This window comes from Dermacentor albipictus, chromosome 9 (genome assembly GCF_038994185.2).
Source record: "Dermacentor albipictus isolate Rhodes 1998 colony chromosome 9, USDA_Dalb.pri_finalv2, whole genome shotgun sequence".
Taxonomy (NCBI): Eukaryota; Metazoa; Arthropoda; class Arachnida; order Ixodida; family Ixodidae; genus Dermacentor; species Dermacentor albipictus.
The window spans coordinates 59,504,117-59,763,058 of record NC_091829.1 but is presented as its reverse complement, the minus strand read 5'-3'; the positions used below and the strand labels follow the sequence as shown (position 1 = coordinate 59,763,058).

Below are 258,942 nucleotides of genomic sequence, written 5' to 3'. Positions count from 1 at the left end.
ACCGAATGGAATAACTTGCCAATATCGCTTATTAACACTGAAAGCATTGAATGCGTTGACAGCTGAAAGTGCGACAGTTGAAAAATTTTGTTTGCTTCAATTTTATCTTGTTTAGTCGCAGTGTTTCTGAAATTGCTATTTTTTCATTTTCCTGCAATCATTCCAGTGTAATTCGTGTTATTTCTGTTTTGCTACTCACGCATTCTTGGATTTCCTTGTTGTTGTTTTCCTGTACTTCTGCCCCTCCTGCAAGGGCCACTACAAGGCTTGCAGTATTTTCTAAATAAATAAATAAATAAAAATTATATCAAGGACGGGGGTGCAGGCCCCTTCATCAGCGCCCGCCTACCTGCCGACAGTGCCCAACACCGACCGTGACGGGCAAACAAGCGGCTCACTAGGATGCCACGGCATCCCACCGCCCTCTATGGAAACTGTAAAGAGCGTGAATACCCTGACAAGATGACCGTCGCGGAGAGCAAGGAACCCAGTCGACGAATTTCGTGGAGGGAGCGTGAACTATTTTGTGGAAAGCGCTTGAACTATACAGCCTGCTGGAGTTCGTGGAGATGAGCGGGATTACAGCACACAACTGAGCACCACCGGCCTGGCCTTGCCGGCTCCTGCCTCTCTGCGGCACCTCATTGTGCGGACGAGCTCCCCCCAACTGCTGCATATCTCCTCATCTTTAACTCCCCCTCTGCCCTCCCCTACGACGCTGCGCCGTGCTCCCTAATGGACTGCAGAAAATGGCGTCTTTTCCTCTTATTATAATCACAATCATCATCATATCTGTTTCCGGATTGCCTCTTCCCTGCATCGAAGGCTAGATATCAGAGGCGAAGTTGTAAGAACGCTACGACACCCCTGTTTTACCACTAAAAGGACATCGAATTCCCTTTATAACAACAACTACAACAATAACAACAACAACAAAAAAACTTTTAAAAAGCGAACACCTTTGTTGTGTGCTGAGGTGTCCAGACATCTGCCGTGTCCTGACTTGAATTTTACTACTTGTTTTAATATGGCAATGTAAAATAAACCCCTTATTTTTCACTCCTACTCCCGGACGTACTCAGCCTTATGGCACGAAGGATTCCTTGCCTAAATGCTACTCCGATTCCCAACTGCTATCAAACTTGCGGTAAAAATGCATTGCCATTCCACTTACTTCCTTAACAAGACGTTGTTTTATGCATTGAAGCACAAAAGTAACTAGAACGCCAGTGGATTTCAACGTAAAGTTCGGGAATATCTCAAACTGGTGTCAACATGAGAATTCGTTCCAAGTGATCCGCCTTGCGAACTCCTCGGCTAGAATTTTCAAATTGCTGTATGTGCCATAAGGTAATTAGTTCAAAACTTCATTAGTGTATTTTTCTTATTAGTAAGTAATGTCCGCCTAATCGAGTAGACCAGCCCATGAACTAGAATTGTGCTAGCTGCCACAGGCAGTTTTTTTTATATTTTGAAAGTGTTCGCTGAAACACCCGGTATATACCTGCGCGTAATGCAAATGTTGTGGGTTCGGTTCCCACCGGCGACAAGTTGTCTTTTCGTCCACTTTGATTTCCCTTTTTCATTATTTTCTGCATTTCAATTTCAACCACAGTTAACTACCCCCATGCTTTAGTATATTCACACACGAATACGAGCACAGTGCCTCTAGGGGCCAGTCGCGCGGCAATTTTGCGTTTATTCGCGTGCTTCTTTAACGCTCAGAAAAACATTTTTATGTCACAGAAAGTTGCAACGGGAGTTTCGCATGTCGGTCTGCAATTTTCTGATTGACATATTTCATATAAGTATACTAACTGAGAAGTTGATTGATGAATTAATTAAGTCTAATTATGCAATTAGGCTGAATGCAAAAATACTCTATCTCAGAGAGACGGTAAACAGCATTACTTTGGTTCGGTATAGCTACGTGGCGTTTGCATATCTTTCAATCTTGATGCATGATAGTTGGGACACCATAGAGAGATAAATAAGGGAAGAAGCGGGCTTGCCACTGACACCCGTGATACTGAAAAACAAGAGGCAGAGGTCAGGCAGGCCACAGAGCCTTTCCTTTTCCCAAAGAAACTAATTGCGGCACTAGAGACAGAAAAAAAAAACGCAAAAAAAGAAGACGTAGGCCGCACTAATTTCAATTACCGTTTAACTTTCTGCACTATATTGAATACTATAACTACCGTCCGTGTAGCAGTCAGAGGCTAGAAAAAGGAAAACGGGTAATAAAATTTACGCTACTAATCTCCCACCCCCCAACCCCATTATTTTTAAGAGGCTTTACTGATAGGCAAAAAAAAATTTTTTAAATGCGAGCGCAGTATTATGGTCGTAGCAGACAAAGGAGGCAACTACGCAAACAGGGTCATTACTAGGTACGCGTCGTTTCTGTCTGTCGCGGCAATCCGCACCTCATTCAGCCCTTTCGTTCACCCGTGCCTTTCCTAAACCCATGGAAGGGTAGGTCACCGACTGATGAGCCCCTTCTCCTTTCCCTCTCCCATTCCCACACTCGTCTGGCGTCCTTGCTATGCCGTGCTTTCGCAAGGGCCGCGGAAAATAGCGTCAACCTTTCCTTTTCCTTTCAAGAACCACTTCTATCTATTCTCGTTGGTGTCTGCTTTCTGTGCTTTCCTTCACGTGCGCACTGAACCGGTGGCCTTGAATGTATGTCGCCTTCCACAGACTCGCCGTACACCTCCGCCTACCGTGGGGCTTTCGTTCGTTTGTGTCATGCCGCCACTGCTGGAGAAGGCGACAAATTCCGTGTATGCCTTTCTTTCTCGCAACGTGGACAGGTTAACAAAGTTTTCTTTCGCAGACTGTTTTGGACAGCGCGGCGCCCTGACAACTATTTGCAACCTCTCTACCTTTTTTCCCCACGAGTCTCGGTGCCAACTTCCAGAAATCGGAGGCCCAAAAGTCGCTGTGCTCTACAAGGTCAAACCTTGCGGGCTTTCGGAAGGTCAGCTGTTATCCGCAGTTCTTCCAGCACCGATAGAGCTGGGTAACATTGTCGACGCAGAATATTTTGTTTTGAACCACTCAGGCGATTAATTGATATTATTCCTGCAAGTCGAGGAAACCACTTCTGAGGCACACTCTCCAAAGGATCGAATTTTCAATGGTAAAGTGCGTTTGCTTATCTCCTATGGTTTATTCGGTAATGACGCAACATGACTTAATTGCACGACGCCATATATATATATATATATATATATATATATATATATATATAATACTCTTGGCTCTTTGTTTTTGGCTTCTTATGATATAACTAAGATTAATGTTGCATTTAAGCGTGAGAACAAACTGAATGTGTGCACTCTCATTCCATGCAGGAATACCGTATCAGTTGTTTGCAAGTGGCGAATATGAGCATTTTTGATTACCACTTATTTCAGCATTCATGGAAATATTGTGCTTTATCGCCCGTTTTTCGTAGCAAACATGGACACATGCATAAAATCTTAAGAGAAAGTTTAACTAAGTATTTATTTATCTCTGTAATACAGTCAGTGCTCTACAATAACTGCAATCGCGGTCCTCAGGCAAAGATTAAAAACATAAAAAAGAAAGAAAAGAAGACGCCGTCTCGGCCCTGCGAAAGTGGATGTCCAGTGAAGCTGTTGAAAACTACCACTTTAACTGCTGAGGGTGGTTCGCAATGCTTTATTGCTTTAGAGTAATAGTAGTAATGGAATTTCAGGTAATGGGAGTAACGGTAATTTTGACAGCACGTCTGCGGTGGTCGTATTGCAGTTTCTTTTTTTTCCTTTGCCGCTCCTCGCATTCACGCTGAACCTCGGTAGTCCAAACTATGCGTTGCGTACCCATAGCGTTCCTACAACAACAATGAAATCAGTTGCTAGGCTGGTTCAACAGGGACGCTGTCCTGTGTCTCTGTCACGTGCCTGTCTTTTTGAATTGCGCGGCTTTGCCATTATGAGTCATTTGTATACGAAGGGTTAGGGGCGTCATCCCCAATCGCCGCGGCAGCTTGCGCAACAGTAGTCTTTCGGGCAACATACGCGCTTCGCGTTGTTATCAGGAGCGCCTTATCAATTACGTGGACGTATGGTTGTTTTGTGCTTGTTCTTTATCGAAGTGAGTGGTATTCTGTACGTTTATTGCGTGATTTGGTACGTACAGGCGCCCAAATCTTTAACTGGTGTGCGTGAGCGGCGACTTTTCCGGGCGTCAGCGCCGTATGACGCGGCGAGGCTGGAAACAGCCTAGTAGATGATGGGCCCAGCTGAGCGCGCTTTGTCCGCATGCGCTTAGCCTCAGACTGTTTCCAGCCTCGCCCCGTCGTACGGCGCTGACGCACGGAAAAGTCGCCGCTCCCGCACACCAGTTAAAGATTTGGGCGCCTGTACTTTTCGCTTCGCTTTGCTGAATGATTGAATCCGCTGCTTTACGGGGTTACAAGCCAGCGCTGCTCCTGGTCCTGCACTGCCACCGGAATCAGGCCACAATTTTGCTAACGGACGCTGACACGAAAAATGCCGAGTACCGACAAGCTGAAAGCTTCGCTGTAAAATAAATAAATAAATAAATAAATAAATAAATAAATAAATAAAAAAAATAAAAAAGAGAGAAAGAGAGAGAGAGAGAAAAATTCTTAAACAATATAAAAAAAGTTGATTGCAAGATAGCTAAAATTGTAGACCTCGCCGTACTTGTATTTAGCCACGTTATCAAGGCAAGCATCGTAGCCGACTTGCTACAAGCTTTCGAAAGCCTTCACGTTTTTTAATGCTTATGCTAATGAAGAACAGCGCAAAAATGCTGGACGCGCCGCATGACGGAATGGCTGACTTGACACGCCATGGGCGTCAATGGCTGAAATACCGACCTAAGCAAAAATGTTTAGTTTTCCGCTCGTCTGTCACATTCAAACATGACGGAAGCAAAGTCCATAACCGAATTGCTCATGGTAGAGCTGAGAAGTTAAATGCGTTAGTGTTCCGATAAGTTCGAGTGAGAATTAAATCATTATAAAGTCATAGCCGATATTCTAACTGACATTAAGAGAAAAAAAGTAGAGCTGGGCAGGTCATGTAATGCGTAGGTTAGATAATTGGTGGACCATTAGGGTTACGGAATCGGTGCCAAGAGAAGGGAAGCACAGTCGAGGACGGCGGAAGACTAGGCTGGTCGATGAAATTAACAAATTTGCATGTACTAGTTGGAATCTGTTGGCGCAGGCCAGGGGTAATTGGCGATCGCAGGGACAGGCCTTCGTCTTGCAGTGGACATAAAATAGGCTGATGATGATTTACAAGCATAGCTGGCTAATATGTCCGGTTGTTCCTGTGCCTCAACTGTTGCTGCTTACTGTTGTTACTGTTACTTATTTATGCGTGACGAAAGCAGTATGAACATTTTTTTTCCTTCATTCTCAAATTGTCTGCACTTTCTTTTCCTTAGTGTGCTAATATTGCCTTAAACAATAGCTGCTGTCATGCAACAAAATGACTAATTTGTATAATTCCGAAGTCCCTTTACCAGTATGCCATTACACTACAAGAAAGATACTTTTTGGTCACATATGGATTTCACACAAGAGATTAGGCAAACTCATGCAGTGTTTTCTTTTCATGTTTGAACTAATAATGGTAAATTGTAAATACGAAGAAACATTCATATGATCTGCTGTAAACACATGAAATGTATCTAAAGACTAGCAAGCCAATACAGCATTTATTGAGGATTTATTTCTGAACTCCGTGTTGTTTACCTTGTTGTAGCAGACAGTAGGTTCTCTTCAATGCATGCAGTGCCTTGCTTTACTCAGGAACCATTCTTTTTACTGTATGTCTGGAAAAGAAATTTTGACTCTATCAGAAATTGAAAAAAGAACAATTTTGCTACGCAAAATGCAAATGTACACTGTTTGTTCTAAGGTGCTTAAGCAGCGTGGTAATTTAACCCACAAAGCTCGAAAACCGTTCCAAGTCCAAGAAAACTTTAAAATACTTAATATTTATGGTCACAGGGAATATATTACGATGGAGTGAACAGCAAAATTATAATTCAGTATAAATGAATTACATTGATAATTACTTCATTAGTAGTTCATTTGCTGAACTATTCACAAATGAAGACTTCCTACAGAATATCAGGAATGCTAGTATGGGCTATACATTGGGATTAGAGCACAAAATGAGATTTTTCAGGCATCAAATCAAGCATATCAAAAATGATACATTGGTCTTTGTGGAGTTAAATAGATATTGCTACTGTTCATAACGTTGATATCTGCCAAACTACAAGTTATGTCAACAGCTTAAGTATTATTAGGATAACAAATGAGAACATTTATGGACTGATTTATACACTAGGAGTGATCACACTACTAGTTCCACAAGCAAACGTATGAAAGACATGAAGCTGTTAGGACTGGTGTACATTATTTTTCTCCACGAACGTCATGTACCGCTTCACTACTGCAAAAATAAATAAATAAATACCCTAAGGTAAAGCAAACCGACCACAAAGAAAATTTGGAACCAACAAGAACGAAATATGGTTTAATACAGCTGGTTTAGAACAACTGTTTATTACAGTAAATTCACTACTTGCGCTTCAATTTACTTACCAAAAGAAAGAAAGTTGCCGGCGGGCACGAAAATAAGCCACTCAGTCGTCCATGCACACGGCTACAAGATGAAAATGTGACGCAGGTTCCGATATCTCTTTTTTTTTTCGTGAGTTTGTGTGTATAACGACTGCCTGCTGCGAGTGTGCGGCGTTTCTCACACCCGCTGTCGAACAAAGTCTCCTTAATGTGACCAAGTAGCGCAACAAAGGAAGACAAGAATTAGAAGTCAACACTGACTCACAACTGCCCGTAACTGAAGGTTTATTTCGGTAACAGCAACGAAAGGCCCTGACTGCCCATATGTAATGCAGCATCTAGTTCGTTAACTTGTCTCCGCCTGTAAGTTAACGAGACATAAGGATTCAGGCAGCGATATTAAACGACTCACCGGTACTGCTGTCCTCAGTCGCAGACTACGGTTCCCGTTTCAATGCAGACGTATGGCTCACGACCGAAACCTAGCTTTCGGGCTTACATGTCCGCTTGCAAACACGTCACTTCAACCCAAGTTAAATAACGCGAGGCATCGAAGCGAAATGAACTTGTTTTAGCAACAAAGAAGCAACCAGTCTACGTGTACGAACGAATGAATCCGTGCTTTCGTGCACTCGAAAATACCGGTAAAAATTTTAAATCCAGGCCAGAGGTCACGTGAAGGATCGATGATGCTGAACGCTATTTGCGTTTATAATGACAAAGAAACAATAAAGTTACTAACAAAAAGTGCAATAACTAATTAGCAATGATAATTTTGCCGTGTTTTTTATGTAACAAAAATGCTTTGGTTATTGTAAGAGAAAGTTTGTAAGATAAAATTGCGCTTATTACGACGCCTCTACCGGGAAATGTTGGAACTAACGAACGAATCCCGAGGTGATGCTACTAGGTCGGCTTTGTTAGCAGCGGCGCGCGGTCGATTTTTTCGCCCTCTGTGGCCATTTGTTGAACTTGAGAGTGTACGGGCCCTGGGTGCCCCAGGAGCCCACGTTACGCAAATGCTGTGCTGACGTCACGCGCTCTGCCAACCAACCGCGCGCCGGCAAAGCTTCACCACAGGGTGAAGCTTTCTCTGCGCCAGCCAATGAGAGCACGGTCGGATATTGGCATGTTACATGACGGGTGAGTGTGTTTCTGAATATTATTTTGCTGATAAAATTTTCGGGGGGGAAAACATCGCGTACCCGAACTAGCCGAGCTTCGGTTTAGAAGAGTTGTCTCGCGATCCTAGCGTGCCGAGACGACAGCGCGCTGCCGATGTGTTCGCGCCAGTCCCCCTGGCCCCCGACGACCATCCCGTGGCGTTTTCCTCGAATCGCGCCCCAGAGCGGAGAGAAGGAGGGGGGGGTGAAAAAAAAGAAAGCCCGCACTGTGGCTCGGGGGTTACGGGCCGAATCAAACTCAACAGCCCTCGGAGCCTGCCCTTGTCCCTTAGCGCACCTCCCACGGCCGATTGCCGCGGCTCAAATAGCGGCCAGGCCAATGGGACCCGCGCCACTGTCGGCTCCCTCGGGCTCCCGTGCACGGAAGCCACCCGGCAATGGCGATCGGCCCCGTCAGGCCTCGTCGTCAAGGGCACGCGACGGCGCAGAAACGCACGAGCGCCGCTCTCGGGCGGAGACGCGGGGTTTCGTTCGCCCATCCTCCGTACTCCGCTCGAGTTTTATTACCGCCGTGACGATTCATTCATGTCCCACACTGTTTGTTCTGGCGCGTTCGTAAGACGCTCAACGCAGCGCCCGTGCTTTTCTTTTCTTTTTTTTCCCCCGAGAGAAAAAGAAATGTACTGCCTCGCAAAGGCCGTTGAACCGCGAAACCCTCGCAGGGAAGAACGGTAGCCTGGCCTAATCCATCAATGAACCAGCTTGCGCACGGTTTTGTCGCCAACATATGATACCACCGTGTTCCTTTTCCCTCTCACCCACCTCGAATATGCGTATCGGCAATCTCGCACACACATCGCTCGGCGTCGTTTCGCACGGGCTCGTCCGTCGGCCACACGGCCGGCGTCGACTCATTAAAAGCTTCGAAATGCGAGCCTCGGGTTCGGTTTTCACTTGCACTAATTTGCAATCAATTCCATGTTTTTCCTCATCTCCTCCCCCGCCTCCCCGCAAATATTTTTTTATTCTTTTTTTTATTATTTCCCGTCTTCCCCCCCTCTTTCTACCACCGCCAACCCGGACCGCCGCCGCGACGACCTCGTTTGGTTCGCAGACGGACGCAATGGCCAACGGTGGCAGCAGCAGATGCGTAGCATAACAAACATGGCGGCCACCTTGTCGGAGGACTGCTCAGGCAGGGCAAGGGGCGCTCGCCGTCGGCGCTGCTGCTACGGCTCCATCTCGTCGTGGTCCGCGAAAGTGGTGTCTCCGGAGTGACGTGCCCGCCAGCGACGCACGAGGGAGCAACAGAAAGCAAGAGAGGTGCTCAGTGTGGGACGCCCGGGGACGCCGTGGCAAGCAGGCGCGTCTCGGATGGCCCGAGACGCTGTTGGCTCTGTGTAGCGCGCCCCAGTCTCAACCAACGGAGGTAAATTGCATCCCCTCCCTCGCTCGCCGCCTTGAGTGTACTCCCCCGTGTTGAGTGTGTGTGTGTGTCCCGAGAGAACCCCTTGCATCACGCTCGACTCGCGTGCCCGCCGGCAGCCCCCGAAAATAAATCACGGTGTTTTCTTCCCCCCTCCCGCCACCCGTCTCGACCTTCGTGCCTCGCAGAGACACACGGCTGACGAAAAAAAAAAAAAAAAGAGCGGGCTCCTGTCCCCACCGTGGGGAGGAGGAAGTACCGACATCGAAGGCCTTTTGTTTTTGCCCCCTGCACCAAAACGGCTGATCACTCGATTCCGGGCCCTTGCGCACCTCCGACGAAAAAAAAATCCACGGCGTCGCGCTGGCCCCCGACGCGGAGGGCTAGCATGGCTTCGCGATCAGCTGCTTGGCGGAACGGCGTGCATGTGTGTGTCCGGGGGCACGCGAGTTCAAGCGGGGCTGCCGTAGCTGTCGCGCGCGTTTTGTGTGTGCACTGCCGGTTTTGTTTGCTACCAACGTGATCGCACGTATACGTCACTACTGAGCTCGCGCCAAACAGACTGCACGCGTTTGAGCGCGTGCTCGCGATGCTGCCGCGATATGCCTGGCACGGCAGTTGGCAGGCACGAAAACGTTCGTGTTCTCGCAGTCTGTGAGGTGATATCGGCGCACTGGATTGAAGGAAACGGGCTCAAGCCGCGAAGAGACCGTGCATCACTGTTAGCGTTGAGCCGCCTGTTGCACTTTCGAACGTTGCAGCATGTATACCTGGAAATCCGCTGTACAAGCTGTGCACGTGAAAGTGGCAATTCAGCGCCTCCCGAGGCACATACAAAACCCGCGTATTTGAAGAAATAAGCATTTTATAGGTGCAGGCTCGTTGTGTGTGCATTGTATGATGTGTGCACATGCAATACAGCTGATCAGCTTAGTATTAACATCTGGCATTTGTTGTGCTGCCTTCCCGGCCAAGTCGTGCCACCTCATCAATCTTTTGTGACATGACAAAATGCTTTTGTTCTGTCGACGGTATAACTACACAATATTAGGTTTGTTCTTCCTGGTTCTTACAAATGCACATTAGCTTATGAAGTATCTATAGGACATCAAGGGTTGAGGTGTGCCTAAATGAGAACAAGAAACATAAGAAGTGTACTTATGGAGTATACTAAACAGCAGCATCCTGCAGAGCATGTGATAATCATGTAGTATTTGAAAGTAGAAAACACCTTCTTGAAAGGGGACAACAAAAAAGTAGTTAGCATCGCCATTGTTGGCATCTTACAATCATGCCGAATTTGGAGCACTGTTCTGAGCCATAGCGTACTACTTATTTGTAGTGAGAGTTCATATACTGAGTGATATTAAGCAACCCATCATTATGCATCTCTTCTCAGTGAGTGGCTGGCAGCATATGTCAAACAACAGCATTAAGCAAACTTCAAGAAAGTGCTGAGGTTGAAGTATGCAGGCACCGTGCTTTGTTGCTGATGCATAGATGGGGCCGTTGGTCGATTTCATTTCAAATGTATCATGCAGCGCTTGGCGTTATGGTATTATGTTGATGGAGCACGGCACAATAGTAACGTGTTTGAATCTCGCGAGGGGCTGAAGAGAGTGTGATAGAACCAGTTCACGCATCTGAGAAGTACGTAGCAGCTGTTGAACTCAATATATCGATCTTGTTTCTTCTTTTGGCCGTTGTTTCAAGCATTGCAGAGCTGTTGCTTTTTATGCGAATACTTGCAAAGTTATTTATGGCATTCTGGGATGTACAGGTGAAAACTGCAGCCCTGTGCGCCATATTATAGCCAGTGTGCTAGTCAAACAGTGGTGCCGGCAGTTAGACACTCACCTAATATGCCCTTAATAAAATAGATTCATTATCGCAGCTGTGCATAAACTTCTCAAGGGGCTCCCTGAAGCCTTTGTTTTAGATTGTGCTTACTGTTTTGGTCATTCAGTCCTTTGTGTTTTGTGCTACATTGCGCCAATGGCATTGAGGCACAAAATTGACCACTTCACCTGGCTTCTCTTGAGAACATGAAGCCAGTGGTCTCGGCTGTCTTGCACGTGCACTGGCTTCCCTGAAGACACTCTGTTTCATACACAGTAGGCAATGCTACAAAGGCTTGGAAGTCCTCTCGTATCTCATATTCATGAACAAAAGCTGTGTCACATATGATCACAAAGATGAAGATTCACATCGTGCAATTCGATATGACAGTAAGGGTCTCTCTAGATTGTTATCGCCGACTGCTTCATGCAGTGATGAGCTTCGGCAGTCTGGAATGACAAGTCAAAGAGATCTGCTGTCTTGCACATTTATTTCGCAAAATTTAACTTAATTATTAGGTAAAAGGCATTGCAGATCTCAACCTATTTATTTCCAAATGAGCAGAGTGACAAGTTTCTGCAACCAGTGGCCATAGCGTACTGCGTATGCTCGCAACCAAAGCATAGTACGCCACATATGAAATCACAAACATGTGATTAGACATATTACGTCCAAACAAGTTGTAGTTGTTATACTTGAAGTAGGTATTCTGTAGACAGTGTCGCCGATATATGAAATGGAATATAATCTGTTGCATTATTGTTTCACATTGTGGGTGGAAGTGATATCATTGGTCAAACAGCAGCCGCCTTTTGCAGCAGCGTGATTTTTTCGTCTGGTGGGCCTATTTGCGTAAAAAAATTGTGGCTGTGCGTTTATTTGGGAATGACCATTTTATGCACAGCCAATGGAACATTCTTGAACACAAAGTTAACCAATGGGGCTCTGCTCTTAAAAGCAAATTTGTTGCTTGACATTTGAAGGCTTTCGGACCACTGCGCACACCAAAAGCTACAACTACCGGCAGTTTCTGCCTCAGAATTTGCAAGCCAATACTTGTGGTGAAGTTGGTCTGTTTTGTGCTACTCTGCCAAGCGTTATCACCAATTCCTTGCGGTCCAAGAAGCGGAGCTATGTGGAGGCACATTGTTGTTGTATGTGTTTGTATGTGTTTGTGTGACAGACAAGATGTGTTCTTGTTTTGTTTTTCCCCCTTGTGGTCCACATGTTTTTTTCTTCTTTGTTTTGTTTTCTCCCTTCCCACACCAGGCCCACAACCAATCTGCCCTCAGTAGCAAATCAGAGTTCTGCATGGCCTATTCCATGTTTTCGGAATGTTCAACCCAGGTGATACGCTCTCATTGTTGAATTATCTTCTCCATTTTTTTTCTTTCACCTGTCGCCACATTCTGTGGCAAGCAGTTGTGCGTGTGCTCTCGTCGCGTGCCTCACCTTCGTTTCCTGCTCTTCACAGACGCGACCATCTACCTCACTAACCATTGCCAATGCTGTACCTTTTGCCTGTGTCATGCCAAACTAACACAAGATTTTTTATTTGCCAACTCTCGTATTATACTTGTCTCGGATCTTCTAACAGTGTTGCTTGGGTCATTTCTTTCTTTCAGGCACCTTTGCAATGGATGATGGGGGCCGATGTCTGCTTGACGTTATAAAGTGAGTGCTATCCCTCTGAACCCAGTATTAAATTCCGTGGAGCTCCATTTTTCAATGTAAAGTAGAACATGCTGTGCCATGACAGAGTCGCATAGTACGGGTGTCACACGGCGTACTTTTGATCGCGATCAAGCCCGATCCGGATCGAATTCCTCGGTCACGATTGGCTCCTTTGCGCAAGCTGAGCGAGCCAATGGCAGCCGAGAATTTTGATCCGTATCGGGTTTGATCGCGACCAACAGTGTCCGTGTGACACCAGTTTTAAAACACTTCAGTGCATTGTAATATTTCACTGCACAGCTGGCGTGCCGCATTGACCATTTCTTCTGTGGCGTTGGGAGCGTATGTGTGGGGCTGAGTGAACTGAAATTCTGTGGCGTCGGCAGCTGTTCTAGACTCTCCATGCTGCTTTCAAGTTGGCCGCTATTCTCGCAAGTTAAAACGCTAGAAAATGTCTGTTTCCTTAGGATTTCATCTGAGGTCCATTAGAGTATGAGTATAACACTCAATCTCAGGAGGATGGTTTGTTGAGTGAGCTGGTATTTCAGTCTTCAGAACGAGAATGCATACCTCAGAGACGAGACAGGTTCATTGTCACTACCCGAACAGCCCTGGAACTTAGAACTAGGCTTAGGACGGAAGCTTCTTTGGGTGTTTCTTGTACACAGCGACGGAGATCACAACGTAAAAAAAAAATAATAATAATAAATTAGGATGAAAATACGGTACCATAAATAGAGCAAGTGTTTCCTGTTCGAGTGGTGTGCATCAAAACACATTTCTGCAGTCTAAGTTTAGTGGTTAAGTTATGGCTACTATACTATGTTTCACACATAGCAGGCAGCATTACAAAGGCGAGACGTTCTGTTCTCACTGCTTGCATTGTGACCAAAAACGTAGTGTGTTACTTATGAAAAAAAAAACAAAAAAACACAAGGATGGATGCTTTTATGTCACAACGTACGACACAACTGTATTTCATGGAAGCCGTTCCAGATCTGAATCTATTTACCTCAGAAAGAGCACTGTGACACATCCCTGCGACCAACAGCCACGGCGCACTGCTTGCTCTCCCGACCAGGATAAGTATGTCGCACACAGGAAGTGCGAAAGTGCACAGATAATATCTGATTTCATGTTACATTTCATACACAAAATTGTAGTTGCAATACACAAAGCAGAAATCTTGTAGGAAACTTTGTAGATCGGAAACAATTGCACTGCGGGAGTGTTCACAGTGAGAAGTATAGGTACACATCATTCCAGTCAGTTGTTTAACTTTTTTTGGAGGGACTTTCATCGGTTGAAATGCTGACAAATTTTTCACTCTCTCTTTCTCCAGCGACCCCCTGCTCCTGCAGTCGTTCCTTGAAGACAAGAACGAGGAGGTTTCGAAGGTGAGTAAAAGTTACCTATAGCGCTGTTTTCTTTTAAAATGAAGCTTTTTCTTGCCTCTTCCTTTGACTTTTGTGCTGCTGCTGCTTCCTTGCACGTCTCGTCAGGGGTGGTTCGAGCATACATATACATGGCAGGAACGGCACAGAGAGGAAAGCCGATGTGATAAGCTCGTTTGGACCTTTCCAATCTTGTGGCATGTTGCACCATGCTCTCTGAAGCTTTTTGGGTGTTGCCACATTAGCCTCTTCACAGCTGGAATCATCTGTGACCCCTCTCAAAAGCATTGCAGGAACTGCAGCACTTACCTTTCGAGTAACGTGCAAGTCCAGGCGAAACGTAGACAAAAGTGGGGATGTGGCAGGCGATGTCAAGAATGTTTTGGTAGAGTGTAACCACAATGCCCCCTGAATGCCGTAATTAGGCTTGACCCCCCCACTTGCAGAAGCATTGCAGGAGCAGCCGTGCTTACCACTGTGCTCACGCTCAACAGCAAACAGTCCAGGGAGGAGGCAGGGAATGGGTACAACCGGATCCCGTACCGACGCAGTCATGTAACGGGTGCCCGTTACACGACTGCGCATTGCAGTTCACATAACATGACATGGGAGAAAGAAGATGCGTCGTCAGAAAGCATTGCTCATTTGGGCTGTCTTCGGTAAAGGCATGAGTGAATGAATGACATCTCTCGGTGTCCTGTGCACTACGTGGACGAATACAAGTAGTGCAGGCAAGGCAACACATAACATCACATCCTGTGCATCACATTCGGCATACGACCTCATGAGTGTCGTATGCCGTTAACATTACTGCCAAGTATCGTCAGTGAATACAAACAGCACAGATAGCTTTGCTTTCATCGATTGCCACAGTGCGTGGGATCTGTACATTTTTGTTCTCCAATGTGAAACTCGTTGCATGACAAAGTGGGCACCTTGTTGACATGTGAAACATGCTACGGTGCAGTTAAAAAAAATGCTGGCAAAACATTTTCGCCTTGTAATTGTTTTGTGTTACGATCTAAGCACTATAAACCTTGAGCAATGTACTGGCATGCGCCAGAGCGCCTTAAATAATTTGCTGGTGTAAAGTTTCGTTTTGCAACGCATTCCTCATCTGTGCTAATTTCCCAGCAACGAAATTCTTGCGAGAACTAATCGTTTTGCGTTCCTCGCCAATTTCATCATTGTGGGGTTCAACTGTACGTGCATCTCACCACATGACTAATGACACCATTTAATGACATCTAGTGTGCACATTAAGCAACTTAAGCTTTCGCGACTTCATAATTAGCGAGAGCTATAGCGCCAAGCAAACAGCCGAGTACATGTGACAGGTGGCAACATTGCGTGCTTGTCCTTTGCGTAGTGTTATAGGTCTCGCTAATTATGACACACCAATTGACCCAAACTGCTACCCTTCCACCACATCATACTGTTAAGGTTGCCTGCAGGACACAGCTATTATTTTTAGCCAGTAATTTCAGGTGACCTCCCACTCAGTATGTGTAAATTGGCTAATCTAGTGGAAAAAGTGGTGTGAGAAGATGAACTTCTAGGTGTGCTTTCTATTAGCTTTGTATTCTCGCCTTGCAGCACTATAGACTTCATTGACAGCATTATGCCGCAAAGGTGTTGTGGCAATCAAAACTCCTTGCTGCGAATGAGGTACTATGCCATCAGGCACGTCGCATGAAAGTAATACCCCTGTCAGACCGACAAATTTAGTGTCACTTAAGGTGAGTGCACTTCGCCATCAGTGTCATTTGCAGGACGTCTGATGACACTCTCTAACGAATGCGCCCGCTTGAACAATCATTTGCATACGAGTGCTTTAACAAGGTGTTGCGCGCTTTGTGGCTGGCCCAGGAGCTGAGCTCGCTCGAAAGTGTCCTGCTCGGCCGAGACGAAGTGAGCAGCACCACCAGCTGCCTGCCGGCCCGCTGTGAGCTGCCGGACTCCATGGGCTACGGCTGCTCTGGTACTGACAAACCCGTGGCCGCTGCCCTCGCCGTCTCCGCGACTAGCACTGCTGCCCCCTCGGACGTCTCGGCCGCCTCGCCCCAGCTGCTGGTCAGCTCGACGGTGCCCCCCGCTCCGCCGCTGCCTGCTGCCACTGCTGCTGCCAGCAATGGCCTGCCTGGTGCCTCGCCACATTCCACTCGCTCCTCCCCAGCCAGCAGCCGACCACACTCGGCATCCCCGCTCCCCGCCGCCCCCATTCCCGTCTCGTGGTCTTCACCGAGCCCCATTGCCGTGTCGCGGAGTCAGTCCCTGTCCTCGTCGTCAGCGTCAACGCCAGCAACCACCAAGGCGACCGCGACCGTTGCCCCTTTGCCTGTGGCGCCGCAGCAGGCACCTCCGTCTAGACCCAACGTCGGGCAGGTGCGGTGATCCTTTCTATCCTCTGGGCTGGGCTGTGCCTCTTACAGTCGAGCCTCATTATAAGGACATTTGTCACATTTGGCGTCCATTTTAAGCAGGCGTCTGTCCAATAGAAATGTATGGGTGCCAGCTGAAAACTACAATCTGGTTCAGCTTAACCAAAGTTGAAATAATGGAAGTCTACTACAGTCGCTATGCGTAATGTAAATACAAATAGTTTTGGAATGGCTTTCAAATGTTTTCACATTGTCCATTGTATGTTATTCAGCATAAATTGGAGCAAATGTGCGAAATTTTAATCCTGGCAGCCATAGACATAAAACAGAAGTAGTTCTGCAGTGGAGCACACTAGGTCACTCAAGGAGCCGAGATTGTTCCGGTTAAAGGGAGGCTTTAGTTCGGGTGCTCCCATCTAAATACATGTAAAAGGAGAATTTGGTTTTCTCTGCAACCCTCTGCACCAAATTCGATGAGGTTTGCTGCATTTAAAAGAAAAACTTAAGATCTAGTCGCTGTCATCAACTTTTTATTAAAAACTGGCAAAAACAGCAAATTTTCAGAAAACGAAGCTATCAAGCTTAGAACTCTGTAACTCGGCAGTAAGATATACCACAATTCTGTGAATTGCATGTAATAGTACATCTAAAATGGACAAAATTGATATGTTACACATGAATCTGAAAAAGTTTAGTAACATGGAAATAGAACTTTTGCAGAACCCTTGTACACAATGTAACAAACTCGCGTAATATATAAATTGACATATCGAATTTGTCTGCTTTAAATGATGTAATGGTCGCCGTTTACAGAACAGTGATACTGTTCTTGATACAGAGCTATTAATTAGTGAACATCGTGCTTCTATATTTTTCGAACTTGCAAATTTTTGAAAATTATTTTAACAAAACGCAGGCCCTAAATTGAAATTCCTATTCCAACAGTCACTAAAATTTAACTTTCTCTCTCAAATGCAACAGATTTCATTAAAATCTGTCCAGAGGTTATCTCAAAAAAGCGTTTCTGCATTTTACATGTATTTGAATGGGCCACGTCAGAGTTTGGGCCCAAGCTAAAGCTTCCTCTTAAACCACAATCATGAGCACCCACCACTGAGTCCCAAGTGTGCAAATAAACTGCTTATTTGCTCCTAATGCTTCATTTGAACTTCTAATAAGCAACAATTTAATAATGTGCAATCAAATGGCAGCAAGTTGCTAACATTCTGTATTAATGGTGAAAATGACTGCTCAGTATTAAGGTATTCAACATTCTGATCACGTTCGTTTGAGCATGGGCTTACACTGCTGACCCGTGTCCCCAGGCGGTATCGGGTAGTCCCAGCCCCCGCACAGCTGGTGCCCCTCGTCTCATCCAGCCGAAGCAGCCACAGATCCTTCCCAAGCTGTCCAGCGGCAGTGCCAACATGACAACGCCCGCAGCGACCGCGACCACCCGGTCCCAGTCTCCCCGGGCCGCCCAGCACAAGGCCACACCGCAGCCCGCGCCTGTACCGGCACCGCAGCCTGCGACAACGGTGCAGCGCGGAGCCGCGATGGGGCTCAACACGGGGAGTCCGCTGCTCATTGGGAACCCTGGCGCCGCGCAGGCGGGCATGTTTCAAGCTGGAGCTGCGCAGGTTGGTGGCTGCACGCTACTCGGACGGAGGAAGGAAAAACGGACTGGCGAGGGAATGTCACGTGACAGCTTTGAGGCCCAGTCATTTAAAAAAATATGTCCGCTTCAATCGTGGTGTACAGATTTGTATACGTGACTTGTCTCTGCCACTTGGTGCAGTGGCAGCAAGGAAAAGTAAACTACAGGCGTTGAGCTCTGTGCATATTAGACCCTTTGCATATTCACTGTCGCCCAATTTTACTTCGACATGCTGAGTTTTGCTAAATACGACCACTTTGCTGAAGTGGCCACTTGCATGTTTGACGAGCCGCGTTTTGCCAGTAATAGCGAAAGAACAGATTTTTTTTTTTGTAATGCTTGCATCCAATAATTAAATTGTGCATCCGCTGTGAGCCAGTGATGCAATTGGTATTGCTGTGTAATTGTGAGGACTCGCTCGAAAATGCAGAAAGCAGCTTCCTGCCATCTTGTCTTTCTTTCCCTACAGTCTCCAGCACCTTGGAATTAACTCATGTAACTTTGACACTTTTTTAAACACTTATTGAATTCGTTGCAGAAAGGGGATATAAAACAAATGTTCACAGGAAGTAGGCCCTCATTACACGATAGGCAAGTGGTAAGCTCTAGCCACCAAGTGCGCAGAGAGTATGGGGGACAGTGGATGACGAGAACCGATTGTGATGAGGGCATCGCTAAGAGCTACCACAATCCAAACAATGCTTGAAAGATTTAGGAGCCATGTACAATGCCTTTGCGGCATGCGTTCCTGAAGAAAAGGAGGGTCTTCAAAGAATAGGCTGCTTGCCGAGGCTAGCCTGCCCCGACTTAATGCTCCCTCCTTCCTCCACGACACCGAGTTATAGATCTTCAATTATACATTGTCTGGGCGAAACAAGGTACGCTCGTGTGCGGGCAGAAATTTCTGAACCAAGTTGGCACAAAACCGTGCCTGTGGTGCAGTCAGTCTCATGTGAAATGTGCAGCTCATGGTGTTGTGACAACGGGTATTCGTGTATTTTGAGCATTCACACAGACCACTTTAGAAGCAGGTGTTACTTGTTGCCATGTATCTGGGGGCAGCTGATATCACCTGCTTCATGCTTTTATCTTTTAAATATGCTTTAACAGGATTCAAGCAATTGAACGTACAGGGTGTCCCAACTATCATGCACCAAGACTTGAAAACATGCAAATGACACATAGCTGGACAGAAACAAGGTAATGTTTGCCGTCGCATGGAGATACTCAGATTATTTTCTCCATTCCACCTATTCGCATAACTCCTCAAATATTATAAGTGCCTTGAGCGGCCAGTGTGTGTATTCGCGAGCTTCCTTCACACTCGGAAAAGCACTTTATGTAGCACATGCTGAGCAACAGAAAAGTGTATCGGGAGTTTTTCATGTTGGTCTACAATTTTCTCATTTACACTTGTAATGTAGTTATATTTGAGAAGTAGATTGACTAATTAAGACTAATTACACAATTAGGCACAATGCAATAAATAATAATATCTCCAAGTGACAGCAAACAACATTACCTTGATTCTGTCCAACTACATGGCATTAGCATAATTTTACATCTGGGTGCATGATAGCTGGGACACCCTGTATAGAGGTAGCGACGAGCGACGATTTTAACCTCTCGTGTAGCTCTTTTTTTCTATGTTTCTTAAATTTTGCTATTGCATCTGTTATTTCTCTTGCACTTTTCATATTGAGCTCCGACCGACTTCAGATGGGCTGTGCTTAGATTTAAATGACTTACGTTAATGTGCACAGACCATACACGTATTCAGTCACATCCAGTGCACATTATAGAGTAGAGCTGCCCTATTCCTGACAGAAGCATCACTGGAATAGATTAAACCCATTATAACAGAGGATATAACCTAATGATTGAAGATGTCTGGTCTTTTCAAAGGAACGGAGGTCGCTTGCTTTGCCTGTGATTCCAGAAGAGGCTTGCCGACCTTTTGTTTTCAAGGCTAACCGAACAAACTGTTGTGCACCACCCACGCAGGGCACTTTCCTGCTGAACCAGTACATTCCGGGCCTGGGCCAAAGCCCCATCCTGATCCAGGGCTCGCTGGGTCAGATCCAGGGCTCACTGGGGCAGATACAGGGGGTTCAGCTGGCCCTGCGGCCACCCCATGCCACGGGCCTGTCCCTGGGTCCCCAGGCAGGGCACAAGCCCCACGGGGGCCATCCGGGACAGCCTGGCACCCCAACACTGGTCATCCCGCAGAACCTGGGGCCGCGGCCCAACTTTATCCTGGCGCCGCGCATGGTCTCGTCGCCCCTGTCGTTTGCCATTGCACCAGGGCAGCCCCTGACATTACAGCAGCTGCAGGCCATGCTGCCGGCACAGGTGAGGGGGATCGACACCCACGGACGGTGCTGTGAGCTCTTTGTTTGTGGTGCCACTTGCCGAACGGCATTACAGCACAGTGTCAGGCTATATCACATGGCCAGCTTTTGTAGGCTGGTATTCCATCGCCTCATTAGTGGCGTACCTGCATTTGTATTAATGGCACTTTATGGGTACTATTCAAATAATATGCCCTGACTTGGCTGATGCTAAACTTTTGGCACATTAGACTGTTTGTTTTATAGTGCAGTGCTTCAGAGATTGTGTAGGACAGTAACAACGCAGATTAGGGCCAAGTTAATGAAACCCAGGTGGCCAAAATTAATCTGAAGTCCCCCACTGTGGTCTGCCTAATAATCGAATTGTGGTTTTAGCACACGCAAGGCCTTGGAAGTCTTCTGCGGCAACCAAGCTTTACTGTTATCATAAACAGGCTCAAAGCGCTGTGATGGCACCTGATTCATGCTTTAACCTGTTTATTCTCTGAATACAACTTCAAAGCTCTTTTTCATGGACTTATTAACAAGCACTGCTAATGCTTATAAACCTGAAGCTCTATATGCCGAACAGCCAAAATACTTCGTAACAGTTGCTGCTAAAAATAACAGAAGGCAAAGAAACAAAACAAAGCACCAGCACAGTTACCACCCATCTGACAAGGTTGTCCGTTGCTCGCAGACCATGCTGGCCCAGCCCACGCTGGGCGCGTTCCAGACAGACCAGCACCAGTCCTTGGTGCAGATACCAACGTTCACCCAGCCACAGATACTGGCGCACGACCACCACCATCACCACCACCACCACCATCATGGTGCCCTGTCGGCACCCCTCATCTCGACAGGTGGCACGATGGTTTCCTCCGCGCCTGCTGCCAACCTTGTCACCCATCATCCAGTCATGACCACCACAACGGTGCTGCATCCGGCACCACCGCAACCTGCCCCTGTGGTGAGAACTCACATTGGGGCTGTCGCTCGTATGAAATAGTAGTCAAAAGTTTGACATGTCTAGTTAGGTAGCGTTCATGTTGGTATATGTTATGGTGAACAAGCAGCATTCTGAAATGGTACATAACTTTTCATCTGGTCAGTGCCTTTTGTGCTTTTGCTTCTATAAGGTATTACGACGTACAGACCACTGTGGCTCATTGAATGGTATTCTGCTGCTGAGCTTGAAGCTGCAGGATTGGTTCCCAGCATTGACTGCCAAATTTGGATGGGCCCTGCATGGTTATAAGTTAGAACTAACCTGGAGCCATCTGCAGCTGGACATTGAACTAAAAATAAAAGAAAGAGCAGAATGTAAAAGCACCTGCGTACTTGGATTTCAGTGCGCATTGCGAGATTCTGAAGGACAGTAAATGTAAAATGTTAGATGTTTGTTGTGCGACATTTGTCTTTAGTTGCAGTTGCCTCTACATGTGTTCTGTGTGCTTTGTTGGTGATCAGTGTTGACGCATAGCAAAGTTTAATAATTCTGTGCAGCTGTGACTCGCTATGTAACAGAATTGCTACCCAATTCTGCATTCCCATGTTGTGGTCTACCGAAGTGTTTAATAACTTCTGTAATTATGGTTGTCAGTATATGCACTTCCTTTGTTGTTGATGAGTTCGTGTGACTCTCCACATTGTAATGCGTGAGCGTTTCGTGTGGCTATAATAGATTAAAGAAAATAACACCAAGGTATGAAATTCATCTGAAGCTCTCTGCAACGCTGGCCCTCATGATATAGGATTAGCTTCGGGACATTAGAGAGACCAACCTCCCTAACTTAACTTTGAAGTGTCCCCATTCAAATTTGCACTTACCTACCACTGGCTAAAATAGTCTAAAACTGTTGCTTTTGTGGGCAGAATGGCCGGCTTGGAAGAGCATAATTCCCCAACCCAACGCTTGTAAAATAACATCGCACTGCTTCACTACGGTTTGGTGTTGGAGTGCTCCTACTGATGCATCACTTGGGCGTCAAATGAAGTCATTGTGACATAATTTTTCTTGCTTGTCACAGCCCGTCTCGGCACCCATGACATCAGCAACAATCCAGCAGCAGCCGCAGGCACGTACGACAGCGTCACCAGCCACGGAGAAGCCAGTGAAAGCGCCCACGGTCAATCTGGCCGAGTTGCTCAAGGAGCACGGAATCATGCCGGAGTCGACACCTCCGCCCTCCCCTACGTCCAATCAGGATAGCACCATATCAGTCGATGTTCCCGTGACACCAGCACCAGTCACGGAGAATGTGCAGGTCAGTGGCATTGATACTTTTCTGCAACGCGTCATTTGCAGCTTGAAAGATGGAGAACACATGTTGTTTGTATTGTGTCCATTAGGTAACATCAAGCGTGTCCCCTTCGCAAGCAGTCATTCGAGCCGGGTCACCACTAAGCTTTTAATTTCTTTAGGCCTTAAACAAGCTGTTGGAGCACACATCCAACGGAAATAGTGATATTGCAAGCTCTTTCAAATGCATCCTTTTTTCTGTGCTAAATGCCTCTCTAATGTCCAATGTGTATGGCCCAGTGGTTATGGTATCAGGGTCAGGGCTTGCATAACACCACAGTTCAGTCAATTTCATCCTCTTCTACCCCCACCTGAAAATGCTGATAACAGAGATAACAGCACAACTCAAACTTGTCACAAGGAGTGAAAGGAATCTTAGATATTGTCGGTGGTTGAGAAGTGCTCTCGGTGCATTTCCCCGCAGGTTGTGGTGAGCAAGTCTCCGCAGACCGTGGCAGTGTCTCCCCAGCAGCGGGTGCAGCTTTCGTTGGCACACGATGGTAGCGTCGTACTACACCCTCATGGCAGCAACCTGTCCACCATGCCTGCACCAGTGCAATCCCCGGGGCTGGTGGCAACTACAGTCACTCCCACGTCGACGAGCGCACCCGGCGTGACTGCTCTCTCGCGGACCCATTCGGCCCTCCTGGAGCGTCTCTCCGCAGCGCCGCCCGTCAGCGTGCCAGACCTGGCCTCCCTAACTGCACCCCGCGTCTCCGTCAGTGCACCAACCATGGTGGCAGCACCATCACTTGTTGCACCCTCGGTGATGACGCCTTCTATGATGGCTGCAACTACACACCCTCACCAGCTCACCTTGCATACCGTCAACAACGGACTGGTGCCGACGCAGCAGCTGGGGCAGCCACAGTCATTTGTGACGCTGCATGGCACTGCGGTGGCCAATATGCTGTGCCATGGTAATAATGCGCGCATTAACCACATCGTGGTCAGCCCATCGCCGTCCCTGGGACACCAGCAGCAGCATCACCACCATCAGCATGCTCTGCACCATACTTGTCACGCCGTGGCAAACACGGCTGTGGTGAGCTCGGTGGCCAGTGCTGTGGTGCCGACAACAACGACGGTTATGGCGGCGTCACCAACGATGGTGGGTAGGACAGCGGTGCCAACATCCATGCCGCACACGGTGGTGACTGTGGCTGCGTGCCCCTCTGTGACGACTGTGACTGTGACGCCCACGGTGGTCGTGACATCGAACAGTGGTGCAACGGCACACACAAGTGGGAAGTGTACAGCGCCCATGAACTCTCAAAACCAACAGGTGGGAGAACCAGATCTTGCTGTTTGGGCGGGCCTTTATGAAACAAATGCAATACGTATTTGCTACTAGACGCATGTCGATTGCTTGCTGCCGCTGGCTGCTTGACCTGTTAAAGTGGAGACCAGTTCAGAGCTTTACCACCTTTGGCCGATCGTGTTCCTCGATTGGTGCGTTTATCACACTTTGGCTAGGGCACAGCACTGGTGTGATGTAGCAAAATATATATATATATACACTGAACCCAAAATTGAAGCCATTTTGCATTTCCTGGCCAACCATTCCAACCACAATGTTGCAGCCTCTTTACGCACAGTTGTGCAAGAGGTATTTGCACTGGGCAGTGACAAATGCTGGCAGTTTGCTATTTGGTTCATCTCTTGCACCATTTTGCAGAGCTCGGCCAGGCAGTGTTAAGACTCATCTTCAACATTTGTGGGCATGGACTGCCCTTCCGTGGCTCTACAGGGGTTTGCATTGTGCTGCACGTAATATTTGTGTAGGTCAAAAGTTCGCAAAGCAAATGCAAAAGAAAAAGAGAGTTAAGTGGTGTGCCACAAGTAATGGCAAGCTTGGCAAAAGCGAGCTTGTGGACCACTCGCGAACTGGGCACGTCTTGCATGACCTGCTGTGGTTAATTGATGCTTGTCTACTCTTGCATGCAAACAAATGCATGCATGCAAACAAGCGTTGATAACTTTTTTTTTTATTGGACAAAGTTGGCACATTGTGTCACAAAACACTCCGTTTTTTAATAGAACTGTGCACTGAGAGAGAATGACAATGATTGTTCAGGTTTTCTTTCTTTTTGTGTTTTATTAATTCCAAGGTGTGTTCCTAATTTTTTAAACGATACCTTTAAATTAGCTCCTGCGATGACAAATCAACAGTGGGAATGTGAAAAGGGAAAACCACCCCCTATTTTCTTTGAATTGCATCAGATTTCAAGTTTGTGCTATGCTTACAGAACCAGTTTTGAGGCACCCTGGTGGCTCACTAATAAGCTCTATGGCTATACCTTTATATGTAGTGACAAGTGGAGGCACATATCTGCCCGTTGGGATACAATGGGGGCGAAGCACTCAGCTTGGCCGAAGTCCTTGAGAAACTTCACCCGAGCAATTTACTACCTCTTTGTGCTACTACAAAAGTAATCCCAACTCCGAGATAAGTCAGTCATTAACACTGCGTAAAACGTTCTAAATTCAGCGAATTTCAGCAAGTTACCAACACTGATGCGAATGGTAGGCTGGGAATCCTCTTGGCTTGTTCAAGAGTTTCCACGAATTCTTCTGCGGGGCACAAGAGCTCCCTTACCCATGTATTTCAGAATACATGGGTAATGACATGGGTAATAATGGGTAATACATGGGTACATGACTTCCCTCGACTGAATGTGTTACTGCACTTCATCGACGCCTCATGGCAGTTCTAAAGAAGTGTAGTTCGTGCCTTTTTCTGCCAAGGGGCAGCGCTGCGCTTAACTCTGTGGAGTGAAGCAGGAGTTCTTGAGTCGAGGGATAGTTTGGGAATGCAGGGGTAATTTGTTTTCCTGGAAGCATCGAGTGATGAGAAAGATGCTTTCCAATATAATCTGAGATTCCCTGAAACACATTCAGAAGTCACTGTCGCCGTCAGCCAAATTTACATTCACTGCAGTCGGCAATCTGCAGTGAGTGATACTGTCTTTAACCCTTCAAGGGTTGCATTTTTCTCTGGAAATGGCATCCCCCAAGGTCACATTTCTTATGACTTCAGAAAAAAATTGTTTACAGACAATCACGATACTTCCTAATGCAAAATTTGAGTGCAGCTGTTTAGGTGTTTTGAATTCGTGATGTATTAAGGCAGAGAATTTGAGTCTCGATGGCAGGTTCCTCTCGGCTGTGGCACTAACCCTCAGCTCACTTAGTAGCTGTGGCATATGAAGCACTTCCACCGGTGCATTGCTCATTGTTCAGAAAGAACTGGCTGACACTATATTGTATTATGATTATATTGTCGCATGGTAATGACAGTGAAGTACGACAGTGTTGAAACTGTGAGTTACAAACTCAGATTACAAAAAGCTTTGGTGACAACAGCCAACAGATATAACTATTGATAACATTCGAGAAACTTCTGATACATGCAGGCACATCATGTGTCAAGGGATTGTAACATTTATTTAGCCAATGAACACCAGTGACCGATGCGCACTGCTCTGCGCCATCGCGTATTGATGCCACAAGGTCCATCTTGTGTGGCACTACGTTTTCATCTCGTGCTTTTGCGATACCCTCCTCCTTTGCTTTCTTCCTCGCGCTCTCTTCGCTGTCGCTTCTTTCATCACCCGCTGTGCTCCCTGTTCGCTTTCATCCTTCGCTAAGTTAATTTTCTCAGCAGCGAGGGACAGCGCCGAGGCTGGTCACAGAAATGGCTGCTTAACGGGGTCTTGAACTACCTGTTGGGCTTGGCGAAAAAAAGATAGTATTCAGATAGCGTATGCTGCTGTGAACATTTCAGCCAAGTTTTGCTGTCGTAAGCGGCGCGTCGAGCTCGCAAGCAGAGCACGAAGTAACCTTTTTCTCGAAACGCTCTTTTAGCTGAAGCTTACTCCTCCTTCTCTTCTGGTTACATTATTTCGTAATAAAGTGGATTCCCATGCGTGGCTGCTATTGGCCAATAGCTGACGAGAATCAAGAAGGGTGTTTGGATCAGTGCGCTTCTTCCTACTGTTACTGTGTATATTTATTGATGAAGTTCAATAAACAGGCTGAAGTAGGCGAAGACGTGCTTTCAAATTTTTATGATAATTACATACTTCCGGAAGAAAGCTGTTATTGTCCGCTCACGTAAGCTTGGCCGTGGCCGCCTGTTAAGAATTAAACTTTAGCCAACTTTAGCTTATTGGTGTCGTTTCAAAAAATGTGCAAGTTGGATGTGGCTACTGTCCGTCGGTCAAGCTGGTGAAGGACAAAGCTGGTCTGCACCATGTAGCTTGGTCAGACTGCAACGTATGAGTGTGAGCACGCACTGAAGCCCTGTCGTGTATAAAGCAAACGCTGTGCATACACACTACAGTTGCATGTAGCTGCGGTCTTCTACGTAGTGTAGATACCGCGGCTGCCGCGGTGTCCCGCCACAAGTCCACTGGCTAAGTGCCCTGGGGCTTGCTGAGCATAACCGCGTTTGGCTTACATGTGGCGCGTTGTAGGCGGCAAAATCTGAAGTAGTGGCGCGTCTACCTTACCATCCAAAGCAGAATTTGAACTGCACGCCACGGTAACATTTCGAAGGAGCGTTGTGGGCACTCCCTGCCCTGCCATATACTTCCTGGTGCAAGGCATTGAAGAAGGAATGGGAGCACAATGAAGGGGGTGTTTGATTGCCAATAACTTTTCTTCTGCTGAAAACATTGAAGTACGTTTCGCGGCAAAGTAGTTATGAAATAGCCCATTTTAACTTCAAATGCATTCTTTGATAAAAAGTGGTTCGGGGCGTCTTTAAGAGCTGCACTCGAAAAACAAGCAAAATAAGCAACAGTGAAGCGACAAAAAATTTGTTTAACCCCACAAGGGACCAACGTTTCATTTCTGATACGCTGAATTTGATGCGTAAGAGCTTATTCAGGTGCTGGAAACCTAATCCACAGCCCATACCAGCATTCTTGATAAGCTGGAGGGAATTTTCAGTTACCAATTAATATTTACTCAATTACCATTTTGCTCTTTTTTTTACACAAATATACTCTCCATGACGAGAAATAAATTTGAACAAGTTGTTTTAGTTTTCTTCGATATTTAAGTGTTTCGGCTTTGTGGGTTTAATGTGTGCAGTTTTATACATGTTTTTTTGTGTGTGTGAATGCCTTAACTAGTGTAAATAATTTCATAAAATTGTAATGGAATTTATTTGACTTATGTTTATGGTTTAAATAGGTTTGACATATCTAGGGCCCATATTTTGAAACATTCCACTTCGTTTTCCCACTTTTGTCACATGTCGCGCCGAAGGTTGTCATCCCAGCAAGGACAGCCGTGCGGCGGCATTTGAACCAATGGCCAAGAGCCAGAAGAGTAAAGAATGAATTGTATTGATGGAGAATATGGACTCGGGGACACCTGGCCGTAGCGAAAGCTCACCATGCTAGCACCCACAAGCAAACTCCGTGGAGCGCGCACCTTTAAGAAAAACGAAATGATAGAGAGAAACTTGCAGTAATCAATCGTTCACTAGATAAGATTCCTTCAATCATCGAGAGTCCTGCAAAAATAGACGTAATTGCATGCCTTCTGGAGAGCCATGCAAGCAAGCATCTCACGGTATTGCATTGATTGGAAATGAGATAAAAAAATTTTCTCAGCAGCCCTAGCTTGGAACGACATGCACACAAATGTTGATTATAGAGTGCGCAAGCACAGGGATGGGTGTGCAGCAGTAAACAAGGTGAAGCGGAAATACTGCCAAACTGCTATAGTGGCAGTCATCGTAGAACGAAGTGAAAAAAAAAAAGCATTGCTGGTAGCCGAGGTGCGGCAGGCACAAGTTGCAGAAGTTTGCAACACCTCCTTAACAATGCTTCATTTCACAAAAGGCTGATTTTTTTTTTTTTCGTGTGTGACGTTGCCACCACACGTGACCCTCAAAGGTGGTTAATCAGCTGACACCATGCTGTGTGTACAAATTTTCTAATTTCATCACACCGCCTAGGTCTCTGCCATCATCAACTATGCTTTGAATTTTCGGAATATGTCCTGTCCCACTGACAAAACGGGGTTTCAGTGAACATTTTATAATGTGGCAATTCGCCCTTCATTTTCTCATTTCATAATAAAGCTCTTACCACGAAATCAATGACAATGTATAGTTATGAAAGGGCACTTTGTCTGTCTGAGCTGATTCAGTGTATCTCTTTGGTGTCCTTTAAACAGAGCTCAAACATTTGGCATGGAACACATGTCCCATAAGCATTTGTGGCCAACTGTACTGCTTACACACACAGTTTGATCAATCACTTGAGGCAGGCAACATAAATTATGGACACATATCATGATGACTTCATGATATTAGATGTATTCTTCTGTAAGTTTTAGAATTTCGAAATTGAGTTCTTTTGTACAGTTTGCCAGCGCTAAATTATCTTTAATATTATATCTCTACTGATCGCACACCTGAATTAAATTTGTGAGTGAGAAGTCCAGCTAAATGAGCATACACAACTTCATTGTTTCTTATTTCTTATGTTTCTTCACAATTTCTTACTTAGCCCAGTGAACATACTTCACAGAGAGGCACTTCATAGAATGACATACCTGCCAACTTTTGCAATCGTAAAATGCCAGAATTTTAGCACTCGTTTATGATTGGCATATTAATGAAAATGTTTTGCCATTTTAGATTTGCAAATAGATTTGAGCAAACACAATTTTAAAGAATGACCAATAGAGTGACTGAGTGACTTTCCTTTTTTTGTCCCAGTTTTATTGACCCATTGATTACATGGGCGTACTTGTGTGGCAGATACGTCAACTGATAGAAACAATGTATTACAGCAACCGAGTCTTCGACAGCCATTGCATCAATTTTGCATTAATAAACTTCATAATCGCATAGTCCTTAGTATTTTTTTTTCTTTTCTACTGCAGTGTTTCCCGAATCCTAAGGTTGGCAGGTCTGCAAATAGCGCAACATATCTTAATCATGGGTATGCATTAAACATAGCTTACAACTTAGAAAGAAATACTTCACCTTGTTTTTGTTTTCACAGTGCTATTTTACACTGCAACTGAGTGGTTCTTTGCCTTTAAAGGGACCCTGAAACGATTTTGACTATTTTGTACAAACGTACGGAGTCGTTAGACTAGGTCTTCTGATCATTAATTGATGCATCTAAGTGCTCCGCTAAATCATGTAATTTATTATAAGGTTTTAAAAGTGTGCATCGCTGCCGATCGCAGCACACTGCTCAGCGGAATTTTCAGCTATCCCTACCCATATGACATAAATCACCCAGTTGACGTCAGTAGGGTGAGCTATCCAATTGACTGCCCAGGGCACGTCATAGATAACTTTATGGTGAACCTTTTGAACCGATAACCTTTATGGTGAACAAATGATGTTCGTAATAGCTGGAATGTTAGTTCATTTGTTTCCGTAAAATGAAAGTAACAGAAAGAGAATGCACAAGCACAATTTCACACTACACTTAAGCACTTCTGGCACACAGCAAGCGCTGTCTGCTTGCGTTACAACATGCTCCATTTTGACGAAAGCTCTGCTGTCAGAGTTGGTCTTAGTCTTTTCGCGAGCACTATGATTCGACTTTGTTGCATTGTGGACTGCAAACGTAGCGGCTGGCAATATGTCAAGCTGTAACATCGTGTCCCTCTGCAAGGCAGCAGACGAGCGAACTGGCTGCAGCGCATCAGACCGCCGCTATGCGATCGGCGCCAGGATTTGCGCGTTTGCAGCCGTCACTTTACACCGAAAGATTACTAACGCAATAGCGTTTGGCGAGTCCGGTATCAAGGTAAACACAAGCGCAAGGAGACAGGGCCTGGCCGTTTGACCGTGTCATTTCACGGGATGAGCAGAAGTGCAAATATGAATGGTCTCCACGGTGCAGACACCTGGTGGCACAGAGCTCAACCACACACAGTAGCAGTAACGAAATGTATTCTTCTTTGCTGTTGGTGTAAATTTTTCGCAGGACTGTAATGGTCAACGCGTTGTTTTTGTAAATGTTTAAAATGTTTTACACTTGGTTAGAGCAATATTAGCACTTTGTTTGGCTGGTTAAGCTCTGCGCCAAGAGGTGGCTGGACTGTGCAGACCGATCAGGCCGCTCACATATGTCTACGCTAAAGTTCCTTCATCAGCGTGAGTTTATGTCTCCAGCCATGTGTCGAAACGCCCAGCATGCCCGTGGTTACCGGAATACCAGACACGTTCGGCGCTGCGACAGAATGCTCGCAACGCATGCTACTTTGATAGCTCTTGCTTGCGGTGGACTGCCGAGCAGCTGGCGGAGAGTTTGGAGAGGCTTTGCGCGCGCGCTCCTAGAGAACCGGAAGTCGACGACACGACGTGCCATCATGACGCACAGCCAGTGGAGGCAGAGCTTAGCCTTGATCACTCGGTGAACGAGTTGAAGAGAAAATGCATGACTATGGAGGAGGGTAACTTGTAATCGTCCGTAGCTCTCTTAATATGAGATGTTTCACACAAATTGTGGTACGAATGATTAACTTTAGCTGTACCCTATACGTCTACAAAATTTGTCCGAACCGTTGAGGGGCCCTTTAATGTTCTATGAGGATATTTGAAAAAAATTGTGAAGATAATGCATGGTAACTAATTAGGAGCTTGAATAGCTTTTATTGGAATTTCCTGCATGCAGAACAGCTAAAGCAGGGAGCACATTGATAACATGAGTGCTAATTGAGTATCAAGGTTATCTGTCTGACTGAATTGTATCAAAATGTTCTGAATGAACATTTCTACCTGTATAAAAGGATGAATAATGCATGCAAGGGAAGTGGGGGATCAATTAGAGTTTTAAGATGGGATAATGCTGGGTAATTTGAGTTTAAATTTGCTTTTATTGGTATTCACTGGACACTAATAGCAAGAGAGACAGGGACAAGCAAAGAAAGACACAAACATACAGTGCTGCGTGCGCGTTTTTTTCTTCACTTGTCCGTGTCTCTCGTGCTGTTTAAACAACGGTCCAAGAAATGTTGCATTACTCTTGTCTTTCTAGTTTTCTCATGTGTTCGGTAACTTACATGTGACAGGAATGCTTTGTTATTTTTTTGGTCTTGCTTGTCTTTGTCACCTAACCACCAAAGATCAAGGCTTTAGTTAAAACACTCTTCATTCATCAGAAGTCAGTCATGCTTGTAGAGCAACCCCAGAGCCACTTGAACAGGAGATGAACGAGTATGTCGCGTGCTAAAACTGTTAGTAACAGCTTATTACTGTGTTAGTGCAATTACTTTCTAAAGCAGCTGATTAGCTCTTAAAGAGGTGAGGTCAGTGATGTGGCTAGATCATAACTTACCCTGGTGGTTAAGGCACGTAAATTATTAATAGTAACTCCAAGCAAACTGCAGCTACGCTATTCGGTCTTCATAGATTTGCGCACAGTCACACACATGACAAGATGAGCATGGGCTAAAAAAAAAATCACCAGCTGTGCTGACTGGTGTTTTCAACTTTATTTCACACATGTTGCTAAATTTTGCTGCTAGTCATTAAAATTCCCACTTGAACACTCTAGTGAATAAAAGTAGGCGGTTTGAAACACTTCGATATTGGCAGATGTGGCATTAAGCATTTACCAAAATGTTTTACAAACAGAGATTTTACCTGCAAGACTAAAGGGCTTTACTAATATATTCGCAAAACAATGGATGATGACAGCTGAAATTCTCCATTTGCCTTCAGATTGTAAGGTGAAAAAACCAGCATGGGGCAAAAGAATATAAGTAACCTGATTTTCAGCATGAAAGCACACTTAATATAGGTTACATGTGCATATTTTATAGCACTTAGTGCTGGTGAAAAAAACTAAATTCTGCAACACGTGCTTGGTGATGTTAACACACTCATGAAAATTTAAACCACGTCCTTTAAAAAAACATGAAAATTTAAACCACTCATGAAAATTTAAACCACGTACTTATAGGTTTTGAACAATGAGACGCATTCTAGAAAGCTGTTTTCAAAGCAACTTACTGAACTTCGAAGTCGCTAAAATGTCACCACATTGTTCTGTCTTGTCGCTGAATAGAGAAACTTGTTGGCTAGACAACCAAAAATGTCACTAAATGAAGTGAAAAAAAGATCTCTACAATGGCAACACCGGTACTGATAGCATCAATATATAAATTTATCACTTTAATAATGCTTTTCAATCACTGGGAAAGAAGAAAAATTTTGTCATCTGAGGAATTGCAACACATAATGTTTCCATGCCTTCTTTAAGGAGAGATGTATGTCTTCAACCGAAAAATTTTAAGATCTTTATTCTTCGAGGTATGGTGCTTGAAACATGTAATGTTATTTGCTTGTTTCAGATGTAGGAACCATTTTTATTTATCCCCTTTGGTTCTAATTTTATGCAAAAGTCAATTATTTTCTGCAAAAATCTGCGAAATATCTGATGCTTAGATTTTGCTAAATAGGGTATTAATAGGTTTTGCATGATTCAAGGAATGTCATAAGACTAGCCTTATTGCTCTGCCTTACCTACAACATGAAGTGCAAGGTTTTGAAGTAGAAACTTGAGTTTTTCTGGTACTTTGAAGTCCTGCAACTTGTGTTCTAGGTAAGACAGAGCAGTAAGGTTGATCTTAAGGCATTCCTTGAATTATACAGAAGCCATTAATATGCTGTTCAGTGAAATCTAAGCATAGGCTGTTTTGGAAATCTTTGCAGAATATAATTAAAGGAAGCTCACATAAAATTAGAACCAGAGTAGAAAAACAAAAATTGACTGCATATTCAGAATAAGCAAGTATCATTACATATATGTACAATTTTCAGCACCATATATTGAAGATTATATTTTTTTTGTAGAACCCACTTCTCTTTCACACTACTATTTAATGTGAGACTTGTGTACATGGCATGCTTCTGTGGGTCTGGAAAAAATATCTGAAAATATCTGTACTTGCTCTACATAACAAAATAATGTTGCAGTCTGGCAGCAGTGGAGAAGACAGCATAAGTTGTGCTGCTATGTTAATTAATAGTTACACAGTAGGTGGAGTTCGGTTTTGTTTAGTGTTGAATGCTTGGCTTATTCGTCATCATTCAGTCGCACCAGTGGTAATTTAGTAAAGTGGAATGTCGAAAGCTGGCAACATTTTTAAGTGAAAATCTAATAGGCTTGTTTACAAGCTAACAATTTTTGTTTACCATTCTGTGGAATGTCTTTTGACATCAGAAGTGGGCAACACTGGTCGAAATGTCCTCGATGCATTTTTATCACTTTTAACCGTTTCTGGTCCAGTCATTCTTCTAGGAATCGAAATGCTTTGCGAATATCTGACATTGAGAAGAAAAAAACAGCAGAACTAATCTGGAAATTTGAATGTCAGCAACTCTGATGATAGTTATCTTGTCAATATTGTGCTGCAGATAAGCATGGTTCTTCCTGATATTTCACAAAAGTCCACGAGTCGCATCAAGCTGAGGCTAGGCCTCAATGGTGTGTTTATTTGCCTTGGGTTGCTCAAAAATGGTCTTCAAATATTTCGTGGCCCTACTTCACAGCAATAAAAAAAAAAAAGAAATCATGCTCTGCCTCCAATGCCTTGACCTGATATTTATGAGAAAAGCCTTTGATAGGTTGCTGAAAACTGCAATGGAAATGACTTCTTTAATTTTGCCCAGCTTTTCTCATTCAAATACATGGCATATCGATTTCTCACTCCAGTGATAAAATTCGGACCAATAAGGGTGAAGTCGTCTCTCATTTACGTTCCCAACTTTTCTCTCTCTCTCTCTCACTGGTCTTCGAGGCAACAAGAGAAGCTCACAATGAATGACAGTGCAGTACCAACAACAACCAGTGGGGTTGCAGTTTCATTAGTTTCGATTATTCCAAAGCAAGTGTAGGAGTCTGCAAAATTTCGCTCAAACGGCACACACTTGGAAAGAGCCCCTGAAAGCATAGGCGGGGAGACATTGAAGTTGACTCTCAAAACAACCTCCGAGACTTCGAAAAAGGCTTACAGAAAAATGCTCTTCCGAGTGTCAACTTCAAAGTCAAGCAACTTTGACCTAAGATAAGACAGGGCAATATGGCTGGTCTTATTGGGTTCCTTGAATCACACAGGAGCTGCTCATAGCTCATTTATCAAAACTTGAGAAACTGATTTTTTGAAACCTTTAAGAATTGAGTATAAAAAAATTGCATAATATTAGAACCAAATCACATCAACAAACATAAAGCTCATATTTCAAAATATGCACATTAAATTACATATATCATAAGATCACCATAGCATAAATAGAGATTAAAAAAACAAACTTAGTTGCATAGTTCAAGAAGTCCTGAACCACCCCTTGGACTTGGTAAAAAGAACACAGTCTGTGAATAGCATACGTTGCTGTGAATATCACAGCCAAATTTTGCGATCGTGCACAGCGCATGGAACTCGCAAGCAGAGCCAAACATGCTCTTTTCAACAGAAGCCTTCTCCTCACTCTTTTCGGGCTGCCATGTTTTGTCATATAGCAGATTCCTATATCCGGATGCTATTATTGACAAATAGCTGACATCACTGAAGTGCTTTTGAATCAGCGCGCTTCTTGTTACTGTGTATATTTATTGATGCAGTAAGTGAAAATATGCATTTCGAATTTCACTGAGAACAACCTAGTTCCAGAAATGCGACTATCGTACTCTCGCCGACTATAGTCTGCCAACACTTGGCCGTGCCTGTCCACGTAGGAACGAAACTTCGGCCACACTACTTACCAGTGTCATAGCCGCCTGGTCTCGCTAATTTCGGTTAGTTTTCAACGCTCAGTTAGCCTTGCACCACGTGAAACCCAAGATCAGACCACACGTACGCTTTCCAGCATGTGCTCACTCCTGGCCGCTCCTGGCTAGACGCCTTGGGGAACTCCGCTTCGTATTGAGCTATGGTGCAAAATACACATTTCAGATGTGGCTGCTATCTGTCGGTCAAACTTCTGCAGGACAAAGCCAGTGTGCATTGCATAGCACGGCCAGACTCGAGCACAGCAACACGAGCACACCCTCCAGCCCTGTTGTGCACATAGTCAGTCATTGCAGTTGCATGCAGGTGCATCTGCAGCATAGCATAAGATACGGCGGCTGTCACGAGCTGCCGCGATGAGCACACTCGCTGCAGCTTGCCTAGAACAGCCGTATGCTTTGATTGGTATTTGTGTTTGACATGTCTCAAGGCTCGAGTGCCAACATCTGACAAACAGGTCGTCTGTTTCTCTAGTTGCACACCATCGAGATGTGTTGCCATCATGGTCGAGGCTCGTTAACGTTTTAAGAGTCCGTTCAGTGCAAGTCCTGAATGCGTCATCCGATGTGTGCTGTACTTAGTGATGTACGGAAATTGCATGATTTCTGTAGAGTTAAGTGCGAAAGGAAATGTGCAAGACCACACTCAAGTAGCTATCTAGCACTCTGTAGAAGAGGAAAGGGATGAGACACCGTGAACTCAACTGTGAGCCGAGTGATAGCATCCAAGGTCGGTGCGTCGTAGGTGCCAAAATCGGTAGTGGCATCTATGTGAACATCCAAAATTATAATTGAACTGCGTACCATGGCAATGAGTATTGTGGGCACCACCCTGCTTCCCCATAGTTTTTGCAGTCCAAGGCATTGAAGGGGCGGGAGCACCGTGAACGGTATCATAGACGATTTTTTTATTGCCAATAACTTCGCTTCTGCTGTACGGATTGAAGTACTTTTTGCTGCAAAGTATTTCTGAAATAGTCTATCTTACCGTCAGGTGCGTTTCTCAACTTCGACAAAAAGTGGTTCTGGACCACTTCAACTTCTCCCCTACCTCAAAATGTAAGATTTAAGCTATATAGGTTGGTTGAAATCGTACCACATTTTATCTGTGTGAACTTGTATTGAACTACTTCTCTTTTGAAAAAAAATGTATTTGTGCTGTGCCAGTTCTCATGTCCCTTCCTCTTCACTCTTTCAGCTCTATGAGCAGCTGCAGTCGCAGATAACCTACCTGAACTCTCTCAAGAAGCCCACGATGCAGCAGAAGCTCCTGCTGCAGCAAATGCTCTCCATCGAGGAGAAGCTGCGTGATTCCAACAAGCCGCAAGTGAGCTCCTCGTCCAATGACACCACCACCACAGCAGCCGCAGTGCCCACATCACACGCACACTGTATGCAGCGGCATGAAGTCAAGCCAACCGTCGTTTCGGTCAGCCACTTATCTTTTTTACTTCTCGCAGCTCTATGTGCAGGCAGTGCTTCTGGAAGCATGCTGTACAATTATTGTCATTCTTTCTCTCTCTCTCTCTGTGCGTGTGTGTGAAGCGAGTGAGTGAGAGAAGAGCAGGAAATTACTATGATGTCATTTCATAAGCAACAGTACAAATCAGTTAACTGGCAGCCTGTACAGTTAACTGTACTGCTGCGGCCAACAGTACAAATCAGTTAACTGGCAACAAATATTCGAAGCAGGCACGTACCCAGGATTTTTTTGGGGGGGGGCCCCACCAACTCCATCATCATCATCATCACACCACCACCATCATCATCATCATCATATCATCATCATATCGTCATCATCATCATCAGCCGGTTTTATATCCACTGCAGGACGAAGGCCTCTCCCTGCGTTGCGATCTCCAATCACCCCTGTCCTGCGCCAACCGATTCCAACTAGCGCCCGCGAATTTCCTAATTTCATCGTTCCGTCTAGTCTTTTGTCGTCCTCGATTGCCTTTGCCTTCTCTTGGTAACCATTCTGTAACCCTAATGGTCCAACGATTATCTAACCGGCGCATTACATGACCTGCCCAGCTACATTTTTTCCTCTTGATGTCAATTAGAATATCGTCTATACCCGTTCGCTCTCTGATCTAAACCGCTCTTTCTCTCTCTTAACGTTATGCCTAGCAATCTTCGTTCGATCGCTCTTTGCGCGGTCCTTAACTTGCTCTCAAATCTCTGCCCCATATGTCAGCACTGGCAAAATGCACTGATTGCACACCTTACTTTTCAATAATAATGGTAAGCTTCCAGTCAGGAGCTGGCAATATCTGCCGTATGCGATCCAACCTATTTTTATTCTTCTGTAAATTTCCTTCTCATGATCAGGATTGCCTGTGATTAATTGGCCTAGGTAAACGTGCTCCTTCACAGTCTCTAGCGGCCGACTGGCGATCCTGATCTCTTGTTCCTTTGTTGTTGTTGTTGTAGCCTGTGGCACGTGTGGCTCCTACCCACGAGGGGGGATTGGCCAAGAAATGGGTGGATTATTCCAAAATAATATAGAGCATAAATTTCTTAATATCTATGCGAATAGCATTGAATAGGGTTGAATTACCGGCTAAAATAAAATCAGGAAGGTGCTGTTGAATGAGGAATAATTAATTTAAAAGTAATAAAAAAACAGAATTTAGCAGGGCATTCGTTTAGATTCTGTAAGGAATGTTTGGACTGCGAAGCATGCATCCCTGTGGCTGAATCCCAAAGCGGACGCCCCGAACAAAAGAATTGCAGGTTCTGTCAAGTCCAGGCCAATTCTTGGAAAAGGTATCTCCAACAATCTTTTTCTTAACGCAGCAAAGCGGCTGCAAGATAGCAGAAAGTGCTGTATCGTCTCCTCTTTCTCACAAAAAGAACAAAGGGGAGAGGGAACCAAATCCGACCTGTATAAATTGAAATTTAGGGAGGGAATGCGGCAGCGTAATTTGGTGAGGCAGACCTCAAGCATCTTTGTGTAATAAGATTCGCTATGCCAGGGAAATGCCAGGTGTTTATACTCTGGAGAAGCTGTCAAATGTGGGTTTCTGAGTTTCTGTGGGTTTCAAATGTGGTTTCTGCCAAATAGGAGTTTCTACATGTATCCTGTTCATTACTGTTTCTAAGTGAGGCATCGTGACTCCTCTTGGTACTGTATACAGGTCAGCTTAGAATTTTTCCGCTGCTTTTACTATATCTTCGAGATTGCTGATGATATTCCCCTTTTTATCTTTTAGTGCATACATCATGGTTTGTCCTATGCCAGGTTTCTTTTTTACTGATTTCAGGCTGCGTTCATATTTTACGGCTTCTTCAGTGTTTCTCATGTTAGAGTTTCGAATATCAGTTATTTTCGCCTTGTTGGTCAGTTTGGACAGCTCCGCGAATTGCGTAACGCTGTGTGCCCGCCAGTCCCATACAACCGCGTAGAGCGCAGGACTCTGCGATTCTAGACGTACTGCGCTCACCGCGAAAGGTTAGAAAAACACCCACATGAGCACAGCAGAGAAGTGGCTACGTGAGGTGGTTCGACCGATAACTGTAGAAGCATCATTCAAAACAAGTAATTGTTCTCCACTTCCGGCGGCGTTTTCTCTACTTCCTTTTTCAATAAAAAGATGTTGATCCATAAATAGTCTCATAAACAACGCTTAACTTTTTTTATTATTCGCTTTTGCTTGCAGTTTGGTTGTTGCCTTCGCTCTCTCCCTTAGTATATCGCTTAATTTCTCAACTCCTTGCGATTTTTGTTTCCAGTTGCCAATGTTGCCCGAAAAGTGCTATAGAGTTAGGGAAAAACAGACGAGGTAATAGGCGACAGTCATCTTGCTTATGGATTTAAGCGTTATTGCAGGGTTTCATGATGGACACTCTTTCACATTATTTTCTTTCCCACCTTATCTGACCCATATGACGTGTATATGGTTCCGGGCATCTGCCAGCGTCGCGGCGAGCCGGAACTCAAGAAAATAATGAAGCAAAGGGAAAAGTTAAACGCAGTTGGCGTTTTCTCCGGCCGCAACTCGTTTCATGAGAGTACAGAACAGCTGAGGAACAGCCGCATCCCTCTCCTGGTCCCAATATAAGCCTAAACAAAGAAGGTTGAACTAACGAAAGGAACAGCTATGCGCGTGTCGGTTGAATAGATGGTGACAACTGAACGCATAGCGAGTTAATCGCGCGGGTGCCGAAACTATGAGAAACCTGTCCTTCACATTACAAGAGGTGCCGATAACTAGCGCCGTCTAAAAGGAGTGAAAAAGGCAGCATAATGCTGACCGATGAACAGCTGTCAAGTCGCAATATTGATCTGGTGGCGCTTTAGGAATGTGTGAGGAGTGGTGGCGTGTGTGGGGAGGGGGGGGGGGGGGGGTATGCCACTTAATTTCGGGGGGGGGGGGGGGCCCGGGCCCCCCCGGGCCCCCCTCTGGGTACGTGCCTGATTCGAAGACTGCTCCTACTTTTAGACAAAATGCAGTGGAAATGCTATTGTTAAATCTGCCTAATATCATGATGGTAACATGGAATTATGGTAAAAGAAATTTTGAAGCAGAACTATTTTGCCTGAGAGCTCTGTCAATTTCACCAGTAACATTGATTACTGAGAGCAATAACAATGCCACACTGCAAACAATTGTGTGGCACTATAGGGAAGGAAAAAAAGAAAAGACAGGACGACAAAGAGCACAGAGAACAGAAAAACTAGAAATGAGTGTGGTGGCAGTAAAGTAAATGTTTGGTTGCATGCTTGAATGTTTGCAAGGTGGTTGTGGGCTTCTGTGTTCTTATGACACTTGAAAAACCGTTAAAAATGAAGGCTGCCATGACAATCATATTTGGGTGCAACACAGTGTTGTAGGTTACGTCAGAAGTGATACGCAGTTGAACTGTGCTTGGGGTTCATTTCCCCAGTTCTTTACAGATGCATTAAAGAAGTTGGCTTCTGTTTGTGATGCACTAGGTGGTAGGTTTTCATGATCTTTCATTGATAAAATCATTGCAGTCTATTCTTTTTTTTTCCCTGTGAAAGCTTCGCTGGAAGAAAGGAATGGCTGACTAAAGTTTGTTGTCAGAGTAGTTCTGCTTTACAGAATGCTCACATAACATCTTTGACTTTCTAGCCCTCTAAACTATTGAAAAGTACTGGCACGCATCAGATCACTTTAAACAACTTACTGTTATACTTGTTTCTATGAACCAGTTTTGGTTTCGGTAAATGGGAAGTGGAGGTGTCATTATGTTGCGAAGATTGGCTCATTCCACATCTGCAATTGCTGGCGCTTCTTGGTTGTTCTTGTCAAGCAGCACCCGATTCCTGCTGCGGCCACGATAATAACAGCGAAGTCATCTGCGGTGACGACGGTCCAAGTGCCCACAATCACTGTTGCCACGACAACGAGGACTAACAGCCGTACCTCACATCACAAGGTCAACCATGCCGATGTCAAGCCTAAGGCTTCCATTCTGCATGCTGGGAACACAGCATCTATAATCACCACGCAAAAGGCCATCACCTCCCATTCCGTAAGTATTCTTGCCTTAGTCATTACTGAGCGAGGTGCCTGGCACAGGACACATGTCATTCGTGCGAGAAACTTGTTTTGGACTCCAGGAAAGCATATACATTGGATAGCAGTGGCTTTTTTTCCCCCTTGCTTTTACAGAAGCTCGTTGTTTGTCTTGCTATAGTTTCGCCTTGCGCCTCCTCAGCAAGTACACTGCACACACTCAACTTTACGCAGTTGGCTAAAAGGAACAGGCTAGATGAGAACTATGCCGCCGTGCCACAGTGTTTCAGTCTGTCAGTTCTTATTATACAAGGTTTGGGTTTGTCAATTTTTATTATACATAGTGTAGCACAAATACATTCTGCTCATCATAGAGACTTGTGCCAATCTAGCCAGCATTAGGCTGGTCTTGTAGGGAACTGCTAGTAGGTCGAACTTGTCACGTTTCTCCTACTTACTGCTACATAACATATTGCCTGAGTGCGCTGCATGGTGCGGCAGCATAAAAACACAATGGTGGTGGTATTAGTGCAGTGTTGATACAACTGAGGTTGCACTGTCAGTTCAACGATGGTGCAACCTGATTGCTGCTAGGAGACCACAGGAACTCAAACATGTTTCAAGTGCTGTGTAATCACACCCACCCATGGCTCAGAAAGTAGAGCTTGGAGCTTTTGCTGATTTCTATTACTAAGCATAACCGCTGCTGCTGCTACTGCTGCTGTTAAAGAGTGGTGACCCCTGCCTGCTGAGCATCCTTTGCTGCTGCTTGGCAGGGGAAGCCATTGGCTGCTTCTAACCTTTGGCTCTTGCGTCTTTTGCCCTCTGTCCCCAATCCCCCTCCTCCCCCCCTTACCTCCTCTACCTCCTTGCCTCTCTGCCCCACCCTTTTGCTGGCTTGCTCGTTGCCGCAGGGACCGGTACGAATAATAGCCACTGCGCCGACCACTACGAGCGCTGCTTGTGCCTCTTCTACCTGTTCCTCCACTCCTTGCTCTTCTGCGTCGGTGCTGAGTGTGCCGCTGGCATCGGCTTCCCCACTGCTGTCTTCACCAAGTGTGGCAACCGTGTCGTCTGCGTCACTGGTGTCAAGTGTACCACTGGTCTCTGCTGCGCCACTGGCATCTAGCGGGCCCATGTTATCAACAGCATCATTGGCATCGTCGAGCATAACACCCGTCTCGAGCGCCCCTTTGGTGCCCAGCTTGCCTGTGGCATCAAGTGCACCACTGGTGCCAAGCATACCACCTGTGTCAACTGCCCCAGCGCTGGCACAAAACATACCAATGGTGTCTTGCTCGCCATCAGCACCTGTTCCACCTCTGGTGTCGAACATGCCAGTGGTGTCATCCAATCTGCCGACACCTACTGCACCTCTGGCAAGCATGCCGGCAGTGTCATGCGTTTCATCAGCACCTTCTCTGTCGTCGAACACGTTAGTGGTGTCGTGCGCTCCATCATCGCATACTGCACCTCAGGTGCCGAACATGCCGGTGGTGTCATCATGCATTCCATCGGCACACACTGCACCTATGGTGTCTAAAATGCCAGTGGTGTCATGCGCTTCATCAGTACCTTCTGCACCTCTGGTATCAAGCAAGCCATTGGTATCATGCTTACCTCCAGTATCCACATCAGCATTGGTTTCAAGCATACCACAGGTGTCAGCGGCAGTATCAGTGTCTAGTGTACCACATATTTCTGGTACGCTGTTGGTGTCGACGGCAGCACTAATGTCAAGTCCATCGCTATTGGCATCAAGTACACCGTTGATGTCATCTGCACCACTAGTATCAACAGCACACCTGGTGTCATCTGCACCACTGATGTCTACTGCATCACTGATGTCCACAACACCTATGGCATCAACTGCACCTATGGTGTCTTATGCATCTCTAGTGTCCAGTGCACCAGTGGTGTCAACAGCTCCAATTATGGCGCCAAGCACGACTGACATGACAGTGCCATCAATGGCCTCTCACCCTGTGGTCACAGTGGCCTCACATATACGTGTAAGTTTTCATTCTGGCTTGCGGAGCACGGAAACTGCGAAGAACATTGCTTTTTCTCGCAGCATGCCCCCTCTTTTTTCTTTAACAAAGCATGTTCACCGATTGCTACTTGTCCATTGCATTGTTTCTGCAAGCTGTATACAAAACTCAAGTTGTTAAGAACAAGTCATACAGCTTGAAGAAAGCTCTATAGTGGAGTTATATGACTTGCGCATGCACCTTACTGCAAGCATGTAATTCACATTGCGCATCAAGGTGACTGGCTTGCAACATTGTCAGAGAGTACATCGCCAGGGACCAAGGTTACAACGGAGAAAGTGCCAGGACAAGGACATACCAGCCCAGTGATTAAAAGCAGTTAATTATGGGCACTGAGTTTCCCAGGCCACTTGTGCAGGCCATGCCGCATGCCAAAACATACAGTCAATAAAAACACGTTTCTCGCATAGTAGTGGCAGCCTTTCTTCAGCTGCATGCAGCACTTAGCGGTGACTCTTGAATTCTGCACGAAGGCAATGTATTCTGTAGTGTATTTTTTTATCTCATGAAACCTCCGTGATTAGACAACTAGAACAATATTCTAGTTTTTAGTTGTTGGCACAATTGTAGTCTTCTGACACTGAACTAGCCGCTACTTTTGTGGGCATCACACGGTTCTGCATGCTAAGGGTGACTGTGGTTTGCCAGAGCCTCGGAAAGCCAAGACGAGGTGACATGCTGCACATTTGCACTGCATGCTTGTGGCAACTGCAACGTTGGGTGCACACACTGTAGCACGTGTGGTGTGAATATCAACAAAAGAAAATGCACAAGGTCGGAGTAGGGGGGGCCATTCAGTAAATATGCTGCATGATGTGTAACGAGCTGTTTCGTTATTGTTTTTTCCTTGAGAATGTCAAGCAGAAAGTTAGGTGTGCGAGTTTTGCGCAAGTGAATGTGCAAGGGCTTCATAGCTTTTTCTCTCGCTAAACAAAATTGCGTATGTGTATTTTTTCCCCTGAATTTTCTTTGCAATTTAACCTGGTTGTTGGCACAAAGTGAAGACACTTTTTTGTTGTTGTTGTCTTGACTCTTTCAATTGGGTAGTACACTGAGACAGGTGATACAGTACTGGCAGGTGCAGAATGCACGAGTACAGACATGTGGCTATGGCTTGACCACGGCTTAGACTTGATTTATGTCAAGTGGGCAGAATAATCTGGAGCCCTTTACTATGGCATCTCCTGTAAGCCGCGGTGTTGGAATGATAAAAACCTACCAACCCTCACAGGAAGGTGACTCTTTTCGCCTCCTAAAGTTAGTGTGTAGCTTGCACATGGTCAATTTTTTTTTTCCATCTTACAGTGAATGTCTATCAAAGTTTCGATACACTGTCTTGCCGTTTTCTCTCTGTGCTTGCGTAACCAGTGCTAGTGTGAAAAAATTCTCTTTTGTGTGTGTGTTTTTTTTAAGGTCTTTGCCAGCATGGCCTTGCTGACAGCATTGTCAAGATTGCTTGTGGGGGCTGCTGGCATGACCAGTTATGCAATCTTTGATTTTGGCATTAGCAAAAGTAAACTGCAAGGCAATGAGGTCATCATGAAATGACTTCGCAGAAAGTGCTGCACTTCTCACAATTCTTGACCAAAACCAGGTTGATCCAACACACAGGTGATACAGTACCTCTCACCCTGGCAACTGTAGTGTGTGTGTTGGAATTGTAGAGAACCTCTGCAAGGCTAAATGTTATGCATACAATTGTGTTGATTTTTACCTTGCGCATTGTGTAATGTCATGCAGTGTTTATTTGTTTATTTTTTATTCATTGTACCCTCAAGGCATACAAGCATTATAGAGGGGAGGGGGTCAATCTTTCAACATAAATAGTTATTTGCAAATACACAATTGAAAATTTCAAAAATGGGAACGAATGTAATTTCTAATAACAACGAAAATTCAAACACTGTCATGCAAGGCTTGTACAATAATTATGGCAAGAAAATACTATTGCAGCCAATTAAGACACTAAAAGATGAAGTTTCCAACCGACATAGTGAACGTTCACAGAAAAAAAAATGACGGAATGCATTAAATTGCGCTGGCAAGAGTTTCACGAAAATTGTCGCAGTTGGTAATGATAACTAATGAGGCGGGAAGATGGTTCCAGTCAACGCTGGTTTTGGGCAGGAAAGGGTGCGAGTATGTTACAGTGTTTTGGTGAGGGACATGGACTTTGTGGTTTTGATGAAGTCGAAATGAAACAGAATTAGGCGGTTTAATCAGTCGGGTCCTAAGAACATGGTTATGATGATAGATGTTTATGAAACAAGGCAAGTCGAGATAGTTTCCGTCTATTTGCTAAGCAGGGGCAGATTAAGTATCGATTTCATGTTAGTTACGCTGAAAGTTTGATGGTAGTTACTTAGGATAAAACATGCCGAATGATTCTGCATTGCCTCTAAGTTATTGGTAAGAGTTGCAAGGCCAGGGTCCCAGATTGATGAGGCATATTCAAGATTAGATCGGACATAAGTGATATATAACTGTAGCTTGAGTGATGAAGGTGCGAGATAAAAGTTTCTTTTCAGGTAACCAAGCATGTGGTACTTCCATGAAAGGTCATTAGTAATATGTACACTGAGGTATTTATATGTAGTTATGGATTCAAGCACCGTGCTATGAAAAAGGTAGTTGGGGCAAGGCATGTTATTTCACGATACTCTCATTTATTTACATTTGTGAATGTGAAGTTTCATTTTCCACATTTTGCAACCAAGTAGAAATATTATTTAGGTCAGTTGAAAGGATTATTCTGTTAGTATAATTAGAAATGGTGCGGTAGATAATGCAATCATCAGCGAAAAGACAGAAGAAGCGATGTTAGTACGTAAATCATTAATGTAACTCAAAAATATTAATGGGCCTAAAACTGAGCCCTGTGGCACTCCGGAGGAAACAGATGCCTCTAGAGAATTGGTCTTATTCACCATGACGAATTGAGTATGGTTAGAAAGGAAGTCGCATATCCAGTGTTGCACTAAAGGGTTAGCGTTTAGGCTGGTTAGTTTTAGCATAAGGAGCTCATAGTTTACACTGTCAAAAGCTTTTGCAAAATCCAAGTATATGTAATCACTGATGAGGCCGACGGCAAGGAATGCATGAAGGTCATTAGTAAATGTAAGTAGCTGTGTTTCACAAGAAAAATGTTTACGAAAACCACGCTGGGATGGATGAAAGAAGTTATTCGACTCCAAGAAGTTAACTAAGTGAGTAAAAATAACATGTTCTAATATTTTGCACGGAACAGATGTTAGCGATATCGCACGATAATTACTTGGGTTGTGTGCGTCATCAGACTTGTAGAAAAACACGACCTTGGCTACTTTCCAACCCTTGGGTAAGCATCCATTGCTGAGCGATTTGGTGAAAATGATAGAGCTGTACTCATTAGTGTGTTTGAAGAATTTAGCGTTGATGCCATCCCGGCCACATGAAGATGACCGTTGTAGTCTTTTAATAATAGTGCGAATGCCGGCTGGGTCAAGCATGATGGGGGGGATCCATCAGTGTAAGATGTGCTCTCGGGTGCACTGGACCGTTAGCAAGCTGTGCCAAAATTCAAACACCAGATCAGACGGATGCATAGCATGATATGTCTATGCAGTGAGGCCACGAAGACAGCAGTGACGAGTTGTCGTAGACTCTTACTGGCGTGAGAACAAAACTAAAAAGGAAAAAAAAAAGAACTTGGCTCAGCATTGCTACCCGCTTTGGCCCAACCCGCAGGTTCCTAACCAGGCCTCGGCCAAGTTTGTGCCGCAGCTTCACCATGCTGTGCACCACCATCATCACCACCACCATCACCTCCAGCCGTCACCGGTGGCAAGCAGCGTGTCGCCAGTTAACCAGCGATCGCCGCCCCAGCCCCGGCCTCAACCTGTGGTGGTGCGGCTGCAGCACCCAACCAACCACATCATCGCGCCGCCCAGCACGACCAAGCAGATTCTGGTGCAGGTGCCTTCTGTTGTGAACAAGCTGGTATGTGCACGCATTGGTCCTTCCTTCACTGTCTGCCTGCATGCTGCAGTGTGTTGCTGCTATGTTATACAATTTCTTAACGCCCCAGCGAAGGTACTGCGTGGCATTTGGGACTGTGCACTAAAACTCAGTTCCAACTGTAATGTCTGAGGTACTGCCATTATACTGAAACCAACGCTAAAGACAATTGTTTCCACAAACACTAGTGTGATGTGCATTCCGCAAAGGTTCCTGCTCACTTGTTGAATGCTACAAAACGAGGTGAGAAAAGTGCAAAGTTCACTGAAATCTTGTTAGGGTAAACGGAAATAATACAAATGCATCGCCAGCTGATGCACTATACTTAATAGTCAGAGTTACTTAAAATTGCCAAATTATATATCCACTTCAACTGATCACGTGTGCGAAATCAGAGAGTATATGGCCAGGACAACCCTGTACGCGAATTCTTGTTGTGTAAAAGCTATCGCTCAATGGAATCAACCGAATTGAGCAAGTGTGCGACTTGAGTGAAGAAGAATCTTTTTTTTAAGCTTGTAGCACTGCTGCTATTTTGCCTTTGGGTAAAGAGAGGAAATGTGTGGATAAAGAATATGTTTACATAGTTAGCACCGACATAACTGAAAAGCATTGTCCAGGGGCATACACATCTTTTTGCCTTCCGTGCATTGAATCGGTCGAGACAAAGGAAAAATTTTCAGTCACCAGAGCAGTTACACGCAGTGCCACGTGTTTTCGAGATGAGGCAACGCTTCACAGCAGAGGAAAACAGTGTTGCTTACCCAATCACGTTTCACAGTTGGATAACGCCAGCTGTAGCTTCCATTTTACTGACAACATGTTGTAAGACAGGGTATGGTTTGAAGCTGCTAGTAGTTGGTCCTTGACATTTTGTGTTTGTGGTGAGGAGACAAGCTGCAGTTTCCCGCTTGCAGTTGGGAGTGATTAGATGCTTTAATGCACATAGGACTGAACAGAAGAGTTTAATGGTATCCAGTGGTAACAGTGCAAATGACAGCCACATAGTGCCGAAAGTTTCAGTATTTCAACAGAAAGGAAATGATGCAAGTGGTTATGAATGAACATACAGAGTGAGATGGGTTTTGGAGATTTTTTTTTCTTGTGCCAACAGTCGTGTCAGGTTGTTTTTGTAAAGATTTCAGCATTGGTGTGCTGTTATTCTTGCAGCTTATGTGTGAGGACCTTCTTTTGTTAGCTGTAACTGGCACATGTGCTTAGCCAAATGTGTCTATTTTCAGCCTTCAAGCAAAAGCTCTGGCAGCAGTAATAGCAGTTCCACAAAGTCTACTGTTCCTGTGCTACCGAGCAAAGTGGAACCCATTGTTCCCAAGCCCTCCCTGCCGCCACCCGAACAAGTGAGCATTTCTTGCATGAAAATGCAACTTTTCTTTTGATGTGTGCTTTTTAAACTCAATATGCTTAATATGTATGATGGTGTTAACCTGGCTTCAGCCAAGATCACAGTGTCTCACTTACTTTGCTGATCTTGCACAGTGTTGATGCTTCTTACCTGTACTTACACCAACACTACTGTACAGCAGTGTGAGACACTACTACTATTACTAGTAAGCACTCCCATTGTGTGGAGGAGACAAGTCGTAGTTATTGCTCAACTTTAGCTGTTTCAACTTGGTCTGCTACACAATGACGTATTCTGCTGTTTGTCGTTGCAGCCCCCAGCGCCCCCTCCTCCCCCATCGAAGCCAGTAGTTGTCAAGCCTAAAGTTCCCGACCGTGTCCAGAAGATGCACATGTAAGTGTGCGACTGTACTGACTGTCCTATGGTTGTTGCAGTGTAAGCTGTCTATCTTAAGGGCACAATAAAAAAGAGAAAAACAAGTTTGGGAATGTTTCTAGATTACAGTTCTACAAGAGCAAAAATAATCAAGGGCACTTTGGTATCCCTATGTGGATGAATTCAAAAGCTATTGCCAAGTCTCTCCGATGATGCCTTGGCCTCATTCACGTACCTGTGCGACATCGAAAGGAGCCGGGCACAGCTACTGACTAAGAAGTGAAACGCTTGCGCCGAATGCTATGCGTGAAGGCGAGCTTTCTGGTTCTTTTCTTTTTCATTCCGCCTGCACGGCTGGCGCTGTGGATGCACGGAGGTGAGCGCCATCTGACGGTGCTTCAATGAACCCAGCGCCCACACGGCACACCTCCTTGTTGATAGGTTGTGACTAGTGCCACCAGATTTTCCGCTTCATGGGCCGCATAATAAATGTGCATAAAAAAGAAAAGAAAAGGCCACCCATCTCTTGAGAGGAGGCTGGCTTGATAAGGCAAGACACATTAAATGACAGACAGGTGGCGTCACTGCCTTGAAGTTCATGCACGAGATAGCCATGAGGCCATGAATTTTGACAGCACCTGGTTAGGCCTAGTTAATTTTTTACCAGTAAAGAGGTGCTGCATTGCATTCTGAAGAAGGCAGAGGCTGAGCTTAACAAGGTTCACGAAGTTTTACTGCACTAGAGTGGCTGAAACACGAGAAAATACTTTGAAATTGGTGACACCACACTGACATATCGTCACTGGAGTTTCAGCACAGAGTATTGAAAAAAATTGAATTAACGAAAATAGAGTTTTGAAAGAACATTTTATCAGTCTAAAGCTGATTTAGTGTTTCACTTTAGCATCCCTTAAAATGCTTGGCAAGCGATAAGGGACACAACGAGAAAGACGGATGGCACCTCTGCTCTGAGATCACTATAGCCTGATATGACAGCATAAATTTTGACAGCATCCACTCCCGTTTTTATTGTTAAAAGAAAGGACATTGCATTCTAAAGGAATTAAGGGCTCAATCCAGCAAGTTTCAAGAGCCTTTCTTGCAATAAGACGGCCGAAATATGAGAAAGCACTTCTAAATTCCTGATGTCGCTATGACATGAACTGGCATCGCGGTTTTGGTGCGAAATTCAGAAAGAACTTATACATTCATTATCTCCCTTTCGCACAGAATGAATGACAGCAGATGTGAAAGAATACTTTGCCAGTGTAAATGATTGTGTTGCAACACGAAATTTTGATGTAAGGGGTTCTCGAAATTCATTTGCGGTTGTTTGCTTATGCCTTGCACTACATACTCCAGTTCTTGCATCAAAACTTATTTTATTTGGCTTTAGAGATTGTGTGGCGAACAAGCTTCAAAGTTCAGCGTGCTGTGTCTTGCTATTTTTCATGTGTACAGGTAACAGACCTGGAGCAGATCACATCAAGACTTACACACTTGCTCTTTCTTTTTCTTTTTTTCCACGGCGCAAGTTACACTGCTGCTGGGAAAAAACTAAGCACTCTTTTTATCCGTACACGGTGCCAGTCGTGTGTGTCGCATACTTTAATTGTCACAGTAATCAATTCACGTTTAGGAAGCCCAATAGTAGATATTGAATTCGTAAGATGAACATTACAATTGGCATTCTATTCATATTTGTATTTTTAAATATTTGCACACACGAGGTCTCATGCACGAGCAACAAAAGGGCATTTTGATCATTGCCCCCTTTCTGTGTGGCAGGTTTCATCAACGGCTACTGGAAGACCAGAACGGTGCTATGGCTGCGGATACGAAGAACCCCTTCACTTCCCGGCGCGATGCTTGCCAACGGTTGTTGCGGTACCACGTCTACAACTCGGGGCTACCCAGGGAAGAGGACCTGCACAAAAGTATGGTTTCAGTGGCGATTTTAGGTTGACTAGCCTTTGCATCAGCGCAGGTGTGGCTAACCGACTGCTTGATCTCTCTTGCAGCGGATGAACTATTTGCCGAGGTTTCCGAACGCCTGCTGGGGGAGAGTCGAGAGCTGTATCATAAGTTCCACTACCTCATGCTGAAGGAAGGGATGGTGGGTCGCACTGAAGCATTTGCTGAACATTTTAAATCTGCTGCGGATCAGAATGAACAAAAATGATATTCAAACGTTGATGCGATGAATTGTGCTACACTGCCACAAATTGTTCTTTTATGTTTGTCAGTCGCATGTTATGACCAAGTGTTTTCATTTTCAAGGCCTCCGAATTCATAGACTTTTCAGGAAATACGGTGCAAACTTCATAGAAAATATTTGGGGACTAGATGTGCAGTCACATCAGGCTAGTAGTTTCTGTAATCACAAAAATTACCTCACTACGAACAATGACCTCTTTATTATTGAGTTGGCAAATTTTTATTTTATTATTTACATTATGAGCAATGACCTCATTATTATTTTGGAGTAGGCAGGTTTTTATTTCATTATTTACAAACAAAGTAATTGTTATTGCTCATAGCAACAAGATCTGACTGTATCTAGCTTTCTTTCTTTCAGGTTTTTCTGGTACCTTTACATTGTTTGTATAGACCTTATCTGCACTGTAGCAGCAGTGTAATTGTGACCCCACAAAACTTTCGGTCGCACTTTTTTTGCACCCAAGTTTGCTAGAAAAAGTTAATTCAGTAATCAATTACAGGTGGATGTTTTTAAATGTTCATATAAGAACCACATGGGCAACAGTAAGCAGACCAGAGACTCCGCGATAAAGCCAATTTCCTCTTTTTAGTGGTCAATGTATATTTAAATTGAGGTCTACATCCCAATCTTGGCATTACAAACTTTCCAGTGCATTCGTCAATTTCAGTTTGTGCACATGAATTACGAAAAAAAGCAGTTATTTCGCTGAGCCTGTGGTTTGTGTATTTGATTGTATGTGATTGTACGTAGCTTCCCTGTGCGTTTCAAAGTAAGATTCACTCATTAAACAGCGTTCTAAATGCAATGCAAAATGTCTGGCAGCTAGAGGGCCCAATGTCTTTACAGGCCATAGCAGGTTCTATACGTCTGGTTACCCACTAAATTTAGCGAGTTGTTGCAGTGTATCCAGAAGTCTTTTGGGACCTGTATGTGTATACGCAAAGGGGTCTATAAAGTCTATATAACGTCTTGTTACTTGTCATGTATGCCTGAGGTTTATTGTCCTTTTTTCTTCCTGTATGTACAAAGATTGGTGGAGGTTTTGCGTAGATGCAGTATTGCCCTGCAGCTCTTCTTGCTTGCAGCCAGTAAAATGGTGCATTCATTATGTAGTCTGCGTGTGTTGCAGGCCACAGATCTTAATTCCAAGCTGCAGAAATAGCTTCCTCCGAAATGTCGTGCCCCATGAACTTTTTCGGCAAACTGTATCCTCCCTGAGCAGTGCCCACGTGGGTCTTCCGCAGTTAAATACTAAATTGAGGTAAAAACCTTGTGGCTTCAACCAAAGGTGCTTTGTCTCTTTGTCTTGCAGAGAGAATGCTCAAGTGCCGAGAAGATCATGATCGAAAAGCTGTTCCTTGAGCACGAAACCGATGCCTTGATTGCTGAAAAGCGTGCAGCAGAGGAGGGGCAATGTAAGTATTCTTTTACCTTTTTCTGTTTGTTCAATTCTTTCACTCGTGTTGTGGTAAAGTTGCATGTGCTTTGAAGGGACACTAAGCAGGAATATTAGGGGTACATTTGGCTGTTCCCTACTGCGCCTTGACTTGATTACTGCATTGATGGGGCCCCCACTGTTCATCGGAGCCAGAGAATGTGCGACCAAGCCGAATGTGCACCCGCTCATCAGAGAAATCAGAGGCAGGGAGAGGAAACACGTCAGCACATCTTCTGTTGCAAACAGAGCGCACAAGTGTCGAGGCATGCCAGCATGGCTGACGTAACACAAACAGTGGAAGCTGCAGGAACCATGTGACCGGAACCCTGCCAAATTTCAGTCGTCCTCTCAGATCGAAGGTGAAAGTGCCTCCGAGTGCAAGCACGGAGCTCTGAAAGAAACAGCCAGATGTGTTCAGAGCGCTTGAAAACGACCAGCCGAATGTGCCATGAGTTGAAGGCTATGTTCTAATATTCTATGTAGATAAACTAGACAGCAAAGTGGACAGTGGCCATTCCATTTCTGACGAATCCACTGAAGAAGGCAATTTCATGAACATAGGATCGAAATCAATAACGATGCAGATTACTTTGCTGTTCAAACAGGATGGTGGCTGAGCAGGTCTAAGCGTTTTGCTCAGCCACCATCTCGTTTGAACAATATCTTGTTTGAAAAAAAAAAAAAAAGCATAGCCACGCTTTTTCATGTGCTTAATGTAAGCTACGTTGTGCTTTTTTTATTTAGGTTTGCGTATGCAAAGTGTGATCGTATGAACTAAAGTACTTTCCTTACCTTTCTTTTTGTTGATACGAGATGGCGTCAAATCTCGGAGACATTTTCTAAATGTGTTCCGTTACTTTATGCTCAAAGCTTTCTTCACATTCAAAGGAGACAATCCTCAATGCTGGCCAGAATTGGTACGCATCCTAGGTTGTATTGGTAAATTATACTTCTGCAATAGCCAAATGGCCACTTTAACTGAGAGAGGAGGATTGTTAAGCCAGAATAGACACAAGAAAAGAAAGTTGGTGGCAGTGCCACCCCAAAGTTTTCACACCAGCTTGCTGTGATGTCATGAGTTTTGACAGCATCCACATTGAATTGATTATCAATAAAGAAGGAGACTACTACATAGAAATCGAAAGGAATCATTGGCTCTAAAGAACATCCTTTAATCTACCATTTTCATCCACTACACATCATCCAATGCAACACGAGAATAATGCGAACAAGAAGCACTTTTATCATTTTGATTCAAGTGGCCTCAGCATGCAGTAAGCATTACATATCTGCAAGTGATAGACTGAATGAGACAAGTGGTACCAGGACAGTTGTCCTATCTGTGGCAATCTATTCACCTCATTGTGCAATTCTCATTTATTCACAGACACAACACCAGTTGAGCCGCCGCCACTTCCGCCTATGCCAGGGAGTGCATGGACATTCGAGGCAGGCCCCTCGTTACCTTTACCTCGACCAGTAAAGAAGGAACCACCCGATTCTTGGCTTGACGACGATGACCGATCTGACCTGGAGCCGGCGCCAAAGCGGCGCTTGATCAAGGAAGAAGAGCATGAGACCGTGATGGCCCCCATGGAAGAGGAAACCCCATCACTTCCACCAGTGTCAGTGACACCGGAGCACGTCGACCTTGTGTTGAGAATCCACAAGGAGCTCAACATGTCTCCCTCAGAAACCGGTGAAGACGATGAGTTTGCCCACGAGCTGGCCGACTTCGAACCGCCCGTGGCTCGCTTCCCGTCGTCGGCCGACCTCAAGCAGTCGCAGCAGCCGCAGTTTAGCAGTGGCGGCAATGTCGTGCCTCCAGTGGTGGTGCCCGACTGGAGTTGTGGTGGTAAGAGTGCGGACTCCGAGACTCGTGCGCCCGAACTGGACCTGTCGGGCATCACGGGCTTGGATGATGACAGCAGTGGAGTGGACCCATTGGGTCGGACTCACTACTTTGGCGAGGATGAGGAGGAGGACAAGGACTCTGTAGAGCTCCACGACCAGGTCCAGAGTGCCATCAACAGCATCCTGGACTTCCGGCGAGCTGCGGAGGACATGCTCTGTGTGGACTCTAAAGGAGCAATGGTACGACCCGAGCCCATGGACTACGTTGTCGCGACGGGAAGCGCGCAGCCTACGGACTCTGTTTTGGACGAAGCCGTCAGGAGCATCTTGTTGTGACCTCAGCACTGTTGTTGCCGCTCCTCCTCCTCCTCCCTGTTTCGTGAAGCGTCGCACAACTGGCAATGGTCTCGTCTCTCGAGCCGCACGCCCGTGTGCATGTGGATGCGTGCACGTGGTTTGCGCAGAGGTGAAAGCACGGTGATATTTGTCCCCCCTCCCCTCCTTCATTCTCTCATGCCCATCTTATTCCTGTGCCCTCACTCTGTCCTCATTTACTTCAGTTTGTTGTATGTGGCTGGAGACAACCTTATGGCCTTTCTTTTGTCGGGCCTGCAGGTTACAGGAAGTGGCCAGCCCCCTGAACAGGCTACTGCTCCTCATTGCCTTCTGTTCCATGTTCTTTCAGACTCTTGCTGCTCTGTCAACATTTGTCAAAAACAACAACAAAAGAAGTAAGACGCTCAAGGACAGGCCACGCTGCTCCGCAGACTGGGACAATTGCTCGAACAGGCACTGTACCGACAGTCTTGCAAAACTTGTAGTGAATCAGGCCTTGTGTATGTAGGCAGGCATCCAGGGCCCTGAAGCTTTGTTCATTGTGCGCTCATGGTTTTGCGCAGCGTAATTTTATTTTTCTGTTTGCCAGCCTCTCTTTTTCTTTTCTTTTAACTTCTTTTTTACTTTTCGCCCTGTTCTATTGAACTGCTTTTCAGAACTCAGGGGGCCTTGTGTATATGTCTAAGTTGATGCATTCGTCATTGCCCCTCTCTTTGCCATCATCCTTGTACTGTTGTGCAGCACTTTTTTTTTTTTCATACTAGGCACAAATATGCAAACTTTGGCGCATCTAGCCAAACATGCAACTTGGAGGCCTCCCCCTTTTACCTTTTGTTTTTGCAGCCTCCGATCTCCTACTTAACTGAAAAGGGAGCCTCGCATAGTGATGAAAAAAGCAGACTCGGTGGGGAAGACAAGCGCAAGTTTTTTTCAGTGCCTCATGTAAGAGTGAGAGATGTGCGTCGTCCCCGTTTTGTTTGCTGCCAGTGTTGTAAAAAAAAAAAAAAATGACGATGAGAGGGGAAGCAGGCCAGCGAAACAACACATTTTTTTCTCATGTATAGGTGTAAATACGACAGTCGCACATATTTATACACAAGCACATCCACGACAAATGGAAATGGAACCTAGATTTCACTGCTGCTCAAACGACGTGATGATGAAATACATTTGATGTAAATGTCGATGAGAGTGTTCTGTGACCTGACTATGGGTGCCTGTGGAAGACGATGGCGACTCTGCTCCAGGCGACTAACAAGCCGGATGCCAAGTGTTGGTGCAGAACTGTTAGGCCTCAGTGTCAGCAGTAGGGCTCTCGGGAGTGGGCTAGTTGACAATCGATTTCCCCAGACTTCGCATCAAGAACTGGCCAACGGACGAGGAAATTGAACGGAGACAAGGCCAGCCAGCACTCGACTGACAGATTTTGTTGGGCTTTGCAGCCGGTCGGGCATTGCAAGAACATACAGTAAAAGCTGATGAGGACAGAGGCAAGAACAAGATGCGGCGCTTTGTCCAAGTCTCTTTCTTGCCTCGGTTCTTGTCTGTCCATGCTGTATAGACCTGCAGTTTTCACTTGTCCCGGTCCTTTCCTTCTCTTTTTCCCGTCTTTCAGTGCTGTGAATTCTGGGTCGACGTAGGGAAGTTCACCGTTTTGTAGCGCAGGTCTTGATATAAATATGTTTCCTTGATGTTGTAAGCACTGGAAGTTTTGGCGCGTGTCTGTGTCACACACCCCGGCACTTTTACTCCCCTTATGGGAGTGTTGCACAGGTTCAAGCTACAGGGTGTTTCAGTGAACACTTTCAAAATTTTTTAAAGGTTGCCGGTGGCAGATAGCTTAACTCTAGTTTGTGAGCCGGTCTACTCGAAGTGGCAGACACTGCTTGCACAAAAAAGTGAAATGCAAAATCGACGAATTTACAAGAATTAACTAATTACTTTTTAGCTAATTATGACCCATATTGCAATTTACAAATTCTAGCTGTGGACTTTGCAAGGCAGATCCACTTGGAAAGAATTCTCGGGACGACATTAGTTTCGAGATATAAATTCCCGAACTTTGCGAAGAAACACGTTGGCGTTCCAGTTGTGTGCTTAAGTGCATGAAACGAAGTTAACAGATTAACTGGAATGCCAATGCCTTTCTCCCCAAAGTTCGGGAATTTATATATCGAAACTGGTGTCATATTGAAGATTCGTTATTTATTAGCTAAAAAGTTAATTAGAGAATGTTTATTAATTAGTCAATTTTGCATCTCAATTTTTTGTGCAAATATTGTCCACCGCTTCGAGGAGACCAGCTCAGGAACTAGAATTGTGATATCTGCCACAGGTAACTTTTGAAGATCTTTTGAAACTCTTCGCTGAAACACCCTGTATTTCTTGGCTACATAAGGAAAACATTGTCATCCACCCAAGGGTAGCCCGAAGCTGCTCACTGTGGCCACTCTTTGCAAGAACGAGGCCTTCAGTCTTGGTATACGTGAAACGCAAGACTGCTCCCATTAATTCACTGCCAAACTAAGTGCGAGTTGTAAATTTGAAGCTTCAATCCTTTTTTTTGATGCTTGCAATTTTAGTCAGTTACATCTTTTTTTAGTTGTCAAACAAAAGTTATGCAATGATAAACCACCAGAATTCAATTTTAAAATGCAACAGGTTAACTGAAACGAGATGGTTAATCTCGCAGCTAACGCGTTAGGAGGCGTTCTGAGGCAGGAGCTCTACCGGACCCCATTGTCTCAGCTTTAAAAAAAAAAATTCACAGGTGATTTCAGAAATGTTTTGCAATGGAAGACATTTTTATATCAACAAATGAAACAATCCTTGAAGTTTTGCAGCTCATGGGCATCATAGTTCTGCAATTGTTTAATATGAGCATTCATGTGCTTCACACACATCCAAGTATTTGCGTACGGATATGAGAGCTGGCAACAAGCTAGTTTTATGTGAAGTGCAACAGCAGCAAAATAATATGCATGGAGGCATATTATTTCAAGGGTGGCAGGGAACTAGGTGGCATGATGAAATGAGGAAATTTGCAGCCACCAGGTGGAGTCAGCAGGTGCAAGACAAGGGTAATTGAAGATCGCCGAGAGAGGCCTTTGTACTGCAATGGATACAGTAGGACAATGGCGCATCGGAGTGGTCCATAGAATGTTGGTTTTCAGAATTTCAAGAACAGCTAATGTCTTTTGGCCTCTCGCAGTTTGTGGGTGGCGAACTTCACAAGGAAAGCGCCATGCAAAAGAACTGTGCCAGTAATCTTAGTGCAATGACATTTCATCCATCTCCATGTTGTGACAAGTGCGAAAACTACACAGTAGTGTTTATTTTGCGGCAATGCCAGTGTGCCATGCACTCGGAGTAGTGCCCGTAATCAATCATCACGACCATTCAGTCTAGTTGAAGCTCACTCGCCTAACCTGGCTTTGAGAAAGCCGTCAAGGTGCCTTTTGAGTTAAAGGAGTATTGACATTACATTTTTGACTAGTCATCTTTTTTTTTTTTTTTTACTGGAAGGTCCGAGCATCTGAATTTCGCACTTATCCATACAGATATAAAATATCAGCTCGTGACCATCAACATTGTTAACCTAAGCAACAGGGGACACTCCTGGTTGTCAACCTTTCCACACGTGAATGTTTCTCTCCTCGAAACCTGGCAAATTCTTGATTGCAAGGTAAACCTCGCCTCTGCATGAAAAAAGGACGCGCACCACTATTACAGATTAATAAAGCTTAGCACCATCAAGTCGAAAAATGAACCGCTGAGCCCAGAGGAGGCCGACAGTTCTGCACCAAGCACGACTACCTCCACTGTGCAAACCGCATGTCGCAACCGTTGGCAACAATATTGTTTTGTGATAGGCAAATCCCAAACTCCACCTCCTTGTTTGTTTGTTTTTTAGAGCCTTTCTGCCTTTTTTTTTTCTTTTCCAAGCATACGTATGCAACTGGAATGCAAGTTGAGAAAAAAAAAATATACGTGCAGAACATCAGAGAAGCTCAGGGTCCGGCAGTCACGTGCACGCGCTCGCAGGCATACAAGCAAGGAACAGCAGACACTGTATTGTACAGAGTTGAAATTTTTTCTATAAAAGAAAAAAAAATGCTACGGCAGGTTTCAAAAAAAAAAAAAGATGAAAGTGTAAATATTTTATTAAAAGATCTTTCAAAAATTGATGCTGTGTGGCTTCTGCTTCATGTATGTAACCGGAGTCCTTTGTCACTCTTGAAGGGCTCTGCTACATATACGGAACTTGCGCTCCAGCAAAGGCGTTGGCCTGTGTCAGCCAATCGTGAATGATGGCTGCATGTTCCAAAAAAGAAAAAAAGGGCTTGCCCATCGTGTAGTAGCAATCCTGTAAAGCTTCAGTTGGCGCGGTGTCAGCAGTCAACAATAGAGGAGCGCGTGTGGTTGTCTTTGCTAGTCGGCCAACGCGATCCGTAGCTTTCTATGCACCGCATGAAGCAAGACAAAGTACAAGTCTGTTATCGTTCCAGTCATTTCCGTCAAAGTGACGAGCTAAGCTTGTCACTGTTCAAGTTCTACAATATATAACTGGTGAGTTGGCTGTACTTTTCCAGCAACAAACCTGTTTGTCCTCGGTATAAAAGTGGTCGCAAAATACTTTCGGAAGTTTTCTTAAGCCAAATGTGCTGTGATGTCAGCACTGATGCCATATCAGGGTACATACACCTTGAAATACTTGAAAAACCTTGAATCTGGCAAAAGAAGAAAAGTTCAAGGGCCCTTAAGATTCTTTGACAGTAAATTTGCTTCTTGAATTCCTTGACAATTGGCATTGAGGGCAACTTTCAAACATTTAAGGCAACAAATTCAACATAGGGATATGCCGCAGACACCGTCAATCAGGCGAAAATCTTGGATGGTTTCTTTTGAGAGAGTTGCTAAATGATTGCAATGTGTCTTGTTCACACCCACCAATGGCAGGCTTGTTTAAATCACCGTTGCCATCATGGAGCTAAAGCCAGATCAAGCGACCAGGCTGTGCCACTATTTTGTTCTTTTTTTGTTCATACCACAGCCATCATAGCTCAATTTTTGTGCCCTAAGCTCTAGAAATACCTAGTGGAAAGTAAGTTTCAGCCATTTAGCTTAATCTGAGTATCCTTGGCTGAAGTCGGACATAACGCGATTGATGTACTGCAGTGGGAAAGTCAACTTAGAATTGACCTGAAGAGCTTGAAGCATGTGTTCAATGTATTTCTTTTCTTTTTTGCAAGAAGTTGCAGCAAAGGAGGAGTTTTCATTATAATTCTCAATCTGTGTACAAATAAGGTTTTGTTTCCTCCTAATCGAATTTTGAGTCAGATCATCTGTATGAACCTTGCATTATGTCAAGAGGGAAATTCAGTAGTTATTGCACTATTTATAGCAACCCCTCCCCTGCTGCTACCCAGTGATAAGTGTGAAATGGTGAAGAAAACGCAAACTGGTTTATGTTGTGACCACACTGCCAAGTCAGGATTGATCACAACCAGTTTTCATTGCACAGCTTCGCGTCTGGTATAAACCAGCATCTGCTGCTGAGTCACTGTAATGTCACGAATTTCGGTAAAAGAATGCAGATTACTGATGGAGGTAATTGGGGCCATATCTCCCTTCTGGAAATCACATGGCACGCTCAGTGGAACATAAATAATTTCGGCGACAATACAGATCAGTGGCGTAGCTAAGTAACCAAGGTCAAATTTCACCTCAAAATTTTACGCTGAAGCCGCTACACCACGGAAGCGTCATTGTACAGCCACGAATTTCGGCGAAAAATGCAGATTGCTATAGGAGGTGATCGAGCCCAAATTTCTCATCTCAAAATCAAGCATCATGTCAAGCACGACTGTAAGCTCACAAATTTTGGCAAAGGTGGGTAACCAAGGCCAAATTTTCCCGCCTTGAAATTTCATGCCGAAACCTCTGTGCCATGCTCAGCGTCGCTGTAACGTCACAAATTTTGGCGAAAAATGCAAAATACTCATGGACATGCGTCAAATTTCTGTTCCAGAGATCACGCGTCACGTATGACAAGCGTGACTGTAACGTCACAAATTTCAGCAAAAACACATCACTGAGAGGGCTAGGTAACCCAGGCCAAATACTCCCTTCTCGAAATTTCGTGCCAAAACCACTGTGCCACAAGCATCACTGAAACATCTTGAATTCGATGAAGAATGCAGATTAGTGACAAAGGAACTCAAGGCCAAATTTCCCTTCTCGAAATTGCCCACCACGTACAAGTGTCACTAACATCACAAATTTTGGCGAAAATACAAATCACTGGCAGAGATGGGTAACCAAGGCCAAATTTTCCATTCTCTAAATTTTACACTGAAACCACCGTGCTATGCCCCAAGCATCATGTAACGTCGTGAATTTTGGCAAAAAAGGTTACTGCCACAGGTAACAAATGCCGAATTTGCCTTCTCGAAATCTTGCACCATAACTGTTGTGCGACGCCAATGCGTCGATTGTGACGTCACGATCAAATGTGGGCAAGAAACGCAGATTGCTGGCACAAAGAACCAAGGTTCCCTCCTCAAAACTACCCTCTTTTATGGCTGTGCCACGCCAAGCATCATTTATAATGTTACGAGAAAAAAAAATTCTGATTACTGGCGGAGGTAACCAAGACCAAAGTTCCCTCTACATTTCGCGCCGAAACTGCTGCGTGTGAACACAACGTCGCGAATTTAAGCAGGAAAATGCAGACTGTTACCTCATCTCTTCACGCCTTTGCATCCAGTCATTCGCTTTCCAAGGACAATTCATTGCCACAGAACAGTACCCTGGAATAACTTTTAACAGTGGAGCTGTTCTAAGTCGAGCCTTTGCCGTCCGTTGTTACGCAAGGGGGCAGGGGGCAGAGCGCTCGCCAGGGGTGGGAGGGAGCAGGGTGGTATAGGAGCAGGTTTTTTCGCCGGCACGCACCTTTTCGCCCCATGGATTCTGCTCGGCGCGAGTGGCAACGGCAACATCGCGCAAATCCCGAGCTTCGAGAACGAGAATCACAAGTGAAGTGCCAGCAGAGGGAAGCCGCTACCACTGAGGATTGCGAATGGGAAGCACAAGCCAAGCACCGGTGGAGGCAAGGCAACCCCCACTTTCAAGAGAAGGCAACCCAAACCAAGCGCCAGCAGAGGCAAGCTAGCCCCTGATTTCGAGAGTAGGAGGCCAAGCAAAGACATCGACGCAGAGATTCCTCCCACGGAGCGTGCCAATGGATGATTCAAGAGAGAATTCCTCAACCGTGAGTGCAACCACAGCTGCAAGGTGTGTGATAGACTGTGGTTTGATCACAATCACATGCGTAATTCGGAACCGAATCTTGAATCTAGAAAACCAACGACAAAAAGACAAAAGGCTTTAATGAAAATTACGCTAAACACGAGTTCAAACTTGAGAAAATGACCACCAGCTTTGCTGTTTGGCAGCTTTCATTGTGTGGAACTGGCTTTTCTTTTTATGCGTCAGGTACGTGTGAGTAATATTGGGGGGCGAGTTCCACCACTGGAAAAGCTGGCGCCACCATCGGCGTGACGTGGCATGAGGAATTGTAAACACAGGGCTTCGTCGGCATCTTCGGAAGCGCCGAAGCGAGCTGGAAACGGAAGTTTAAAGTCCCATCTGCGCTGCGGTTCAGATTAAGTGGTGAGGACTTTCCGCCTTGGGTGTCTGCTTGACAACATTTGAAATCACAATAGGTAGTGGCTGCCTTCGAAGGCGTGCAGCATGGTAAGCTACTGCTCGGTGCTGCAGTGCCGGACGTACGCAACGGAGCCCGGTGTCAGCCTTATTCACATATAGTCCCAGGACAAGAAGCTGCGTGAAGCTTGGTTCGTGAAACTTAGAACCAGCAAACAGCTATCGGCTACAACTCGAGTATGCAGCAAGCACAGACGCGAGGAATATTTCTGCTATAGCGCCGGGACTACGATGTTCGGTGAGTAGCAGAAAACACGCACCGAGACGTTCGCCCGCACTCGCTGCCCGGCTAATGTCACAACAGTTTGGCCCATGAACCTGTTGATGCTAGACACTTGCAAGTTTACTGGAATAGAAAGGGAGTGGTAAGAAGCGCATTAAACAAAAGCATGGCATATGGTCCTGTTTGTGTTATCAATTAACGCACTGGATTACGAAAAAGAAGCAGCGCGAAATCGCCTGCTGAGTGTATACAGTGCGACGCAACTTTAGAATTAATATTGAAACGTCCAAAAATTTAGAAGAAAAAAAATTGAATCGTCGCGACGGCATATCACAGTCGCTGCGGAGGCGGCGAAGTCCCTTGTTAAAACGAAATCGTTTTTGAACAGCTCTGATAACGTCCACGTAACAATGGTTGCTTGTGGAATGCTCACATTCTGCGACCTAAAGCTCACAGCATGGTGGGAAAACACTCCCAGTGAAAGCAAAACATTGTGCGTGGACATGCATGCATGCATGCATGCATGAGGGCAGTCAGTCACCGCGAACCCGTGCGATCACTGCATGCATTGAGGCTTAGTCCTGTTATGCACCATTTGGTTATACAGACCGCCCACTATAAGAAAATATTTCACATAGTTTGCGCTCAGCGATTGCCGACCTTTCACGCAAGCAGATTTGGGAGATTCCATCGCGGCGGCCGCGCACAGTGGCTTTCACTGTACGTATTCGGTAAAGAGATGGCGTCTGTAAATAAATCGGTGCTTTCAATTTGCCCAAGATTATTATTTCGACAGTAATAAAGTTCCCTCGTTTTGAGAGTACTTACTGAAATGTACAGGAGGGCTACCGTGTGGTGTTTTTATTAAGCGCCGTAAGCCAAACCTGTCGCGTGATCCCTCATACTACACGAGGGAGGCGCTTCCGACAGATGGCGACTCCGTAAGTTCTCGCCCCCAATAGATTTGTGACGGTATCAATCACTCTTTTCAGACTTCCGACAGTGTAGCGTACCCACACATAACAAGTAGGTTGGTGGCAAGAGGGCATACTTAGTGCATAACGTCAAATTACTCAACCTCGCCCCTTTTCAAACGACCCCTTTGTTATGTGAGCTGTCTTCGTCTCCACACTTGGGGATGGTTGCTACTTTTCGTTCTGGATGGCACTTGCAAGCCAACTATTGATGCATGGAGGGATAAATGGCAGGTGCTTCACTCTTTCAGGATGAGCCTCTCCAGCATTTCTGGCTTGTCAAATAAGCCCAAACTTGCCTTCTTAAAATTCCGTGCCAATAATGCTGCACCGGGCATACATTACTTGAATGCCACAAAGTTGCAGTATTAACGCGATAGCGTTAAGGGCCCCATGTCGCAGAGAATCTGGTATCGGCGTCAACGGTATTGTTCGTGAGAGAAAAATCATCTCGAACCACGCAGGCCCTCCGCGTGGGGCACAGGCGTTACTGAGCTGAATTTCACAAAGTAAGATGCCTCAGTGAATTTGCAAAGCATGACTTGCACAGAGCCTATGGACATGATAGTGTCGGACTGTAATTTGAATATACGAGAAAACACAGTTGTGTTACGCGAAACTCGAATGCAAATCCCTTTTCCAGCGTCCGTTTCAGGTAAGGTGCGGCTGTGCACAACTTCCGGGATCAGGCCACACAAGAGGTCGCGTTTCTACCACAAAGCTCACCTTCGCTGCCAGCGCTTCCCGGTAAACATTACGGCTACATCTGCTGCACTTGCCGGGAAGCGTGATAAGCTGTCAGTGATCTTCTGAATGCTATTGCATTCCGCTCTTAAAGCGGCCTTGAGCCACCCCTCTGGTTCGGTGAAATAACACAGCCCGCGGATAGCATACGCTGCTGTGATCACCCCAGCCAAGTTGTGTGGTCATACATGGTGCGTGGAGCTCACATACGCATTGCGAAGTCACCTTTCTCTCAAACGCGCTCTTTTCAACAGAAAGCCCTGTCCTCACTCTCTTCTGGACGTTTTATTTCGTCATTCCCTTATCCGGCTGCTATTCGCCAATAGCCGACATCAAGCTGCAGTCGACTACATAGCGCAGATACCGCGGCCGCCGCGGGGTGCCGCCACGAGTCCACTGGTTAAGCGCATTGCGGCTCGCCAAGGACAACCGCGTTTGGCTTACGTTTAGCGCGTCGCAGGCACCAAAGGCGGAAGTCGTGGCGTATACGTTAACATCCGAAATGATAATTGAAATGCGCACCAAGGTGACATTTAGAAGGCGGAGCGTTGTGGGCATGCGCCACTGCGCCGTGGCCTTTGCAGTGCGGCATTGAAGGAGGAATGGGAGCACAGCTGAGGCCATGTCTACTCCCTGTTGGTCCCTGCGTGCGATTCGCCCGCTACGCGCTGACGCGTGTCCTTCAGTACCTTTAATGAAATAATTACCTTTAATAAATTAATAATTAGTAATAATTATACATTAATAATAAATGTTATAAATATAACAAATATAAATATAACATAATAATATATATTAAAATTATTTTCATTAACAATAATTAATAATCATTACCGTTAATAAAATTTCGGTTTCGTTTCAATTGTACCGTGAAATCATGATGTGGAATGTTGTCACGTGGAAGCAGGGCATTGCGACTGGTCGCTCGGTTGTGCGCTATGCTATGCTGCCACATCGACACTCACAACGAATACGAGGCGACTAAGCATTGAGGCGAGCGAGCGAGCAAGACGGAGCTACTGCTAAAACGACACGACGTCTTTCTCTGACGTGACCAAGAACTGTCATTGCGTCCCGACACAGCATCCTCCTGGGAAACGAAGGTATGAAAGGAAAGGAAAAAAAAAATATGGCATCCACCCGTATGAAGCACGAAGCTACAAACTCATGGGTTTCTCATAAATAAAGCTTCGTAGTTGAAGAAAAACTTGCCAAGATCGGGTCATGAACTTTCTCCCACCTTGCGGAACACCGCAGAACTGATTTGCCAAACCTAAACTGGCTGTACAGCGCTCCGTGGTTTGTTTCTATTTTTTTCTGTGACCTTCATCTAACGAAGAAAAAAAATAACCTTCACAAACATGCTACAAATGCTGCCTCATTTAGCGGGTATTAAAATACTTTAATGGATAGAAATGAGGATAGGTGTTTTTGTGTTGGGGCCTCGGTGCTTGGAACATATATGTGCTGAAATTAGTAATCTGCTCTCATGTGGTCTTGCGCGTGATGACATTTAAGTACTTTCTGCTATTATACTTGTAGTTGAAGCCTATGCCTAGATGCATTTTCTTTTAGTCTCGGTATGTTACTGTACAGAAGAAGTAATTTAATGACTGGAAAATGTAGAGGTCGGCCGGAAAATGGGGCATCTGGCCTGCTACTCTATGTAAGGGAAGGGAAGAAAAAGGGGCACAATGGGGGATGATAATGGGAGGAACGAGGTGAAGGACACATTGCATAACTGGTATCACAAGCGTGAGTCCAGGCCCGTGTCGCCTCAGAAACGTGAAAGAGCACGCACTGTCGCTATCGTCTGCCAACTCTGTGGCCATGCGCCTAGCAAGAGGTCCTCCGATAGTAGTCTATGGTCTTGCAACGCTGCACGCGCGCGCGCACACACACACACACACACACACACACACACACATATATATATCTATATATATATATATATATATATATATATATATATATACTTGAGAACCAGCACGGTTCCAGTTGAAGACCACTGGGACCAGTTGAAACGAGCAACAGACCACTAGCTTTTTAACTGGGACCACATCAGTCCAGTTCACACCACTTGAAAACCAGCACAGTTCCTGTTGAAGACCAATAGCCTTCTATTGGGACCAGTTGAAACCAGCAACATACCACTAGCTTTTCAACTGGGACCACAACAGACCAGTTCACACCATTTGAAAACCATTAGTACCACTTGAAAACCAGTAGCAATATTTTCACCTGGGCCAACACGTGTTGAACTGCGCGCGCGTGCACACACACACACACACCTGTGCACGCAACTTTCACTTTTTTTTGACATCCTGTCCCTAATGAACGCGGGGGTTGTTCGCGAGTTAGATACACGGCAAATGCTGCGAGGTGGGCGTGAACCGGTCTACCCATGCAGCGAGTGTACAAGGAATGTGCTTCGGGAAAAAGAACAACTCGTTCCAAGGAAACACGAGTTGAGCCATGCGTCCGAGGCCACGTACTATACCGCGACTGTCATTAGCTCAGACACGAGCTCCGACAAATGGGACGCAAATTCGGATATCATACCTTTATTACGCGCAACACTTCCCGACCGCATATCGTAGCGCTGTTACGAATTGGAACGGATATTAGTAGCCCCCCTCCCACCACCCCCCGAGCGCGTAAACATCCTACAATCGCGATATGCGACACTGACAAGGGCGACATTGCTTTTCCAATAACTGGCTTCGTGAACACCAGTTGCACATTTTATAGGAAAACGTGCAACAACAGCAAAGCGTACTCCCTCCTACATCATGTTTTCGTAGCAACAGGCAAAATGCAGAGCAAAAATAATCCCACCTTGAAAAGGTGCGGCCGTCCCAGCGAAAGTTCTGCGAGCACATCACCGATGCAATCCTCAAACACTTGTTTGCTCACCGAAAGCTGCCTTGCCGGATCGCCATCGTCCGCCAACATTCGCGTTATAGTGTCGTAAGGCTTCACGGAACAGTCATGAGCGTATCGAGTACAATGGGAAATGCGGCAAGACTCCGAACATTTCATTCTTACCGCAACATTACCGATCGATTCGCGCTCAGTTAAGAGCCGACCACGCTATGCCGCGGACATCGTGGTTTCGAAATGAGTCTCGTTTCGCTAGTTTCAGCTCCCCCCATGGTTTCGGTTTCACAAAGCATTCGCCACCAGACGTCAGTTTCGTATGAAGAAATTACTCCGCGGCGTTTCGAATGGGTTCCTCGCATCACCCATCCATACTACGGTCCGTACATCGTCTCCCACGATTGGTTTTCAACACGAGGCCAACGAGGCCGTGGGGGTGCCAGGAATGCGTTTACATTTAAATTTAAGACACGAAACCAATGTTGGAATAAAGCAGCCGCAAGTCGAGTTGGTAGCGTATTCGTTGGCTCTGATGAACTCCTGCGGCTGCTGTCGGCGCACTGCTGCGATGGATAGGGCCGGGTCCCCGACGAAGTGCCTGGAAAACTTGCGGTTGCGTCAGATGGGGGAATCCCCCATTGGCTCTCTCCTAACACAGGGTCGAGTTCGTTACGACCGTGTTATAGTGTCGTGTCCTGCGCCAATATGCCGCCGACGTCTCACGCAGGGCAAAGGCGCTCACATTCAAAATCACTTTGACTGAAATGAAATACTTAGCAACGCAGTGCTGTAGGAGTCGCCAAAAGATTTGAGTGACAACACGTGTCAAGCATATTTCTTTTATTTACACGTCCCAAGGAGGAATGAAAACCGCACATGAAAGCTCCATCACTGCTAATGACTAGGCCAAGATATTTTACTTTGCGCGATGAAAGGCTCTCTGCCGTTTTTGTTTTCTTTTTTTCTTTCCCAACACACCCGACAACTTAACACGGAAAGGAGCATCCTAATGTTTTACAAGCTCAAAACAAGGTATGCGCAAAACGAAACAGTGGGCCTTCCACGCTTTCAAAACTAGCACAAGTGTCCATTCCAGTGTGGCAAGCATACTGACTGACCACTGAAACCTTTTTCGCAACTCCAGCGATCAACCAAATTTTTAACACAAAGCTATTATGTTGACTTCCCCTAAGCAAGGGTTCATACAAAAAAAAGCTAATGGAACGCTGTCTGTAAAACAACCTGCAGACAAACAAGAAGTGGTGAATGAAAGAGTTTGTCTACCAGTAAGTACGGATGCGATTCCTACACCATGTCGGGGGATAAAAAAAAAAGTAAGAAAGTGAAGTGTGCGTCTATGATAAACAACTTTGTCTGCAAAACAAACAAAACAATATTGGGGGTGACAAGAAAACAAAATACCAGGAATACTTGGTGCAACAGCCATTGTTCGCTACCGAACTTCCATAGCGAGGTGGCGTTGCACAAAAGGACTCAAAACCACTGTCCCGTCATTAGAGGCCACATCCTCATAGGCAGGCCTGAAATAAACCGTTCTAGGTGATAAAATACAGAGGGCTCCTTATATAAGAGACGTCTATTTCTTTTATAGATGTTCAAGCTGCCTCAACCTACAGCCAACGCCCATTTAAAAGGAAGCTAAAATGGCTGGCTATCTGTGACCGTGTTGTAATTGTAGTGCGGCGAAAACCCTGGTAAGCTCAAGTTTCAAAAGCTATACAAATGTGCAAACAACTGCTACTCTGAAGCAATGTGCTGTTATACATACAGTCAGACTCGGGTACTAGGCAGATTCATTCCAAGCAGATTAATGGCCAGCGCTGCAATCTGGCCTTCGCACTCAGCAAACCTCAACTCCTCGCAATTTTTTAATCAAGCCTGGAGCGTAACGCGAGATACTAGCCTTGAATGTGGTATCGCAGAATAGCAACTGCAAATTTGCAGTACATTGTGCGAATGGCTTACACTCACTCTGTGTTCGAATCTATCAAACGTATACGAAACTTTACATTTGACCTTACTTCAAAGAAAGAAAAAAGAAAGATATAGAACTTTTGTTTGCTCGTGCCCAGATATTTAGTTAGATTTTAATTATCAGTGAGGGGGAACTTTCACGCATCATACGATTGGGAAGTAGAGGTGTTTATGAAAATAAAAAAAAAGTTGATTTTGAAATGGACTGGTGCAAGTGTGTTCTGTAGCCCCCATCCCCTATTGCACTTTAAATATTGTTTCATTACCCATTTCTCTATTATACTCGCCAATCAAAGAAACATTCCAAGCAACCAGCTTAACTAGCGTTGTTTGTGCAAAAGACAAAGCAGCTACTCCACTCTGCAATGGCCTGCACTGTTGTCAACAAGGCTTGCTTACAGTCTTGGAGGACCTCAGCACATGCTAATGTTTGCAGAGGCCACTTCACAGTTTAGCTGGCTGGCTGGGACCGCTTGTTGAGGCAGTGGATTTCCATTTCTAAGATAACCTAGCGCAAAAATGCTTTGCTAAACATAGGCTGCAATATGCATTACAAGGTTTGGACACAAGCAAGCATGAGGTGTAAGCAACTCCTCGTAACATTTCATACTAAATATTCAAGGACCTGTATAGTCCATTAGAGTTCAAGCATGCCTAATAATTTCCCTGCCCATCTGCAGCTTGGTACACGAGAAATTGGTGCTTCCATTTTTGCAAGCCAAGTTTACACATACAAGTTTGACGCCACACTACTCTACCCAGCTTACTGTTGAGCCCAGTGTGGCATTGACTCTTACATCATAACAAATAAGACAATAGTTGGTGGCAAGTACCATCATCGCACTGAATTATGCAACATGACTTTGGGCTTCATACTGTCACTAACACCGTGGAAGCTTTCTTCCGTTTGCTTCAACATAAACACACCACTACTAACGTTCAACAAAACATTGTTCATAACCTTTGCTCTGTCCTCGCAATAGCAATCGGCAAGATAGATTTCACAGCATGATTGAGACCTTCAATAAAGGGAATCGGTGAGAGGACAGCCGAGACATAGCACAGTTAAGGACCTTGTTTTAAGAATAGGAGGAACCGCGTGTCGGCTATAAAAAGCTGCTTTTGTTAACATGCTCAAAGTGGGCAAATACGACTGACGAATAGCAAACGCATGGCAAAGTACAAAGTCAGCACCACATTCTTTCTTCCAGACTTGATCAAAAAAAAAAGCAATACCCACGTCTTACGACGCAGGCGCAGACACTAACTTATCACAAGTGGATGAAAACTAAGCTCACTAAAAGGACTATCAATCCAGACACTGGAGTGTTTGCTCACACTATCACCACTGCTCTCCGCAGTGTGTTAGCTTCCTCAGCGGACAACCGAACAGAGGAACAACGAAAAGAAACAAGACCAAATTATAACAATTATGAAAAAAAAAAATATTTCAAATGACACTCCAATACAAGGTCATGTCAATGCAAAGCCCACTAAGCCGACACACTCTGGAGGTGCGTCATGCACCAGGAAAGGTAAGGGGAGAGAGCCTTCCATTAACCTTAGAGCATCACAACTAAGCACTGCTAATACACTCTCTATTTACATATCCACACACAGGCTCAGGGAAAAAGCCTAGAAAGCCAGCACTGAGAAGTCCTCAAGCAGAAGCTTGCACCGGTGCGCTTTTCTGGCTAGACAATTTTTAATGACGGCAGGAGGCACCAAGCCCCTAGGGTTGGCGTCGACGAGCCTGCGTCATTCCACGTCTCGCGACGTTGGAAATGCTCTCTGTCTCCTTTTGGTGCGCTGGTGAAACCATGGCTGGCAGAAGCAGCTGACGGAGTCTGAGGAACTTCAGTCTTGCTCTCTGCGCACAACAGAGGCGAGGAGTTCCTGCGCATCTGCGCTCGCAAATTTTGCTCACTTAGTACAGCCGCGGCACACCCTGCGGCAGCAGACAGTTCAGAGAGGATGCCAGGCGGCTAAACATGTCCCACGTCAACACAGGCCTGGCAGGGAGAAAAGGAAGAAGCAGGCAGATAGGTCAGTACGTAAAACCTCTTGTGCACTACACATCTGAAAACAAGAGAAATCATATGCAACATGCACAAAGTTCTCTTTGCAATGCCTTAGCTACCGACCACGTCATGTCGACTATGCTAATTGTTGTTGGGACACCAAATACATAGTTTCCGAAATCTGTGCTCTAGGAAACTCTTGTTGTCCAGGGAACTGTGTTGGTGTCTGCAAGAGCTGCAAGTGTGGCGGCTCAGCCAGCATAATGATGGCACTACGTAGAATTAGCGAGTGGGAATGCTCAAGTCGTACGACAGTCACATGCACGGCAAATGTTGCGTCAAGCACAAGTTTACCAGCAGGTTTGGGTAGGGGGCAGGGGGGAACCTTCCTTGGAGGTAGCGCACGGGAATCGCAAGAGATATCAGTGCCACCGAGCGTGTCACGTGAGAACCTGCCAACATCGCCCGAGCCTTTCTGGTTGTCAGCGTGAGGTACATACGTCTCTGCCGCTGCTCCTCTTTTCCCACATGTGGTTAGCCAACCTTATTTCTGCCACCCGTACCCCAGCTGTTAAGTCGGAAACCCCTCATCGTGTAGCATATTCTCTTCCAGGAAAACCCCCTGTGATGTAAAGTACAGCCAGCTGGCCTATTCGAAGTGTTAGTTGCAAGCCTAATAGATGCCTTCAGAGTGTACACATGGCTGCCGAACAGGCACAGACAATGCAAACACCAACCACTAACTAAAGTGGCACACCCGTAACAGGAATGAAAATGCAAAGCTGCACTTGTGTAGCTGCAGTGTAGGGAATGCCATAGGGGCTGAGCTTCTGCAGAGCTTCAACACGTGTGCTACTGCTCCAAGAAGCCAGGCAGAGATGGACGGGGCTTTCCGTTTTGCTTTCTCGCAGAGGAGAACGAATCTGCATAGCTTGCTATTTGCAATGGTTTCACTTTTACCACAGCACGGCAGAGCAAATCAAATATTTCAAGTACAACACCAAATGGTGCATTCTATGTCTTATTTAGTGTAAGCACTACAGTCAAGTAAGATGTCTGTTTTCTGTTCCCCAGCTTAGAAAAATACAAATTAGTGTGTGGTAATATTTCCAGGAGCACTGTCATGCATGTGCTTTTGCTGCACAGCTTTGCCTTGGTTGCCACAGAAAGTCATCCGCTCGTATACATACACACGCTTTGCGAAAGTGAACAGCAAGCTGTCAACCACGAACAGGTGTACGAGCATGTGTCCATGACTGACAGTTTGGCATTGCACTCTCACTAGAGGATGTGCAGTATGTTGTATGCTCTTTTTGTTGTCATTTTTCTTTTCTAACAGAGAAAAGTTTTAGTTGACGGTCAGCTATTGTGCTGTCCTTTTTTTCAAAACTTCCGCTGTTGCCTACCGTATTTATTCAAACATGAGGCGAGGTTTCTTCCCAAAATCCTTAGCCTCGAAGTCTGACCCTACCTTATATGCGAGGCTGACAGATTCAATTACTGTTTCAATATGGTTGCAGCAGTGCCACATTTTCAGCTATCCAGACTGTGGACAAGCAGTGCAAATTGTAGAAAGTAACAAAGCTTGGCAGGTCAGGCACTACTGCATTTTTGCACCTATAACCAGCATTGATAATTTGAAAAATGGAACAGTAGAGGCAGGGTATGGGTTATGTGATCGAACCCACTTAAAACAATATTAAGAGCTACAAAAATTTCATAGTTATAAGCGATAATTTTTATAACCGGGTTGCATGAAAAAAAACAAAATCGGGGGATGGCAGAGATGATGCGAGAAAACTACCATAAAAACCTGCATCTAATACGAACCCGCATATACTAGTACGCGGTGAAATTTTTTGGGACACGAAATGGAACAAAAGTTTTATCCACGTATAATACGAGTTAAGAAAACTTGAGGAAAACATTTATTTCAATTGTACTCCACACTTCAATCGCTGTCTTCATCAGCTGCGCTCTCTTCGGATAGTTCCTTGTCGGACATATCTTCCCAGGGGTACTGATCCTCTGTGCCGTGGAGCGCATTCGAGATGTCGCACTTCTTGAATGCGCAACACACAAGGTCCTCTGGTATGCTGGCCCATGCGTCCACAATCCACTTGTATAGCGTGGCTAGCGAAGCCCGCTTCAGCTGCCCGGCCGGCGTCACTGCAGGCTCACGTGAGTGAATCCAATCTGCGTAACACCGCTTGACCGCGTCCTTGAACGACTTGTTCACGCAAACATCTAAAGGCTGCAACTGAGACGACATCCCACACGGAATAACGATGAGTTCAGTGCCGGATTCACACAACAGCCTCTTCAGTGAGTCGGCCAAAAGGCAACAGAATGCGTCCAGCATGAGGATGGATGGGAACGACAACAGTGCACCGGGCCACCTACACCAGACGGACTTTATCCAGTCGAGCACAAGATTCTCGTTCACTCAGCCTTTCTCATGGCATCTCACGACCACATTTTTTGGCAGCTGCTCACCTTTAGGCACCGTCTTGCACTTGAAGACGACATAGGGCGGGAGCTTGCGTCCGTTTGCCATGCACGACAACATGATGGTAACCCACGCTTTCTCGTTGCCATTGGACCGGACATAAACTTGTTTAAAGCCCTTTTCGTGCACGGTGAGAGGCGATGGCATGTCCAGATAAACCAGTGTTTGGTCAGCATTGCCGATTTGCCCTAGATGGAAGTTCTTGGACTTGCGCAGCGAAATAATGTTCGAACAATTAGAGCAGCTTTTGCGAAATCGAAGTTCGGCGGCGTAAGGAAAATCCAGCTCGGCACATGTAGCGATAAATCCAGTGCTTACTCGCTTTGAAGGCGGAGCTCGGTAGCCCCTTTTCTTTTGCAAGCTCCTTAGTTTTTGCCTGCATAAGCTCTACACTCACAGCTAGATGCGTGGCTCGCTTTTGACATACGAACTCCATCAGGGTGAGTTCAATATCCGGAAATGTCCCCCTCTCCGGGTCGCTAAAGCTTCCTCGCGCTCCGCTGCACGCGAAAAGGGCTTCTTTCTGTCAACGACACCCGTGAACGCCTCCCTCGTTGACGCCAAACCGCCTCCCGGCCGCACTACTGCCGATGTCCTCTGTGGCTTAAATAACCTTTCTCTTGAAGGCAGCCGAGTACTGTTTTCGTGGTCCGGACATCTTGGTCCTTCAATGCGGAATAAAAAAGATGCACTTCGCGAAGTGTGGTTTGCACGTGTGCTGCCAAGGTGTGCACTCAACAAGAAACGAGGCTGTAGTCACGCAGCAAGAACGAAATCAAGCCGTAGCCAGACACCAATAACGAAGCCAAGCCGTAGCCATGCAGCAATAATGAAGTCAAGCCATAGCCACACAGCAATAACGAAGTCAAGCCACAGCCACGCAGCAATAACGAAACCAAAACTTCTAGCCCAAATTTCTGACAAATTTTTGTTCGGATCCGCACACAGTACGAGGCAATAATTTGGGAAGCTAATAATAGTAAAAAAAAAAAAACTCGTATTATATGCGTGTTTTTATGGTATAATGGCGGGGAGGGCAGTGCCCCTCCCCACCACCTTCCACCATCCGGTTGCTGATAGTGTTCACTCGTAACTGCTTCCTGGGCGCTCCGATCGCGTGTAACAAGCCGCGGCTGTCAGTGTTGAAGAATAGACGGGTCCCGGGTGACAAGCAATATCCGAGCACTGCCGAGGCATTGCTTTGGTGGCCCCAAAAGGGGGGTTTTAAAAATTATGAGAAGGCTGCCGCGGCAGCCTGTCAGCTTGAGAAATCCAGAAGAAACGCTGAGGCGAGATTGCCACGTGCATCTCATCACATACTTCTCACTGGCTTGCAGGAGAAAACCCTATTTCTGTCAGCCTTGCATGCTTTAAGCGAAGCTTGCCGACATCCTTCTCCAAGGCATCCAGGTGCTCCACGTAATGAAGCAGAAGGTTCCTCATGAAAACTAAGCCCCAGAGGGATTGAATCATCTGCCAGGCCTCCTGTGAGGACAATGCTGAGGCTACCGCTTCATTGCCGACGTCCTCGCTGTCACTATTTGATGCAAGCATGTTCGCGACAATCGCCTTATTCGATAGAAGCACCTAGTTTAAAAATCTATAGCCGTGCACTTTCTTTTCACCAGCAACATTGTGCATTGCCGATGATCAGCGGGTGGATCAGCCATCTTCCGTTTCGGCGACGAGTCACACGAGGCTGAGAAGCCGCGTGGCCAGGAACGATTTCTATGTAACCAGCAAAGATGAACGCGAGCAATTAACCTGTTTGCAGAACTGCGCTGAATAAGGAGCCAGTGAACAATATATGAGCAATCTGGTAGTTGGCGTGGTCCATTCATGATTCGGAGGGTGGGGCGGCATAGAGCTATGGGTGCAGCCCATTTGTGTTCGGATGGATAAGAGGGCAACGGGAAAGAGGTGCACGGAGATGGCTGGAAAATGAGCCCGCAGTGGCTGTAGAGGCCCCTCGTGCAGCAGCTTGAAATTCTCATTTTCTTTTTTTCTTTTCAAGGATTTCGCATTTTACTACCTTTCAGCTCGGACACCCAGCAGGCAGACTTCGTCGTTATAACCGATAATCCGGAATCGGAGCATTGTGGCTTATTTAGCGGCTTATTTCACCATAGAAAACATATAAAAGTTGACAGTGCAGTAGCTTCTCATTGTTATAAGCAACAGATTGTTAAAACTGATATTGCTATAAGTGGGTTCGACTGTATGTGAATTTCACCTTGAGGTGTAACCTTCATGGCAACGCGAATTTCATATATAGCCTGCTCTGATTATTCCAAGGGCTTCCAATTGCTCAGTATTTCGGGCAATCCCCATCGAGTCTGAATAATCAATCAGCTACTCTATGTCACCTTATGCAGTTGAACCTCAATATAGCGAAGTCAGTAAAATCAGCAATTTTGTTTTGTTACATTGAAGATTAGTTAAATTCCATGAAAAGCACCAGCAGCAGTGAGCAGACACTGTCTGTTTTCACTTCAAGTCTCCAAAACTCAAGATTCTGACTCCAGTACTAAACACGCGGGAAGACAGCACACATGATGTCATGCCATCTCGGCACGCCTACTCTTTGCACACACGCCACATGTCAAGAACAGGGCGCCTGGGCTGCTGTGTGTGCTCAGCCATGTGAATCCATGAACGCGCTAGAAAAGGAGACGCATGGCAGACTACCACCCCTCCACTCGCGTTACTGTGAGCTCGCTTCCTGCGCATATGGATGGCTTGTGAAAATTGCAGCCATTCGTTATCGCGAACTGAATTTTGGAATTTCGCAAGTGGCCAAAATGAATTTGACCCCAACCTCTACTTGATTGGATTTATACAGTACAGTTTGGATTAAACAAAACTGCTGCGCGCCACAACTGTGGAAAGATGAATTATTGATATATTCAACTATTTCACAATCCCCTTCAAGTTCAATATATCCAGGATTGACTTAAAATAATATCCTTTTTTTCCCCACTCTTGCACTGCACCATCTTTCAACAGCATAAAAACATTCTTGCAAACTAAATTAACTTTTCCTAAAGTTAATGCAACAGCCATAAAATTGTAAAAAGAGCCCATATTCGTAAATTTTGCGAAAAATTGGGGAGAGTTGGCAGGTATGTACTAGGTGCCCAGTTATTAACATTTCTACTTCAGCATGCCTTGGTCCATTTTCCTCTCATGTCATGCAGTTGCCTGACAAGAAGGGCCACCCACGAGGACGTTCTCTCCCGAAACGCTTCACGGTTAGCGCCCCAGCAATAAATGTTTTCCTACAACTAAATGACCTGCAATGCCACTGCCGCAAAGCTCACCTATCACTGGACTCACCAACGAGTGCGCGCGCGCGCAACGTGTCGCGAAGGGGGGCCCCTCAGTTGGTCTGGTAGGTGGTCAACAGTGCCGCATCCACCGGTTCCATGCATGAGGGACAAGTGAAGGAGCGCATCAGCCAGTCGTCAATGCAGTCCGTGTGGTAGATGTGCATGCACGGCAGGAACCGGACTGCATCACCCATTGCAAACTCTCCCATGCATATCACGCACCTGCAGAGGGGGGGGGGGAAACGGAGCATGTCACATCTCACTGGCAGTTCTTTGACTGGAATAAATGGCAAGTGCATTTTTTGCAATGACTACAGACAGTGAACCTAACCTTAAGAGCCAATGGGTAGCTCCAGCAATTAGACGAAGACTATAAAGGTAAAGTGTAATACCCTCGCAAGAGAATTCATGACTAGCATCCAGCCTCTCGAATTTGTGCAACAGTCGGTAAATTCACTTATGCTATTTAGTCAAAAAGAAACTCGTACAATAAAAACCAAGTTTACATAACATTATAAAAATATTCTAGCACCTGTGGCAGGCAACACCAAGTTATTGGAAAGCGTAGAATCATTGCGTTTATATATTGGCAGTACTAACTTATGAGGCAAAACATTGTAAGGTCATAAAGAAGCCTGAGAAGAAAGGCCACACCACACAAAGAGCGATAGGGGAAAATGATAAGCTGTAACAATAAGAAGCAGGAAGGCAGCAGTGTGGTTTAGAGAGCAAGCAGGGGTAGCTGGCATTTTAGTTCAGAATAAAGAGGAAGACATTGAGTTGGCCAGGTCATTTAATATATAGAGCACATTACTGCTGGTCTATTTATACGAATACGACAGCATGGATGCCAAGGAAAAGGAAATACAGTCAAGGATAGCAGTGATCTAGGCGATGTGATGAAATGAGAAAATCTGCAGTTGCAGGATGGAGTTGGTTCATACAATAGAGGGAAAATTAGAGATTGTTGGGAGAGGCCTTTGTTCTGATCCTGATGACGACGACAATGATAGACAGTGAGGAGCTAAAATAGCAGCAGCGAGTGCCCTCCCGTAGGAACATGCCTGTTGTTCAAGAACTGCCTGGACACGATTGGCAACAGGTCATAAAATACTGTTTCTCAGCTGTTATCTCCTGACACACGGAGGGAGCTCAGCGGGACGCCCCGTTGGCTGAGTTTTGAAGAGATTTGGGCCGTTGCTTACGCTCAGAGTGCGAATGCGAAAGACGGTGCCTGGGTAGACCACATCTGGACACAGGAAGGTGCATAGCATGTGTGTTCCTCTTTGCCGCCACCGGCCCCTTTATTCGCCACCGGCCAAGGGCTACTTCGGTTTGTCTGGGTCCCTGCCTCGGCAGGCATACACACCCTTCTGTCGTTTCGATGTCCCGAGGCAGCACCTTCCGATTGTGCCCTTGTCTGTTTGTTTCCTTTTCTAATTTGTTTGCTGTGGGGTGTGCGATGGCAGGCGTTGGTTGGTATTCATTCATTCATTCATTCATAGCACCCTCAGGGCTTACACGAAGCATTACAGAGGTAGAAGGACAGGTGGCCTCTCTAGACTTCTTGTTCTCTGTTCTTTCTTTTTCACTGTTGCAGTGCGCCGTTAGTAGCCACCAGTTACCTTATGAGGTACTTTGGTGCCTGGCAAACCTACCAGCAGGCATATACACAGTAAGAGCACATCCACACCAGCAATTGACAGAGGTTGCATGACCGATAGCGACTGTCGACTTTGGCAACCAGTGTTTACAGCAGCAAGCACGACCTGCTCGTTACTGTTGAATGTGGACACACAAGCAAAGCAGTTTACTATCATCACCACCACCATGCCAGCCACTTCAATAAAAAAAAAAACAGCTACATATGAGCACATGAGCTCTGGAACAACCAGCTTAGCTTGCAGCTTTGTGAAGACTGGAAGATACTCAGACCTCAATAAGTATCCGTCCCGCTAACAAGTAGTCCTTCGTTCCATTCTCTCAGTTATGCAGCAGTTACCGCCCCGAAATGTCTAGTAACTGGTGATGTTGGTGTCTGCTCACACCACACTTGCACTGCCCATCGCCAGATAAAATAGTAACTCAGGGTATTCTGGTGCCCCACTCTTGTGCCGCTGATTGGTCCAGCAGCTTCGCTACTTACCCAAAATGGTCAAGCTTCCACAAAAGCAACCATTTGTGTTCGTTGCAACTTGCCAGTGACCCAAGATGCAATGGCACTGTGCTCCCCCCCCCCAAGGCACCTTGCCCTTTGCACTCACTCTCTGTTCTTCTTGCTGCCATCATAGAGGCCCGTCGGAAGGTGCTGGATGAGGCCCATGCGCTGGGCGATCACCACCTGCTCTTCCTCGGTCAGCTGGCAGGCTGGACGGCTCACGTTGGGCGAAGGGTAGTACACCGGCATGGACACCGTCTCCTACGAGGAGAGAAACAGGAGAAATGACGGTGTAGTGATTGTGACAGTTCTGCGGCACCTATGGGGCCATAAAACTCATCACGCTTGTTGCTACAACAAAATGCAGCTACAACAAAGCACAATGAAGTAGTCATTATTCGACAAGCAGAGACAGCATCAATATCAATATACATCAATGTACAGCATGGAAACAGCATAGAAACAACATACAAGTCTTGCTAACCCCAACACTTCTAAAGAAGAAATTATAATTCTGGGGTTTTACGCGCCAGAGCCAAGATCTAATTATGAAGCATGCAATGGTGGATTCTCCGGATTAATTTTGACCACCAGAAGTTCTTTAATGTGCACCCAATGCACGCTACATGGGCATTTTTGCATTTCACCTGCATCGAAATGCAGCCGTCGCAGCCGGGATTTGATCCTGCGACCTCGTGCTTAGCAGTGCAATGCCAAACCCACTAAGCAACTACGGCATTGCCCAACGCTTCTAGATTTTCTTTACATAATCGTGTACTCCCAAACTTATGCAGCAACTAGATTTTCTTTACATAATCGTGTACTCCCAAACTTATGCAGCAACTACAGCAAAGAAACTGCTAGTATTGCTGCTGTGAAAATCTGAAAAAGCTTACCGGCTCATGCAAAATCTTGATGGTGTGTAGTATTAATTGGCGCATGGGTCAGATATGGCCACAGTGCACCTCATGTAAAATCTTCACCAATGTTATCATCGTAGCAGCCACTTGGAACTTAACTTTGTAAACTGTGCTTCTACTCTGATGTATTCTTTCTTGCCTATATCCTGTGATTACTAATCACATACAATTTTTTTATATGTGTTCTGCCAAGTTTTACTGATTCAACATTGTATAACTTGGATAAAGATTTTTTGTGGATTCCTAATTGCCAGTGATGCCTTTTCATTAATGTATTCTTATGCAACTAAGAACAAGAAATCCCACTGCAGTTTCCAACTGCAGGACCTCTTTCTGTATAACATCTACATATATGTAGATGTTATACAGCACTGTCTCTGTGTATCTGCTTCTTTCTACATTCTCCTTCAGTCACAATTATACACTATCATGAGTACATATATGTACCACCAATGAAACAATAAAATTGAATTTGAATCGGACCATATAGATGTGAGAACTGCTTCTTGGCTTCGTTGGAATTTGATGAAAGACACTTGCTGAAAGGTGCTGCCAGTGTACAGTCAATGCGACCTCCTTTTTTGTGCGTGTGTTCCCATAGAGAGCAACTAGGTCTTTCAACATAGAGACATCAGAGTTTCAGGGCTGAAGGCGGTCTCGAGTTCTTGAGACCCACAAGTATATGAGGAGCCTAGCAAACAGAATACAATCTTTAAGCAAACACACTAAAATGAATGGTTTAACATGTCTAAGATGCACAGTGGGCCTTGAGGGTTGCCACGGTGTAAGATTCAATATTTATTTACGCTATCTCAGGGTTCTTAATGTACGATTAAAGGGGTCCTGAACCACCTGTTATTGAAGTCGAGAATTGTATTTGACGTTAAAATATACTATTTCTGAAATACTTTGTAGCAAAAAGTGCTTCAATGTGTTCAGCAGAAGCAGAGAGTGGGTCGGTGGCTGCAACGCTCTGCCTACTGAATGTCACCGTGGTGCACAGTTCAAATTTGATTTGGCGGTTCATATAAGTCGCCACTCCTTCCAACATTGGCACCAACGATGCACCAAACTGAGGGGATATCCCTCAGCTTACAGTTGAGTTCACAGTTTCGCATCCATTCGCTGTGCTACAGTGTACTACACTTTTAAGCAAAATTACGCCCTTTTGGTCGTATCTTGCCATACAACAATAATCGACATCTGTCTTGACCGCATTTCCTTTCTTGAACACTGCGAGCCCGGTACTTCGAAGTCACGAATGGCATGCACGTTAGCACGAGAGAGCATTCTCGACAGGAAAGTAGTGAGCGCAGCATTTTCAAGAAAGGAAACGCAAGCAAGACAGATGACGATTATTGTTGTGTGGCAAGATATGACCCAAAGGGCGTATATTTGTTGAAGAGTGTAGAGAGCTAGATGCGAGTATTCTCATAAGTGGCACATTCTCTATGACTATTGGACAATTTTGAACTGTCAAACTAATTTTATCTTCATGTTCGCTCATGAAAATCTGGACTCACGTTGCAAGAATTCCTAACTTAACGAGCTTCAACATAACGGCGACAGACCCTGAAGGTGTGCAATTCGGAAAGCAGATTAACTATTTGTCATCTGCTGGTGCTCGGGCATAAAGTCACTTCACTCACAGATACTAATCAGAGCATCCAGCTGTTCTCAGTGAGCGGGCTCATTGCAGCGCATCACGGTGACCACGTTATCGCCGCTATGCTGGTGTGCGCACCCGCGCTCATGTACTGCAGCAGCTTGACCAAGGGACAGTAGCCACATCCAAATTGTGTATTTTGCACAATAGCTCAACACGAGCTCCAAGGCCTCTAGCCAGGAGTGGCCAGGAGTGAGCGCATGCTGGCAAGCACTTGTGTGGTCTGATCTCAACCGATTTCAATGGTTCGAAGCTAGTTCAGCATTAAATGTTAATTGAAATTAGTGAGACCCACTGGCTATGACACTGATAAGCAGTGTGGCCAAACTTTCATCTCCATGTGGGCAGGTGCATTAGCAGCCGATAGTCGGCGACAGTACAACCGTCATACTTCCGGAAGTAGGTAACTCTTGCCGACATTCGAAATTGAGATTTTCGGTTAATTCAGCGGGTTTATTAAGAGGCGTCAATAAATATACACAGTAACAGAAGGAAGAAGCGCAAACTATTAACCTGGCAAGGAGAAGCGACAGGCCTCTAAGGTTTTCCCGCCTTCGACCGGACAAATTATCGCAATGGTAGTCCCCGCCGAGGTACTACAAGCAGCTACAGGGACACCCCTTTCCTTCTCGCCTCCTCTTCCCTAGCGGCGCCCGAGGACGAAGGAGAGGGAGGGAGGGGGGGGGGGTAAGCGGAGTGCCGACGACACGGCGCCCCGGCAACAGTTCCGGTGGTACGTCCTCGCGCAGGTTTGACGTAAGACGTGCGTGAATCCTCGCCCTTCTCGTGCGTCAGCCCCCGCGGAGCGGACGCCCAACAGCTGTAGCGCGACGTCGGCCGCCGCCACGAACGGGCGGCCTCGTTAGCCTCGCCAACGAAGCCAGCCCAAGCATATGGCGCAAAGGCCGCACGTGCTGTGGTCAGCAAAACGCGTGCGTATCTCGAACACCACCAGGGCCGAGATGCTATCGTGATAGCGGGGCGCGTCACCTCGGAAAGCGCTATTTCTGGCTGCTGCTGCTGCTGCCGCCGCCGTTGGCCACGGCGGTGACCAGCTCGCTATTGGCCTCGAGCTCCACCACTGGAAAAGCTGGCGCCACCGTCGGCGTGACGTGCTAGGAGGGATCACGTGGACATAGCGGCCGCGTCGGCTGCTTCGGGCGCGCCGAAGCGAGCTGAAAACGAGCTTAAATTCCCCCGTACGCTGCGGTTTTCATTTAGTGGCGAAATTTTCACGCTTCGAGTGTCTCCTTTACAACGCTTGAAAGCACTACAATAGGTAGTGGCTGCCTTTGAAGGCGCGCGACATGGTAGGCTACTGCTCGGTGCCGCCGGGCCGGACGCACGTAACGGAGGCCGGTGTCAGCCTTATTCGCACGTAGCCGCAGGACAAGAAGCTGTGTGAAGCTTGGCTCGCGAAACATAAAACCGGCAAACAGTCATCGGCTACAACTCGGGTATGCAGCAAGCACAGACGCAAGGAAGATTTCTGCTACGGCGCCCGGTCTGCGATGTTCTGGAAACGCGCACTGAGACGCTCGCCCCGAGTCCGCTGCCCGACTAATGTCATGACGGTTTAGTCTATGAACTTGTCGATACTATAGATACTGGCAAGTTCAGTGGAGTGGAAAGGCAGCGGTAAGAAGCACATTTAAAGAAAGCATGGCATATGGTCATGTTTGTGTTATGAATTAATGCACTGGATTACAAAAAAGGAGCAGCGGGAAATGGCACGCTGAGAACGCCGATAAACATACAGTGCGACGCAACTCGAGAAATAGTATTGAAAGGTTAAAGAATTTAGAAGAAAAAAAGATTGAATCGTCGCGACGGCACATCACAGTCCCGTAGGCGTCGAAGTCTCTACAATGACATTATTTTTGAACAGCTCTGATAGCGCCCACGCAACAATGGTTGCTTGTATACTGTCAAATACTCATATTCTGCGGCCTTACGCTCACGGCACGGTGCGAAAACGCGCGCGCGCAGAAAGCGACACAGTGCGCGGACAAGCATGCAGACGCGCAGTCGGTCGCTGCGAATCTGCGCGATCGCTGCATTGAGGCTTCATTCTATTGCGCTCCATTTAGTTATACAAACACTATAAGAACATATTTTACATAGCTTGCTCTCAGCGTTTACCTACCTTTCACGCAAGAAGCCGGTTCGGGAGACTCCATTGCGACGACCGCGCGCAGTGGCGTTCACTGTACGTATTCGGTAAAGAGATAGCGGCTGTAAACGATTGTGTGCTTTCAGTTTGCCCAAGATTATTATTTAGACAGTAAGAAACTTCTCTCGTTTCGAAAGTACTTACAGAAATGTCCGGGAGAGCTCGCGCGTGGTGTTTTCAGTGAGCGCTGACAGCAAAACCTATGAGGTACGCGCCACGTGATCCCTCATACTACGCCAGCGAGGCGCTTCCGATAGAGGGCGACTCCGTAACTCCTCGCCGCCAATAGCACCCGGCTCGGGCACCCCCACTATAGCCTCGATCATTATTCGATAAATTGCAGCGTTAAGTAGTCGCGAAACTTGCAGTGTGTCACGTGGAACGCCGTAATGGAGGGATTAACTTTTCTTTTTTTCTGAGGGATTAACGTGGCCGCTGCTGCAGGCAATCGATCCCGCGACGTCGCGCTCAGCGTACGTATCTTCGGACGGTCACTTCCGGAGATGGATCACTTCCGGTGCGCGCCGATTGGCTGGTCGAGCCAAAAAAAAAAAACCGCTCGAATCACGCGCAACGCGCCGCGTACTGTATCAGTATTCGAATTTCGCGTCGAAACGCCGACGCCGGCACGCCAATGTGACGTCAGGGATTCCAAAGTATGTTTTCGCATTTGGGCCGCGTTGGCCGAGCAAAGGTTCCCGAAACTTGCCACGTTAGATATTGGATTCCTTTAGAAAAGAACGTAGTAAATCTGTACCGCTATATACTTAAGTAGATCCTAGAAGATGCCCCCAAAATCCATGACGTCACGGCGACCAGGCGCGGGCACTTCGTTCTTCCGTTCTTGCGCTTTTTCTGGCTTACCAAACGTCTCACCGTGGTAAGAGTGTTGTTTTTGGAGTCGTAGAAAGGTAATTTAGTGATGCAGAAGAAATTTTATGCGAGGCATACTAGCCGCACAACCACGCTCTTCCTTGCTGCGCCGCGCGCGGCCGCGTAGCTACCATATGACGCCATAACAGCTGCAAAAGCGGAGGCTCAACTCGTGCGCTCGCTTGCGGCCGCGTAGCTACATAGCCGGGTCTCAGCTCGTGCGCTCGCCTGCATGAGTTGTTTCTTCGTCTAGCCGAACCAAATATAGCCAAGCAACAGCAGTTCACCAGGCTAAACAGTGGTTCAACAACTAAAATAAAGGCTAGTATGCTTCGCATCCTGGGCTTAACCTTAGCTAAGCCACAGCCATTTTTTCTCTTTAGTGTCCCTTTAAGAACAAAGGTTAAAAAAAAGGAAAGAAAAAAAGACAGAAATAAAACAGACGTGCACACGGCAACGAAGCTGTGACGTCGCAATGACGCAACCACAGGCGAAAAACAAAAGCGCACGACGGCGCAATGACACCCGACCCGGGCCTGGCACGCAACGACAGTCGGACTCAAACACCGGGCCCGAGTGGCTTCTCCTTTGATGAGCTTCGCTGCACGATGGGTTGGAGGGGGGGGGGGGGGGACACCGCCCTTCGGCGTGCGTTGCCCCGTGCGAAGCACTCCAATTTCGCAACGCACGCGCGAAGCCCGCATGTCAGTGAACCAGCGAAACTGCCGCTCGTTCGCATTGCTACTGCGCGTATAGCTTAGTCGGCACGGCTCAGCTCTTTCTTTATATCTTCTTCGCAGATCCTGTTCATAAAAAGAAGAAGAAAAAAAAACGGCCTCGAAGGACTTCGCTGTATCCTTTAACTACGCAGCAGCAGCAAACGACGGCTACTGTGGCCGAACTGTTTAAATATATATATAAATTTCAGACAGAAGAATACATGACGTTCAGAGCATCGATCACTTTTCATGACAAAACTGCTAGTTGCTTCTGGAATTAAGGTTAAAGGCAATTTGTCGCCGATCGAGACCTCGTTCTCGCGAATTGCAAGCAGCAGCTATAGCAGCGCGGAAGAACATGTATGATGTTCATCGAAGGTGAAGACAAAACGAAAGAAAGAGAAAAAGAAGTACGTAAGAGACCTCATCGCTACGAGTTTGATTAAAAATATACAAGATTACAACTTGTATAAAAATGCAATTGGTATACAAGCACGACACAGGTACAAGCACAGTTCACGCGTGGCCAATAAATAGCACCCGCCGTGGTTGCTTTGTTTGCTTAATGGCTTTGGCGTTGCGATGCTAAGCACTAGGTCGCGGGATCAAATCCCGGCCGCGGAGGCCTTATTTCTATGGGGGGTGAAATGCAAGAGCGTCCGCGTACCGCGCATTGGGTGCCCGTTAATGAGCCCCAGGTGGTCGAAATTATTCCGGAGCCCCTCACACACGGCGTGCTCACGACGGCGTGCCCGTATGTGAGGGGGCTCACACTACGGGCGCGCCGGGCCGTATTTCACCCCCATCGAAATACGCGGCCGGAATTTGATCCCGCGCTGCGTTGACCAGTGAGAAGTACAGCTCCTTCCGAATAAATGCCTCACCGACGACAAGCGCCTCTTCTTTTTGGGTGGCATGTCGCCTCCGGGCCTGCTGCTGCTGCCGCGATAAAAAAAAAAAAAAAAAAAAAACTGGGCTACGCTCGCGCCGACGGGCCCTTCTTCCTCCTCCTCTGTACTCTCCTAGGTGGCCGACAATGCCATGGTCATGGCCTTCCCTATACACGCGCTATGTCCCAAAAGTTCGTTCAGTATGTTAATAAAAGGAAATTAAAGCTATTTCACAAACATTTAACACATCCATGTGATCAGCTTCAAGATATTCCACATTCGACTGGTTTCGCCTCTAATTCCATTGCTGGAAGCACGCTTCTATGTCCTGTTCTATTGAGCGTTTCAGCGGCGACGTAGTTTCCTTTCGAAATGTCGAATGCCTGAAATCCCGCCCCCGAAGCATCAGTTAACATTTGGGGGTGGGGGGGGGGGGGGAGGGTGTAGGCTCCAATCGACGCTGTGAAGGTGGTTCGCCAGCGAAGCTACGGTATATCACCTGATCCGGTAGACCAATGTGGCGTAGCCTTGAACTGGGTCCTGCCGAGCCTGAGCCCGACGCCGTTGTGCATACTGACGCTGCTGTTCCTTTCGTCGTCGCTGATCGTATTCGCGCTGCTCTTCAGGCCTCCTGTCTAACTATCGTGCTTTGGGCAGGAACCGCTGCGTCCTTCCCGGCCCGAGCACGACGCCGTTGTGCGCATTGACGTTGCTGTTCCAGTCGCCGCTCACCGTTTTCACGCCGCTCTTCGGGAGTGCCCTAACTATGCGTGGCCTTTCCATAGCGCCATCACAACACAAATCAGTTTCTAGGCGGGTTCTTCTTTTACATATGAAAGTATACTGAAGTCATTCCCTGTATCGTATGCTACAGCTGCCGCTGCTGAAACTGTAATCTTTACCGGGAAACGCTTGTGACGAGCGCTATGCGCGAAGGTGAGCTTTCCGGTTCTTTTTTTTTCTTTCCCCCGCACGTCCGGCGCTGCCGCGAGGAGGCGAGCTCCTTCTGGCGGTGATGCAAGAAACCCAGTGGCGCGCGCCTTCGTCAGCGATTGGTTGAATTGTCTGTCGACGGAGACGGAAAGATGCCGGGATCCTTGTCACGTACAGCTTCGCTGTGAAAACGGGTCAACCAAGTGTCGACGCTAAGTCAGTCTGACGCACATGGTGGTTCAAACGATTTTGATTCAATATCGATTATATTTCTCTAGCCTGCCTTTCTCCTGGTCATTATTTACTCATTTCGCGTCTTATTCGCATCGCAACGCGCAATTACGTCGACCTCGCCTTCCTTGGCATTGAGGATGGGTTGACCTTTTCTCTTTTTGACCATGAGGCCTGGTGGGCCGATCCGTATATGGCCCTAATTACGCCCGTACCGTTAATTTTACGTTTTAGCTAATCGTCGCTTCTTGCGGGCACCGGAGAGGCCATCCTCCAGACACCGCTACCTTGCGCGAGCCCAGCTTAGACCGCGCCCAAAAGTGTGCCGTACGCCGGCTTTGCCTCAACGTGTCTATCCTTACGGCTGTGCACGCTTTACAAGAGTACAGTGCTGTGTGGCTAATTTTCGACTGTATAGGGGCTACTCACGACTGCACCATTAATTTTACCTACTACGCGTTTAATTACACCTTGCCTGGTTGAGACCTACACTTTGATGCCATTCCCGCCTCGTTATGACCTTCTGTATGCGCGAAGGGGATTTTATTTTCGTTGTTGCTGGAAGTGGTAACAAGATACCCAGATATGCCAAACCCGCGTGAAGTCAGCTAAGACCTTGTAATAAAAAAATTTCCAGGAGACTAAATACAGCTAGTAGAGAGGGTGTTTAAGCACAGTGATGGAATTCCGTGACAAAACCTCATGCGATATCAACGCGGAGTGTCCAGAGCATTGTCGTAGATGCATTCCTTTCGACAAATTCGGTAGCACGCGGCGCGCTCGATTACTCAATGCTTCAGAATCTACACGTAGAAAGCTCTACTGAGGTTTCGACCTTCAGTTACACAACACGTGGTACACGATTCCATGGCAGCCAGAAAATACGATCACTATATCTTGGCACGGTAAAAGTTTGGGCTAGTTGGTGGCTCTTGCACTGCGAGCATGTTCACCATGCTTACAGCGCGAAGCTACAGGTAAACAGGGACAAGAAACAGACGGACAGCGCTGACTTCCAATTTACTTTATTCGCACAAACTTGTACAGGACGGCGCAATGAAAACACCAAAATGGAAGTGCAGAATCATCACTGTCATTTTTGCACACCACATGATTTGACGTTTGTATTTGCTTTTGTATTTCTTTTTCATGTGTGCATGTGTATGTATAAATATACGTACAAATGTAAATATTTATGTATTCTGCCCCTTCTGCTTGGGCCCTCATTTAGGCCTGCAGTATTGTATAAATAAAATAAATAAATAAATGTAAAAGTAACAATCGTGTTGCCATTAGATGACGACGGTGCTTCTGTACCTCCATTTTGCTGTTTTCATTGCAGTCAGCGCGGTCCGTGTTTGCTTCTTGTCTGTGTCAACATTTAGCCACGCACTGTACGCGTGTTCAGGACCAACACGGCAGACTTTCTATTTTCTTTGTTATTTCGCGCTTTATTTTTTTACGCCCCTTGCTCTGCGACTTCAGTTCGATCTCGTATTCGCAAATCCAATTTCCGTCGCCGGTGAAGACCTCTTGCAAGAATTCATCGCTGTCGTCTGGCTTTCCAATCGGAGTCAACGTTCAGCACATCGCAAAGTTTGCTCAGAAGCAAGCAGTTTCTGCACCTCCTTGGCTAAAACCTTTTTCTTTCACAAGTTTTCAGTCCAATTCCAGCAGAATGAAGACTCTCCCAAACTAAGAGCTTCTTTTATCGCTCTTACAGTCATTCGGCGGTCCCTGAGAACAAGAGAACCCACACGGTCCGTGTTTTCGTCTTCGCAGGCGTGATGGAGGGGCGTCCTGATCTTGAACCGCCCTTGGGGTGCTCACGGCCCTCACGTGAGTTACCCGACAAGATGGCGGAGCAACGCCAGCTTCCGGCGCCAATGAGCTTCAGAGTGACGTCAGGTTCTATCGGTTTTATTGCGTTAGCAACTATATGCACACTCCAGGCGCATTCGCCGTCGGCGTCGCCGTCGCCGTGAGGTTTCGCATAAAGTCCAAGGGAGTTAAAATCGTCGCCGTTGCTATATGGAAAGCGTGCGAGGGGTAGCCAGCGATGGTGGCTCAATCTCGCACACGCAAAGGAGGAAAGAGGTGAGGAAGCGCGCCGTCTTGCGTCGCGCGCACGGCTCCGGAAGGTGGGGAGGGGGCGTTCAACTCGGGCTGCTGCTGCATAGCCGCACTATCTTGAAGTCATGTGCATAAGTGTTTGTGTTCGTGGACGAGTGCGCTTGCGCATACGTGCGTATGGGTTTGTGCATGTGCGCTTGTGTGTGTAACTGCACGCGTATGTGTGTGTGCGAAATACACAATGTGTAAGTGCTGTTCCTGTGTATGTTCGTACGACAGTGTGTGTTCGTGTTTGTCAGCATGTTTTGCGAGCGCGCATGCGCGCGTACGTATTTCATACAGTCGGCAAAGTTTACTTTTACGTGCAACAAACCTATTCGAAGTTTGCTCAGTGGTTGCTGAGAGAAACAACTTCTCCATTCCCGTGTATTTATTTGGATATAAACTTCCGAATAAATCTTCCTCTTAAATAACTATAAGTTAGAGTTTAAAACTTTCCTTGCGGACATATTACGAAACCGAACGCTTGCTTTTACCAAATTCCGACTTATGACTCACTTTTTCCCGGCCGAGCGCGGGATATTTCGCCAAAATCACGACGGTTTTCGCATACGCGCTCCAAGGCGGTACCGCGGTGGTTAGAACCAATATGGCGCCGGCGGAGACCGTGTCGCTACCCTCAAATAAAGACTGGTTTGGTGTCGAGGCGCCCCTAGCGTAGGAGGAGACACGAAGCGTTTCGGCGGCGGCAATATATACGGTGTGTGTCGCTACACTGTCTCCCCGCTAATCGCATTAACGTCGACCGTCGTCCTGAGATGGCTTCTGCCGCAATATCTTTTTTTTAGGACTCCAGACGAACGAGGCCAGACACACCACAGGCGCGAGGTGGACGGAGAGAAATGCGTTCCCGGTCAGAAGGGACGGGTAACAGCTAATTAGCACGCTAATTACCTAAAATGTTTCTGTGAGCTTTCTTAAAAGAAACGCTCGTTCTCGGCACTTCAGGAACTGACCGGCGGGAAATCAGTAGCGCCCAGTGACCTTACACGAACCGCACAACCCTGCTGATTGGTCATCGACAGCCCATCACAGAGCGGCGTCGAGGGCACCGAGGCACGCGAAAACAGAGCTTATCTCCAAAACAGCGCCGACGTACGTGTGCAAGTGCAGCGCAAACGTGCGCTCAGTGTTGCGGCAATGGTACACAAAGGACGGACACGCCACGCCGAGCTATCGGACCCAAACAACGCGAACGCGCCCCGGTCGGACCCAAACAACAACGGCGCACGCGCAGGCCGCGGCTCTGCGCCCCCATTCGACGTATCTCGGTGACGTCAGAGATCGAGGGCGTGCTCAGTCGCGTTATACCGGAACAAGGACAATCGCAGTTCAGCTTGCTTAGTTTTCTTTTTATCCATAAACACCGAGTGCTAATTCGGTGGCTACCGCGTTGCACTGCCGAGTTAGATATCGCAGGTTTCTTTGATTTCTCGTCTCATTTTTCTTTGAAAACAACGTCTGCCTTGGCTAGTAACCGCCACTTTTTCCGCATAGGATATCCTGTTTCTGACGTCTGTTTCTAGCCTCTATCGCGGGTCCGATTCCACAGATGGTGCAATCTAAATATAAGTTTCACTAGGTATGTGCCCCTGGGACCACTGCGCATGCGTGTTTTCGACGACCATTTTAACGACATTTTAGGTATGTGACACTGGGGCGACGTGGTACGTACGTACAACTGGGGCCACTGGGTATGTGATGACTACGATGATGATGTTAATTGTGATGATGACGCTGACAACTGGTGCCAAATAGTTGGAAGGCGACTCCACCTTTAGCTGGCATCGATAAAAACGCCAGCCCTCCAGCACGGCTCTCCCAATAAATTACATGGTTCGTACACCTCATTATCATCCCCAAACTCGCCCACGGAGACATTATCTTTCACCGACTTCAACTAGACATCGAATCGCCTTCCTACCATTTTCTTTTTTTTTATGCTTTCTCCGGGATATTCGTTTATATACTGCTCCATCCCCCACGGCTAGGACGGAACATGGGTGTCCACCGGCTACACCCCCCCCCCCCAAAAAAAAATACAGAAAAAGGTATGGCCACATTGCAAACTCCATTGTCACCCTGGCTAAACAACATGATAGGTCGAGGCTTTGAAGAAACTCGTCGAAGATGCGACGACCCTGCACACAACGCGACACTGCCGACCGGAGATGCGCGACCGTTTACACAAGTCCTGCTGTATGACGAAACACTGCCACCCTACTACGCGGCCGCATGCGTTCCCACCGCAACTGACACGCCACCGCAGACGGCTGCTCTCCGCCTACACTTTTCACAAGTCGAAGCCAGTGGCAGGCGCTTCGCGTTCAACGATTCATTACTTGTAGCATTTCGTTTCGAGCGCGATCAGAATATTTGACGGCAGGAGGTGACATCTGTTGTAGATGGATCATCTACCTGTAACCGCCGTCCCAAGGACAAGAGACGTCGCTGGGGAGCGAGTCTATGCTGGCTCTCCCGTAATCGAGAGTGGACGTAAGCGTGAAATGGCTACCGGCAAAGCAGACTGGTTGGAGATGATACTAGCCACAATCTTACGGCACACCCCGCCACAATTTTAAAACGGGCGTAGTGCACGTTTACAGCCCGCCACGCCACACCCGCGACATACTCTGCACTGGTCCATGTGGACGCAATGGTTTCCTGTCACAGACATAACCTCATAGCAAGTACATCGTTTCCGTCAAACGACCATTCGCAGCGCCGGGGACGCTACCGGCTTGGATACTGCCGGGGAACTCGCGGACCGCTGGCGTTGAAAAGGGGCGCCCAGCGCCAAAAGATTACAATCGAGCGTACACAGTTAAAACTCGATCTAACGAAACCCAATTTTACGAAGTTCCCGATCTAACGAAGAAAGTTCCATTCCTCGGCAAGTACCCATAAGGTTCAATATTGCCATCGGCCCGAATTAACGAAGCTAGCTTCCATTAAACCCGATTTAACGAAGTTTTTTCCAGAAGCAAATGAGTGAGAGAAAGCTGCGATATACCTCTTAATTTTGACGCAGACGGGTTTTTCTCCGAGCGTGCGCTCTAACGCTATCGCCTTAAAAACCCCGCCGTGGTTGCTCAGTGGCTATGGTGTTAGGCTGCTGAGCAGGAGGTCGCGGGATCGAATCCCGGCCATGGCGGCCGCATTTCGATGGAGGCGAAATGCGAAAACACCCGTGTACTTCGATTTAGGTGCACGTTAAAGAACACAGGTGGTCAAAATTTCCGGAGTCCTCCACTACGGCGTGCCTCATAATCAGAAAGTGGTTTTGGCACGTAAAACCCTATCGTTTTTTTTATCGCCTTAAAACACTTAGGCACGCCAGTCACGGCGTTATAGCTTTATTCTGACGAGGCTGCCCGCCGCGTCCGTGCACGGAACAACGGACTCGACAGTCGCTAGCGCTCTTACGTACAACATGGCGCTAGGGGCGGCGGTAGTTGGGCCGTCTCCGCGGGCTTTTTTTTTTGCACGCGCAGGCGTGGGTTAGCGGCAAATACAATGCCGCGCGGTAACTTTCGGGTGTCGCCAAGTTACAATTTCGGATTTCGAAAGACCGAAATAATCCCTTTCTCGATTTTCCGAACTTCCCGATTCAACGAAATAATTCCAGCGCGGCCGTCACTTCGTTAAATGCTGAGTTTCAACTACAGTGCCCTGTATCTGCCCTTTGAACGTCGCTATTGGAAACGACCAAACTTCAGCGGACTAGCAGTTACAGCTTGAGCGATATTATGAACAAACATTTAGAAGCGCTCGAAAGTAAATATTTTCTGTAGCTTGTTTGGGCAGGTAACTGGCGCACGTAACGCGGTCTTGACTGGTTGCCCGGATGTTGTCGTTCGGGCCCCCGGAAAAACGGCTCTGGCTTCTGGCTCAAGGTCACTCGAAGGTCGCCGAGAACGGGCGCCATAAGCATTTCATTATTAAAAGACAGTTCGCAACGCAATCGGCCACCAATGAACCGCGGCCTCGATATGCTTGGGACGTTTCGCAAGCCGGCCATGATGGATGGATGGATGGCGGCTATACCCTTTATAACGGGCGGCGGCTGGCGCCACCTAGCCTTTTGCTCCCCCTCCCATTTTATTATTATTCTTTTTTTCCTTTCTTTATATCTTCTTTTTCTTAACCTAGTTTTGACTCCCCTTTTCCCCCCAATATAACTACATAAAACAGTGATGCATACAGCTAGCTCCGGGTGGCCCGACAAGGAGGAAAAGGCGTGCGCGAGTGGATCGTGCCATACGCACTATGTACACTTTCCAAGAAGAAAGAGAAGGGGGGGGGGGTGAGTGTTAGCTCTCGGCTCCTTCCTTTCGCCGGTGACAGAGAGAGAGAGAGGACAGGTACAATGCGACAGTCGGAGGAGGGGAAAAAAAAGAAAGAGAAAACACCTCGGGGCACGTACAAGTTGCCGTCAGCAACAAGTCACGTGACCGGCAGCGTATACCTGTCGTGCGCGAAGCCGCGTACGCTTCCCCCTCTAGGTGCAAGAAAGACAAGACTGACGGCGACTTTTTTTCTTTTCTTGTCCCCCCCTTTCTTTGTCGGCGTATAAGTGGCTGCCTTTTGTTTTTGTCCCTTTCCGGTCGAGACCTTGTCATTGGATCGCCTGTTCACTTCCCTGGATGTAGAGAACCTGCATTCGTAATTTTCTCTTTTCCCGCGCAACCCGCAGGACGTGGTTCCAAGCAGAGGGATCCGCCAGCAGCGACAACTTGACGCGTCACTCAAGCAACCAAGCAAGCAAACAAGCAGCAAGCGATGCTACGGCACTTCGTAGGCGTTTGTCACAAGGGGGAGAGTAGAGGTTGTCCGCTCATCGTTCATTAAAATCAGTCTACACGGTAGGCGTGTCCTCGTCTTACCCTACAGTGGAAAGCCACATAGCTCTCGTGTTACAAAAAATTCGCCCTCCCCACGAAGTTCTAATTATTATTATTATTGACATACGTCGGAGTTCCACTCCTGTATTCTGTACGAGTACACATGACCGTATCGTGCTGTACGATTAACTCGCTTTATGTCCACCTACTGCCCCCCCCCCTTTTTTTCATCCCACTTCTTCGTCAATACCTCATATTACGCTGTCTGCCACATTTGCCTTTCTTGTATATTGTGTTTTGAGCAGTAGTTTTACAAGTGCACAATCACAAAGGCTCCACAACTTCCTCAGGCGCCATAATAAACATCTGAATTAAAAATTAAATTTCTGGGGGCTTACGAGCTCAAAACCCCATACGAGGTACGCCGCAATGAGGAGACTGCGCAATAGTTTCGACTACCCGGAGGGGGGGGGGGGCTCATTTTGAACGCGTGCCCAATAAACGGCACATACGGGCGTTATTGCATTCACCCCCCCCCCCCCACACACACACACACATCGAAATGCCGCAGCCGGCATTTGAACCGGCGCCCCCTCGGTCTCAACAGCCAAAAAAACATTTGAATGACTGATTAATAATTCGGCGGAGTGACCTGGGTATGACCGACTTCAAACGTCAAGCGGGGACCGCATATTCTACCGAGGATCGTATTTTCCGAGGATTCCTCATATCCGATTCCTCACCGTCCGTTCCGCCGAATGGCCGATCCCGGAGACAAGCAGTGGCGTGCGGGGTTTCGCGCGAGTCGAACGACGTAGTGCACAAATAACGTTAAATTAAAAGAGAAAGTAATATTTAAGAAAATACGAAGGAAAAGGTTAAGCGCGATACCACGGGCCCTGCTGTTCTCTTTCACTGCACACCGGTGCAGTACGAATCCAAACACCAAACACGAAAGACGTTCAAAGGAAGAGAGATGGACCAGGCTTGCAGCCACAGAGAAAGGGAATGCACCATTGTACATCACGCCGCCCTCCTTGTACCCTCCTCTCATTATTACGGTCCGAAATTGTTCAATACGAACCGACTAGCCCCCCGAAACACGCACTACCGAGTCACATTTCTTTTATACGGCGGGCCATTTTGCGAACGTTCGCAACTCCCTTCTCAGAACGCCAGGCCTATTTCTGACCTATTGTAAGCGTTTCCTAAAGGTGAGAGTGATTTTGTGGGAGTATTCTATAGAAGGGTAATTTACTGATACAGTTCATTACTTTTTTTTTCTATTTAGTGCCCCTTTCATTCACCGTCACAACCATTCTCGAAGTCAACGGACAATCGCAAAAAGGAAATCGCAGTGGAGAATCGCTCGTTTATTTTAATTGAAATGTAGAGGTTAAAGGGGCAACGAAAGTGGACGAGACGACTGACCGCAGGTGCGATACGAGCCCAACGACCTCGCATTACGCCCGTCGGCCGCGCGATGCTCTTGCAACTTGTTGCAATCGGGTCGCAAGCCCCAAGGGTAGCGTTGGCCTGGCGGCCTGGGGCACAGCTGGAAGCATCCGAAGGTCCTGGCGAAGCATGAGTCGACTGCTAGCAGAACAACTTGTTTATTCTAGCATCGCAAAAGAGCGGCCGGTCAGGTCGACCGAAGTGGAGAGACGGGAGAGCACGCTACTCGACGGAAGAATTCGGAGCCTCTCTCTTGGCGTCCGGGGGCAGCTGCTTTTATACTCTCGGAGTCGAGGGCAAGAAGGAACGGCTCGTCAGAGGCGCACGTGACGGCGGGGCACGGACACGCTGAGAGACACGTTGAGACAAGTGACGCATCCGCGGGGCCGGCGCCGGTCAGACCTCCTCGCTTCACAGTTGGGGGAGCTCCTCTCCCCGGCTGCCGCGCTTTGACAAGCGTGGGCATGCACACACACACACGCGCGCACACGAAGACACGTGGCATTGAAACATGCCTGGACGCGCTTGGCGGGAAGCGTTACGGCAGCGCTGAACGGGCCAAAATGTCCGCCGCTTTGAAGCGAAGCCCCGGCGTCCGTTGCATCCGCGCCGGCTATACCGCGCGTCGTAGGCGAAACGTAACAAACTGAATCACTCGTGTAGCGCACAAAGCAAAACACGGCTAGAATTAATTCTCGGGTTTTACGCGCCAATAATCACATTATTATTACGAGGCACGCCGAAGCGCGCGCGAGACTCCGGGTTAATATTTCGACCGTCCGGGGTTCTTTAACATGTACGCCTAAATCTAAGTGCACGAGCGTGTTCCTTTCTTTTTTTTTATTTTTTTTCCATCCCGCCCGCACCGAAATGTTGCTGCCGCCGCGGTCGGGAATCGAACCCGCTCCCTCGAGCTACGCACCGCAGCGCGACACGGCTGAAAAGTGTCCGCTGACAAGACGGAGACGACTCAACTCTTGTCACAAATCTTTCCTCTTTGCAGCTGGTGCCTCTGACAGCGCTATCTTTTTACGATGCGAGTCACTCCCCGAACAAGAAAGACCCTGCAAAGGCAACAACTAGACGTTGCTCGCTCACGCTCGAGAGAGTGAGAGAGATAAGGGGAGTGGAAGCAACACAGGGTTCTACATGCGTTTGAATCGTTAGTACAATTACAAAAAAAAATTATAATAAAGAAGCACTGGACTACAGTGCAAGCACGTGAACTTCCACCTGTCTATACACGAGCGTTCGCCGAACGTTAACAGCTCGGGCAGTTTGCTAAAAAAAGGCACGCGATACGGGTGCCGCCAATGGCGGATCGTGTATCGTTTTTTTACAACCGTGTTTTCCTCGGGGCTTGCTTTCCTGACCTCCGCCGGCTAGGCAAGCGTGTAGGCACATAGAAGGCTCACGCATTACGTATAAAAAAAAAAAAAGAAGACGGAACAGAAAGCAACAGGCCTAAATGGTGGCGTCTCGAAATAGAAGGCTATCGCCGTATGTGCCGACTTGGACGGCGGTCGCGTCCTTCTCCAGAACTGGAGAAAGGGTATTAGAACAACGGAATCAAAAGAACAAGTTCGTTATTTTATTATTATTATTGCCGTCTTGTCATATCAACGGCGAGGCTCACTGATTTTTTTTTTTTTAATGCGCTTAGCGACGTTGCAGACAGGGAGGGGGGCTTCGATACGACCGGTTCCTAGCGGACTTTGACAACAGCGTTATCGGAACGTGGCGGAGCCAGAGGCGGCCAGCCTGTATATGCTAACGAACGCCCCCTCGTTCCCACAGAGTTAACTATATATTAACTCAACGCCTCGTTCGATGGCCCGGTTGGGCTGGTTTACGCCACAATCAGTGCACGTTTCAAAGTAGAAAGATAACAAGCTGATGCCACGCAATCGACTGTCAAGTTTATTTACAACATGTACGAAGTACAGTGTTGAAGGCCACCCTGGCAAGAAAGCTGTAAGCATACAGCTTGACGAGGCCAGGGGGGGGGGGGGGCATCACCAGGCAACATCAGCATCGCACACATCCGCAATACAAGGAATAAGCTTTCGTAAGTAGCTTCGTAAGTAGTCATACGTAACGCAATACAGGAGCGAGATGAGTAGAAAAAAAAAAAGAAAGCATCTTCAGGACAAGGCCTATAATCGTGCAGCGACACACTACAACCATGAAATACTTGGTCTCAGATAGTGATGATGACTACGACCCCTTGAAGCTTACCGATAACGTTTATCACCGCACAAATCCTTTAACGCCTTTCGACTCCCATTACACACTAATTCATCGCTCACGGTGTGTGCGCGTTGAGCAGTCTTTAGCGCATCGTTACCGTTCGACCTCTGCCCGCAATTGCGCATGCGCGCGGACATTATCCTGCCTTGATCCTGCATCATGCGCAACTTGAGGGAAGCTGCAGCTGTTATCGGCAACGCACTGAATATTTGCGTCGCGTCTTCTGCTCACGACCCTATCAACAGGCAGGGTCTTATCCTCACTAAATCGCTATACCGAGACTTCAGAAAGACCCGACAGTTTCCGTCTGCTGGCAGAATCGAGGGAAAAAAAAAAGAAAAGGTCGGGCAGCAACAATCGCATAATTAGAAACGCGTCCAGACCGCGCTGCTCCTTCGGCAACCACCCCAGCAACGGCGTATACTCTTCTTCCGTGACTCATCGCCGCCGTCTGCGCGTAGCGTGCAAAAAAAAAATGCGGGAATCGCAGCAGCTGCTCGATGGGAGCAGCTAATTATTCCTTCTCTTCCTTCTTTACTTTTCTCCCGCCATAGCCTCCATCAAGAACGCCCTCCCCTCCCACAAGCTTTCCGGCTGCCCGGGCTTTCTGGTTGCATAACGCCCAGAGCTAGGCTACTACAGAAAGATAACACAATCAACTACCAGCCACACACAAAAAAAGGAAAAAACAGAACACTCAGCCAAGCAGACGTGGAGAGATAAAGCAGAACAAAGATAAGAAATTAGGCTAACTAAACGAGCGCAATGTCGTATGCTGAGAGCGAATGTTTGGAACTAGGCTTTTATGGTTTGCTTTCCCCTCCAGTGAACGAGCGACGTCAGAGAGAGAGAGAGAGAGAGAGAGAGAGGCTATGACGGGATTAACCAAAGGAATAAACCGTCGAAATCCCCGCGCTGCCCATTGGTTCAGCGTTTGTTGATCGCTGCTCAAAAACATGTTCTGCTGAACAGCAAGAACATGCGGTGCTTTTCGTTTTCTTTCATTACGATAATAAAAGAAGCGGCGTGCCTCTATTTTAACCATGGCTTTCTGAAACGACTCTGCATGGCTAGTAAACCCGTGGCCAGCCTGACCATCGTCTAAACGCTGAACCTAACGCCGAGAGAGTGCGGCGCTATCGTGTTCTATACACACGACCTCGCTCGAGCGACGACAATCGTACACGGGGCGATCGTGAATAGGAAGCAGAGCAGCGGTCGCGAGAAGTAAAACAAAAACAGGCCCGAACAAAGCGAGCAGGAGCCCGTGACGGCGGATGACTCGACAACCAGTTCCAAGCGAAACGTAACTGGTCCAGACGAGGCAGGAGATACGCGATACCTGGGCAGACGCTAGACAAAAGCTTGCGCCCCATTATTGCGAATTAAAAGCCAAGTACCAGGAAAGGAACAACGCAATTAAACTTTGCAGACTTCGGCTTTATGCGAGGCCAGATGCGCTGCGCACGCGACAGAAAAGCACGCACCTGGTAAGGCGGCGGGGGTCCGAGCTGATCAGCTGATGAGTCCCTTGTGCCTTGGTTATCCCTCAGCAGCGAGATGTCATCGGACGACATCGACTTGAGGCAATTTCCCATGGCTGGCCAATGTGCGGTGGTTGAGCGTGTTGCTTCAGAACATCAGCAGCTGGCAACGGCGAGGGCCGACGGCTCTCGGAAAAACCATGATAATCCGGGAACGGACAACACACCGCGGCGGCCGTCCAAGTCGTCAGCGCGTCTGGTGGCAGTAGGCCTAACGTTGAGACGTGACATGCCCGACGACGTCGTCCGTCGCGTTTACGCTCGTCGGACTGGCAGGAAACTCGGTGGTTTCCGGGCTAATTTGGCACTCCCCTCTGCCTGGAAAGGGTCCGAAGACTCATCGCAGGACGTGGGAAAAGAATTTTGACGGAGCCTGCCTGAGCTTAGACGCTCGGCACGACTGATACGCTGATTACACTCTCGCTCCTTCGGAAGTCCTCCTGCTCGTCGGGTCGCCTTTGTTTGTCACAACACTCATCGAATCGCCCAGACGGCGCGTCGCCTTTTGTGTCGGTTCGCCCGAGCTGGCGCAGGCGTCACCGAGGAACACATATCTACGCGCTGTCGATTAGCGAGCAAAGCACGAAAAAGTCATCGGCCGATGCATCTACGGTTAGCAGCGAAAAATAACAGTAAACATGACCGACGATCACTGCGCGAACTCGCGACGGACCACGACCGCTGCGCCTCGCAGCGGAAGAAGCAGTAACAAACGTTCAAATTTTCGGACTCCCGCAAAGATAAATACGTTCTAAAAATGCTGTGAAAATGACAAATTACTCTAAATAAAATGCACTTGTTCAAAACTTTATTGAAATAAAGGGACCGAACATTTTCGGTCGTACGTAACTTTACGTAGCAGACGACAGGTTATCGAAAAGCAGTGGCGAAGCATTGGGCAGCAGCTGTCGACGACAGCAATTTACACACGTCCCTTGATTTTAGAGCACTGTCATCTGGAGACCATGCAGAGGACAAATTTCAGAGAAGTCAGAGGCAGGCAGCCACCCTTGCGACAAACAACGCTGCCGTACGGAGGCAGGCCGTCGCCGATGGCGCGCTCAGCTCACAGTCAGCAACCGCCGTTCCGTGCCCCTGATCAGGCACCAGCTCGAGCTGCAGCTCCACCAACTAGGGGCCGAGGAGCTCATACAGCATCAAGTGGGCCTATGCCAGGTATACTGAAGAAGCCGAAGCCAAAATTTGAGCAGCAGCAGCAGCAGTCACAACAGCCTGTACATCAACCCCGCCCTCCACTTCCATCGTGGAGGTCCAATGCGCCACATCCTCGGGCTGCTCCCACTGCTCAAACGGGTCTCGCAGCTCAGCGCCCGGCGTTTGGAAACATCAACAGGGCTCAGCCAGTAGCTCAGTTCATCCCAAAACGAGATCAGTCGAGCACGGCTTACAGAATCCCGCCGCAAAAGGGCGTCTCCACCAATGTTCCTGAAGCGGCAGGACGAGCCGTCAGCGACGAAACTGTCGGCTTTCGGATTCCGAGCTTCGGGGTCGCTTCGGTGAAAGACACGCACGGCTTGTGCGAAGTGTTTGGCGTGCTGGACTGCGCGCCCACTGCGAGCCGCCAGGGGCTGATTAAGCATTTCACGCTGAGAGAGGAAAGGTCGAGCGTCAACTGCATCTTCTACCAGACGGACAGACCACTCGGACAACTGAAGAGGGGCACTGTGCTCCGCTGCGTCGGCTTCATGAACCGAACCGGACAACTTTGCGTGGTATCAACGCGTCCGGCGACGGATGACGAGAAGAAGTTGCTGAACGTGCTTTCTACGATCACTGCTGTCTAAAACTGTTTGACGTCCATCAATCTGTTTTAATTTCCTCCAACGACGAGAAGTACTCGGCGTCCCTTGTTTCTTGCGTTCCCCGCAGCATTTATCACCTCGTCTTTTCAAAGTTCGCTAATAAAGTATTTATGCCCTCACTTTGGTCGTTTATTACCAGTGTCACACGGCCACTTTCGATCGCAATCGAGCACGATCCGAATCTAAATGCCCAGCTGCATTCGGCTCACTCCCGCAATTGGCGCAAAACAGGCCAATTGCAACCTAGAAATTCGATTTCGATCGGGCTCGATGGCGAACGAAAGTGCGCCGTGTGGTGCGACACTTCCGTAAAGCAAACTCCAGTGACTTCCATGCAGAAACAGAAACCTCGCGACGAAACCGAAACTTTGCCACTGACGCCACTCACTTCGAGGCGTCACAAAATGGAAATGGCCACAATGAAAAGTAACATGGCTGCAGGTGCCGTATTTGTCATTGCGGCAGGCGTTTACGTTGTGAAGTAACACGGTGATATGTTTTTAACGCCGGAACGGCGCCCGCTTGGCTTTTAATCGCGCGTGTTTCAGTACTTCGGAGTTTTTCGAATGGTTCTGACTGTTCTGTGTCGGTGGAGCCGCCGATTGTGCGAGCTTGAGAAACCTTGACACAAACTACCAAACCGATTTGTTTATTCGTACTCTGCCAAGGCATGTGTGTTCCGGAGTGGCTGACGAAGTGCTTTTTGTTTATCGTACTTCTTATTACGCTGGTGACGGTTGGGAGTCCAATCCTGTGGACTCGGTCCGTACAGTGAAGACGCGAAGGACATTCTGTTCTTCTCATGGAGTGCTTTTTTTTCTGTTACATGCCCTGTTCTTTTTACTTTGTCGCGCATTGCGCCTGTATTCGAAGTATTAATCTGATTCGTTAAGTATAAGTTGCCTGAAGTTGTGCGTTTACTATTTGATACACAGCGCAGAGCTCAATTGCTGAAGCATCCGTCTGAGAATTGTCTGCCTCCAGCGTTCTATCTTTACTCAGCAACGTTTTCATCGCATTGCTTATAGCAACCATGTGCTGAATTATGAAGAAAAAAAGAATACCTAGTGCTCGAAAAACAAAGGGGAATCTGGGAACATTTCGTGTTGTGGTTTCGTTGCAACTTCTGCGGCGGGACCGATGGTCGCGTTTACTGCAAATTTTCGGTCGCTTTCGCTAGCTGAAACCTCGCGCTGTGTTTGTCAAAGACTGCCGTGGCCTCTTGCAAGGCATACCATAGAATAAACAACCAACTTGGCACATTGCGACGGGATGCCGGCCGGCTTACAATAAGAGTATTTCTTTTTCCCGCATATCGCCAATGTGATGTCAGTGATGGTGCAGTTTCTTTCTCTCTCACTCCCCCCCCCTTTTAAAATTTTTATTCGTATTGTACCGTAGGCTTGCGATGACCTAGTGCTTTGATGTTGTGCTTTAACCAAACAGGAAGGTTGAGGTGGTGCTGTGAGCATATGCCTCTACTTGTAGTGTAATTGTAACATCCAACCCATGGTGTCTTTCGTACCACCTGCCTTTTACATTTCTATGCATACCCGGCGAGGAAACCCGTCTGTCCAACCGTCACGTACGACGAGATCGCTTTCAAGATAGGACCCGCAGCAGTGAGCGAATTGACCTTTGTGCTGCTTCGAACTCGATCCCGCTTCAAGGCGAACTAAGCGGCGAGAACAGAGCACGCACGAAGCTATCAGCACTCTGTTTCCATCGCAGATCGATGCTTTCAAGATAGGACGTGCGATACGCGGCCGCCGCCGGAGTACGGTTGATCACGGCTGATAACAGTTCGCATCGAGAAGAGGCAGCGTCTTGGACCACGTCTGCGTACGAGGTCCACCAGACGTGACACTGCTAAATTACTTCACATACTACAGCACGCATCGGCCAGTGCTCGTCTTCCACGAAGCAGCGGCGTCATCCTAACGCGCCATCGTATAACACGAGTGAACATTGCTACCACTCACCTCTTCTCCATCATCTAATGCTGGTATCAGTTAACATTTCGGCGTTGCGACCACGCTTATCGGGTGTTTCTCGCAATTATACCAAACACAGCAGCACACGATGACAAAACAGCAGGTGATTAGTAGCAAATGCTTACGCATGATTTAGATAACTCTCACTGGAGATTCTGTGTATAATATTTTTCTTTGCATTAGTCGATTTTACTGAAATTGAAGTCTTCTGTAACATTTTTTTCATTCCTTTTGTAGTAGTTATGTTGATATGCTGCGATGTTTGACGTGCATTCCTATCTGAACTGTGTGTCAGAATGTTGCTAAAATACAGGGCCAGTATAATGCAACGATTCCTTTTAAGTCATTTGTTTCATTTACCTTCCACCAATTGGCCATTGATAATGTAGGTACACAATGTGGGCCGGTGACTTAAGTGCAAGAAGCAATGAAACTCAAATTGAATTGTTACATTATTTCTGCCCTGCATTTCTTGTTTGAATGAACTGCCTGTTTTATGGTATTAGTAGGTATACCAGTGTGTATATTGTTGTGTTATCGATGAATTATTATTGAACAATTAGAAGTAGACACGAGTGAAGCAACATTCCAAGTCTATTTGTATGTGTGACCATGCAAAAACAATGTCATTTCTCATTGCCCAGTGACTCAGATATGTGCACACATACAAAAAAAAGCATTAAGAAGTTAGGTAAATTTTTCAATGCCAGTTTTTTTTTTATTATTTAGTACAAACTGAACCACAGGTGGAGTTGCATAACATCACAATGAGTTTGCACTTGCCGAGTAAATTTTGTAATGTGCTCAAAGATTAGATTTTTTTTGTGAGATGTACCACTTTAAATCTGGTGCTCTTAATTTCATCATAGACCACCGATTAAACTTAAGCATAATTAAACAAATTGTTTTATTGTGTTCAGTCAATCAATACATCACTATTTTTTGGGTGAGGTTTCGTGGTAGCAACACTACACAATTTACTTTCGTTTCAGCATATTTAACTGAACTCGATATTGTGCTCGAAGGGGTTCTGTGACACTTCGTAAGGAATTCACAGAATGAGTCTTGTATTGACAGACATGACCTTGCAGATAGTTTTGCTTTTACTGTGCTCGAAGCCTTGCCGGCATGGAGTACTGCCTGTATTTCCTTGCCTGTCATCGTGCCGAGTGTTAGTATTGGCATAAACTTCGAACCATTGTGCTCCATTGTGCTGCCTGATCTCACAGGCAATAGTGTTGGTGCATTGGTATTACCTGCCACCACATGGCGCCACTGCCTCATCACTCCCGATATTATTTTTTGATTTTTGGATCAGCAGGCGGCACCAATTAGTCATGGTGTGATCAGAAATCCGGCTGACAGACGCCAAACTTGATGACGCGCCACAATAAGCACAAGTGGCAGGGATTTCAAGAAACTGAGCAAAAATAACAGTAAGCAGTCTTTCAAGCAAGATCGTAGCTGCCTGTACTGGAATGATGTTTGGCTTACATGTTCATGGGACGATTGTCCAGCATTGAGGCAGGTTTACTTATGACGTTCAGAGAGTGTTGCAGGGCCCCTTTGCTTGGTCTCAAAGACTCTTGTTCCCAATGGGCTGTGCATGTTTGCACCTGACGGCATTTCTCTATCCACTGTTCTACGCAGACGCGGACACCATCGTTCTGGGAGCCGTGTACTCCCTAGCGGAGTGCTTTGAGCCCCTTCCCGACGAGGAGGTCAGGATACAGTGCCCGCACTGCTCTTACAACTGCACGAACCGCGCCTACCTGCGGCGCCACATTCGAGTCCACACGGGCGAGCAGCCCTACCACTGCACTTTCTGCTCGAGGAGGTTCAAGGACCGCAGCAACCTCAACCGGCACCGGCGCTGCCACACTGGCGAGCGCCCCTACGAATGCGAACACTGCGGCCTGCGTTTCAATCAGACCAGCTCCCTCAAGACGCACGTGCTCGGACAACACAAGCAGTGATGACGCGCGTTTGCGGTGGCTTGTGCATCGTATGCACTTTCGCTGTGACGTGCTTCGTGCGCCTGCAGCCAACCTGTTAGAGAGCTTTTAGCATGATGGAGACCTACTGGTGCAGTTTTGCATTGGAGTACCAGAAGGCGAAGATGTGAACAGCAGCACTGATGGTCACATCTTGTGATGCTACAGTTAACCGAACCTATTTATTGGGACGACCGGCTGTATTTTACTTATTAGCTGATGTACATGTGACACAAGCAATATAATTATTGCCGAAGAACTTGTGTGTCTTTTGTATTTAAAAAGCAAAGGGTCTTTAAGCAAAAGAATGCTTCTAGTCAGTTATGCACGAGTGATCGGGGCATCACAAGATGTCATCACAAGTGCTGCTGTTGTGTATTCTTTTATTCAATTATATGCTCGTACATTATCACTGTGCTAAAATCCTCTTTATGTTATTGCACCTTTTGTTAAGCTTTCGCACCACCCCGCCTGTATGCCACTATGGTAACACAGTTCAGCTTTGCTGCCGAACAAGCTCCGAGCTGAAAAAGGACAGTAGGAAACTTCATGGCGAAATTCACTTCTATACACAGTGGCTAGATATCCGTCTTGTTTGCTTGTTTCGAGTGCACACTTTAGGCAATGTTTCTTTCTTTCAACAAAAGTGACAACTACTCACACTTTGTCAAAGATATTTAGCACCTTGTTCCAGTCTTCTTGGAACCTCGCAATACCTACAAGTTGTAGAAAGCAGAGCCATGTAGGGAAGCCAGCTTCACTGGGGCCCACTCTACGAGATCTGTTGATAACAAGGCATGTGCCTGTTCTCACTATCTTCTGGCAATTTTCATGCATTTTACTTCACCATTATGGAAATTTGCTGTCTGCTTTGCTTCCATACCCTTCCTTAAGTACCTTTCTTCACACTCTGCCTTTCTATTAATGGAAGACGACATTATTGTTAGTGATTGGTGCATTGATGTGCCCCTCACCAGTAGAAAGTGTGAAGCACTTTTCCCCAAAGAAACTGTGGTGTTGATGCGTATGTAGGGCATTACAGAAAAATTTATGATACACTATGTCACATTGTGGCTTGTGCTGCAGCACTGAACACTTCACTAAGGGTAGAAGACAAAGAAAAAATTGCATTATTATAAGCATGTGCTAGTGTTAGTCTTATGGATAGTGTTTTGCCCTGTGCGTTCTCGAATTAAGCGCATCAGTGAAAATACTTTTCCAAAAACAATACGAACAACTGCCATTTAAGGTGTCCCTCACCCAGTCACAGCGGAAATTTTAGTTATACGATGCAAGTCATCTTAAAGCAAAGCTCAGAGAGTGTTCTATCGCAAAAATTTTTGAAAGGTGTTCAGTAGTAGCGGAGGTATTAGCCAATAAAGTGTTGTGAGGAAAACGTGCAAGGAGGTGGACTACCCTCACCACAGCATAAGCTCTCTCGTTACTCTTTTGTATAGACGTTACTCTCGATTTCTTTCTGATCGGAGTGGAGGGCTGCGATTGTCCCTGCTGGTGGTGAGACGGCCTCCTTCTATGAAGAGAGTGTCTCGGTTTCTGTTCAAACTTTCGGCCATTCTTGCCGCGTACATCAGTATATTACCTTGCACACAATCGTCACCTCATGATTTGAATGCCGCATTTGTTTGCAAACCTGGTGAGGGACCCCCACGTGCTTAAGTTAGCACAGCTCCGATTCACGTTTTTGAGTGGGGAGGGCTGTACTGGCTAGCTTAAATTTTTTTTTCAATAGCCAGTACAGCTGTGTATAAGACGCTCAATAAGTCAACATTCATTAGGCAGGTTTTTTGACCTCTTCTTCAGTGGACATAAGATTACATAGAAAACAGAATATATTCTACAACTTTTTTCTTTTTTTATACCCACATGAAATTGCTCATGGAATGTATGTGCCGAGTCATGGGAGAGGTTCATGACTGCCTTAGTAGTGCAAGAAAGATGACACAGGTGAAAGAGCTTTTACACAAGAATGTTTATTTTTCATTTTTTGCGGTGTATTGGCGGTTAGAAAAAGCGCTTTTTGTCGGGAGTCAAGTTTAGTTTGAAGTTAGTGCTTGTCCTGTCGTTTCCTTTTGCCGTTGTCTTCCTTGCGCTATAAGGAAATCATGCATATATACTTGTGCGAATCTGCTAAAATTTCAGTTCTCCTATTGGGAAAGTTAGTCTAAGATAACCTTCATACCTGGAAACCGATGTTTGTGGTGTACATTAAGAGTCCGGAAGTAAGATTGTGTTTATTAAAGAATTTTATGTCAACTATAACTTACTGGCACACTCGGCAAAAAAAAATCTAGAATAAATTTCCGTGCCGTTGTTTATGCATATGTCAGTTACTGAGAGAATTGCAGGAGATTTTGTTAAATGGAAAAACATGGACTTGAACGCATGAACTTTTCTTGAGTGATATTCCGAGACAATGAAAAGCCTGAATAAATTACGCAAATTTACTTCTGAAAATTGTGCAGTGAGCCTGTCATGCCAAGATGATTGTATTTGTAAAAAGCTCAAGCTTATGTTTGAGCTTGCTGCTTGTTAAAGCATGTTCGTTAGAGGAACACTAAAGGTGAATGTTAAATTAAGCTGCATTGCTAAACTACACTCTTGGAGCACCAGAACCGTCACTTTTAACATAGCCGGAGTCTGGTAAGCCAGAAAAGTTGCAGAAATGAAGCACAGGCCTGAAGCTCCCATGCCTGCTCATCGCGATGTTCGGAGATTTGGACTACATCTGCTTGGGACTCGTTAATAGATAGCTGATTAACAAAGATTCAATTGCAGCCTAAAGGAACCAAACACCCGACCTAGCGAGCTTATAGAACTCTTTCTGAATAAAGGTGCTCAAAACAGTGGAATATGTTTTGAAATCTATGACATGATGTAACATGCCAGTGCTGCAGTTTGTGCACAAAATACAAAAAGGTTAACATTTTCTTTACATTATAATGAACTTATTTCTGCCAAAGACAGGCAAATAGATTCTTGAACAAATTAGACCTAATTAACGTAGCAGTGCTTTTTAGGAATTCTTAAATGGGGCAGGGTAGTGACAAATAATGGTTCTTTGTGACCTCATTCTGTTTGCTGTTTTTGTCTAGTACCGTGCATGCCGTATGCCTCTGCTGCTGAATGGTAGTGTGGCCACTAAGTTATGGCTGAAAGGTGACTTTGTGGATTCGGAAACAAGTCCATCAGTGCTAAAGGTCGAGACTTTGTTAATAAAGAAAGTAGATAGAATTGGTGCATGTCCTGCCCTTCTTGTTGCCCAAGCGTTTGTGGAGCTTAGTGTTGGCAGATCTGTTTTGTAATTGGCTGATATGTGGGCTTGCAATCTACTTGGCCTTCAGTATCTAAATGTCCAGAGAATCCAGGGGCTGCTTATGCGAAGTCTGAACCTTGAGTAAACTAACGAGTGGTAAAAAGGATTTTGATGGTAAAAAGTGCAGAAAACAAAGACAGAAAGACACACACCATTAAGCGCTGTCAGTCCGTTTTCATTTTCTGTAGTGCTCAACGTCAGAAGCCACGTTGAATCAACTAGCCCAGTGTCGCAAGCCGAAAATGGCCTTGCAGAAGTGATGGCAAGTTGTCACGGTGACATAAGTAAACAGTTTCTGCCTAGTGCTGCCCCTTTATTAGTTGGCAACTTACTGGCATATCATGTGAAGCCTTTTAACTGCGAATAACTTCCCAGTGTGTGAAATGACCTCGCACAAGCAACCCCTGCACTAAAAAATTTGTCTACTCAAAATTGCTAGCTGTGTTCTCATGGTGCTTCTATAGTCAAGGAAAGAAGCTGCTGTTGACTTGTAATGCCTGTTATTGCCTTAATTGAATACTGAAGCGTTGTGTTCTGCTTTATGCAGGTCATGCCTAGATAATAGAGCACTAATGGAACAAGGTAATGTTGCTGTAGAATGCCAAAGAGTAGGTATCGCATGGTAGAGGTTCAATTTAGATGCGGTCCTCAGAAAGACGGGCTGCCACATTGATGGATGGACCAATGAGAACATTGTCCTTGGCGTTCTTCACTTGGAAATTTTATTCAGCAGTGCAAAGTGACTTTTCTATTCTTTGGCAAGTGCAGTTGTGTAGAAGGCTTGTACATTTGTGTGGAATAACTGTTAAATTTAACATTTAATACACTTGGCTATGTGCCAGACCTTGCAAAAAGAATCTGGCTGTTTAAAACGACTCGTACATATAACTTATGGGCGTTGGTTTGCCCATTTACCCTTGTAAAGATTCTTTGTAGTAGCATCATTATGGTCATCTGGTCTTCGGAAACACAAAACTGAGCTTCCTGCCTTGCGGACTATTTGCATGATGCCATTTCTTTGCTCGGAGGTTTGTAACAGACCAGCTCTGTGACTCCGCTGCGTTGAGTGAGCAAACGCACATATTTTCACTCTCCCGGTGCAAAGTTTTGCTGCCGTTTTTTTGTCTCTTCGCAACTTGCCTTGCCCGTGCAGGCACCCTGGCAGTTCCCTGGAACGCGAGGTCGCGGATGGCCCTCGACACCATCCGCAACCGGCGCCTGATCCAGTGCGACCAGTGCGGCTACCGGTGCAGTAGCCGCAGCTACATGCGCATCCATGCACGGGTGCACACGGGAGAGCGCCCTTTTCGCTGCAGCCTCTGCCCGAGCGCCTTCACCGACCCCAGCAACCTCAACCGGCACAAGCGTTGCCACACGGGCGAACGGCCGTTTGTGTGCCACCACTGCAAGCAGCATTTCACCCAGAGCAGCAGCTTGCGGACTCACATGCTATATCAACACGGGCACATAGAGTGACCGCTCTTGCTTCGGATGCCCACCATTCCGGGGGGCCCCTTTAACAAGGCGAACCATCGTGCCATGTGTCAATGCAACATACCGGATGACGCCTTTATTTCCGACGAGACGATGCCTACCTCAGAGACATCAGTAGCACGACTGGAATGCGTCGGTGCTGCCTTTACAGTAGAATCCCGTTGATACATCCTGTTTATGGTGTTTTCGTAGCTGCTACACCATGTTTTTGTTGTCTAAGCACAGTGCCTGTGCGCTGCTAGCTTCCCTGAACTTTGAAGTTTTTTTAGCACTTATTGTTTTCTTCTTATGGTTTTGTAAAAGCCTTACCACCAGTGTTCTACTGTAGTGTCCCGTGATAACAATGCTGCACTACTGCGCTTTTGGACTGCAAAACAAGTGTGTCCTGGCGTCTTCCTTCAAGACTGGTTCTTTACAACTAGTGGCATTCGGCCCGACACCACCAACTATATGCACTTTAGTCACTATTCCTGCTTTTTTTTCTTTTTTTTTTACAGTATATTTTGTTAACACTGTTCTATGCACAAGAAAAGGTGCAAGCTGTGTTCAAGTATGCATTGTTCTTGCCGAGTCAAGCTGGTTCGAACCATGTATGCCGAACCGTTAGCTGATGAACCTGACGACATGTCCTGCATCTATCCATCATGGCATGCAGAGTGAAGCGAAGTAAGCATATGGCTGACAACTGTAATCCGGGGGGCGCGGGGGAGGGAGTGGCTTGCTCTACCTTTAAATTTCACAACATGTCAAATTTAAGGAGTAGTGGTACACATTTTCAAAGTTGTAAAAAGCTGTATTGCACTCTTCTTGTTCACAAAAGGAAAGCACTCAGCTAGTGTGAAGTTTGGGAGATATGGGTTATTTTAATTTTATGCTAAAATTTGTCTCAGAATGCCACAATTGGCATCATCGACATTATTCCAATGTCATGACGTGGAGCAAGACAATTGCTGGTGGTATGTGGCAATAAGGCATAAATAAAAGAAGTATAAATAACATATAACGAATACAAAAACGACGCATAAGATAAGTGAGAGCAGCACTTATTGAGCACCACACGTGAGGTCTTGGCAGTGCTCACGTGTGGTGGGACAGCAATCGCAGGAAGTGTATTGGGATATAATGATGCATTCACCCCGTGTACTCAAAATGAAGCTGACTTGTCGAAACATGCATCATGGTAAATTATTTAGCCTGCATTTTTGTAGGTTTCATAGGGCTCAGACCTTCATTGAAGGAACATATGCAAAAAAAAGTGACATTGAATATGGTGCATTAGTAATCCTTTAAGATAAGGCAGAGTACAGTTAGAAAGAGCAAGACAGAGCAAGCATATAGGAGACTTTGTCTACTGCCGTTGTAAAATGAAAGCATCACATCTGCACAAGCTAATTTTGTTCCAAAAGCCATAGTGCATAAAGGAATCAAAAAGGAATGGGAAAAGTGACTGTCTCGAATTGGCTTGAAACTGCACTGTTGCTTGCACCGCTTCATTCATTCATGCCTTAATTCATTGAATCTTGATTATTTATTCACATTGTGCACCAGCTACAGTGTCGCCTTCGTCTGGAATGCTGATTCGCATTGTTGACAGCATAATTATGCAGTTGTTCCCAATAAGAATCATGTGTAACGTGATGTGTGCATGGTGCACTTGATGCAAAGCAAGAGATGAACAGCTCTCCAGGCTGCATTGTGTTTTGGCACCTTCTCTGTTTAGCCACAACTTTGTTACAGCCACATTGTTACAGGGTCACACATGTCAAAATTCTTCCCACCTAGACCTACGGCGCCACAGGGTCAAAGACTCTTATGGTATCTATCAAAGTTTGTACCCTTTTCTTTCACCAACAGGACTTTGAGAACTGCTGAAAACTAGAATTCTTACGACTCCGAGTATGCAAAAATAAAAGCAATGCAAAAATAGTACAATCTTTGTGATGCTATAGAACTTCGTGCTGTATGTGCAAGTTTAGTTGGTGATGAATCCTAGAGATTTTTATAATCGTCACTTGAAAGCTAGTCGGACTGCTACATTGCACTATGCTAGGGCTGCCTTTCAGCCAGAGCTGCTTATGAATGCAATGCCTACAGAAAAGCTGGTTTTAATGTGGCTGCAAGTGGTTTCCCCACAGGTGCTACAAAAGTTACAGAGGCACTTGTCTCCTTACGTGCATTGAATGCGAAAGCAGTACGACTCTTCCTCGTGATACTTTTAACTTGGTCATGTGCTCGAATCGGGCAAAGTCAATCTTTAGGGTGGGTCAAGCCAATTTTGGGAGTGGGCCAGGACGGTTTAGAATGTGGGTCAACTCAATTTTCGAATCGGGCAAAATAAATTTTTTTGGGTGTGGGCCACGGCGTCCGTCCGACCCCGTGGCTGTTCGCTGCGGGATTTCGCAGTGCGGACTGCAGCAGGCCCAGTGTCGGGAGTGCGACATCGTCACTTGGGTTTTGGTGCCATCGGATGTCAAGGGCGGACACTGGATTTTACACTTCACGGGGCATATAAGGCTTTCGCATTGAAAGGAGTGTGATCATAAGCAAAGAAAGCACAGATGCAACGTACGCAGGCGCTCTGTGCACCCAGCTGTTTCTCTCACTTCTCCCTCCTTTCCGTTCTCATGTTTACATTATTTCCCATATTCTACACTTCTTTTCACATTCCAAAACACTTTGCTCTGGAATAACACCAGTGTCCGTGACGATGTTCATGACAGTGGGCTCTTCCCACCACTGAGCTCAGTTGGATTCATATGACGAACGTATCGTTGGGCCTTTTCGATTATCTGTCCCCGACAGTCCCGGACTGTTCGAGACATGGCACACGCAACGCTCATTGGCTGAAGAGACTGTCGGGCAGTCAGGGACCGTCTGTTATTGTTATTGATAATTGAAGAGGCCCACTGGTTCAGATTGGGCACGAGTACATGACTTGGTGGCACTAAGTTGCGTCACGAGCAGCTTGCCTATGAAGCATTGTGGGATTCGTTACCACTTGACGTCACGCTGGTCCATATACCGGATCGGCGGTCCGTCGTGTGAATCTAGCTTTGGCAACCGTTTGCTGTGCTTCATATAAGCACTACAGTAAATAGTAAATTTGTGTTGCAAGGATTTACTGCAATGGCTGTCTGAGGTTGCTAACCCACTGGTTAATTAAAATGGGAAAAGCACCTGCAGTCGTTGAATACACGACTGTGGGAAAATAATCTGCAGCAAGCCTCTGTCAGGTTGTGGCGATGGCATAAGTTAAGCGTGTGCTACCAGGAACTTCTACATCTGGGTCTGTTGGCAACACTATCAAGAAAATACCTATTGGCCAGGGTTGTAGATAGCAAAGTGACTGTTTAGGCTGTAATGCCCAATGTATCATTCATGCTGTGCCGAGTTGGGTACTTCGAAATTCTGATTTAGGCATGGGAAACAAACGCACAGCCTACAGTGGCACTTTTCATATGCTGGAGAGAGTTTTCAATGGTGGATAGTTCAGCAAACCAATTTCTTATTAATTAGTGTAATGATGTAGGTTTTATTTGGGTAACATTTCGTTGCTTCTTTTTTTGTACAAATGCTGTCTTCATGGCCAGAAATAAAGGTGAACAAGTTGTTCAAATTTTACTTGACAAACTCTGGTTTGGGCATTACAGGGTTAAACTGTTGGTCCAGTTTGAGGGAATGCAGAAGATGCACTTCGCAGCATGTTGACTCAGCGTGCACAGGGGCCTTAAAAAATAAATACCAAAAATGATAAGAAAAAAAAAATTGCATAAGGAGCTGAGGTCAGACCCCTTACCCAACCTTGTCTAGTATGCGACTTGAGAAAGTCTCTGGACTCACCTCGGCAACAAGGCACCATTGAAGCATTGGCGACAGCCCCACAAAATGCCGCAGGATGAGGATCATCCCCTCCTAATAGGCTAAGTGATGCCACATATCACTACTTGTTGCTGGGCCAGTTCATACTTTTTAAGATGTGTTATGATGCAAACCAAAGTGAAATACGAAACAAAGTGAAACATGCATTAAAGGTAGATGACCCATTACTGTTAAGAACTCGACAGATGCAACCATTTTTCAAAACCTGCACACCAGAGGTTCCACCTTCTCAGTTGATGTGAGACTCTTTCCTGTTCTTGTTGTATTTCACTTTCATTCGAGTCTTTAACACGTGATAAAGCAGCCAGATTTGCCTTATGATTAAAAGCATGCTGCTTTGTCACTGTGAGGATCAACACAACACTGCCGATGTCAACATAAAATACTGATGGTAAAGGTCGTGTTTTGTGGAGACGTGGAGAAAGTGATCCTAATATAGATTTCGCAACAGTTACTTCCAGCCAATTGTGCGAATTTTTCGGATTAGCCACGTGCCATATTTGCCAAAGATGCACCAATGGATTTGCATCTGTTTGTCAAGATGGAAAAAAAAAAAAAACTTCCAGCAAACGTTTTCGAATTGACATCCTGCAATGCACATACATACTTCTTTAGCTGAAATTTTTGAATATTCTTTACAGGAACTTGAAGCACTCGCGCATTACTGGGCTAAATGCATAGATGTTAACAGGGGCCACATGGAAAAGTAGCCTTATTTCAATTACTGCTGCTTCCCACTAAATCAGACTGAGAATGTGTGGAGTTAAATCGGATGCTAATTTATACCAAACAAGGATGCCAGCAATCTGATGTAATGGCATTAACCAACTTATATAAATGCATCTTAAAAATAGCACAGGTTACAAGCAACACTTTTTCCTAGTGGGACTCGTGCTCTCGACAGACTGACAACCATACTCATGAAAGCACCTCAACTCGATGCTGCTTTTCAATTCTGCAGAGCAGAAGGCAGCACCGACTCATTACTAAGGTTAGGTAACACGCTGAAGTCCTGGACCTTCATCTAACAAATAAAACTGAAGAGTCGAAATTATGTCAGTGCTTTTTTAAGGTCATTTTTAAAGTAACTCTTCAGTGCAGGAAACAACAAAGATGCTGTCAAAGTGCAAGTGATTATTTTAGCAAAAATATGGGGCTGCCTTATTAAGCTAGCTGAGGTGCACTCAAATTAAACTCACTTTAAACATACATTTCCATTTAGAGTACCTGCTAAACACCTCGTGACAGTTTTGCAGGGCTGCAAGCAAGGTCATAAACAATAGGGTATTGAAGTGTGAAGATGTCCTTGCTTCAAAAACAGCTTTTCTTTTTTCTCATTTGTCCATACATTTTATCATCTTAAAGCCAAGGTGCTTGTACCGAGCTTGTAACGCACTGACAGCGATATAAAGTTCCGAACCTATACAGTGAAATGACGAGCATAGCCTATGCTTGAGACACATGCACCAGAAGTGCTAGGATTAAACTTTCTTCATATGTGTAGCACTGTGGCATTTCATTGAAGGGCCACTAACGACATATGAAAATAAATTGACAAGCATGGCGTACGTTACACCTGGTAATGGTGGTGGTAATGTAGGAACGGGTGGAACTGAATTGGCGTACAGCTTCCATGCGAGACAGTTCTCATCTCTTCAAACGTGGAAGCTATGCTGATTCAGCATCTGTTCCAGGAAACCAAAAGCGCTGTCAAACATCACCGGAATACTTGGCGCAGTGACAATCAAGCAGGAGCTCTGCCCCCTGTAGCTTTCGCTTCACTGCCAGAGAGAGTTGTCCTCCGTGGCATATTGACCAATCGTCATCATCACCAGCAGCAGCCAATATTTAAATCCCCACTGCAGGACAAAAGCCTCGCCCAGCAATCTTCAATAACCCTTGTCTTGCATAACCTGATTCCAAATTGTGCCTGCAAATTTTATAATTTCATCACCCAACCTAATTTTATGCCATTCTCGACTGTGCTTTCCTTGGGTACAAGTATGTTGACTACTCACTGGAAAAAAATGATAGAATCTCGATGCTGCCATTAATACCTGTAGTTGCTGCACTGCTACATTTTTGGAATTACTTGTCATTGTGCTGCTATGGTAACTTGGTAGATAAAAGGGACGTGTGAAAACAGCTTCTGCTGTTTACAGGAATACCAGAGTTTTGCTCCGAGGGCCCATTCATAATTGCTGAACTTGCCAAGTCAAACATTTAGTGCACTTTCCTAGTCTACTATAGAGAAGCATTGTTTGTGAGCCGAGCTATACACAGCGGCGGTGCTGCTCACAATACTGAACAAGAACCTAGCTGTGAGGCAATGGTGATGTGAAGTTAAAAGACATCTGCTTGCACTTGAGGCCTTCGTTGCTACCATTATAGCTTCACAACCGTCACAAGAGCTGAAGAAACATGTATAAAACCTACACGCAGTTAACTGAAGCAAGCATGGAGGTTGTATAAGGTTGTCAGTTTTGTGGGCCTGGATGGACGTACCACACTTTTGGGATGAAACATGACAGGGAAACAAGTAACATGCCTTTTGCACATGAATTCTTTGAGTATGCAATGTCACATCACGCATTTGGATTGGATTTTGACTAATGTGCAAGAGACAATATAACACCAATGTCAAATGAACCGGACACAGCAGAAGCAAAAATATGTGTATTAGTTAACCCTAAATTAATGTACATTATCTGATACCGACAATATGGATGTTTTGAGAGCTGCAAGAACCCATAACAACTGCCGCTGCAATAGCTGAAGCAGTTTCAAAAAGCCATGCTGATGTTCAAGAACAGCCACATTTGCAAATGCCGCAAGGGACGAGAAGCCAGACAGGGCAACATCAAAGCGCATGTTTTCATGTCATGCTTGTTGAGGGTCTTGCTTTTTACTTTGAAAGCTTACGAAATCTGTAGCATTTCCTTTTATGCTTACATTTGCCAAATAGTGTAACAGTACCAGCAAAATGCGGTGAAATCGCTTTGAATTCCTCTTTAATTTTCACAAACAGTTTTATTAGTGCGCAAACAAACGACTACTTTCACTGTTAGGTTATAGTACTGTCACTATCAAACTTGACCCAAACGCACAAGTGATTGGCTTGTGTAACAGCCAGCGCTGTGAAGCATTGGCGGCAGGATCCAAGTCATCCCCGTAGACAGGCATGTGGTACTTGTCCACAGCAAAGGTTTACGTCTGCTATCAACAGGTGCCGCATGGATTGCGGTCTTGGCCAACATGCTGCGGTGCTGGCTGTTACGCGAGCTACACTCATGTACTCAGATCAAGTCTGATGGCGAGAGTTCAAATGTGCAGAGACCAAACGCGAACGACCGGTGCAGAATGGCCTTTAATACTTGCTACTCAGAACTGCCCTGAAAGTAGCAGTTCTGGTCTAACAGTGCACAACACCGCACAAGCAACAGAAACTGAACCCTCAAACTGCTGCAAAAACCCAATAAAATTGCAAAGAAAAAAAAAAAAGTTTAACACTCCTTTTCAGCATATTGCAGGAATTATGAACTCTCACATGCCTACGCCATGTACTGCGCACAACGCAGCCCATGAGATTATTTTAAAAACTGGACCTCTTGGCAAATAAAAATAAGGCTGAAAAAGGTAGGGCCAGTGGTTTGTTTATTATGAACAGTTTGCCTGCCAGCAGCCCTACAGAAACAAAATCTGCACCTTCAGAAATGGTATTTGAGGTCTCCTCTGATGATCACCGCCCTGATGTTTGTGGAAAACTGCCTTCAAAGAATGTTACTGTGCACACCTGGACAGACTTCCAACGCCTTAGGGGGAGGGCTAATTCTGTAAACCTGAACTCTGCACAAACCCGGCTGTTGATAAGAGCAGAAGCACATTTACAATGCTATACGATGGTAAATTTTTGTTGCAACAGCGCTTGCGATGCAACCGCACTTTGCAGCGTGAATGCTTTCTCTTGGGGTCGTGGGGTGAGGTCTGGATGTCACGGGACACTGCTTCAATGCCCGAGATAGCAGCAGCCATTTATTCATCTCATTACAAAAGATAGAAACATGATACAAAGGCCAAGAAACCACATTAAAGCAGTTTCTGAACAAACAAAAGTAGGCTGTGACGAAGGGACAGGAAGAAAAAAAAAAAAAAAGGAAGGAAGTAGATGTACAAAGAAACAGAACTGACAGGGAGAACAAATCGGACAACTTTCTCTCTTGCATCACAGGGTGAAATTCGATGGAGACGATCAATGTGGTGCGAATGGAGGGGGGGGGGGGGGGGGTGAGGTGTATGGTGATGGGGGCACATTACCAACTAGTCACTTTCCTCAGTGTCGTCATCGTCGCTGATGTACCGCCGTACGTGGCGACTCTTGCGCTTCTTCGTCTTTTCCTGTAACATCCGGCAAAGAGAGGCATGCGTCACAAAATGAAGCAGCTGTACCAAGACGCTCGTCACTTGGCTGTATTCACAGATATGGCGACACTTGAAGCTCTACCCAGTCTACACTAGGCAAAGGGCAGCAGCGCCCCGAAGTGGCTGCTTGATCGATAGATTGATTGAGTCATTCATTCACTGAGTGATTGATTCGTAGATGTAACATTCCAAAGCAACACTACTGCAGTGGAGGGCTCGGGATTAATTTTGACCACCTGGAGTTCTCTTAATGGGCACTTAAATCAAGGTGCAAAGTGTTCTTGCATTTAGCAGAGGTTAGAATACGGCTCCAGCCGGTAATCAAGCCTGAGGCCCTGCACACAGCAGCTGATTGAAACGGTGACTTTAAATTAAATTACGCGGTTCTATGCACCAACACTACAATCTGATTATGAGCTCCAATGATGCTACTCAGCCAATTCACGAGGTACTTCCAGTGTCTCCTTGAAAGGTATGAAGAAGTGTCTCTCGAGCAATTTCTTGTAACAGGAATTGCATAAAAGCATTGCTTAATGAAATGAAGCGACTACTTTAACTGAGGCGCAACACCATCTTCTACTAGGCTGAGTCAAGGAGGGGATTTGAGCAGAGGCTCATTTGTGAATGCAGGGGACTGTGTCTTTCCCTTGGTGAAAATGGAAGGCATTTAAATCACGATTCTGCTATTCATGCCAATGCCTCAGGTAAGGAACGTACCTCAATGTATCAAAGCAGTGGTTCTCAAGTACTATATCAAGATGCACAGCACCAGTGTTCATCAGTGGAACTTTAGCAGCCCTAGAGGTCTGCGAGGATCGCTCTAGAGATCTGACCTTGACGTACATTACCTATTAAGCAAAAAGGGACACATCTAGAAGGAGAGGCATGTGCTAAACTGTGGGGGTTTAACATTCTGAGAGTGCACGGTAGGTTATGAGGGCCTCTGGATTAATTTTGACCACCTGAGGTTCTTTAATGTACAACCAATGCACGGTACACGATTGCTTTTGCATTCCGCCCCCGTTGGAACCAATGCCTGTAGACCTGTACTATACAGTTTGGCTAGGATTAAACTGAAAAGCAAAACACTGGTCTTGTGCTAAACTCGACTTGGGACTTCAAAACTCATTTCCAGCTGTATTTCCAGCTTGCAGTACAGCTTTTCTGCGTAACCTTCCTCACTGATCTCAGACAGCAAGGGACACACGAAGCAGTAATAGTGCAGCCACTGCAGTTCAATGGTACTTTTACCATCGTGTCAGCAAAGTGTCTGGTTCTTTTGTATTTCTGTGTACGCTTTATATTAATGATAAGAATCTTGGTTTGCATGTGGTGGTGTTGGCTATTTCCCAGAGCTGCATTGAGGTTTGCGGGGCGACTGCAGTCAGCCGGGCATTCCCTTATGCTAGCCTTTAAAGATTTTTCTTCAGCTGTCTTGACACACTCCATATGGTTCATTCTAACTGGCAAATGTGGACGTGAATCTGGAGTGGTTCAAACAAGGCATTCTTGAGGTAACGCTGTAGAACAGTGATCAATACAAGGTCTAGAAGGCATTGTTCGAATGGTCGCTTTCAGGCATCGTTGACCTGAAGGGGCAATAGCGCCAGCTATGTTATGTGGTCTGATGTTGTGGGTCCACCAGTAGAACTGCTTAGCGCTCATTTTCCTTTGACTCTCATTCATTCTTCTGAATGTTTTATTCATCCACTTCCTATTGTAGCACTTCCAGGCACAAGCCCTGCTAAGAAAGGTAACTTACTGCAAACCGCTGACACTTTAAAAAAAGAAAGAAAAAACAAAAACAAAACAAAAACAAAAGAGGCGGAGGATTTTCCCGCATAATCTGTGAACTGGTTGGTGAAGTGGTTCACGATGGCTAAAGGACTGAGAGTCACTGCCTGCATCAGCATAGCTAAAGCTGGTCTCTGTGTTCTGTGAATTGGACTGTTGGTAGAAGTAATCACAAGAACGAAACAAAGCTGCTATTTTGCTTCATCAGTTATTTGCTGTGCCTCCAGGGCCAGTTTGGTGTGTGTTGCACTACGACCCGATGCAATTTTTCGGTGAAAATACGCATGCTCGTGCTGCGGTTACTGTAAAGCACGGAACATCTGTGCCTGCTAGTGTCAGGTGCGACAAACGAGGCACAGAATGTCTCGCCAACGTAAGTGACACTTGCCCAGGCTATGATTACAACTACAGCAGGCATTTCCAAAGCACACGTGAAACCTTCCTGGACCCTTCCACATTTCTAGAAAGCCAGAACGGCATCAGCACTTTGAAATTTGTCGTGGGGGTTACACAGCGACACATCGTCCAGTGCGCAGTGAATTTGTTTGCTTATCTAAGATGTCAGACTGAGCAAGTATTACTCCCTGCACGGCAATATTGAAATATTGAAGAATACACTGAAGACAAGAACTGGAACCTTGCGCTCCAATAAATAATAATAATAATAATAAAAATAAATGTGACCACACGTGCCAGGCAACTGAGAAATTAGACAAAGCAGATGATGTGGCCCGCATGTTGTCACTTGATTGAAAGGCACACGTGACGTGCTGCGATGACAAAGCTCGAACTCTTCCGAACAAACCTCACGGCGTGATAGCAGTGCGGAAAGACAAAATGTGAGGTTAGTAGCAGGAAGAAAACAAACACCTAAATGTGGTTGGCATGATGCATGCTAAGGACGCCAAGAATATGTCATTGCTTCATGTTTATGCACATGCAGCATTGAAAAAAAGTGTGCGTTAAAGGGAAAAGATGAAGGAACTGCTTCAGATGTAAGGCACTTGGGCAAATGTGTCAACACATCTGGGTACAGATGTGTTGACACACAATTTCAATACAGCATACTTCCACTAATTTGACTCTGACCCAACTGATGAAACTGATCGAATTATCTGGCCGGTCGAATTAATAAAGATGCAGAAAAAACACTGAAGCACGGCATCACTTCATTCGGGAGTATTTGCTTGAATCTAACACATGCCCAAATCAAATGCACAATCACTTGCCATGTGTCCAAAGTAGAAAACTAACGTATAAATGACGTTCCAGCTCAAACAAAATGCCAGAAATCTAGCCCACAACCGATTATTTAGCAAGAAAAGTGGGCTGAATATGTGCTGAAAACTGGCAGCCGGATTCCTAAAGTTTGCTTCAGTGCCGTGCACTTGTGTTACGCAGTAAAGCATACTAACGCCTCAAAGGCAATTTAGATTTCGTATCCGGATGGCATCACACAAGCAATTTTCGCCGCAATTATATTGGAGAGAGACAGAGAGAGAGAACAAAAAGGAAAAAAAAAAAAATATGAGAGGACATATACCAGGATTGGGTAAATACCGTAATCAGACGCTGTCAGCTATGGTTATTACTTGAAAATTTTTTTTAGGGCAGGCCGAAAATAGGAGTTTTCAACGGGAGATGACTTGTGTTCAATGCATTTACAGCCCCTAAGCTTCGTCAAGACGGACGCTACCACTAAAAGGGTCGCTTTTTGGGTCACCATAGCGGTCAGGCGCATGCATGCCGACTGGTCAATATTCAATTATCTCGTGAAGGCCAATTATCCATAGAAATGAACAGGCGTTGGCCAGGACTTTCAGTCAGGATGGAATCAACCGAAAATCCAAATTAAGCAGAATCGAATTAACAGAAGTCTGCTGTATTACGAAAGTTCACTGCCACCATGAAGGAATACCGAGACAATAAATGGAGACTTCTGCGCACACAGATGGTCAAATGGTTGCATTACGAGTGGCTGCTTGCGACTGTACCTCTCAAATCGGACGCCGCATGAGCATGAGTGATCGATCGTCAAAGCAGAGCAGCGTTATGTTTTGTATAATTTGCAAGTGTGATAAGATCCTATCACACCGCATGCACTGTATGCAAGTGAAACCTTGCGAGGAGGTGCCGAGAAGGATGGCGGTTTGAGGAGCGCTCTGTCTTGCGTGAGCAAGCGTGAAGGTGCAAAGTGGAGTGAGAGAGAGAGAAGTGGTTCTTGTGGGGAAGGAAGGAGGAAAGGCTAGTACTATCTTCTGCAACCCATACGGGAGCATGGCTCAGTGACAGAAGGGTGGGGGAGATGGGATTAAAAGAGAGAGAGGATAGGAGGGAGAAAGGTAGCGAGTCGTGAGTTCGTGGTAACATGATCAAGTGCGTGAGGGGAGGGGGGGCAGGTTGGCCCACACCTCCTTTCTTAGAGCAGCCGCGGTTGAGCGCATGCTAAGCCCGCACACCCCGTCTGAGTTAATTTGCTGCATGCACAAAGAGTGGGCATGGCGTCATGTGAGCTGTCCTTCTGCGAAATAAGAACTAGATGTTGCGCAATCTCAAGTTTCGGAGATGCGCTGAAGCGAGAGGCAGATGAAGCATTCACACCCCACTGCCGGCACTTTTCACGATAGCAACGTCCCAGTGCAGGCGACACCATCAGCCGCGGGGGGCCGAGTGGATGCAAAAGCTAGGCTGGCTTCGCTTAATTCATACAGCCGAAGTGATGTGATGTCGCCGACATGGTGTGAAACTGTCTCTTCAGTCGTTGACTCTCAAATTTAACAAAATGAATTTTCCTGTCAATCAAAATTTGCCTTCTTTAATTGCTCGATATTGCGGAAGATTTTACAACCGATTCAGCGTAAGAAATATCCTTAGGCAACTATAATTTTTTTTTACATAGGAGGTCGAACTTCAATATAACGAAATTTGCAAATTGCAGATTTTACTTGACTTCGTTATGTCGAGGTTTAAATGTAGTTGCACCTGACCTCATTATGGAGTAAAGAGGGGGCATTGGGGAGGCTCATAATAAAAAATATTAGATATATAAGGAAAATATGAGTTCCAAAGCTACAGACAGGCTTTGAGAGACACCATAGCGGGTGGGGTGAGCGCTCGGGATTAAGTCTGACCTAGCGGGGTTCTTTATAACTCATACTTAAATTTAAGTACACCAACATTTAGGCATTTTGCCCACGTCGGAATGAATGTGGCCACTGTAACCAGAAACCAACTCAGTGACCTCGAGCTTGGCAGCAGAACGCTGTGGACACAAGAAACGTAGCTTGAGAACCACTGCTTTCAAAGCAAAATAAACCAGGAGAGTTAATCCATACAGAGACAGTTACAAGAGTCTACTGAGTTGGGACTGGCTAGCACTCAGCTTGTATGCCATCCCAAGCATTTGCGTATGAACGGAGGCGACAAGGTACACGTTCCATTAGCGATGCAGTTGTTAGTAAGGTGCATGTAAAACAATTGCAATATGGCAAGTCAAAATGCGCATGCTTGCAAGGCTTGCTTTCAACTATCAAACCTTGCAGGCTATGACAGGGTAATGAAGCGGGTGAACAGGACAGGGTTCTCCTTGTCCTACGTGAGAGTGAACTACAGAAGGTGAAGGGGTGAGACAAGCAATGCTTGACCAAAGCAGTGATTCTTACACAATCGAAAATATTGACTTTTCGGGAATTTCACTGCACAGGTGTAATAAATGCCTAGTTGGCAGGGCAGTATCTGTAGTGCCCCTACCTCGTCAGCCTTGCCTAGGTTTTCCGGCGCAATCAACTAAACTCAGAGGCCATTATGAACAGAAGCAGAAGGGGCGCGGATTTCGGTCACAGCTGTTTGAAGTAACTTCACTGGACCAGACGGTGCACAGTTCCCACTGGCACAAGAATGTTAAGAACCACCACCGCGCGTACAATGCTGCCAACTTCAATTAACCACTGCACAAGTTGCATAGGAACATCTCATTACATTAAATAGAAGTACTGTCAGTTTAGACTGATGAAGTACCTGTTCAAGACTAAATTTTTTGTAATTTCACGGTAATAGGTGAATTATGAAAAAGCTTCATTTCTTGCATTTTGTGGCAGCACCCCAACACCTATATGCCATTGTGATGTTATGGATCCAAGGCATCTGTTCATATTTTGGTGATGGAGGCTCGGTAAATGTTCTTGCTCAGTTCAGTTTTTGGTTCTTGCAGAACGCAATATCGTCCATCTTTACGAATAAAAGGATAACAGGGCTCGAGCAGACGAGGTGACAATACATTCTGTCACTGCGAGCAGGTGTGGGAGCTTCAAAGTAGCGTCCCTACATGTCGTCCGTTTTTGTCTTTTCTGGTTTACCAAGCCTGTCCTCATGCTAAAAGATGTCATTTCGTATTGAAGAAAGGTAATTAATACTACATCTCAAATAAGTTTAGTATCTTTAGTGTCCCTTAAATTTTAGTGCCTCAGTTCTTCGTTAAGTCTCGTATTGGCTCTTGGAAAGAGTAGGCAATGGATGGCACTGCTCCAATGGATCAACACAGCCAATGTCTTGTGCTATTTCAAATATTTGGAAGCCTCAAATAATGCGACCCAAGATCCTACCCAAGATCTGGCACTGTGATCTAAGGAACAGTGCAGACAGACACAGGCTGTGTTACAAACAAGGGTTAGACAAACACGCGTTCGCAATGCGAAAGTCAGCTTGCCATGCCGCTGACACATGCCACCAAACAATGCACACACGCAAGCACACACACAAGCACGCACATTCGTTACACCAATAAAAAGAACTCATTCCACAGGCAGTGATACATGGGAAAATTAACTTTTATGCACAACGAAAAAAAAAAAGAAAGAAAGCCAAGTATAATTACGGTTACACAGCAAAAGTGTAAATGCCCTGGCAAATGCAGCAGAGAAATGTTCTTCTCTAAACTTAACAAGTTCCAAACGAAGGTGCACACAGGTTAGTTATGTTGCTGATGAAGTGCAATCACAGATACGGTGGCCACGGAGGGAGGGAAAGGACACTCGTATTATGGTCAATCGAGCAGTGCACGATGCAGAGAGAAGACTGTGTTAGATGAGCGTTACGGGTGAATGGTATAAAGAGAGAGGGAGAGAGCGGGGCCTCTTCCATCGCATCACGTGGGTAGCAACATGGGAGGAGGGGGTCGCACCTCCGAGCCGTGCTCGGCCGACGGTCCGGCACCATCCTCGTCAGTATCCTGGTCGTCTGTGCCCAGGGCCAGGTCGCCGTCCTTCTGTAGCCGCTCGCGGGCGCTGGTGAACACCGACTGCAGCACGATGGAGTCCTCGTAGATGAGCGAGCCCTCCACGTTGTACGTCTGGGCGTTGACACAGAGCAGCATGAAGTCGTCCTCCAGGTCGTCCAGCGTCCGGTACCGGTGCTCACGGATGCGAGCCTGGGGGGAGGGTGGGGGAACAAGAATTGTCCGACTCATGCACGTCCTCACTGTCTTGGTACAGTGCTGGTTGAGCGAGTGTCAAATCGTGAAATAAACTTTGAGCTAAGGCACCGCTTTTAAAAACAACATTCTCAACATTGCAGTGTACTTATTTTAGCAGTTGTTGTAGGGAAGCTGTCACTGGTATTCAACATGGTCGAACCTTGCAACGAAATTGCATCCAGCACAAATGTGCCTTCATTGCATCCAATTTCATTACATGCCTGAGAAAAGATTTACATTTACTTTGTTATATCCGGGGTAAGTGGACGTCACTGGGAGAGACCTTAGACCTGCAGTGGACACAAAAATAGGCTGATGATGATGATGATGACCTGACAATTTGTTAGTTTGAGGCTTCAGCGTCAACAGAGTGAGCAGCCTGGGCATAGCACCACGGCACATGTGCACCTCAATCGAAGCTCCATGTACAATTGAACATGCCATTCTTGCACAAAAATAAAAACAGAGCTTTAGCTGATGCTAACATTTTACCTATCTCCCCAAGTTCAGAAAAAGAAAAGAAAGAAAGAAGAAGAAAAAAACCCTGCCAGCTGCCTGCTAACCATGGGCCTCCTGGAGTTAGCCTCATCTTGGATCCGTGACATGTCCAACTTCACTGAAGTACAAATTGGTGATATCAAGCTAAGGCACACGCACAGGCAGACTGAACACATGAGCTACGCAACATGCTATTGTGGGCACTGTTTTCTCCTCAATGCTGCCTGTAGCTGCGTTTGACTCAAGTCTGAGGAGCTGAAATTTTTCTCCACGTCTTGAACAAAAGCGCAAGTGCTTTCCTTATTGTGCTCTGCCACCGCAAACAACTGTGCTCACCTTGATTTTCTTTAGATCGACAGGTTTCTTGATGACATCATAGTAGTCGGGGAGCTCCCTCTTAGATGGCAGCTGCAGGAAGGCTTCACTCAGTACACGGCCGTCACTGCGAAAACAATAAAAACACAGTCACCACACCACTGTTCGCACTTGCATTCTGCAATCATCTCTTGCATCTGCACAAATAGCCTGCGCCACCTTAAGGGAACAATAAATCAGTTTAGAGTGATTGAGCGTTAATTGAAAATTCCTTTTCAACACTTTTTTTTGGTATCACGCGGTCTGTTATACTTGCTACAACTGGTGGTGCAAGGAACATCAGCATGGCAGACGGCTGAGCAAGCTGTAGCACCAAAAAAGATGCGATGTACTGCTTCCGCATGACCACCTTTTGCATTGTGATGTCGCAACACCTACACCTCACCTCTTGTGAAGTAAAATAAAAACTGGCTTGCAGAAAGCTTGTACTTTAGTAAATTATTTATAGGACACCCTGTGGCTTACCAGTATACTGTGTCATGTATCGAGGTCCAGGACCTTCAATTAATGAGAACGAGAGAAAAAAAAATACTACAAATGTTGTCATGTCATCACGTTAAAGGGACACGAAAAGCAAATGTCAAATCAATCGAGTTTGCTAGATTACCCTTCTGATAAACCTCATGTTTGCTTTACGATTGAAAAATCATGTAGTTATTGAGAAAACTGACTAAAGGAGGCTGCACTGCACTATCTGCCTTTTTTTTCACGGCACGAAAATACATGCGCCCAATCTGGCAAGCAAGTCCTTCAAAAAACTGGCACACACTGCTGCAAACGTTTCTGCTGTGTACTGAGTTGCAACTCTACTGGTAGCTCTATGTTGGTGTGGTGCCAAAAACGTGCGCAGTGTATGAATGCAACTCCACAGCTAAAATGAAAAGCAACCAGGGCTTCACCTGGACAGCACCGTGAACCACGTAGTAACTGCCTTTCATTGATGGCTAGTAAGTTTATTGAAAAGACCCCGCGTTACACTGGGGAAACATTTTAAAAACATTATATTGCTGATGCAGTCTTCTTTCAGCGTCGGCGCTCTCTTGCTGGTAGTGGCAGCGCTGGCCTGACATCAAGTACTCGTTTAAGGTGCGACAATACTGCGTCGAAACGAGATCAACGAGGCGCCGACGCCAATGATTGGCCAACCACACAGCACAAAGTGCCGCTGAGGCTATTTTATCATACCAGAAAGAAAATGATGCAACCTATAAGCGCGAGTTGTCATCGTGCGACGGGCTTTCATGACAATGGCACAGACAAAATCAGCATGCCGATTACCTTTCAGCAGAACTCAGTGTGATCGGCTGCTGAACTGACAATGTGAGAGCTGCAGCACCTTCGCTTGTGTATACATTACATTGCCCAGCGGTGACTGCTGGCCCACAAAAAGCGAGCGTGCATGATAAAGACGACATACAAGCGAGCTAGCGAAGGGCATGATAAGAAAACGTGCTTCCAGCTAACGTCAGTATGGCTTGTTTCTGCCTCGCCTCTATCCATGTTACAGTGGTGACCCGGCGTTAATTGCATTCAAAATGAGTCAAAACAAGCTTTCAAAGTTTAAATGCACGAACTTCAGCTCTGTCAAACTATGCACATGAAGCTTGAGCCGATGTTGTTCAGTGAAGGTTAGGCCTAGAGGAGCTGTAGAGTTTGTGCACACGTTAGGGGTGAACCTGAACTTTAGTTAGGACGGAGGAAACTGCTCTTCACTTTACAGGGATCACGCACACAATAAGTGGAAAGCGGCGACACAGCGCGCCGTGCCAACATCTGTACGTCACTGTTCCCGAAGGCTGCCGGTTGCGTTCACTACGTAGATGGGTGGGTCCGTATGAATTGCTATGCCGACACACTTCTTAATTCCGGAGATGCACTGTTTGCCTCTGCTTCAAACGGGAAGCAACAGACGGTGCATCCAGTCCAGTAGCATAAACCAACGCTTCGTTCGGTTACAAACGATGTCAGTGATGGCATCTGCGTTTTTGGGAGGGAACTACACAGCCTAAAATGAGCGCCTATGTGAGCATAGCTTTCTCTAATAATACAGTATGAAGCATCCAAATTGTAAGTATGATAAAATAAGCGAGAATCAGTATTATCAGCCCATACATATGTATCTGGTTCACAGTCACCGTTAATTAAGGGGCTTGGCTGTAAATATTGACTTGTCTCAGGGTGGAGCAATGCGGCTAATATAAGCAGACATGTATGTTTTGCTAGTTATGGCATTATTTTCTATCACCGATACGCCATTTACACAACATCTGAAGCTAAGGATTTGTGGCTGTAGAGGATGATGTAATCAAATGCGCTGCTTCACATGGAAGGCTGCGCTTGAAGGTTTCTTGAATGCGTGAAATGTCTAAAGAATGTGTAAAAGAAATACAAAAAGCGAGCTGCAAGTGCAGAAATCAGTGACAACGACTTCCAAGGCAGCGATGACAGCAGATGGCACTGACGGCTTCGTCATACCCTGTGGCACACAGCAAAGCACACAGCATACAGGGTGGGATGCTTCACCTGTCTTTGTAGTTGATGACAATGTCAATGAGCTTGCGCATCTGCTTGGTCAGGGAGGGCGGGTTGGGCGAGGCCTTCTCGACGGGCGGCCGTCCGCGGCGCTTCTTTACCACAGGTTCGTCGTCTACCATCTGCCGGGAGGGGCCGCTCTTGCGTTTGCCACCCCTCTCACCGCCAGAGCTTGACGAGGCGCCATTGCCACCGGACTTGCGGGAGCGTTTGCGCGTCTCCATTTCATCCAGGTTCCCGTCTTCAATGGCCTGTGTTTTTCGGGAAAAGCACGACACATCAGTCATCCATACACCATCTTAAAAAATTTACGACTCCCGAGGATGATTTCCAGCAGAAAAATCGTGTGTGCATTTTCTTTCTTTAGAGCTGCGTGCCTGGAGCTAATCAGCAAGAAATGTTATGGCACACGCTCTTGACAGACAAGTGCCAGGAACGTGACAGACTGCACACAGCTGTGCCTGCACCCACACATGTACCCACATGAGAATGAGAGCCTGAAATGCTTTCCCAGATGTTTCCTGCACACACCTAATAACAATAAGTTCAAGCTTTAACACTAAACCACTTGCCTTAACCCTTTACGTATTGTTGATGAGTATAGTCGTCATGAAATTTGGCACGATGTAACCAATGACTATAGTCATAAACAAAAATTTGTCACAGAGCAAACCTATGATGCCTATACTCGTCCTATTGCACCTACTTGTGACTCCTATCACTGGATGGCCCCACTTGTTCATGTTGCGCCATTTCTGTCTCGCCTTTCATTATATTGCTGTCTCTGACACCCCGCATAATGCATGGCTGCTTCCTCGAAGCGCGACAATGAAGGAGCACATAAAAGAAAGTATTTTGATGACTCCTGATTAGACCACAGCTCTGTAGAGTTTTCTCCAGCAGTGGAAAGTGATGTGTTCTCATCTGAGGAGTCTGATGAGGTATGTTTTATGGATGGCATGGAGGACCTTGCGGCTGCCTGTGAGTCTACCATACGAAGACGGCCTAACTGCTATAGGAGCTGCGTAAAAGTAGCCACTCATGTGCATGTTTTGCAACGTCTAGGTTATTTTTTGTTCATATTCTCGTTTTTCATAGTGTATCGAGACCTGCAGAACACTTTTTTGCAAGGCACCGGGGTCATGCAGTGTTGACTTCTTCAATCTACCATTTTATGCAATTTGTGAAATAATGGAACCCAGTTGAAATAATTATGCCGTTTTATTCAGACAAAAAGAAAGCTCTCCAAACTGGGCAAAAAAAAAAAAGACAATTTACGGTATATTTGGTAAAACTTTCCTCCTTTTTCGTGGTAGGGAAAGGGTTAACCAAATATTCTTATGGTCGGCAAACTCACAGCAGTGAACGAGACCAAGTGGAGAACCGTTGTACAGGAAATGCATCTTTGGAACTCCGTAACATATCTCCAAGAATCCCAGCTGCTAATGCTCATTTAACTGCACCCTCTCCCAAGAGCCCATTCCCTTTCCCTTGCTCCACATATGTCAGCTACCAAGAGGGGAGGTTGTTGTACAAAATACATACAGCATTTTTGACCCCCTTCACCACTTAACCAGGATCATTACACAAATAAAAGCAGATAGGTGACCTGTGGCCTTTTCTGACCAACAGCCTCGTTAAGCCAAAAACATCTGCCACCTTAGATGATGATGTAAATATAAAGTGCTTTTGGATAACCTAAACATTCAGAACCAGTATTGCAAGCCTAAGCTCTAGGTCCAAAAATGTAAAAGAGAAAATACATTAAAAAATGATGGTATCGATGCCTGACTTTCAATGGAAAGTGCAGAGACTGTTTCTAAAATCGTAAAACAAACTCAAATTCGTAAACTTTACAGAAAATTTAAATAAACACAAAAGGGAAAAAAAGGAACTTCCTGCCTTTTACAATGCTGCCAGAACAGAAAGCTCTTTAGAAGATTTCCACTTATTTTCGGACTTCAATGCACTCAAGTTTGTGCTGTGGCTAAAAATAGATAGACGTGGTATAGAACTAGTTAAAGGGACACTAAAGACTGATGCTAAGTTGACGTTGACTGTTTAAATACCACTCCAGAAACCCCGAAATGCTTGTTTTGTGTGAAGAAAAGAGCTAACGAGAAAATTGTGTCTCAAAGGTCCGAATGCCTTTTTCGAAATTCAAATCTCCCGCCACCCAACCGAGGGAGCAGTGACGTTGTGTACATCATCAAAACTCTTTGCTGCCGTCGGTACCGAGCCAAGACAGAGCGGTGGATTCACCACTGCAGCTGCTTTTTCGTCAAGTGGTGTAGACCGTCCTGGCATCTGCGATATCACATGGAAGTTGAATTCTCTGCTACTCGCAGTTAGTGCGAGTTTCGCGAGCCAGCAAAACCAGCACAGCACTCTGTGCGATAACGAAATGACTGAAACGTGAAAGCGTGGGCGGCGCGGAGTTGAGCAAAAACGAAACCTTTTGACCGCCCACGTCGTTGTCAAGGGTAACTTCAATTAGTCCTTTTTTTTAAAAAAGGGAACAGAACTGGACAAGTAGCATTTCAATTTGTCTTATCTGGATAATATTGCGACCTTAGAGATTCTCGAGCACCAATCTGTCACTGTTCACGCGAAATCTCATGGAAGTGAAAGATCTCCAAGGGCGATTGTCTCGAGAATACCACCCCTGTAGGGTACGCTCACCCGAAGCCACTCCTTGTCGGTGAGAGCATCTGAGTAATCGATCTCCTTTCGCTGCCGGTTCCCTCGCCCAAACAACTTGTCCTCCTCTTCCTCATTGGTTAGTCGCTCCACCTGGTGATGAGAACGAGAATCACAAGGTCATGCGCATATAAATTGGACGCAACGGTCAGATTCACGGTACAACAGGGCTATGCAGGAAGCTGTTTAGTCGCCACTCGTTTTTCTTTTTTGTGAATGGAGCACATAAACAAATAGAGTGCAATGTGCTCATGTGTTTCTTGAGCTGCTGTAACTTAATTCAATGCTGTCAAATCTTGTAACAATATTCCGTCTGACACAAAAAGAACCCTCCCTACATACAACATTTATTATATACGTACATGCCAATACCAGCACAAAAAATTATTTGCAATCGTGTCTCCTGTGTCAATTGTGAGAGCCTGGTGATGGTGGCTGGTCATTGTCAATACATATTATGCAAACAATGCCAAATTACAGAACACACACATAACACAGTTCCTATGCAACTGTGCAATCGGTTGGATCATACTACATCAGCCATGCCGTAGGCTAGAACATGCATTCACATCTCAAACATGATGTTTCACTTGGTGAGTATTTTGACATATTTTGCCACCAGAGTATACATAGTTTGATGTCGGGCAAACAAATATGAGCATCACTGTAACTGATAATATCTCGGATCTTGCAATGTCAATTTCATTATATAGTAGCATGGAGGAAGGAAAAATATAGGAGGGAGCATTATGTCATGCAGCCTGCCTTGGCAAGCGAATGCTTCATGAAATCACAGTGGTGGCCCAACACGTCGAGACCACAAAGCAAGAATCGAGATTTGCCGAAATGTTTGGTTCCCAGTAGCTATGCCAGTAGTTTTTATTCGGTGTACACTTGTTTAGCTACCCTGCCGTGGCTCTGCCTACAGAGCAGGAACACTAAAATCAAATGTACACTTTGACGTGGGATCACGTGTTTGGCCACTAGTGGCCCAGCAGATTTTGGCTCCAATTGCGTTGCGGTATGCTCCCTCCTTGTGTTTCCTTCCTCCATGTAAAGTAGTAAAGAACCTAAGTTTAGATTTACTTTTGTTATATCCAATATTTTCTTATATCCACGCAAACACATTATGGTAATTAAGAATTTGAATTATTATTTTCGCACCAGTTGCACACCAGAGCAGCTAAATGAATGCACTGTGGTCATAACCATGTCTCAGCATTCAGTAAACTTTGAAAAGGTGAACTGCGAGGCATCGGCACAATGTTCCTTAAGACAGAAATTTCGGCTCTTCAGTCTTCTGCGAGATGAGAAACACGGCACATGACATAAGCACGAAATGCAGAAAAAGACACAACGGCAGCATTCTGGGAAGGGCTAGGGGCTAGTATCAAAGAAAAAATAAATAAAATGAGCCACACACAACTGACAGGTTCAGTGGGCATGTAACTTGCAAACACTTCATCCATCTGTTCTGTTTCTTTTTTATTTATTAGGCGTGTGCGAATACTCTAAAAGTGTGAATATTATTGAATATTACATTTTCAATATTCGTATTCGATTTGAAAAATAGATACTTGAATATGTTCGAATATTTGGTTGGATTCAAACATTTGAATCAAATGGAATATATTGCTGGCTGCGTGGGAGCAAACACTGTTATAAGCGTTTGTTTCTATTTAATCTAAGAATATTGGGGCAATTTTGTGCTGAATTTTGTGAGAATTTCGTGCTGCTAGCGAAATTTCGACTGTAAAGCACACTTAGCCACTAGACGTCTAAACTTTGCAAAAAAGCCAGCCTCCCAATAACAAGGGGGCTAGATTAGTGGACAGCGAGGGTGCACTTTTTCTCTCCTCCCCATTTTTCTTTCTTTCTTCTTTTTTTTTCTTTTTTGCAGTGCAAGCCTCAATTGGGCTGCTGTGAGTCACGCCCAAGCGTCACACAAGCATCATCCAAGCGTTGCTTCTCGCAATATCCCGACTAGCGAGGCAGTCGTCCCACACTTCGCTCCGTTTGCAAGGTGCTGCACAAGACAGATGATGGTCTGTACCAGCTGCGCTACTCACAGCGTTCTCTTCCTAATATAAACCATGTACCTACAATCACAATGCAAAACATTGATACACGAAATGAACATGCATAAAGCTGTGCTCAAACTTCGCATTATGGAGTATCGTAATCGTCGGCGATTTTTTTTTTTCTGTCGCTGGTATGTATTTTTTCAATATGCTCTGATACACCTGTAACACACGTGCATGTACGCACACACACATTTAAGGCATTTCGGAAGTATTGCACATTCTCTCCTTAATGAATAGCATGAATAGAACAGATGAATGAAGATCCTTGTCCACGTCGAAGTTTATTTAAACGCTTTTGAACACGCCGATGTTATCTACCCACCTGTCTCTGCCACTGTGCTTCAGAAACTGTAACATGACATCGACCAACTAGCCGGAATCGTCATCTTGTTCTCTTCTTAACTCTCTATTCCGATTCCAGTACCCGCTTTGACCGCCCACCAAATGGCTCCCACTCTCTGAGCCTCTACCGTGGCCCTTCGCCTTCGTCGATTGAAATGCCCGCTCACCTCGGCGTCGTCCTTGAGCAGCCACTTGGGGAGCTCATCTTCCTCCATCAGCCGAGGTTTCCTCTTGACGCTGCGCGCCTCCTCTCTTCTCCTGTCGATGTCCATTTTCTGCGAGACAAAGGGAGCTCACGTTTAAAGGGGGCCCTGAACACACCCTTTTTTGAAACCTTTGCAATACGTTGGAGTGTGTGTGGTGCTCTTCAAGAAATAGTCCCAAAGTAATACTTTAAAAGGAACTAATATGAATGAATTTAGAGTAACACCTTGTTAATTTGATCCTCATTAGCTAAAAAAATAAACTGAGACTCGCCTTCTGGTCTGACAGGCATGTGAACTGTTTGATTGCATCAAACTATCATGATTTGTCGCTGTATTTGGAAACAACTGTGTTAAAGTATATCGAAACAAAACTTTTGCCTTCTTTATAAGGCCTGATTGCGAGCTCTGTCCATGTAAGCATTTCGTTTTTGTGTATGCATCATGTACGGGAAGTTCATTTGCAAATATTATATTCCATTCCTTTTTAATAATTCACCTTTCGACATGTCCTCTTTGAATGGCCACAAGGCTGCGAAAAAGGTTTTTTGACGTTTCTTGTATTTAAATCTGTTAAATACAAATTTTCTGCTACTGTGTTATGTCTCCAGCTGCCGGGTTCTGCTCCTCAAGCTCTAGTTTGGCTTCGGCAGGCCCGCCTTTGTGTACGAATATTGCATTCCAATAAACATTATTATTATCATCATCATCATCATCATTATTATTATTATTATAACTAGTTATTACGACTCTGTGCTGAGAAGCTTTAGAGCAACCTGTCCTTTCTTGCAGCAAGCTTACCTGGAAAAGCTCCAGTTCTTCCTCATTTCTGGCAATCATTTCGTTGATGGTTTCATCATCTGGCACTTCATTTTCTTCCTGCAGTTGAGGAAAAAAAAAAAGAAAATTAGGACATCACACACCATCGAAAAGGCAAGACAACAAAAAACTGAGAAATACAAACCATGGAAAGTTGATATGAAAGTTTACACAGCAGACGAAAAGCAAAACTGCTCATTTCGGGGTTACAGTTACAGACTGATTTAAGGGACAATAAAGGCAAATGCTAAGTCGGGGTGGACTGTTTAAATACCATTCCAGAACCTCACAATGCTTGTTTCGTGCCAAGAAAAGACAGTTTACGAGAAAATTGCATCTGTAGGGTCTGAATACCTTTTTTGAAATTCAAATCTTCTACCACCCAACCAGGAGAGTGGTGACTTTGCATATGCTATCACCACCCTTTGCTGCTGTCGGCGAGTAAAACGGCGCCCGACAGACAGCGGTAGCGACCTAAGACGGAGCGGTCAATTCGCCACTACAGCTGTTTTTGGTCAAGTGATGTCGACCATTCGGGCATCCCGCGACATCATATGGAAGTTGAAATCTTTGCTACTTGCAGTTTTTGCGGGTGTCGTAAGCCAGCAAAACCACCGCAGAACTACGCGATAACGAAACTACTGAAATGCAAAAGCGTGGGCAGCGCAGAGTCGAGTGAAAACGAAGGTTTTCGACCGCCCGTGTCATTGTCAAGGATAATTCCAATGAGTTCTTTTTTCTGAAAATGAGATAGAACTGGACAAGTAGCATTTTATTTAATATAATAATACAATACCTTCTATGGAAGGTATGGAGACTGATGAGCTAAGCTCTTTTTGGTAACATAATTTATTTTCTGTAAAGCTCGATGAAAGAGTTGTAAAATGAGCAGAAATTCGTAAACAATGCGGAAAATTCGTGAGGCTTGGCACATATACAAGGCGACAGGCTACGTTATGCGGATTAGTGAGGGCTGCGGTTCAATTCTGACCACCCGGGATTCTTCAACGTGCAACTAAAGCATGGCACATAAGTGTCTTTGCCTTCCACCCCCATTCGAACGCAATCACAGCAGCCAGGAATTGAGCCTGCGACCTTGGGCTTTGCCGCAGAGCGCTGTAGCCACTAGGCCACCGTGGTGGGGGGGGGGGGGGGAAAGAAACTCTCAGACTGTGCGCACATAATTTAAGTGGCAAAGACAAGGAGGAAGAGGAGGACGAGGCGTGGAAAGAGCAGACTCGCCTCCTCGTCGTTCTCGTCCTGAGTGAGGATGGCTTGGAGGAACTGCTTGCGCTCGGTACCCGTCGACTTCTGGTCAAACATGCCGGCCTGGATGACTTTCTCATCCAGGTTGAGTTTGTACTTGGCTGCAGCCAGAATGCGCTCCTCCACCGAGTTGACCGTCACGAGCCGCAGCACCCGCACCTCGTTCTTCTGGCCAATCCGATGAGCTCGATCTTGCGCTTGCAGGTCCTGTACGTCAAGCAGGAATGGCAAACATGAGCAGGCGAGCGCTTTCTCCCGTAACAACACTTGCACAACATACGCGGCACATTTTAAACAAATTCAACATACTACCCTAGTGGCAATCATAATACTCGGCCAATGTCACATTGGGTACAGGGCAAATGGCTTCTCAGAGAAGTCTACAATTACCCTCGACTTATGCCAGGTGATCGGATCCTTTCAGAAGGACCATAAGTTGAGCTAGTTGGTGCGGGCTCATTTTGATACAATGGCACCTCAGAAAGCAAATAAATGTGGATAAGGCCATGCAGGACACAAGCGCCATGTCCCAAGTGTCCTTTATCCATCTTCGTCTCCCTTCTGTGGCGCCATTACATCAGAGTGATTGGATCCTATGCCTGCAAATTTTCTAACTTCACTGCAACATGTAATCCTCCGTTGTGCCTCACTGCATTTTCCTTCCCTTGGCAACCATCCTGTTTCTCTAACAGACCACTGCTTATCTGCTGTATGCAATTACACAACCTGCCAAACTTGGCCCTAATTTCTTATAACCTAAACATGAATATAACCTACAGTTATTTGCTCTATAATCTACACCACCATCTTAACGTTACGGCTATCGTTTTTCATTACTAGCTCCTTTGCACAGTCCTCAGCTTTTTAAGGTTCTTTGTTGCCCTGAATGTTTCAGCCCCATACATTAGCACTGACAGGACACACCGATTGTGTACGCTCTTCCTTTCAAAGATAACGATCAGCTAGCAGCATTAGTTGGATGTGACTGCAAACAAAGATTACCAATGTAAGGCAGGCCCGCATGTAACAAGTATTCCATGATGCTCAGCAAAGACACACATTGATTTTGACTGCCTCAAATATTCATACTTTCTGGAGGGAATAAGAGACTAGAATTAACTCAAATACTTAAAAAGCTGAGTGCTAACACCCATTTATTAAAACAATTTATAATAATGGCTGAGGAAGGTTTAGAATTGCATTGCATGACTAAAGCTCATTGTTACTGGAATTTTGAAACGCTAACTCCTACAAGATCACAGTTTGGTCTATTATAAATTGTTTGCAGTACTATGAGTCTCCCGTCTTGTATTCTGTACTCACGTATTGAAAAAAAAAAAAGAAGTTTTACGTGCCAAAGCAACTATCTGATTATGAGGCACGCCGTAGTGGGGGAATCCGGATTAATTTATACCATCTGGGGTTCTTTAATGTGCATCTAAATCTAAGTGCACCAATGTTTTCGCACTTTACCCTCATCAAACTCATGTACCAGCAAATGACTGCACCTACTGACGTCCTTCTGCATTACTGCAATTGTCCTATGAAGAGATAATTTTACATTGTACTACACGAACTGGTTTACACCAGTGTGGCTACTATTTCTGACAAGATTTCTTCACAAGTATCCAGCCCTTTTTCCCGCAATGATCTCTTATGAGGTTGCCACTACTCCTAATAAATGTAAACTCCAGGATTACTTTTTGACCACCTGGGGCTGTTTAACGTGCACCTAAATCTAAGTACACAAGCACTTTTGAATTTCACCCCCATTGAAATGCAGCCACTGTGGCCGGGAAAGTGCCTTATTTGCATAGGATGATTTGAGTGAGTAGGGTTTCTGCAAACCGAGGGGAAAATATCACTATAGAGACGGTTATCATATTTACTCAATTCTAATATGCTTCTTTTTTAAAGAAAAGTTCACCATGATGTGGCATCCACTTTACAATCGAGTGCAAAACCAAAACTGCAGCAGGTGGTGCCCGAATACCCCCTCTCATCCCACAATCTCGAGTGGGGATAAGATTGGATGCTATGGAAAGTTAAAAGTGATAAGGAGGCCTTGAACAATGACGGTGATTGAGGCCTGTTTCCCTGTGGCAGGTAACTTTTTCAAATGAAAACAAATCACTATTTCTCTCTCTTACCACGGAAATTTGGTGACAGAACAATCCAAGGTATTGCGCTTGAAAATTTTAGTATGAAAGTCGATGGTTGCATTCCAATTGAGGGCGTGTTATAATAGAGTAAATACGCTACATTTCTTTTTGTTTCTTTCACTGCGACGAGGCTTCTACGGCTGAAATTGAAACCCGCAGCTCACAGCTCACTTCAGCCTGTATAATGCCGCAGCAGGCAAGAGCAACGGCCCCCAAGCCGATTGTCAGAATGTGCCTGGGAACCTCTGAATAACGACTTCACAGTTATGCATCACACAACAATGGGCACAGAAGAATGGCCCTTAAATCAAACCAAACAACAGCTCAATGCTTACGGGTCAGGGGGAAATAAATTGGTGCACACAAGAGTATGAAGAGTAGGGCAGATGAGTGAGGACTGCTGGAAATAATATGCGGGGGCCCACAGAAAGAAAGAGACAATAAAGCCAGAGAGAGTATAGGGGAAATTATTTATGTTTACTTCAAGTGTAGAAACAACAAAATCGAGGGAAATGAAAGTGCACGAGAAGACTAGCTGCCGCGTGTGGGACCCAAAGCTACATCTTCTGCCTTACTAAATAGCGTTGATTCTGGTTTAGTGAACACGATTTTTATTTCCTTTATGACTTCACGTGATAATACATTTTTCGCTTACAGTTTTTATTGTCATAACTGCTCACCATGACCTCATTATTTAAAAATATAATTGTTATTTCTTGTCCCATATATTAGTTAACACAATTTTATCTTATTACTGCACTCCCCTCTTCAATGACTTGGCAACTGAAGGTATGTAAATAAATAAGAAAATAAATTACGCCTGCGCTGCTTTGACAATTAAGCTACTGCGGTGGCCCATCCCTGTGTCTACTTTCTTCGGTTCTTGTGTATGGGTGCAAAACGTCACCGTGGAAGAGTTAGGTTAATAAAGGAAAGATGAGACGTCCACCCAAACGTAGCTCCAAGTGCTACAAAGGAAACCTATATGGGTTCCTCGAAAGAACAGCTTTGCAGTTGAGGAGAAATTCATCTTTCCTTAATTAATTACTCCTCTCCACCTTGCGGGTTTCCGCAGAACTATTACGTAGGAGTGTTGGGTGTTAGCCAGCACACCTCACTACCAAGGCATGCTGGGTAGCACTCCCAAGGCTAATCCTTTAACAGTGCCAGTACATCAGTGTGAGTTTAAAGCGATAGTTTTTTTGGCTATTATTTCCTCTTTGAATATTTATGTTTTTGGTTGTTTATGGTCAACTTTGAAAGCTCGGTGTCGACTAGTTGCCGTTAGAAATAATATAAAAAATGTCCGATGGTCAGCTTCGACCCCTAACACCCTGCAAAGAAGCTCGACACTCTAAACATTAGACGGTGGACGCGTGCCTGAAAAGGTGGAATAAACTTTTGTTCTTACTGTATATAACTGATTTGCTGAATTAAATGTCCGCAAAAATCCGCCTTTATGCTGACGACTGTGCTGTATAACGTAATTAACCTGAATGTTGACCACCTTTCATTTCACGATTCTTTTACACAATTTTGCAGGTGGTGCAACAAATGGCAAATGAATATAAACTTTGTAAAAACAGTCTATCTTTTAGTAATTGCACTTTTTTTTTTAATGATACATTTAATGGATCTTCCCTTGAACAGGTGTCCGAATACAAGTACCTTGGCCTCATCTTCACACCTAACATGTCATGGGCAAGACATACTGAATACGTATGCAATAAAGCACTAAAGCAAATAGGCTATCTAAATCGCACATCGTGAAAAGCTCCATGTGGAGCCAAAATTGCTAACATATAAATCACTCATCCACTATTTCTCAAGTATGGTTGCCCATCAGGAACCCTTACAAAGTCTCTCGACATTAACACCCTCAAATCAGTTCAAAAGAAAGCAATCCAGTTCATATACCGTCGTTACGACTGGAACTTCTCACCCTCATCTCCCCTTGTTGCACTAAGTCTACAGCCTCTGTCCGAGTGGCATGATCATGAATGCCTTAAATTGTTGCATAATCTGATTAATACACCACGCTACTCATTAAAGATCAACTGTCTCCTGATAAATTGAAACCTGCTAGGAAAAGCCACAAACTTAACCTACACAATTGTCCATGTGAAACTAGGTGCATTACACCTATTTAAACGATTTGGAACAACCATCTAGGTCTTTACAACATGCGAACTGCCGCGCATGATTTGAGATGTGCATTTGCAAGCAGACACTTGTAATTCAATCATTTGACCGTCAGCTTCTGCAGAAGTTTCCATTTATTGTCTTGGCTTGCCTTTGCAGTGAAAGCGAAATTTTGTTATACTGAAATAGCATATGAACACACTTTGTTATACTGAGGTTCTAAATACATGGTGTTCTGTGGACAAGAGGTTATGAAAAGTCAAATACTTTGTTATATCGATAATTTCTTTAGACTGAAGTTCGTTATATCGAAGTTTACTGATATAACAACCACTTTTCTCGGAGCTATCGAATTTGTCATGAATGGGTTTGACTGTACAACGTAGTCTGTCTTTACCGATGAAAGTTTAACTGGGCCCAAGCAGACACCATCGAAATTTGGGACATTGTGGCGAGCTGATGTGGGAACTTGAAAGTGGCCTCCCCACCTGTCCATTATTTTTTAGTGTTTTCTGGCTTATTAAGCCTCCTCTCACAGTAAGAGCGGCTTTTTTTGGTATTGCAGAATGGTAACTTACTTTTACAACACAACTTATTTTTTTCCGTTTCGCCTCCCTTTAGGCAAGCTATTGCCAGGAGCAGAAATCTGCAGTTCTCATTGCTGACCAAGACGCGAGTGCTTGCTCTATAAAGAGCATCTGATCGTTTTGGCTCTGGGCCTTCCCCTGACCTGGTGGGGGTTCCAGTCCGAGTCGAAGATGATGACTGTGTCTGCCGCCTGCAGGTTGAGCCCCAGGCCACCGGCCCGGGTGCTGAGTAGGAAGATGAAGTAGGGAGACTCCTTGGCATTGAACATTTCCAGCAGCTGACCACGGTCTTCCGCCTTGGTTGTACCGTCGAGACGCAGGTACCGGTACCCTGCAATAACAGCGGCAGACGATGCAGCATTACAGCGGCGGAGAGTCAACACAAGTGGCTGTCCCTTGCTGTTCACAACTTCCGTACAGATAGAGCACTCAAAAAGGCTTGAATTTGCAGTGTTCCCTGATAATAGTAACGCAGCTGTAATGAGAAACTGAGAGTTCTTAATTAATTATTTATTTATACATGCTACAGTCCGACATTAGTGACCTAGCAGGAGCAGGAAAAGGTAGAGATAACAGTGAAATAAGCAAAATGGCAATGAGGCAAACAGTAAATAAGAAATTATAATACATGTAAAGCAACTTGCACTTATGAAAAGCGATTGCCTATGGCAACGTAAACACAATGAAATGCAAGGAATGAACAGTACTGAGGAGAGAGAGAGAGAGAGAGAGGGGGGCAAGGGAAAGACAAGGAAGATAACGAGAGGTTATCTCTGGTCGGCTACCTTGTACTGAGGGAAGGGGCAAAGGGATGCGATAGGTGAGACAGAGAGAAAAGAATAAAAATAAAAAAAGGCATTCCAAAGCTGTATTGTACATGGGAAAAGACATAGTAATTGAATGTGCGTATATATGGAAGTGTTTGTAGGCATTTACAAGTTTAAATGGCACAAATAGAGCACATGTAACGGTGCAGGATTAACAGAATGGTAACAACCTAGAGATGCTCGATATTAAAAAGGAGAGCTAAATAAGCCACACAGAAATTGAGACCATTTCATTCAGCTGTCTACAGTAACAGTCAAAATGGTAATGTGTGAAAATTCAAAATGTTCAGGACAATTAACATGTTCATTGTGACATGAACAATGGTTAAGTTATAGCAGTTATTCCTCCTGTGTGTCCAGCGCACAAGTGACATCTTTTATCCAGAGCTTGAGGGAGGTTCTAGGAAGCACGACTTGGGAAATATGATGCACCAGAGAAATATGGTGGACGGCCTGCCGGTGGGTCATGATGCACAATAATAGGGAAATAAAAAAGTCTTGCCACACGAACGTGTTAATCGAGCACTGTTAGATTAACTGAGGCTTTGCCAATGTCACTGATATCAGTATAATGATAATAAACTGACTATCATTATACTGACATCGGTGAATTTGGCCCGCCTTGTAATACAACATTGTTCAGAAAGTCCCAAAAAGCACCCGTGCATTTTGAACCCTCAAACAATAATTAAGTGCCCCGTGACATAAACATACAAGAAGCGTTAAAGAAGGCTGAACGAAACAAACATTCCCTTTTTCAACTTTTTCTCATTCGTGAGACTAGCCAGCGAAGGCCAGTGAAAGAGAGATGAGCACAGGCACTGACCCCTGTAGGTCAGGTAGTCCTCCATGATGGTCATCAGGGTGGTCATCTGACAGAAGAGAAGCACCCTGTGCTGCTTGCAACGCAGCTTGGGGAGTATCCGGTCCAGCAGCTCAAACTTGCCAGACACCCGGTACAGGTCGGGTCTGCGGGTACGTGGGCAACACAACAATCAAAATAGAGAACAGTAAGTCTTTAGCTCGAGAGATAAGAGAATGAAAAAGCGGGAAAGTTTGCGCAAACTTGAAATCTCCCTATATCTTTCAGTTTTTTATTTAGTGGATCCGTGTAACTGGAATGTCATGTAATTTTGTGATGAGGCTGCCTATGCTGGTGCCGAATTACTACTGTTATGTTGTTGTTTGCCATGTTGCTCTTTTTTCATTCTTTTTTACGTGAAGCTACAAGTTCTCTGTGTATTTATAAGTCTGTTATCTTTTCATATTGCACTTGGAATTATCGGTATATACAGTCACCGTCCGATTTTTCGGACTCCCGCGAGGCCACGGAAATGCCTGGGGGAAAAAAAAAGTTAATACAGTCGAACCCACTTACATCGAATTACTTTGTATATCGAACAATTTCTGAACATGGTATAGTTACAATGAGTATATATAGCAAAAATTACGCTTACATCAAACAAAAATAGCAGCGACTACCGATATATCGAATGACAGGCGGTTCAAAAGTGCCCCCAGAAGATGGCTTTCCCTCGCGGCGGCAGGGAAACTCGGCGGTGTGACTCCATCCAACTGCTCTCCCTACAATGACCTCGCTGCGTCGGGCGAGCTGTCGGCACCCCCCTGCAAAAAGGATCCTGGCCTGGCCGCAGTGCTTGCTCAGATAGCCAATCAGAGGCTCTTGTGCCCTCGTCGGGCAAGATGGCACAAGTGCGAGTTGTCTCGCTGCTTTTCTGGTTCAATGTGTTTGCATCTTGTGAGCCTTCTCCTACACTGTTGCCATGATGAAGTGGCAGAATTTGTTTTTCACCACGAAGCTTGAAATTATAAATCGGTCAAACGTGGTGAGAAGTTGGATGACCCCGCAGCGTGCAAGATTCCGAGGAGCACTCTCAGCACGATCTTGAAGAATAAGGGGGAGACTAGGGCTAAAGCTGACAAACTTGCGACCCAGTTCCCGTGGCGCCTGACGCGTATGCACGGCCATGTACAAGTGGTTCATCCAAAATTGCTTCAGATATGCCGGCTTCCGCATGTCCGGTGACGACTGTAAATTCTGATTAGTGCAGCGAAGCCGTTGCCGATGTTGCCGAAGTTTGAAATGAGTTGTCAGAAGTTCCGGAAGCCATTGACGAGTCAACGGTCAATGAGTTTGGGAGTGCAGATGATGGTGTCGCGACCGTGGGAGAGCCCGAAAGCAAAGACTACATTGCCGACATCATACCAAGCACAAGTGAAAGTGGGCACAATGAGGAAAGCAACCATGGTCCTTTGTCCATATACTCCGAGGTGATTGGTGCACTCGCACTAGTCCGGTGCTTCTGCGCGAATGCGGAAGGTTCTGGTCTCAGCTGTTCCGACTCTTTAGACAATTTGAAGAAGTTCGTGTTGCAGGCAGCGAAATTGCCCAAGCAAAAGAAAATACAGGAACATTTCATGCGGAACTAAGCTAGTTTCATCGATGAAGTGATTTTATATATGGTATGTGTTTTTATGACGTCCAATTGTTTAATAGGCTTATATCAAATTATGCCCTACATTGAACTGATAGGTGTTTTTTTGCAAGTTCGATATAGCTGGGCTCGACTGTATATGCCTTTTACTGCCTCCAATGGCTCAAATCGCCACAGGTACGTCCGAAATAGCTCTAAGTCCTGCCAGTGCACTTATTAAGCGTATCGGTGCTCATAATGTGACAGGGGAGGGCAGTGGGAAGCGTGTATAATTAAGGAATTGATACCGAGTCCCGTGACTATTGCCCATTCCCACTCTTGGTATGCTTCACCGTAATACTTCATCTCATAACACTGCTGTATAAAGGCAAAGCTGACTTTCGGGAACCGGCTTTAAGGCCAGAATACATGGAGCGAATATGCGACGAATAGTCGGCGTTCGACGCCCGGCGGCGTACGCGCGACTCGCGGCGGCGGAGGAATCATCGTTCGCCGCCGATCTAGCTGGCGCAGAAAACTTCGTCGGGCGTCGACGATACCGGAAGCGGCAAACGAGCGGCGCCCCAAAGCGAGCCAATCAGGCCTCACTATCCGCCCCGACTTCCGACTAGGCTTCCCGCCCAGTGTTGCCACAACGCATAGCATCGCTGCTTTCTTTACACTAGTTCGGCACATGAATGCCTCAAACACATAAAAAATACTAGAAATCATTTCTAAACGAAATTTCACGCGTTTTAGAGTGTTCGTGAAAGTTCGCTCCATGTATGTTCGTTCGCTCCATGTATGCTCCATGTTCGCTCCACGCCGCCGAGCGTCGCGCGTACGCCGCCGGGCGTCGAACGCCGACTATTCGTCGCATATTCGCTCCATGTATTCTGGCCTTTATGCAACCAGCGTGTCGTGCTTTCCGAGCTTCGAAGCCATTGCTAACAGCGATGCATTGTTTCAATAAAAAACACGGCACCGAACAGCATGTCAGACGTTCAAATTTCAGACATTCTTATCCACTAACTCTATGGGGTATCACTGCGGTGCCGCGAAGGCACCCGAATTATTGCCCATGTCCAAAAACTCGGGCGTTGACTTTACAGCACTATTCCCCCCTACTGGACTGTTGATGACAAACAAATCCAATGAATAAATAAATAATAATATAAACGGAAATAAATAAACAAACAAACAAAAAACAAACAAACAAACATGGCTAATTCTGTTGAATGATACCACCCTCTTACTTTTAACTATCTGGCTTAGTAGTCATTAACATGACTGTGCCTTTGTGACTAATGAAGCTAATGTGATAGGCTCGATTTTTGAACCTTATTAGAAACCGACACCATGCTAACGTGCGCCAAAACTGCAATGCTCAGAAACGAACTCCGTTCCCAATGGACAATCCACAACATAACCCATTCTGAGCTTGCATGAGTCTCTCTCTACACTTTCTACAACAGCGGATCTCGCAGTGCTAGAGACGTACCAGTACATGCTACGGGGTGGCGGCAACTGCACAACTCACCCTTGTACAATGCTCCCAGTGCAACCAATGTGCTCGGCGTAAGCCTCCTCAATGTGTTGGAACATGAACGGGTGGTTGCAGATCTTGCGCAGCTGCATGATGGTGTTCATCAGCGTCTTGGTACCACCCTTGCCCTAATCAGAGGAGACAAAGAAAAAGCAAAACATTATTTACGGTTAATGAGGCACACAATTCGGGCAAAGATTTCTGCCGCTAGTTTCCCCACACAGTCGCACTAACCACAGTGCAGCAAAACGAAATCGTACATCTGGTAAGGTTGCTGTAAACATAGATTACCAAGACCTGACTGACTTTTGAAGTCCATGCACTCTTGCAGAATACAAAGCATTACGGCCTCCTTCTTTTTTTCCCTTCCAGCCACAGAATGAAGCACAAGTATTGATTTAAGTGCAACTCCGGTGTGTACTGTACAATATGTAATGCAGCCGACTTATACGAGGGCAATCAGAGAGTCTTTGCCCATACTTTTTATTGGTCAAAATAAGATATGTACAGGTAATTACAAATATATGTACTACTCTAAGTATCTTACACTATTCATCCACATAGTCCCCAAACCGTTTCAGGAATTTGTCCCATCGCAGCAATAAATTTGAGATGCCCCTGTGGTAGAATTCGTCCCGCTGGTTGTGCCCCCCCAAACGCTCACTGTCATGCAAGTCTTCACTGTCTTTTGCAAATCGCATCACCACCACCTCACACTTCTCAAGGCAACACCTTTCCCCATACGTGGGCTGCATTTCCCTGTGGATTTCGGAGGGCGTTCATCCCCCTTGCTCCATAGCAAACGAATCACACTTCATTGCTTGTACGCCATGGATGTGTGAAGCACGACCGCCATCTTCAACAACTGAAAGCAGTGCGTGTCATGGAGCTACTGGCAGATAACGCCAGTCCGGTCCAAGAAATGTCCACCGATGGGAATAAATATTGTTGCGGGAAGAAAGCAGGCCCACGAGTGTAAAATAACTTATATTTACAAATGATGGATATGGCGTTCAGGCAACCGCCAGACTTCGTCTTTCTCTAGTCCAATTCAACGTCTTCCTTCACTTCACCGTAACATCACCCTCCCGGTGGGGGAGCTCCGTCCCGGTGCAAGTTAAACAGCCTCACTTATTGGGGGGACATAGGGCTTGAGCCTGGTGACGTGAACAACATCACTGGTTAAGTTGGGAGGCACGGAAGGCTGACCGAGTGGGGCGATCTCGTAGGTCACGTCGGACAGTTGGCGTAAGATCTGGTACGGACCAGAAAAACGGGACAGTAATTTTTCCGACAAGCCGACACGACGTGAAGGCGTCCAGAGAAGGACAAGGGAACCAGGTGAAAAATGGTGGTCTCGGTGCCGAAGGTCGTAGCGTCGCTTTTGAGAAGCTTGCGAGACTGTGAGGCGATGACGGGCGACATCTCGGGCCTGGGCGGCTAAGTCAATAGCATCGCGAGCGTAAGCAGTGCTGGGTGACTGTACTGCGGAAGGTAGCAACGTGTCAAAAGGCAAGGTGGGGTCGCGGCCGTACAAAAGGAAAAATGGTGAAAATCCGGCAGTGTCGTGACGGGACGAGTTGTATGCGAAAGTGACGTATGGTAAAGCGACGTCCCAGTCGCGGTGATCGTTGGAAACGTACATGGCGAGCATTTCAGTGAGTGTGCGGTTGAGTCGCTCGGTGAGGCCGTTCGTTTGAGGGTGGTACGCGGTAGCAATCCGATGTTCTGTAGAACAGGAGCGGAGCAGATCATCAACGACCTTCGATAGAAAGTAGCGGCCGCGATCCGTCAGCAACTGGCGAGGGGCGCCGTGGTGCAGGATGACGTCTTTTAGTAAGAAGTCGGCGACATCTGTAGCGCAGCTGGTTGGCAGGGCTCGTGCGATGGCATATCTAGTGGCATAATCGGTTGCTACAGCAATCCATTTGTTTCCTTTGATGGAAATTGGAAACGGACCAAGGAGGTCGAGGCCCACACGGAAGAAGGGCTCTGTAGGTATATCAATGGGTTGAAGCAAACCAGCGGGAGGCATAGCAGGCGTCTTCCGGCGCTGACACAGGTCGCAAGAAGCGACATAACGGCGCACAGAGCGATAAATGCCAGGCCAGAAGAAGCGGCGCCGCAGGTGGTCGTAAGTACGAGTGACGCCCAGATGTCCAGCAGTAGGAGCGTCATGAAGTTGCTGGAGCACGGTGAGTCGAAGGTGCTTGGGGACGACTAGGAGGAGCTCCGGGCCGTCAGGACGAACGCTACGACGGTATAAAGTTCCATCGCGCAAGGTGAACATCCGAAGGGACGGGTCATTGGGCGAGGAGCTTAGGCGTTCCATAAGTGTTCGAAGAACAGGATCCTTGCGCTGCTCGTCGCCAATGTGGAGGAAGCCGGAGAGGGACAGAATACTGATGTCCGAGTCTGCATCGGTATCGTCCGGTTGATCCACGGGATTGCGGGACAGGCAGTCAGCGTCTTTATGCAGGCGTCCTGACTTATATATAATAGAAAATGTATATTCTTGTAGGCGCAATGCCCAACGTGCAAGTCGTCCAGTTGGGTCCTTCAAAGAGGAGAGCCAGCAGAGGGCGTGATGGTCGGTGACAACGCAGAAGCTCCGACCGAAAAGGTACGGGCGAAATTTCGCGACCGCCCATACGAGCGCGAGACATTCTCTCTCAGTAATGGAGTAATTTCGCTCGGGCGTGGAAAGGCGGCGGCTAGCGTAAGCGATGACACGGTCTTGGCCCTGTTGACGCTGAGCGAGGACAGCGCCGATGCCATGACCACTCGCGTCAGTTCGTACTTCAGTGGGCGCAGAAGGGTCAAAGTGGGAGAGAATCGGGGAAGTGGTAAGCCGCTCAATCAGGGTAGAGAAGGCTTTCTCCTGTAGCGGGCCCCAAGAGAAAGAGGCGTCTTTCGTAAGAAGGTCAGTGAGAGGGTGAGCGATGTCCGCAAAATTTTTCACAAATCGCCGAAAATAAGAGCATAAGCCCAGAAAACTACGGACATCGTTCGTTGAACAAGGTACAGGAAAATTTCGCACGGCGTGAACTTTCTGTGGATCAGGTTGGATTCCGGCGGCGTTGACGAGATGACCAAGCATGTTAATTTCACGGCGACCGAAATGGCACTTGGAGGAGTTTAGCTGAAGGCCAGCCCTGCGAAACACGGAGAGTATGGTTGTGAGGCGCCGCAGGTGGCTCTCAAAGTTCGGCGAAAACACAATCACATCGTCGAGGTAACACAGGCATGTAGACCACTTCAAGCCGCGCAAGAGAGAGTCCATCATGCGCTCGAATGTAGCTGGCGCATTGCATAATCCAAAGGGCATGACTTTAAATTGGTACAGACCGTCCGGTGTGACAAAGGCGGTTTTCTCGCGGTCCATCTCATCGACGCTAATCTGCCAATAGCCGGAGCGGAGGTCAATTGATGAAAAGTATTGGGATCCGTGAAGGCAGTCAAGAGCGTCATCAATGCGAGGCAAGGGATAAACATCCTTCTTTGTTATCCGGTTGAGGTGACGGTAGTCAACGCAGAAGCGCCACGAGTTATCTTTTTTCTTTACTAAGACAACCGGTGATGCCCACGGGCTACTGGAGGGTTCAATGATGTCCTTGTCCATCATCCTGTCTACTTCTTTCTGTATGATGGCCCTTTCTGTTGCCGAGACACGATATGGCCGCCTATGAATGGGGCTGGCGTCACCGGTGTTGATGCGATGCGTGACAACAGATGTCTGGCCAAGTGGACGGTCGTCCAAATCAAAGATGTCCCGATAAGATGACAGGAGATGACGAAGAGCTGTTGTTTGCTCGGAAGGAAGGTCGGGGGCGATCATCTTAGAAACATCGTCCGCAGGCGTCGAGTACGAAGGAGTGGATGACAAAGGTCCGTTCGTACTGAGGAAGGATTCAGAGGTCAAAAAAGAAATCTGAAATTCTTCCAAAGGAGTGATATGCGCTATGGCGATACCGTGTGGCAAAACATGTGACGAGAACCCAAAATTGAGGATGGGCACGCGAGCGCAGTTTTCGCGGATCCGAATTAAGGTGCTCGGTAGGGCAATATTACGCGACAAAACCACGTCAGTAAGCGGCGACAGGACGTACTCGCCATCAGGTACGGGAGGACAGGGCGTCAGCAGGACATTTGTAGCAGCCTGTGGAGACAGCCTTGCAAATTCAGCAGCACATAAGCGGTGTGGAGCACAAGTGGTTGTGTCGGCAGGAAGCGGCAGGTCCAACTGTACAACACCTGCGGAGCAGTCAATTTGGGCAGAGTGTTTCGAAAGGAAGTCGAGGCCGAGAATTAGGTCGTGTGGGCAGTGTTCAAGGACGATAAATAGAACAACGGTATAATGGCCCCCAATGGTCACACGTGCTGTGCACATTCCAAGGACAGGTGACGTACTCCCATCGGCGACTCGCACGGTGCACGGTACGGCGGGGGTCAGAACCTTTTTGAGCCGGCGGCGGAGAGCAGCGCTCATAACTGAAAGCTGCGCTCCTGTATCAACGAGAGATCTAACAGGAACGCCATCGACTTCAATGTCCAGCAGGTTTCCACATGTAGGCAGGGTCAATAGAGGATTTGTGGGCCGGGTCGGAGTTGCAGCTTCACCTCCGGGAGCTGCACCGCCTAGTTTCCCGAAGCGAAGCGACCGGTTGCAGAAGGGGACGAAGAGCGGTGAACGAGAGGCGAACGGGACCTACGACCTTGCGGAGACGGGGATCGGCTGGATCTTGGTGGAGCACTGTCGGCGTTGATGTTCCTAGTCGGCGTATAGGGCGAGAAAGTGCGATTGTCGGGTACTTGGCTGTAGTGACTCGGAGACGACCACCGAGGAGGCGACGACCAGTGGTTGCGGCAATGACGGGCGATGTGTCCAACACCGGAACAATTAAAACAGATGGGTTTATCATCCGCTGTGCGCCATTCAGCTGGGTTGCGACGGGGTGGTGGAAAGCTTTGCGTCCGGGAGCGAGCGGTCGGGGAAATTTGGTAGGTGTTGGTATGGCGGACTGAGCAGAGAGATGGAATGCCCAAACTTGCTATTTCCTCCCGAACGACCGCTTGTATAAGGGAGATAGCGGGTACGCTTTCCCGACAGTCTGAACGAACGGGAGCCGGGGCCATGGCCTCAAGCTCACGGCGAACGATGCGCGTTATTTCTTCCGGTCCTGCGGGCTGAACGAACCGCGGCGGGTCTTCGCAAGAAGATGTCGCGGCGGTATTGGGCAACCGGTCGAAAGTTTGAGTGACGCGGCGGCCCTTCGCTTGTTCGAAGCGCCGGCACTCCTTAATAATTGCATCCACAGTGGCACAATCCTTACACATCAAGAGATTGAAGGCATCGTCTGCAATACCTTTCAATATATGGCCAATCTTGTCTGCCTCGGTCATGTTGTCATCAGCCTTGCGACAGAGGGCCAGCACATCCTGTATGTACACGACATAGGATTCTGTGGACGTCTGAGCGCGGCACGCAAGTTCTTTTTTAGCTGCCAGCTGACGACCGACAGGTCTGCCGAACAGGTCTCGCATTTTTTCTTTGCAAACATCCCAGCTCGTTAGGTCAGCTTCATGTGTGTTATACCATTGCTTCGCAGTTCCCTTCAGATAAAATATTACGTTTGCAAGCATCATTGTAGGATCCCACCTGTTGTTGTCGCACGCTCGCTCGTACATCGTAAGCCAGTCCTCGACGTCGACGTTGTCCGTGCCACAAAATGTTCCCGGGTCCCGTGGGTGAGTGAGGATGACCGTGGGCACGGGCTGCCGAGGCGTTGTCGCTTGTGTCGGTTGATTTGCCATTGTGGCAGCAGGTAGATGACGTCCGCTGCGAAGTTCCGTGGTGGTACCCCGCACCTTCCACCAAAATGTTGCGGGAAGAAAGCAGGCCCACGAGTGTAAAATAACTTATATTTACAAATGATGGATATGGCGTTCAGGCAACCGCCAGACTTCGTCTTTCTCTAGTCCAATTCAACGTCTTCCTTCACTTCACCGTAACAATATGTTTACTACGCATTTACAGTCATAAAATTTGGCCAAAAACAAAAATACGTAGGGGAAAGATTTTCTGATTTGCCCTCGCAGGTTGCCTAATTCAATGATGCATCAACACATGGTTTACCAGATCGTATGCTGAAGGTGTGCACAATCTGCGCAGATATAACTACGAACTGCAAGAATGGTTACCTTTTCTCTCACTATGATGATTAATAAAAGGACTGTACATATTATTATGGCAACCGGCGCACCAACTTACCTTCTTGTCCTTTTCAGATCCATCGGTAAGAAGTACACCCTTCGTTTGCATGTGTCTGTACAGGAGTCTCTGTAGTGCTGACATGTCGCACTTTACAACGTACTCCACCTGGAAAATGCAAAAATGCAAAAGCACTTTATCAAAGACTGCATTTTCAATCGGTCACGTTTGAGGATAATTATTTTCGTGGTTCGCCGATTGGCTAGAGAGCGTGGAAGCTGGAATCGGTGAAGGAATGGAAGACAAGCCGTTAGCACTACTTTCACACCCGCAGTTCTTGAGCACACTGACACAGGATGTTGTCTTAGTAAAGCATCACGCTGGCATACACTACTACAGCCGACTGACAATACTGTCCACAATCTTCAGTGTGCCAGGCAGAAACCACTTTACTTTGACTCCGTGTTAATTTGTAAACACAGATAACTTGGGCTGCTCCCGTTATCCCAGGAAGCTCGTGGCATCAAATAGCTGCTCACCTTCACAGCCTTCCGAGGCCAGATTTTGTAATGGTTCTTTTTTCTTCCCCCTCATTCTTCTTGCCTTTCATCATCGGCACACATCCTGCTAGGCTTCCATTATCACTGTTACCAGCATATAAGACAGACTGCTTCATTCCCTGCTCAACTAAATGACTGAGTTATGGGGCTTAACGTCTCAAACAAGCACTGGGCTACGATACATGCTGCAATCTGGAACAGCTCTGGATTAAAGGGGCCCTGAACAATCCTTATGCTAAGTATATGAGGCTCATGTTGGTTTCACTGGGCTGTTCGAATAATCAAGCATGTCCAAATAATTGGTCGTTGACTGCAATTCATTTTTACCAATAAAAATTCAACTAGGCCCAGACGGCGACAAAATCCGTAACTTCACGACTAGCTGATACCAAAATTTTAAAAGGGCATCTGCTTTCGTTTTTGCGTCTTCTCTGGCTAACAAGCGTATTCTCACTATAAGAGTGGTTGTTTCGGCATTGCAGGAGGGGCAATTTATTAACACAGCTCGAATCATTTCTCTCTTCAGTGTCCTTTTAAATAAGGAGCTCAGAGTTGAACCCACGAGTCAAAGCCTCCTGGTTGCAAAGGCTGCAAGGCAGCGACCAGTACCAAAAGAGCTGCAATGCTGTTGGAATGGTGCGACGGCTACTAACCTTTTCGGGAAGTTGCGACTCGACCTCTTTCTTGAGTCGCCTCAGCAAGAACGGTCGCAGGACCTTGTGGAGACGCCGGATGATCAGGATCGTCTCCTCTTCATTGAGCTCCACCTGAGAAGCCAATGAAACCCTCAGTTATGCAACCTGGGTTGGATCAAAGGAAGGAAGGAAGGAAATCAACTTTATTCAGGTCCTGCAGGCCACGAGAGCTTTGGGCTCTCATGGAGTGGGCGTCTCCCATGACGGAACCGGGTGGTTGAGTTTCCTGGCAGCGTCGTGGACTTGCTAGACGGGCCAGAGTTGGGGAGCGAGTTCTTCGCTCCGGATTGCTTTTTCAAGCTTGCGCTTGTCCGGTTCGTAGTTTATGTGAGCTTGCGAGCACGGCCAGAGTAAACGATAAACGTTAAACTTAGCAATGCGTATGAAAGAAAGATGTAGGTGTGTGTCATGTAATAAGGTGCGATATCAAGTCCTACACATTATCTAGCTACACATTATCTAGCAAAATATGACGTAATTATATTACCCGAATCTGCAGCAAGCCGCCACAGCCCACTGTCTATGCTTGCAACCAAAACATAGTGCATCACACAATGGAAGCACAAAAGTGCGAAAATGCAAGGTTTGAGGGAAACCTGTGTCCACAAATTGTAGTTACAATACATGAACTAGTTATTTTGTAGAAAGTGTACCAGATAGAAAACTGTACTCTAAAACAAGTAGAGCTCAACTTCTATGACTGCATTGCAAGAGTAAATCCTGTAGTGTTGCCTGCAAAATATGACACGAAGTACAGTAGACTTCCGTTAATTAGACTCCGATCAATTTGATTTTTCGTTTAATTCGATCCTGACCGAAGGTCTTCCGGCCTGTGCCCAAGCTTTTCCATGCCCCAAACAATTTTGTTACTTCCATCCTAAAATTTACTTTTGCCAAATAAATTGAACTTCTCGAGTCAGCACACATGTGCCTGACCTCTGTGGTGACCCAACAATGACTGCCTAGCAGAAACTATTTTTGGCCTGGCATAGGAAGATTTTACAGCAGTAACCATAGCTCCCCAATGTCTGACTGGTATTTACCTTATTCTAATGCGCACTTGTTTTTCTTTTCTTGTTTTTTTTCCTTTTTTCATGAAAATTGGGCCAAAAATTACCTGCAAGGTGCAATCGTATACAAAACCAAAACCACCTTCAGTGTTCGTATGCTTTACTGCATAAGAGAAATGTACTGCACGAAGCTGACATGAGATTTTTTTTTTTTTGCTAAGAATTTCTATTTTGTTTAGAAGCTTTAATGACATTTTTGCATTAGCTAGACACGAGCAAATACTGACAAATTATTCGGTGGCATGTTTTAGTGTTTTTCTCTTCACCTTGTTTAATTTGACCCGCTGAATAATTCTATGGATTTCATCGGTCCCGTCAGGGTCGAATGAATGCAAGTCAACTCTACGGTCAAACACAAGTGGACCCGGACTAAGAGGAAGAAAGCTTCGTCGCTTGCCTTTTCGCCAGTTGTAGCGAAGGGGGCGTTGAACCACTGTTCAAAGGTGTTGCAACTCTTGAAGATGCTTGGCAATAGGAAGTTCAGCAGGGCCCACAGTTCAGGCAGCTTATTCTGCAATCGAAACCAAAAGCGCTCTGTCCTTGGTCCCTTCCACAAAAAACATTTTACATCATTTAAGGAGCTACAAATGTCCTCTTTTTGTAGGTTTACACGACTGTGCGCTCTGTCCTTTGTTACCAAGAGAACTTTCAAACCCCCTCATTCCCTACCCCCCCCCCCAACACACACACATTTCTAGCTTACAGAACAAAATGTGACGTGTTAAATTCACGTGCCTGCCAACAAGTGAACTCGATTATTTACCTTTAGGTACAGAGCAGAAGCACTGGCAAACAAGGAACAGCAGAGTCTCACAAGCAATACAGTGTTACAGTACCACAGTGAATTTTTCAGCGATTATGCTCTCGTTACAAGGTTTCACTTCCTTCAGGGACTAGCAAGTACAACATCTGTTACATGGCATCTTGCGCCATCACAAATAGGCAGCACAGGTATTGCCCCAATTTCTTTGTTGCATTCACCCATCGTGGTTGCTTAGTGGCTTTGACATTGCGCTGGTAAGCACGAGGTTGCAGGACCAAATTTGAGCTGCGGTGGCCGCATTTCGATGGGGGCGAAATGGAAAAAAAGAAGAAGAAAAAAAAACATACATACATGGGTGCCCCACTACGGTGTGCTTCATAATCAGATCGTGCTTTTGGCATGTAGTACTGCAGAATTATTTTTTTTCTTTTTATTGTGTGCATTTATTTTGCAATTTCAAACCGCCACATCTTCCAACACCTTTAAAATATTTTTGTAAACAGAGTTTATTTTTCACAAAACTACATGTAACATTCGTGAAATTGTAGAATAAGCCCGAATTTGCCAACTTTGACGACAAATTTGGCAGCGCATCCATCCTTTGGAGATGACCGCTGACATTATTGTAATTATCAATTATGGGTGTTTAGGAAATTAGCGAATAATGGGCGTGTAACTCATAACTGGTGACAATATGTTTTGTATGTTATGATGAAAAGTATATACCCTGTCACACATACCCTGTGAACCAAGTGGGCATCAAGGAGGTGCACTGAAGAATGCCACATGCTGTTACGTTTGGTGTGTTAGCCGAACACAAAATGCTGGGGTCAATGAGACTCTCAACGACTTCAGCAATCATACGGGAAGGTGCGCCATCATTCTGAAGTTTGTCTTTTGAGGCTTGTGCATCATTCAGCAAAGGCAAATTGACGGAGTTCGTCGTGAGGACTAGACGGCGGGAGGATTCCCAGAACTTCAGCGAAAGATGCCAACACAAGGAGTGGTTTTACCTTGTGGCAAAAGCTTGGGTCATTGACCTCTCCCCAGTCGCCAGCGAAACAATCTGCCTGGTGTGCTTGCTTCCCCCTTTCCAGGATCAGCTTAGGGGCGGTACGTGTGCATTGTGTCAGCTCTCTCTTCGGAAGCAGTGTTTTGTGCTGATACAAACCACCAGACTGGTTGATCGGGATATTACCTGTTTCCCTAGCAAGTGACCTAGGGAAGACGAATGGGATTTAAGGAGCCATCTTGCGTCCTAGCAAGTGTGCTCTGTGAGAATGATTTAGCGTGCTTCCTGCTCTGCCAAAATGTAGCTTGTGCTCCAAGAACGACATAGCTATGTGCTGCCATGTACTGCGCTCTGTACTTCTGCTGGTGCAATTATGTCTTCACTTATCTACTTATCGTCTTTGAAACTCATCGCCAAGGAAGCAACTCTTGTCAAGAGGGTACGGACAAATGCACGGGCCCACTCAGCCTCTGTGTGATGGCCCGGTAGTGTAGACGAGCTACCTATTTTCCAGATGCACCGGTGGCATAGGCTAGAGCGCAGCCACCTGGGTGATGTCCCACCTCGAAGTCCATGCCACCCAACTCCTACAAAACCCAGTGGCATTTACCTAGTGACACTTATGCAGTAACCCAAATTGGCGTAAAGAGGGAACCGGTTAGATCCAGACATAGGCACACACCGGAAAGTGTGTGAATGCTAATCGAATGAAAATCGGGTGAGCTGGCAGGCATGCATAAAAAAAACGAACCTGCAAAGGCGTGCCCGTCAGCAACAGGCGGTGTGGAGCGCTGTAGTGCGTGTTGAGGATCTGAGTCAGCTTGCAATGGTGGTTCTTCATGCGGTGACCCTCGTCAATAATCATGTACTTCCAGCGGAGCTTGGCCAGCACCGCCTTGTCCTTGATGACGTACTCGTAGGTGGTGATGAGCACGTTGAACTTACTGCTGCGCAGCTGTTGAGACAGCTGCCGCCGCAGGTTGGGTGAACCCTTGTATGCCACTTTGACCACTGACGGCGCCCACCGGTCGAACTCGAGCATCCAGTTGGACAGTGTCCTGGAAAAGAAAGGGAGATTTAGGCAATGTTGCCACTTTACTGGATTTTGAGCTAGAGCTAGTACATCTTCTGGCTTGTTTAGCTTTGGTAAACCAGGGAGGAAACTTTTGCTTTATCAGTACAGTGACTCTTGCAGAGCCCGCCTTTGATTACATGTTAAAGCTGCCAAACATACTTCTTATGGAATGCTTTATACTTATTGTATTTACTCATATATTGCGGGTAAGAAGTGCAAGCATTAGGCGAATAAATACAGTAAATCATGTATAGAAAAATATACTATAAGACACTAATGCTAATGTAAATACACTGTAACTGGTACCTGTGATGTGACTAACATAAGGGCCACTTGCAAGTCTTACAAAAGGCCTGTTTACTACAGACAATGTTCCCTCTCATTAAACGTTTTCAGGGAGTATTTTTAGTACATTTAGAAAACTTTCTGCGAGATTCTAGCAGATTTCAACATGTCCCCTAACAGCTACACCTGTTGGAAAGAAAAATAAAAAAAGCCCACTTACGAAAGCGGTACAATGATGAGATAGGGTCCATTGATGCGCTTCTTCTCCATCAGGTATGTGATGACAGCAATTGTCTGCAAATCAGGCAGAAACAAAAACAGTCATTTAACACCAGACCTTCTTGCTCTCCAAGACAATATTTTGAGTTTCTCGTTCCCCTTCGAACTGTAAAGAAAAACGTGACATCTAAGAATAGGGGGATGTGCAAGATGCCACAAGTGCACTTCACACATCTTGCCTGTTATAATCAAGAAGGCAGACTTGGTACTAGAATAGTGGGCACAGTCGAACCTACTAATAACGATCCCAGATCTCTCGGTTATCATGACCACATTTCACAGGATTTACGACTTTCCGACCCTGCCTGTCAAAACTGCGTCCAGGTGTAACGAAAATTTTCAAGAGCACCGTATTGTTTTAACAAACACTTCAAACTTGGTTGCTGTAAAAGGAGGGCATATGCAAAGTGCCGAAGCGTGACTATACTGGGCGCATGGCAGCACACAAATCTGGTAGGCAGAGGCATCGTTGAAGCAGAGATCTTTGCAAATGCCTAGCAAACCATTCTAAGTGGCACATTTTCAGCACACGCTGTCAACACACAATGCCAAACGTAGTGTGCTTCACAGGTTAAATCGGTGTTTTTTTGAGCTGACGAAGCTTCATTCCACCATGAGGCTCTTTTACGCTTCAGAGAATGCTGCCTTCTTTCGAGTGAAATGTGGAGGCATACAACTAGATAGCTGCACTTCCAGAATTTCACAGATCTTACGAGTGACTGATTGCGTGGACAAAAGCAAGCCCCTATGTATTTGGCTAGAAATTAGACAAGGAATTGTCTCCCAAGTTGACTCTGAGGTGAAGCTCATGCCAAAGATAGAATTGTGACCGAATGCCAATGCACTTCCACGAGGGGTTCAATCATGCAAGGCCTATATAAGTGACCACGACATGTAGGCCAAATCCACATATAGGTAGACACCCTTAATTTGGGAAAGTCAACAAATTTACAAACGCATGAATGCACTTGCTTTGTCCGCCACTGGAGTTTCCTTTGTTTTTTATTCTTTTTTTAAAGCAACGATGACTTACAACAAACCTAAACATCTTTGCATCAAATTCAGCAAGTAATGAAAGGGAAAACTGTCATCCACCCAACTGGAGCACAAATCTACAAAGGAAACTCGCATGGGTTCTCTTAGTAAACTTGTGCTTCAGTCGGGAAGACGACCAATTTTCCCTTTTGTGAACGTTCCTCTACGATGTGGGCTTCTGCTGAATCGATTAGCCGTATTCGACGATTAATGCCTACAGCAACCGCCGAGATGCACGAACAGCCCCGAGCGCCCGTCCTCCTCTGTCCTCGTGTCGTCTCTGCACTACTATTTGGTCGTCCTGTGCCAACGGGCCCAAACTGGTCCCGTCAGCTGCGACCAAACATCTGACACCTTTTGACGTCTTAGCTGAACTGGCGTGTTACACCCCCGCGGGGAAATCACAGCCCACCTGAATGGTCTTGCCAAGACCCATCTCGTCGGCCAGGATGCCGTTGAGGTTGTTGTTGTAGAGGGAGACGAGCCACTCGAGCCCCTTGACCTGGTATTCCTTGAGCACCCCGTTGACCATGAGGCTGGCCTGCTCATGCACCTCCTCTCGGATGGCATGCGCTATGTTGTAGTAGTTCTGGTAGCCGCCTGCCTTGTACTCGTCGTCCTCGGCGGCCGCGGCCCTGTGTGTGGAAGAAAGGAAACGCAACTGTGAATGCGGGGCTGAAGTCACAATTTTAGCCACAAAGATGCATCTTCATAATTTTGTTCGTTTTGCATTCCTAAACCCATGAGGAAGCTCCTCACAAAGTTAGGTTATTACCTGTGCGATATAAAAGGAGAAAATTAGCTTTATTTTACCTGAAGGTGTCAAAAGTGCCTATAACGCTGTTTCCAACGAGTCACCATAGAGTGAGGAAGGAGCCTAATTCAGAGTCAGTTCACTCATTTGAAAGTTCTTTTTTTTTTGCACTTCAGTAATGAGAGACCTTCTGTTTAGAGCACTGAAAAACCCAATTTTAAAACAAAAAGCTGTCGCGGCTTATTGGTAAATGCGAGAGAAATGTATCTGGCACTACACCACACCTCTTTGAGGTCCCAGATACATGATTTAAAGTGTCTTCCCCATTGCAGCATGGTGTTCAGGGGCTCGCTTGACACACGTCCTGCCTCTTCGAGGAGCAAGATGCAAGCGACGGTGTTCCAGAGCAGACTGAGAAACATCAGTTGCACTATATACAGGGTGCCCCAGGTATAATCCATAGCATTTTTAATAAACACAGGCCATTCTATGCGAAGATAATAACCAAGTGCATGTTGTTCACAGTCGAGCAGAGCAGCTGCCGGTAATTCTTTTGTTGACGCCATTCAATTTATTGCAATTAGCAATTTTTTTTATTATTGCTCTGAATGGCATGTTGTCAATGAAGAATTTGTAGAAAATTGAAAGAAACCTAAACCGGGCATGTTTTCAGCCAAGTACTTTTTGCCCATTCATTTTTTCTGGCTGATGAAAAAAGCCAGCAAAAAATTATAAGTACAGTAGAATCCCGCTGATACGATTTTAAAGGGACAATGAGAGAGGGAAAAAAAAAAAACACGTATAAGTCAGGAAAACGTAATTGTGAGGAAGGGCGCACATCGCCACAGCACAGTGTCAGAAACAGTGTTGCCAGTGGAGTTATTACATGTCTCGGTGCTGGTACTGTGACCAAAAAAGGCACATGCGCATGTGTATAACTAAGGGACACGTACGGTGTTCCGTGACAGTGGCCCCACCGCAAATATTTTGTGTGCGCTGCTCTACGTAACATGGTTCTACTGCGTCGAAGCTGACTGAAGAGAACTAGCAATTGTGGAATGCAAATAAGACCCCTGCAGGTACAAAAGTAAATGTAGCCCTATTTTTGGCAGAATCGGCCCAGTGGGCATGGTTTCCGGTAGGTTTTAATCGATGTGCACTTTTTCAGGTGCATCGCCAACTGCTCTGTGTGTGCTTTCTCATAATGCTTGTGCAGTGCCTGGCTTGTGCAACTCTGTTCGTTTACTGCAAACTTTGGTCGCTTGTTGCAACGAACTGGTAGCTTGTTGCAACATGCGAGAGTCAATCTTTCCCTGGGCCATTGCATTTATGTGGCGGCCACTTCCAAATGCAAGGTAAGATGCGGGAACATTACAGAGTGGCGCTGTATCAAATGGGAACATAATACATAGGAGTCAATGGGATTTAGGTTGGGACCACGGAAAAACGACGTAGCAGACGGGAAAACACAACAGTGAGGAACGTATCAATGGGGTTCCATTGCATCATGTGACTAACCATCCATTTGCATCAAAAAGCAGCACCCTCAACCATGCTCCACAGGAATATGAGACATATACCAAATTACATGACGCATACCTATAGCTTTCTTGCATCTGTGATTCACTACCCATTGCTTGTGAATGCAAGCAGTGAGAGAAGCATAGCCTTGCCAGATATGTATGAAATGGAGACTAGTGTTGATGCCAGCTACGAAGGGGACTCACTGAATAACAGTCTTGACGTGGTCGTCGGGCGAACTCTCCATCTTGGTTGGAACGCTGACGGGCTGCTGCTGGGGCTGCTGGGAATTGTCGTCACCTTCATCCTCCGACTGTTGAGGAGAAGGAGAAGGGAATGTTGACAAGAAAGCAAGTGAAAGCAAGGGACGAGACAACTTCACTGAAACACCCTAAGGCATTGGCGTCTATTGAGTCAAAGGCGCATAGCAGCACCTCTCTCTTAGTGATGCAGAACTATTGATACTACTGATAGTTTAATCGCTGTTGAACAATATTGATGGCAAAGAAAAAAAATAACAAGAACTATCGATGGTAATGTCAACAGTACAAAGCCATGCTACGTAAAACAGGAAATCACTGCAACAAACATTGCAATGTTTCCTGGCAAATCCCAAGTCACATGCTATGCAGAAGGCGGTAACGATCATACTGCTCTGAGTTTTCGAAGTGCACGCGTCACCAAGCGCTGCAGGCAGGCACTCCTCTGAACTGACAGCTTGGCTTTTATACGCTACTATAGCTTTCCATGCCGATAGCATAAGGTCACGTGGCATGGTTCATCAGGCACTTCGCAACATGGTTGACCAGCACTTAAAGTTGCAACCACCCACAAGGAACAGCAGCTCCTTAAAATTCTGGAGACCAAGCCGAAACACCCCAATGCCATCCTCTAAAGTAGTAGTTATAAAGTATAGTTGTGCATACTCGCAGCATCAGCACCAGCAAAATGCATGTTCTCTACTGCTGGGCATACATAATTCCAAACAGGAAGAGTGGACTTAAGGGCATCAAAGTGACATTAAGTTACACATCTAAATGTTCAGCAAGAAATTTTAACTAAATTTTGAGATATGAAAATATAGAAAACTAATTTTTTGGGCCTCATGCAACCATGCTTTGTTTAGAGTACGAATAAATGATAGCCATATTTGGAATTTTGACAGCAAGGAGAACTATTTTATTTCATTTGCGAAGAAACTGTTACAGAAATGCATGAACTGAGTGTTACTGATCGTCATTTGGTGTAAGCCCTTTGGTAATCTCGTAAGGCAACAACTGCAAGCTCTGAAGAGCACTATCAATAGGCAATGTGAGTAAACTGTTTAAGAAAAAACTATCGATAGCCATTGCACTGATGGTTTTGCATCGCTACTTTCTGTGCCCCTTGGAACAAAGCTGCCACACATTTGTAAGGTGCTTTTTTGTGGGCTTCCTACAAATTAAACCATTTTATTTACTTTAGGCCATACGCCCCCTTCAAGAGAAATAACAGGTTAAAGGTCCACTGCAATGAAACTTGACTTCGACAAGAATGGTAAAAAGAGAGAGAGAGAGAGAGAGAGAGAGAGAGGGGGGGGGGAGGGAGGGAGGACCTAATTATTAACCTTTCAAATGCACCTTAGCGGACAATATGGGCGTATGGTGGTTAACTGATATGATGCAGCTCCCAGAACATAGCCTCCAAGATTTTCAACATGCCACAGGCCCCATCCAATCTCAGAGGCCATGCCCAGGAGAGAGAGAGAGAACCCTTTAATGAAAGGCAGAGATTTTAGCCGCCGTATAGACATCGCTGACATGCTACTCTGCGTGGGAAAGGGAATTGGGGAGAGAAAGAGAAAAGCTGCATGCTCGTTCTCAACGCTCCAGGCACCACTGCATATTTAGCGAGCAGTAATCGAGCTGTTCTTTAAGTTTTGGTACAAAAAATGTCAACTACCAGGAGCTTATCGTGACACATCCACTAGTATTTACACAGCATATTGCAAAATGGATGCTCTACATCTGCAAAATCTGAAACTAGGCTGTATACATGATTTCTAAGTTTGTCTTTAAGTTATATTAGTACAGCATGCTTCCGTGGCCATCTCCACACATACTCACATAGTGGTTGTGCACCCCCCCCCCCCCCCCCCGCCTCCCCAGCTCATTGGCCATTAAAGAGTATTTTTTAGCTGTAATCACTGTGACTTCGAAAATTGCTGCAGTGGCTGTCGTCTGCTTGTTCTGGCTGGTGATGATGAAAGTGCTTGGCAGCATTTGACTTTAAGCAATTAGTTTAGCAAATAAAGGGCCTTTGCAGCTCCCACTTGTGTATAACCTGTGTTGTTACAACGCAAGTCCTGTTTGGGAGCAATTTTTTCTTTGTTTTAACTTACAGTGGCTGGCGTGAGACCCTCGATTTAGAGCCCTCGAGAACGCTCTTTCGGAAAAAATGTCCCATGTAATTATTACACCCAATGCCTGTTCGATCACTTTTTCGTGAAAAAATAAAATAAAAGATAAAGCACAAGCATTTTGCAAGTATATATGTGGTATCTTGAGCCAGAGCAACTCCATTCTATGCCTGCTAATGTCCTAATCTCATCACACCACCCAATTATCTTCTGCACTAGACTGTGTTTCCCTTCCTTTGGTTTCCCACTTTTGTCACTCTAACAAACAACCAGTTATTTGCTTTACAGATCATGGGACCTACCAAACTCTTAATCATCCTTCAATATCGATAAAAATGTCACCTACCACTGTTTCCTCTCTAATCTGCCCAGGTGTCTTATTGCAGTCTCTTATCTAATGTTACATGCACCATTTTCCATTTCACAGCTAGTAGCACAGTCCTTAGGGCTGCTTCTCAAACTTAATTGTTATGGTGCATTCAACTTTTAGCCCCACAGCTTACTACTGACTGAACAAGCCGATTATTTCGTGTCTACCTGCTGTTAGGTACACATGCACGCACTGGCAATGAACTGATGAAACAATCCGAATAATGGCCAGTTGGTTTACTAGGTTGGGCCAGTTGGTTTACGTTCGTTATGGCAAAACAAGCATGGACGACGAGATGGGCGAAACAGACGACACAACGGGCTGTGCACTGCCTATTTCACACCCATCCCGCTGTCTGCTTTGTTTCGCCATAATGACAGAGAATGTCTAGGAACATGTGTACCTCTGTTGAGTCATCGGTTTCACCCTCCTCCTCATCGTCACTGGCTTCTCTCGGCGCCACTTCAAAACTGAAAGAGAGAGAGAGAGAGATAGAATTTAAAATTTCAGAGACAGTTGCTGCACTGTGGAACTACAGTGTCGGAGGCGACAGCTGTGCATGTTACTTAGATCCCAGCAATTGTTGCCGTACCCAGTATCCACAATGTTACAGGTGACAGCTTCACATGTTACCGCATCTGTCGTCCTTTGCCACTGCTGGCATGCATTAGTTACCCAAAAGCTCTGCCACTGAATGTTGCAATGTACATGAGCATTCAGAATTATCAGCCTTCTTCAATGTTCATGTTTCAAGCAAGGAAAATGTTGCCACAAGCTCACATTGCTCAAATAGAAGGAAATATGCCTCTCTGAAGAAAAGAAGAAACTTGCCGTGGTAAGATGTTCTGGCATCTCTGGAAAACGCTGACTCTGTGTTTAAGCATGTCGCTTTAGGTCACTGAGGCTCAGCTAGTAACCAATATAGTATAGGCTCAGCTAGCAACCAACAAATAGTTGACCCTTTACAAAACTCCGACTTGGCATAACTTCAGGTGGCTGCTTTTATAGACGACAACAGCAGTGGATGGGTGTGACGGGTGCGTTGACATTTGGGAGCGACGAGGCATAGGATTTTCACAGCAGGAGTTACAATGACGTTTGCAACTTCGATATGGCAAATACACTCATCATGAATTGTGTTTTGGAAGGCATTGTCTTTCTGTCTTTTTACGTGTGCCAAGCGTTCAGGATGTGGATATAGATTACGAGTTGGCAAAAAAATATGCAGTACGACATGAATTTAAAGTTCTTACCCTGGGTGCATTTCGAGCCAGGTATCAAGCTGGCTGGCCAGTGGAGCATCTTTGCCTTCAATGACCTTGCCAGTTGCTGTCTCGATGACGTTGACCCTGAGGTCGCTATGCTGTGAGCTTTCATCCACCATCTGTGCAACAGGCGGAAAGAAGACAGTGTCTAATGTCATTTTAGTAGTCTGCTTCTATGTGCCTAGTAGCCAACGTAGCAAACAACAAAAGCACTAACTGCTGCAGGACACACTTCTGAAGGATATTACTGCAGTCACATATCCCTACTTAAATAATTTCTGTGAGCTGCGGAGTAACTTTTGCATGGACAGCTGCAGCTGAAGTGCATGAAAACCTTCACAGAATACATCAGGTGAAAAAAACCTGCCTGGTTCATAAAGAAACACTGCACATAGTTAACGAGAAGAAAGGAAACAGAAGGGCCCGATTGTTATTAGTCATATCATAAGAAGCCAACCCCCAAAAAGTTCACGTACACGTGACACCTGCGGCAGAAAGAATGTTCCCCATCTGCCGCCAAGGCTCGTGAGTGGTGGCACGGGCTAACACTCTCAGGGTTAGTTCTCGCAGATAAAATAAACAGCCCAGAAAGTGGATCGGAAAACGGCGCAGCAGTAGCTCAATTTGTAAGAGCGTCGCTTGCATAATGCAATGACGTGGGTTCGTATCCCACCTGCTTCCAGTTGTCTTTTCATCCACTTTCATTTCCATTAAATTATCATTTTTTTTAAGTTCAATTAATAAGTACAAGTAACTTCCCCTATGCTGTCCTTGGTGTATTTCTTTTGTTGGCTTCTTATAATATTACTACATATAGTTAAATTTTAACCCTTTGAGGGTCAATGACGCAAATATACAGCGCCGCGAAAAAGTAAAAAAAATGGTTGATGCCGTATATTTACGGCGCCGTCTGTATGTTTAAAATGCGCGTAAATATTAGTGGAAGAGCAGAAACATATGACACTTGTGAATTATTCCTGTGTGCGCATTTTCTAAGCCTTATGTGTATAACAGTGCATCAAATTTTTAATTCTTAGAAGTTTATTTCCTTTTTTTTTATTGTTGTTATTCATGAATATACACAGAGGCAAAATATTTTTTTTATGACTTTACGGTCACCCTGGAAAAATTACGGTAAATTTTTTTCGAAATAGGTCCGTCAGAAGAATTGGAATCTGCAATAAAAAAAAAAAATCGACCCTGGGCGGTCACATATGGTGAAAAAAATCGACCCTCAGAGGGTTAAGAGCTGCTTCAGCTCACTACATGGCTTGGAGCAGTCGTAACAAATGTGGGTTGGCCTCCAGACTTATGACAAGATGCCCTTGCTGGTAGTTCGATGCATTCTTTTTTACCAGATAAACACGCTCTTACATCAGTACTCTAGGCTTTCGGCAATGCCATTATTGAGAAAATGCATGAACGAGGCACTAGCGGATAAATTTTATGTCTTCAGGCTACTACATTTTCCGGCATAATGAATGCACCCCCTCACTTTTCCCACCACAAAGTGCATTTTTTCTTTTCCTCGTATAATGATTGCGCACTTGCTCCTGAGAAATAGCAGAAACACGACACAATTTGGCGTTCAGCATGGCATCCAACACGCCAAAACGACAGCCGGATCTGAGGTGTTTGACCATTACGTAGCTCTGCATCAGGCCGCTCAGCATGCTGACAAACGTAAGTGACACACAGTACAAGTGGGCGTCCGATACGGAGTGCAGTACGCCGGTTCCTAGGCATTTTGCCGCGCTGTAGCAGCAGGTGGGACTCTTACAGTGTGACAGGTGGCCGCAGACAAAAAAATCACTCAAGATTTTACCGCGCATAATGAACGCACCCCAACTTTGTGCAAACTTGTTGGTAAACATGATGCGATCATCATGCGAGTACATACGGTATGTCTTACAGCTACTAAAAGACCAACATTTCTTCCAGCCATCCCCAGTAGCCCTGTCCTGCCAATGTTTCGTTGATAACTGATCAACTTCCACCTGATGCTGGCAAAGCTTCCTAACCCTATCCCTCTATCTAATCCCCCTGCCACTATGGAGTGCATTTCTCTTCTCTTGGCACTCGTTCACTTACAAAAATAGACCACTGGATGTTTATTCCATGCATCACAATGCCTGCTCAACTCTATTTCATACTTTCAATCTTGGCTAAAATGCCAGGTGGCTACATTTGCTCCCTGGCCCTTACTCTTTCTGATCCAAAATATTCTTGCTGCTCAGCTCACTGGCTAGTTTTCCATTCCTTCGCTTGTTGCATAGTATATAGCAGACTTCCAAGAATGTTTGCTACCCTACACAGCTTCAGCCTAGTAGGCCAGTCTGACATAATGCATAAGTTATATCCTTTATCAATTTAAGGGCAAGCTCTTCAGTACCTGGCCTAGCCTCGAACGGGCTGTCGCAAAGTCCCAAGGAAGGCATTTGCGAGACAGGAATGGCTGCAGCGAATTCCCACACTCACCGCATCCATGGCTGCGTCGGATGACCCCGGTGGGCCGCCTTCCCCGCTTCCAGCCGCAGAGGCCCCGGCGCTCCCTTCCTGCTGTCCCTGCTGGCCCGGCTGCGGCTGCTTCTTCTTCTTTTTCTTCTTCTTCTCGCGCAGTTTCCGCCGCTGCTCGGCCTTGTGCTGGCGCACCATCTCGGTGAGGTTGTGGATGTACTCGTCCGTCTGCGACAGCAGGAAGGCCAGCCGACGGTCCTTCTTCTGGTCGATGAGCTTGCGGTATCCTTCCTCGTCCTCGGCCATGAGGCGCCGCATACGCTCCTTCTCGACACGTTCCTGCTCCTTCTTCTGCTCGCGCTCCGTGTTGGCATGGTACGTGGCCACCGCCTTGTTCACCTTGGCCACCTTGGCCTGGACTCCACGGTGGAACTCGCGGAAGTCCTTGCCGTGCTGCAGCACGGCCGCCAGGTACTCCTGGTGCTTCTGGCGGCGCTTGCGCTCCTGCTCCAGCTTCTGCTGCTTCTCGAGCTTCTCGGTGAGGCGGGCCTCGCGGAGGCTCTGCCGCTTGGTCCGCTTGTACAGCTTGGGGTTGAGCGAGGTCTCGAGGGTGGTGTCCCGGCGCATGCACTGCACCACCTCGGCGCGCAGCTGCCGCTGGAAGTTGAGCAGCCGCAGGGCGCGCAGCTCGATCATGGCCTTGATGCGCAGGTCCTCGGGCAGGTTGGCCGGCAGCTTGGAGAGCTCCTCGATGCGGTGGGCAATGCGGCTCGTCAGCCGGTTCTCCTTCTCCTTCAGGACCTCGATGGGGTCGATGCCCTGGGGCTTGGCCACGGGTGTGATGCGGTTCTGCTTCTGCTGCTGCATCTGCGCACAGGGGCACACTTAGCGTTGCAACCCAGCAATATGGGCTGAGAGCAAGTGATTGCTCATCCACTGCACACACACACACACGTGTCCATGTGGCCAAGCCTAACAAATGGGTCTAATGGGAGTCCTGCTCTCACTACTACTACTCTAGGACCCTCGTCAGTGTACACGTAGTTCGTAATTTTTGTCTTATGAAAAAAAATCTAGTTTTTCAGTTCTCTCAAATGTAGAAACAGTAAATTTTGCTAACTTACCCAGCTATGTGACACTAAATAACACTAGAAAGCAAGGACAGTTCCAAGTAAAACCTACAGTGCTATTCTGGATGCTGCCAAATTCTGTCACATTGCTAAATTCCACCAAATTTGGGTTTTAAGCCAATCAGAAGGGGTGGAGCTGTGCTTGGAGCCAATTGGAGCTCATCAGACTGCACAACATGGTGGAGTTTGGCAGCATCCAGAGCAGCGCCTCAGATGGAGCCTCGAACGAAACCACATGCTTTAGGTTTCACATTGAGATGCTGGAAATTGCAACGAGACACTGAAACAGAAAGGAACATGCCCCAGTGCAGCCCCTTCGCCTCAGTGCCGTCTACTATAGACACTTCTGTGGCCAGCTTTTGTAACAATTCCTCCTTTTGCCTTTTGACCCTTTCTTCTCTCTTTTTATCATCACTCACATGCTGCCATTATTGCCACCACTTGGTGCAAAATATAGTGAGAAATCAACAGAGCTGAAGCAAATGAATCCTAGTGAGAAACAGACCTTGCACTTTCCGCCCAGATGCAGATGCTGAAATCGAGCTGTGGACGCCCTGAGGTGATCCCAGTGAAGGGGAGTCACTGTGGCAAACAATGCCATTAAGTTGATGAAAGAAGAGTGAGAATACCATGTAATGGCAGAACATGTTCTGACATGCACTGATGCGAGAATCAAATCAGCAAGGAGGAAAATGAAGAGTGTAAGTAAGTGGCATATGGAAGGACTAGGTTAGTCTAGGAAAGTGTGAGAGGCCACTTCCGAGGATAGTTTCAAAGCCAAAGATCTAAAAGTAAAATAAAATTGGGCAAAAGATGGGTGAAAGATGGGACAAAAGTGAGATCAAGATAAAAATAAAATAAAATTGTGCAAAAGATGGGATAAAAGTGGGATCAAGCTACCAAAAGATGAAAAGGTCTACCGTAACAGTCCTACACTCCATACAAACCTTTTCTTGCTGCTAACGTAGCATTAACTACTAACACATGACTAGCTTGCATGTCGTATGCCCTCCCTGCTGGCTGGCCTTTCTTTCACTATCACAGTAGAGCACCAGAACAGCGATAAGATGTAATGAATGGTCTGACAAGGAACTCCACTTAGCTTAATCTTATTTCGTGTTTGACATTAAGATAAGGTAAGATCGTTCTTCTCAAGCATCCAGCTGCGGGCCCTCAAGGGTTCTGTGAAAGTGAAAATGCGCTCTTTGTTGTAACGCCTTTCGTGTGAAACTTTGACTTTTTTTATTTATCACAACTTTAGCACATTGGCAGTAAATCGTTGCTTTTCCAAATGAGAGAAAGTTGTACTTCTGTATGAAAGAATGAGGTGCCCGGTACTGTAAAGGACTTTCCTTCTTTCAGGTCACGGCAAATGGGTGCATGTGACAATGTGACTAACTTTCGGCACAGACACCCAGCAGCCAGACTTCATCGTTATAACCGATAATGCGGCATTGGGGCATTGTAGCAAGTGGGTTATTTCACCATAGAAAACATAAGAAGTTGACAGTGGAGCGGATTCTGATTGTTATAACTCATATATTGTTAAAACTGGTATTGTTATAAGTGGGTTTAGCTTGCTGAAACTCGGCAAGGAAAAAAAATTTTTCTGGTAGATTGCTTGGAGGCAGCACTCAACAGTAAGAGGTCAAGTGCTATGACCAGCTCTTGCCTGGCTTATTTATGATTACTTAAGCAGGGCTACTTGCACTTCAGAGATCACCTCTTGACAGTAACTGCACTAAGTGACAACTGGCTGGGGAGACCACGCAGTGTACTCAATAGTCCGAATTAACCAGGGTCAAACGAACAGGCTGTTACTGTAATGGCTAACTGGGCAACTTTTTTTGCGGTCGAAAAAGATCACCACGTTGTTAAAAAAAGAAATTTAAATTATCATTTCATTCTTGATTCATATTATAAAATTTTGATATTTGCATAACCATAGTTTTTTATTGACATTACTGATATTTGAACTTCGATGGCAATGTACTTAAATGGATCGAGGCCCGTTAGAAGAAATGAGTAAGGGAGGTTAGGGCCAAGTGTGGCACTCAACTGACATGGCGTGGCACACTGCTCCCCGTCATCTGACATTTGTCGGCCCCACCCTTTACTGTCTTGGCTAGTAAAGGCGACTTAACCTCACTCAGTGCCATGAATGAAAAGGAACGATGTGCGTTTGTGAAGTTCCATCCAGCTGAATTCGTGTGGCATTCTTCTTTCGCCACAATGGCACGAGCGTGAACTCTCACGAAAAATGCCGAATGAAGTGCTGCACCCATCACCTGCATCATGGACGGCATAGACGATGGTGGTCCTGTTCCGGGACTGCCCCTGGCATTCTGCGGTGGCGCCTGGCAACCGGGCCGGGGCCCTTGCTGCAGGGGCACCCCGCCCCCGGGTGGCCCTGCCCCAGCCCCCTGGGGTGGGGGTGTCGGCGCCCCGCCCCCCTGGGACCCCATCATGGGGTGGGGGGGCTGGCCGTGCGGAGGAGGGGGAGGCACCCCTGGCGGGACGGCGGCCCCGGAAGTCGGCGCCACCGGCCCGTACTGGGGACCCATGGCAGCTGGGCCTACAGCACCAGCGCCCTGGCTGCTGGGCCCGTACTGCTGCGGGGGGCCCCCCGCCCCCATGGGTGGTGCCGGCTGGGGGGACGGCCTCATGGAAGGTGATGGAGCTCCTGCAAACAGAATGTTTCAACAAAACCGATGGACAAATAGCTCAGTTTCACAAGCAGAGAGCAACAATATTGAAGCCGTGCAATGAACTGATTTTACCAGTAAGAGCTTTGACCTGGGCCTGTATACATTAAGGCTTCATTGTTCATTCATTCATTCATTCTTCCGGAGAATACGTAGAATTGCCTGCGAGCCATGACACAAAGAAAAAGCTCTGTGCAAGAGCAGATGCCAACTGCTCATGACAACGGACTTATGGCTGTGTATTCTTAAGCAAGAGCCACACCCCTAAATTTGGGTCAAAATATTTCATGAAAAGATTCTCCGCGACGGCAGCACATCCCTTCAGCAAGCACACACCTCGCCAAATGCAGCTGTGCAACACTATTCCTGCGCAGTAATGCACGCAGGTTGTGCTGGCATAGATACAGGACAGCAGAAACATTTCAAATACAAAATTTTGCATGGAGGCAGCTCCATATCTACGCTTTCTGAAAATAGGCTTTTTGCACAGTCTGAAATTTTGCTGCAGTTCAACTTTCACCCTTCCCAACCACGGTATTATCCTGAATTTTGACCATAAATGGGCAATTTTTTCAGTACAGGAACTTTAACGGAAGATAATGTAAACAAAATTATAAGTGTTTATTTACACAAAATCTGAACAATTTATAGTAAATGTGAAACTTAAAACAGCTATACAAGTAAACTAAGAAATGTATATATATTATCGATGAGAAAATGCAAACAGCAAGAAAATTAAAAGCATCATCAACGGGCTGGGCTCACCCTCAGCCATTTTTACTAGAGACGTGCAGACAAGCCCGGCTCCTCCACAGCACGGAAGGAGATAACATCGCAGTGCTAATGTTGGGGCTAGTTGCTGGGTCATCTTTGGCTATGCTTACATTGCAAGGCTTCACGCAGACGAAAGAAGAGACTAGGACACAGACAGGGCTGCTCGTGTCCCAGTTTCTTCCTTCGTCCACGTGAAGCTTTAACACTGTAAGCATAGTTAAGAAGTTAACCTCCCTGCCTTTCGCCCTCTTCCCCGTTTCCTTCGCACAACTCCAACAGCGCTAGAGAGACCACACACAATGGCCGAACCCACCTGGTGGCCTGTGCATGTACGGTGGGCCCGGCTGGGGCGAACCCTGTGGGGTGCCCTGCGAGGAGCCCGTGCCCTGGGCGGCCATGCTGATGTGGTCCGGCACTGGTTGGTTGCGGGCCAGAAGCTTGTACGCCATGATCTGGGCCCGCAGCTGCGTCAACTGCGGTGGACTCAGCAGCGACGGTTTTGAGCCGCCGCCAGCCGCGCTGGCGCCTCCCTCGGCACCTGGCGGCGCATTGCCCGCAGACCCGTTGGAAGGCGGACCCCCACTGCCGGGTCCTCCTCCACTGTTGTAACCTGCTGGTGAGCAGAACGAGGCACATGAAAGCATGTCTGGTCCACAGTGCCCACCTGGCCCAAAATTGCAGCCACTGCCTGCAACCACACCATGCTTGCAGACTCTCTCAAACAAGTCAGGCGGTCAACCATGTACTATCTTCGACAGTTCTAAAACTATTTGTATGCAATCTAGTTCAACGTGCTCAACCTTGTTTCAGACCACAAGTTGTGCAGAATCGCATAAGTTAGCATCAGAAAAGCTACGTGAGGTTTTGGGGTGTCAGTTCAGCACTCTTTATTTAGCTTATCAACTACCTCCAGGCTATTCTTGCAAATGGAGTGAGCTCGATGTCTGATTCAAAGAAGTCATTGTGGTCCCTTTCATAAATCTGTTAGCAGAATTTGCCATGTGCAAGTGAAAGAGTGAATAGTAATGTATAAGTGCCACCATAGTAATGTATAAGTGCCACCATAGTAATGTATAAGTGCCACTTGCTACATATTATGTTCACTAGCTCATATAGTACTGTTTCTGTTTATACCCCCCCTTACGTCATGCTCCTACGGGGGCCTGTAAGGTCATTGTAAATAAATAAATAAATAAAATCAGTCAGTAACTGCAATCCTCTATTTCAGAGGCTGCTTATATGCCATTTACTGACACATGGGACTACAAGACTTCCTGCTTAGTGAATAAAATAACAAACACAAACACACCTCATACCATTTTCAAGTTTCCGTCGTTAAACACAAGGCATGCATGCAACGGTAATCTTAACCTCCCTTTATGTTCGCATGTGTACGGCGAAAGTTCAATTCAATTCTCTAGTGTAAAGCTGTGGTATAATTTGCCTCTAGAAATAAAACTCACAAGAAATTTTGACATTGCATGTAAATGCCACTTCTTATCTTACCAAGCACGTCCTTGAGTTCCGTTTGTTTTGTTTTGTTCATTTTTAGTACAGTTCTGTGATTTTATATAGAATTTACCGCTTATATGTATGATACTTTCACTATTTTGTCTGTATAAGACTGCTAATTATTGCAATGAATTTTTCGTATTGGAACCATCACTAGCCGCTTTAGGCTATGGCACCAAATATCTTTGTCTGCATTTTTCATATTATTGTGTAATAAAATTCCCTTTTGATTTGATTTGATTCTGCACAAATACAACACAGCTACAATCTATCGGAAAGAGTAAGGACAGCCAGCCAGCCAGCCATGATCAGTAACAGGTAACTGACGTTTACTTTATTGTGATAAGCTGCACAAATAGGGTGTCTGATCAATAAATGTATTTAACCTCTTAATTGTTCTATTATTTTGAGCAAAAGTGACCTTTTTCTGCAATTTTATTTTATGGCTTATTTCTAAGTCCATCAAAAGCTCTTGTAAAGCTTGTTTTAACCAATTAGCTTCATGTTTTAAGCGTGAAAAACCTCATCTTACCTCTTCACTATGCAATATATATGTCCTTGTCATTGCCACAAACAGTATAGATAGAAACAAGGAAAAGGCACAACAAGCGCGCAATCCCAAAAATGTGATCTTCGAGAGTTGACAAAGTGTTGCCATCTATGCTGCATAAAACAATGAAAGTAATGTCTGTGCCATTTCAGCACTGGCAAAATGGCTGCCATCTGTGTTGTAGAATGTGAAGACTGAATCAACATAGCTTTCGAGGTGCCGACAAAGTGCTCACATCTATATAGTAAAACAAAAGGGAGCTAAGTAACCTCAGATTTCAAGCGTTGCCACTGCGGCCGTCTGTGTAGTAGAAGAAAAACTACAGTAAACCCTCGTTAACTCGAAGTTGTAAAATCCGGGAAAAATTTCGAGATAAGCAGAGTTTCGAGTTAAGCAAAATAACGAAAATTTCAGTGACCGGGTCACTGAAAGAGCCAGTAACAACCAGCACTGCTAACAAACGCCCCACAGCACGAGGGGAGCTTTTGCAATAAACGCAGAATTCCCAGGAAAAAACGGAATTTTATTGTTTTGAAAAGAACTGGGTGATGCTTGCCTGCTTGGCGTTGGCATTCGGCGCGAGAAAAGCGTCCTCGAGCTGCTGAACGCACCGCATGAGCCGTTGTTCGCCGCCACTGCATTCAACTTTGTTGCGGAGCAAACGTAGCAGGTTTCTTGTTTCTGCAGTTGTCGGCACTTCTCTAGGTGGTTCTTCGTCAGCGTGATCACCGTCGTCGTTCACTGCCATTTCAACAATGTCAGCATCAGACAACATTCCGGTAACGGGCACGTCCGACTCGTAGAGCGCGTACTCTTCAAAAGTGAGTTTGCCGTCTCCGGCATCGCTGGCGCAGCCGGCAGCTATGCGGACTTCGTCGCAAAGTTCATCGCAATCCCTGAACTCGTCAGTGTCTGGCTCGAGCGATTTCTCGGCGCGCGAAACAATTGGCAATCGTCAATGGACGCACTTGTCGCCAGGCTTCGGCGATCAGGTGGACTGCACCCAGCAAATCTATTTCGTACTTCTTACCACTGTCGTAAGAACACAAAATGCGGCACAGCAGACTCTTCCTGTAGAACTTGCGAGCAACCTCAATGACTCCTTGGTCTATCGGCTGGAGCACGGACGTCATATTAGCAGGCAGGAACTCCAGCGTGACTGCCTCCAAGTTGTTGATTTTTCCGTGGCCGGGGCAGTTGTCCACGACGAACAACACTTTCCGGCCGTCCCTTGCCATTTTGCGGTCAAGAGCACGTACGTACTCTTCAAAGAGCGCTGCAGTCATCCAGGCCGTTTTATTGGCGCGGTAAGTCGCATCTCTCGGGAGCCGTGCATTTCGGAAGCACCTTGGATTGAGCGACTTACCGATAACAAGCAGCGGCAGTTTTTCATCGCCGGTGGAGTTGGCTCCGAAAAGTATCGTCACTCGGTCTTTGCGCTGCTTAGCGCCTGAGCACGCTTCTCCCTTCAGTGTGTATGTGCAGCTAGGCAGCATCTTATAGAACAGTGCTGCTTCGTCGAGGTTGAAAATGTCCTTGTCCGCGTAAGCCTTTTGCAGCTCAGCGAGGCAGTGGTTGCGCCAGGTGTCTGCAGCCCCTTCATCAACAGTGCCGCTTTCGCCGTGGATAAGCTTCGAGGCCACGTTATTTCTTTTTTTAAATCGTTCAAACCAGCCATTGCTGCAATTAAAGTCTGTGTGGCCCATCTGCAACGCCAGCGCGTCTGCCTTCTCCATCATCATTTGGGTTGTCACGGGAAGGTTGGCTGCCCTGACATTCCGGAGCCACAGCATGAGTGCTGCTTCGACGTCCAGGAATTTCGAGGCCCGAATCCGCTTCCGCTCACTGGAAAAACTTTGCTCGAAGCCATCAAAGACCTTCTGTCGATTTTTTACAACTGTCGAAAGCGTCGACAAGGGGATGCCGAATTCTTTGGCGATGCTTGTTTTGGATCTTCCCGCTTTCTCCACTTCCTTGATTAACGCGACTTTTTTCTCCAGCGTCAGAGACTTGCACTGCTTGGGGCGGGACATCGTCGTCGTCCGTTGGCCACGCACCACACACACACACACACACACACACACACACAAAAAAAAATCGCAGTCAATGCGTCGTGCGCACAGCACAACGAAACAAAGAACTAACAGCAGAATCCCACACGCACAATGACGTTCGCAGGTACGAAATGCGGTGGCACGACTACCCGATAAAACCCATTAGACCCCACGCGCAAGCGGCGCACACCACGTGACTGCTTCCAAGGTTACTTGATGTGGTTGACTGAAAACGGCTACATCCGCGGGAATTTTGTATTCGCCCTTAGATCGTGACCGCGTTCGGCACTTTAGTAGGAACCAAGCGCTCGCTCGGAGCCTGTATCACCTTTAGGTAACGGCCTTTGCCTTCAGCGGTCCCGGTCAAAATTTCGAGATATCCGTATTAAGCCCGAAAAATGCTTCGAGATAAACGGGTGCGAATACATAACACCTATGGGTGGGGAAGGCACGGCGTGGAAAACTTTCGACTTAACCGATATTTCGAGATAAGCGAGTTCGTGTTAACGAGGGTTTACTGTACACGGACAAACTGAGTTCGTACAAAAACACTAGGGTTAACCCAGCATCCTGAAATAACTTGCAACATTACCACGAAACAATGCCACCAGTGGCCCAACAATCAAAAGCTGCGAGCCACTCACTCTGCGAGGATGGGTCAGGGGGCTCCGAAGCAACTGGGGGATGGTGCGGGTGTGGTCCCGGCTGGTGAGGAGGGGCTGTGCCGGCAGCTGCTCCTCCTCCCTGCTGCGAAGAAGGGTATGGCTGCTGCTGGTAAGGGCCGCCACCACCTCCGTAGCCGCCTGTCTGCTGTGGACCCATGCCGTAACCGTGCGGTCCCGGACCTAATGGGCAAAGAAGAGGCTGGCTGTGACACGAAAGTTGTACTGTCCTAATGTTAGGCAAGCAATGCGCACTTCGAGGCATGATTGTGTTAACCCATAAATTGCCATTCCCGAGAGAAGTCAGTGCTAATCACGGCAAACAAACGCCTTTTTCAGTTGCAAAATGTGCCTGGAAAGTGTTGCCTACTTCCATACCACACCATCATTTAAAAATGCACAACATATCTTTTGCTAACGTATATTAATTTCTTTTATAAATGCCTATCTTTTACATTTTTTCTAGTTTGCAATATTTCTGTTGTATTAACCGTGTTGTACCTGCTTTTATCGTTTTTGCTAGCTAATGCATTTTTTTATGGCCAGAGTGTGTTGTACATCAACTGATCTATATTCACAGTACCTTACATTTAAAACTTGTTTACATTGTGCACATTATTTTATTGTCCACGATTATGTTGTAAACCTTCGATGTGTTATATCAAGAGACTGGATGAAATGCAAAAGCCTGTTTCTTCTCACGTGTCACAGCTGCACCTATTTAGTGTATGAGCACGAATATGACTTAAAAGGTAGTTTAGAGCTGACCTTATAGTGCCTATAAATGCCTCTTTCAGTCCTTTGTGCCCATATATGCCTATTTTTTGCTTCCAGCAACTGAAAATGCCTTTTTGAGGAGGCTCATTCTGTACCAAAAGTACATTCTTCTTTCCACAAAGCCTAGAAGCAATGGCAGATGCTGTTGCTAATGACAACGCACCTGGAAATGCGACCTACCAATTGTGGGCTTGCATTTCAATGTTTACTCATCTTTTTAGGGCCCTTCACATTCTGCCTGACACCGGATAGCAATGGCAGAGAAAAATATCCTGAAAAGTCTGTTTCTTCGACAGTGGACATGCAACTCTATGTTACACAGCAGGCGAGGATTTGAGAAAAAAATGCGCAGAATTTTGAGAGAGGTGTGCTGTTGGCTGTAGCTTGGAAAGGGCTCTAATTGTAGAATATTGTGAATATTTTAATTGAACGCGTGCACAGTTCACTGGTAAAACGCGCAGTACCCTTTTTCAACAACTCCGCTCTTTCATGGTTGTGCAGAGAAAACCAGCATATGGCAGTTCACCTAAAGCAGCAAGCTCTGCTGCTAACCCCACTCTTTAATTAAGTGCATGTGCGGAGATACACACCGCTACACTCTAACGTGTGATATATATAAAGCAAAACCTTTTGCTTATCAAGTCACAGTGACATAAAAAAAACGTGTTTACGAGACAGTTTTTGCGAACAGTTCACGAGCCGTGACAGCTACAGCACTGTGACACAAGTTTAATGTATCCCATGTGCACTGCAGCAGCTGTCGAAAAAGTTTGTGCAATATTGCAGTCTGTGTTAAACAAGAAACAAAGGCTTTTTCTGCTCAAAAAAAAAAAAAAAAGATTTCCGGGGTTCACATAACAAATTTAGGGTAATAATTTTCCTGCCCCCCCCCCCCCCCCCTTCCGACATGTTACTCATGAAAAGGTCTTGCCTGGCCCCATGTGCTGTGGCGGTGGGGGACCCTGAGGTGGCGGAGGTCCGTAACCGTGGTGAGGCGGTGGTGGCCCCTCATGGGGAGGCGGTCCTCCCATAGGCCCTGCCCCCTGAGGTGGGACAGGTGGTGGTCCCATGATAGGGCTGGGGACCCCCGAGCTGCCGCCACTGCCTCCAGCAGCACCCCCTGGTGGCTTGCCCCCACGGCCGCCACCCATGCCCAGCATCTGGGGGTAGCGGGGGTCGTCTGGAGTCATGCCCTTCTCCGATTCCATGTTGTTGATGGCCTGTAATCAATGGTGTGGAAAGGCGGAGGGGGAAGAGTGAGAATGTTGGTAACGTAATGACAAGTGGCATATTCGAGACTTCCTTTCAGGTCGAGTTTACTAGAACCGCACGTGAATCTGATACAAAAACACATGTGGCAGACTGAGAATTTGAGGAAAGTTTGTTTTTACTCAAATTTTGCATTCAGAACACATTTTGTTCTTCTGGATCATCAGTAACGTTGTTGACTGGGAAAAACGAAAAATCACCATAGTGTGCAAACCTCGCCATCACAGAAGCAAGTTGCCACGGATGTGGCCCGGTTTCATTGCCTGCTGGTGATGAAATTAAATGCCCTGACGAAACTGGACAAGTAGTGATGTGATGCCAAGTGTTTGATTAAATGACGATATGAACAAAATAAGCAATCATGTTGCAAAGTCCAAATGAAAACAAAGCCGCATTACAAAGTGAGTGTGGCTGTAAGTAAGTCTGCCTTCTTTTGAAGGCAGATCAATGAACCAAGGTTCAGCTGTAAAGAAACGACTTTTTCTGTGCCAACTTTTCTTCAGAAAACCACCAAAACTTTTCCTTTTTTTTTCATGACTGATTCTTTATTCATACATGACCGACAGTGCCATTAAGGCATTATTGCTGTGGGCAGATCATGATGGAGCACATCAACATTCCTGCAGTATACCACATTCACAGGTAGTGAATTCCAGTGACAATGGTTCATGGAAAAAATATATATATATTAAAGAGATACACTTTGGAAAGGTACAACCTAACCTTAAATGGATTGTCTTTAGCCGAGGAATTATAATGCAGGGCTTCAGCCAGTCTGATTTATTGTTATAGGGTGAGATAGATTCAATGTGAACCACTTTCATTTGTTTCTTTGCTATTTTGTTTATTATTATTTTTTCATGCTTTCGAGTTGCAGACAGGCAAGACCGCAGAAACGGTCCATATGAAAAGCGATATTTCTTGAAACAGAACTCAAGCCTGCTTTTGTTATCCTCCATGCTACACATGACTGCTGGCCTAGCATGGAAAGAAAATCACAGAGGCAAAATGTTTTTGTCGAGTTGTGTCCAAGTTGTCAGAGGCTCTAAATCTTCCTCGAAACTGTCAGTACTAAGCTGAAGCTCCAAACACGAATCACAAGAGCTTTCCAGGTCTAACTGTTTATTTGAGGTGAAGAAACATCCAATGACGCCAGGATTTCGGCACTGAAAATACGGCCGTCATCACTACAACTACTTCACTCTATGCCACCATTTTTTTAGACCGAGGAAAGGCAGATGAGCGCTTGCTTTCTGCCAACTGCATTCTTAGAAATTCTGAGACGCTTGTGCCATTTAATAGGACAGCGTTTACACCAAAATGGTGACATTGGTGCCGCTCATCTGCAGCAGTCTGCAGATGAAAGTAAATCCACTGGACAAGTGAGACTTGTCGCTGACATAGTTTGGAGGAAATGCCTAGACGAGTGCACCTCGTCCTTGGAATGGAAAGGATTAGGGAAGCCTTTCTTGGCTGCATTACATCTTGCGTTTGTTCACTAAACATAAAGTAATAAAGATGAGTGTACCTGCACAAGCATGAAAATTCGCAATCGTCATTGTACCACATCTTGCTTATACAACTTCGCAAGTTAATGCGCTGTAGCATAAAGCATTGGCCATTTTTGGCAACACAAAACTACAGAGAGCTGTCTGTGCAATTTGGTGCCACCAGAGAATGCCTCAGCAACTGTCGTGTCATCAAAGGCTGCAGAGCAACTAGTCCTATGTTCAAATTAGGTTTCAAGCAGTCAAGTGTTGTTGACTCAGCCTGTTTGAGCTGTGGCTGTGCGGTATAGCATGTGGAGCACTGGTGGTCGGAGAATGTGTTGACTTATATGTATGACAACAACTCTTGCTTAAATCTGTCGCAGACGTTTATGTTACCGAGCACCAACGTTCGCAGTGCCAGTGGACCTTCTGTTAATCATTTTCCCACATATTAAATTTGACGTGCTTGAAGGGAGCGACATAGGATACGTTACTATGTCATTATTGAATCACCCTCAGAGAAGCACCTGGTTTGGGACACGAGCTACCGAGTCCGCAATCCAAACTTTGCCTACGCACTCCTAGCAAGCTAGTTTAAGCACGCGATGGCACCGTACGTCATGCTGCACGACTTTCGCTTGGAGGAAGCGGGGTACCCCCCAACATCTGCGCTTCATACTCGGCGGATTTGCCTCGCCTTTTACGCCCCACGTACCGCTCCACGCACAGACGCATGTTTAAAACACCCGCATACACCTAGAATTAACCAGGCCAGTTGGCTCCTCTAGCAACCGACATGGCTGCCAAAGTGAGGCTAGCCTGGGGACACGCTTGGCAACACAAGCTTGCTTAGCGGTAGAAAGGAGACAGGGCTTACCCTTTGCAGCATGTGAATGTTATCGGACGGGTATCCCTGTTGCATGTGACCGTCATTCGAGTGCGGCCCGCCCTGTTGAGGAGGCGGACCGCCTTGGGACTGCGGCCCAGGCGAAGCGGACATCATCTCCTCGCCCGACGCCATGGGCGACGCTGGGAGCCGCCGCTCCACCTGACAACGAAAGTGCAGCAGATAAAGGCCCGTTCGAGACACCGACGGACAGAGAACAGCGTTTAACGACAAGTCACCACAGGCGCAAAGCTAACAATCGCGTTCGTGATGCCCAGCGGGAAACCGCCAGCGCGATGGAACAGAGCTGGCCTTGCTCGACGAAACCGAGCAGCGTCGACGCCTCTCGACAACGACCAGCGCTACCGCAAGACTTTTCACCCAGCGCACATAGGACAACTTTCTGAAGGGAGCGACAGACGTAGAGGCACGCAGCGGTAATAGTTCTTCGCCGATTCATTCATTAAAAATTGGTCGTTATCCTCGCCGAGAGCAAACAACGAGCGCATATCCTCCTCTCTCCGGGGGTTGCTCACTGACCCAACAACGCGACAGAAGTCAGGAGAAAGCTCCAGGAAAGACTAGAATCCGCACTCAGAAACCTTCAGAAAGGCCGGAATTTTCTGTTTACCTGTCAAGCGGTGCGACGGCTTTCCGAAAGTGCCTGTTGACGGGTTCACGGAATGGAGAAACGCCGCTACATGGAATTGAAGCCGACAATGGCGTACGTACTCGTGATGCAGCCCGATGCCGCCGCAAGAAACAAGAAACAAAAGAAAGAACATCGATTTGAGCTAACTAGACGTTTTGTGAGGCGGTAAGGAGTGTCGTAATGCACTGCAGAGACGCACACGAAGGAGAAATCGCAAAGAAAATTTATTAGGCAGCCAAAATCGCACGCAAAGAAAGTTTTCGCAACTTCGTACGAAACTATCCGTCTTCTCATCGGCACAGCCAGGTGAATCTGCGCGGAGGAAATTTCCTAACAAAAACACAAAAGAGCGGCGATAGCAGCAGCCGTGCGCGGCATGATGGAATCGCGCGCCGCTGTTAGCAGGAAAAACAAAGGTCGCGCAAATCATTCAGACCTAGCAGGGAGCTAGCGCAGAGCAAACATGTCCACCGAAGTCTCCACAAAGACTCTGAACATACTCATCGGCTGCACGGGCAGCGTGGCATCCATCAAGATACCCGTGCTAGTCCAACAGCTACTGCACCAGAGGTTCCAAGGGTACGCCGCGGTGGACCTGAAGGTAGTAGCGACGAGCAAAGCGCTTCACTTCTTCGAGCGTTTAATGATTCCGCGCTCGGTACCGCTGCTCGTCGACGATGACGAGTGGACCACTTGGCGGAAGATGTCCGATCCGGTGCTTCACATAGAGCTCAGGCGCTGGGCCGACGTGATGGTGATCGCTCCGCTGGACGCCAACACCATGGCCAAGATAGCGAACGGATTGTGCGACAATCTGCTCACCTGCGTCGTCAGGGCCTGGGACATGCAGAAGCCGCTGCTCTTTTGTCCGGCCATGAACACTCATATGTGGTGCCACCCGATAACGGTGAAGCACATGGCGATACTGAAGGACCTCGGCTACACCGAGGTGCCGTGCATTGAGAAGAGACTCGCTTGCGCGGACTACGGCTACGGAGCCATGGCCGAGGTGCCCACGATAGTGAGGTACGTCGTAGCAGCCGCCCTAGAGAAGGCGCAGCAGTAATTATCGTCTCCACCCCCCAGCTACTCGAGAACCGCAGTAGCCGCGGCACTATTTTTCCTTGAACCCATACATGTTAAGTTCGAATGACTGCCATTGTTACTCTGGAAATACAGGCACCAATCGGTTATCGTACCGAACACTGCACTCGAGCACTTGTTTCTGAAATTGATATTGCAGGCAGTGCAGCTACGAAGTGACACTGCAGTTTACTGCCGTTTTTTTATCCGCGTGATGCACATGTGCTGTGAAAATAAACAGCTTGCACAGCGTGACCAGTGTCTGTGATGCTTGCCAATTGCAGCTGCGCACTTGCCAGCTGTGAATCGCGAGTGCAACAACAAATGCAATTTATTACATCATTCGTAATAAACAAACTTCATGTCGTGAAAGCACTGGTCTTCCTTGGGCAGCTTGGTCACTTCATGGTTGACGTGCTTCACAAACTGCAGGAGTCCTTTGTCCCTGTACACCAACGCCAGAGAGTTGGGGCATGGATTCAGGGTCAACACCTGCGTAAATAAGCAACATACAGTGGATGATAAACTACGCAGAATTCACAATTTTCTGTCATTTTAACACGATCCTACCAAGCAGATGCACCGCTCACGTATGTGTTCATGTCAGTGGTGCACAGACAAAGAGGTCCGTTGGCTTCATGTGCTCGTAATAAAAAATCGAGACCCTCCGTTGCCCTTATTAAGAGTTTTAGCTTGAACGTAAACATTTGCGAAATACCGAAGACTGTGGCAACAACACTGGTAGCAGTCTCTTGCGACACTTTACCTGAGCATAATGCATCGGCGAAATTGAATTCCATGGAAAGAGGAGCCAAAAAGCATGTAGCAATATGATTATAGGCATGCCGTTGCGGGGGACTCTGGATAATTTCGACCACCTGGGGTTAATCATGCAGCCAATGCACAGTACGCAAGCGCCTTTGAGTTCCACGCTCATATAAATGCGAGTGCTGTGTCCAGGAGTCGAACCCAGACCTCAAGCTTGCACAAAGCGTCACAAGTGTTCTTATTATGTGGGTGTTCTCGTTGGGGAAAGAAAAATGAAAACAAAGGAAACTAGACGTTAACAATTATCTTGCTGGCTACTCCCTATGCTAGCAGCTAAGTAGAATATGGTTAGTCATAGCAAAAATAGCCGTGTGTCCTCCATGGTTAAGCTCCACACCAAAAGACGGTGCCACCAACTCTGTGAGCATAGTACAGAGCAAAGCTATGTTTTAGTGCATTGTCAAAGCAATACAGTTAAACCTTGATATAACTAATTTGTTAAAATCAGTAATTTCTTCTGTTATATTAAAATTCTACCTTTTATGCAGACAAGTGCAGTCGACAATGGATTTTTCTTACATGGAAGAGGCCGTAAAATTTTCTGAATTATCAGGCAACCTAAAGAAGGTTAACATCAATGAGAAAAAACTTCGTTTTGTGGAATCTCAGAGTCGGCGACAAAATATATGATTTTATGCCACGTCGGCGACGTGTTCACATTGGCAGTACGAAGCAAAGCCAGCCACACTTTCGCATACACTCCACCCCTGCTGCTGATCTCGCCTGCAGTGGGATGACCCTATCATGAACAGTGCCGACAGTGGGGGAGTGAATGCTTATTCTGCCTCTCACTGCAACGTGCCTTCGAAAGTTGAGATTACGCAACCTCCAGCACTAAACAAGCGGGAAGACGGCGCATATGATGCCAAGCCATCCCGGCATGCACACATGGCAGATTACCTCTAAAGACAGGGCGTACAAACTGCATATGCACTCGGCCACGGTTGTGATAAAAAAGGGAGACACACGCCAACCTGCCCTCCCCCACTTCTCCCTCGTGCTCGCTTGACCGTATTACTGAGCTGGCTCCCATCCCCTTTCCCTTTGCTCGCACGGGAAGACAGCGCTCATCAAGCCACTATCCTTCCATCTTTCTTGGCTCACCCTTGCATACTTTCTCTAGTACCCAAACCATACAGTGCACAGAGCGGGCTAACATCTTATCGCACTTGGACTTTATACAAAACATGACGCTGCTCTGCTTCGGCGGCCGAACCATGTGCAATCAACTGCTTGCAATTCAACTATCCGACAATCTGCACCCACGGAAGTTTCCATTTATTGTCTCGGTATATGTTCCCAGTGGCAGTAAAATTTCATTTGTTGAAATCGTGTATAAACACACTTGGTTATATTGAGGTTATAAATACATGGTGTTCTATGGACAAAAAGTTAAATACTTCATTATATCGAGGTTTAGCTGTAGTAACAATAAATATAAGACAATATTGGTATATTATTAATATCGTAATATACTTCACAAACTTACGTCTTCGTCTTCGCCTTTCACTATGTACGTTGTAAAACCACCATATTCTGGTTTCCACTCTGAAAGAAGCAGATAAAGAAAAGGAACCATTACTATAGACATGTCACAAAGAGGATGTGTTTACCACAGACGAAGGCTGTGAGGGCACTTTTGATTGCAACCGAGCCCAGTTGGGATTGAATTTCTCAATTTTGGTCGGCTCCCCTCTGCAGTTTGCGTAAAGGAGCCAATTGCAATCAAAGGTGCCCCATGTGACACAGGTATTGCTAACAACCATAGATGATCAGCCAGGATGACTAGCCAGCCACATGTAAACTACTGACAAGGGAGCAGTGACAACAGCAACAGAAAACAAGCATTACATGCACTTATAATTACATCTCATCCCATAATCAGCTACTTATATTGTCACAAATGCAGCATTGCCCTCTTTTAAATTTCTAGCATATACCTGGCGTCCTCGGCTCCCCCAGAGCACTAATTTCTTTAGGAGAACTCATTGGCATGCGAAATTTTCCATAAAAATGGCGTAGTCAAAAGGTGTTTGAACTAATGGCGAAGTTTCAATTGCGAACACATATCATAATCCCACAGCACAAGCTTTTCTGCAAGGTGCTGTATCAACACGCCTAACCTAACCTGTAACAGCCATTTACAAAGTCTTTGGAGCACATGCGGACATGTTGAGAACCTACAAAGCCGTCTAATCCAACCTAACCTCTAATCTTCTGCAAAGCTTTTGCAGTACATGCACACGTGTTGAAAGCCTACGAAGCCACCTAACCTAACCTAACTTAAGAAATAAGAGATTCTGTGGAGCCCCTGAAACAGCAGGCATGGCTGACTTCAGAAGTGCAAGTGTCTATGCCGAGTCGGCCGTAATTACCAGCACGTACCCATAGCCTATCCCTATTCTCGCACAATGCGACTCGTGAGTCATAACAATGTGCTAGTAGGATGCACCGTTTGAAGAAGTAGTTATTTGAACAATCGTGCAAACTATTGAGCAGCCACTGTCGCCTTATATGCTTGAACCGTTCTATGCCAAACCGGTAACCGTTATTATTCTTTCAGTTCAGGTTTGGTTTGGGCTCAGGCATGTTTCGGGTTCAGTTCCATGCAAGATTGCAGTTCAGGTATGGTTTTTGTTCGGGTTTAGTTCGACACCCTGTTTTAAACAGCACATTTTATTGTCATAACACCTTGCACCTAGGAAGAACGTGAATGTGAGCATTCAAATGAAGCCTTCCTTTGTTATTCTTTCATGTATATCAACAGAGGAAGTTAAATTAATGTTTCCAAGTTCTAGCTGGAACATCTGTCTTGTCATAGCACTACTTGAACCTCTTGAATTCACCCAGCATCGGCCACTGGCCCACCTTTCCTTCTAAAGGGATTGGTACGACGAAGGCACCAAATAAAACGACGGACAAAGGAAGATGACATGGGACAACCACGTAGGCGCACTAAGAACTGAGCGTTTTATTTCTTGACACGGGAATAAATAGCTGCTGTTGGTTTTAGTGCTTAGTGGTTTTAAAGGGACACTAAATAGAAACAATGAATGAGTTTAGCCTGATAAAGTATTCTTCTACACTTCTATTTTTACAAGTTTCGTGTAATAAGTTATTTGATAAGAAAATGAGGATCAATGTTTAATTTTTACAATTTTGTGCCGAGATGTCAATGTGACGTCAAAGATTTCAATGAATATTTTTCGTATTTAGGCTGTTGCGGCTCAGTAAAAGTTCTTGAAACTTGCCAAGTTCAGTCCTTGGGTTTTTATAGAATACAGTGTTATCCATCTTTACCAATAAAAAAGTGTCAGGGTGCAAGTGGACGTCGTCAACATCTATGATATCACGGGAAGCTGGTGCCTAAACTTTAAGACGGTGTCGCCATCTACCTTTCATCTTTGCATATTTTCTGGCTTACCAAGCCTTCCCAGAGAAAAAGAGTGGCCGCAAATGTAGCCCTTCACAATGTAGCACACTTAGCTGCTTCGATTGACTTGTGCAGTGGTTTAGGTAGAGTTGCGTACAAATTAATCGACTACGTGACTAGGTGGACCAGTACTTTCACTTTCGAAGAGGCACTGGCAATGTATCAAAGTCTCGATTTTCGGCTAAACTCGGTGAACTTAGTGGCCGAATTGTCATGTGGTCAAGCAGGCGGAGCGGGACAAGTGTATCAAAGTCTCGATTTTCGGCTGAACTCGGTGAACTTAGTGGCCGAATTGGCATGTGGACATGCAGGCGGAGCGGGACAACGTCTGAATCCTCAAGTGACATGCTGTAAAGTGTTTGCAATTTCCTTGAAGCTGTGTAAATTATCTGTTGGCAACTGCACCAAATCACCAAGGCCCATGCATTTCTGGAAGTGCTGTCTCAGGAACTACACATCACCGAGCGAGTGGGGCTAATTCGAGCTGGGAATGCAGAGAACGACAGTCACAATGGCGTGCCCTGTGGGCTACGTGTCCATCAAATGACGGGACAGGATTTAGCCCTGGTCATGTGCTCGCAATGTGGAATGCCTTAAAAGCCCAATTCTTTACTGTGTAATCAATATGCTCACCTGTTGAAGCATGAAACGCACCGACAGAATGCTAAAACGCTGCTTGTGCAGCACTCTACCCTGGTTCCATGGAGAGGCAGTGCATTTGTTTTAAGCCTAATGCATCACACAAAGCTAAATGGCTCAATTTTCTCTGTGCACGTCGTGGCAATGGCTAGCAACACATCAGACTTTGGTGTTCGGCTCAGGTTTGTCCGAAAGGCAGTTCGTGAGAGCGGGACATATTTTTGCAATATGATTGCTACATGGTACCAGGAGTTCGAGTATGCGAGAGTTTTCCCTTATTTAGATAGACGTGACTCTGCCGCATTTAGTAGGCGATAAACCAAATGCGCCGCCGTTCCCTGCTGTAAACGGCGCGATGTGGGCATAACATTTCGCTCTGGAGGCACCTGGCGTCACCCACCAGCTTGATTTCGCTTCATTTTCCCGTCGTCCTTTAACACACCACGCAATAGGAAAACAACAAAACGCGTCTCGGGCAGCTGGAGCACCGCCAGCTTGACGCGGGTCGGCGTCTCATTCTGCAACAATCCACACGACGCTTCGCATTATGTAGATGTCAACAATAGTTGAATCTGTCAAATTTTTTGTTACTTCAGATCGTACGTTTTACCGGTTAGTATGTGTTTTCTCACAGATCTTTCGAAAATGTATGAACGAGGTTCTTTAAATGTACACAAAAGGTCACTGGTCACTTGAAGCAGGGCTCATAGTCAAAAAACTTCTCCAAGTTGAGAAGGGTACAAATTCGGCCTTTTTGGTATGACATACTGCAAGTGAAGCCCAAAAAACTTGTGGATTGTACCCTCTGTCTGTCCCCAGTTCTTGCACTTCACTTTTGGTTTCTCTCAAGTGTCATTGTGCCAATCGTCTCATTACTACATTAATAGCTGTTATGAGTGGTGACCACTCAAATGCCAGCCAATCGGGAAACCATTGTGTAAGAGAAGTTTTATGAATGCAGCCTGAGATGCATAAAAAAGAGATTGTAACTTTTTTGGCAAGAAAGCTTGGGCACATGATGTAGTTCTAGGAACGAACCAAGTAGGTCATGGATCTCCAGAACAACCTTCCCAAACTCTCTTTTGCATTCTTTTTGGGGTAGCTATAGCGGACATTCCCAAATTCCGCCATGTTCGCGTTTTCAGCCAATCAGAGAAGGCACACAGCCACCGAGTGAGCCAATCAAATCTGATGAGATGGTGAATTCGACACAACACTCCTGCGCCTCTCGGCTGTTGCTCCGCAACACGAGACGCCAGTCACCTCTGCAGTTGAGGTAGAGAACCACGTCAAGCGCACACTCGTCCGAGCTCTGGTCGTGGTCGTGGGCCAGGGTGTACATGCCGTGGCTCCACTTGCGGATGACCTGCGTACAGCTCGAGGGCTTGCGGTCGGGCTGCTTGGCACTGTCGGATCCTTCCTCGTCCTCCGAACTCGAGCTGCTATCCGCGAGAGCGGACAGTGGATGCAGCTTCAAGCCCGTCAGGTTCGAAAGGATCAGAAACATGGCCTCTGACCGGAACACCCGAAGGCACTCTTCCACCACGGGTGCCATTGGTGTGGGGTACTTCAACATCCACCTGTAAAACCACACGGGGGCGCCCCCCCAAGATGGTAAAACACTGCACGACAGCAGACAAAGCCAGGGAAACAGCAAGGCACGCATAGCATAATGTTGGCGACATTGACATGGTTTAACACTCTTTTGTGCAGGGGTGTGCCACTTTTAGAAATTTCAAAAAAGAATAAAACGTTAGTCCATGAAATTTTGTTCGTATTCGATTAGAGAATTCACTGCCTGAAGTTGTTGAATATGCACTACATTTGAGTACTATGTGGGACAACAACAGTTCTTGCCGTCTGCAGAGACAAAGGCTTAAGCAAGTCAGGGACACTTTCAAATATTCTGCTGCAGGATAAACTGGTCGTGAAGGCGCTCCAGTTCTTGAGTAACCATGTAGATGAGATAACTTATGAACAACCGTTTGCAGTCCTTAAGTAAGCATGACCACCTCAAGCAGCCTATAAATTTTTTGTCTTACTTATAAGCAAAGCAATTTATCATTTGGCCAATCTCACAATGCTTGGATTTCTTTAATATGATGGGCAGCTCTGTATTGCAAATAGCTTCTTCAAAGAGCAATACAAGCGAATGAAGTTACATCAGATACAAAAACACCTTCACTACATCCAATATTTATCATAAACAGATATTTCTTACGTGCTGATACTGGTGAGAAATGTTTTATATTTATTTCCTATAATCTATTTACTTCCTATATCCTATAATCTTTTACATTTATGTTCATTACATCAAATTTGACTTCCACTCTACTATGTGCATAAGGTGATGAGCTGTTTTTTGTTTCATTACTATCACCGCTACAGTGCACCAGATCTATGATAACCTTTATTTTTATTCTTCTCGTTTGCAAGGTTCTCAGTTGAACTGAAATCCAGTTGATAATGGCATCAGATGTTTCAAATAGCATAGATGAGTTTTTTGTTGCCAAGCAGGTTCCACAGAACCTTTGCTTTGTTCCATTTTTTTTTTTGCTTACATTTCATACTGTTTAGAAATTAGAAGTATCTGGTATTCGATTCAACATTTTGGGGTCATTTTGCTCAATCAAGTGTTCGATTTGATTAGAAAAAGCTTGCTGTTCGAACACCCTCAATCTCATGGCACGACTGTGGCGCAGAACACCGAAGTGAAGAAAGAGAAACGAGAGGTTAGCAGAAAGAACACAACCCCTGACCTCATGCACTGAATACGGACGTATGATTGGCAAAATGGCAACACACTCTTACCGTCGATTGGGCGGGCCTTGCTGGTTCCAGAAGATGGTGGGGTCAGAAAGTGCCTCCTCCAGTTCCTTGCACTTGTCTTCCTGAAGGCATTGCAATGGTTCAGTGAGCACAACCGAATTTCACAAGTGGTTTAACGAGAATAATGAAAAAAACTGCACGACTAGTATAATGTAAACCTTTTGTTAAATTCGGAACAGTGCTCTGAACATAACTTGAGATGTCATTCGTCACACCACACAGGTTTTGCATTTCAGAGTGCTTGGCCAACAGAGGACTAAGGATGGCAGGAAAGCCAAAGCAGGGCACAGTGTGATGTCGTATCTTCAAAATTTCACGGGCTTTCCTTTTCCAATGGTTAAAAAAAAAAAAAAAGTCTGCAAGACTTCGGTTGTGTCAACACTGTTATTGGTCATTTCTAAACATCCTCCAAAACTTTTGCATTGAGACCTTACTATTTAAGGAAGTTCAACAAAAAGTATCTAATAAACATAATTAAATAAGTATTAGTGCTAAACTAACGAAAAAAAAAACTTGTTGCTAATGTGAACCACATCTATCAATAAACAGTGAGGGGCGTTCGTTAAAGCTTTAATTCCTGGCAACATTTAATGGGACAGCCGGTGTATAATCATAATTACGGATGAAACCTGATGATGGAGGAGCCATTTAAAAAAATTGAGGAGACCTTCCATCCTGTGAAGGTGGTTGACCAGCGAAGCTGCTAGGGTGCTATAAATTATGTTGGCATGTAACCATACACCTAATTATGTATATGTCATTTATGCAAAGTACAAATAAATATACAATAATTTGTTGTCTTGTCTCTTTTCTATTTATTTTAGCTTTATCTTGTCATGCAAGTGATGAAGGACTTGTGGATGCTGTGATACATCACCAATGGCTCTTTTACGATGCCGCTCTAAAAAATGCAGATGTTGCAATGGACTGCTGTTTAGACGCAGGTGGCTGTTAAACCGAGCCTCGATGCAAGCGACGAAATGCGTTGACCAGGGCACAATCCAAAAGAGTGCACGAAACAAAACATGTCTGTTTGGAATTTGCAATTCAGCATGCTTCCTAGTTAGCTGAATGAAACTTGTAAGGACTACAGTTTTATTTCAGCAGATCAACATGGGGCTGTCCGTTTCCCTCTCACAGAAGCCCATGTACTGACAGCGGACGGGAATTCCACACTATATAGAACTTCCCTGTGAACTATGTAATTATGAAAAGTAAATGAAGCTCGCCATAATGATAGAGTTGTTTTAGCGGCCCATTTCAGTATAATTTTTTCGAAGATACCTACATTAGATTGAGAGCTACAGAGCATTCACGAGAAAGTTGGCTTTGCCGCAAGGCGTTTTCTGTTCACTGCCACAATGTTCCGGAAGGCAGACATAGACAGCTTCGCTACAAAAAGCGCTTTGTTAAGTTCAGTGAGACAAGCATATGTTTTGCCTCGAGTTTGAGTGCACTTATTACGAAATTGATGGTAGTTTTAACGCTCATTCCAAGTCTACATGCCTTGAAAACTCATCGCCTCAATTCATAAATTGCAATGTGTTCCCTACAATGATTTCATAGTTTTAATGCAACAGCATTAAGGGCCCCGTGTCGCAGAAAATCTGGTGTTGGCATCAGCGTCCAGCGTCAGACGCCATTCGTGCGAAAAATTTTCAAACCACCCATACGCAAAATCTCCATGTGGTGCAAAGAAGTTACTAAACTAATTTTATTTCTCAAGCTAAAATACGCATAAAAATTGTAAAGTACAACTTACACACAACCTACAGACATGATGGCGTCGGATTGTAATTTGAGTATACGAGAAAACATCATTCCGTTACGCGAGAACGCAAACAAACCCCTTTTCCACCGTTTCTACCATTCATAGACTGGCCACGGCATCCGCCATTCGTGCGCGCCGATGGATGAATACCTCAGAGTCCATGGAGCAGCGTGCCCATTTCTTTTAAACACTTCCAGGTGGCGCTTGCCTCTGCCGCATCGCGGCCCACGCAAGAGGCCGCATTTCTACCTGAAAGCCCACCTTCGTGCATAGTGTTCGCCACAAGCACTTCCCGGTAAACATTACGGTTACATAAGCTGCAGTTGCTGGAAAGCGTGAGAAGCAGTCAGGGATCTTTGAATGCTATCGCATTCCACTCTTAAAGGCAATGCTTAAGCGTCCTCCAAATTTGTTAAGGACATTTTGCTAATTAGCTTGCTTGCTGCAGTTATGTATGAACTTACATAATACCAGAAGAGTTGACTGTTGGGCTAGTTGGTCGTCCATATTCGAAGCAGTAGCTTAGCGTGAATAAAACCATGGACACAAGGAAGACGGACAAGGACAAGCGCTTGTCCTTGTCTGTCTTCCTTGTGTCCGTGGTTTTATTCGCGCTAAGCTACTACATCAAATTACATAATACCAGTCTCTTCAAGTAATTTCATGAACAGAATTGCCCTGTTTTCCAGATAAGATATTTAAAAATTGGATTTCTAAGTCTAAAAAGAAAGCACACACACAAAAGATGCTTAGTGTTTGCGCCAAAATACAGTGCAGTTAAACCACAACATTACGACATGAGCAAATAACAAATTATCAGATATAATGAAGAAAATCTAAATATTTTCTCACTAATATCAGGGTTAAAAAATTGCTACACATATATTTACGACAAATAGCGTCTCACAGCTTGTTATGGGCAGTTGGACTGCATGACCGCATTATGACCAGAGAAAAAATCTTTGGCTGGATGCAATGGGTGCGTGATTGTGAAGGGTGACTCAAGCATCTCTTGCCTGCAAGAATTCCTGGAGGTGGATCTCCGAGTTGCTCTTGAACTGCTCTCGGACCTGCTTGGCAACACTGTCTGCCAGGTAGGTGGGGCTGATCCAGGCTCGTAGCAGGTCCTCCTGGCGATAAAATTCAGACATCCTCGGTCAGGCAATTATGCTCGGCTTGGAACACACCAGTCTGGCTTTTATTTTGTTCCCAATTTAAGTTTCACTGTCTCCTAACATCATGGCTAAGGAATTTACTCATTTTGCTCGTGCATGACCTCGGCTCCATTAACTTGCAGGAGGCAAATTCTTTTCCAGCCCACCAGGCCATCTACCACATTCTGGTCAACCTGTGAACTTTACAAATCATAAAGATCCCCCGGGGACAACATTAGGAGAGGGGGGGGGGGTCACATGCACATTATGTTAATGTATGCCCTGGGCCCAAGTGCAAACCTTTTGCGGGATACATGGGCAGTTCATTAACAACGATTAACTTTTGGATGAAGCAGACAAGCAGCAGCAAGTTGAAACAGAAAATATAGACTGACAATGAAATCATTGTTTTTTAGATAATCAGTGGTGGTGCAGGCTAAAAGCTCATATGGTGCTACAATAAATACTTTTGGCGCAGTGTTGTATGTTAAAAATACACACAATATGGTTTTAATATTAACTGGAATAGCTAATAAACATAATGGAGCTGGCTTTATGCACATCAACACTGCGTTCGGTTTAAAGATTACCAAACTACCTTCACTAATTTTTAATGACTGGCTTCCTCTATTCCTATCACGGTATAAAGCTGGTCAACCATTTCAACTTGCAACAGGGATTTGCACATTCACTGCATCTCAAGCGAGCAAGAAAAAAAAAGATATATATATATATTGTGGAAGAAGGACGTGGAAGAAAGACCACACCTTAGGGCATGTGTGACTAAATTGAAGTTACAGTGAAGACTTGACAGTTATGGTACAGAGGTTTCTTTACATCTGATGTACAAAATTTCTCTTGCATAACTGTCTTGGATCGGGTGAATGCAGTTCAACTCAAACCATAGGACCTACTTTTCTAATCGTGCAGGGCTGCAAGGATGGTCCCCACTAATACCAAGTTATGTGCCATCGGTTGAGTGCACATATTACAAGGTACGTACTTCTAAAGCGGCACCGTCAGCGACTACGCTGTGCAATGTGCGACGAGACCCTATCCGCGGCTTCTTTCAGATCCAACAGCCTCCTTGAGCAAGCTCCGCCGTGCGCAACTACCATGTAGAACACAGAATTGCAGCACACAAGGAACAAACAACATGACCACACAGCAGCAGTACATTGAAACAGCTCCTCCAAAGAAATGCAACAAAACAGCAAATACAGCAAACGGAGGACCGATGGCATCAGCAATACCCTGTGGCTATGACTACTCCATTGACCTGCAGAATGGCGATGACATCACGGTTTAGGTTTTCATTTCATTATTACTGGCGAGGCAGCATGGAAAGAACAAGGCTTTCGTTCTTGATGCTTATTTGGCACTGGCTTGGCCCAATTTTCTACTAACATGCTGTTATGGAGCAGAATGGCACAGAAGACTTTCTTGGCACAATTGGGTCCAATTGGCACAGCTGTTGCACCACTGATAACGTTTACTTCTTCAGAAACTTTGCTGTTGCTTATTTTGCCTGCTTCAAAAACTCGTCTGAGTGAACTAGCTCGAAGCAAGTAGTAACCCCATGGTGCCCTTTCGCAATCAGACTTCCGAGAGTATAATCTGATACCTCAACCGAAACTCCGTTCAGGCCTTCTGAATATTCATTTGCATTCAGCATCACTATGAGGAATCAACAGTACCCACAACATTATTACTGTGAACCCGTGGAACCTCAGCAATTCATCTACACGTAAAATGTTTTGTACCTGTGGGTCCAATCTAGGCCACACCTTGGTTCACACAATAAGTCAAGCAAAAGTTTCAGCTTCCAAATTGAACTCAACTTCTGTAAAACTTGAGGCAACATTAAAATGTATTATAATAGAACGAGCTGAGAGTTGTAAAGTTCTTGAAAAATTCAGAAGACTTGGCAGGTGTGCTCTTATGGCAAGAGGGGACACATTGCTGTTCCAGGAGTGTAATTTATTAACACAACATAAATAAATATTCCTCCTCATTAAAACTGAAATGCAACCCGCCATGGTTGCTTAGTGGCTATGGTGTTGGGCTGCTGAGCACGAGGTTGTGGGATCAAATTTTGGCTACAGCGGCCGTTTTTCGATGGAGGCGAAATGTGAAAACACCTGTGGACTTGGATTTAAGTGCACGTTGAGGAACCCCAGGTGGTCCAAATTATTCCGGAGTCCCCCATTACAGCGTGCCTCATAATCACATCATGGTTTTGGCACGTAAAAGCCTATGCCTATAATTTTAAAGCTGAAATGCGTACCTCAATGTGGCACCATGACAGCCGCTCAAGCAGCGGCTCCATGTAGGGCTCTGGCCTACTAATGGGAGGTCCGTGGAACCATCCACCAACAGACAGCCTCACTTTGTCTTCACTCAGCACTTCCGCCACTTGGTGAAACGAGACTGGGCTGACCTCAAAGAAGGCAAAGCTGTTGAACCTGCAGTACACAATGACACACAGTTCACGCAGATCCAAAAGAACAAAGATGCGGGTTTCTCCGACTCTGAGGCACTGGTCCCTTGACCAATTTCCTCTTTCCGTAGCTTCTTATGTGGGGCAATCAGACAACTGTCTGACCAAGACCTTTTAGTGACACTAATAAATCTGCCTCTTGAACCCTTACTAAAGGTGCTTCAGAGCTGCAAAGCAGCTAAATGTTGATAAGGTACAGTTCTTCTTTTTTTTCATGTCTCATGATTAAGAACTGAATGCCATAACAGACTTCCGAATCTGTAAGTGCAGTTTCACAAAGTCAGATTCTCAAAGACTGCGTTCCGCACATGGCTGTCGTGCTTCGCTTTGACATGTATATATAACAGTGCTTTCTGAAAATAAAATAAATTGTTGGAAGTTCAGTGGTCTGCTCACTCTCTGTGCCCTCTCCTTTTGTTTCACTGTCTGTCAAGACGTTAAGCTAGGCCACAGGAAGATTTTAAGTGATTGACGCTGGCCAAACGAAGCAAGTCCGAGCCTGTAGCCAATGTTTTGACACGTGGCCGTGCCTTTGTCAAGGGACTAGGGTTCGGATGAAGACAAGTCTGCTTGTTGAATTGTGTGGCCACTAGCAATCACAAGCATATGTAGGAAACACATATAACGAAGTTGTGCTTTCATCGCTTTAATGCTATTTAGGCATGACAAGTTTTCTCAACTGTGGGACAATATTACTTGCCAGATATTCGTTTTGGAATCAGAATTGTCTGACCTTGGAATATGGTACGTACAAAGAAATGGCGAACCCATGCTGTCCACAAACCTGGGTAATATTGAGCGAACAATGTCCCTTGGCTGCCCATTGCTGTCAGTGTCAAACAAGTCCAAGGCCCCTCCATCTTCAGAAGTCCAACCAGGGGACAGATAGAGGATGAACGCTATCCGTCGGCCTTCCAACTCATCATCGTGGCACAGCAACACATCTGCACGCACAAAAGGAAAAGTGGGAAAATGCCATAAAGCAACTGTCATACCATTTGTGGCCCATCTACAGGCAAGAACTTCTTCACCTACCTGTGTAAGAGTACTTGGAACAGGTTAGGCTGATGGTGCCATCTAATGGAATTCCCGTTACATCACGGAGCCATGGCGCCAGCGTTTCCTCCAGGCATTTTCTGAGTTTTCCAACACAAACGACGCCTTTTTAGTAGCGGCTGGACACTGACAATATCACGGCGGGAAACGGCCGTACGAACGAGCATGTTTTACCTGAAAGCGTGTATGTACGGCGTGTCAAAGTTTTGCAGGTCATCCGACTGCAAACCGAAACCAAAGCGCAATGTCGGCAAACGCACGGGCGTCAAGCGGTCCACTTGAAATTACGAAAATAATTTACCTGGTGGAACTTGTAGAGGTCGTTGTCCTTGGTGTGGAACTCGATGTCAAACAGCTCGTTTTTCAAGCTGTCGACGCTACCTTTGTCCTCTAGCAAGTTGTGCAGGAGGCAAACATTGAAGGGATCCGTGATCAGCTCAGCCGCTGTTCCTGCGATGCAGTTGTGTAAGCATCGGCTCATCTAACGCTGCAGTGAAAGCCGTAAGGCCGAGGGCCAGCTTACCGAAATGACCGGCTTTTTTCTCCGCAAAGGCGGCTTTCAGCCTATCCTTAGTTGTATCTGAGAGAACTTCGCTGTTCACTTGCAGTACGATGGACTCCTTTCTACGCTTAGACAAAGGCGACGATCTCAGACCGCTGGTGCCTCCTTTGTCAGCACGCTTTGCAGGCGTCATAACTGGACGCTTGGCGCGAATAATATTCGTCCCGAAACGATAGGCTTTCGAGGGTGTCAAACATCACTAGTGACGCAAACCGCGTACACGTGCTTCCGCATCGTCCGCGGCTTCATACGGCAAAGCGGAATTGGACAACGCCGGAAGCACACAGAGCTGGACAGATCAACAGCTCTCGCGCAAAACCATTTTCATTGCATTTTCTGTACTGAATGCAAATTGAACGCAGATCGTTACATCAAGTTGTACAAAGTCGTTGCAGAAAAACAGTGCAACGATGACGAAAATACGGAGCCAATGAAGTTAAGCATATTGTGGCCTCAACACTTTCCCGTTTTTTCATGAGCTGTATTTCTACAACAACAACAGAAAAAGTTACATTTCCTGTGTGTGGCTCTCCGAACTGGCCAAATAGAATCCCTTCGATATATTTATGTCAAAAGCGGCCAGAATTAGAAGCCTTCTACTGGTGAGATGAAACGTGATAGAACTGCATTAAAGAAGGCTGAGAAGACATATTAAAGGAGAAAGCGAAACTAGCCTTGGAGTGGATTACAAATCGATTTCTGCGACGGCGGCTACTTAGAAGACGCTAAACGAAAGTGAACTCTGGGCCGCTCCTCCACCTATCGCGCTCGTGCAGGTGTTCGAATCTTGGCATGTTTGCGACCATCGGGGGAGAAATCAAACCTTGCCGCAGGGAGAAGCCGTGTTTTTGTTCCGATCTGAACTTTGTGGCTGTCGTCGATGGCTGACAAACTGGAACCAGCGAAAGAAGAACCGGCCAAGGTGGAGCAGGTGAAACAGGAGGCGATGGATACAGGTGCGTCCAATCGTTCTGCGCCGACGAGTGTTATCTGTAATGTGACGAGCGATCAGTAATTTGCTCACGATTACGATTTCGCAGAAACCGACAGGCAGTTTCCCAAGAAGTTCTTTTTGTTCATGTTCGTGCTCTTCCGGTGCGGAGGAACGTTTTTCGTGATGACTTCGTTCGTCCCTGACGAGTACTGGCAGTCCCTGGAAGTGGCCCACAAGTTTGTTTTCGGGTAAATTCGGGCACTTTTGTTTCTTCTGCAAGCAATCCAAGCCCCCGGTCGGATTGCTTGTATACCAAACCGACCTTTTTAACCATGTTAAGCATGCTATGATGACTGCATTAATGACTGCATGATGCACATGTGCACAACATTCGAATGCCGTTATTCCGAGTTGACAGTACAGCCTTGACCTGCCTCGTCCGAAGAAAACAGTTCAACGGTACTTTGACATAAAATCAACGCAAACATGTTGGTGGGTTTGCATGTGACGCTGATTAAGTTCGAAATATTCATTTCAGATATGGCTATCAGACGTGGGAGTGGAAGTATGCCATTCGAAGCTCTGTATACCCCATGTTCATCTCGGCTCAGTATTACCTGCTCAAAATGTTCAAGATCGACACCGTGTTCACTGTGGTAAGTTATGGAAGCACCCTAGCTGTCGTCACATTGATGTGGCAATTTCCCTCTTTTTTTATGTGTAACGATGCAGACTGCCTAACACCTGGTACGTCCGCTACCCATGCCTGTAACGGATACGGTTGTATCAATCCCTTCCCTGCTTTTTTTCCCACTAATACTCTAAACGCATCTTGCATATCTCCACCGCTGACTGGTTGATGCTTCCATGCACTTTAAATCCAAGCGCTTTTGGAAGGTGTACGTTACCTACAGGTCTCATTGGGTGAATCCCCTTGTGTTACATTAGGGTGTGCAGAGTGGTCTCAGGATTTTTGCTGCAGCATACACATGGCCGGCTCATTTTGCGAGTATTTGCTCTGGTATGTTTTCTTCCTTAAGCAACCAGTTCGAGCCTCAAATAGTAAGGCAGTGCCCTTTGTGTATTGTGCAGATTTTCCCTTCTAATTCCTTTACTCTCATTCTTGTAAATCCCCGTGGTCTTTCTTGTGTCTAATCTTTGCATCCAATTTTCTGTCTCTGTTTCTCTCACTTTTTTGATGACTCCTGGTTGTCTGTTTACACTTCCAGTTACCCTGTGCTTGTTTGCCAACTTTCTTTACTTCTTCCTCCATTCTGTGTCCACACTTTTCAGCTACAGATACTTATGCACTTTATAGCCACCCATTTATTTTGATTCATGTTCCTGCGTCTTTCTTCAAAGCTAATTTTGCCCTGCACTTCTCCGATTTCAAGAGAGACCCAAGCAATGTGCCCGGCACTGCCTCATTTGTGGTTTTACCATGGGCTACCAAGGACCATGGTGAAACCACAGGGACCTTGGAATAATCGGCAAGACTCCCTGAACAGCTGCTTTCTGCAACTGCCGGCAGGCAGTGACACAAGTCTGCGCCAGCGCATTTTTTTGCAGCAGCCATTTTTATCACAGACGAAAGCAGTTTATCATTCCTTTCTTTAAAAAAAAATGGCTGTGGCTTAGGTAAGGTTAAGCCCAGGATGCGAAGCATACTAGCCTTTATTTTAGTTGTTGAACCACTGTTTAGCCTGGTGAACTGCTGTTGCTTGGCTATATTTGGTTCGGCTAGACGAAGAAACAACTCATGCATTACTTCTTCGCCTTCAAGAGTGGAACGCGACAGCGTTCCCGTCGACCCGCCAAGGGGTGTAAGACAATGGGCTACAGGGCAGCGACTACGCGCCCCGCATTGGACGCGGTGAGCGTCGAGCAAAGCAGCGTTCGGCGCGGCAACGAAATGTGCGCCTGAGCAAGAGACGCACGCCTTAGAAACAGCGCGTTTCTAAGGCAACACCGCATTCACTAGAGGCGCTTTTGTACCGCTTTGAAGCGTTGTACTCGTGGCTCAGTGGTAGCGTCTCCGTCCCACACTCCGGAGACCCTGGTTCGATTCCCACCCAGCCCGTCTTGCAAGAGTTGAGCCAAAGCCACTTCTCCTCTGTCGTGACGTCACGGTGTCACGTGATTTCATGGTCACCGCCGCGCCTGAGGAGCTGGGTTGAGCCCTCGTAATATGCTTCGCATAAAAAAAAAAAACAGGCAAGTAACTGTGCCAAGTGTTACGCTGAATGACGTAGACTGCAAAATACAATGTTTCTGTGAAATTTGAGCAATAACAGTGCAGTGGTAAGCGCAAGATCTTGTTTCGAACGCTTTAAGCGAAACATGCATGACCCTGTACTGACACCTGTTACATGTGCAGTGCCGGCTGGCTCTAGTTTCTGTTTTGATTTTGAACAATATTTACCCAACGTGGTGGCTCAGTGGCTGTAGTGTTGTTTTGCTAGACGTAGGGTCATGGGTTTAATTCATAGCCATGGTGGCTGCACTCCGACAGGGGGGTGGAATACAAAAGAAGCTTGTGAAGTTAGGTTTAGGCACATGTTAAAAAAGACTCCAGGTCGCAAAAATTAATCTGAAGCTCCCGGCTGTGTAGTCCATATTATCATGTGTGCTTAAGCCCGACAATTTCAATTTATCGGTATAACCCTACGGTCTGGGTAGAAGGTGTACGTAGTCTGATAACTTTTATTTTTAAAGCTGAAATTGAGTCTTGCAAACCATACACTGTGTGTGTGTGTGTGTGTGGGCTGTAGTCCGATATTGGCATTTCTTGTGATACTGGGCGTTTCGACAAAATTTTATGGAGGCAGCATAGCACCAAAGAAAAGCACACTGTCATCAGCAATACAGATTAGCAGCATTCCAGGGAGTGGCAGGAGTGATTATAGCATGCCACGGCTAATACTAATTGGCAAGCTGACAAAGATTTTATCTGGTCTCGCTGCTAGTTTGGGACTCACAACAACCCCGTCAGTGAAAAGTCATGCTTGTTTTGTGCAGTTTAGTGCACTTAACTGTAGTGTCCCCATTACAGAAATCCTGTCATCCGTGAGAGGTATTCTTGGTCGTTCATTGTTGCGCATAAAATCGACATGTTGCCGTGTACAATCGACAGAGTTGCTGGCACTGTTTCCGGAATGCTGTCTGTTGAGGCTCTGACACGTCTGGTGCTAGTCACGCGAAATCTAGCCAAAGTGGTCGTACCCCGAAAGTGTGCAACAGAATGCCTCCTTACAGTTGTAGCTAAGTTGTAGTGAAACTGTATGAAAATCTGCCTGTGAAAACATCCCCGACATCTTGTTCTACTTGCAGACCATGGTGCCGCGCCTCGTTCAGGCTCTCATGTCGGCTGTAGGGGACTACTGGACTGTGGAGTTGGGTCGCCGCCTCTTTGGCTATGAGGGCGCCTGCTGGACATCTTTGTCCGTACTGTTTTCATGGTTCCTGCACTACACTGCCTCCCGAACCTTGACCAATGTTGCTGAGCAGGTTTTCACAGCTGGGGCCCTTTCCATGTACCCGTGGGGCGGCCAGAAGCAGCCAAGGTACGTGCGCGCTAGATGGATGAAGGCAAAACGTACCAATATATGAATGAAATTGTTGCTATCTAATAGTACAGAAAGGCAAGACAAGCACTTGTTCTGTCTATTCGTTCTTGTTTTGTTTTTATTGCATTTAAAAAAAAATGCTGGTTATTGGTAGTTCTTACCATGCTGAAGGGTAACAATGGTAATATGCACGGTGCGTTTGTCAGAATCAGACTCAAAATCATGTTTTATTGAGTTAATTCATAATACATTTATGAAGATACAAAAGGAGGTCCCAGAGCACAAGGCTCTAAGGGTCATAGGTAAAAAAAATAAATAATATTATGCAGCACTGTATCAATAAAAGCAAAGAAAAACAATAATACACAAAATAATGAACAATGCAGAATAACATTGTTAATACAGAAATATTGGTACAGAATAATACTAACAAAGCAAGCATGATAATACAGAATAGACTAGTCCTTTTACACAGGTAAGAAAAATGAACAAACAAGAGAGAATGGGAGTAACTTCATGCAGGTCAAAGGGCATAGCACAACTGACCATGACAAATCCACTTGCCATAATCAATCTTGTACCACGATTTATGCAGTTTGCCCCCAAGGTCAAAAGGCGGAGAGGTGATAATAAAAAGATTGCAGAATAAGTTTGCATAAGTTTGAATAAGATTGCAGAATAACTCCTCTCTGTTGTGCAGAGCTTTGTGTATTGGCCTCGTTCAGATGAATATGGTGCAGGCATGCACAATCATGCTTGTCAAGGCCACATTAGCATGCGGAAATCACCCATTGGGTAATGAGTGTGCATGAGTGTGTACTGGTGCTTCAAGTAAGACCAGATAACAAGCTGCGAGTGTCATACAGAAAAAAAAAAGAAGACTATAGCTGAACCGTCAGTCCTAGAAAGGTTTAATTTAGATTTGCTCTGAGGAGTTTGTGTGTGCTGAACAGGCACCTCAGTCCACATGTGTGCCCATATGCTCACTGCTGTGTGACTGTAGAGAGGCAGGAGTGTCGTAAGGATGTTATGACCCCCCCCCCCGCAGTGTGCATGCCTATAGGGCCATGCTATGGTACCTTTTTATTTGAAAAAAAAAAAAGCAGATCCCATGCATATGTGGGAATCTGGGATAAGTGAAGCTTCCTTTGATGTTTACAGAAAATGTTAAAGGAAATGCTATGCAAACACAATGCTAATGGCACAAATTCAGTAGAATGTTTAAGCTGTGCCGAGGGTCCTTCGCCGTGTCTTTCAGGCTCAATAAAAGTCAGCGCTTACTGTACTGTGATGTCACAATGCAAATAATGCGATCAGACAAAAATGTTTAGATGAAAAGGCAGCATCCATATCAGTGCGAGTCAAATGCACATGAAATTTATTAGCCAATGCTCACATTCTGCATCAGGCTTTGCAGTTCAATGAAAGCGTTCTTGTTCGACCCAATGGTTATTTTAAGCCTTCACCTTCTTTAAGACCAATCAATCAATCAAAATTTTTTAGCAGAACAAAGAAAGCTGGAGGAACAGCTGGGCAAAAAGTTGTCACAGCAGCTTGACGAGGGCCTTGTCCATGCTTTGGTCCCAGTTTGTTCACTTGCTTTTCTATACTTGGCTGCTTCTAGTGCCAACTTCACTTCTCTGTAGCTGACTTGTTGAATTTTCTGTTGCCAAGCTCTTTGGATCTTGTTCCGCTTGTCTGTTTGGGCATATGCTCAGGGGCACACACCCTGAATGCAACACACACACACACACACACAATGTGATGGAAGCCACGACACCGTGGGACATACCCAGTGGCCCAAGTTGTCTAGCCCCTGCAGACACGGCGTACGCATTTATGTGCACAAATTGCTTTTGCCACTCATATCCACTGGTGGCAAGAAAAAAAGACGGCAAGCTGTAAGCTTCGGGTAAATTGAACACTCTGCTTAGCCTATGCGAATCCATTTGAATTCAGAGAGCAGTGTATTGCTACAAGTGAACACCCTGCTGAAAGCACTACCGTGTTTGATGAGACGTGTAGTGTCACAGACTAATACTAGATGCTCTCAGCACAATCTAATCTAGACAACCGACAAGAGACAGCACTACTACAAACTGTATACTACAGTGGAATCTCAATAAACAAAAATCGCTCAACCGGAATTCACACTTGAACAGAACACCATCCTTAGAGTTGGTTGGCTTTGTATTCATGCCATGCTCTCTCCTATGTCTCTCAGTAAATGGAACACCTGATAAACGGAACCAATTTCCCTGGTTCCTTGAAGTTCCGTTTAAAGAGAGTCCACTGTTTATATGTGACACATTGAAATAAGAAGAGTACATGCGTTACATGGTATGAATTCACTTCATGTCCAATTTGTCTGTCTGGCAACGCAACAGGATGTTCGACACACCATGTTCCATCAACTTATGGCGAAAAAGTAATTTTGCTCACCTTGGAATGCTTGCAGCTGATAACTAACTTGTGCATGCACTTGGATGGATGGATGCAAAACTTTAATAAGGTCCTGAGCTGGGATTTAATTCTTTTTGTTGAAGAAATGCAGCATGAATGACTGCATGTTAAATAGGTATTTCATTACTCTGTAATTATGATGGCTCACTAGAAAATGCAGAAAGCATCATCAACCTTGACTTACTTTCAATGCAGTTTCCAGCACCTTTCAATCAAATCTATCGACAGTCACAATTTGTGACTGAAGGGGCTATTTGGGGCACACACTCAGTGGTTCTAGTATTTGTCCACCTGTCAAGACAGTGGCAACCAACACTTCCAAACTGGGGTGAAGAGGCAAAGAAAGGTTTGTTTTAACGACTAAAAAAAAAAAAAACACAGAAAACAAACACTGTACTGTATTCTTTTTTATAAATGTTTATGATTTTGCTCCCTCACTGCTTCCTCCTGGTTGCAGCACCTCATGGGGCTACTTGTGGCTGGTCGGCTTGTCGTGCATGATTCGTCCCACGGCCCTGGTCCTCTGGCTTCCCCTCATCGCTCTGCACTTAGCCAGGGCATCACACTCCAGGATGTTCCTACTCAAGAGGCTGGCCTTCACAAGGTACGACCTTAGCTTATTTTCGTATGCAGAAAATGCTGATTTTTGTAACAACACTAATTATCACTCGGAGACCCAATTTGATATGTTTAAGTTGGAAGCGTCTCAAATAAGACGCAGAATCAGATTGCCCTAGGTTAGTATGACGAGAACAAATGCTATGCAATTATTTCAATGCGAAGGCAGTTTTGTCGCAACGAAGTGGGGCGTGATGTTCAGCCACTAATGTAGAACCACTAGCTATAAATATACTCTGTTGCATTGTTTCATAAGTAGCAGGCAACGCTTGTCACTTCTGTGAATACTTCCATAAGTGCACTAGTGTATTTACTCGAATATAGATCGAACATGAATATATGTTGACCCTATATATTAAACTGGCCAAGGAATAAAAAATATATAATTTGAATATAGGTCAACCCGTATCTTTTTTTTGAACCACGAGAAACTTGGAACGTGACACACCTTTATTTACCCTAACCTTGGCTATTAAATCTCACTAGTCAGTGCCACAAGCTCCATCCTTGTCCGGGAACTACCAGAGAAATCTTCCAGAAGAGGGTTATAGCGCCGAAAAAACACAACACACAGCAAGCGAGACGGGACAGGCGCAACTTCCAACTGTTTATTCACCGTCTCGCTTGCTGTGTGTTGTGTTTTTTCGGCGCTATAACCCTCTTCTGGAAACATGCACCAACTAGCCCCCCAACAAGTAATACTCAGAGAAATCTTCCTCATTACGCACTTTGCAGGTACCCTTGTCACAATAAACAATCCATAAACAAATTGTCCTCAGTGCCGTTGAGTGCGTTGGATATGCAACGTTCCCTAAATCCAGTCTGAGTAATCTGCTGACTGTCTTTATGGCAGGCACACCAAAGGATCTCTGTTAGCTCCTTTTGCTAGATATGGCCAGGAGTATAGGTCGAGATACTTCTGTCATGAATATAGGCTGTTAGCTCATTTTCAGGCAACATAAAGAAAAGAGGTCGATCTATATTTGAATAATAATAATACTTCCGTAGCTTCCGCAGTACTGGCTGCTAAATATGAAATAAAGTAGAGTTAAACCTCGATGTACCTAAGTTGGTAAAATGGGCAATTTGTTTCATTATATATACCTTTCGTTGTATTGAAATCCAACCTTTTATGCAAATAACTGCAATTGCCGATGGTTTTTTCTTACGCGAAAGAGGGTGCAAAATTTTCTGAACGGTTGGGCAATCGAAAAAAAGCCAGCTTGAATGAGGAAAAAATAAATTTGTTGAATTTGAGAATTGGTGAGGAAAGGTACCGCTTCATTTCGTGTCAACGGTATCTTCACATTGGCGGTACGAAGCAAAGCCAGCTACACTTTCACATCCACTTTGCCCACGTGGCTGATTATGTCACCTGCAGTGGGACTATCCTAGATAAAAAGCACCAGCAGCAAGGAGTAACTGATTCGGCTGGCTCTCGCTTCTATGCATCTCCGAAACTCAAGATTATGCTACCTCCAATACTAAACATGTGGGAATATAATGCACACGATGCCACACCGTCTCGGCATGCCCACTCTTTGCACACACGGATGCAAGGAGATTACCTTTAAAACAGAGTGAGCGGGCTGCGTATGCGCTCAGCTGCGATAACAGCTATATGCAGCCACATTTGCGGTAAAAATAAAACATGTGCGTTGATGATGAAGATAATCCTCAACAAAGACAATGATCTGATAAGACGAGCTGGGATCAGTTTAGGAAGCCATATTCTTTTGCGCACCTACTGTGATGGCGTAGTGGCTTTGGCGTTGCAGTGCCATGCCCGAGGGTTTGCGAGCAAATCCTGGTCATGGTGGCCATATTTCGATGGGGATGAATTGCGGAACACCTGTTTATCATCTCTTGTACATGTTAAAGAACCGCAGGTGGTCAAAGTTAACCCCGGGCCTCCACGTCATGTGTCCTATAATCATATCTTGGTTTTCATGTGTAAGACCCCAAATTGATATTTTTTTCTTGTTTTATGTACTGTTGCCCAGCTTGTAAATAATTTGCAAGTGAACTTTAACACATGATCTTTTCATTATTTTTGCGAAGTGACACATTGGTGTAGGTGCAGAGGACCACTGACCAGGGGAACGACAGGAAGCATTGGGGAGCTGTTAACTGGCTACAGTGCACACAGAATGAGCTCCCATATCTGCTAGTTCTTCGCGGATTATGGCTTGCAAAATTATACTGTAGGCAAGTTGTTCACCTCACTGAGACCTGAATAAAGGGCAGCAGGAGGCACTGCTTTAAAATCGTCCAGTCAAGATGGTAGCTGCATTTTCTGCCTGTCGTTGCACGAGGACGTCGCAGCGGTGCTCATGCGAACAGCATTGCAGTGCAGCATCTTTCGGCCTGCTCAAAGCGCTAACGAGTTTTGGTAATGTTCTTTACTATCTCATAGTTCTTGCGCGTGAGATTTACTTCACTTTTTCTGATAATCAGTTGTGTCACTGCTTGTGAAATTCAGATTCAGCTTTAGCTGTGATGAAAGAGTTGACGTGCCCGTTGGGCCTTTCTGCTGCGGCCATCCGACGTGAATCTCGCAAACTGTTCCATACTCCCAGCTTGTTGTGCTTCGGGGCTCTGATGCTGTGCGACCGGTGGTTCTACCGGCGGTGGGTGTGCACGCCGTGGAACTTCGTGCGGCTCAACCTTGTGGCCGACGTTGGCGCCCACTACGGCAAGCACCCTTGGCACTGGTACTTCACGATGGGGCTGCCTGCTGTGCTGGGGCTGCAGCTGCTGCCTTTTGTGTTGGGCATCCGGGTGGGCCGCTGCCGCCTCCTGGCCGCAATCGTCATCTGGCACATGCTGGTGCTCAGGTGAGAGGACGAACCTGCAACCCGCTCCCAGTTCTCCTTCATTATATGCTCCACGCATCAAGAGACAGTTTAGCCAATGACAGGCCAGTAATTCAGAAGCTCCTGTCTCACAAGTGCGCAGTCCAATGTCTTTATAACAAAGCCACATTTGATGCAGAAGAAGTATCTTCATTATATTCAGTGTTTGATGTAAGACTTGCCGCTGTGGTGTAGTGACTTTGGCACTGCCCTGCTAAGTCTGAGGGTGCAGGACCAAATCCCAACGGCCGTGGCCACGTTTCAACGGGGCAGAATGCAAAAATACCCGTGTGCCATGCATTGGGTACATGTTCAAGAAGCACAGGTGGTTAAAATAATCCGGAGTTCCCCACTACATTGTGCCTCATAATCATATTGTAGTTTTGGCACGTGAAACCCAAGAATTAAACAAAATATATTCGTTATATGCATATATTTGTTACACGCTGATGCATTTTAGATTTACTTCATAATATTCATGTTTGTTACATTGAAATTAAGCTTAACTGTGCTCACAGAGTGAGCACAGTTCAGGTCTTCAGCAGAAAAAATGACCCCAACACAGTTAGGCTTCTCTTTTTACCGATTAATACATTCCCGAAAAACATGATCTTTCGCTACCAATGGTCAATACATAGCGAAGCTGTGATTGTATGGTACATTTTCTGGCTGCTAGATCCCGTTCGTGAACAAGAAAAAGTGCAAGGCACACACAATCGAGAGCATAAGCACCCACCACCATGGCAGCTTCCCCACAGTACTAGCCCACCAGTGTCATGCAAGAAAGCTGGCATACACTGTTTCCTCATCTGGTACCAGCGAATCTCCTCACGGTTCATCGTATGTTGCATTCACAGCTGTTGCTGCCAACCCTATTGCGATAAGCATCTAAAGCGAACTCTCGGTAAGACGAACTCGGTTAAGCTGGATTTTATCGCATGTAACGAACAACACGAAAATGTTTGTTTGATTTTCCATAAACTTAAGGAAAAAAATTAATCCGCTTAAGACGAACCACCTCAGACGTGCTCCTCCATTAAGAACAGTCGGAGTGGCCGCCACCGCTGCCGATCCTGGAGGCTAGGGTACCTCATAGCACTGCACCAAGGGGCATGTGCATCAAGGCACCCTACAGCAGGCCTGCGGTGAACATCGCCCGTGAACGAAGGCGAAAACAATAGGAGGAAATCAAAAGAGACATTGATGTTTCACATCATGAATGTGGGTGATGTGCAAGCGTATGGGTTGTATAGCGCATACGAAGCTGTCGGCCCTCGATGCACCTAGACTGTCTGCATTGCAGATCATATTCAAGATTGAACACGTGTGACCACGCCATGTGCAGCAGCCACCGAAGTAAAACGTCCCCTTCTAAACATTCGCTTACCAACTAAATTCACAAGTATGGTGTCAGCGCGCACAGGCAAACATGAACACATCACACTCGATGACTGCGGATGCTCGCTGTCAAAATGCTGGCATGAGAAATTGCAGCAGCAGCAACGAGCAAAGTGTCCTTCGTGCTTTCTGTTGCTTCAACGCAAACTGAGCGGGGAAACACAGCGCACACAAAGCTACGAGCCATCAGCCCACCTAGACTATGCCTCCAAAGCAGATTGTGTTGAAGATAAAGCCCATGAGACCGCGCGCGCCCGAAGTACAACACCCCCCCTCCCTCCCCTCGCTGGTGCCATGCCCGTGACGGAAGCGCACGATGTTATCAAAAATGTTATCAAAAGACGAACCCGGTACATCCGTATCGGGAACGAAACCTGTAGCAGGTGCCAGAGTAGGTCAACTCAGCCTGCCTCCGCCTACCTGCCTCCTCCGCGACGCTTCGCCTCATTTCTCCTCCCCACTTCGCTCGTCACCTAAACTTTCCTCTAGGTTGCATTGCTTTGCCAGACGCCCAACCCGCTCCTTCGTACTTTCGCTAGCTTGGAGCCTGCACGGATGTTCTGTGAGGTGGCAGGTGCCTGCTTGAACTCCCTAGTGAACTTTTTCCAGCAGCACAAAGGCACAGAAGGAATTTTCAAGGCCATTAAGTGAGATGACATTGTTATCGGCTGCTTGCCAATTTGCAAAGAAGCGCCAAACATTCATCGCAGACTGGATGGAACCAAGCAATAGTAGCACTTAAAAGGAGTTTTCTATTAAGTTCAACTAAATAAATGCTTTGTATGTTATATTTTTCCCGCTTTAAGTCTGCTTCATTTACCGTTTTGAAGTAAGATATTTGGATGCACCTGGTCATGATGCCAATTATTCTTCTGATAAGACGAACTTCTGATAAGATAAACAAATTTTCATGATCCCTTCGAGTTCGTCTTAAAGGGAGTCTACTTTATCTGTCTGACAGCGCGTGTGGCATAGTGCCATTCGAAGTGTACTGCACACTTTTAATAGGTAATAACCTAAGTGCGCCACTGTTCCCTGCTGCAGGCGGTATGAAGCGAGTGTGATGTTTCACTCTGGTGGCATCATATATCATATTCTGGCTATCCATTTCATTTCGGTTTCCTGTTTCCATCTTAAAACACTATGCAATAGGCAAATGACAAAGTGCGTATTGTACGACAGCGATTTTTGCCGAGTGATCACGTGAAAACTTCCCTCCAATATGCCCCGCCCAAAGAAGCTGCTGATCAAGGCTGAACTGGAGGAGTGCAAACATAAGTTTGCCGAAGGTGAAAAAAATTGAGTGCCAATTTAGCGGTACATGGGAGAGAAATGCATTAGCATTAAGGCACACCTCTTTGAGGTCCTGGATCCATGATTTAATACCATGTTCACGACATTGCAAAGCATTATTCTAAAACTGACGGTGGTCCATAGCACACCACCGTCAGTTGCACTATACGTACGTACGTAATGCAGACGTACATACATGTGTGCGTGCACGCATGCATGCATGCATAGACACTCTCCTAAGCTCTCCCATTCCCTCTCTACCTCTGCCACATGACTGGCTTTTCACACTTCGCACACATGCACGTTCTTTCCACTTTGACACTCGTAATACTAATGCATTAAAATGACAATGCGCAACCCAGGGCCCTCAGGCTCCACCAGCTCAGTGTGCGTTGGCGTCGTTTTGCAAAACGCTTTGCATGACGTAGATGTGAACTACAGTTGAGTCTGTTAGATGCTTTAGTGATTTCAAATCGTATGTTTTCTCAGTTTGTTCATTTTTTCTTGCATTTCTTTTTCCAAAACATATCATATAGAGGTTCTACTGTATAGACATATGAGTCATATGCGGACTTCACGGGAGCGTCGCTAGACGGTGCAGCATTTCCAGAAACAAGCATGGGAAAGTAGCCCGGCTGCGCATGCACTCCATACACTGGGAGTCTGTGATCGCTATATGGTTTGTCACTAGATTGCTTCACTGCTAATTGCATTATTATGAGATGGGTTCTGCAGGATTTCCTTGCATTTTTCTTCTTTTTTCTTAGACATAAATGCTCATTTAACACAAGAGCATGTCGAACATATTGTACTTGGAAAATTTGTCACTAGATGTCACTACCAGTGCCTGTTTGCTACTGCCCATGTCTCCAGTCGCCTAGTATTCTATGAAGGCATGGAATACCAGGTTACTGCTATTCCACGCCTTGTACATTTGCAGACAGTCTGAAACTCTCTAGTGTTAACTCTCTTTTACATTAGTGTCTTATAAAGGCAACGAGAAGTTAAAGCTGACTGACTGGTGTTGCAGCCTCGTGAGCCACAAGGAGTTCCGCTTCCTGCTCCCCGTCTTCCCGCTGGCCATGTGCGTGTGCGGGGCGGGCATGGCGCGCCTGCCTCGCTCGTGGGGCATCACGCTGGCCGCCCTGCTGGGTGTGGCCTTCTTCCCTCCCGCCCTGTACTTTGGCATATTCCACCAGAAGGGCACGCTGGAGGCCATGGACTATTTGAACAAGGAGCTGGACAAGAACCCCGGTGCCAGCAGCGTGGCATTCCTCATGCCCTGCCACTCGACACCTTTCTACAGGTCGACCCTCTTTCACCTTCTGTGTCAAAATGGCCGACGGCGGTGTGCGCGCCCAATGCCATAGATTTAACGACAAAAATTACTAGAGGGAACTGTGGCACTAGTGCCCGTGGGAGCTGCGAGGGTGACGGTTCAGTCAGCGTGGGAATTACTATTGGCGCGCAGATCTGCCTAAACTTTGTCCTTCTGGCTTCAAACTGATTTGTTACTTTTCAGACTGATCATCTTCTACAAAATGTTGAGTTATATATGCAATAGTTGACAATGATTACGAACACGCACAGAATCTTGTTGCCATCTGGGTTTAGAAAAATAGTAATGCTTCAAAATTAAGGCCAATAGACGTGGATAAAGCATAGTAAACAAAGCCACAGGAATCTCTGAAACCACAAGCACAACGATCAGACAATTCCATGTACCGACCATCATTCCTGTGCTAGCAGAATGATCGCAGAAGCAGAGTTCAGCAAAGTTGGTTTTAATAATTTTCGTGGGGAACTATATGGCGACTGCAGTCACAATTGAGGCTGTCCTTGTTATGGTGTTGCAGAGAGGGTCTTTCATGACTGATGACTTTAAGAATGACAGAAAGCCAATTGGTAAAGATTCCCAGTATGAAAGGGCAGGTGTACAAAACATGAAAACAAAGGGAGACAATTTGTTTGTGTTGTCCTTTTAACTTCTTTGTGTCCATGCTTTGTATGCCTGCACTTTCGTGTCACTGATGCGATGATTCAATGTCGATGAGCGGCCACTTTCAGAACAGTCTAGCGCTTTGCAATCTGAGCTTGCCACTCGCGGTAGCAAAAGGCTCTAAGGGTGGTTTTGTTCTTGCTTAAATCAGCTTGCTTGTGCAAATTTAACATTCTTGAATTGTACTGTTGGGCTAGTTGGTGCATTGCTGGAGTACACGAAATTTAGCATGAAGCAAACAATTGCCACACAAGCTACCAGACATGGCCAATGTTTTCTTTCTTTCTTTTTTTCTTAATTTCTGCTTCATGCATACTGGCTGTGTTCTTGTAACATTGCGTTGTGCTTGCCCATATTGGTGCTTTAACATTTTCTCCCTCGCCACTTTGCAGTCACATCCATCGCCGCAACGTCAAGATGAAGTTCCTGACGTGCGAGCCCAACATCAAGAAAAAGAAGGACCATGTGGACGAGTCTCGCGATTTCTTCCTGGACCCAACCAATGGCCTGAAGATGTTTGGGTTTGGAGGCATGACGGACTACATCGTTATCTACAACAGCCTGTACAAGCACATGATCGACTTTGTGGTAGACTACGACTTGAAGTTCATCAAGGGCTTTCTGCACACCCACTTCCCGACAGCTTATGTGGGCAAAGAAGTGTGGATCTACAAAACTCACTAGCAGCAGCTCTTCTCGAACATGTGACTTGTGAACTAGTCATGTCCATTTTTGTCATGTGGGGGGGTTAATGTGTGTGTATGTGTGTTCATGAGTTGAGTGGCTGTGGGAAAGAGGGGGGGGGGGGGGGCAGAGGTGAAATAAAAACATTGAGGTGCCTGATCTTATTTCCATTTCTCTGCTGGTACTATGCATGTTGGTTCTGAATGTATGCTGTGGCAGTTGCACGTTTCATGGTGACCATATGTGTTCAAGATGCTTGTTTGAGGCATCGTCATATGTTCTAGTGTGGATGAATGTGAAATGGAATATTCTTGGACAACATAGTTTAAGTTTCTGCAGTAGCTGTTTGAAGTGTAGTCCACAAAATTTCTCACAACATGGGTTCTATGTCAAATGTGAATTTCTGCTATGTTGAGGCATGGAGCTTCTGATTTTACCACTGTGTAGGGACCAACAACTACTGCAGAGTGAAACTTTTTATTTGAGGCTATGTGCTCAGGTTTTGTAGGAATACAGCTTTTTCTCACATCTCGTGTTCCATAGACTTTTGTTGCTGAATGTAGTTACATGCTTTATTTTCATTCTCTAATTGTGCCTTGTGGTTAACCGTGTAAATACTAAACCTGACAGCGTACGTGAAGCAGAAGTGTCGCGACTTTTGGAGCGGAAGCGCTTTCAGTGTGTACTGGGAATACCACGATCACCGACTTCGGAGCAGCATTCTGTTCATGATCACTTTGTCACTTGAGTAGTCATAAGTCTACAGTGCATGTAGCCTATTTAGATTAATATAAATAGAATAATATTGGTTTGGGTGGTATAGAGTCCTTCAGACTGCTGAATTCAGCTTGCACATGCGAATCATCTTGTGAATCTTGGACTGCCACATATGGAGACTTCTCCGTACTAGTTGACTTTTTCATGTTTGCCAGTCAATTATGTTTCTTGCTCATCTAATGTTGCACTTCATCTTGGGACAACTTCCAGTCAAGGATGCATGGCTGATGTCATGACCTAAGGTACACATTTTGGACATCATGTGCTCTGTTTAACTTGGCACACTGCAATGCAAGTTATACGATGGACATAACGATCAGCATCAGCTTCTACTTTTTTTCTGCTTCTGAAGCCAAGCAAGCACATTATTATTATTATTATTATTATTATTATTATTATTATTATTATTATTGTTGTTGTTGTTGTTGTTGTTGTTGTTGTTATTATTATTCAACGTGACAGCACAGATGTCACAACGAACAGAGAGGGAAAATAAGAGTGAGCAGGCTGGTAACTGTCACAATACAATGCAATAAAATACAGTAGTGATTCAGGCATGTTATAAGGTGATTATGTTGAGAAGCAAGTCTAGCCCTGCACATGCATACTGTGATCATCGAAGCCAAAAACACCCACTAGCGAGTGAAGCAGTTGTTCTACTTTGCTTTCATGTTCAAATCCTCCTGAACGTAGTAATAAATTTTGTGTCTGTCCCATTTTGACATTAAACGTCTTTCAATTCAGCGAGCAGAGGAGGTCGCTTGCTAAAACTGCATGTAACTAAGACATGTAACACTATTATCGATTATATCCTTGCAACTTAACCAGCCATGCGCCTTACTTTGGTATCGTTGAGTTGAGGAAAGAAGCCATTATTAAATCATTGATGTGTCACCTGCACAGATGGCATCGCTGCCACACCACACATCATGCAATTGGAGCTGAATTTACCCTCTCGCTTAGCATTCAGAGAGGTGCATAGCTTGGCCGCACGTTTGTTGACCCGGGCGGGAGCAGCAGCATTTGAGAGAGCTCGCTCAGTCATGATATTGGTACAATCCAATTAACTCAAGCCTGTGCTTATCGGGAGTTATAAGGCTTAAAAACGTGCAATTTGTTGTGGAAATATGATTGTTGCTTGGCTATGGCACCGCTGCGTTTGACATGTAGGATCAAGAAATGGCATGAAGAGACTCGAACAGCAAGACGGAGGGATGCTACTCCACCCCCACCACCTTCGACCATGGCTCATTAGAAATAGGGAGTGAGCACGACTGCAAGATTAGGCCATAGGATCCCTGCTAGTTGTATCATAAGTTAAGCATGTAAGCTTTGTGAAGTTGAAGTTCAATACTTATTCAGTTTTAGCGCATATACAAAAGTGGGTACATTCGTCATGCAGAAAGAGGCCCTGTAGTGAGACGCTGTAGGCGGACCTCTTATAAGTTAAAAAGAAGAAAAAACTACTGAAAAGCAAAAACAAAATATAGCAAGAAAAATATTGCAATAGAAGTACCAGCAGTTGACATACTACACAAGCAATAATACAGTAATAGCATTTAAACACACAAAATTCGTTAGCACAAATTGACAAAGCTCAGGTTTATCTCGCAAGTTAACACATAATGAAACCTTACCATTCGTTACAAATGAAATCATAAAGTTGATGTTTAAATGATGACACAGAAAAAGCAGATTTAATGTTGTAAGGCAAGAAATTTCACAATTTAATTAAAACTAAACCAACTCTTCGGGTACCATAGTTAGGACGTTTTAAAATAATAATTGGTAAGTTGAAGCCTACGAGCAAACTTGAGAAGGTTCTGATGTTAAATTGCTCAATGTGCAAACATGTCAACATTAAATTTCACTAGGTTGGTAATCCAGAGTATGTTAAGCTTATGGTACAGATCAGTAACACAAGATCGGCGGTTATTCCTAGTAACAAAATGCAGATGGCTTGATTTTGGCCGTGTTGCTGGGAAGGAAGATGAGAGCAATAGGTTCATCCCCATGAAGTTGAGCAATAGTTAAGATGGCTATGATTGAACGCGTAGCGTAGAATAATGAAAGTATGTAAATCAATATAAAATCTAGCCCTGAGTAGCACACTAATCCCATAAGATGTTTTTTTTTGTGTAGTTGTTGGATGTGCAAGTTAAATTTTAACCATAAATAAAGCTTGACGCTAAGGACCGAACATTACTTGGAGGGATAAATAGCACGCACATGAATAAAAAGTGGCACAACTTGTGTGTCATTATTAAGACCTTGAATCAAAGATGACAAACATAGGTACTTGGAAGGAAAAGTTAGAAGTTTATTTTTAGCATATCGTGTGATGTTTACAAGATTAGCAATAGGAACATTATAAAATTGCTGAGACAATTACCTGAAAATATAAGTATGGTGTTGTTGGCATGTACGATGCATTCTCTTGTGCTCAGAGATTTCAGTAGATCCTTAACATATAAAATAACAGAGCACCTAGAAGTGAGCCTTGTGGGACACCGATGCCAGTTGTCTCTTTGTTAGAATAAATGCCAGAGATGGATACTAGTTGCTCCCGGTCACATAAGTAACTTTGAAACATCTTAAGAGCGGTTCCTCTAATGCATCAAGAAGCCAGTTTAGAAAAGGGAATGTCATGATTAATTGTATGAAAGGCTTTAGCGAAATGTAAAAAAAAAAACAGAGCCAGCATAATTGTCCTACTCAATTTCTATTTTGCATTTATTGGCAAAGAAAATAAGAGCAAGGTTAGTCGAATACCCACGATGGAATCCAATTGTTTTGGACAAGTCAAGTTCTTCCAGATAGCTAGACAGACAAATGTGGATTAGTTTTTCACTTTACTAAAATGGGAAGAACAGAATATCTGTGATTGAAAATTAAGCATTTATCAACTTTTCTTAAACACGAGAGTAACCCTGCTCATTTTTAACTCATAGGGAAATACACCCTTCTCAAAAATAAGATGAATTATGAAGGCCAAGCCCATTCATAATAACATCAGCAACCATTTTTATATGATTTGCCTGAATGTTATCCACACCTGTGCTCGAAGGCTATCTGCTGATGATTACACTCCTTACCTCTTCAGGTGCCGTGGGGAAAAGAAAAAAAATGATTGACCTCATTGACCAACTCTGGGGGAGCGGATGAAACAGGTATGGTGGACAAAAAGTAGCTGATGAATGCATTAGCAACATCCAATGGGGTAGAGATAATGGATCCTTCATGAGTAAGGCTAGTTACAGAAGGACTTATGGTCCAATTGAGAAAAGAATTGATCACGTGCCATTGTTTTTGCCCTAGTGAACACCGGGAATGTGACTCCCCGCCACTCCCCTGAAAGAAACTTTCTGGCTACGCCACTGGCATGCACAAGACATTACGCGTACCCCATTGCGGCTGCATCCTCAATACAAGCTACCCAATAATATTTTTCGTACGACGTTTCATAAGGCAATTAAGGCATGTGATTTAACACCTTTATTTCAATAACAAAGTAAAAGAAAGGTAATTAGATGCTGGGTGTAAATTTATTTGTATAGGAGATCAGCTCGTGGTTCCAAGGACAAACTGAAGGGAATCCTGGGAGTGTTTATCACATGCTGCAATTCACAGCATGTTAATCTGTCAAGCAGGATTTCAATCTACCATGTGAGCAATGTGTCAGAGGTGCTCTGCAGTCTTGGATAACGTACATTTCATGTGATCGAGGAGAATATAAATAGGCATTCGAGACATCAAGGATTATGGCAACCTTGCATCATCAGCATGAGCCTAAGGTCCGTTGGAGAAAAATGCCTGCTGATGATTGCCCTTCTGCGTATCCTAATGGGAGAATATACCGGGCAGGAGTCATACATCTTAGGAATATTGATAGGTTCTGAAGTGTTGATGAAAGAATAGCAGCCATTTTATAACAGTAAATAGCAGGTATAAATTAAACGTGCAACAGATCTGGGGCAATCTTCTCAATCCATCACTCCAGGTGACACATTCCTTTTTGTAAGATTTCATAGAACAAGTACCAGATGTGTAGGCGTCTGCAAGCGACAGCGTTCTCAGCCTAGTGCAAAGTACATTGCCTTCACAGAGTGTCAGGAGCTAGCGCTGTCACCTGTATACACTGATGCATTCTGTGCTACAGTAATATGAATGTCGCGAAAGTGATTGTAAGGCTGAGAGTGATTGATGGCCAGGTACCATCTCTTTGCACTAATGTCCAGTCAGAATGAAGGACAGGTTCCATGGGAGCACTAATTAGGGTACTAATTTATAGGTAATGAATGCAACATCACACATGGCGCATTGATCAGCGGTGACCAGATGCATTGCTGAAAGTATGTGCGAGTATAGAGGGCCATGAAACTGCGTAGGCAGCCTTGAAATATGAAGACCATAAAAGCAGAGCACTGACAGTATCGAACCAAGAGCTGTAGTGCTAAACCATGCTGACTGAAGCATACAGGTAGCAGGACAGAGCCTAACAGGCATAAAGCATAAAAGAGATGGGGCAGATATGAGGCCACAAGGCTATGTGGACAATGAAGCAGCGATGCCGTGACATTTAAGTAGCAATGAAAGGGAAGAAGTTGAATGTTTAAATGGTGAGCTCTACTTTCTGACATTCAGTGCAAAAGTGCACTGAATGTCACTGTCGAGAAACTCGAAGTGCACTCGAGTTTTGACATTTTAGTTCAAGTATAATTTACTCAGAAAAAGTAATACAGCACTCGCAGTAGGCACAATCTCGATCCAGCTGGCATGACACAGGAAACGTGATTCTGTGAAATAATATGACACCTGTACGCGGCGCAGACAGCTATCCTCCTGCACCTCGTTGTCGCAGTCATAAGTAGCAAATCTCGTGCCTTGCAGCTACAGAAAGAGCAGTTCAAGTGACATAACAAGGCGTCTTCTCCCTAGATATATAGTGTCGTTTTCTCCAGGAACCTTAACAACATGGACACATAAGGGCAGCTACGAACACCCGATCACATTGCTTTTCTTACTTTTGACTTAATCTTCACCGCCCCACCAAGGGGTCCAAAAATTGCACCTACGCAATGTTATTGCGCGGCGCGTGTGTGTTGTTACACGGTGTCAGCAAGGCCGGCCTCACTGAAACGATCCTTGGCACAACCATGCTCCCCGTGATAAAGACGGTTGACATAGTTGCCCACGAAGTATGGACCGATTGCCTTTGGACCTCCATGATATTTCAAGTTGCAATAAGGAGTTTTGGCATATTTCTTAAAGAAGACGTTAATATTTATTAATAATTCTTACATACATACTTGTGAGTTACAAATGAGCATTCATCCTTTAAAGTAATGGACCAAAAAAATTAAGTTTTATTTACTGCAGCTTATTATACAGTAAAAAATACCTGAATATCCGCATATTTTCCAGCATTTGCCATCCATTTATGTGGTGGCCAGACGACGTTTCGTCGATGTCTTCGGCGTCACCAGGTGCATGTTTGCAGCGCAGTGCGATTTAGCGAGGGGTCGCATTCTGTACCGGTAACTTCCAGAATTTTCGAGGAACGTTATATTAAGGTGCAGAAAATATTGCACAGAGCAGAACATCTGTCGTTTAGGTGAAGCTTCGCGGTGAGTGCCCCCATTGATTTACTCAGCAAAACTGGAACTAAACTCAGGCCTGGAACCTGACAGAACTATGGTGTGCAGAAGGGGAAAGTGAACCCCACGTAGCAAAGCAACGAGAGAAAGGTACTCCTTTCTGCAATGACGCCACTAGAGGGCTCTCAAGCAACAAGTGTGCTTAAAGCGCGACGCTTGAATTTGCTATGTTAGGTTTCATGTAGCTTTATGCAGGAATGTTGCTCGGTTTTGTACCGTTTCAAGATTCACCATCAACAGAGGAAGAAACAAAAGTGTTAACGTATGACGACGCCTTGCAAAAAAAAGAGAGAAAAAAAAGAAAGTGGCGGTTAAAGTTACGGTACTATACTCCCATGTTAAGAATATCAATGCTATTTATGCGTGTAAAGAGCAGGAAAACTTTTTTGTAATTTTTAAACCCAATGCATTTTCTTAAAGAGTGCCAAGTTTTCCTATCACGCGAGCATTCTTATCAAAACACGTTGTGGTGCTAGTTGGTAAAGCATTATTTCTCCTCTTACGAAAGTAATCCAGCGCTACTCTTTAAGACGAGGGCACAGAAAGACATGACAAGACGGGCGCTAACTCCAAATATGTTTAATGAAAGAGACACACCTTACAGTTATGAAGAATGAAGGCACTTATCGCATGCGCATTCATGACTGCAAGAAAAAGCCTATATATATGCACACACTCAAAAACGGTAAATTAAGGTGAACAGCCTGCCAGTGGCGTAGCTAGGTCGTCTGGCACCTGGGGCCCATAGGTCTTCTGTCACCCCCCTCCCCGGGTGTAGCCGGGGAAGGAGGGGTGTCTTCAGACGTATATGACACCCCCCCCCCCCCTCACTGGCCCCTTGCACCCGGGGCCCACGGCCCCCCGGCCCCCCCTGTTGCTACGCCACTGCAGCCTGCATATTATTCCCCTTCGTTTAATAATCTGAATTCACTGGCTCGCAGCGAGACTGATGTGGTACTGACGAACGTATCACCTCTCTTCATGATAAAAAAAAAAAAGCTTCTGATAGCTCGCGAGCTAATCTGTCCTTACTTCAGAAATGTTTATTCCCTCAAGTCGTGGCTCACATTTTTGATCGCCGAGATATTTGCAAGAGCGACAATGGGTGCGGATAGATTCTGAAAGGAGGCCGTAGCGTCTCCTAACGATCTTTCATGCTCCCTGGCGCGTTCTTTGACACAGCGTCCAGTTTGACAACACAAACTTTGCCACAAGAAAGGAGGGATCTCGCAGGGTCGCCACTGCTGACTTAATTGGGACACATCTTGCCCAATTTACCTGATGCAGAGAAGAGCATCTTAACACCGTAATTGTTGCCAACCCTTTTCAAATTGTCGGACACCCTATGGATGTAAGGCATCACCGCTGGTTTGACGCCGCTGCGTTCTTGTTTTCGCGGATTCATTGGTCTCCCCTCGTTTTTTTCTGTAACAGTACCTCGATCACGGCTGTCAAAACGTGGCCAGGGAACCCTGCTTTCCGCAGTCTGGCTACCTCACCCTGAAAGCTCGCCTTCATTATGCGAGTACATGACATGGCCTGAGGAGTGCGGATTCAAGAGCAATGATTGCAATAGCCCTCTTAACAGTTCTTGATTGGGCCAAATCAAAAGGCCAAAAATCTTTGTTGGCGATAGCACTAGCAAACATATCTTTCTCAGAGCTTGATGTTGAGGTCTAAGAATCTATCTATCTATCTATCTATCTATCTATCTATCTATCTATCTATCTATCTATCTATCTATCTATCTATCTATCTATCTATCTATCTATCTATCTATCTATCTATCTATCTATCTATCTATCTATCTATCTATCTATCTATCTATCTATCTATCTGTCTGTCTGTCTGTCTGTCTGTCTGTCTGTCTGTCTGTCTGTCTGTCTGTCTGTCTGTCTGTCTGTCTGTCTGTCTGTCTGTCTGTCTGTCTGTCTGTCTGTCTGTCTGTCTGTCTGTCTGTCTGTCTGTCTGTCTGTCTGTCTGTCTGTCTGTCTGTCTGTCTATCTATCTATCTATCTATCTATCTATCTATCTATCTATCTATCTATCTATCTATCTATCTATCTATCTATCTATCTATCTATCTATCTATCTATCTATCTATCTATCTATCTATCTATCTATCTATCTATCTATCTATCTATCTATCTATCTCAGCCGTAGAACCTACTTTGTCCCTCATCCGCGGCTCAATAGAGGTCAAGAATTAACGCTCTGTCTACTACAAACGAATACATATCCAAATCCACCGCTCTTACATAAAATCTATCCGAATACTTGCACCAATGCTACTTGCCGGGACTGTGGAGAGATAGCCACGTTAGACCACATGTTCTGGCGGTGTGCCCGGTCACGCTCTATCATCGATAACAGCTCGGCCAGATGGGAGGCGGTTCTCCGCAGCCCTCCTCTGGCTGACCAACTCTGGACTGTTCAGCAGGCCCCCGATGCGGCCGAGAGGCTCGGCCTTCCGGTTCCCACGTGGGAGCGGCCCGCTTCGTGAAGACTCGCGATCTGCAGGACTTCATTAAAGTTTCACCATACCATACCATCGAAGACAGCGGTTGTAAATTTTCTACGTTATGCGGCAGAATTGGCATACAGGGTCTTCGGGTATAAAAAAAAAAATCCGAGGACACCTAAGCACTTCTTACGAGTTGTGAATGCGAAAGCATTAATGTCCATTTGAACGCCACTGAGCGGTCCTTCGAGCTTTGCACTGTGAGTAATGTACAATGACGTTACGAGCAGCCCGAGACAGCAAGCAGCAGCAGCAGTCTGCGGTGCCAACGCTGCATGCCACCGGCTTCCTGCGCAACGAGAGGCCGAGGAAGCAGCAGCGGCCACCAAGGCCGGCAGGTGCACTGGTGACCTGGCGTCGCGGCGATGCCCTATCCCCGCACGCGACACCGGTTCGCGACCGCTCTGCTTCGTCAAGGCCCGCCCCTGACGTGACGTAGCAGCCAATGGGAATTCAGGTGCCGTTTCGTTGCTACAGACGCCGATTTTTCTGGCTCAATGGGTCACTTGATGCTTTTGCATCAGAAAGTGAGGCCGAAGCTCCCTAACGAGTATCTGCCGTCTGCTAGCCGCCTGGTTAGCTCGGATGGTAGGGCGGCTGACCCGGAAAGGCGGTGGTCCCGGGTTCGAGTCGTGGACCAGGAAGAATGTTTCTTCAACTGCGAGGCTTTTCTTTCAAAGAACCCGTACGGTTTCACTTTGTGGCGCTTGCTACGAATGGGTGTATGTCTGACTTTCCATTTATTAATGTCGTAGACGTGCGAAGCTGGTGCTCGTCGGCAAGATTAACGTATTATACTTTTGTTACGCGCCGATTCGCGGCTTGGTGGCGCGACGCTCACTCTCCTCGAACGAGCCACTTTTTCCTCCGCACAAGCTGCCTCTACACAGCAAGGCACCGTGCCTGTCACCGGAGACCAAAATAAAATGTCGGAAAAAAAAAACATGGTTCGTTTTAAGCCTGTGACCAAACCTTTGCTGCCATCCTTTGATTTTCAATTACCTATTTTTATTTATTTCCCAAGGTAATCTTTCACAAGGATAATCTAATACTGTATGACGCAACTAGTACTTTGATTTATGGTATGTATCTCTTGTGCCTTCATTTGTTACCAATCGATTCCTGGTCTACTCTCCACCGTGGGTTTCTGTCATTCTTTAACGAAATCATCATCATCATCTTTACTAACAAGAAGGGAAGAAGAAGAGCCCAGCGTCTCTGGCAGTCGTCGTAAAGTGCGTCGAAGATACTGGGTGAAAAATCACGGCAGCCCGGAACGACCCACCGCCCTCAAAGCTGCCAACGGGATCCCGTTTCGACGGCTATATTTACCGCAACTCCGACACATGGCGCTTCCCGTGCAAAGGCTCGCAATGGGCGTCACCGGAAGCGGGGAGTCCTTCGCCACGACAAGGTCTTCTCTCGCACACTGGGCCCGTCAGGCCCCGGAATCCAGACCGCGGTACTTCGACCAGAGGGGCCAGGATCGGAAGCGAGGAGTCCTTATCCACGACAAGGTCTTCTCTCGCACACTGGGCCCGTCAGGCCCCGGAATCCAGACCGCGGTACTTCGACCAGAGGGTCCAGGATCGGAAGCGAGGAGTCCTTATCCACGACAAGGTCTTCGCTCGCACACTGGGCCCGTCAGGCCCCGGAATCCCGACCGCGGTACCTCGACCAGAAGGTCCAGGAGCGACGCGCCATCGTCGTCTACGGTGCCATCGCTTTCCAGACGGGAGCCGGTCTCCTGGCTCTCGTGGGAACGGCCGTATTCCAGAAGCAGAGCGACCACCTGCCTACGATCTACGCGGTACCGACGTTCACCGTGGCAGTCGGCGCCAGCGTCAACGACAGCGACGCAAAGGACGATGCTCTGTTGGATCGCGAAGCTCGGGCGCACGGCGCTGGAAATGACTCGACCTTCACCTCCAGGAGCTCGGGCGACATCCAGGCTTCTCCCGCGGGGAACTAGCCACCGGAACAAAAGCTCTCGGACAAATGGTGCACGTCGGTGCACTTCGAACAGGGATCTTATAGTGCAGCATATCTCGCAAAAGCAGCACACCCCGCGTGTAGTAGTGGCTGTTAGCCCAGAATGAGTCGAATAAATATTACCCCGTTATCATCATCTATCAACTTTCTGGGCTGCGCTGATGGTGACGATCCGAAGTAGGGTAGCCCCTGTCCGCTCTGAATGTACATATAGGGGGATGTTAGAAATGTGTTGTACACGCTTTTGGCATTGTAGACATAGGAGGGAAATCTTTCCGACCTGTACTTGGTAAGAACGTTGCATCCGAGATGCTTCCCTGTACTTCGCACCTGACGCACTGGTGGAGGTGCCGGGTACGTGCAATTTGCCAACGGAGTTGTGCGCCGTTACTCCAGGTAGCTTGTAGGCGACCTCAAAAAATATATGCTAGCTGCTGGCTCTCCCGTAATACAGAGTAGATGTAAGCATGAAATGGCTACTGGCAAAGCAGATCGGGTGGAGATGATAGTAGCCACAATCTTAAAATGGGTTTAGTGCATGTTCGCAACGGCACACCACACCACACCACACATCACACCACACTTTGCCATGCCATATTGTCAATTTAAACGCAATAGCTTTCTGTCAGACAGAATCTCACTGCAAGTCTCGTATCGGTCAAACAGCCATCCGCGGTGCACCGGACGCTACCGGCTTGGATGCTACCGGACCTCACCGCCGGACGCGCCGTGGACCACACGGACCGCTGGCGTTGAAAGGAGCACTCAGCGACGAAAGATGACAAGTGTAAAGTGCCCTGTATCTGTCTTTTGAACATCGCTATTGGAAATGACAAATAAAACTTCAGCGTACCAGAAGTTACAGCTTGAGTGGTATTGTGAACAAACATGTGAAAGAAGTCGGAAGCAATATCTTTTGTACCTTGTTTAGTAATTAACTAGCGTACATAATGCTGCCTTGACTGCTTGCCCAGATGATCCCATTTTATTCATGCAACTTGGCCGGATGTTTTCGTTTGAGTGCCGCGATAAAACGTATCGTCTCCTGTCGAATAAACTTTTTTCTAAGCAGAGTCACTTGAAGGTCGCCGACAAAACGAGCTAACAGCATTTTATGCTTAAAATGCTGAGCACGTGCAACGGGCGCCAGAACAGACAACTGTGTCACTCTGACGTAATAGTTCTGTGGAAACTCGCAAGGTGGAGAGCGTAAACTTTATTTTCAAATCAGTAAGGTTCGAGTCCGGCGTCTTTTTAGCGGGTCTGGGCACCCGCCGCGGACGCGGTTCCGAGACCTTGTTTCGAAGCGGCTTCCTCTGCTCGCTGGACGACCCAGAAGTAATTATTAGGGGAAAATGAGACATCCACCGACACGTAGCTAATTGCTACAAAGGACACCCACACGGGGTTTGTGCGGAAGCACTCCCTAGTGGATACGTGAGATTGACGCACCTTTATTTGAAACAATCGCACACTCATCTTGAGCTACACGAACGTCACGGCAAAGCCACATATCATCCTCACTACGAACGGCTCGCTCCCACAGCAAGCAATATGCCACAACATTGTCGAACTGTAACGCATGTGCAACGGAAAAATAATAATAAAAAAAATGAACTGCGCAAGTGAAAGGCAGCTGATACGTGACGAATACAGCGGACGGTTTGCATTCGTGGCAATACTCGGAGGCTGCCCCGAGGCACAGTGCAGTCGCTGCCGTCGTGTCCCGCATAATTTAGACGACGACGACGTCGTCCTCGCGGAGCAGGACGACGTCAAACCGCGGGCGCCTTCAGGACAGCAGGTCCTTGAGCCTCTTGAGCAGGACGTGCTTTTCACCGCAGTAGCCGTCCCGGTCGTCTCCGTCGACGTCGAAGACCGCGAGCCCGCGAATCGCGCCTTTGAGGCCGAGCTGAAAGGGAGGCATGAATAAATGGACAGGTGTCAGGAAAAGGAAAAAAAAAAGAAACGTTCGCTGATGAATGACAACCTGAGCAACGACATGAATGCCAACCAACAATATGAATACCCGCCGTGGTTGCTCAGTGGCTATGGTGTTCGGCTGCTGAGCACGAGGTCGCGGGATCGAATCCCGGCCACGGCGGCCGCATTTCGATGGGGGCGAAATGCGAAAACACCCGTGTACTTAGATTTTAGATGCACGTTAAAGAACCCCAGGTGGTCGAAATTTCCGGAGTCCTCCACTACGGCGTGCCTCATAATCAGGAAGTGTTGGCACCTAACCCCCCCCCCCCTCCCCCAAAAAATAAACACTATGAATGCCAACCTGAGCAAGACGGCGAACCTGTGTCGTCCTTTTTATCTTCCTTTTCGTCCGCGTCTTGTGTTGCGCTGTTACGAACCTTACAACGAATCGAAACCAACTGGCCCAACTTGCGGTCTTGATGCTGTGTAAGCGAGTTCTCGCATACTGCTAGCAGAGCGGACCTTGACCACATTATGTGGCAATGCAAGAACCACTCCCCTCCCCCTAACCTTTGTAGAGTTTTAAGTAGTAGGGAGCTGTGGGAGGCTGCCATGCGCTAGCTACAACCCCGAACTTCAGGAAGCTATCCTGAGGTGGGCTGAGGTGGTAGAGGAGGCCTACCGCGAGTAGGATAACCTCCCTCGCCTTCTTCCCGCACTTCCTTTCCCTTTAAGATGGGATAAATAAAGTTGTCTCTCTCTCTCTCTCGGAAGTACTAGCGGTCTGTATTCTGGCTGCTGTTAGCGATTTCCACCAATTCCCCTCATCATAAAGCCTCTCTGGCGTCAGCAGAACGCCGTCAGTTTTTACAGTTGCAGCTGTACAAAGTCTTAGCTGGCCTCCAGTGTGAAGTCGTTAAAATGCGACGTATGAAACAAAAATCACTAATGAGTGTATTAAAAAAGAAGGACGCGCAAATAAGTTGCTGTCTATTCATATGAAGTAGACGGTATACTTAAGGCAACTTTATTTTATGATCAGGATAGTTACGCTCCAAAGGAAGGATTCGGGACTCTGCATGGTTGTTAACATTTGATATCGGCCTTCACTATCGCATAAAAGCTGCTATGGAAGTCCGCTTCACATTTTTCTTCTTGCGCTGTGCAGGAAAAGACGGATGCAGGAAATCACGGACGAAACGAATGGCACGCCAACTTAGGACAGGCTCGTTCTTGTCAGGTCGCGTATAAACAAATAGTAAGAATAGATGGACTACATGCTGACACACTTTTCTATTCCCGCGGTACCGTTAACTGAAGCGCATTTTCTGTTTCCTGCGGAATTCTGCACTAATACTACCTACATCCATTCGGACTGGCTATTTGTGCGAGCATCAGCCATCAACAAATGTTTCTTTGTTTCACTTTTACTTATTTGTTTTTGCTTCTTAACACTTCTATTTCAATCTGATTTTTACAACAACCGCTTTGCGTTGGCCCTTTCTTCAAGTCTCGCGTGTTCCGTGCGGTAACTTCCCAAAATCATGAATCACCAAGTGGGCTACACCCACACTGTAAGATAAGCAGCCCCAACATGTTCCCGCTTCCGGACTCCGATAAACCATTCTGGGGCTTTGCGTACCAAAACCGTGATCTATTTTACGAGTCAGAGGTGTAGTTGGGGGCTCGATTCGGATTAATCTCTTACGACCTGGGGTTCTTTAACGTGCACCTAAATCTTGTCAGAGAGAATCGAACAGCGAAAAAGACGGTACTTGACGGGAGAGGATATGGACGGCGCTGGTTATTACAACCATTAATTATTGCAAATGTATAGGGAGCGCAATCTGCGCAGCAAACATAAAAACGCACCAACTTCATCACAAGCCCTTGCTGTCTGAAGGCTATCGTACATTAAGTAAGTAGCGTAGTTCACTGTGATGTACAGGTACAGAGGGCACGCTAACACATTAATCGTGTTGGTATACGTGAAATGCCTCATTAATCACGCGGGGCGCTTTGCTCTCTGAGATGCGGTTCGCAACCACATCTCACGGCGAAGCTGGCTGCGGTTCCGTGCATTTTCGTTCTGCGAGCGCGAAAAACCGCGGGCCGATTCCTGAGATAGCGCAATACCGGGCCGACCAGCGGCGGAGGTGAAGCAGGCTTCAAACACTCCGCCACCTTGCAAAAATATGTTTAACACCTTGGGTCCAAATGCAACCCGTATCAGATATTAAGCTGATAAGAACAGATACTGCACTTTGACCCGCGTCGGGCATGCGTGCGTTCGCACCAAGGAGATCAAAGAAAAACTGCTAGAGTGGAAGCTCCTGTAGCTTCTTACCGGGAAAAGTGAACCAAATGTTACCCCTCCTTCGCCTGAAATATAGCCTTGTCTGATGTATGCTTACAGATCAAGTTATTTGGCTTTCTTATTATAATGCTAGCTAGGCTAATTAGAAAATAAGAGGTGGTTGTTCCCAACGAAAATAACAACTTCTTCTGAATATTGACGACGTTCTCATTAATACAATGTGCCAGGATATTCAGATTTCGCACTAAAACTTGTACTACAAAGATACACGTAGATAAGTAATAACACAGCAAGCTGGGCGAGTTGGTAACTGAAATAAATAAGTAAGCCTTGCCCAATTTTTTAGCGTTTCTTCGCCATTTTTATCGTTTATTTACTGTGCGGCTTTACTTTCGGGACATCGTTTCCGCTCCAGCAGTTTTAACGCGATAGCGTTAAGGAGCTCGTGTCGCAGAAAAGCCGGTGTCGTCGGCGTCGGTGTCAGGTGTCGGCGTCCGCGGCGTTGGCCGTGAGCGATAAATCAAGGCAGGCGCTTCATAAATAAAAATCAACTTCCAAGATTGGCTCGGTGGGAATCGAACCAGGGTCTCCGGAGTGTGAGACGGAGACGCTACCACTCAGCCACGAGTTCGATGCTTCCAAGCGGTATTTTCTTTAACCTCCTTGGTTCGCACAGCCCTCTCTATGTCGGCGTTCCAAGCGCTTGCGAATTATCTCCTTTCCTTCCGCTCTCCCTTGGTGGCGCTCCCGTCGAAACGTCACGCGTGTCTAGTTTCCTCCGCTTCCTCGGGGCGGCGCACCCGTCGTCCACGCGAATGTACGCAAAAATCACGGTAAATGAGTCTGTACCTTTGTTCAAAATTCTGTGTCTCCTCTGTGTCGTGTGATAAACAGCTTCGCTGGTCATCCACCATCAGAGGGTGGAATGGCTTATGATGTTTCTTTTTTTTTTAATGCGTAAGACTGCAAAATCTGTCTGTCACGCGAAAAGTGCGATGCCTTGCATCTGCACAAAAAGCATAATTTGTGAAGTTAGGATATTTAATTGTTATAATAGACTAAATGTAGATGATTGCTAGCTTTGTACGTGATAAGGAACAATTGAAACATAAAAAAAGGAGATCAGAGAAAAGTTTTTCGTCATGGCCGCCTTGAAAGCTTACTTTTCCGCTATACGGATGTGTGTGCAAAGAAGTCTGATGTGGGGCTGCTGAGCAAGAAAATACGAATAACTGATGGGTACATAATAATAATAATAATAATAATAATAATAATAATAATAATAATAATAATAATAATAATAATAATAATAATAATAATAATAATAAACGATCGGTGGCGTTAAAGGGACCTTTATAAAGGACCTGTTAAAGGGACTCTGTATAACGTTAGACTCCGTATAACGTTCGACTCTACATAACGTTCGACTCTGTACAACGTTCAACTCTGTATAACGTTCGATTCTATACAACGCTCGACTCTACATGACGTTCGACTCCTGAACGCCTTCTCTCACTCTGATCTCTTCAACGAACTCGGCCCCGTGTCGGGGCGCGGCACGAGCCAGTGGAATGCATCACGAGTGATCCTCGCGCGTGGTAAAAAATGGCTGTGGCTTAGGTAAGGTTAAGCCCAGGATGCGAAGCATACTAGCCTTTATTTTAGTTGTTGAACCACTGTTTAGCCTGGTGAACTGCTGTTGCTTGGCTATATTTGGTTCGGCTAGACGAAGAAACAACTCATGCGTTACTCTGCTTCGCCTTCAAGAGTGGAACGCGACAGCGTTCCCGTCGACCCGCCAAGGGGTGTAAGACAATGGGCTACAGGGCAGCGACTACGCGCCCCGCATTGGACGCGGTGAGCGTCGAGCAAAGCAGCGTTCGGCGCGGCAACGAAATGTGCGCCTGAGCAAGAGACGCACGCCTTAGAAACAGCGCGTTTCTAAGGCAACACCGCATTCACTAGAGGCGCTTTTGTACCGCTTTGAAGCGTTGTACTCGTGGCTCAGTGGTAGCGTCTCCGTCCCACACTCCGGAGACCCTGGTTCGATTCCCACCCAGCCCGTCTTGCAAGAGTTGAGCCAAAGCCACTTCTCCTCTGTCGTGACGTCACGGTGTCACGTGATTTCATGGTCACCGCCGCGCCTGAGGAGCTGGGTTGAGCCCTCGTAATATGCTTCGCATAAAAGTACACGGTTCACTCACGATCCAGTTTCCGGAGAAAGGCGCGAAGGCGGACACCCACTGTGGTCCTCGGGTGGCCTCGGTACAGTCGGTCTCCACGTTGGCGCGCGCGTTCCACCCGCCCGACATCAGCAGCTGGCATACCTGCGACAGATCCGCGTCGCAACCCTCAGCGAAGACTGCCTCACAGTAACGAAAACTCATCTAGAAGGCCACGCTTTTAACGCGATAGCGTTAAGGAGCTCGTGTCGCAGAAAAGCCGGTGTCGTCGGCGTCGGGTGTCGGCGTCGGCGGCGTTGACCGTGAGCGATAAATCACGGCAGGCGCTTCATAAATAAAAAGCAACTTCCAAGATTGGCCCGGTGGGAATCGAACCCGGGTCTCCGGAGTGTGAGACGGAGACGCTACCACTCAGCCACGAGTTCGATGCTTCCAAGCGGTGCAAACGCGCCTCTAGTGAATGCGGTGTTGCCTTCGAAACGAGCCGTGGAAAGTTATACTGCTGTGTATATCGGTAATTATGAACATGTAACGTACAGAAGTCACAATTACACGAGTTGCGAAGTGCGTTTCCGCTGCATTTCTTCTGCGCTTTCCGCACACGCAGAGCCATCTTGCGGCAAACACAGAAGACCCCCTCCTCTCAATGTACGGCGCTGCCCCGACAGGAGGCGCGCCGCGCGCGCATTGGGACCGCTGCCAGGCGCGTCGCGGGACTCCCTCTCCCCTGACGACGCTTCGCCGTGCTCCCGGTTTAGATTACTATCTATCTCTCTGCCCGTGCCGATCACGACGTTTGGCTGGCGTAGATCGTTTCCCCTCCGAGACACCGAGTTCTTTGGTTCGTTTCGTTCGCTCAGGCGCACGTTTCGTTGCCGCGCCGAACGCTGCGTTGCTCGACGCTCACCGCGTGATAGGTGGGCGCTAAGTCCGATGCGGGGCGCATCGTAAGTGATTGCTGTGCCGTAGCGCATTGTCTTATACCCCTTGGCGGGTCGACGGGAACGCTGTCGCGTCCCACTCTTGAAGGCGAAGCTTAAGCGTCCTCCAATTTTTTTTTGCGTACTGCAAGGCGCTGGAGGCGATTGGAGGCGTGTCCGAAACACGTCAGTGCATCCATATTTGAGCAGCATGGGTACCTATTAATAGGTGAGTAAGGCGTTTGAAGGAGGGCTGGACAAATGCAAGCATGACGAATGGATCAAGAATGCAGTTTGATCATCCGTATCGCTATGCTTCATTTGCGTTTTGCATTTTATCGGTGCATTTGTTCAGTTTGTGCAGAGGCGATTTACTACTATTGAAATGACTAAATCCTTGCTTTTTATTTAAACCATTCATTGTTTTATCCGCACGCGCTGTAACTCCGTATATTCCTGTACCATAACTTATATTGCTTATTTGGAATAAGCATACAAAAGAAAGGTATACTATTGGCTTTGCGTCAAGTTCACCGCTCTGAAATTATGATTTGGAGGAACGGAACTGTGCGTAGCAGAAATGAGCGGTTGAGTTTTGTTGGATTAAAAATCCGCGGTTTGGCACGAAAGGCGAAGCATCGATTGCGATAGCAAATGAGTAGACAGCCATACGAAGTAAGGTCAGTAGATTAAGCGACCGTAAACGCTTGTAAACACTCGCTTAGTACTAACTAAATTAACAAACATGGTGTCAGCGCGCACAGTTATACATGATCACATCACATTCGACGACCGCGGACCACTGTCAAAAACGCTGGTGTGAGGAAGCGCGGCAGCTGCAGCGAGCGAAGTGACCTTCGTGCTGTCTATCGCTTCAGCGCAAACTGAGCGGTGAGACCGCAGCACACACAAAGCTACAAGCATTTGGCCCACCTAGCATTGTGAAACATAGTTCCAGCGCACATTTGAACAAGGACGAGGCGAGAAAGACAACACGTACGCCGGGTGTTGTCTTTGGCGTACGTGTTGTCTTTCTCGCCTCGTCCTTGTTCAAATGTGCGCTGGAACTATGTTTCACAATGCTAATCATAACCAACTAGCCCAGCTGTCCATACTTGGCCCACCTAGACTCTGTCCCTAAAGCAGATCGCTTTGAAGACAAAGCCTGCACAACCGCGCGTGGCCTCGCGTTGCTTCCGAAGTACAACGGCCCCCCTGCCTCCCGTATCTCGGTTCCGTGCGCGCGACGCAAGACAGCGCGCTTCCTCCCCGCTTTCCTCCCTTGAGCGCGCGAGATGGAGCCACGATCGTCGGCTCACCCTCTCCCGCTTTCATTCGCCCTTACACCATACGGCGCGTCGTGACGGTCTTGTTGCCTTTGGAGCTTCTACGGAACATCAGGACAAAGGCGACAGAGCAAAAATGCGCCTGGAGTGTTATATACTTGCTATCGCAATAAACTGTTCCCTTACACACTGCCCATGCATTCGTTCAAGGGCGCGAGAATTTCTTTGTATTCAGTAGGTATATGGTGGAGTCGTCGATGGCATTCGCCAGCTGCGCGCGAGCCACAACGGCTCGCGCCCCGAGACTCGCCTGAGAGTAGGGCATGAATCCCTGGAACTTGGCCCGCGCGAAGGCGACGCTCTCGTTGAGCGCGGGCTCCCTGTCCAGCAGGAAGTGGGCCCCGAGCAGGCTGACGCTGAAGAAGATGCGTGACAGGCCCTGGCGTCGGTGGCCCCTGCCCAGCGCCAACCGGGTTCGGTTGAGGATGTGCTCCTGCGGCATCGGTGCGAAAGGGCACATGTGTGCAATCAATCAATCAATCAATCAATCAATCAATCAATCAATCAATCAATCAATCAATCAATCAATCAATCAATCAATCAATCAATCAATCAATCATCATGTCCAGGAATAACCTTAAGGTATGAGTGGTGGCTCACGCATACATAAAAACCAGAAAAAAAATCTACAGGAAATGACAAGTAAAAAAGCTCACAATTAATAAAAAAGCAATTATGTTCAAAGTGTACAGAAGAAGAAAGCACGAAAAACAATTATGAAAAGTGTACACGGAACAAAGTGCAAGGTAAATATATAAGAAAAAGGAGAAGCAAGGCAGTTGAACGATGTGTGAAACTATGAAACAACGACGCAAAGCTCGGATAAGGACAATGCTAGCGAGTTATGAAAAATATCGAGATCATGAAAATAAGCCTTATAGAGACGCCGTATTCTGGAGACTGTTGAGTGTTGGTGATGGCAGGCAGTAACAAAGAAATGGCTGTGTTCTCTGGTGGCCTTGCGCGGAATATACGAAACATGACACAACTGAGGAGTTCCGGGCAGATGAAGGTACACCGTGAAGAAGTTTGAAAGGAAACAAGGTCAGCGTGGTTATGTTGGCATAGAAGTAAGGACAATGTCAGCAATCAAACAGTGCTATTACAGTTGAATAACTATAACTATTGAATTCCCTCGATAGTCTGCAAACAGAGCTTAGAGAGCGCATACGCCGCATTTCAACGCGCTTAGTGTGAGCAGTAAAGCTTAAGGTTGTATGAAAATGTTCACCGAGATCATTGATCGCACGGTATGGTAGAGGATCTAGAGAATACGAAAAAAGTTGACGGTCACTTTAACATATGCTAAAGAGGATGAAGGCGAAAGTTTGCACGTTCACAAGACATAATTAAATTACTTGACATTCTAATTCTAATGCGTTGTTACTTCCTAGTACTCGTTTTCTCCAAGCAAAGGTCGCGAATTCGAGTACCCTAATTAACTATATCTTATTTAGCTGTGTCTTAACTTTGTCTTAATTAACAGCAAAGGTCGTGGGTTCGACACCTACCCATGGTTGTGGGTTCGACCATTGATGGTGGCATCATTAATTTTGCTGCCATTGGATTTTGGTGGCATAACGCCGAACGCCGGACAACGGATTTTTCGACCCATGAGGCATTTAAGGCTTTCGCCTTACACATGTTTGCACTTTTGCGAGTGCAAGCCATGACTTTGGTCTTAGCAGCATTCAAGGTGAGGTTATTACCTTTGAATAATTTAGTAAAAGAAAACAGGTCGAACTGCAGGCTGCGACAGTCACCTTTAAAGTCTTGATGACATCGGCATATTGGCGGCGAGGAGTTACGGAGTCGCCATCTATCGGAAGCGCCTCGCTGGCGTAGTATGAGGGATCACGTGGCGCGCTCCTCATAGGTTTTGCTGTCAGCGCTCACTGAAAACATCACGCGCGAGCTCTCCCGGACATTTCTGTAAGTATTTTCGAAACGAGAGAAGTTTCTTACTGTCTAAATAATAATCTTGGGCAAACGGAAAGCAAACAATCGTTTACAGACGCTATCTCTTTACCGAATACGTACAGTGAACGCCACTGCGCGCGGTCGCTGCGATGGAGTCTCCCGAACCGGCTTCTTGCGTGAAAGGTAGGCAAACGCTGAGAGCAAACTATGTGAAATATGTTCTTATAGTGTTTGTATAACTAAATTGAGTGTAATAGAACGAAGCCTCAATGCAGCGATCGCGCAGATTCGCAGCGACCGAGTGCGCGTCTGCATGCTTGTCCGCGCACTGTTTCGCTTTCTCCGCGCGCGCGTTTTCGCACCGTGCCATGAGCTTTAGGCCGCAGAATATGAGCATTTGACAGTATACAAGCAACCATTGTTGCGTGGGCGCTATCAGAGCTGTTCAAAAATAATTTCATTGTAGAGACTTCGACGCCTACGGGGACTGTGATGTGCCGTCGCGACGATTCAATCTTTTTTTTCTTCTAAATTCTTAGACCTTTCAATACTATTTCTCAAGTTGCGTCGCACTGTATGTTTATCGGTGCTCTCAGCGTGCAATTTCGTTCTGCTCCTTTTTTGTAATCCAGTGCATTAATTCATAACACAAACATGACTATAAGCCATGCTTTTTTTTAAATGCGCTTCTTACCGCTGCCTTTCCACTCCACTGAACTTGCCAGTATCTATAGCATCGACAAGTTCATACACCAAACCGTCATAACATTAGTCGGGCAGCGAACTCGGGCGAGCGTCTCAGTGCGCGTTTTCAGAACATCGCAGACCGGGCGCCGTAGCAGAAATCTTCCTCGCGTCTGTGCTTGCTGCATACCCGAGTTGTAGCCGATGACTGTTTGCTGGTTTTATGTTTCGCGAGCCAAGCTTCACGCAGCTTCTTGTCCTGCGGCTACGTGTGAATAAGGCTGACAGCGGCCTCCGTTACGTGCGTCCGGCCCTGCGGCACCGAGCAGTAGCCTACCATGTTGCGCGCCTTCAAAGGCAGACACTACCTATTGTAGTGCTTTCAAGCGTTGTAAAGGAGACACTCGAAGCGGGAAAATTTCGCCACTAAATGTGGACCGCAGCGTTCGAGGGAATTTAAACTCGTTTTCAGCTCCCTTCGGCGCGCCCGAAGCAGCCGCCGCGGCCGCTATGTCCACGTGATCCCTCCTAGCACGTCACGCCGACGGTGGCGCCAGCTTTTCCAGTGGTGGAGCTCGAGGCCAATAGAAGGAAAGACGGATTCTGAATAGAGGAAAGAACGTCATTATTAAACATATTAGAAAGGTGTGGCTCTAATACTGATCCTTGAGGGGCGCAGCTATAGTTTCCATGTACAAAGACGTTTGGCCGCTGACGTTAACATAACACGATCTATCTTGACGATAACTAGGCTGACAGTTGACGAGACGAGACCAAAGTATATGTAAGCTTGACCAGAAGCAGTGAGTGGCTGACTACGTCAAATGCGAGGTCAGTTAGACAGCCGGCTCGGCTGCGGGAGGTGCGAAAACACGTTGCACACAGTTGCTCTCGCGAAATTTTGTAGGAAACTCTATGATGTCAAGTACGACGCCATCTTGAAAAGGTCGCGTGACGGTCGTTTGCTTCTGTGATTGGCTGGCGGAGTAACACAGCACCGCGCCGTCCGTGTGCTTTGGTTGTCAACTGCAGTTTTTTTGTAGATCAAGCGCGCGCTTGGGGAGGAGAGTGCGAGCCCCCGCCCATAGCCCGGCCGTGGGCGAGCATGACCATCCGCACGGCTGAGCGCGTACGATCCTGCGCGCCGTACTTTGGGGGGGGGGGGGGAGGAAATTTGGGGCGAGTGCAAACGCTAAGGGCGAGCCAAGGTGTCTGATGGTTTCATTCGCGTTGTCTTCCCGCGCACCTACTGTTGAAGGCCGTGTAATTTCATGTTTCTGAGGCGCTGTGAAGCGAGACTTACCACGAAGCGTTCACTGCCCGCTGCCGACGCTGTTCATGACGCCAGCGTTGTGACAGCCAGTGTTCTTGCTGATCGAATGATACATGTTCATGTTTACCTGTGCGCGCCGCGCGCGACACCATGCTGTTTAATTGAATTGGTAAGCGAATGCCTGCTGTAATTCATACCGTCGATGGAACTTCGAACCTTACTCCGTGTAGTTGTCTAATACACCGCTACCACTGTTAGTGCTTCGCCTTTCGGGCAATACTGGGACTTCCATCTTTTACTTCTTGTGTCTCTCTTGTTAATCGAATAGGAACCGGTGCACTCGGTGCCATGCGGCCGGTGACCTCGCACGTAGCATGGCATATATATAGAGAGAAACAACTTTACTGGTCCATTATGAAATGGAACGCGTTAAGCGTCTGATGGGGTGGCTCCCTCTTCGCGGGCTCCATATGCTTCCAGGGCCGCCTGGCCCCTGTGGATCAGTCGGAGCTGGTCTTCCAGGGCGGGGCTGGACAGCATGATCTCCCATCGCTCGTAAAGGGTGGGAATAGCAGGGGGGGTGGTCTATGGAAAAATTGCACTCTCCTATGACGTGCCGAAGGTTGCCTAATGCATTGCAGTGAGGACATGTGTTCTTGTATCTCTCTGGGTATATTTTGTTCTGGAGGCAGGGGTGGGGAAAGGATCCTGTCTGAATTTGCCTACTCACGATTCCAAAGTACGCCCCCTTGAAGGGCGCTGGGCAGCTGGCGTGCCTGAGGTCGCTGGTCAGGTGCGTGCGCTGGATCGGGTACAAGCCCCTCCTGCGACGCGAACCGCGCGGTAGCACGGTATAGGTGGCGCTACGCGACACAACGTCGGCAATACGCGCAAACACATAACCAAGAGCCCGACGTAACTGCGGACTATTTCCACACACGTAGATTTAACCTAGGGCAGCTGGGTTGCTGTACAGGTGCAGCAATGTTGACACAATATTTGCGCCGATGTATTTTAATTAAAGGTCGTCGCAAATAATGCTCCACGAGGCCACGGGAAGCTCGTCGCTATCCACGTTGGCGCGAAAGTGCAGTCGGGTCGCAACGTTCTCTCCCGTTTATCACAGTGTGATTATATTGTCGTCACGCATCACAACTAAAGACATGATGATACGCATGAATTCGACAGCATGCCGTAAGAATCTCATAAAATATTACGCCAGTTACCTGGACAATGCAATAACAAAACGAATGTCAAGGTAGTTAAGTTACTTCAAGGAAGTGTCGAAATTGCGAAATTTGTAGCCAGGCAGCAGCGAAGAGATAACGTGCCCTAACATTGCAGATTAAAGAAAATTCTGTTAGAATTAAAACAAAAAAGACCGCGCACTCACATGCATGGTGCATCTGCTGGTGCTTGCAAAGTATAAGCAGTCTGCCTTAGTTATGAAGTACCTCGCTCTTAGTCCATTTTCAGGTCAGGAATTAAGTGTTGCGCTGTGCCTTCAAACAAATCGTATTATCTGCGCAGACGCGAACACCCCATGCATTCCGACGAAGTGCAACCATGCTTACGTGGTGAGCAGGGCATTGAGGTCGTACTGAGCGAAAAGTGTCGTCGACTCCGGCAGTACCAGCGTGAACGACTTGCCCATGCGCCCGAGCTGCCGCTGGCACATCTGCGCATGCGCGTACGAACACGCGCAGTCAGCCGTTCTGTCGCGCGCCCGTGCACAGAACACACCCATTGGACGAAGACGGCATGTGGCTTCATACAAAACCCTTTAACCCTTTAACAAATTTGTTGGGTCCCAAAAGTGTGTACTTTGCAATTGTATACGTTCATTATGTTAAATAAACTTTTAAACTTTCATATAAACTTTCAGAAACATATGCGCGATATCTCGGGTGGATGGTCACGTCACACGTGCCAGAAAGTTCGGTAACACTGTAAATAATGCCCTCTCAGCGATTCCGTCTTGCAGAGTCGAAACTTCGTTAATTAAATTTAATTATCGGGTTTTACGCGCCAGAACCACTTTCTGATTATGAGGCACGCCGTAGTGGAGGACTCCGGAAATTTCGCCCACCTGGGGTTCTTTAACGCGCACCTAAATCTAAGTACAGGGGTGTTTTCGCATTTCGCCCCCATCGAAATGCGGCCGCCGCGGCCGCGATTCCATCCCGCGACCTCGTGCTCAGCAGCCTAACACCATAGCCACTGAGCAACCACGGCGAGTAAACTTTGTTAAGACAAACGCCAAGAGTATCATTATCACCATCGCGATAATTTCCACTTCAACACAGAAGGACTATCCCTGAGATTTTTAATTACTCCAGTAATCGCTGTGGTTGCTTAGTGGCCATGGTGCTGGGCTGCTAAGCACGAGGTCGCGGAATCGAATCCCGGCCACAGCGCGGCCGTATTTCGATGGGGGCGAAATGCGAAAACACCCCAGTACTTAGATGTAGGTGCACATTAAAGAACCCCAGGTAGTCTAAATTTCCGGAGTCCCCACTACGGCGTGCCTCATAATCAGATCGTGATTTTGACACGTAAAACCCGGTAATTTTAATTACTTCAGTCCTGCATGGGCTGAATTGATCGTATATATGCCTGCGGCTTATATGGATGGATGGATGCTATCAGCGTTCCCTTGGAAACAGGGTTCCGCCACCAAGTTCTCGTTCTTATTTTTCCTAATGTCCTACCCACCCATATTTCTTTTAAAAGACACACAAACAATTCCAAGCATCAAACTCCCTGAACTACTATCGGGAACTTTGTTTTTGTACGCCTCTGTTGTTCGCGGTCTCCCTTCTTTTCTGCTACCAAACATCCTGTCGCCTCTCAGCGGACATGTTTATTTTCACCTTGCTGTCTCTGAACCCAAGGACTTCAAGGAGGCCAGCGGAGTCTAAACCGGCAGCTGGGTACATATCTTCGAAGTCTAATAAATCATGTTCCATCGTAATTCCCTAGCTTTACTTCACCAATGATCACCGGACACTATATGGCCCTCTGGCGCGCCTTCGATGGCGTTTCCTTTACCATGAAACCGATTTTTTTGCACTCTTAGGCGACCCGTTCTATCTATTCTATACGCATTACATCACCTACCCGATACCATGCGCTTATTCTTACCAGCCACAACTGCCACATTATCGAACTGTCTTTGCTCTGTCACCGTCAAAAAAAAGAAAGCTGAATTCCCGCTAAGCTAGGTCGCATTTTGCCTCGAGTATGTGTGCAGTAGTTTTTAGCTGCCTACAGGATGACCCATTAATTTAGAACTGCCATGCCTTAACGGAGCGAAAAGTTACGTTTTTCGCGGAACACCCGTGTCACGTAAACTTTCGTGGTCGACTGTAAGTTTCAAGGATATGTCGGCGAGCTGCAAACGACGCTTGCTGACTTCCCGTGGAACAAAACCTGCGCAAGGCCTTCTTTTGTGAATTCTGTTTGCCTTGCTGTGACAGCGCCCTTTCAGCTGTTCGTCTTCCTTCCACTCAGCTACAACAGTGGCGCATTTATGAGGAGGCGGTGACACGAAGTAGGGTGCCTCGATCCCAGCGCCACCGTTCGAAGAGACGGGGTACCGAGGCACCCTATAGCACAAGGGCGACGTCTGCACCAGCGAAAGTGAAGGAGCCGCGTCTTACATTCGATCTACAATCCCTCCGTTGTCAATCAATCAATCAATCAATCAATCAATCAATCAATCAATCAATCAATCAATCAATCAATCAATCAATCAATCAATCAATCAATCAATCAATCAATCAATCGATCAATTTCCTCTCATTTCAACAAACAGACCAAGGATCGGCGGTTAAAAGCTGCCGCAGTCCCCATTACGTGAGCAGTGAATAGACAGCAGCACGATAAGACACGAGAACGCAAATGATCGCCTCAAAACATAGGGCCCAAATAAACTATAGCATAATAGAGAGTTTAGAAATAGCGTTCCATGCGGCTCTGCGCCCTTACAAACTCCGAAACTCAAACTCCTTTGTACTTCTTTTGAGCTCTTTTGCGCTCTTGACCGACAGCGTCCCCTGCTTCTGAAACTTCCTAATAACAGTGTTTAAGAAATCCCACGTAATCACGCTATGCTGTTGCGTTTAGACAACAAGAAGTCTACATTCATCTGAAACGGCAATGTACCTGAAGAGGCAAAATTGCGATATTTGACCAAGTTGGTTTTTACAAAATCAGCTTAGAGTAGAAGAAACATACAAATGCAACGCGCACGTTGAAATCCGCGTAAAGCGAAGCTTCAGTCAAGCGATTAATTAAATGTTGTACAAGTAACGCCGATGCGTTCAATATTGATTACTTTCACCCTATTTAACGAATAATCTTATGGGATGTTTATGCTTATTCACCACACAATTATATTGTCATGCAATTTTTTTTTTGCGTATGCGCACTGCATTGTTCACAACCTAAACCCAAATTCAAACTCCAAATCAGGAATATGCAAAGTATGCTGCAATGTGACGAGGACGAAGGCGATGTATGGTGCTCGTTGTGGGACGAATGGTGGTGACAGGTGTATGCGCAAAAAATTACGACAAGCATCAAGCAATATTGAGAGATTCTGCACCTCTTGTGTCGTGTGTGGCGGGACAAAGTCATTCTGGATGATTGGGCCAAGAACGGTCCCACCCTCAGTGGCAAATTCCGAATGGCTCAATAAAGGAAAATAAAGTGAATCAAAGAAGCCGATAAACATCATCCACCCTTCCATGGACGGACCGGCGTGCTTTAAGAGATGCCCGTGAGCCTGCATTATATGTTCAGGTCTCTCACGCGGGAAGTTATTTTTCGCGTTACGCAGAGCAGAACTCCGCATACTTGGTCAGCATGAAAGGGTTGCATAAGCCAGTTCGCTGGTACTTTCATTCACCTTTGTATGTATATTCACAAATATATCTGCCGAGAATATATACAGCACCTATATATCCAACACCTATATATATATACAGCACCTATAGCAGCAAGATAGCCACGCCAGACCCATACCCGGGAAAGTATGCAAAGGCAGCTTAGCTTTGAAAGACACTTTCTCTCGCTCCCTCTCTTTTGGAACGTTGCCAGCCTTAAAAAGGGCTCGCAAATGCACACAGCACACGGGTACCTCGGCGAGGCGCGTGATGAGTTCGGTGGCAACGCCGCTGACGGCGCTGCCAAGCTCGACGACCAAACCGTCCAGGTGGTGCACGACCAGCCAGCGGGCGGTGCGCATGGCGAACACCTCGGTGGTGCCCTGCGGGGAGCGCAGGAGCGATCGCAGCGCCTCCTTGGTGACAGCGGCGGACCGGGGAGGCGCGGAACCCGCTTGTGACGTAGGAGTGGGCGAGGGCGACGGCGGAGAGCCTGCGCCTGCCGCCGCGGTGACGGAAGATGCCGAGCCTGCGAGAGGCGGGGTTGAGAGACGGGAGCGCGTGGTGAACAGGCGCCATTTAAAGGCCAACTGCAGAGACATTTGCCCTTTGGCTAAGTTGTACATATGCGAGTGGTGCCTATATACCATGTGTCACACGCAACTTGTGCAACTTGCGCAACTAGCTTCGGCTAGTATCCAGTCGCGCTGCACTTTTTTCGTATTTCATGGGCTTTCGTTCGGGCTTGGAAAAAAGAAACCGTTATGTAGCACGTACTGAGCAACAGAAAGCTGGATCAGGATTTTTTTACACATTGTATACAATTTTCTCACTGGCACTTTCGCTCAGATTATAATGTTTGAGCAGTTGAATAATTAATAATACTTAATTATGTAATTAGGAGAAATGCAAAAGAAATATTCTGACTTTCTCCAAGCGACGCAAACAGCATTACACTGTTCAGCAGCGTGGCCTTTGCGTATTTTTAAATTTTGGCGGAAGTTACGTGGGGCACCCAGATTTCAATCAATCAATCAATCAATCAATCAATCAATCAATCAATCAATCAATCAATCAATCAATCAATCTTTATTTCGCACATATACAATGTTGTAGGTATGTCCACGAGGTGTGGCAAAAGGAAACACGTATGTTTCCTGACAAGGCCTTCGCCTCAGGAGTACACATCAGACAGCATTTGCACTATATCAAATACAGTGTGGAATCATATAATACAAAACAAGTAGAAAAAAACAGATATAATACATAGGGAACAGAAGCAAATGTAAACTTGACATAGATTATAATGAACTGAACACACAAAGAGTAACAAGTCATACAATGTAGTGCAATATGATTGCGTCACTATATAAATATGAATATATAGGGATGAACGCACTACATATAAGCACTACATACAACGATGAATTTCATTACCTATAACACACAGGTCAAGCACCAAATAAAATCATATAAAATCGGGTACTTTTAACAATAGCAGTTTTATTTTCTATTTGTAATGCGAAATAGTTTTACTGTTGAGAGCTTGATCAATTACAGAAGGATATCTGTTGCAAAGGGATATTATTTGATTATGTATTGTTTGGGTACAATAGTTGGTCCGGGGTCCAGCTCCAACTAAGATATTCGTACGTAAATTATATACTAGCTCCATCCCGCTTTAAATATTTTTCGAGGCAAAGTATGTAGTTATTCTTGATTTGACAATAAGCGAAAATTCCTAGGAGGAAACTGTAAAGCTCGGCGTGAGGTAATATTTTTAGAATTTGAAATATGCAGCTGTCTGGTACAGGTATTAATTATGGGGTTTTACGTGCCAAAACCACTTTCTGATTATGAGGCACGCCGTAGTGGAGGACTCCGGAAATTTCGACCACCTGGAGTTCTTTAACGTGCACCTAAATCTAAGCACACGGGTGTTTTCGCATTTCGCCCCCATCGAAATGCGGCCGCCGTGGCCGGGATTCGATCCCGCGACCTTGTGCTCAGCAGCGGTACAGATATTGAAGATTGTACTAAACGCAAAGCTCTCTCTCTCTCTTTTTTTTTTGGAGTGCGAAGAGCCGGTGCGAGTCAGTCTTGTCGCCTAATCTCCAAACTAAATGACAGTACCCAGATGTGAATGTGAACCCCAGATGTGAATGAATTAGTGAAAAATATAATTGTTTCTTCAAACGCATCGGTATAAGATGTTTCAGCCGGTACATCAAGCTTATGGACCTAGATACCTTCAAACGTACATGGTTGACATGATCGGACCAGCTTAAATCTGCTTTGAAGCAAACACCAAGGAATCGTCAGCCATTTGTTAACATGATTTCAGAATCGTTGATGCGGAATTTGAGATTATGGTGTATGGGTTTATTTTTCGGAGCGAATATATTTTGTTTTGTTCACATTAAGTACTATTTCGTTATTATTCAACCATACATATGATTCGCTAAGCCAGGCATTAGCTTGTGATACCAGCAAGGCAAGATCAGCTCCGGAAAAGAAAACATTTGTATCGTCTGCATAAATAGCGATATCTGGGGTTAAAGGTATATTTACAACATCATTTATGTAGATAATAAAGAGCAAAGGACCAAGAATTGATCCCTGAGGAACACCATATTTTATACTGCCTGTCTCAGACCGAGTTTCGTGAAGTTGTGTGTACTGTTTTCTTCCACTCAAGTAATTTTCTATGTTTTTCAAACAGTCCACGAAATCGGTATATTTCTAGTTGTTTTAGTAGTATTTAATGTTTAATGGAATGGAGTAGTTTCATGTTTAATTTGCGCAAACGCTTTGCGGAAATCAATAAAAATACGAATAGTACGCAGCTTCTTTTCAAAGTTTGAAAGTATGTTATCCCTACTATCTAATAGAGCTATAGAAGGAATCGTATTCATGCTTCAGGGCTAATAATTGGCTCGTTTTCTTGCTAAAGACATTTAATTAGTGTCTAAACAGACGATATCTGCAGGTTGTGGCTAGCGGATACGTCGCAAACTCAGAACGTGGTCTCCGAGATCTTCTGCAAACCGCGAGCTCCGATAAATCTCTCAAGTCTGGCTGAGCTGCTTTGCTGCTTGTCAACTTTCGGCGGTTTGCCAGCATGAACCATAACTTATCTATTTTAGTTACCCACTCGCCCAGCTTGCTGTGTTATTACTTATCTACGTGTTTCTTTGTAGTACTGGTTTTAGTGCAAAATCTGAATACCCTGGCACATTGCATTAGGGAGAACGTCGTCAATATTCAGAAGAAGTTGTTATTTTCGTTGGGAACAACCAGCTTTTATTTTCCAATTAGCCTAGCTAGCATTACAATAAGAAAGCCAAATCACTTAATCTGTAAGCGTACATCACCCGACAAGGCTATACTTCAGGCGAAGGAGGGGTAAACATTGGCTTCACTGTTTCCGGTAAGAAGTTACGGGAGCTTCCACTCCAGGAGTTTTTCTTTAACCTCCTTGGTCATATACGGCGGCAGAGTTCTCTTGTTTGGTTGTGTTCCAATACTCGCTGTAGACGTCAAAGCAGACAGCTTCGCGAAGACAGCATCGAAGTAAAAAACGACGCAGGCTACTTTCCTGTCCAAACAAGATAGCGGCTGAGCATTTGGAAAGCAGACAGGAGGGATGTCTGCGCACAAGAAAACGTGGACACGCTATCTTACGCTCTTATCTTATACCACATCGTGTCTTTCGTCGGTTCGCAGACGCAAAGATTTAAAATACATAAATACTGTGCGCTTTTCGCAACTTTTTCTTATCGCCGCGAGTTCGCGTCACGTCGCAGAAGCATCTTGCAGACGTCTTCCAGACGGCTAGAAACGCGTTCTATTACATGGCCTCGAAGCTGACTCGGCTGTCTCCCTAGCTGTCTACGTAGACTGTCTCCGATGCTTGCCACAACTGGAACACACCCTTTGTCGGGTCATAACCGTCTATTATTTTATATCGTTTCGAGACGCATCCACTCGCACTTCAAACTTGGAAAGATTTGCACGGAGCCTTCTCTGTATCTGCGCTATCTTAAACTGTGCTTTAAACTCGGTACAAAATTTTGTCGTTTTAGTTAGCCTCGCTGTCGTGAGGCGGTCATTACGTCGAAAGAGACTCGCGTATAAATTCACGCTCCCGTTTTCATTTCCTCCATCATGCACTGTAAAATAATATGCACCCTTAAACGTGGTTAAGTGTGCACATCTGCCTATAACTCACACCCCTAGACCCTTTTTGGGTGTGATGATGTGTCACAAACCGATTTACACCTTTATTTAAGGGGTGTAAATTATATTGCAGTGTACGCCTGCTATGGGCTCAGCGCAGAGTGAAGGCCTTCTCCCTGCATTCTCTAGTGACTCCTGCACTGCGTCAGCCGACTCCCCGAATTTCCCCACTTTGGCCACTCCAAACAGTAATCACCTGTCGTCACCAACTTCGTTTCCTTTACGTTGGCTCTTGTGCTACTATTGCAGGGTACTAGTTACCACTTGTTCATCAGATACCGTGCGGGTGAACGTGTAACGGTGAGCAACGCTATTCTTCTGAACATTACTTCGGTTTTTCGAGAATTAACCTGTCTAACGGAGTGTACTCGTCAGCAGCATGAAATAAGTCTGCCGCACACACACGCGACGGCTCAGCGATATGGTATACGAGAGCGATAAAGCGTTTTTTTTTCTCGACTCCCTCGACAAAGAACTCTGCCGTCTCCGCGACAGTCGTCTTGCTGATTGCTTTAGGCGCCGCCAGCCCGGTTCGCTCGGTATCTAGAAATATACGGAACGCGCACTTCTCGCTAGTTGTAGGGCCGAGTCAAAAAGCGATACCGAAAAGAAAAATTCGCCGCCAAATGACACTGTTGTGCGAAAGGTGGACGCGAATAATGCGCTGTCATATGAGAGGGCTGCACATGTCCCCTTGAGCGTAACAGTTGCGGCGGAAGCTGTTCGAGCGAAGAGAGAGAGAGAGCAAATGATGAAGGAAAGGTGGGGAGGTTAACCAGGACTGAGCCCGGTTGGCTACCCTACACAGGGGAAAGGGAAAAACGGAGGGAAAGATTAAAAGAAGAAGAGGAAGTCTACTGGGTATATCGTGCGGTCACTCAGTCCGGATCACAGACGCTGACTCAATCCAGTCGATTTCAAATCTCGCAGCAGAGCTTTTGTGGCCTTTTGTAGCTGCGATATACGAGGCCATGGGCCCAAGATCTTCTTCATGGTGAATGGTGTTCTATCTAGCTGATTGAGAGCTGTGCAGAGGTCATGTCTTTCGTTTTGAAAAGATGGGCAGTATCACAGTGGATGTTCTATAGTTTCCTCGGCACCGCAGACACTACAGTCGGCGCTATCAGTCATTCCAATCAAAAACGCATCTTTCCGCGCGGCGTCCGATGTGTTTACATGGTATGGTTGGTGGCGGTAATGGCTCGACTGCGGTGACGTCATGTCGCGGTGACGACCGTGGCGACTTCTCGTGGCGTTATGGTTGACGTCGCGAGACCCCGGCGGAGTAATGGGTACGGCACGCGTGCACTCGGTTGGCACGACGCAACCGGCAATGAGTCGGCCGCCAGCGGCAGCGCGGTTAAGAAAGATTTGCTCGACAGCGATTTCTCACAGTGCGTGCGACCTCCACGATTTCTTTTTTTTTATTTTCCCGTCTCCAACTATTCAAAGCGCGGATATAGATAGTTTTCGTACGACGTCACGGACTTAGCTCTCACTGTTCTAGTACCCAAACATGGCGGTCACGATGACGTCAATGCATTGTATTATCACGCCCACGTTGTTTTGCTTATTCGCGGTGTCTGTTTGCACCGGTTTATCGCTGTTATCGCTTTGTCGTTCGACATAAGATGGGATCATCGTGATGTCATGCTGTCACGTTTCTTGATTGCACCCCTTCGCGGCGTGCTAGTGCCTAAAGATGGCGGCCGCGACGACGTCTGTGCAAACCACGGAGGAAGGAAACTAAGGAGAGGCCCTACCCCCTCCGCGCGCTAGGAGAAAAGTGTGGCGGAAATGACGTATAGGTTCTCATTTTTTTTGCTGCTTTCTTATTTTTTTGTTGCATGGCCACGCCTTTTGGGCCACAATGGCGGCGTTGTTCTTTTTTTGAGCGCTCACACGTGTTGCTCTGGTAGGTTTCGTGCCGTGGCAAAGGCGCTGTGTGGGCGGGTTTGCGTTAGTCACCGTGTCTTGTTGCGCTGTGTTACCTGCACCGTGCTCTGCCGGACGTTGCGCGAGCGCGCGCGCTCCGCGCGCGAAACCACGCGCAGCGCGGCGTGGTTTCGCGAAAGATGTAAACAAGAGAGGAGGGTGGCCCAAAAGGCGGAGCATCGCCATGAGCAACGCCAAATTCCGGCTTCACTTTTGCTTCACAAACAGTGACGTCAGGGCCTCTCCTTAGTTTCCTTCCTCCGTGGTGCAAACTATCTATAGCATCAACCGGCGCACCGGACACTGGCTGCTGGTCGCTGGCCACGTGAATGTAGACTTCGAGCAGAGGGTCGACGTCCCGCCGGGCCGCCAGTCTCCGGAGGTCGTCCTCGCTGGCTGCGAAAGTCGGAAATTGTTTCGGGTGCAAGAAAACGAACTCGCAAGCTTTCCGTGTCGGTAAACGTATGCAGAAACAATAAGAAAGGTTGACTTTTTGACATTCAAAATTAGTCTGGCGCCTGATACTATATAATGTACGACCAAGTTGTAGAAGTCAGCGTGCGCGGGCGCAGATTTTTTCTTTCCCGAGAATTTCATCGTGGCTTTATGAGAATATCTCGTTCATTTAGCCCACATCACCAGTTCGAACATTCATTAGTAAGACAATCAGTACTCCATCGATCACATAAGCGCATACGTGAATGCAACTGTCTCATTTATCTAAAATACTAGCTGCAAGTGCCGTTTCCTTTACGAAGGTTAACTCTCTCGTTAAGTGCGCACAGGACATAAGATTGCGTCTCTAAGTACGCCATCGTGGTTAATGGTTTTTTCCTTTTGATGCGCGAATTATGTTCATAGCGCGTGATTGAATAGTTGGATACAATTCACTAGCATGCCTGCTAGCAAGAACTCGTCAATGACAAGCCGTATTCGCTAAGATATGTGCGTACGTATTAGTATTGGCTGATCCTTGCACTTACGAGTCACTAGACCATGCTAGCACCTTTGTTAATACTGGCCCTGATAATGAGCATATTCAAGCGTTTCGTTCTTTTCTGTGTATAATTTTTTTTAGTGTGACGTAAGGGCGCATCCGTTACTTCTCGATCGGTAGGGGCCTGGTGCGGTCAAAAAAGAAAACTGAAATCTTTCATACGCTGACTTTGCTTCAAGCATGCCTGATTCAAAGCCCTCGCAGCTCTATGTGACTTTTTTAGCAGTAATCAAATGGCACAAGTTGTTAATTTATTAGGGACTTTTAGCCTGTCTGCTATTCCGGCAAACGGGGTCGTTTGGGCGGATTGTCGGATGGGTGGAGGCGTGAGCGGCAGGAGCGGTGCAGCCGCCTGGTGGCGTAGAGCTCAACCCGACAAAAACAGTGCTAAAATTTCAGTAACCTACTATATTCTGCTTCGCTGCTGGTGCAAATTTACGGCAGTGGCCTAATTGTGAACGCGATTACGCTGCTGTCGAAAATTTACGCCAGCAGCTAAGCAGAATATACTAATTGGCTCCGTGTTTGTGTGGTTCACCTTTGCACCATCAGCTGGCGCCACCAATCTGGCCGCTCACGTTTACGCCCCCGCTCATGCGGCAAACCACCCGCGCTTGCCGGAATATCAAACACACTGAAATTATCTATTAACAGCTTCCGAAGTGCCGCAGGACAAAAGCGCACAAGAAGAGCGCCAGCCTTTCGCCGTACCAGTGGTACCTCTTCAGGGCAGGTCCGTTGACGTCACTGGATTCTCATGAGGTCGCGGCCGCCACGTTGTTGTCATATCCACGGCTTCGAAAGTACCATGAGATAACAGGGTTGAGAAAATCGTCGCCTTTACAACTCTATGCAACACGTCATGGTAGTCACTATGACGTCATGTATTATGCATGGCGTCCTCGAGGACGCCATCGGATAAGCCGCACCTTATCGGATTTGTCTTGCTCTCCTAAAATAATCGTCCGCAATATTGCGTGTAGTTTTGTTAACGCTGCGTTCTCTGTCCCGAACGGCACGCGCATATCAGCGTGACAGAGTTCCTGATAGCGGAGGCAAAATGCTGTAGATAAAGCAAGTGTATGTACGCAATATTTGTGACCATTATCGCTGGAGAACAAGATAGGCCCAAAAGGGTGCACATTTTTTACGTGTGCTTTATGGGCACCAGAGCGAAAAACATATGTGCGTTATCTCGAGCCGTTCATCTCCAAAGGCGCTGTGAAAGCCGCGAAACGCACAGTTCCCTACAAAAATTACTATAGAGGAAACTCTGGCGCTGTGATCCTACAGCCACCACGGGAATGATGGTATAGTACACGGATTTGTCTTATCTTCGTGCGAGTGGCTTTACACGTTCTTGTGGCTTTGATTATTACGCTCTGCCTTCACTGCCCTGAATTTCGAAGCAATCTATCGTTTTGTTTAATATTTAAGGCAATAAGACAATGTGAACACGCGCAATCGCTGATAATTGCAGTGGTTTGATCAGCTTGCCCATGCGTACGGGGCGTAATGGTTTCAATAGCGGGCTTCTGTGCCAGAAGTACACTGAGCTCAAATCCTGCCAACGCACAAATGATTAATGCTTATTTAATTGTTCTGATAACGCAGTACCCCTTAAAATTATCAGCTTGCGACGACGTCACGAAGTCGTTTGTTCCCAGAAGGACCAAGTTTTCAGGCCAATCGATGGTCTAACCGTCATTCCCGTGCTTGCTGAACCATAAATAATTGTATGAAACTCCTTGGCCTGAGCCTCCCGGCTTGCCACTCCCGTAACACTATAGAGTCACAGTTACCTCTTGTAATTGTACAAAACTGTATGACGAAAAAATAGCCTCCATGACGTCACGCCGCTACTCAACATACATTCTTGAAGAAGCTTGCACTCTCTGGTGCTTATCTTTATCCCACGACAATAATCACCTGCCTTGCTCGCGTTTCCGTTCTCGAAAACTCAGCGCTCGCTACTTTTCTGTCGAGAACGCTGTGTCGCACCGATAAAGCGAATGCTGTTCGGGACCCGGAAGAACCGGGCGCTCAGCGTTAAAGAAACTGAAAATCCGGACAAGACAGATGACGGTTATCGTTGCGGGACAAGGATAAGTCCCAAAGGGCGCAAACTTTCTTAGGTGTGCTGCTCGAATCATTCGCGCTGCGAACTCACAGGGTTGTGCGACGTCGATGCTGGCCTCGGCGTCCCTCCAGACGACCCGGACCCCCTGGTAGACGAGCGCCGAACACAGACCCCTGGGGGCGGCGCTCGACCGCGTCCTGGCGGTGGCCTGGCGCCCCCCGGTGGACGAAGCCGAAGCTAGCGGCGGGTCCAGTCGCCGCAGGAAGCACCAGAGCCGGGGTCTCGGTCCGTTGACGCCGTCGTCGGCCACGTCGTCTCGGTCGTCGCTGTACTCGGGAACGCCTGACAGGAGGGCGACGGCTTGGCCTTCGCCACGGGGGAGCACACGTCGCCGCCACACATTCGCGGCACAAAGGGCACGTGCTAACTATAGGTGCGCTATAATAAGCCTTTCCATGCAGAAACCTGAGAAGCTCATCCAAATGAACGAAGAAATTGTTGTACTCGGCTTCCACTTCACCAATTTTTTTTTTTCGCAAGCAGTTGTCTATGTTACGACAGCTTTTCTACGTGCCACAAGCAGCTGAACGGGAAAATCGGAGATAGGCCCGAGGTGAAGGCTTCATCTCAAGAACGGCGTAGGAGCGATCGAATTTCGATCGACGGGTGGCGCCACAGCACGTGTGTCGGATCGTGGGTTCTCCGCAAATGCAACGAGCGTTGTCTTTCTCGATCGCCTCCTAGCCTTCCAGGCTATTTTCGTTGGATACTCCATGCATCTTCCGCATAACGAAACTATAGGGCCAGAAGACACCACCACATGTGCGGTCCCTATACTTTTTGTTTCGTCTTTAGATCTGGCTGAGAAATCCTGGATGCTTTCCGAGACAAGCTGGTAATCTAAACGTACGCACTTACTTGCGAAATCGGGTGCATAATGCGGGTGCGGCAAAAAAAAAAAAGGGGGGCGGTAGAAGTGTTTCAAAATTATTAACGATATTTCGCCGTTCAACGTCCCGAAGCTGCAGCACAGTGGGTTATGAGGATGGTCGACGGACTCCGAGTTCATTTCCACCGCCCGGGGTTCTTTAACGTGCACCCAAAGCACAGTATACACGAGCCCATTTTGCATTTCATCCCCACAGAAGTTACCACCGCGGTGTCCAGGCATAGACCCCGTGCGGCCACGCTCAGGAGCCCAACAGCATAACGTATTGACCGAAAATAAAGATGGGGACAGCGGGAGAAAACACGTAAACAACACGGGCGGTAACTTTCAACTGTTTGCGGCCAACAATTTCAACAATTTTGCTTTCAACAGTTTGCGGTCGATATGATATGCAGTAAAGACCAGCTATAGGCCAATCTGAAGTTCTTCAGAAGCCCAACGTCGCAGCCCCTATATAAGCGACCGCTCGGCTAGCCTGTTTCGGAATGGCTCCCTGGTTCGTGTTACACCAGCGCTACGCGAACGGATCGCAAAGACGCAGACATTATACAAACGCCTTGTGGTTCGCGGTTGGCGATGCCTCGTACGACCTTGAAGAAAAGGAATGAGCGCTACAAAGACGCGGACTAAAAGAAGAAGACGTACGACGGGCAGGCGCTAAGTTAACTGCCAGGTTTCTGGCACGTTCTAGAGATAAACTATAGTCGGGTACAACTTTAGAAAAAAGGGGAGGCCCCACCCGGATGACCGCGAAGCGCGACAGACGATTGCTTCCGCGACTAAAATAGTCCCGCTGAAAAAGTCGTGCTTCTAAAACACTTCTCGATTGAAATAAATACTTTCATATTTTGATGACTCGTTTTGTAGAGCTCTCGTGATGGGAATGCTACAGTCACTGGCCGTCCGGCTCATGACGTCAGTATAGAGTGCGCGCCCATTGGTGGAGGCTTGTGTGCATCAGCCTTGGAGGAGTAAACGCCCCTTTTTTCTAAAGTTGTACCCGACCGTAGAAAAAGAGCTATTAGAAGCTTTCTAACATTGCGAAGGCCCAACGCACGTGCATTAGCTGCCCGTCAGTGGCACTCACCGAAAGAGAGATTGCTTGTCTGATGCGATAGAGAGGTCATGAAGTCACGGTTGTGCTTTTCTTGTTTTCTATCTATATAAATCCTGTTTCTTCAAATAAACGTTTAGTTGGAAGTTAGCGCCTGTCCGTCTTACATCTTATTTTAGTCCGCGTCTTATTTGTAGCGGTCATTTCTTTTCTTCAAGTATGTTAAACCGACTCGGCCACATCAAGCTTCTGCTGCTTCGTACGACCTTACGAGATACCTTTCATAATACGCTTGAGGCTATGATTAAGTGAGGACCTGCCAGTTTATTCGACTACCTCGCTTTGGTGCCCTTAAAACCAAATATGTGAGAGTAGCTTTTTTACGGCAGCCTTACGTAGATGTGGCTGCTGGGACAAGGAACAGTAGCCGTGAGTTAGCGATGAGTCACGTGACGGCCATGACCACGGCGGGTGATTCAGAGAAAGGATTTTGTCATCTAATTATTCGCAGTAATAAAAAAATAATAAAACAACAACAACAACAACAACACACACACAAGCAGGCTTAGCGAATGCCGACATACCGTCATCTTCCGTCAAGAGTACGGTCCGGTTGCCGAGGTCCGCTAGACGAAAAGAAAAAAAAAAGATGCTCATCATCATTTGTACTATACGTGTCCTACACGTGTACTATAGAGGACGAAGGCCTCTCTCGCGTCAGATACAAGATATTAGATTTTGGGGAAAACAAAAGCGAGAAAGGCTAGACATGCATACAAAAAACAGTGCATACATACCGATATGTTGGCTCGCTGCTTTTTCCGCCGCTGATGGAAAAGGAGAGAGAGGGAGAGAGAGAGCGTATTTCGGCAGTTAAGACGAGGGTGAAAGATAATGCATACTTTCTCTTTAACGTCTTTTAAGCGTGATAAAGAATTGGACGTCAAAGAATGTTCGATTTTTTTCTTTTTTTTACGAAGTCAATATTACTTAACGTGACACTAGAGAGAAAGACTGAGTTAGTTTAAGCCGAAAAAAAAGTATTATTTCAAAACTATATCGGTGAATTTCACCGTAATAGATCTATTAATAAAGGGCAGATTGAAGTTCGATATTTTGAATTTCGCGTCGAAACGCCAGCGTCAGTACGTCAGCGTGACGTCACGAATTCTTTTTCTTCCTTTCTTTTGCATTTTGGGTTGCTGTGGCTCAGTAAAACTGTTCTTGGAACTTGCCAAGTTTACTTTCCGGCTTTTTATTTCTTTTTTTAAAACACAGCGTAGTCCATCTTTACCGACAGAATGTTAACTAGCGCCGAGCAGACGCTGTCGAAACGGATGACGTCACGACCAGATGGTGCGGGAACTTCAAGGCGGCGTCGCCACTGGTCTTGCGTATTCTTTTTTTTTTTTCTCTCTTTGCTTACGAATCTCGTCTCACGGCCCACAGAGAGGTTTTCTCGGCATCGCGCAGAACGGTAATTTACCAATACAGTTCGATTTATTTTCCGCTTAGTTTCCGTTTCATCCGGTCTCACGTGATATGCATTAACTAATTAATTCAGCCCAAGAGCTGGACGAACGACGGCAACCGCAAGCACAGTGATTCTCAACGGCGATGTACAGTTATCCCGAAGCACGCGACACAAGCGACGTTTTTCAATGCCAATAGCACTTATCGGCATTGTCGGGCCATGTTTCTCTACGGCTATATTTCCCCAATCCCACCAAAAAATGTGGGCCGATCCCGAAGATCGTGCGGTCTAAAAAAACCGTAGGCCGTTCACGTATGTGTGTGCCGCCGGGCACGTGGTGCTCTGCAATAAACTTCTCTGACATCGACTACAGCCATTGTGTATGTGCCATTGGAGACTTAGGACACAACAGCGCCAAATAAGGCGATCACGAGCGGGTGAAGGACACAGGACAAGCGTCTTGTCCTGCCTCGTTCTCCCGCTCGTGATCGTCTTGGCTGGCGCTGTTCTGTCCTAGTTCAAGTATGCACCGTCTAGTCCAAATGAATGTTCTGAACCATTGGAGATCTTTTTTTTTCGACAGCCACTTAATAGAGAGATTTAGTTTAGGGGACGCAAGCGGCTTGCGCACGTAAGAACTAGGGGCGACGGCATTGCGCATGCGCAAACTCATACGTAGGAGTCTGCACATGCGCATTACTGTGGCCCGTAGTTCTTGTGTACGCAAGCCGCCTGCGTCCCCTAAACTAAAACTCTCTATTAACGTTTTCGGGAAGCTAGTCGTCGAGCAGCCATTCAACCTCGGAAATCTTGTTTGCAACCAAGCTTCAATGAGTTGTGAGGCTATTCCTAGAGTTCTTTTTAAATTAGTTTATAAATACAAATATAGTGTTTAAAACTGATCCTAATTGCCCCCGAAAGTTAACCGTCTTTCTTCACTGTTCAGTACAAGCATGGTACCCAATCATCTAAAAATAAGTATTCCTGATGCAAATATGTGCGTCTGCGTCTGACCGTTCGATATGCGATTAGATATTCGGTACTTACTGTCCGTAGTCGATTCGTATTCGAAAAAAAAAAATGGTATTCTCGCATCCCTAATATCTAGCCGTAAAAAAGTGATCTATCGAACAGTGTTCCAAATGCGTTAGAACCATGACCGTATGCTGAGAGGTTTTATATATTACAGACTATTTGAACTTGTATTCTTTTCTTGCTTTTTTGACTTGCGCACCATAAAACCAATGCTTTTAGGCATTACGGCCCCGCGCCACATCGGTGGTCAACTGACTTGCCAATCACCATTTCTGGTCAAACGACCCCCGTATGAATCGCAACGCCTTACGCACTACAGCAGAGTGACAGAAATGCCGAAGTGAAAAATAACTTAACATTGTCACAAGTCCAGTCCTGTGACTACATGATTAGTCTACACTTTTGGTGCGGCCCATATTTCTGAACTTCCGGAAGCGTCCACTTCTAGGCGGCAATTGCTAGCCCGCTCCCCCCCCCCCCCCATACACACTTTCTGGTGTTCGTATATGGTTATGTGATTAATAATAATTGTAACAATGACGCACACACGTTACGGCACACTACCATTACGCCCTTCTAGCCTAGAACCTAAGGCCAGCTACATAAATTGGAAAGTGGGGGGTGGGCACGCAAACACTCTTCAAAATTATTTGCGAGCACTATATTCAACACACGTATTATACTGCAAGCTTAGGAGATGTCACCAGCTGCAGTACAATGTGCACAGTCTGCGATGGAGTGCTTCATTTGACTACGACAAACTGGACATGTTCTGTACTTTATAGTTTCCTCGCATATTTGTCCCCGTTCACATGCAGAAAACAAACACTTGCGGCGCGGCAGGAACATAACTCGGGCCAGACAAAGCGTGCGACTTACCAGCGATGCGAGCGATCACGGAGCGGTAGGTGTACGTGGTGCCCAGAGCGGCGACAGCGAGCAAGACGAGGCCTGCGCATGCGCCGAGCATCATCACGGGCACCAACCACCACGAGTTGGAGCCGTTGGCAAGGGTGCTGCACGTGTGGACAGCGCACCAGCGACGACAGTTGCCAGCCGAAAGTCTACACCGCTAGTTACTCTTATTTTTTCCTTTCGAAATATCTGACCTCGGAGCGCACTTCGTGTTATATTCCGGGTCGTCACACCAATATGACGTCTCTCTCTCTCTCTCTCTCTCTCTCTCTCTCTCTATCTATCTATCTATCTATCTATCTATCTATCTATCTATCTATCTATCTATCTATCTATCTATCTATCTATCTATCTATCTATCTATCTATCTATCTATCTATCTATCTATCTATCTATCTATCTATCTATCTATCTATCTATCTATCTATCTATCTATCTATCTATCTATCTATCTATCTATCTATCTATCTATCTATCTATCTATCTATCTATCTATCTATCTATCTATATCTCTTTCTCTCTGTGTATCTCTCTCTCTCTCTGGTGCATAAAACTGCAGTGAGCTAAGTCGCGCGTTGGATCATCGCTCCACCCATGGGAGGCTGCCTCTTACGTGACCTTGCTGGGTGTCACGGAGGACGACGCAGTTTTTTCCGAAAGTGACAAGTATGTCAGCACGCCACGTATCCTCTCACTTACGTTGGCGACGACAGTATGCAGTAATGATGAATAAAGTCCTGCGGGCTTCAGTTGTTTTCGCCGTTTCCCGTTTCTTTGCAGCATCTCTCTCTCTCTCTCTCTCTCTCTCTCTCTCTCTATATATATATATATATATATATATATATATATATATATATATATATATATATATATATATATATATATATATATATATATATATATATATATATATATATATGAGATACCGATCGTGTTATAATCGCAGCCGCGTAACATACGTGCAGGTACGGTACTCGGCAGTGATGGTGAAGCTGCCGCTCGTAATATAATATTGGTTGGCTAGTCATATTAGTGGACTAGTGATTGTGGTGCTTCTAGTAGTGTTACTGAGGTAGCAACGGTGACGACAGTAGTTGTATTGGCACATGCATCTATGAAACAGTGGCGACTTACAGCTCATAAAGTGCCAAGCGCAATGTACGCGCTTAAGTGAATGCACGTCGTTAATAATGAAGTATCCCATGATGTGGGTTGCCGATGCGTGCGAGTTCGGAGTCTTTACTCGATTACCGGCACTGAGCGCAGGAATCGCGCATACAGCAACTGCATAAAAATACACAAAAAAAATCCAGGACACGCTGTCTCGGTTATCGCCCGTCTTTTCCCTCTAGTTTTTTGCGTCTCTAGGGCGCCAAGTTCCCGCTTCAGTATTTTATTCAATCCAGTTCTGGTTATCATGTAACCAGAATAGCGAGAATTCATTGGTT

The 258,942-nt window shown here is 46.1% G+C and overlaps 7 protein-coding genes, 1 non-coding gene and 1 pseudogene across 15 annotated transcripts; 3 read left to right on the top strand and 6 right to left on the bottom strand.

Moving 5' to 3' along the window:
* The first annotated feature begins 7,595 nt into the window (after window positions 1-7,595).
* On the top strand, window positions 7,596-56,411 carry LOC135921397 (uncharacterized). Of its 4 annotated transcripts, XM_065455748.2 has the most exons (21): window positions 7,596-7,741; window positions 8,837-9,151; window positions 12,257-12,334; window positions 12,613-12,661; window positions 14,004-14,058; window positions 15,925-16,440; window positions 17,762-18,076; window positions 20,098-20,445; window positions 21,124-21,393; window positions 22,454-22,690; window positions 23,150-24,010; window positions 36,703-36,933; window positions 40,788-41,006; window positions 41,905-43,002; window positions 46,768-47,019; window positions 48,279-48,395; window positions 48,714-48,793; window positions 50,564-50,712; window positions 50,797-50,891; window positions 52,309-52,411; window positions 53,822-56,411. In XM_065455748.2, exons 3-21 carry the CDS (start codon window positions 12,322-12,324, stop codon window positions 54,622-54,624), a joined length of 5,811 nt encoding a protein of 1,936 aa, XP_065311820.2. In that variant the 5' UTR covers window positions 7,596-7,741; window positions 8,837-9,151; window positions 12,257-12,321; the 3' UTR covers window positions 54,625-56,411. The 4 variants fall into 4 exon arrangements, with proteins under 4 accessions (XP_065311820.2, XP_065311822.2, XP_065311823.2 ...); XM_065455750.2 differs by lacking the exon at window positions 12,257-12,334; XM_065455751.2 differs by lacking the exon at window positions 36,703-36,933.
* An 11,587-nt stretch (window positions 56,412-67,998) lies between these two features.
* Window positions 67,999-100,487, bottom strand: LOC135921402 (RING finger protein 11-like). Of its 3 annotated transcripts, none has more exons than XR_010570533.2 (4): window positions 99,760-100,487; window positions 79,292-79,446; window positions 77,019-77,249; window positions 67,999-71,180 (listed from the first exon to the last, which is right to left on the bottom strand). XR_010570533.2 is itself a non-coding variant. In XM_065455762.2 (4 exons), the coding sequence occupies exons 1-3, from the start codon at window positions 99,868-99,870 to the stop codon at window positions 77,078-77,080; spliced, it is 438 nt and encodes a 145-aa protein (XP_065311834.1). In that variant the 5' UTR covers window positions 99,871-100,484; the 3' UTR covers window positions 67,999-71,180; window positions 77,035-77,077. The 3 variants fall into 3 exon arrangements, 2 of the variants coding, with proteins under 2 accessions (XP_065311834.1, XP_065311836.1); XM_065455762.2 differs by having other exon boundaries at window positions 77,035-77,249; window positions 99,760-100,484; XM_065455764.2 differs by lacking the exon at window positions 99,760-100,487 and adding an exon at window positions 86,421-86,557 and having other exon boundaries at window positions 77,035-77,249.
* A 17,852-nt stretch (window positions 100,488-118,339) lies between these two features.
* On the bottom strand, window positions 118,340-182,868 carry brm (ATP-dependent helicase brm). The gene is made up of 27 exons (XM_065455719.2): window positions 182,726-182,868; window positions 182,086-182,256; window positions 179,381-179,669; window positions 177,655-177,855; window positions 173,208-173,507; window positions 171,704-172,098; window positions 168,307-169,152; window positions 165,817-165,947; window positions 164,967-165,033; window positions 162,002-162,108; window positions 159,933-160,155; window positions 158,427-158,500; window positions 157,598-157,904; window positions 155,469-155,582; window positions 153,960-154,073; window positions 152,807-152,914; window positions 146,530-146,663; window positions 143,381-143,523; window positions 141,871-142,058; window positions 136,813-137,043; window positions 135,553-135,630; window positions 134,716-134,823; window positions 132,105-132,215; window positions 129,414-129,673; window positions 126,852-126,957; window positions 125,727-125,972; window positions 118,340-118,729 (listed from the first exon to the last, which is right to left on the bottom strand). The coding sequence occupies exons 2-27, from the start codon at window positions 182,227-182,229 to the stop codon at window positions 118,652-118,654; spliced, it is 5,103 nt and encodes a 1,700-aa protein (XP_065311791.1). The 5' UTR covers window positions 182,230-182,256; window positions 182,726-182,868; the 3' UTR covers window positions 118,340-118,651.
* A 178-nt stretch (window positions 182,869-183,046) lies between these two features.
* On the top strand, window positions 183,047-184,084 carry Ppcdc (phosphopantothenoylcysteine decarboxylase). The gene has a single exon (XM_065455718.1). The coding sequence runs from the start codon at window positions 183,210-183,212 to the stop codon at window positions 183,810-183,812; it is 603 nt and encodes a 200-aa protein (XP_065311790.1). The 5' UTR covers window positions 183,047-183,209; the 3' UTR covers window positions 183,813-184,084.
* A 58-nt stretch (window positions 184,085-184,142) lies between these two features.
* On the bottom strand, window positions 184,143-199,179 carry sud1 (Prolyl 3-hydroxylase sud1). The gene is made up of 11 exons (XM_070526006.1): window positions 198,563-199,179; window positions 198,341-198,489; window positions 198,214-198,260; window positions 198,019-198,119; window positions 197,768-197,927; window positions 196,771-196,948; window positions 194,346-194,459; window positions 191,541-191,620; window positions 189,993-190,309; window positions 186,147-186,205; window positions 184,143-184,321 (listed from the first exon to the last, which is right to left on the bottom strand). The coding sequence occupies exons 1-11, from the start codon at window positions 198,732-198,734 to the stop codon at window positions 184,169-184,171; spliced, it is 1,530 nt and encodes a 509-aa protein (XP_070382107.1). The 5' UTR covers window positions 198,735-199,179; the 3' UTR covers window positions 184,143-184,168.
* Window positions 199,180-199,344: 165 nt separating this feature from the next.
* On the top strand, window positions 199,345-215,917 carry PIG-B (phosphatidylinositol glycan anchor biosynthesis class B). The gene is made up of 8 exons (XM_065455715.2): window positions 199,345-199,557; window positions 199,642-199,783; window positions 200,074-200,191; window positions 202,866-203,098; window positions 206,022-206,168; window positions 208,762-209,019; window positions 212,759-213,034; window positions 214,120-215,917. The coding sequence occupies exons 1-8, from the start codon at window positions 199,482-199,484 to the stop codon at window positions 214,409-214,411; spliced, it is 1,542 nt and encodes a 513-aa protein (XP_065311787.1). The 5' UTR covers window positions 199,345-199,481; the 3' UTR covers window positions 214,412-215,917.
* A 4,325-nt stretch (window positions 215,918-220,242) lies between these two features.
* On the bottom strand, window positions 220,243-220,367 carry LOC135921410 (U4atac minor spliceosomal RNA). Its single transcript, XR_010570539.2, has one exon. It is a non-coding gene; the product is annotated as a U4atac minor spliceosomal RNA (small nuclear RNA).
* Window positions 220,368-226,792: 6,425 nt separating this feature from the next.
* LOC135921387 (uncharacterized) lies at window positions 226,793-257,592 on the bottom strand. Of its 3 annotated transcripts, none has more exons than XM_065455738.2 (11): window positions 257,459-257,592; window positions 254,868-254,897; window positions 254,655-254,696; window positions 252,158-252,433; window positions 249,288-249,386; window positions 243,071-243,345; window positions 239,502-239,605; window positions 238,658-238,751; window positions 234,301-234,483; window positions 231,806-231,928; window positions 226,793-227,270 (listed from the first exon to the last, which is right to left on the bottom strand). In XM_065455738.2, the coding sequence occupies exons 1-11, from the start codon at window positions 257,550-257,552 to the stop codon at window positions 227,151-227,153; spliced, it is 1,440 nt and encodes a 479-aa protein (XP_065311810.2). In that variant the 5' UTR covers window positions 257,553-257,592; the 3' UTR covers window positions 226,793-227,150. The 3 variants fall into 3 exon arrangements, with proteins under 3 accessions (XP_065311810.2, XP_065311811.2, XP_065311812.2); XM_065455739.2 differs by having other exon boundaries at window positions 252,158-252,409; XM_065455740.2 differs by lacking the exon at window positions 249,288-249,386.
* On the bottom strand, window positions 229,387-229,566 carry LOC139050221 (U2 spliceosomal RNA; annotated as a pseudogene).
* Window positions 257,593-258,942: the final 1,350 nt, after the last annotated feature.

What these genes read in the sequence shown, in the direction of transcription:
- LOC135921397 (XM_065455748.2), top strand. An exon ending in TCAAGCCAACCGTCGTTTCG is followed by an intron (nt 36,934 to 40,787) that starts GTCAGCCACTTA and finishes CTTGTCAAGCAG; the next exon opens with CACCCGATTCCTGCTGCGGC. An exon ending in TCATGCTGAAGGAAGGGATG is followed by an intron (nt 50,892 to 52,308) that starts GTGGGTCGCACT and finishes TTTGTCTTGCAG; the next exon opens with AGAGAATGCTCAAGTGCCGA.
- LOC135921402 (XM_065455762.2), bottom strand. Translation starts at nt 99,870, where the DNA reads ATGGGAAATTGCCTCAAGTCGATGTCGTCCGATGACATCTCGCTGCTG. An exon ending in GACCCCCGCCGCCTTACCAG is followed by an intron (nt 79,447 to 99,759) that starts GTGCGTGCTTTT and finishes CTCTCCTCGTAG; the next exon opens with GAGACGGTGTCCATGCCGGT. An exon ending in GGCAGCAAGAAGAACAGAGA is followed by an intron (nt 77,250 to 79,291) that starts GTGAGTGCAAAG and finishes CCCCCTCTGCAG; the next exon opens with GTGCGTGATATGCATGGGAG.
- brm (XM_065455719.2), bottom strand. Translation starts at nt 182,229, where the DNA reads ATGGCGTCGGGCGAGGAGATGATGTCCGCTTCGCCTGGGCCGCAGTCC. An exon ending in AGTCGCAACTTCCCGAAAAG is followed by an intron (nt 152,915 to 153,959) that starts GTTAGTAGCCGT and finishes TGCATTTTCCAG; the next exon opens with GTGGAGTACGTTGTAAAGTG. An exon ending in GTCATCAACTACAAAGACAG is followed by an intron (nt 126,958 to 129,413) that starts GTGAAGCATCCC and finishes TTGTTTTCGCAG; the next exon opens with TGACGGCCGTGTACTGAGTG.
- Ppcdc (XM_065455718.1), top strand. Translation starts at nt 183,210, where the DNA reads ATGTCCACCGAAGTCTCCACAAAGACTCTGAACATACTCATCGGCTGC.
- sud1 (XM_070526006.1), bottom strand. Translation starts at nt 198,734, where the DNA reads ATGACGCCTGCAAAGCGTGCTGACAAAGGAGGCACCAGCGGTCTGAGA. An exon ending in GAAAAAAGCCGGTCATTTCG is followed by an intron (nt 198,490 to 198,562) that starts GTAAGCTGGCCC and finishes ACTGCATCGCAG; the next exon opens with GAACAGCGGCTGAGCTGATC. An exon ending in TCTCTACCTCAACTGCAGAG is followed by an intron (nt 186,206 to 189,992) that starts GTGACTGGCGTC and finishes TGCTTCTTTCAG; the next exon opens with AGTGGAAACCAGAATATGGT.
- PIG-B (XM_065455715.2), top strand. Translation starts at nt 199,482, where the DNA reads ATGGCTGACAAACTGGAACCAGCGAAAGAAGAACCGGCCAAGGTGGAG. An exon ending in AAGAGGCTGGCCTTCACAAG is followed by an intron (nt 206,169 to 208,761) that starts GTACGACCTTAG and finishes CCATACTCCCAG; the next exon opens with CTTGTTGTGCTTCGGGGCTC. An exon ending in TGGCACATGCTGGTGCTCAG is followed by an intron (nt 209,020 to 212,758) that starts GTGAGAGGACGA and finishes CTGGTGTTGCAG; the next exon opens with CCTCGTGAGCCACAAGGAGT.
- LOC135921387 (XM_065455738.2), bottom strand. Translation starts at nt 257,552, where the DNA reads ATGATGCTCGGCGCATGCGCAGGCCTCGTCTTGCTCGCTGTCGCCGCT. An exon ending in ACTCTTGACGGAAGATGACG is followed by an intron (nt 252,434 to 254,654) that starts GTATGTCGGCAT and finishes CCCGTGGCGAAG; the next exon opens with GCCAAGCCGTCGCCCTCCTG. An exon ending in CGACCAGCAGCCAGTGTCCG is followed by an intron (nt 243,346 to 249,287) that starts GTGCGCCGGTTG and finishes CGCCTCTCGCAG; the next exon opens with GCTCGGCATCTTCCGTCACC.